This window comes from Eutrigla gurnardus (genome assembly GCF_963514095.1).
Source record: "Eutrigla gurnardus genome assembly, chromosome: 10".
Taxonomy (NCBI): domain Eukaryota; kingdom Metazoa; phylum Chordata; class Actinopteri; order Perciformes; family Triglidae; genus Eutrigla; species Eutrigla gurnardus.
The window spans coordinates 29,099,918-29,380,141 of NC_139924.1; the positions used below are offsets into that span (position 1 = coordinate 29,099,918).

A 280,224-nucleotide genomic window follows, 5' to 3' on the forward strand; every position below is an offset into this window, starting at 1 on the left:
TGTCGTAACGGTGTCGTTACGTTGTCGTTACTTTGTCGTTACGCTGTCGTAACGCTGTCGTAACGCTGTCGTAACGTTGTCGTAACGTTGTCGTAACGCTGCCGTAACGCTGTCATCACGCTGCCGTAACGCTGCCGTAACGCTGCCGTTGTAACGGTGTCGGAACGTTGTCGGAACTTTGTCGTAACGCTGTCGTAACGTTGTAACATTGTCAGGTTTATTTAATCTGAGTTTTACACTCAGGTTCATTTCATATTTAGATTTGAAGTGAAAAAATGTCACACATCATCTCCTTCACCATCACAGAGCGAGGGCATATGAGTTGAGGCCTATGAGGCCTCTAATTGATAGTGACCTGCACACACACACACACACACACATACCAGCAGCTCTCTCTGTGTGTGTGTGTTGGCGGAGGGAGAGAAGGGGGGAGTAAAGGGGGAGATGGAACAATAAAAGTGCAGGATTGTTAATATTCACATGCATCATCGGTCCTCGTCATCATAAATCATGACCTCACCTTCACGTTACACTCAGGTCTCAGGGTGAGTCCTCCTGCAGGGACTGGGTGAGTCCTGCTGGGACTGGGTGAGTCCTCCTGCAGGGTGAGTCCTCCTGCTGGGACTGGGTGAGTCCTCCTGCAGGGTGAGTCCTCCTGCTGGGACTGGGTGAGTCCTCCTGCAGGGTGAGTTTAACCATCCACACCAGGGGCTGCTGTCACACACGGATCCACTGATTTGCTCTCGTTGAACGTGATCACGTGCAGAAGGTGTGTGCGCGTGCGTGTGTGTATCCTCCACGTGCTGACGTGACGGAGCGGATGAATGTTTGAGAATTCACGTATATTTGAGCTGGACGAGCTTCCAAACACGTGATGAGAGCCGCGGACTCAGAATGCACCGCGTGCACCTGTGCAGGTCATCCTCATCACCATCATCATCATCATCATCATCATCCTCAGCAGCAGCGGTGCGTGGACGACATCCTCCTGCTCGGCTCGCGCGCTGCTCCTCGCGACGGGAGGAAGCGTGTCATAATCGTCGTCAGCAGCGGCTCCCTCCGTGTCAGCTGTCTTCTGCCGCTCTCAGCTCTTCTCTCACTTTACAAACACAGCTCTGCATCCTCCCTCTCCTCCTCCACCGCCTTATTAGGGCGGAGACGCCGGGTCCTAGAGCCCGTCCGCTCGTGTGTGTTGTGGTTGAACTCCTCCCGAGGTCCCCATGAGGATAGAAAGACAAACAGAGAGGGCGTTTTGCCTTTTCTTCCTTCTTTAAGAGGATTAGCGGGGTCATGGCTTGATTTTGTGTTGGAATCAGGATTTGAGTAGACTGTGTGTGTGTGTGTGTGTGTGTGTGTGTGTGTGTGTGTGTGTGTGTTTATTGGGATACATGTGGACAAACTGCAAAATGCAACATCCGCAGTGAGCAGCAGCAGCAAGGTGCAGGTCTGAGATGGAAATCTCCTGGATGCTGCTGGAGGGGGAGGATGGGGGAGGGGGTGTAATGCAGTGGCTGTGTGTGCAGCAGAGTACCAGAGGACTAGAGTACCAGAGGACTAGAGTACCAGAGGACCAGCATACCAGAGGACCAGGATACCAGAGGACCAGCATACCAGAGGACCAGGGTACCAGAGGACTAGAGTACCAGAGGACCAGCATACCAGAGGACCAGGATACCAGAGGACCAGCATACCAGAGGACCAGGGTACCAGAGGACTAGAGTACCAGAGGACCAGCATACCAGAGGACCAGGGTACCAGAGGACCAGCATACCAGAGGACCAGGGTACCAGAGGACTAGAGTACCAGAGGACCAGGGTACCAGAGGACCAGGGTACCAGAGGACCAGCATACCAGAGGACCAGCATACCAGAGGACTAGAGTACCAGAGGACCAGCATACCAGAGGACCAGGGTACCAGAGGACCAGCATACCAGAGGACCAGGGTACCAGAGGACTAGAGTACCAGAGGACCAGCATACCAGAGGACCAGGGTACCAGAGGACCAGCATACCAGAGGACCAGGGTACCAGAGGACTAGAGTACCAGAGGACCAGCATACCAGAGGACCAGGGTACCAGAGGACCAGCATACCAGAGGACCAGGGTACCAGAGAACTAGAGTACCAGAGGACCAGCATACCAGAGGACCAGGGTACCAGAGGACCAGCATACCAGAGGACCAGGGTACCAGAGAACTAGAGTACCAGAGGACCAGCATACCAGAGGACCAGGGTACCAGAGGACCAGCGTACCAGAGGACCAGGGTGCCAGAGGACCAGGGTACCAGAGGACCAGGGTACCAGAGGACTAGAGTACCAGGGTGCCAGAGGACCAGGGTACCAGAGGACCACGGTACCAGGTTACCAGATGACCAGGGTACCAGAGGACCAGGGTGCCAGAGGACTAGGGTACCAGAGGACCAGGGTACCAGAGGACCAGGGTACCAGGTTACCAGATTACCAGGGTACCAGAGGACCAGGGTGCCAGAGGACTAGAGTACCAGAGGACCTGGGTACCAGAGGACCAGCATACCAGAGTACCAGCTTACCAGGGTACCAGAGGACCAGGGTACCAGAGTACCAGCAGACCAGGGTACCAGAGGACCAGGATACCAGAGGACTAGAGTACCAGAGGACCAGGGTACCAGAGGACCAGCGTACCAGAGTACCAGGGTACCAGAGGGCCAGGGTACCAGAGGACCAGGGTACCAGAGGACCAGGGTGCCAAAGGAGCAGCGTACCACAGGACCAGGGTACCAGAGGACAAGGGTACAGGTTACCAGAGGACCAGGGTACCAGAGGACCAGGGTGCCAGAGGACTGGAGTACCAGAGGACTGGAGTACCAGAGGACCTGGGTACCAGAGGACCAGCATACCAGAGGACCAGCATACCAGAGTAACAGGGTACCAGAGGACCAGGGTACCAGAGGACCAGCGTACCAGAGGACCAGAGGACCAGCATACCAGAGTACAAGGGTACCAGAGGACCAGCATACCAGAGGACCAGCGTACCAGAGGACCAGGGTACCAGAGGACCAGGGTGCCAAAGGACCAGGGTACCAGAGGACCAGCGTACCAGGGTACCAGAGGACCAGCGTACCAGAGGACCAGGGTACCAGAGGACCAGCGTACCAGAGGACCAGTGTACCAGGGTACCAGAGGACCAGGGTACCAGAGGACCAGGGTGCCAAAGGACCAGTGTACCAGAGGACCAAAGGACCAGCATACCAGAGGACCAGGGTACCAGGGGACCAGAGGACCAGGGTACCAGAGGACCAGCATACCAGAGGACCAGGGTACCGGAGGACCAGGGTACCAGAGGACCAGCATACCAGAGGACCAGGGTACCGGAGGACCAGGGTACCAGAGGACCAGCGTACCAGAGGACCAGTGTACCAGGGTACCAGAGGACCAGGGTACCAGAGGACCAGGGTGCCAAAGGACCAGTGTACCAGAGGACCAAAGGACCAGCATACCAGAGGACCAGGGTACCAGGGGACCAGCGTACCAGAGGACCAGGGTACCAGAGGACCTAGGCAAGACCTCATTACCGTCTCCAGGTCCCAAATAGACTTGAGACTCAGAAAGGAACGCACAGCCACCCCCCCGCCATGCACACTCCGCCTCTTCCCGCCAACGAGGCCGCGGCGGGATGAAGCTCAGCATCGCTGGACACCAGCAATCAATGAAATCCTCCACAGGGCTTATGCTGAGTATTTAATGAGGTGCTGCTCTAAGCCACAACCCCCCCCCCCCCCCCCCCCCACACACACACACAGAAACGGTTTAACCTTCCGGCTGTTTTCTGGTTTCAGTTGTTGTTGTTTTTGGTTTCCAGCCGGCAGCAGACACAAAGCTGCCTCTCTCAGTCCACCAGCAACCGGATCAATACTCTCTCTTTAGTCTGAGCACATCCTCCCACATTCTATTCTCCATGTTCTCCTCCTCCTCCCTCCTGTCTCCCCTCGCTCCTCCTCCTCCCTCCTGTCTCCCCCTCGCTCCTCCTCTTCCCCCCCCTCCCAGCGTAGAGGATGGAGAAGGAGATGGGGATTGATTGTAGAGGGGAGTCAGATGAGGGCACTAATGATATTGCATATAGACTGATAGTGATGGTTTTGTTAACATGATTATGTTAATACCGGCTGCACCAGTTTACTTTCATGGTTTCAACCTCATGATGGAATATTTTAAAATTCTTTGACACAATCTATTAGATATTAGTGACAAAGAGATCAGAGGCACTCACGTGATGTCAGTTTATAGCATAAAAAAAGACTTCGACCTCGGTTCTGAGAAGTGAAGCCGCCGCTGAAGTGCCTTAAAGCTGCAGCATTCTGCAGCTTTAAGGCACTTCAAATGGTCCTACTTCCCTCTGCTAGCCACCAGGGGGCGACTCCTCTCTGGTTGTATAGAAGTCTATGAGAAAATGGTCCTACTTCTCTCTGCTGGCCACCAGGGGGCGACTCCTCTCTGGTTGTATAGAAGTCTATGAGAAAATGGTCCTACTTCTCTCTGCTGGCCACCAGGGGGCGACTCCTCTCTGGTTGTATAGAAGTCTATGAGAAAATGGTCCTACTTCTCTCTGCTGGTCCCCATCCTCACCTCCTCATCCTCACCTCCTCATCCTCACCTCCTCCTACTCACCTCCCCATCCTCACCTCCTCCTACTCACAGCTCGCAGTGTAATCAATTTACTGGTACATTAATCTCCCCCTCCTCACCCCCTCCTCCTCCTCTCCCACTCCTCCTCCCCACCCCCTCCTCACCCCCTCACCCCCTCCCCCTCCTCCTCACCCCCTCCCCCACTTCCCTCTCTTCCTGTTAATTCACACAGAACAAAGCTCCAAATATAGAAAACCAAACTGCAAAATGATGACAGCCGTTTCCACGCTCAGCGAACCGTGTGTGTGTGTGTGTGTGTGTGTGTGTGTGTGTGTGTGTGAGTGTGTGTGTGTGTGTGTGTGTGTGTGTGTGTGTGTGTGTGTGTGTGTGTGTGTGTGTGGATCTCCTCCTGAGCTCTCTCTCCATCTTCATCCCGGCTTTCTTTGCTTGTGTGTGATATTAATAATTCGCCCTCCGGACGCCTGAAAGAGACGTTGAATGTAGAGATGACGACATGTTTGATGTTTCCGTGTCTCGGAGGGACGACGAGTCGAGCAGCGCTGCAGAAACATCGCAGCTCACCAACAGGAGATCACACATCAAATCTCTCTAAATATCCATATTCTCCCAAATGTTTCACAACAGAGAGAGAATAAAAGATGCTAGCGGTGGCTTTTACTTGTCATAGAAAACGGAAACAAATGCCGGTTGTTCGCATCGTAATTTGTCACTTTATTAACTCACAAATGTGCAACTTTTTGCCTCTAGTTGCCCCCTCTCTCGGCCCTGCAGTGATACGCCGTCGTACTAATAATACAATAACACATGAGATGTCCCATCGAGGATTCAGCCTCGACACTCGCAGCAATAATTCATGTTTTAGAGCTCCAAAGCTCCTCGGTGAGTATTGGATTAGCTGTGTTTTCACTGCTGAGCTACTTAGCACCTCAGGCTTTCTGCTAATACTACACTCCCCCCTCCTCCCCCGTCTCCCCCCGTCTCCCCCTCCCTCGGGGGTTTGCTGAGGTGGACGTTCATGTAGAGATGCTGCAGCCGAAGAACACAAGCTTTATTAAAATATGAAGCTTTGCTCTATTTCATCTCATCACGACTGCTGTAATAGAGCTTCATGTGGAGCAGCGTCTCCAGCTGATGGAGATGTCGGTGTTCGACGCTGCATCACGTGACCGTCGGTGTTCGACGCTGCATCACGTGACCGTCGGTGTTCGACGCTGCATCATGTGACCGTCGGTGTTCGACGCTGCATCACGTGACCGTCGGTGTTCGACGCTGCATCACGTGACCGTCGGTGTTTGACGCTGCATCACGTGACCGTCGGTGTTCGACGCTGCATCACGTGACCGTCGGTGTTCGACGCTGCATCATGTGACCGTCGGTGTTCGACGCTGCATCACGTGACCGTCGGTGTTCGACGCTGCATCACGTGACCGTCGGTGACCGTCGGTGTTCGACGCTGCATCATGTGACCGTCGGTGTTCGACGCTGCATCACGTGACCGTCGGTGTTCGACGCTGCATCACGTGACCGTCGGTGACCGTCGGTGACCGTCGGTGTTCGACGCTGCATCACGTGACCGTCGGTGTTCGACGATGCATCATGTGACCGTCGGTGTTCGACGCTGCATCACGTGACCGTCGGTGACCGTCGGTGTTCGACGATGCATCATGTGACCGTCGGTGTTCGACGCTGCATCACGTGACCGTCGGTGTTTGACGCTGCATCATGTGACCGCCGGTGTTTGACGCTGCATCATGTGACCGTCTGTCACCTGACGCTCGCTGCCTTTTCACCCAGAAAGCGTCTCAGTCAGCGGTCAGCTTGTTATTCTCTGAGCGGCTTATAGACGGGCGAAGAGATAAGAGTCTTATTCTCACCTGGTGACCCTTCGCTCAACACACACACACACACACACACACACACACACACACACACACACACCGATAAAGTAAGAGCAGTGGCGGCTCCAGAGATTTTCTGTTGCAGGTGCTATGGAGATGCTCAACAGTTAAGAGAAGGTGCTTTGAATTTCGGGGCATTTCATTATGGCGGTGGCATCGGACCACCCTTGGTATATATAGTATTAACTATACTCGCGACTATAAGCATATATGTAAAAGTATTCAACACAAGGGCTATAGATACAACATACATAAGCTTGCCAATGTAAACCTCTGAAAATAATATTTCACCAAAAAAATATAAATATAAAAAACGACAGACATTTCTTGGGGGTGCTGGGCGGGTGCTATGGCTATTATAGGGGGCGCTACAGCACCACCTAGCTCCTCCCTGGCGCCGCCACTGAGTAAGAGTGAAAAAACAAGTGTCAGGTTTAGAGATCTGAGGAAAGTAGAATCTGTTCAGAATGATTTACACGTTTACAGCAACAGAAATATTGAGATTATTTTGAGACTAAAAGGACAAAAAACATTGATGCTTTCTGGTCTGTTGGACTCTCAATGAGACTCTTCGGTTTTCCCTGTATAGATCTGGACGTGGTTCTGCCGGATCCTGGTCCAGTTCTCTGCCATGTCGAGGTGAAGAGAAGGGCACCAGAACTGATCCCTGCAGGAGCCCCTCGTGTTGCAGAGGGACCACGTCGGACTCACGTGGTCCCTCTGCAGCACGTCGTCCCGTGTCCTCCCCGGGCCGTGTGAGGACACGGGACGGACGGACCTTCACCTCCATTGCTTTTCCTGAACGGTGATAAACTACAATCCTTTTATTATGACTACAAACGGAAACTGTAAGGAGATCTCTCTCTCTCTCTCTCTCTCTCTCTCTCTCTTTGTGTCTGTCTGTCTCTCTCTCTTTGTGTCTGTCTGTCTCTCTCTCTTTGTGTCTGTCTGTCTCTCTCTCTCTCTCTCTCTCTCTCTCTCTTTGTGTCTGTCTCTCTCTCTCTCTCTCTCTCTCTCTCTCTTTGTGTCTGTCTGTCTCTCTCTCTCTCTCTCTTTGTGTCTGTCTGTCTGTCTCTCTCTCTCTCTTTGTGTCTGTCTCTCTCTCTCTCTCTCTTTGTGTCTGTCTGTCTCTCTCTCTTTGTGTCTGTCTCTCTCTCTCTCTTTGTGTCTGTCTCTCTCTCTCTCCCTCTCTCTCTCTCTTTGTGTCTGTCTGTCTCTCTCTCTCTCTCTCTCTCTCTTTGTGTCTGTCTGTCTCTCTCTCTTTGTGTCTGTCTCTCTCTCTCTCTCTCTCTCTCTCTTTGTGTCTGTCTGTCTCTCTCTCTTTGTGTCTGTCTGTCTCTCTCTCTCTCTCTCTCTCTCTCTCTCTCTCTCTCTCTCTCTCTCTCTTTGTGTCTGTCTCTCTCTCTCTCTTTGTGTCTGTCTGTCTCTCTCTCTCTCTCAAAAAGATATGGGCTGTTGGGGGGGTTTATGCTCTGTGGGGGAGGATGAGGAGTTGATCTCACATTTTTGACCATGAAATGTTTGATGACAGTGTTTGTTTTGTGTTGTTGTTTTGTCATTGTTGCAATAAAGGGACTTGAAACCTCAACCTCTCTCTCTCTCTCTCTCTCTCTTTGTGTCTGTCTGTCTCTCTCTCTTTGTGTCTGTCTCTCTCTCTCTCTTTGTGTCTGTCTGTCTCTCTCTCTCTCTCTCTCTCTCTCTTTGTGTCTGTCTCTCTCTCTCTCTCTCTCTCTCTCTCTCTCTTTGTGTCTGTCTCTCTCTCTCTCTTTGTGTCTGTCTCTCTCTCTCTCTTTGTGTCTGTCTGTCTCTCTCTCTCTCTCTTTGTGTCTGTCTGTCTCTCTCTCTCTCTCTCTCTCTCTCTCTCTCTCTCTTTGTGTCTGTCTCTCTCTCTCTCTCTCTCTCTCTCTCTCTTTGTGTCTGTCTGTCTCTCTCTCTCTCTCTCTCTCTCTCTCTCTTTGTGTCTGTCTGTCTCTCTCTCTTTGTGTCTGTCTCTCTCTCTCTCTTTGTGTCTGTCTGTCTCTCTCTCTCTCTCTCTCTCTCTTTGTGTCTGTCTGTCTCTCTCTCTTTGTGTCTGTCTCTCTCTCTCTCTTTGTGTCTGTCTGTCTCTCTCTCTCTCTCAAAAAGATATGGGCTGTTGGGGGGTTTATGCTCTGTGGGGGAGGATGAGGAGTTGATCTTACATTTTTGACCATGAAATGTTTGATGACAGTGTTTGTTTTGTGTTGTTGTTTTGTCATTGTTGCAATAAAGGGACTTGAAACCTCAACCTCTCTCTCTCTCTCCCCCTCTCTCTCCACCTTCTGCAAGGTTTTTATGCATTGGGGACACGTCTTTGTGACGTCATCCCGACGGGAACTTCTGGTCGGACAGGCAGGGCGAGAGAGAGAGAGAGAGAGAGAGAGAGGAATGAGAACATTAGGCGTTGTCGGGTGGAGCTCCGGCAGACTGAGGTGGAGTGACATGTTTCCCCCTGGGAGATAGACGGGGAGAGAGAGACAGACAGAGAGACAGGGAGAGAGAGACAGACGGAGAGAGACGGGGAGAGAGAGATGGGGAGAGAGAGACAGACAGAGAGAGACGGGGAGAGAGAGACAGGGAGAGAGAGACGGGCAGAGAGAGACAGGGAGAGAGAGACAGGGAGAGAGAGATGGGGAGAGAGAGACAGACAGAGAGAGACGGGGAGAGAGAGACAGGGAGAGAGAGACAGGGAGAGAGAGACGGGCAGAGAGAGACGGGGAGAGAGAGACGGGCAGAGAGAGACGGGGAGAGAGAGACGGGCAGAGAGAGACGGGCAGAGAGAGACGGGGAGAGAGAGACAGGGAGAGAGACAGGGAGAGAGAGACAGACAGAGAGACAGGGAGAGAGAGACAGACGGAGAGAGACGGGGAGAGAGAGACAGGGAGAGAGAGACAGACGGAGAGAGACGGGGAGAGAGAGATGGGGAGAGAGAGACAGACAGAGAGAGACGGGGAGAGAGAGACAGGGAGAGAGAGACGGGCAGAGAGAGACAGGGAGAGAGAGACAGGGAGAGAGAGATGGGGAGAGAGAGACAGACAGAGAGAGACGGGGAGAGAGAGACAGGGAGAGAGAGACGGGCAGAGAGAGACGGGCAGAGAGAGACGGGGAGAGAGAGACGGGGAGAGAGAGACAGGGAGAGAGAGACGGGCAGAGAGAGACGGGCAGAGAGAGACGGGGAGAGAGAGACAGACGGAGAGAGACGGGGAGAGAGACGGGGAGAGAGAGACAGGGAGAGAGACGGGGAGAGAGAGACAGACAGAGAGACAGACAGAGAGAGACAGACGGAGAGAGACGGGGAGAGAGAGACAGGGAGAGAGAGACAGACAGAGAGAGACGGGGAGAGAGAGATGGGGAGAGAGAGACAGACAGAGAGAGACGGGGAGAGAGAGACAGGGAGAGAGAGACGGGCAGAGAGAGACAGGGAGAGAGAGACAGGGAGAGAGAGATGGGGAGAGAGAGACAGACAGAGAGAGACGGGGAGAGAGAGACAGGGAGAGAGAGACAGGGAGAGAGAGACGGGCAGAGAGAGACGGGGAGAGAGAGACGGGCAGAGAGAGACGGGGAGAGAGAGACGGGCAGAGAGAGACGGGCAGAGAGAGACGGGGAGAGAGAGACAGGGAGAGAGACAGGGAGAGAGAGACAGACAGAGAGACAGGGAGAGAGAGACAGACGGAGAGAGACGGGGAGAGAGAGACAGGGAGAGAGAGACAGACGGAGAGAGACGGGGAGAGAGAGATGGGGAGAGAGAGACAGACAGAGAGAGACGGGGAGAGAGAGACAGGGAGAGAGAGACGGGCAGAGAGAGACAGGGAGAGAGAGACAGGGAGAGAGAGATGGGGAGAGAGAGACAGACAGAGAGAGACGGGGAGAGAGAGACAGGGAGAGAGAGACGGGCAGAGAGAGACGGGCAGAGAGAGACGGGGAGAGAGAGACGGGGAGAGAGAGACAGGGAGAGAGAGACGGGCAGAGAGAGACGGGCAGAGAGAGACGGGGAGAGAGAGACAGACGGAGAGAGACGGGGAGAGAGACGGGGAGAGAGAGACAGGGAGAGAGACGGGGAGAGAGAGACAGACAGAGAGACAGACAGAGAGAGACAGACGGAGAGAGACGGGGAGAGAGAGACAGGGAGAGAGAGACAGACAGAGAGAGACGGGGAGAGAGAGATGGGGAGAGAGAGACAGACAGAGAGAGACGGGGAGAGAGAGACAGGGAGAGAGAGATGGGGAGAGAGAGACAGACAGAGAGAGACGGGGAGAGAGAGACAGGGAGAGAGAGACAGGGAGAGAGAGATGGGGAGAGAGAGACAGACAGAGAGAGACGGGGAGAGAGAGACAGGGAGAGAGAGACGGGGAGAGAGAGACAGGGAGAGAGAGACGGGCAGAGAGAGACGGGGAGAGAGAGACAGGGAGAGAGAGACGGGGAGAGAGAGACAGGGAGAGAGAGACGGGCAGAGAGAGACGGGGAGAGAGAGACAGACGGAGAGAGACGGGGAGAGAGACGGGGAGAGAGACGGGGAGAGAGAGACAGACAGAGAGACGGGGAGAGAGACGGGGAGAGAGAGACAGGGAGAGAGACGGGGAGAGAGAGACAGACAGAGAGAGACGGGGAGAGAGACAGGGAGAGAGAGACAGACAGAGAGAGACGGGGAGAGAGAGATGGGGAGAGAGAGACAGGGAGAGAGAGACGGACAGAGAGAGACGGGGAGAGAGAGACGGACAGAGAGAGATGGGGAGAGAGAGACAGGGAGAGAGAGACGGGGAGAGAGAGACAGGGAGAGAGAGACAGTCTGAGTTGTCTCCCAGGAAGAGGAGGACGTGAAATAGAAAGTGAAGGACAAACAGAGAAAAGAGATGCTGCTGGTTCTGGTTGTGGTCCTGGTGGTTCTGGGTGTGGTTCTGGTGGTTCTGGTTTTAGTTCTAGGTTGTGGTTCTGGATTGCGGTCCTGGTTGTTCTGGGTTGTGGTCCTGGTTGTTCTGGGTTGTGGTCCTGGTGGTTCTGGGTTGTGGTCCTGGTTGTTCTGGGTGTGGTTCTGGTTGTTCTGGGTTGTGGTCCTGGTGGTTCTGGGTTGTGGTCCTGGTGGTTCTGGGTGTGGTTCTGGTGGATCTGGGTTGTGGTCCTGGTGGTTCTGGGTTGTTGTCCTGGTTGTTCTGGGTTGTGGTCCTGGTGGATCTGGGTTGTGGTCCTGGTGGTTCTGGGTTGTGGTCCTGGTTGTTCTGGGTTGTTGTCCTGGTTGTTCTGGGTGTGGTTCTGGTGGATCTGGGTTGTGGTCCTGGTGGTTCTGGGTTGTTGTCCTGGTTGTTCTGGGTGTGGTTCTGGTGGATCTGGGTTGTGGTCCTGGTTGTTCTGGGTTGTGGTCCTGGTGGATCTGGGTTGTGGTCCTGGTGGTTCTGGGTTGTGGTCCTGGTTGTTCTGGGTTGTTGTCCTGGTTGTTCTGGGTGTGGTTCTGGTGGATCTGGGTTGTGGTCCTGGTGGTTCTGGGTTGTTGTCCTGGTTGTTCTGGGTGTGGTTGTGGTGGATCTGGGTTGTGGTTCTGGTGGTTCTGGTTTTAGTTCTAGGTTGTGGTTCTGGATTGTGGTCCTGGTGGTTCTGGGTTGTGGTCCTGGTGGTTCTGGGTTGTTGTCCTGGTTGTTCTGGGTGTGGTTGTGGTGGATCTGGGTTGTGGTCCTGGTGGTTCTGGGTTGTGGTACTGGTGGTTCTGGGTTGTGGTCCTGGTGGTTCTGGGTGTGGTTGTGGTGGATCTGGGTTGTGGTCCTGGTGGTTCTGGACTGCAGGGTTGTTGTCCTGGAGGCCTGAATGATTTATTAAAGGGAGGAGTGGTAGTGAGGAGGGCGGCCAGGCGAGCTCTGATTAACCGGGGAGCGAGGGAGGACCAGCACTCCTCCATTATTCAGCACTTCCACAGGAGCAGAGGGGGGAGCGCACGCACGGGAACAGCCAGGAAAACAATGTTTTGTCACACACACACACACACACACACACACAGACACACACACACACACACACACACACACACTTGCTTGTTGTCCCTAAATAATGAAGCTGAGATCACATGATCAGATGTTCTCCTGCCAGTCTGACAGAAGCGATCTCTTCAGGAGGTTTTGAGAAGAGGGAGAGCATCCAACATTGATGACCTGGTGGTGGTCTACTGGTGGTGGTCTACTGGTGGTGGTCCACTGGTGGGGGTCTACTGGTGGTGGTCCACTGGTGGTGGTCTACTGATGGTGGTCCACCGGTGGTGGTCTACTGGTGGTGGTCCACCGGTGGTGGTCTACTGATGGTGGTCCACCGGTGGTGGTCTACTGGTGGTGGTCCACTTGTGGTGGTCCACTTGTGGTGGTCTACTGGTGGTGGTCTACTGGTGGTGGTCTACTGGTGGTGGTCCACTGGTGGTGGTCTACTGGTGGTGGTCTACTGATGGTGGTCCACTGGTTTTCATCTAACAACAGAGGATACATTTGCGTTTCTTTACGTCCTAGAGATGAATCTCCTTTGTGTCGGCCCCCTCCTGTCCCTCCTCCTGTCCCTCCTCCTGTCCCTCCTCCTGTCCAGGCCTGTAAACTCCATCTCAGAGGTCTGATGGGTCTATTCGACGCCGGTGGGAGTCGAGGGGCCGGCCTGTCGTGTGAAGAGGGGTTGTCAGACCCTGATGAGCCAACGAGGCCCGGCTCCGATAATGGCCCCCATTGCTGCAATTGCCAGTGAGGGTGGAGGCGGGGCTGATGGGGTGATGTGGGGGTCACTGAGGCCGAATTGAATGCAGAGAGAAGAATGAGAATAAAAATGTGCAGCCGCAGCACACGCTTTTTCAATGAGGCGTCAAATGAGTTCTGCTCCGACGAAATCACCGTTCAGCACAAAACTCTTCACCGCTGCAGGTGCAATTCTTTCTTCTTCGATTCTTTCTCCCGGCATGCGTCAGAGCGGCGGGCGACACGGGGAAAATGTTGAGTCGGAGACTCGGCGAGCTGGAGAGGAATCCTGCGTCCAAAGCTGAGCTTCTGAATCGTAGACGAACAAATTGTGTTTCTGCAGAGAAATATTGAAATATTCAGATATTAAAGATGTTAGATATATGAATATAGCAGCAAACCATCTGCTATGACGTCCACCTCTTGGTTTAGAAGGCCAGGCTTTTAGTGCAAACCGTGAAACACATTACATCGTTAGTTTCAGTAAAAACATCTCTAACGGGACACTGACATCGGCCTGCTGGGTGAAAGTCCCGTGTTTTTCTGACCCGTCCAGCACCCGGACCTGCTCCCTACGTGGACCCGGACCTGCTCCCTACGTGGACTCGGACCTGCTCCCTACGTGGACCCGTCTCACAACAACTCAGTGAAGCTTTAAGAGCAAAATGTAGTCCACCTCCTCGTATCGCTGCCTGTCTCACCTCTTCGTATCGCTGCCTGTCTCACCTCTTCGTATCGCTGCCTGTCTCACCTCCTCGTATCGCTGCCTGTCTCACCTCTTCGTATCGCTGCCTGTCTCACCTCCTCGTATCGCTGCCTGTCTCACCTCTTCGTATCGCTGCCTGTCTCACCTCCTCGTATCGCTGCCTGTCTCACCTCCTCAGTATCGCTGCCTGTCTCACCTCCTCGTATCGCTGCCTGTCTCACCTCCTCGTATCGCTGCCTGTCTCACCTCCTCAGTATTGCTGCCTGTCTCACCTCCTCGTATCGCTGCCTGTCTCACCTCCTCGTATCGCTGCCTGTCTCACCTCCTCAGTATTGCTGCCTGTCTCACCTCCCCATACTTGCTGCCTGTCTCACCTCCTCATATCGCTGCCTGTCTCACCTCCTCATATCGCTGCCTGTCTCACCTCCTCATATCGCTGCCTGTCTCACCTCTTCGTATCGCTGCCTGTCTCACCTCCTCATATTGCTGCCTGTCTCACCTCCTCGTATCGCTGCCTGTCTCACCTCCTCGTATCGCTGCCTGTCTCACCTCCTCATATCGCTGCCTGTCTCACCTCCTCGTATCGCTGCCTGTCTCACCTCCTCATATCGCTGCCTGTCTCACCTCCTCGTATCGCTGCCTGTCTCACCTCCTCGTATCGCTGCCTGTCTCACCTCCTCGTATCGCTGCCTGTCTCACCTCCTCATATCGCTGCCTGTCTCACCTCCTCGTATCGCTGCCTGTCTCACCTCCTCGTATCGCTGCCTGTCTCACCTCCTCGTATCGCTGCCTGTCTCACCTTCTCATATCGCTGCCTGTCTCACCTTCTCATATCGCTGCCTGTCTCACCTCCTCGTATCGCTGCCTGTCTCACCTCCTCGTATCGCTGCCTGTCTCACCTCTTCGTATCGCTGCCTGTCTCACCTCCTCGTATCGCTGCCTGTCTCACCTCCTCGTATCGCTGCCTGTCTCACCTCCTAATATCGCTGCCTGTCTCACCTCCTCGTATCGCTGCCTGTCTCACCTCCTCGTATCGCTGCCTGTCTCACCTCCTCATACTCGCTGCCTGTCTCACCTCCTCGTATCGCTGCCTGTCTCACCTCCTCGTATCGCTGCCTGTCTCACCTCCTCATATCGCTGCCTGTCTCACCTCCTCATATCGCTGCCTGTCTCACCTCCTCGTATCGCTGCCTGTCTCACCTCCTCATATCGCTGCCTGTCTCACCTCCTCATATCGCTGCCTGTCTCACCTCCTCGTATCGCTGCCTGTCTCACCTCCTCATATCGCTGCCTGTCTCACCTCCTCATATCGCTGCCTGTCTCACCTCCTCGTATCGCTGCCTGTCTCACCTCCTCATATCGCTGCCTGTCTCACCTCTTCGTATCGCTGCCTGTCTCACCTCCCCATACTCGCTGCCTGTCTCACCTCCTCATATCGCTGCCTGTCTCACCTCCTCATATCGCTGCCTGTCTCACCCCCTCGTATCGCTGCCTGTCTCACCTCCTCGTATCGCTGCCTGTCTCACCTCCTCGTATCGCTGCCTGTCTCACCTCCTCATATCGCTGCCTGTCTCACCTCTTCGTATCGCTGCCTGTCTCACCTCCCCATACTCGCTGCCTGTCTCACCTCCCCATACTCGCTGCCTGTCTCACCTCCTCATATCGCTGCCTGTCTCACCTCCTCATATCGCTGCCTGTCTCACCCCCTCGTATCGCTGCCTGTCTCACCTCCTCGTATCGCTGCCTGTCTCACCTCCTCGTATCGCTGCCTGTCTCACCCCCTCGTATCGCTGCCTGTCTCACCTCCTCGTATCGCTGCCTGTCTCACCTCCTCGTATCGCTGCCTGTCTCACCTCCTCGTATCGCTGCCTGTCTCACCTCCTCATATCGCTGCCTGTCTCACCTCCTCATATCGCTGCCTGTCTCACCTCCTCGTATCGCTGCCTGTCTCACCTCTTCGTATCGCTGCCTGTCTCACCTCCTCGTATCGCTGCCTGTCTCACCTCCTCGTATCGCTGCCTGTCTCACCTCCTCGTATCGCTGCCTGTCTCACCTCCTCATATCGCTGCCTGTCTCACCCCCTCGTATCGCTGCCTGTCTCACCTCCTCGTATCGCTGCCTGTCTCACCTCCTCGTATCGCTGCCTGTCTCACCTCCTCGTATCGCTGCCTGTCTCACCTCCTCGGATGTAATGTTTGATGAATACAGACTTGGTCGAGGCTGAAGAGGAGACGTGATTCTGCCAAACATCACGCAGCTCGGTCACTTTAATCGTCTGAATTATTGATCAGGAAATCTGAAACTCTGGTTTACCAGCGTGGATGTCATCACCATTATATCTGTTTTCCCTCTATAATCAACATAAAATAATAAAAAACATAAAACCGCCGTCGTCCTCGGGGGATCGTGATGAAGCTCACCCGTGTCGGCGTTTTCTAATACCCAAGATAGTCAGCGGTTCAAAAGACTCCAGTCTGACTTAATTAAAAAATATTAATCATGTGTGTGGCTTTTCTTTTGTAATTACCCTTATGCATAATAGTGAAGCTAATTGATTATTTAATGCGGTGTAGAAGAACATGAGAATAAATAAACTGCAAATAAGAAGAAACGAGCTTTATTGTGACCCTGCTGCTGCAGAAAAGGCCTCTTATTATAATATTAACATATAACATACAGTAGATTCTATTTGCTGGTAACGTTGACCAATGCTGGACTTATAGTTGATTAAACACCGCCATCTGCTGGTCAGTTAGGCACATTTCACACTTATTATTTTAAACCACAAACAAACTGCTGCGAACAAATGAGTTCAATGGAAAAACCAGAAACATGTGACTCACTTATTTATGAGCATTTTAAACATCTTGGACCCTGAAGAGGGATTTACAGGTTTAAGTGCTCGACGATCTAACAAAACAAACACCAGACATCTATCTGAAAACATACACATCCATAAAAAACCTCTTTCATAACCATAGAAAAACCATCCTCAAAAATATTAATTCACAAAAGACCTAAAGTATAAAGACGAGTAGAAACCAGCAGGTTGCAGTTCAGTTTCTTCTCCTAAAAACACTTCAAAAGTAACATTTGATCACATCAAAGGTTGAGTCTCTTATATTACTTGAAAACACACCGACAGCAATGAATACATTAAATGCTCTGACATAAAAGTATTTTTAAAAAGTCATCAGTGTCCGTGGCAGGACTGTAAAACCACCGCCCAATCAAAAGAGTCGGGCCGGAGGAAATGATTACTTCCTGATTGCACTCTGCTGAACTCGAGCACTCCTTTGGTGTTCTGGGGGCGGGGCTTTGAACAGAGGTCTGAACAAAGGGGGCGGGACTTTTTTGGTTCGGCGATGCGTTCAAAGTCAAAATCTCTGTTGCTTTTCCAAATGACCTACTCAACCTTTAAACAAGTAAAATAAAAGAATAAAAGATCTTAACAGTTTTCATGTAGCAGCGGAAAAACGACCAACGTCTACTTTGCTCTTTGAAGCTGTGACACGTCGACCTCGCCACCTGAACGCCAACAACCACCGTTTGCTTTCTGATTGGCGACCGGCCGACGAGTCACAAACGTCTGTAAAAGCAGCAGAGAACACTATTGTAGTTTTTGTAGATGGATGGAAATTATCTGTGGTCAGTTAGCATCGCCTCGTCTGACGGATCACAACCGTTTCTCATGCAGCTGTTCGTCATCGCTCAGGCTTCCTGTTAAACAACGGTGAGAGGCAGATTTTCCAGAGGACATCATCGAGACGACATCATCGAGATGACCTCATCATGACGACCTCATCATGACGACCTCGTTGCGTCGACCACTCAGCAGAGAGACTTGGGTCGAACCTTTGGGAAAAGCTGGAGAACAAAACTAAAATCAAACACATGCCTGTTTGAGGCCGTCGGGGAGTTCTTGAGGAGTCGGTTGGTCTCTTACCCCGAAGTAGTTGTTGGGGACCAAGCCCTCCCGGCCACAGAGGGACGCCCACCACCAATCAGAGCCCTCGGCCTTCTGCAGGATGGTGACCATGTCGCCCTCCTTGAAGCTCAACTCGTCGGCTGCCTGAGCCGGGTAGCTCCACAGAGCGTAGAGGACGCCGCTGTTCTCCACGCCCATGGCCTCCTCCACGCCTGGTACACACCCACCACAAACATGTAGATATATATATATATATATATATATATATATACATAGATACATGTATCTATGTATATATGTATGTGTGTGTGTGTGTGTGTGTGTGTGTGTGTGCGTGTGTGTGTGTGTGTGTGTGTGTGTGCGCGTGTGTGTGATCGCCTCACCCCTCAGGAAGTTCTCACACTCCTCAAACCCGACGGCGTACGGGTCACACTTCTGGGAGGCGGCGGCGCCGTCGGTCTCCGTCATCGCCATGACGGCGGCTCCGTTCCTCACCAGGAACTCACACAGAGGACGGTCGTTACAGGAGGCGGAGCAATGCAGCGGCGTCCTGGGAGAGCAACACACTTTAACCTTTAATTCATCCAATAAACAGCACGATAAAGACAATGAATTTTCTAAAATTAAAAAATGTGTTTTATGAATTGAAAATGTATATTTATCTGTATGAAGTTTTGCAAGTAATAGTATTGCATTTATAATAAAGTATTGGTTTGATTTGGTAGAGGAATAAGAAAAAAACCAATACATGTTCATATGTAAGGGAAGATTCAGAATCAGTATATTGAGAAATAAATGTTCATATATCTTAAGAGTACAAGACCAAAAGAAGATGACAAATCTTCAGGATGCGTTAGAATGAGATGTTCACACCAATGAAACACCGTAAGAAGGGAGGAAGAAGTACTAAAGTACCACACTGGCATAGTACTGTAAAAGTATGCACAAGTATACGTGAGTGTAGAGTTCCTGAGTATTTACCAGCCGTGGCTGTCCGGAGCGCTGACGTTGGCGCCGATGCGAACCAGGAAGTCCACCACGTTGTAATGGCCACCGCAGATGGCGTTGTGAAGGGCGGTGATGCCTTCGTCGTTGGGCTGGCTGGGGTCGCTCATCTACAAGACACATCGGAAGTTACCGGGAAGCTAGAGTTGGTTCTGTTGTCTAAAGCTAACGTTGGTTTAGTCGTCTAAAGCTAACGTTGGTTTTGTCGTCTAAAGCTAACGTTAGTTCTGTTGTCTAAAGCTAACGTTGGTTTAGTCGTCTAAAGCTAACGTTGGTTCTGTTGTCTAAAGCTAACGTTGGTTTAGTCGTCTAAAGCTAACGTTGGTTCTGTTGTCTAAAGCTAACGTTGGTTTAGTCGTCTAAAGCTAACGTTGGTTTAGTCGTCTAAAGCTAACGTTGGTTCTGTTGTCTAAAGCTAACGTTGGTTTAGTCGTCTAAAGCTAACGTTGGTTCTGTTGTCTAAAGCTAACGTTGGTTTAGTCGTCTAAAGCTAACGTAGGTTTAGTGGTCTCAAGCTAACGTAGGTTTTGCGTTTAAAGCTAACGGTGGTTTTGTCGTCTAAAGCTAATGTAGGTTTAGTCGTCTAAAGCTAACGTTGTTTTAGTGGTCTCTAGCTAACGTAGGTTGGCGGTCCCAGGCTAACCTCCTGCACAGCCCTCTGGACGATCTCCAGCTCCCCCACCAGCGCTCCGTCCAGCAGCAGGACCAGCGGGCTGAGGCGGGCCCGCCTCCCGGTGCCTTTGTGCTCCCGCTTGGAGCGCCGCAGGATGGATTGGTAGCCCTGAAGGGACAAACCGGTTCAGAAGGTAGCAGAGGAACTCCACTATGGGGTTTAACACATTAGACAGCAGTTTCATAACGAGCAGCGTTGAGCCCGTTTCTTACTCTGAAATCAGGGTGCATTGTGGGTGCAGGCATTGGTGCCGGAGGTGTGGCAAAGTCCTCTCCCTCCGAGGAGCTGCTGGACTCGCTCCCTCGCTCCCCCTTCTGGCGGCGCGCCTTCCTGCGAAAAAGCTTGTCGATGAGATTCTTGTACTGGTTTGGCTGGTAATGGGAGGCCCCCTTCAGGGGCCTTGACGGGTCCACAGATCCCCGTCTCTTCAGGGCCCGGGGGATTTCTGCCCGGATGCGGAGCAGCTCCTCCAGGTTGGGAATCTCCTCGCTCTGGGCCTCGGGGGCCACCACCGGCTGCAGCCTGGTGGGGCTGAGGGGTCTAGGAGCTGGGGGTCCGCCCTCCCTCCTGCCTTCCGGCATGCTGGGATCCTCCGAGACCACGGGCAGGTGATGGACGAAGTCCAGCCGCTCCAGCTCTGCGTCTATATCCCCCGAGTTCAGTGCTGCAAAGACAGACACACGTCAGTAGCACAAAGTCACGGTGGACAGACGGGCGGGAGTGTGAGACGGGTTTTTACCGTCGCTGTAGACGGCCGGCTGCCTCAGCTCCGGGGGGTGCAGCAGCGGCTGGGGGACCGCCTGGTGGAAGAACTCCCTGGGGATGGGCATCGGGGGCTGGTAGGACGCCATATTGGCCCCCATCGCCCCCCAGTGGGGGTTCTGCAGACGCATGATGACGGAGAGAGGGATGGGCTTCCGCTGGCGGGACTGAGTGGACATCGGGGGGATGGAGATACGCGAGATGATGGGCTGAGGGTGGTAGGGGGAGTGGACCGGGGACCCGGCATCCGGGGGGACGGCTATGCGGGTGGTCCGGGGCAGGGAGGCGTAGGGGACCACGTGGGGCTGAGACCAGGGGTCCTGGAAGAGACGGGACGGGAATCAGATGGCATGTTTTATTTATCATGATATCCAATATGATAACTAAATAAAGGTTTGGGCTGAACCCACCGTTTTGGGGCTGGGGGCCGGCGGGGGCCCGTCCAGGTTGGATTCTCTCCAGCTGCTGTTGGGCAACAACGGCCGCCGCCACTCCGTCTCTGAGACAGGAAGTTGTTAAGTCAGAAAACAGAGACCACTTCCTGTACTTCACATACAAAATAAAAGCCTGTGTTGTGTGAATTAAATACTATTTCTAGTTCATACTAGTTATTAGTGGTATTTTCTCATCTAATTAAGAACTCTAGTGCAAAATTAGGAAAAACAGTTACAAGTGAAATTATTTTTAAAAAATCAATTTTTTGACATTTGTTCATTGAGTTGTAATGTGACGCAACGTAAAAACCATAATCTGATAATATCTGATTTCCTGCGTGCTTGTTGGAGTCAGTATAGGTGATGATCATAATAATTGTGATTTCATCACGTTTACGATCACAATGATGACGAGAAGCAGGAATGAACCAACCGTCGTAGGTGTGGTGAGGCTTCTTCTTCTCGTAGGACACGTCCAGATCTGTCTCATTCCACCTGGCAGGGCTCTTCTGCTTCTGCTGCTGCACGCCCTCCTCTGGAGAGGGAGGGAGGGAGAACATAATAAGAGTGTGTCTCTGATCTCCGTGACGTTTGGTTGGTCGTCGTGTGTTTTCTCAGCTGAGCGTCTTTAAAGATGTAAAACTGGAATCTCGACTTCAGTGCTGATCTTTTTATCTGTTGGAAGTCTTTGTCTTGTTTGTTACAGTCTGAAAAACCTGATCCACCAGCAAACTACAGCTGGTTCTGGTTCAAAGGTCGCCGTGTTGACTGAGTGGAATATCATAGATTTTATCATTTAATAACTGGTGGGAAGTGACGATGTACAAATACTTTGTAGTATTTTTATGTATCTGTACTGTCCTTGAGTATTTATTTTCCTCTACATTTTAAGAACAAATATGCATTCTTTCTCTCATCTCATCTCATCTTCTACAGCTTATCCGGTATCGGGTCGCGGGGGCAGCAGCTTTAACAGGCGAGCCCAAACTTCCCTTTCCCGGGCCACATCAGCCAACTCTGACTGGGGGATCCCGAGGCGTTCCCAGGCCAGTGTGGAGATATAATCCTTCCACCTAGTCCTGGGTCTTCCCCGTGGCCTCCTCCCAGCTGGTCGTGCCTGAAACACCTCCCTAGGGAGGCGCCCAGGGGGCATCCTTAACAGATGCCCGAACCACCTCAGTTGTCTCCTTTCAACACAAAGGAGCAGCGGCTCTACTCCAAGTCCCTCAGCCACCCTCCTGAGGAAACTCATTTCGCCTGCTTGTACTTGCAATCTAGTTCTTTCGGTCATGACCCCATCGGCCGAACCCTCCTTTCCAGCACCTTGGAGTAGACTTTACTGGGGAGGCTGAGTAGTGTGATACCCCTGTAATTGGTACACACTCTCTGGTCCCCCTTTTTGAACAGAGGGACCACCACCCCGGTCTGCCACTCCTTAGGCACTGTCCCTGACTTCCACGCAATGTTGAAAAGACGTGTCATCCAAGACAGCCCCTCCACCACCAAAGCAGAAATTGACAATGATCGTCCATCAGCTTCCAACTCCGCCTCTACCGTAGAGGACGTGTCGGTCAGATTCAGGAGTTCCTCAAAGTGCTCCTTCCACTGCCCGATTACCTCCTCAGTTGAGGTCAACAGTGTCCCATCCTTACTGTATACAGCTTCCCCGTTTCCCCCTTCTGAGGTGCTGGACGGTTTTCCAGAAGTACCTTGGTGCCGACCGAAAGTCCTTCTCCATGGCTACTCTGAACTCCTCCCACACCCACTGCTTTACCTCCCTCACGGGAGAGTCTGCAGCCCTTCGGGTCTGTTGGTACCTTGCAACCGCCTCCGGAGTCTTCCGAGATAACATATTTGTACATATGCACACTGTACTTGTACTGGAGTAGAGTATATCTGAACTCCTGTGATGTAAATCCAGTTGATTTAAACATAATGAATATTTCTCAGTGACTCACCGAGTTGCCTGATGCTCGAGTTGCGAGGCAGCGAGCCGGAGGCGGGATGCTGGAACGCCAAAGGGGAGCGGCTCCGCTCTGAGCGAGGCGAGCGGCGGCCCGTCTGGCCGTCGTACGGACTCAGCAGGTTGGAGGTGGGGGGCATCGGGGCGGGCCACAGGGCCTGGTCCAAGGAAGTGGGCGTAGGGCTCGGAGTTAGGCTCCTGTCCACGTAGCTCACGGAGCCCCGTGGGCTCCTGTCGTAGTGAGAGGGGGACGCTCGCCGTGGGCTGTGGGGCCCTTGCCGTGGCCTGGGGGACGCTCTCCGGGTGCTGTGGGGCGAATGTTTGGGGCTCCCCTGGCCCTGCAGGGAGCCGTCAGACCTGGTCCGAGGGAGGGTGGCGTGGACCTTCTTCTTGATCTTGGGGGATGGACGGGGGCTGGTGGAGAAGACGGAGTCAGAGGTCTGGAAAGATGCTGAGCTTGGGGAGAAGACCTGAGAGCTGCCATTACTGCTGCTGGACCCCCTGCTGGACTCCCTGCTGGACGCCCTGGTAGGGATGCAGGTGCTGGACTCAGGGTTCTCCCTGGAGACGGCAGAGCTGGTCTGGAGAGAACAATAAACATTCAATGGAGCGAAAACTATAAAACAATACTTCTATAGATGTTATAAATATCAGGTGTGTGTGTGTGTGTGTGTGTGTGTGTGTGTGTGTGTGTACCAGGAACTCAGTGGGTGTGTTGTTGTTGTTGGACGCCTCCTTCAGCAGCGAGTTGAACTGTCTGGATAACTCATCAGCCGTCGCCAGCGATGCGTTCAGGTCATTGTTCATACTCTGGACTAAACACAACCACACACAGTTAGCAGAGAATATCACACACACTCACACACACACACACACACTCACACACACACACACACACACACACACACACACACACGGAGGGTTGTGTGGACACTCACACAGCATGTGGCTGCCGAAGCCGTCCTGGGAGCTCATGACTGGATGATGGAGGAGGAGGAGGGGGACGGCGTCCTGAGGAGGAAACACATGTGACATCATCACCTTCCAGTGACCACATCCTGGTTGTTTGAACGCAGCACTCAGACATGTAATGTTAGCGGGACTCTCCGCCCCCTTTGAGGGTAAAAACTGAACCAGGATCAGCACCAACCGGCTCTCTGACTCTCACTTTGATGCAATAAAATTAGACTCGCTGCGGTTTCAAAACCGACGACGCTGAGGAGTGTCTCACCCCTCCCCTGTCTGTCTCTCTGCTGCTGGCTCCTGGCTGTCTCACCCCCTCCAGTCTCTCTGACTGAGTGCCAACTCTCTCTGTAGGCACAGAAACCTGAACGCCCTTCACGTCCAGACTTGTTGCCCCCCCCCCGATGACATCGCAGCCTGCTGAGTATGTCTGACTCAACCACCTGATCCGTTACGCCGAACATGACTGGCAGACAGGTACAGTGATCATAGTCATCATCCACACAGCTGCGTCAATAAATCTAGAAAATAATCCGATAATCGCCAAATAATCACTTAAATAAATCTGATTTTCTGCCCATTAATAAACTACATGTTATCTATTAAATGTTGGATACAAAAGTAGAATTCAAATAAACAATTGATCAAACGAGTCGTTAACCTCTTCCAAAGAGAGCTATAGTGTCTAATTAACGAGTTGAGCTGGTTTCCAGGTGAGTCAGACACCTGTGTATTTAGTACTTGGCCACGCCCCTCCCTTTGTCGTGGAGGATGTTTTTAAAGTGTTTCTCTGTTTCTTTGTTTCTTATATATCCAGAATAGGCATTATGTGGAAATCAGGGAAATCTGGAGCTAGAACACGAGAACTTTAAACATGTGGAAGTTAACACGTTCACGTTCAGGACATTAAAAACATCTCATCATGTTCAGTTCATGTTCCCGTTACATTCAGACATGAACTGAAGACCAAGCAGACATAATTCTTCTGAGAGAACCCTGAATGGACTCAGACCGACCCGAGAGAACCGACCCCGAGAGAACCGACCCCGAGAGAACCGGCCCCGAGAGGACCGGCCCCGAGAGGACCGGCCCCGAGAGAACCGACCCCGAGAGAACTGACCCCGAGAGAACCGACCCCGAGAGAACCGACCCTGAGAGAACCGACCCCGAGAGAACCGACCCCGAGAGAACCGACCCTGAAAGAACAGGCCCCGAGAGATCCGGAGGGTTCCACTCTGAAAGGACGTTCATGTTCGTAAATATCGTAAAAATAAATGCGTTAACGGCGTGCAGAGAAACCTTAACTTTGGGAACATTCGGAGGGAACGTTACGTAAAGTCATCAGACTGAAGAGCAGCGAGATAACGGAGGTCCTTCACCCAGTTAGTGGAGGTCACATTCCTCACACACACACCCATATACACACACACACACACACACACACACACATACACACACACACACACACACACACACACACCTACACACACACTCACACATACACACACACATACCTACACACATACACACACACACACACACATATACAAACACACACACACACACACACACACACATACACGCACACACACACACACACACACATACACACACACTCACAGAGGTCATGCTTCCTCCCCGTCCAGACATTCCTCCACCGCGGGGCGTTGCTAACGGTAACGTATTTACAGGACAACGACAGGAAGGCAATCTTTTACTTCCCGTTGTTTCTCATTTTAAGACGAGATATTATTTTATTTATGTCTTTTATTGACTTTGACAGCTTGACTTGCTACTTTGCATCTCGTCTTTCTTTGCGTTTCCTCTCAGCATGTTTTATGTAAATAAACCAGAACAGCCGTCGCCTGGAAGTCCTCGTGATTAAACATGAAGCTTTCATGTGGACTGACTGGCCGAGGTTCTGGTCTTCTTCCAGGATTCTGGATTCTGGATCTGAAGTTTCCTGGAAAAGCTCGAGTTCACGTGACATCCGCTTCCTTCACAGTGCTGTGATTACTGAGTCAGCTGCTTCCAACCTCTCTCTCTCTCCCTCTCTCTAACTCTCTCTCCCTCTCTCTCTCTCCCTCTCTCTAACTCTCTCTCCCTCTCTCACTCTCTCTCTCTCCCTCTCTCTAACTCTCTCTCCCTCTCTCACTCTCTCTCTCTCCCTCTCTCACTCTCTCTAACTCTCTCTCCCTCTCTCACTCTCTCTCTCTCTCCCTCTCTCTAACTCTCTCTCCCTCTCTCACTCTCTCTCTCTCCCTCTCTCACTCTCTCTAACTCTCTCTCTCCCTCTCTCACTCTCTCTCTCTCCCTCTCTCACTCTCTCTAACTCTCTCTCTCTCCCTCTCTCACTCTCTCTCTCTCTCCCTCTCTCTAACTCTCTCTCCCTCTCTCACTCTCTCTCTCTCCCTCTCTCACTCTCTCTAACTCTCCCTCTCTCACTCTCTCTCTCTCCCTCTCTCACTCTCTCTCACTCTCTCTCTCTCCCTCTCTCACTCTCTCTCACTCTCTCTCTCTCTAACTCTTGTAGAGAGGTCGAGGGCAGCAGCAGATTTCAGGATTAAACACAGTAATCATTAACAGGGAACTCCATCTCTACTTTCACACCTTTCACCAACAATTCCAGATATAATCCCAGATATAACCCAGATATAATCCCAGATATAATTCCAGATATAATCTAGATATAATCCCAGATATATTCCAGATCACTCCAGATATAATCCCAGATAGAATTCCAGATCATTCCAGATATAATCCCAGATATAATTCCAGATATAATCTAGATATAATCCCAGATATAATCCCAGATATAATTCCAGATAGAATTCTAGATTGTGCATGGAAGTTGATCCTGTAGTTTCTGCTGTTTAGTTTCCTCCCCCTCCTTTATATCTGTCCCTCAGATCTCTCTGGCTTTGTCTCCGTCTCTCGGCAGGAATCTTGGTCGGACTGAATTTACGTCTTCGCCGTGGAGACCGGACGTATGAATCTGGCAGAACACCGATCCGCTCCCAAACATTAACGCTGGAGGGACATTTTAATCTTTCCTAATCTGGCTCTTTCTGAATATGTGTAATATCACAGAAGTTGTCATGTGATGTTTCATCTAATGGGGAACTTTGGAAACATTTGGTTTCTGTGAGATGAATCAGAGGTTTATTGTGTAAAACATACTGAACCTGTCACCGAGTTACACTTCAGGTCCTTTACAACAACCAATCTGAATGTGATGCCGACATGTGACCTCCCACACAATCAACCCCACCCGGACTCAGAAACCCCACCCGGACCCGGACTCAGAAACCCCACCCGGACTCAGAAACCCAGGGTTCTACAAAACATAGTTCTACACACCAGAGTTCTACGCAACAGCTCCCCGAGACCAATCCGGTTCTGCAGGAGAACAAACATGTAGGAACCAAAGTAGATCTCTTACTGCTCCCCCGGTCCTCCCTGGTCTCAGTGCTGCAGGGTCTCCTGGTCCAGATCTTACACCAGCGTGTGAGCCAGGAATCTCTCAGAGCAACACAACATTACTGACATGTCTGCAACGTGACCAGATCACGCTGAGCTGCAAAGACCAGGACCAGGACCAGGACCAGGACCAGGTCCACGTCCACGTCCACGTCCGTGAGTCTGCCTGGACTCTGATCCCGAAGGAGAAAGTGGAACACAAGGTGATTGTGACTGTTTGTTCTCACCCACATGTCTCAACATGTGTCACACATACACACACACACACACACACACACACACACACACACTCACACACACATACACACACACACACACAAACACTCACACACACACACAAACATACACACACACACACACAAACACACACACACACACAAACATACACACACACACACACACACACGCATACATACACACACAAACATACACACACACACACACACACACACACAATGCAGCTCAGCGGGTTTTGCACTGAGAGCCAGAACAACACCTGGTATCACGCCAGCTTAAATCCTGCTCTGACAGGGGACTGGATCTGGTCTCAGGGATCTGGTCTCAGATCAGCAGCCCTGATAAATAACAAGACACACATTCCAGAAGTCACAAGGAGGGGGGGGGGGGGGGGGGTCCTAGTGGTTCTGGTTATCACTTTAAATCACCATCATCTGTAATGTAGATGAGATGACTGTTAAATCACTGTTAATGGAGGACCAGATCCAGATCCAGGACCAGGTCTACCTGCGTCTGAGTACAGGGCTATTTAATCCCTGTTACTGTAGGACCAGGACCAGATCCTGAACCAAGTCCAGGTCTACCTGCATCTGAGGGCTAGGCTATTTAATCCCTGTTACTGTAGGACCAGGACCAGGTCCAGATCCAGGACCAGGTCTACCTGGGTCTGGGTAAAGGGCGTCCTGCTGCTGCGCTCTGCGGTCGGACACCCAGATCCGTGCCAGGCCGAGACGGGAACATCTGATCCTCATTACAACAGGCTCCTCCTCGCGTCCAGAACCCGGACTCACAATGACCAAGAAAACCCAGACCAGAATCACAAAGGGGGACAAACGAAGCGGTTTTCCCGACGTGAAAGGAGCTGCGAGGAAACTCGACCCGGACTCGACGTTACAATAAAACTTCTTCTTCTCCACGAAGTCTCGTTCTTTCACCGCGTCACGTGTTAAAAAGACTTCCTCACCTCAGAGACGAGTCTCCTACAAGTTCGGGATCGGTTCCTGGAGGGAAGCCGAGTCCTCTTCGGGGGTTTCTGGTCTTCCTGGAGAGAATGGTTTCTCCCTTGTGGCGTTTAAGCTCCAGACGTGGAGTCACCGCTGGTTCCTTCTGACTCAGACAGGCCAGCCCCTCTGTCTCTCTGTCTCTCTCTCTCTCTCTCTCTCTCTCTCTCTCTCTCTCTCTCTCTCTCTCTCTCTCTCTGTAACCCGAGCCAGGTGTTTTCACAGCTGGTCCAGGTGAGCCGTCTACAGGTAGTCCGCTCCTTGTGGCACGATTTAGTAAAAGCATTATTATTATTATTATTATTATTATTATTATTATTATTATTATTAATAATAATCATAACAAATAATATAATAATACATAAAAACAACTAAAATGTATAATTTAATATTAATTACAATTGTATATATTATTGATACTAATAAATAACAATTCATATGATTTATAGAACGCAAATACAAAATACAAATACCAAAAAATAAAATACTGAATATAATTGTATTTATATAGACTATTAAGATTAAATCTGTTAAAGATGTTCAGCCCCCATTTTAATATAATGATGAACAAATGTGTATTTTGACAGACAATTAACTTACACACAAAGGAAGCGTTTATATTTATTTATATTTGTTTATATTTACTTTGTTGGATTCCATTCATAATGGAATAATATCCATCCATCCATCCATCGTCTACCACTTCAGGGTCGCGGGGGGCTGGATCCGATCCCAGCTGAGGAATAATAAATATAAACAACTAAATATGTATAATGTATTAATAATACTAATTATTAATAATTCTGTTTTTGTCCTTAACCAAAAACAACCAATAAACTGATTTAAACTCACAATCTGGTGACAGTTTTCTTCTTCAGGTTGTTGAGTCGAATCTGAATGTGACGCTGACATTAAATAATAATAAATATTAACAACTAAATATGTATAAATTAATAATAATACCAATTATTAATCATCAATAGGATATAGCGCTGTTTGGGTACTCAAAGACACTCAACATTAGATTCTGGACAAATACAAAACTAAAATACTGAATATATTTATAGATTATAGACTATATTCAGATTACAACTGTTAAAGTGAACATAACGATGAATACATTTGTTTTTGTTTTACATGAGGATTATGTCCACAAAAGATTCAGATTCCAAAGTCTTAGAAGGTATAATAAAGGTATAATAAATGTCTGAAAAAATTATACAATTTACACAATTTATATTTGTTTTTATTTGCTTTTTTTCCCTTTTATTTAAAAGGGGGAAAAAAGCTTTTACGTCTTAAAATGTGCTTAGGGCATAAATAATGAATAATAGTGTTTTTATTATGAACCGTCAACGTCACAAACACGTGGGCGGCTGGGTGCGTCAATCTCACAACGTCATTGCGTCTAACGTCGTACGTGCCCCGCCGGTCGAGCGCTTCCGCCAAAGATGGTTGTCGGTGCCTTCCCTATCGCCAAGCTCCTCTACCTCGGAGTGCGGCAGATGAGCAAACCGGTGGCGAACCGCATCAAGGCGGGAGCCCGCCGGAGCGAGTTCTTCAAGAGCTACATCTGCCTGCCGCCGGCGCAGAGTGAGTAACCGAGCCCACGGTAACCGAGCTAACGGCTAGCAGTGACCGCTGGTCGCCCGGTGGAATCAGCGAGGAGGAGAGCTGTCCGCGACAGCCAATCACAGCGGAGTTGTCGAGGCCGCCTATCCAGTCATTTTCACGGGGTTTATCCGCTCGACCAATAGCGGGCCGTGGATCTCGAAGAAGGCGGGTCTTTGTGTGTCATTGAACAGGTTGTTTGAAGGCTTCGCTATGCTAAGTTGCTAACCCTGTAGAACAGGACGGCGGTCTGAACGGCTTTGACCCGCACCATTAAAGGACGTGCTCTGTTGTTTAGCCTTCTCTTTGTGTTGAAACGCTGACGGAGTGTTAGCTACAAGCTAATAGCATACAACGGTATTTACACAGAACCTGTCAGAACATTTAGCACCGAGCTAAGCTAACGTAGCTCCTCTTCACAATGCTTACACTCTTCACACAGACATGACACAGAGAAGAGCTCATTTTATCTTTAAGGTTTGTTTTAACCGTAATGAAATAGAGACGGGAAACCTGTCAGGCAATACATAGAAAGCACAATAGATGAACAAAAGAGTCACATATACAATAGCACAATATACACAATATACAATAAAACTATACGAAATAAAAATAACACAACAACACTATCGACAGTTCCAAATGTAAACACGTAAACATCCTGATGATGGACAACTTTACTTCTTGCCAGCTTTTATCCAAAGGAACTTACAATCAGTAGGTTTGTTGGAAAGTGAAAGTAGAAAGTGCAACAGTATATCTCTATCAGTACAGTAAGGATTTCACAAGAACAAGTTTCAACCACACCCAAATACTGAGCTAACCCGTATACAACAAAGATAAGTGCAAAATACTAAGTAGTGTAAGTGCCAGTACATACAAACTACGATATGTTATCATGTTGATGTTGGTTATTTGCATCATTAACTGCCCTCTTGTATTTTTATTCTTATCTATGTGTCACATACATAATGTTTTAATATTAATATTTAGATATGTTTCTTTCTCTAACTGTGTTGTTGTCCTTGTTCTGCTGCAGCCAACGACTTTCCCCGCTGGGCATCAATAAAGGCTTGTTTTATCTTATCTTGGTGGTTGTTTTCAGGGACTTGGCCTCAGAAACAGACTGCAAAATGTCCCTGACTTACTTTAATTAACGCCAACAAAACCTCAGAGGCCTTGTGTGCTCTGAGCTCACTACAGGGTGAATCGTACGTTGCATTTATATTCACATTACGGCATTTAACAGACGCTTTTATCCAAAGCAAATTACAATAAGTACATTTGTCAGAAAAAAATGTGCAAAAGTATATCTCTCAGTACAGTAGGGATTTCACAAGCAGTTAACCCTGAGCTGGTATACGACAGAGATAAGTTCTTAATACTGAAGTAAGTGCTAGGACATACAAACGAGCAACGAGTACTACGTTTATTTTTAATGAACTAATACATAAAATCATATATAACAGGGTTGGTACGGGAGCTGGAAATCCTTGAAAAGCCTTGAATTTTAGTGTTTTGTTTTCCAGGTTTGTAAAGTGCTTGGATTTAGACTAAAGGTCTTGAAATGTGTGTTGTATGTGATGACATCTATGATAGAACAGAGAAAAGAAGATCTCCATATCTGAGGGACTGAAAACAGCATTTTCTGACATTTCTTTATGAAAAATGACTTTTGATGATGAACAGATGATGAAAATAGTTGGTGATTATATTTCTGTGGATCTGTTAGTGGAATTAGTTTTCCTTTCATTTGTGGTCCTTCTGTAAAAAGCTGTCTCCAAACATCATGTTGGTTGTTTAGAGGACAATAACATCTCATTTAATGTGATGAACAAGTGACATAATAACTAGACTGAATACTGACCATTGGATTGATACAAAGATGGAGTTTACCACAGCTGGAAGGGCTGGAAAAGCATGGAAATGCACCTGGAAGTGCTTGAATTTGACTTTGGAAAAGGTGTAGGACCCCTGCATATAATTGAGTGCATTGTCACGTGTATTTTGAACTGTTCACTTTGAGATCTGCAGTATGAATCTGAGCATCACCCAGAGATGACATTGAAAGTCTTGACTGCTGTGCTCTTCATCCTCACAGTGTACCACTGGGTGGAGATGAAGACGAAGATGCGGATCATGGGCTTTCGGGGCTCCGTCATCAAGCCGCTGAACGAGGAAGCGGCCGCGGAGCTGGGTGCCGAGCTGGTGGGAGAGGCGATCGTCTTCCTGATCGGTGGTGGCTGCATGGTGCTGGAGTACAGCAGGCAGGCCGCCAACTCTCGCCGCAAAGAGGAGGAGCAGAACGAGACCATCAACAGCCTACAGACTCAAATGGCAGAACTGACGCTAACCACAGAGACTCTGGACGCTCAGCTGAGGGAGATGAACCGGCAGCTGATGTCCTTCCCTCTTCCCGCCAAGAAGTGATGGAGTGTGTTGGTCTGCTTAGCGTCGGCAACCCTGCTTCACACATTGCCGTCGTCCCCCCAGCTTTCTAAGTCGGGTGGAGGAGGTGCAGGCGGTGCAGGGAGCACATCGGTGAGCTGTGGATACTGCTGTCATTAGCTCGTGCTTTGAGCAAGTTGTAAAGAGGGATTGCTATGATATTCATAGTGTATTTCTTTGGTTGATCCTGCATGTTCACTGGAGAGACGACTGTATATAAATATTCACAATAAAATGCAATGACATCCTTGAAAATTAATATATTTTATAACGGCACCAGCACGTCACGTTATATTTCAGCGAACCTCATTGACCTTAATTTTCTTGTGGGTGACTCTGGATTAATAATAATTTGGATAAATTAACAAACATTTTATGCACTTGATTGATTTGAGGGTTCAAAAAACGACATCAGGTCACATGACTGACACTTGTAGGAGTGTTTGCCCCGGCACATGGACACGTCGTGTTGCATTTACATTAATTACTTTTATGGTTCATGTACATTGGACATGGTGACAACTGTAGAGGACGATGTAGAATAAAATGGTACGCTGTCTGGAAATAGAGTTTTTGTCGCTTTACACACAAGAAGTGGTGGAGAGAGATACGAAAATCACACTTTAGAATTACTTCCAACAGATTAAAAGCAGGATTTCTACACTTTTGTTTGGTTGAGGTGGAGCTGCGTTTTACTATTCTGTATATCCGATCAAAATAATGATTAGTTTCATTATTGATTAAAATGCTGATTCTTTTCTTCATCTATCGACTGATGGTTTTATTTTTAAAAAATACTGGTAACTTTATTTATTTATTTTTACCAATATCGCGTAGAGTTGACCCTCAATTGCCTCTATTCGTCTCAATTCTACTAAAATAGTCATCATAGTTTTTGGGCCCCGTCATATCCCAAAAACAAATACTGCCATCTATTGATCACATGTCAACATATCAACCCTGTTGTCAGACAGTAAAATGTGTTTTGAGCAACAACTTTTATCAGAAAGCATATGATTTTATCTGAGCTGCCTTTTTGTTTTGTAATGTCTTGTGAATTATTGTCTTCCCCTTTATGTATTTTATCATTCACGTTGGAATTTTAATTTGTTGTTGTATTTTGTTACGATAAGTTCTCTATAAATGAATTATATTATAATTTACTTTTGGTCAATCGATCAGTCGATGTTTCAGCTGCACTTGAACAATTCTTAATTTGACAATTAAAATTAAATAAACTAAATAATAGTTGTGCAGTAAAATAAAATACAAGATTGCCCTCTGGAGTGTAGTTTAGTAGAAGTAGAAAGAGGATTGAAATTACAATATTAAATTAAGTATAAATACCTTGAATGTGTTAAATTGTGTTCGGAATAATGTTCTCTAATTATGAACACATTCATGTATTCTTCTATGATATAGGCGGAAGTGATGCCGGTCGGTTCGACACTACATTACCCAGAAGTCGCTCCATGTAAACACGCATCACTTCCTGCTTTGGAATGTTCCAAGTGCGCGACGAAACAAAAATGTATAAAGTTAGCTTCCGTGTCTTGTCTTCACTCGCGGTCGTCAGTTCGGTTTCAACTACGAAGAAAAATACAACGTGTTGTTCGTTCGACGCAACGCACGCGCCCCTCCAGTGTTTCATTAAAAACGCGAGAAAATGCGCTGGTCTCGTTAACTTCCGGTTGCAGGTGTCGTTCTGGTGTCCCACCCATAGAGGGCAGCACTGTGACGTCACTGTCTTTTATCGCGGCTGACCCGCGCAACTGATGTGAGACGAGGTAGGCCTCAACCTTGTTTTATTCATTACTTTGCTTTACAAACTGATTTAAATACGCGTTTAATACAAGACTTTGCGTGCAAATTATATATGAAAAGCTGCAATATAGCAGAGTTTCAAAGTTAAACGTATTAACCTGCATCGGTTGTAGCGTTAGGTTAGCTAACAGCTAAGCTAGCTGGTTAGCAACGTAGCGTAGCGACAACTTAACGCTAAGTATTCTCGCTATATGTCCGGCTTTTTAAACGGCTATATACGTAAGGGCATGTTTATAACTATGGTTACTTCGTTTAAAGGAACTTAGTGGAGTCGGGTGTTGTATTTATCTATGTATCCCCAGCGCTGATAGCCTAGCTAACCCAGCTAATGTGGCGTTAGCTTGCCGCCATCGGGTATCGATTCGAAAGTTGGACGCTGTGTTGTTAAGCGGTAACGTTACTTAGCTTCGTTTCCCCCTGTTTTTATTATCATTAGCAAAGACATTGAACGCACCACACACCGGAGACACAATGAGCGTGGACGTGAAGAAACTGAAAGTCAACGAACTGAAAGAGGAGCTCCAGCGGCGCGGCCTCGACACCAAAGGCCTGAAGGCGGACCTGGTGGAGAGGCTGAGAGCCGCTCTGGAAGCGGACGCCGAGGCCGATCACCCGGCCGGTGCCCCGGAGCAAGGAGAGGAGCAGGAGGACTACCGGGACAACGAGGATGCGCCAAATCCACAAGGTGAGCAACGCTATGAGACATGGGCTTAAGATTTAAATGTGTTATTGTTTACGTTACAGGTGCTGAGACACAGCACATGTAGTCTGCAGAATAAACATGAATCAGAATCGGTTCATAATGAATGTGCTGGCATGGATTCAGTATGAATAGTTACAGTAGGCGGAGCAAAAGTACTCCTAATAGCAAGACGCTGAATGTGTTAGGTTAGGTAACTTTATTTACATTCACGGGTAGATTTGGTTTGCAGTTAAGTGAGTTGCCTGTGACATGACAGTGTCAACAGTGATTCAGACTTGGAATCAAAGTATACTAAAAGGTATTAGTATCAAAAAGACGAGTGAAGATACAGTACAGAATAAAAACCATCATGACAGATAACTACTACTAAACTAGGTCAGAATATGTAGATAAATAGATTAAAAAGGTATGATATGCATCATACCTGGTTGTAGAGACATTACTAGTGTACCTGGGTAATTTAAATATAGGAATTCATTGTCTTCATAGATGTGTATTGTTATTTGAAAGCAATGACGGCCTGCCTTTTTTAAGTTTAGTGCACTCTGACGTTGATCTAAATGTGCCGACTTGTTTGATGAAGCATATTGTGTATGTCTGTATGAATATGTATTAAAGAGATCAGGGTGAACTTGCAGATGATTAACATTTAGAACAATTCAAAATAGTTGCATTAGGCTTGTACTTTGTCTTCTTATGAGCTGGGGGAATTAAACGTTTTGGATCCCCCCCCCTTTTCAGATGCAGAATTAGCTGAGGACTCAGGTGACGGCGAAAGAGAGAGTGATGTCGAAGCTTTGGGTGACGGCGAAGGAGAGAGTGATGTCGAAGCTTTGGGTGACGACAAAGGAGAGAGTGATGTCGAAGCTTTGGGTGACGGCAAAGGAGAGAGTGATGTCGAAGCTTTGGGTGACGGCAAAGGAGAGAGTGATGTCGAAGCAGTGGGTGACGGCAAAGCAGAGAGTGATGTCGAAGCAGTGGGTGATGGCGACGGAGAGAGTGATGGCGAAGCGTTGGGTGATGGCGAAGGAGACGCTGATGGCGAAGCACTGGCTGATGGCAAAGCAGAGAGCGATGGCGAAGGAGACGCTGATGGCGAAGCAGTGGGTAATGACAAAGGAGAGGCAGATGGCGAGAAAGTGGGTGATGGCGTAGGAGACGCTGCTGCCGAAGCAGAGGGCGACGGAGAAGGTGATGCCCCTCAAGAGGATGACGAAGGCCGAGATTCGGGTGGTTACTACGAGGATGAGGAGGCCGAAGGCGAGCCTTATGAAAGCCGACCGACTTCAGACTCGGGTCACAGCATGCCAGACTTCACCGCCGATGTTGATATTCAGAAATCCGACGTGATGGAGGCAGAGATCAAACCTGAGCCAGCGGACAAAGAGGAGAACAAACAAGGTGATTTCCAGCTAAACGTGCAGCGTTATAAACATGCCCTGTAGGTGAAGGGTTTTGCCTACAGGTGCATGTTGTGAATACCAAATGTCACTAAGACGTCCAGGGATTTTTTTTAAATTTGAAGTGAAGTGATTCGGTTTGTTTTTCTATCTGTATTTGAGTGGTGTTTCCTCCACTCTGTGGCTTCTAGCTTCCCAAAAGCTTAAGATTGGGTTTTCATTAATAATATGGTGTCAGCAAGAAATGAGCCAGGGGACCGGACTGTGATTTATATGGTATATTAGAAACACCCCCTTCTGCATAGTCAGCCAAAACATCTCAGAATATTATTTATTGCAAAGCTGTGATCTTCGACTGGTTGTACAGTTGTAATACAAAATGTCCACTATCACAACATTTTTTTACCAAATACCTTCAAATCGACATTACGACAATATTGTGTGGGTGAAGAGCTTTCGCAAACTATTTACACAATTAGATTAATGATCATTTTCAATAAGGTAGATGATGACTCAAGCGAGAACAGTTTGGTTAAGTTCAGTATCACTTTACTGTTATGCAGTGTTTTAAACCAGGCAACTACAACACTTTTTCATACTACCATATCCACAATCTAAGAAGTCGTCTGCCTAGCTCACTGCCATTGTTCATTTATCATTCTAGAAATCAAAGTGGAGGTGAAAATGGAAGATGACTCTGAGGCTGCTCAAGGCGAACAGCAGGATAATCGTGTGACAGAACGTCAGGGCGGGCAGGGCGAGGAGCAAGGCGGTGCCCGTTCGGCCGAGCAGGTCAAGGGGGAAGCCGAGAGGAGTGGACACCACAGCCGCAAGAGACCGCATGAGGAGAGCAGGAGCTACGGCTACTATGAGCACCGCGAGGAGAAGAGGTATGTCGACCCTGAAGTCGGGGACTAATGAAGTTCAGAGGTAGAAAATAATAAGTCTATTTATCAGAAACAGATACAGATTCATTACCAAGAAGGAGTTGACACCAACGAGGAATGTCTTGGTGAATCAGGTGCCTACACTGAGGACAAGAAACACACCGACTATAATATATACAATAAAAATAGAGTAATAAAGTGAGGCATGGTTGATAAATGTAGATGGATGAGCTGTACAGGAATGACTTCATACTCGGTTCATATTGTACAGATCCCGCACCCCACAGCCCCCTGCCGAAGACGAAGAAGAGAACATAGATGACACCCTGGTCACCATCGATACATGTAAGTAACTGCATCTCCACCCACGGGAAGGCAACTTCAATGTAGCCGCAGGATTGTGTCTCGCCTGCAGTGGTCGCCAGAGCTGTGTTTGCTCTGTTTATCCTTTGATAACGGCATGTTAGCAGTTAGGTGTATGCCAAAGAAGACTGAGGAGATGTGTGGATTTTTTTAACCAACCAAAAGCAATATGATGGTACAGCTGGTTCAAATGAAACTATCTGCTTTGCTCATACAGTTTAGACTCCCATCAATGCTCGTCTGTATCAGGTTTTTAATGCTTTTTTTATATTTTCAGACAACTGCGATCTGCATTTCAAAGTGTCCCGGGATCGCTACAGCGGCTATCCGCTGACCATCGAAGGCTTCGCCTACCTGTGGGCCGGCGCCCGAGCTTCCCACGGCGTCACGCAGGGCCGCGTGTGCTACGAGATGAAGGTAACGTGGGTCTTCCTCAGACGGGTTTTCTGATGTTTTGTATGGTGAAACACTGAGCAGCGGTAAATAAACTTCATGTTTACCGTGTCCACGAGACAGAGCGGGTCCGTGCTGCTTTAGACCGGCTCTATGTATTCATGGTTTTGTTGTGTATCCTGTTAACATTCACTATCTTTTTACACTTTAAGTGAAATGCACCCGAGGTCATTTCCACCATGACATCCAGCCAAATACCCCCTCGGAAGCATTTTTAGCGTTGGTCAGCATTGGTCAAGATAGGGCTATCAGCCGAATGGCTTAGTACTAGCGCTACGGTACAGAGGGTATATCTCGTAAATTACCCCACTAATAATGCATGGAATGTTACCAAACTTCTGCAGTAGATAATAGTTATATTATCAGGTCAACACATTTTTATAAATGCTTGTATTACCAGCTCAACAAGTGTTGACAAGCGTTGACCTGATAATACAAGCATTTATAAAAATGTGTTGACCTGATAATACAAGCATTTATAAAAATGTGTTGACCTGATAATACAAGCATTTATAAAAATGTGTTGACCTGATAATACAAGCATTTATAAAAATTCAGCGAAACGTTTTCATACTCTTGCGTGAAACTCGCGTGACGGCATCGGCTGGGTAAACACGGAAGTGGCGTCGATGCAGCGCTAGCGTTAGCAGCAGAGGATAGAAGCTATCGGGCAAGTGTTCTTTTAAATAAACTCCTGGTGTACTTACAAACTTTCAAATGCCTCGTTGTGTGAGTACAGACCCTATGTGTACTACTGCAGAAGTTTGGTAACATTCCATGCATTATTAGTGGGGTAATTAACGAGATATACAAAATGTACCATTAGTACTAGTACTAAGCCATTCGGCTGATCGCCCTATCTTGACCAATGCTGACCATCTCTAAAAATGCTTCTGAGGGTATTTGGCTGGATGTCATGGTGGAAATGACCTCGGGTGCATTTCACTCCGAACCATCACTTTAAGAACTACGTTGCTCTTTGGCTTCTGATGTCGAGTGCTAATGCTTCGTATGTTGAAAACTAACACTGGGGGATAATTTTAAATCCAACTTCCGGTGTGATTTCCACTGGACAGTAGGCACGGCACGATGTTATCAATTCATGTCCGTATTATCCCGATAATCATCAAAACATACAAAAAACTAAATGTCACTCACCTCTTTAAGAAACATTTTTATTGTGTGACATAAGACGCATATTTTAGTGAAAATGAGAGGATCATAAATTATACAATCTCCCTACATGAGTAAAATATAGATTTATTTAAAACTAGTTTTTGTATCCTGTATTTTTTTAATCAGCTATTTTTCATGTCTCTACGGTGATAGTGAGCTTGTGACGATATATTTGATTATCTTCATGATCGTCTTATCGTGAGTGTTTCGTCGTCCCTCCCTCCCTGACGTCTGATCTGATTGGTTCCCCTTCTCTCTGCTCAGATCAACGAGGAGATCCCCGTGAAGCACCTGCCCAGCAGTGAGCCGGATCCACACGTGGTCCGGATCGGATGGTCTCTGAACCACTGCAGCACTCAGCTCGGTGAGCGGAGCAACCAATCAACACCATGGTGGCCTAAACATGTAAAAATAAAATAAAGACTCTGACTTTCATTCGGTCTTCTTTAGGTGAGGAGGCCTTTTCCTTCGGGTACGGAGGGACGGGAAAGAAATCTGCCGACTGCAAGTTTGCAGACTTTGGAGAGAAGTTTGGAGAAAACGACGTCATCGGCTGTTTCATTGTGAGTAATCGCAACAGTCATTTAAATACTTTTAACGGCATCGTATAAAGGATGACTTGAAATGTCTAATTTCAACCACTATGTTGCTCCAGAGTCCCGTCTTTATGCTCCAGAGTCCCATCTTGACGTACTTTTCTGTTTTAGGACTTTGACAGCGGTGACGAGGTGGAGATGGGCTACTCTAAGAACGGCGTGTCGCTGGGCGTGGCGTTCCGGACCACCAAGGAGGCGCTGGCGGGCCGAGCGCTCTTCCCTCACGTCCTGGTGAAGAACTGTGCTGTGGAGTTCAACTTTGGACAGAAGCAGCAGCCGTACTTCCCCCCGCCGGAGGGCTACACCTACATCCACGACCTGGGCATGGAGGACAAGATCCGGGGCACCAAGGGACCCGCCATCAAGTCCGAATGCGAGGTAAAGCTCCAATTACACACTAAGTACAGGATTTATTTATTTGGGGGGATTTTATTTATAAAGAAGCAAACAGCAGGTGAGATTCAAATATTTTTGTTATACTGATCAACATTTTAGATAAATGTAATTGGTTTTAATAGGAACTGGTTTTTCTTTGCCCCCCTTGTTGCAGATCTTGATGATGGTCGGCCTGCCCGCCTGTGGAAAGACCACCTGGGCCATGAAGTTTGCAGAGACGAACCCTGAGAAGAAGTACAACATCCTGGGCACCAACGCCATCATGGACAAGATGAAGGTGGGTTCAGCTCGTTGGATCGTAAACCGGTGATTCTGTGGCGACGTGAAGGGGATTTTGTTAAATTGAGTGATTTCCCCGTGCAGGTGATGGGTCTGCGTCGCCAGAAGAACTACTCGGGCCGCTGGGACGTTCTGATCCAGCAGGCCACCCAGTGTCTGAACCGGCTGATCGAGATCGCCGCACGCAAGAGACGCAACTACATCCTAGACCAGGTACTGCCCCCCCACCCACACCCGGCTCTGACACTCGCCAGTTAGTCAATGTGCCCTGATGATCACCCTCTCTAATGGCCTATCTATTTATCTTTCAGGGGCTCTGTGTATTATAGAGTAGAAGAAGCTCTTATCACCCTCTTGTCACTTGCTTGTCATGTACTGTAAAAGAAAAAGTGATTAATTTGCTCTCATGAGTGACAGAATATTTCATGTTTTCATCCCTCCAGTATATTGCACTTGCTATTTTTCTTGTCATAATACAGTATTGTTTTGTCTTGTGGATTTTCAACAATGTACAAGTAAACCATGACTATGTAAAGATGTTGAGAAACAAGTAAGCTCTGACTGGGTGAGTAAGACAAACACCTTCCGTTGCTAATTTAAATAAGACGAGAGATGATAGCTTTTCTAAAAGCTATTTTGAGTGAGATACATGGAACTTTTGAGTGTGTTGTTTAATAAATTGACCCAGAAGGTAAGTAATGACTAACGGCTTTTAGATTTTTAGATCCTTGTGTTCAGCGAGTGTGTGATAAGGTAGGTAGGTCTAACGGAGGTAGGCTTGTCTGGACACTGTGAGTATGAGCAGGTAGGGTTTTATCTGTCTGTTGTTGTCTTGACTGGGACTAGAGGCCGTATGAAGCTCAGGTAAGTGCAGGTGAGTGTTTGTGGGGGGAGGGGGGGGGGACCCGTCAGGATAGCAGGTCGCTTTACGCGTCGCAGGCTGAAAATAGGTTTTCTGTAAAGTAAGTGTGGAACGTGTTTGATGTGCAGGAGTTAATGATACCGAGTGTCAGGAAGTTCTTTGACATCCTACTGATTTATTACAATGTGTTGATGGAAACACTAGTGATTGAGTTGCTCCTAGAATGATTAATGCTGCCGCGTCGTATTGATTATCTGTCCATCGCCGTGGAAACCGTCTGTGTTCAGGATCTCCGAGTGTTTAATCGCGTGAGACTGCATTTGTCTGTTGGACGTCGAGACGCCGACTTTATTCTCCTCGTCTGTCGTGTTCGTGCTGAAGTGAAGTCTGGATTCTGCATCTCACCACTACGTTCGTCTAATTAACCGCTTACTTTTCTACAGTACTGAGGATTTTACTTAAATGTTTTGATTCTAATTTGGAGTGTCGATGAATATGAACCGTATTTTCCGGTATGTCGGACCACAGACGACAGTTTTAAGTGCATTTTATGTAGCATTATGGTGCCTTGGTAATGAGGTTATTAACTCCAGTGTTGCATATAAATATATATATTTATTATTCTTCTGAACCGTAATAAGCCGACTCAGCAGGACGTCATACGTTTCTTCATTGTAGCTCTGCAGCGCTGTGAAGACACAGATAATGATTATCCAGGAAGAATCTGCTCAGGAAGAACATTAATCTGAGGCTTTCTTCTTATTGGTCGGTGGGAACGCGTGTGTCGTGGCGTCGGCCGAGCTTCGTCGGGTTGAGTGTTTGTGGGTCCCCCCATGTGTGTGTCTAATGAACGTTCCTCAGCAGCCGGCGGCGGCGACCTGCACGGAGGCCAGGTGAGTCTGTGGAGTGATGAGAGGCCATTAGCAGCTGAGTAAAAGCGTAGACTGACATCCAAGCCAAACCTCTCTCACTTCATTATTGCAGGGTTCCAGCTTCCTTCCAGTGGAAAGCCCTTACAAGTAAACAATAACAAACAAGCTTCTACCTCTTTCTTGTCACCATTGCTAGACAAATGTATATGGATCAGCAAGGAGACGAAAAATGCGTCCTTTTGAAGGTTTTCAACGCAAGGCTATTGTAATTTGTCCCGGGGACGAGGATTTAAAAGAACGAACATTAAAGCAAACCAATGAGCAGGGGAAGGATGTGCCCGATCATGCTGTTTTAGAAATGAAAGGTAGGAACGCTGTGGAAACAACAAACACCAGATCTACTTTTTTCTATGTGTTGTCTCTAAAAATCAAACTTGGAAGATGCACCCTCCCCCCCCCTCCCCCTCCCCCCCCACCCTTATCATAAGCCTTTGGCCCGATATCAGACCTGGACATTATGTTAAACAGTCCACATGAATTTGATTCTTCCTTGTTTCTCTATCTGCCATCCAGCTTACTTCTAACGCACTGCAAACAGAGGCGTGGGCCTTTTGTTTTCCTAAATGTAAAACTTCAGTAGTCACATGTCGTTGGTCGTTAACTTGAAACGGCATTTTCCGTCAGCTGGCCCCGGTTTGCAGTGCCGTCTCCTCCTCTCACCCACCTTCTAGTCGTCCTTCATGTCCCCACCTCGACTCCTCCCTCCTTTTGTCTGCTTCAAACAAACGCCTCCTCCGAGTCGGAGGCGGCGTTTGTCCCCTCCACCCCGCCATCTGCTTCCATCTATCTGCTCTGTAGTTTCTGAGTCCCGCTGCCTCTGTGTGGTCCTAATTATGTTTTCCTTTTGTCTCCTGGTGGTGTGGCTGCTCTGGCCGTCACTACAACCCCTCCCCTTCTCTTTCTGTCTCCGCCTCTCCATCCGTCTCTCCCTGGATGGGCTGTCTCTCTCCTCCTGTGGTCACCTCTGTCACTCTCCAAGCCAACTTTACTCTCCCTGAGGCTTGCGACTTCCTGGAGGAGGTGACGTTCATTGAGCTGCAGCAGGACGAGGCAGAGACTCTGCTGAAGCAGTACAATGAGGAGGGCCGCAAAGCCGGCCCGCCCCCCGACAAACGCTTCGACAACCGGCAGGGCGGGTTCCGGGGCCGCGGCGGCAGTGGCGGCGGGAGCTTCCAGCGGTACGACAACCGTGAGGGATCCCGCGGCGGCTACCAGAACCGCAGTGGAGACGGAGGCAGCGGATACCGAGGAGGTGAGAGGATAATTTAGACAGGATTCGGACGAGTGCTGGAAATCCTTGAAAACATTGGGTTTATATTCTATGTGAGGACATATGATAGAATGTAACATCTATGTATATGTCTACATCAATAACATCTCATTTAATGTGATGAACAAGTGCAATAATAAGTAGACTTAATACTGAGGATTGGATTGATACAAATATAGTTTACCACAGCTGGAAGGTGCTGGAAAAGCATGGAAATGCACCTGGAAATGCTTGAAGAGTGCTTGAATGCGACTCTGGAGAAGGTGGAGGAACCCTGTGTAAAGCTGTAGCTCTGTGTGTTTGAATGTAACGATGAAGAGGGAAATATTCTTCTTTACAGGCTACAACCGAGGCAGCTACAGTCAGAACCGCTGGGGCAACAGTTACCGCGACGGAGCCTCCGATGCCCGCGGAGGATACAACCGCAGCCAGCAGTCGGGAGGAAGCTACAACCGCCCGGCCCCCTACAACAAGGGAGGGTACAGCCAGGTACGTCTTCACATCTCAAACACTCGGCTAGGAACCATCCCTGGGAAGTCTGGCTGCAGGGTCAGAAGGAGAATCTAGTCAGGTGGACTGTAGTGGTCCTTGAGGCGTTTATAGACCACATGGAGCTGGATCTGTGTGCCAGATATCATGCCTTTTACTCCATCTACTTACCCTGAACTTCCTGCCTCCTCCTCCAGGGCTACAGCCAGAGCTACAACCCCGGGTACGGCCAGGGCAGCTACAACCAGAGTTACTACAGCAACTACAGTCAGTACCCCGGCTACAGTCAGAGCTACAGCCAGACAGCTGCTCCTGCACAGACGTACAATCACCACCAGCAACAGCCACAGCAGCAGCAGCAACAACAGCAGCAGCAGCAGCAGCAGCCTCAACAGCAGCAGCAACAGAGCTACAACCAGCAATATCAGCAGGTGAGACTCACTGGAGGATGGCAACTCTGTTTACAGGATCCAGATATCCCCGTGTGTGCAGCTCAATACAGTCCAACGGGTTTAACTGCACTCATCAAGTTATCAAGTCATCAAGTTTGACCTCAGCTCCACTCGGGCTGTGAATGATATCAGGGCTCTTCATACTATTATAATAGTGGGAAATGCTCCATACATGGAATATGTTTACATGATTATTGAGCCTCAACCAAAGTGTTGAAAAAAGCCTTAAATATATGAGTATGTGTAAGTATCAGAGTCCTGCACTAACATTCAAAGTGTAATCTCTCTGTTTCCCTCCAGTACGCTCAGCAGTGGCAGCAGTACTACCAGAACCAGAACCAGTGGAACCAGTATTACAGCCAGTACGGCAGCTACCCTGGACAGGGGAGCCAAGGCTCCTCCTCCGGTTCCCAGTAGCTCCGCCCCACGTCTTTGTTACCTGCATCCACCCACATCCTGAACTGACCTCTGCAGCAACTCGATTTAGTCCCGCCCCCCCTCCCCCGACCGCTAAGCGTCTGTTGACGGCGGCCATCGTTCCTCACCGCGTCCACGTTCCCCGTCTCCACGTTCCCCGTCTCCACGTTCCCCGCCTCCTCCTCTGATCACTGAATGAAGTCTTACTGAGCTTCGACCGCGAGGTGGGGGACGTAGCTGTCCAATCATTTTACTGAATGTCCTCCATTATGCATCTAATGTGGGAACAGGTGGGCAGGTGTTTGTATATTTCTGGGATGCGTAGTGTGGCAACGTGGGGTGGGGGGGGGGGGGGGACGGGACAAACACAGCAAGGCCTCAACTAGTTGGCTTGTTTTTGAGAAGCTTAACAAAGAACAAAAATGCATGCTTTTTATCTTCACCGCCCCGTTCTTTCCTCCGTCATGCTCTTTATTTTCCAGTTTCTGAGTGAGCACATTTTATTTCCCCAGTAGGATTCAAACATTATGGAACATTTTTATAGGTGTGGATACTGTAGTATTTAAACGTTGATCCAGTCTTTGATTGAGAAGAATATTTTGCCACTCTTGACTAGTTGTATGTGCAGTTTTTCTTTTTTTTATCCCTTTTGTGATTGCCGTTCATCGAGTCCAGTAGTTTAATCATCCATTTGTCAAACTCATTTTTTTTCTACCTGAAAATGAAAATCTGATAATGACCAGTAACCCGAGCTGTCTTGTCTTTATACAATAAATGCAAATTGTATACGCCTGGAGACGTCTGTGTCTTTTGATTTAAAAACACAACACACATTTATAGTTGGTGGTGTATCTTTTTCTTATTTTCAACAAGATAGACGTGGACTAAACAAAAAAGCATCGGAGAAAAGAGTGTAGTTCCAGTGCAAACCCTGCGGAGCCTCAAGCGGCCGCAGACATTGGGAAAGACAACGGTGTTGTGAGGGCAGGAAATGCACGTCTTCTGTGCTCGGCCTCGTGTTCACGGAAGAACGAAGGCCTCCATCACCGGATACGTGGGTTCACATCGTGGACGAGATGTTTCCTGATAGAACCAGAGACTGAACGGAACAGATGCAGCGGTAACTTGAGGTCGACGGATTGTCTTTGTCTCCGGGAACCTGATGTAGGTTTTCAAAAGAACCCGAGGCTGGTTTCTGCTGCTGACCACAAAGCTTTCCTTAAGGATCACCAGGATCTAGTGGACTTGAGAAACCTTCAGACTGAATTTTTCTTTCTTTGTCCTAATTCATGAGCAGAGTTGTCGCATAGCTGCCAAAGTTACACTTGTAAAGGTTAGTGTTCGTTTCCTACCCTGCGTGAGTTCTGAGTGAAGAGGACCAGGAAAGTCCTCATGAAGGACCTGATGGTTCCAGCACCGGTTTAAAAAAATACAAAACAAACATAAATTATTGGTTGGACAGTCTGGTGTTTGAAGCCTAAAATGATCAGCCAAAATTAAATGAGGCAATAAAATAACAACATTGAAGACGAGGGAGTCTGTACATATAATCTCTGGCTTTGTGGTGTTTGTGGCCAGTTAATGTCATAGTTCAACACCAGCCGTGAGACGGCGTCTGGAGGGTACGCTCCACGAGGAAGAGGAAACGGAGGCTCAGTCGGGTTCTCGGCTCTTGTCTTTGTAGAGCTGCAGCTCCTCCATCTTCTCCTGCAGGAAGGAGACGGGCATGGAGCATCCTCGGGCCCTCTGAGGCAGCGTGTTGACCTGCAAGACCACATCAGAATCAATATGTATTTATCACCTTCATCCCCCCCCCGTGACCCTGAATACAGGATAAGCGGTAGACGATGGATGGACGTTCATTCATCAAGGGACAACCTGCAATATTACATTAATTATTCAGAAATTAAAAACATGCATGCACCAAAAATCATTTCCATCTGTAGTCCCCAAAACAGGCCGATGCAACAAGATACAATACACAATAAAAATACAAATACTCTATCAGTAGACACAAGATCAACAAAGTACAACAAAGACACACGCACAAACCCGTACACAATATTATAGGAACAACATCAATTGGCTAGACAGATGTTGCTCTTGAATTTGGCAAATCTAAATTCTGTTCATCTCCTTTGTACTTTAAAACTCATAAAACCAAAAGAGCTGGCACCCCCATTTATCAATAATCAGACAATTTACTTGAATATAAAATAGTTTGAGGACAAGAGATAGAAGGGAGGGATGAGTTATTAATTTTGTATTTCCAGAATAAAGTTGAAATGTCAGAATCAGTTTTTATTTTCACTCATTTATATGACATGAGATTCAGTCTTGCTAAGAAGAAAAAAACAGCCAGGAGAAATGTTCTTAATAGGGATACTTTTTTACTTTTTCACTTTTACGTGAGTAAATAAGTACAATCAGTACTTCTACTTTTACATGAGTATTTTTTAACACAAGTAGCTGTACTTTTACTGGATATTGACCCCTCATGTTTAGAAATCCAAGAGGGTTTTTAAAACTCATCTATGAAACCACATTTCCCATAAATCCCGTCGCTAGCTGATTTGCCGCGTTTTTTTTAATGATGACGATCATGACGAGAAATGCATCGTTTTTTATTCGCTTCACCGGAAGGAAACCCCTCGTTAGCCCGAGGCTAGCTAAGCTAAGTACAGGCCCGAGGCTAACTAAGATAACTACTGGCTAACTAGCCCGAGGCTAGCTGAGCTAAGTACAGGCCCGAGGCTAACTAAGATAACTACTGGCTAACTAGCCCGAGGCTAGCTGAGCTAAGTACAGGCCCGAGGCTAACTAAGATAACTACTGGCTAACTAGCCCGAGGCTAGCTGAGCTAAGTACAGGCCCGAGGCTAACTAAGATAACTACTGGCTAACTAGCCCGAGGCTAGCTGAGCTAAGTACAGGCCCGAGGCTAACTAAGATAACTACTATGTCATAATATATTGGTGTTTTATTTGTGTTTTTTTTTACATATAATATAATAATAAGTGCGCTCGTAATGCTACTGACGTCACTGCACGTTAACCTGTGAGCGGCGCGTTGCCAGGTTGGGCGGGTTACCGGATTTTGTCCAGAACTTTTGATTATTTTTGGGTGGGAAAAACGTTGCTGGACTGGTACATGAAGTGTGGACTTCTTTTGTCAACATTTGGCGTTTTTTTGGGAAATATTTGAAAATAATACCAAGCAAGCTTTCATTTGAATGGTTACACAGATAGAAAATATCTCTAAACTTGGTGTTTTTTATTTACCGACTCTTCCTGGTTCCCTTAATAGAAGACGATGATGATTCAGCATAAAAGGTACGAAGAATTATTGTGACTGATTTAATTAATTATAGCAGTTTAATTTTAATTAATTTAAAAACTAGATTTTGTGTGTGTCTTCCTTTAGTTTTTATTTATAGGTGGCGATGGCCTCGCTGTCATCTGACGTTTTATCTCATGAGCTTTACCTCTGCAGGAAAAGGAGGTTTTTAAAGTGACTCATCGTAGGCTTCAGGGCTGGTACGGGTGCTGGAAATCCTTGAAAACAGTTGAATTTTAGTGTGGTGTTTTCAAGGTGTGAAAAGTGCTTGGATGTAGAATAAAGGTCTATAAATGTGTGTTGTATGTGATGACATCTATGATAGAACAGAGAAAAGAAGATCTCCATATTTGAGGGACTGAAAACAGCATTTTCTGACATTTCTTTATGAAAAATGACTTTTGATGATGAACAGATGATGAAAATAGTTGGTGATTATATTTCTGTGGATCTGTTAGTGGAATTAGTTTTCCTTTCATTTGTGGTCCTTCTGTAAAAAGCTGTCTCCAAACATCATGTTGGTTGTTTAGAGGACAAGAACATCTCATTTAATGTGATCAACAAGTGACATCATAAGTAGACTGAATACTGACCATTGGATTGGTACAAATATGGAGTTTACCACAGCTGGAAGGGGCTGGAAAAGCATGGAAATGCACCTTGAAATGCTTGAAAAGTGCTGGAATGTGACTCTGGAGAAGGTGTTGGAACCCTGAAGCTTCTGTACTTTGGACTAAAGTCGAATGGACTCGCTCCAGAAATGTCATGCTGAGCATTTGTGACATTCAAACAAGATATAAAGAGAGCGGGTTGGGAATCTCCCTCCTCCTGCAGGAACTACCTGGTGTCCCGTCTCACCTTTCTGTCTGGGGATGCATGCACCAGAGAGTTGTGGTGGTTCCCCCTCTTGTCCTTCTCAGGAGTCCAGACTCCAGGATCCGTCTGAGTGGATCGGTCCGACAGTGACGAGTCGTCGCTGTTGTTCTTCCAAAGAGAGCCGCCTCGGTTGTTCTCCGTCTCGTCGCTTTGGGGGAAAATGAAGGCCTCCTCCTCCGAGCCTGAAAGAGCGGACAAGACATCTGTGTACTTCAGGTTTGCGTTAAAAGCAGGGCATTTTGTGTTGTGTGGTGGAGAGAGGACGCATTCCAGCCGTTACCCTTGACTCTTGGGTCGGGGGCCGGCGTGCAGGGGCAGGACCCCGTCGTATTCTTGTGCTTCTTCAGGCACTCCATCCCCACCAGGTCTCGGCAGTGTCGGTGGCAGTTGATCCCGCAGTCTGAGAGACAGAACGGGTGACGTAAAAAAAAGGATCAGTTCACTCAAACAGAAGAAAAACCTCAGAGGGGTCTGTGATGTGGCTGAACTGAGCTTTACTTTGGGGGAGCATCGTCTTGCTCCGATGAAGCTGATGACTCTTTGATGCGATGTTGTGTTCTTACCTTTACAGTGGTATCCCTGTTTGATGACGCCCCACAGCTGAAAGAGGACACACACGATGCACGTGATATCGCTGCTTCATTGGCCTTTTATGGCCTTTTTACGTAAAGCATAATAATCATCATGGATACTCACGAAGCCTCCACAGGTCTCACAGAACGTGGGCCGCTTGTACGTGGTTTCGTGGAAGTTGTGTGCATTGAAGTTGTAGCCCAGCTTGGCACATATGGACATCCCCCTCATGAAGTACGAGGTGATCTCCTCCCGGCTGATTTCTCCCTCCCTGGGCACAAACGTTCACGAGAGTGAGACAGGGTTGTTCATGAAGACAGACAGGCTCTCCTGCGTTGCTGCTTCCTCACCTGTCAGTTTCGTGCGTGCAAAAGGAGAAGGGGAAGTTGGCTGCTATCTTCTCAAACTCATCCAGTGAAATGTAGCCATCCTGGTTGTGGTCGTAGTTCTTCATCACAGACTGCAGGGGGCAGCAGAGCAGCAAGACATGTCAGGTCAGGCACAGCAAGTTATGTCAGTTAGTTCTGCTTTATCCTGCCAGGGAATAAGGAAGTGAAAGAAGGCCACCGCCGCCTCACACACTCACATCCACCATCTGTTTGACGTGTTTGGAGATGGTGTCGGGGTCGAGCCGGGGGGTGACCCCTGACCCCCAGCCTGCCACGGCGGGCGGTTTCACCGGAGCGACGGGCTGCAGAGCAACAGACGCAGTGATGAGACACCAAAAGACTGCACATGTGAGAAACAAGAAGAAGGAGAGAGAGAGAGAGAGAACACGCCCACCACATGACACGCTTCCCTAACGTACGGCGCTTTGGTTTCTGGGCTTGTTTTGAAGAAGACGTTTCACCCACAGAGCAACACAGACCTCTCTCTCTCTCTCTCTCTGTCTCTGTCTCTGTCTCTCTCTCTCGTGAACAGAGGTGAAACGATTGTGATGGTGTGAGAAAGCTCCACTTCAAAGAGAGTGTGCAGCTAACTGACCTGGATCTTGGTGTTCCTGGGCTCCTTGGTGTATGAAAGTTCATATATCTCATCCTCAGTGTAGTATAAATCTAGAGAGAGCTGAGGCGTTACAAGAACATATTTTTAAGATCTTCGTGGAATCTTTTTTAAATCTGAATTCTTGCTGAAGATGGTGTCGGTGTCGTACCGTGAGCAGGTGCAGCAGGTCCTTGTTGGCCTCGAAGGGCGGCGTGCAGGCGTGGACCGCCAGCAGGTCGGTGATGTTGCTGTACAGGTGCTGCAGCTTGCTCAGGTTGATCTTGTCCTCATCCACGTAGTCCGGCAGCGCTTCGTTCAGCGAGATCAGATCCTTCAGGTGGACTCCGAGGATCGGCACCTTGAAGCCGCCGCACTCGCTGTAGACCCGCCGGTAGTTGATGTAGTTGCTGCGCGAGGAGAGCAGCTCCGTCATCTCACTCAGGGCCTGGAAGGTCAGAGAGGTCACGGGTTTGAGGACACGGTGGTCTACCAACGTAGAAAAGTCTTTGAGTTTCAAGTCCTCATCTAATGTCATTTTAACAAAAGGATGAGAATATATTAGATTTACAAAAAATGATGAATGTTACTTTTTATTTGTATTTATTTATTCAGCCAGACTGAATGTAATCTGAAAAACAGATCTCTCGAATTCAAGGTGCTCTATAAGGCAGTGTTTTTTTTTTTTAAACAGAAGACTAAACATAATAATCCTCCCCCTCATATAACACGTTTCATGGATTAGTCTTCACTTCTTAGTCAGAGAAGATTTAATATGACGCTAAGACAGAAGGGATGACTCATCAACACGCTGCCTGATAATAACTGTGATGTGTGGACCACCTTCGTGACGTCGGGAGGCAGCAGGTTGGACGTGTCTTTGAGGCGGGAGATGGAGCTGTGACAGAGGCCTCCGGTCACTGCCATTAGAGTGTTAAAGTTTTGCAGAACTCTGAGTTTCTGGAGAAGAGAGAGCAGCACAGGATATCAACAGGGGAGCAAACGTGGGCATGTGCCTCCAGAGGCCGGTTTAAGGCTCCGGTGACGGTTTGAGCCTCCAGCGGGGGTTTACCTGAGCCACGTGGATGAACTTAGTGAAGACCTGGGCCCTCTGCTGGGCCGTGTGCCTGCTGAGGATCATCAGCTGCACCCACTGGGAGACCCCGTTGCACATCATGACGGACCGCTCCAGAGCCGGGTTGTCCCGCACCGAGCCGCGCAGCACGTAGCTGCGATAGTCCAGGAACTGGCCAATCAGAGAGCAGTGGGTCAGGCAGGTAAACAATCATTTTATTGCAAGGTTCTCTGACATCTGGAAGTCGCAACTGACTTCTCAAGAAAAGGAAGGATGCTATTTTCCAGAAAGGCAAACTTACTGACAGTACATTAACGTAAAGTACTAACATACAGCAGACTACTGCACTGTCGTAAAATACTAACATACAGCAGACTACTGCACTGTCGTAAAATACTAACGAAGAGCAGACTACTGCACTGTCGTTAAAATACTAACATACAGCAGACTACTGCACTGTCGTAAAATACTAACATACAACAGACTACTGCACTGTCGTAAAATACTAACGAAGAGCAGACTACTGCACTGTCGTTAAAATACTAACGTAAAGCAGACTACTGCACTGTCGTTAAATACTAACATACAGCAGACTACTGCACTGTCGTTAAAATACTAGCGTAAAGCAGACTACTGCACTGTCGTTAAAATACTAACGTAAAGCAGACTACTGCACTGTCGTTAAATACTAACATACAGCAGACTACTGCACTGTCGTAAAATACTAACATACAGCAGACTACTGCACTGTCGTAAAATACTAACATACAGCAGACTACTGCACTGTGGTAAAATACTAACATACAGCAGACTACTGCACTGTCGTAAAATACTAACATACAGCAGACTACTGCACTGTCGTAAAATACTAACATACAGCAGACTACTGCACTGTCGTTAAAATACTAACGAAGAGCAGACTACTGCACTGTCGTTAAAATACTAACGTAAAGCAGACTACTGCACTGTCGTTAAAATACTAGCGTAAAGCAGACTACTGCACTGTCGTTAAAATACTAACGTAAAGCAGACTACTGCACTGTCGTTAAATACTAACATACAGCAGACTACTGCACTGTCGTAAAATACTAACGTAAAGTAGACTACTGCACTGTCATTAAATACTAACATACAGAAGACTACTGCACTGTCGTAAAATACTAACATAAAGCAGACTACTGCACTGTCGTAAAATACTAACATACAGCAGACTACTGCAGTGTCGTAAAATACTAACGAAGAGCAGACTACTGCACTGTCGTATAAATACTAATGTAAAGTAGATTACTGCACTGTCGTTAAATACTAACATACAGCAGACTACTGCACTGTCGTAAAATACTAACGTAAAGCAGACTACTGCACTGTCGTAAAAATACTAACGTAAAGTAGACTACTGCACTGTCGTCAAATACTAACGTAAAGCAGACTACTGCACTGTCGTAAAATACTAACGTAAAGTAGACTACTGCACTGTCATAAAAATATTAACGTAAAGCAGACTACTGCACTGTCGTAAAAATACTAATGTAAAGTAAACTACTGCACTGTCATAAAAATATTAACGTAAAGTAGACTACTGCACTGTCGTAAAAATACTAACGTAAAGCAGACTACTGCACTGTCGGAAAAATATTAACGTAAAGCAGACTGCTGCACTGTCGTTAAAATACTAACGTAAAGCAGACTACTGCACTGTCATAAAATACTAACAAAGTAGACTACTGCACTGTTGTAAAATACTAACGTAAAGCAGACTACTGCACTGTAGTAAAAATACTAACGTAAAGCAGACTACTGCACTGTCGTAAAATACTAACAAAGTAGACTACTGCACTGTCGTAAAAATACTAACATACAGCAGACTACTGCACTGTCGTAAAAATACTAACATACAGCAGACTACTGCACTGTCGTTAAAATACTAATGTAAAGTAGACTACTGCACTGTCGTTAAAATACTAATGTAAAGTAGACTACTGCACTGTTGTTAAAATACTAACATACAGCAGACTACTGCACTGTCGTAAAATACTAACGTAAAGTAGACTACTGCACTGTCGTAAAATACTAACGTAAAGTAGACTACTGCACTGTTGTAAAATACTAACGTAAAGTAGACTACTGCACTGTCGTAAAAATACTAACGTAAAGCAGACTACTGCACTGTCGTAAAATACTAACGTAAAGCAGACTACTGCACTGTCGTAAAAATACTAACGTAAAGCAGACTACTGCACTGTCGTAAAATACTAACGTAAAGCAGACTACTGCACTGTCGTAAAATACTAACGTAAAGCAGACTACTGCACTGTCGTAAAAATACTAACGTAAAGCAGACTACTGCACTGTCGGAAAAATATTAGCGTCAAGCAGACTGCTGCACTGTCGTTAAAATACTAACGTACAGCAGACTACTGCACTGTCGTTAAAATACTAACGTAAAGCAGACTACTGCACTGTCGTTAAAATACTAACGTAAAGCAGACTACGTGCTGACAGCTAACAGTGTTTACCTCCTCTGTGTTTACATTTAGTGGTTTGACACTACATTCATGAGTCTCGTAAAGAATGAACTCACGGAAACGTTGCAGAAGTTCTTGAACTCCAGGTAGCTGAGGTGCTCGGCCATCTCATCTGGCTCCATGTGGTCGAAGATCAACGACACCTTCCTCTTCTTCACGGAGGGTGAAGGTGCCTGGAATATGTTGGCGTGAGGCCCTCTGGAGACACAAAGCCCGGCAGACGTTTTAAATTATATATGAAGAAAACCTGTATTTCTGAATCAGATCCAAACATGTCTCACAAGCAGGAGGTGTCGATTAGCTGCGACTGCGTCTCCTTGCCGTCCACCCGGACCAGCGCCCACAGGTCCCCCATGGTCTGCTCCAGGAGGGGGTCCGCCTCGAACACCGCCGGGAACTGGCCGATCCACTGCCTGGGCCACGGAGCAGGACAGAAAACACACTGACTGGCCGAACAAACAGCAGGGAAAAGCACCTTCTGTCACAGTCATGTGACCCTGTACTCACCTGATGAGGTGGCAGACCTGCGTCCGCCTCAGGCCTCGCCGCTCCGAGGGACAATCTTTATAGGTGAGAGAACGAGTCAAGGATGGAAACAGCAGCAGCAGCGCTCACACCTCCAACCTCAACAAGCGACACAAAGCTAAGCCTGTTTCCTGATCTGATTAGTGCACGTGGACATGTGACCGGGGGCAGTGCACCGGCGGGACCGGGGCACCCTGCCGCGTCACGGTGGAGGATATAGGGTGAGGAGTTTCTGGGCGAACATCTGAGACGGGACCACCCAACTGTGCATCATCAGGGTCATGTGGACCAGCTGGGACCCCCTGGGGCTGGAAAGCTTCCCCTCCGAATCTGCAGGCCAAACACAGCAGCAGCAGCACCGGATGAATGTGGTCGACAACAACAACAACAACGACACGGTGCTCCAGCAGCTCGGCTCTGTCAGACAGTCAGGATGAAGTTATAGATTATCATGTTCTCCAGGTGTTCTGGATATTTTGTCCCTCAGACAATCTATCCTTTCATCGTTCTCATCATACATACATGATGCAACCAAGTCAGTGTCTCAGTTTATTATTATTATTATTATTGTATAATTTTTACCTTTGATGATCACAGAATAACTTCACCTCCGTTACTTTGGAGCAGGATTCCCTGAACCTCCTGAAACTAAAGGATCTCTAGATCTTTGTTCTGGTTCTGGATGTGTTTTTGTGATTTAGATGAAGCGACCAATAGAGAGTGGGGAGGGAGAGGGAGGGGGAGGAGAGAGAGATGCATGGGAATAGCTAGTTGGCAGCCCAACAGGACAAAGCCTGATTGTATGAGCCCTTTGCCAGTCTCTCTCCCCCCTCCTCTCCCTCGCCCCTCGTTTATATAACCTGGTTGTGATGAAGCGCAACGACACTTTGGGAACACATGCAAACACGTAGGGACGGCACTGACCGAAGCAGTTCAGGCAGCGCTGGATGAGCTCATCCAGGCTGGCAGCGCTGGCGCTGGGGGCCGAGCTGGGGCTCTGCAGGGCCCGGGTGATGTCCTGAGGACTGGGACATGTGTTCCTCCTCCGCGGGACCAGCTTCCGGCTCTCCCCATTGGCCTTCCTGGGAGAGAGAGACAGACAGGGAGTTTTAAGTAGAGCAGGTCAGCATCCGAGGAAACGCAGATCCTCACATCTGATTGGCTGTTGACTATCACCCACCGCTGGAACAGCTGCAAACAAACAGTCCAGAAACATCTTCATCAGGTGTCACAGCTCACAGACTTTACTGTTGTCCAGGTTTAGATCTGACCAGGAGACAACTTCTCAGAAGTGAAGCCAAGCTGAAATGCCTTTAAAACTAGCATTCTCTGCTGGCCACCAGGGGGCGACTCCTCTCTGGTTGTATAGAAGTCTATGAGAAAATGGTTCTACTTCTCTCGGCTGGCCACCAGGGGGCGACTCCTCTCTGGTTGTAAAGAAGTCTATGAGAAAATGGTCCTACTTCTCTCTGTTGGCCACCAGGGGGCGACTCCTCTCTGGTTGTAAAGAAGTCTATGAGAAAATGGTCCTACTTCTCTCTGCTGGCCACCAGGGGGCGACTCCTCTCTGGTTGTATAGAAGTCTATGAGAAAATGGTCCTACTTCTCTCTGCTGGCCACCAGGGGGCGACTCCTCTCTGGTTGTATAGAAGTCTATGAGAAAATGGTCCTACTTCTCTCTGCTGGCCACCAGGGGGCGACTCCTCTCTGGTTCTATAGAAGTCTATGATAAATGGTCCTACTTCTCTCTTGATGTATTATCTCAGTAAACATTGTAAACATGAGTTTATGTCTCAATCTCTAGTTTCAAGTCTTCTTCAATCCAGCATGATGTTCATTTAGTACATTATGGTCCATATATCAAAAATATTGGATTTTGATTCAAAAAGTTTTTTTTTTTTTATTGTTTCCCTGGCATATATTGTTAAATCAGCGAACAACATGAGCAGGGATGTTATCTGGACTTGAAGTGGTTTTAAACAGCAGATCATCACGTACTTGTTGTAGTGTTACTGTCTGTTTAAACAGCAGTTATGGTGTTAGTAGTTATACCCTGAGTATCTGAGTCAGAGTGAAAGAAACGGCAACATGGGGTCACCTTTGAAGTCACTGCACCATGTCACACATCTGCACCAGGACGGGTCTACAAGCCAAAGACCAGGTCTAGAGCACCAGAGGCCGGGTTAGAGGACCTGGATGTCTCCCAACAGCAGTGTTGTGTCTCACGCAGGTCTTATTGCTGTCCATGTTACTGATATGGATGATAGGAGATGACAGCATGTAAACCTCTGCAGCCTGTTATCAGCGGCTGGTTGCCGACAACATTCTGTGGTCCGACTCAGCGATGGTGAGATGCTGTAAACATTCAGCTCTTTCCTGTTTCTATCTTCTGGTGAATCAGAGAGAAGAGTTGAATCTCTAAAATCATCTCGTGTGAGGAGGAGAGACGTTTTCAGTCTAGTGGGTCTGGAACCAGGACTACAAGGTGATTGGGGGGGGGGGGTCAGACGGGGACCAGAGAAGGTTTTCCTTCAGTCCTTCAGACTGAGTTTCTCATCAGATGTCCTTACAAAGACAACTGAGGCTTGTTTGTTTCACCATATGACTGTTTCCTCAGTTCAACGTCTGACTGGCTTTCATAATCAATAACCAATCACTTACTAACTGACCACTAACTCAACGACCCCTTTCATGTTTTTACAATTTTAATAACTTTGCTTCACTTTTGAGAGAGTGGAAGTAGTAGTAGTAAGATCCTTGAACCTGCATGTGTGTCGCCAACTTTTCAACGTTGCACTCAAGTGTGTGTGACATTGTCGTCTCCGTGGCAACAGTTTGTGTCATGTAACGCTGTGAACGTGTCGGCGTCTGAATGGCAGCTAATGTCATGAAATTACCAGGAAACACTTCGCAGAACTGACGGCGAGTTAGTTCCCTGAATGACCAGACCTGCACCCACACACACACACACACACACACACACCCGGGTCACAAAACCTGCCTGTGCATGCTCGTGCACGCTGGTTGACGCTCGTGCACGCTGGTTGACACTCGTGCACGCTGGTGGATGCTCGTGCACGCTGGTGGATGCTCGTGCACGCTGGTGGATGCTCGTGCACGCTGGTGGACGCTCGTGCACGCTCACGTTGTTATAGGTGAACATTATGACGTGATGTATTTATACTACAAGCTGCTCTGCACGGGTGCAGACACCCTGATGGGAGTCTCTCTGCATCCTGGGAGTCCAGATCCAGACCGCCGCCTCGGAGACCTGCAGGGCAGCAAAACCTCCATCTCTTCCTCTTCGCCTCATTACATCCACTGGCGGCTGAATTCAGAACACTAACAAGAGACAGCACGCCGTGTACCGTGGTGGCTGTTTTCTCCAACCCGGTTCCTTGTTTTCTCCGACCCGGTTCCTTGTTTCCTCCAAACTGGTTTTTTGTTTCCTCCTGACCACCTGACCTGGTTCCTTGTCTTCTCCGAACCAGTTTCTTGTTTTCTCCAACCCAGTTTCTTGTTTCCTCTGACCTGGTTCCTTGTTTTCTCCAAACTGGTTTCTTGTTTCCTCCTGACCCAGTTCCTTGTTTTCTCTGATCCAGTTTCTTGTTTCCTCCGACCCGGTTCCTTGTTTTCTCCGACCTGGTTTCTTGTTTTCTCCGACCTGGTTTCTTGTTTTCTCCAACCCGGTTTCTTGTTCCTTGTTTTCTCTGACCTGTTTTTTTGTTTTCTCTGATCCGTTTTTTTGTTTTCTTCGACCCGGTTTCTTGTTTTCTCTGACCCGGTTTCTTGTTTTCTCTGACCCGGTTTCTTGTTTTCTTCGACCCGGTTTCTTGTTTTCTCTGACCCGGTTTCTTGTTTTCTCTGACCCGGTTTCTTGTTTTCTTCGACCCGGTTTCTTGTTTTCTCTGACCCGGTTTCTTGTTTTCTCTGACCTGGTTTCTTGTTTTCTTCGACCCAGTTTCTTCTGCAGCTGTAAAGACGTTTCAGGTTAATCTGTCATTTTCGTGAATAATATTGACTTCACGTCTCGGTGATTTGGAGAATCAGCCGACCGGTAAAGAATCCCACAAATTAAAGCTTGTTGTTTTATAAGCTCCTTAATGAGGATTTGACTCGACCCGGCTCCAGATCCTGAAGCCGGATCCGTCAGACGGCTGTGTGCTTCAAATTGACCCTTTTCTGTAATTCAATATACGACTGTAGGTCTTCAATAGACAATGAATTGACTCTAAATGTCAACAAATGGTTGCCGTGCCGATGGAGTGTCCCCGATCTGAAGGTGGAGTCGTGTTTCGGTGTTTTCTGAAGTGCAGGTTTAATCGCCTGGTGCTGTTATGACTCGCCGTCTCTCTCTGACTCACAGTGAAGCATCTCCTCGTTGCCGCGACCTCGGCGCTCGCCGCGACTCTCGCCACTCGCCGCGACCTCGCCGCTGCACACAAAAGTGCTGACGGGGAAATGTGATTGATGTCATGACGTCTGTCTGGGAATTTCCCCCAGAGGGCCGAGCAGGTGAGATGAGCTTTCCCACCAACAGGTGAAGCATTCAGCATCATCATTAATCCCTCTGTTTAAATGTGTTTCCATGGAAACGCTGCTGTGAAGTGATGCTGTGTGACTGACGATGAGGACGACGACCCGTCTGAGGACCAATGGGGCTCCTTCAGGTCTTCACTGGTCTCGTTTCAGGAAGACCTTCCTCACTGCCAACTCCTTCGCCCACTTCTTTCCTCTTCCTCCATCGTCTTCCTCCCTCCTCTTCCTCAGTCCTCTTCCTCCAACGTCTTCCTCCCTCCTCTTCTTCCATCGTCTTCCTCCCTCCTCTTCCTCTGTTGACTTTCTCCCTCATCTTCCTCTTCCTCCTCCTCCTCATCTTCTTCCTTCCGCTCTATTCAAGCCATTCAGGAAACTTCTTCATTTTTTTCTTTAGAAATCTCCCTCTCTCTCTCTCTCCCTCCCTCTCTCTCCCTCCCTCTCTCTCTCTCTCGCTCCCTCTCTCTCCCTCCCTCTCTCCCTCCCTCCCTCTCTCTCTCTCCCTCTCTCCCTCTCTCCCTCTCTCCCTCCCTCTCTCTCTCCCTCTCTCTCCCTTCCTCTCTCTCTCCCTCCCTCCCTCTCCCTCCCTCTCTCTTTCTCTCTTCCTCCCTCTCTCTCTCTCTCTCCCTCTCTCTCTCTCTCTCTCTCTCTCTCCCTCCCTCCCTCTCTCTCTCTCCCTCTCTCTCTCCCTCCCTCCCTCCCTCTCTCTCTCCCTCCCTCCCTCCCTCCCTTCCTCTCTCTCTCTTTCTCTCTCTTCCTCCCTCTCTCTCTCTCCCTCTCTCTCTCTCTCTCTCCCTCCCTCCCTCTCTCTCCCTCTCCCTCTCCCTCCCTCCCTCTCCCTCCCTCTCTCTTCCTCTCTCTTCCTCCCTCTCTCTCTCTCTCTCTCTCCCTCCCTCCCTCTCTCTCCCTCTCCCTCTCCCTCCCTCTCCCTCCCTCTCTCTTCCTCTCTCTTCCTCCCTCTCTCTCTCTCTCTCTCTCCCTCCCTCCCTCTCTCTCCCTCCCTCTCTCTCTTTCTCTCTCTCTCCCTCTCTCTCTCCCTCCCTCCCTCCCTCCCTTCCTCTCTCTCTCTTTCCCATCCGTGTCAAGACTCCTGCCCCCCCCCCCCCCTTCACCCCCTCCCTCCCCATTCTCCCTCTCTCGCTCTCCCACCGGTGGGGGGATATGCAAATTCCTCTCTTTCTTTTCTTAATTGATTAATTGAAGCCAGGGTCCTTTGAAGGTCTTGTTTGTGAGCTGCTCTCTCTCTCTCTCTCTCTCTCTCTCTCTCTCTCTCTCTCTCTCGTTCATCCATCTGGTGCAACAATAAATCCACTGTATCTGTAACTTTTGTCGTCAGGAAAACTTGCAGCGAATCTTCGTGAAGAATCAGCTGTGACATCGGTGACATCATACCTGTAATTACTCAGACCACACACACACACACACACACACTAACACACACACACTAATACACTAACACACACACACTCCTTCCTCTACAAAGATTTACAATTTAGTATTTTTCCTCAGTTTTTAAAAAGTTGTATATCTGAAAAACCTTAAACATTACCGTATAAATAAACACATGTTTCTCTGAACTGACTTCACTGTTTCTTGTCTTTAATGATTTATTTATTTATTGAGCGTGCCTCACAGAAATGCTGCATCATCCTCTGACAGGCTTTTTAAAGGATTGTTGCCGTCGTTGCATGTGCACAAGGTGGAACTAAAAGTCTTGTTTTCATCAGATGTGTCCCGACTCTCGGCGAGACGTCTGTTTCCCTCCACCAACACGAGGACAGAAGTCCTGGACAGCGAGGTGGACGTGAACCAGTAAACTGGAGACTGGGAGAGGACGGTGAGACGCCACAGAACCTTCTGGTTCCTGTCTCACCTGCACACGTCTGGGGTTCATGTGAGGGCTTTTTATTCCCCTCTTTAATGAAAGTATAAAGACACCGAGTCTCCGTTGATCTCGAGTGAGAAAACGCTTCGTGCATCTTGAACGACGTCATTGAGGCAAAGAAAAGAAAAGCGATCTGGTTTAGTTCTGACTGAGGGATGAGTTTGAGAGACGACCTTCCTGCCGGAGGAGGAAGTGCAGCGATGCAGCCGCTCCGTCAGTCCACCTTAACTTCAGGTAGCTAAGATAACTCTTAAACACACCTGACCACCTTAACATTCCACACACAACACGCTTTTCCATTCCTGGCAATCTGATAAGAGCTGAAGAAAAACCAAACGTCCCATAATAATGATTATTAATATCATTAATAATAATAAGAATGATATGTGAACGTTATGTGGAGAGGAAGGTGACTGTTGAATGTCAGAGCTGCTTGTGTTCACTCGACACACATCATCTGAGACGCAGATATGCAGGTCAAACATTTGAGCTGTGACCGTGTGTGTGTGTGTGTGTGTGTGTGTGTGCAACCTTTCTCTTCAAAGCCACACTGGCTCTCTCTCTCTCTGTCTCTCTCTCATCTCAAATAAGTGTCAGAGAGAAGCAGCCCATCAAGCAGGAAGATAAAACGAACACAAACCACAGACGAGCTGCAGCTTCACACAAAAGTCACACCTTCAGACTTTCTCAGAGAAACTTCACGCTCTGCTTTTTTAAATGTACCTCTTGGTCTTGTTCATCGCAGGACTCTTCTCCTCGGCGGCGCTCCTCCTCTGCTGGTGATCCGCATCTGAGCGAGTCCCCTACAGCTCCATGTTGACCCTGCTCCTCCTGCTCCTCCTGCTGCTGCTCCTCTGTGGGTTTATGTGGAGAGGACGGAGAGCTGCTGGGGCTGCTGCCCTCCAACCAGTCATTGACGAGACTGAACTCCACACCTAAACTCTGCTTATCAAGCCTGCTCTGTGTGTCAGTCAACCTCTCTCTCTCTCTCTCTCTCTCTCTCTCTCTATCTGAGGAGATCTATCAGCCACAAATCAGCGACTTCATGCTGCCCTCGCCTGCAACAGAGTGGAGCCTCGAACGTGTGGAGCCTCGAACGAGCCTCAAAAAGAAAAAAGAGCTGCAAAAAGACGAGTGAACAAAAGTCACTCGGTCGGCCTCCAACATCAACAAGTCAGCATCTTAAATGGAGGAACTGGCTCTGACAGATAGGGGAACTCACATCAGTTTCTGTGTGTGTGTGTGTGTGTGTGACCAAGGGGGAGGGGAGAGAGAGAGAGAGAGAGCGAACACAGTAGCCATAGAGGAAGGAGGAGGAGAGTTAGAGAGATAGTGATGAGCAATCATCTGAGCACCATCAGTTTACTTCAGGAAGTGACATCTGCGGTTCTTTTTCACAGAGCGCCGAGGCGGCGGCGAGGCCGCGGCAGCTCGCTGTCACTCTGCACCTTTTCTGGTTCATCATCTGCACTTCAGTTCCTGAAAAGAGAATCATTGCATGTGTGATAACGTAGAGTCTCTCCTCCCCCCCAACAAAATCACATCTATCGCCCAGATTCTCCTTCTTCTTCTTCTTCTTCTTCTTCTTCTTCTTCTTCTTCTTCTTGTTGAAACCCGCCGTCATCTCTCAGGGCTTCGAGGGATCACACAGGGAGGTAGTGTTTGTGGTGGTGCAGCTGGACAGGGAGACTCAAAGGCATCCTTGTTTCAACACACCGAGAGGAAGAGGCGACAAACGGGACATTAATGTCCCCGAGTCTGCAGAGGTGGCTCTCTCTCTCTCTCTCTGTGGCTCTCTCTCTCTCTCTCTCTGTGTCTCTCTCTCTCTCTCTCTCTGCTGCAGGAAGCTGACTGGCTGGCAGAGCGAGAGAGGCCTTCAGCAGCAGGGAAAGCGAGCAGGATTCCTGCAGTCGGCGTCGTGGATTTGCATGAGAAAGTCAAACAGGAACATGGACGTGTCACCGAAGGAGAAAAAAAGCCTTGATGCCGTTTCCTGGCAATGTGGCGATGTTACTGTAATATGAAGCAACGTTCAGTAAAACAGGAAGAGTTGCAATCAACTCAGCTGGTCAATGAAGACTCCACAGAAACGCTCAGGACTCTTTTATTCTTCAGATTATAAATACAGCCGTCGTGTTTCCCCTCCCATGTGATGCGTTTGTGACTAAGGTGTTTGTGCATTTTTAGACCTTTATAAGTCTTTTATTTTGTTAAATCTTACAAAACTCAAGTCTTTTTTACTTGCAAATCATTTAACTTGTTGGATGTTGTGATGGCGCCTCATTGTTGGAACAAACTCCCGACCAACGTCAGGACAGCAGAGTCATCTTCCAAAAAAGGCTCAAGACTCACCTGTTCAGACTTCACCTCGACTCTGCATGACCCACTAACACCCCCCCCCCCTAAAAACCCCTTACCTATAGCACTCTGATCATAGCACTGTTGTTCTTCAGGTATGTTTGATGAACAGCTACTACTTTACTCAGACGAGGATCTAACACTTGTTCTATTTTTAGCTCTTACTTTATCAGCAATGATACGTTGTGTTTTCTTTCTTCTGACAAATGTACTTATTGTAAGTCGCTTTGGACAAAAGCTAAATGACCTAAATGTAAATGTAGTGCTGCCGTCTGAGCAATGTTACATTGTTGACATATATAATGTATTAATTTTATTATATTACTATAGAAGCACAATAAAGTAGAATAGATCACCAGCTCAGACTGATCAGGATGCTGCCAGTTTACAAAGTGATTATTGATCACTGGAATCAGATGAGTGAGGAGAGTTCAGTTCTCGGTGAGATGTCGCCACCTTCAGGCGCGGCGCCGCAACTGCACGTAGACGGAGGCGGGATTCGTGAGTTGGCAAAAAAAAAAAAAAAAAAAACTCCCATCAGCAGGTGACTCCTGAATCAGGACTCGTACTCCCAGAATCCCCGTGTTGGTCGTGCTCCAGCAGCGGAACTCGGAGCCCGCCCGCCCGCCGGCCGGAGGTGGCGTCCCGCAGCCCGGTTGTGTGCTGCTTGCTGCGGCGGGGAGATGGGCGTGCAGGCCGGCGTGCAGCTGCAGGAGGCCGGATGGGAGCTGAGCAGGTAAGGACGCGGCGTTCACGTGCACGCGGTCTGTTTGATGGGACCGAGGCGTCGGCACATTCCGGCCTTTCTACGGTAGAGATGGTTTCCTGCTGGTCTGATCCGAGTCTCTCTGCAGGTCTGTGTCGAGCTGGATCACATCCGATCCGCTGACAGAACGGGTTTTTATTCTGTTAGGAGACTCGGATGGAAATATTTATCATGTAAGGTTTGGTCTCTGAAATAAGATATAAATACATGATAATATCTCATATCCGAGGTGACGCCTTCAGGTTTCTCCTCAGCATGTCTCAGACATTTTTTACTTGACAGATTGATTTGCACATTAATGTTCTGCATAATAAAACAGAAGACAGAAGATTAGATAAAAAGAGAATTTCCTGACTGATTAATCTCATTTTAATGAGCTGTTTCTTTTTAATTATTATTCCTGCTGAGTCATCCAGACACGTTTTAAAGTCTCGACAGCAGGACGTCCACAAATAACATGCTGCTCGTGTTTAATGACTGATCTCAGGTCTGAGCTCCTGGAACAGAATAAAACCTGGACGTTTACGAGTCTGATATCATGTCTCGTATTGATCAGACTGGGAGGAACACCATCTTTTCTAACTGGAACAACTCGGATTAAATGATTAGCTTCCACTGCAGAACATGAAATATGAAATATTTGTCATATTGAATAAAGATGAAATTGACGACGAAGGTTGTTTCTATGTGACGGCTGTATGTGTTCCCTGTGCTGTTGTCTCTCCTCGGCAGTAGTCCAGCCCAGGTGAGGAACCCGGTCTGAGGAGGAACCCGGGTGTGGGATCGCTGGTCCTGTTTGAATGTTGTTTTAAGAAGGTGACCCATATGAACCCGTGACCAAGACCAGCGATCCTCTTCTCTGGAGGCCCCTCCTCCAGCTTTAACCACTTCCTCCTCAGACCAGGTTCCTCACCTGGGCAGAACTACAGGAGGAGAGAGAAACAGCACAGGGAACCAGGTGGCACCGTCAAGCTGTAATTCCCTCTGCTGGCCACCAGGGGCGACTCCTCTCTGGTTGAATAGAAGTCTATGAGAAAATGGTCCTACTTCTCTCTGCTGGCCACCAGGGGGCGACTCCTCTCTGGTTGAATAGAAGTCTATGAGAAAATGGTCCTACTTCTCTCTGCTGGCCACCAGGGGCGACTCCTCTCTGGTTGTATAGAAGTCTATGAGAAAATGGTCCTACTTCTCTCTGCTGGCCACCAGGGGGCGACTCCTCTCTGGTTGTATAGAAGTCTATGAGAAAATGGTCCTACTTCTCTCTGCTGGCCACCAGGGGGCGACTCCTCTCTGGTTGTATAGAAGTCTATGAGAAAATGGTCCTACTTCTCTCTGCTGGCCACCAGGGGGCGACTCCTCTCTGGTTGTATAGAAGTCTATGAGAAAATGGTCCTACTTCTCTCTGCTGGCCACCAGGGGGCGACTCCTCTCTGGTTGTATAGAAGTCTATGAGAAAATGGTCCTACTTCTCTCTTGATGTATTATCTCAGTAAACATTGTAAACATGAGTTTATGGTCTCAATCTCTAGTTTCAAGTCTTCTTCAATCCAGCATGATGTTCATTTAGTACATTATGGTCCATTTAGAGTCCACCAGACCAGAAAGCAGGGGATGCTTTAGGGGGCGGGGCTTACCTGCTGATTGACAGGTCGCTACCACGCTACCAATGCTAGTTAGCTACTAAGATGACTTTAACACTTAGCTGTAAAGTTGAACCTTGAATTATAGAAGCTAACTTTGTTAGCAGCTTCACACCAGAATCCACATGGATCCAGATCCAGTAAGGGTGCCGCTCTGTCGCTTGTGTTCATCAGATCCACCCGTCGCTCTTCCATAGTCCAAACATGGTCACTTCCTTAACTGGTTGCAAAGAATCCAAGATGGCGACGGCCAAAATGCCGAACTTGAGGGTTCAGAAACGTAGACCACCAACCAACGGGTGACGTCACCATGACGACAGTCATAAAATTGAATTATTTGAAACCTTGAATCGTAATTAATTTTATTTGAAAACCTTGAATCTTAATTATTTGAATCTTAACGCTTAAGTTAATAGATTATAAACAGAAACAGTAAAATAGTGCTGAGTCCTGTTGCCAAGTTGGTGTTTACACAGATCACGACCCCAAAGATTGCCCAACATGCATCTGTGCTGAACGTGAGCCGCATCATCATCATCATCACCACCATCATCATCCTCACGTCGAACTGGGAGGCTAGGTGTGTGTGTGTGTGTGTTTTCACCCCCTTCCTTTTATAGCCTCAGACATGTGGAGGGAGGTCTGTGTGAAGGAGTGGCCCACTTCTACAAACATGGCGGCCCGGTGGGATGGGTGCCGTGTGACAAGGTGCCTGCTCCTCCCTCCCACCCCGAGTGCAAGGCCAGAGGAGAGCCTCGCCTCCCGTCACTCTCTCACAGCAGCGTGAGAGCCACAGGACTCATGCTGTCCTCCAGCACACCCACACACACCAGCACCGAGGGCGAGAGACACTGAGCGAGAGAGAGAGAGAGAGAGAGAGAGAGAGAGAGAGAGAGAGAGAGGGAGGGAGGTACAGCAACAAGACAGGAAGGAGAGAGGTGCAACCTGGAGTGAGAGAGAGGGAGGGACGTCGCAAAGGAGATAACAAAAAAAGAAGAAAAATCCCAAATTGTGAACAGAAGGATTTTGTGTTTTCTCCCGAGGAGCTGAGAATAATCCAGAAGGATGTCAGAAGGGGGAGAGGGGGAGGAGGAGATCCAGTTCCTGCGAACGGTGAGTCCTGCTTACTTTTCCTTTTTGGGAGGAGACGAGGAGTTGGGCTGTATTTTCATTTCTACTCTCAAACGGACTCTTCGCCTCCTCCAGCGCTCTGCACCTTCACACTTTAGGCTCATTGGATGTTGAAGTTCAGACCTGTGGTTGCAGATCCCAGACCTGCTGCTGCATATAGTTGACTATTTTTGCGTTGCCCTGAATGTGCCATGACCTGCTTATTAGTTGCTCTCTTTGAACTCGTTAAATGATTCTTAACGAGCGCAGAAATCTCACCTCCGTTATTGTGTGAACGCGGCCCATTCTCTCCAGAACGTTCTGGGTTCGGGACTCGGAGGGTAAACGGCAGATAGATGGGGGGGAGGGGGGGGGGGTGCATCTGTTAGCATCGTTATCTATTTTTATCCGAGGGAAAGTAGAGCTGTGGGGTGAGGAGGCAGAGCAGTGAGACACCCAGAGAGCCTGCAGGGAGACAGCTGGCCCGAGGCTGCATGTCTTCCTGGGACAAGTGTCTCACCGTGTCTCACCTCACCGTGTCTCACCCCCCCAACACTGTGAGCAATATATAGTATTATGCAGGGTCGGTACGGGTGCTGGAAATCCTTGAAAACACTTGAATATAAGTGTGGTGTTTTCAAGGTTTGAAAAGTGCTTGGATTTAGACTAAAGGTCTGGAAATGTGTGTTGTATGTGATGACATCTATGATAGAACAGAGAAAAGAAGATCTCCATATCTGAGGGACTGAAAACAGCATTTCCTGACATTTCTTTATGAAAAATGACTTTTGATGATGAACAGATGATGAAAATAGTTGGTGATTATATTTCTGTGGATCTGTTAGTGGAATTAGTTTTCCTTTAATTTGTGGTCCTTCTGTAAAAAGCTGTCTCCAAACATCATGTTGGTTGTTTAGAGGACAATAACATCTCATTTAATGTGATGAACAAGTGACATAATAAGTAGACTGAATACTGACCATTGGATTGGTACAAATGGAGTAGTGATGTCATCAAGTAGCTCATTAGCATAATATCCACAAGTCGCTAGTTAGCCCTGCCCCCAAACAAAGCTAGTCAGAGGAGCTGAGCGTGGAGTCTCCATGTTGAAGAACAAGAGGCTGAAAGTTATTTCATCACTATTCCTCAGCAGAACAACTCCTGGTTCTGGTTCTGGCATTTCTGACGAACACATAGGCAGAGTGGGCTTTTTGGGAGGGAGGGTCAGGAGAGAGGAGGAGGAGAGCTGCTGCTGCAGCACGGCCTGGTGGGAAAAATATAGTCAAGCATGTGAACACGTTGAGCCAGAAGAGGAGCAGAAGAGGTCGTCTTTAAACGCTCCGAGTCGTCGAGTTCCAGTCGAGAACAGCACTTTCTTTTTTTAGTGCCACTAGAAGTCAGGGAGAAACCAGAGAGTCCGTGTCCTACTTCCCAGCATCCTCTGGGAGACGTGCTGCTACGTGTACTTGTGTGTACTTGTGTGTAGTGAACAGAGATCTATGGCTGGATTGTTGTGGTCCTCGGGTTTTCCTTTGAACCACTTTGTGTTGGTTTTTTCTGGGGTCGGGTTCTGATCGTGGGTCAGTTTGTTAAACCGTGTCACCAAAACCTTTATCTCATATCAGTGTTATTCTGTACCTGTCCACTAGAGGTCCATTTATTCTCGGTCCTGCCACTCAGATCTGCCCTCCAATCACATCATTCCCCTCACCTGTGCTGCCCCGCCCACCTTCTCACCCGCACTTCATTTCCTCCTCAGACCTGCAGCACATACACCACATGTCACCTCACCCTGAGTTATTTGTTGCTCTGTTGCTTGTATGTTAGCTTACCTGCACACACACCTGTACCTGCACCTATACCTTAACCTGCACCTGCAGCTATACCTTAACCTGCACCTATACCTTCACCTGCACCTTAACCTGCACTTATACCTTAACCTGCACCTATACCTTCACCTGCACCTTAACCTGCACTTATACCTTAACCTGCACCTATACCTTCACCTGCAGCTATACCTTAACCTGCACCTATACCTTCACCTGCACCTTAACCTGCACTTATACCTTAACCTGCACCTATACCTTCACCTGCACCTTAACCTGCACTTATACCTTAACCTGCTCCTATACCTTCACCTGCACCTTAACCTGCACTTATACCTTAACCTGCACCTATACCTTCACCTGCACCTTAACCTGCACTTATACCTTAACCTGCACCTATACCTTCACCTGCACCTTAACCTGCACTTATACCTTAACCTGCTCCTTAACCTGCACCTGCACCTGCTCCTTAACCTGCACCTGTACCTTAACTGCACCTGTACCTGTACCTGCACCTTAACCTGCTCCTTAACCTGCACCTGTACCTGCACCTTAACCTGCACCTATACCTTATCCTGCACCTACACCTTAACCTGCACCTGCCTGTCATGTATATCTTCAGTTGGTCATTAAAGTCCGGGTAAACCAAAATCAGTCATTTTCTTCTAAACACGTTAAATGGGTCATAACATGTCTCCTTAACACATGTAAAAGCCATTCAACCATATACTATGTAATTGTGGAGCTAGACTTCTGAAACGTTTCTGTCTTGGATTTAATGGGCGGGTCTGAAATCACTTTGGCATTACGTAACGCTGTTGTAGTTAGCATAAGCCCTCCCTGTTGTATAAATACTTCCGCGCATTAGCTTCAGTGGTTTTCCGCTCGGATAGTTTCACATACCGTAAATCCTCTAATACTGGCCTGTATTCTATTACCGGCCGGTCTCTAACATTGGCCGGGCTCGCTGTCGGCGGAGGTAAATAACGGCCGGTCTCCAATAGAGTCCGGGGCGTTATTTCCATGCTTCCCATTCATTGTCAGCCGTGCAATGCCTTCGCGCCGCAGAGATTTTGGCTGACGCTGTATTAGAGGATTTAAGGTATTTAAGAAGCCCTGCAATGCATTCGACTCACGGTGAGTGTTGAGAGATGGTGCGCCGCCGCCTCCTGCAAGCTCTCGAAAATCTTTTAAACTGACCGTTGTCGATCTAAAATAAAGACAGCTTCAGCAACTGCATCGCTTATTTCTTGCATTAAAATGTTTTCAGAAACACATTTGTGTGAACTAATGTCGTAAAATAAGACAAAGTTTCCAAACGAGCCGCCATGTTGGTCGGTTTGAAATCCGGGAGCAGACAGGACAGCTGTGAAAGCGATCGTCCAATCAGGTGCAGCCATGAAGTGTGCGCGTGATTGTATGAAGGAGAGCGCCTGTCAATCATTCTCCTAGTGGCAGCCCACCAAGCGTGCAATACTGGCAAGCAGTAAACGTTGTTTACCCCCTGTGGTCCCCCCCTGTGCGTGGGCGGGGTTCCAGCACCTCTAACTGACACGCCCCCAGCGTTTGAGAGAAGACAGAAGTGCTTGTTTTTTCATGACTTTGAGACCTAATTTCATATATTCGGCAATTTTTTGAAACTCTCAAAGTTGGCAGGGTGAATAACAACACACTGTTCTGTGGTATGCCAAACTCAGAACACATATTTATTCTTACTTTACCCGGACTTTAAGTCTTTGGTTGGCTGTCCTGGGGCCAGCGAGGGTGGGGGCCAGCGAGGGCAGGGGCCAGCGGTGAGCGTGGAGGCTGGCAGCGCGGCGAGCGGAGCGGACGCCATTTTTGTTATAAAAGGACCAGTCCAGTTCCGCTCACACCCCGAGTCTGAAGTGAGGTCCCTCCGTGTGTGTTGTTATTAGAGCTTCTCTGCTCCCTCTGTGTGTGTTGTTATTAGATGTGCATGTTATTGCATGTGCGTTTCCCGGTTGTACCTCAGCTAGCGGCCCGTAGCTTTAACACCCTTCGCTCTGTTAACACTGTTAGTACCGTTAGCTGCTAGCCCCCAGCTCAGCCGTCGCCATGTTGAGAGCCGTGTGGAGGCAGCAGAGATGTCACTGACAGGAAACGGAAAACTTTATTTATTTACAGTCTGCTTATTTATACAGAGCGGGGGGGGTCGAACAGGGCTTTAGAAGTGCTGAGCCCAGGAGATGAACACGTCCACAACACACACACACACACCCACACACACACACACACACACACACACACACAGCACCTGTCAGTCTGCCGGGTCACACAATAAACAGGTGGTCTGGTCTGTTTGGTCTGTCTGGCACGAGACAGGAACTAGGTGACACAACTGTTATGTAAATGTGTGTGTGTGTGTGTGTGTGTGTGTGTGTGTGTGTGTGTGTGTCCTTGTGTTCTTTGCTGTCACTTGTAGTCAGAGATGTTAAACTGAGTACAACATGAATAATTAAATAGATGAACTGAACAATGTTTTAATACACACACACACACACACACACACACACACACACACTTAATCTTATATGTGACGCATTACAAATATTAGTTTCTTAAGAAAATGTAAAGTGACAACAGTTTGTTTTTGTGCCTGTTCTCTAAAGGCTACTTAGGGATATGTTTGTTAGTATTATGGGATGTTTCTGGTCCTCTGTCTGCATCGGAACTCTCGTGTTCATTCTATTCTATACATATCTATTTATTCTATCTAGTTCTATTTCTGAGCAACATTCAGTTTGTTTGTGGATCGTTGCCTTTCTGTTATTAGTGTTTTCATTTATAATCCATTAAGCTTGCAGACACTTTAGTAAATCTGCTCAGAAGTAGAAGTTTTCAGCCGGCGATCCAGTGGAATCTCATGTAATCTCATGTGATCTCATGTAATCTCATGTGATCTCATGTGATCCTCTGAGAGAGATTCACTGCTCCTCCTCGTGGAGCTGGAAGTTTCTGCTGGTCAGCAGACGGAGGGAACGTGATAGTGACAGCTGCAGCACCGAAAATAGGAGGAGGGACAGGGGAGAACCGGAGAGAGAGAGAAGGGGGAGAACCAGAGAGAGAGAGAAGGGGGAGAACCAGAGAGAGCGAGAGAAGGGGGAGAACCAGAGAGAGAGAGAAGGGGGAGAACCAGAGAGAGAGAGAGAAGGGGGAGAACCAGAGAGAGAGAGAAGGGGGAGAACCAGAGAGAGAGAGAGAAGGGGGAGAACCAGAGAGAGAGAGAAGGGGGAGAACCAGAGAGAGAGAGAGAAGGGGGAGAACCAGAGAGAGAGAGAAGGGGGAGAACCAGAGAGAGAGAGAAGGGGGAGAACCAGAGAGAGAGAGAAGGGGGAGAACCAGAGAGAGAGAGAAGGGGGAGAACCAGAGAGAGAGAGAGAAGGGGGAGAACCAGAGAGAGAGAGAAGGGGGAGAACCAGAGAGAGAGAGAAGGGGGAGAACCAGGGAGAGAGAGAGAAGGGGGAGAACCAGAGAGAGAGAGAGGGCGGAGAACCAGAGAGAGAGGGGGGAGAACCAGAGAGAGATGGGGGAGAACCAGAGAGAGAGAGAGGGGGGAGAACCAGAGAGAGAGGGGGGAGAACCAGAGAGAGATGGGGGAGAACCAGAGAGAGAGAGAGAGGGGAGAACCAGGGAGAGAGAGAAGGGGGAGAACCAGAGAGAGATGGGGGAGAACCAGAGAGAGAGAGAGAAGGGGGAGAACCAGAGAGAGAGAGAAGGCAAGGCAACTTTATTTGTATAGCACATTTCATACACAAGGCAGACTCAAAGTGCTTCACATCATAAAACAAAGTGAAGAAAAAGAAATAGAAGAATTAAAAGAAAATAAAGGCAAATTTAAAAATGCATTACAGAAAGAAAATAGAATAAAAACATATGTGCAATAATTAAAAACAGTGCAGACATTAAAAGATTTAGCAGAAAGCTATGGTGAACATAACAGTTTTCAGTCTAGTTTTAAAAGTATTCAGAGTTGGGGCAAGTCTTACATCTTCAGGAAGTTTATTCCAGCCATTTGTTGCATAGTGACTAAATGATGCTCTCCCGTGATTGTTGTTTACTCTGGGAATCACTAACAGATTGGTCTCAGAAGATCTTAGTGGTCTAGAAGTCTTATGTAGTGGGAGCATATCAGTGATATACTTCGGTCCTAGACCATGTAGTGATTTATATGTGAGCAGGAGGATTTTGAAATCAATCCTCTGACATACAGGGAGCCAATGTAAGGATTTAAGAATTGGTGTAATGTGCTCACATTTTTTGGTCTTTGTAAGAACTCTAGCAGCAGCGTTCTGAACAAGCTGTAGCTGCCTGACAGCAAGGAGACCATTACAGTAGTCTAGCCTACTAGTAATAAAGGCATGTACAAGTTTTTCTAAGCTGACATGAGCCCTCTAAGTCTTGCTACATTTTTGAGGTGATAGTAGGCTGATTTTGTTACTGATTTAACGTGACTGTCGAAATGTAAATCAGAATCCATAATAACCCCAAGATTTCTGGCTTTGTTTGAGGTTTTCAGGGACAGAGAGTGAAGGTGTTGAATTACTTTAAACCTTTCTTTTTTAGCACCAAAAACAATTATCTCAGTTTTGTCCTCATTTAGTTGTAGGAAGGTTTGGCACATCCAGTCTTTGACTTGCTCAATGCACTGGCACAGAAGATCTATGGGGCGATAGTCGTTTGGTGATAGTGCTACATAGATTTGGGTGTCATCGGCATAGCAATGGTGGTCAATGTTATTATTTTGCATGATTTGTCCTAGTGGGAGCATGTAGATGTTGAATAAAGTCGGCCCCAAGATTGAACCTTGGGGGACTCCACACGTTACATTGGTAGGTTCTGATACAAAGTCGCCAATGGAAACAAAATAGTTCCTATCTTGTAGATATGACTTGAACCAGTTTTCCAACCTGTCCAAGAGTATTGAGTGGTCGACAGTGTCAAATGCAGCACTGAGGTCTAATAGCATTAATATTGAAGTTTTGCCAGAGTCTGTGTTAAGAGTCTGTGTTGGAGCATAACTAATGAACATTCTGTACCCAAACAATAAGTTGAACCTGAGAAACTTGTATGGTCCGATGTCAGTTGTACGTAGCAGGGAGTATCAACAATGTGTAGATAAATTAGGTATGAATACCAACCGTGACTGTTAATCCAACAGTCCACGATGGAGTTGCTGACACACACGTAATCTGTATGCACTGGACTTCAGCTCTCTGTACCACCTACTGCTGTAACATGTTGGGCCCTAGTTTCGTAGACCAGGCGCAGTCAGCTTTCAGCGCACCTGCGCGGACGGGGTGTGTCCGCCTGGACTTTGCACGTTTCGTGCACCGCGCAGGCTCGCGCAGGCACTCCTCCCGTCTCGCCCGACCGTGCAAGTGGGAAAGAGGGAGGAGAAGAAGGCGTGAGTGGGAGACGAGGAGGAGACGAGGCGTGGACTGGGATTAATACAGCCGATTCAGATCTTCACCAATCAAATGAGCTCCTCTCCTCTCCTTTAATGCGTTAGGGGAGGTTCAGTGCAAGTTCCGTCACTTGACAACCCGATGACAGAAGCAGCGCCGCCGCTCCCACCACGCGCATCACGCGCTGTGCGCGCGTATCATAATAATAACAATGCCCATATTATAAAAAACAGGAGAGAGAGAGAGAGAGATGTTTTGGTCCGAGAGGCTGAGTTTCCGTTACGCGTGCCATCCGCCTTTGATCTGACATCAGATGTGACGGGACGCCTTGAATGAATGGACTTTATTTACGCCTTGCGCCTTGCGCCGAAAGTAGACCAGGTTGGAGCTGGCGAGCTTTCAGCGCAGTCTCGGCGAGGCTTTTTGCCACGAAACTTCCGCTACGCCAAGCTGAATCTGTGACGCCTCCCCCTGCTGCGCCGCCACACCCATCTTGGCGCAGGCGATCCACCAAACTGCCAAACTGACGGTGCGCAAGGATGCGCGGGTCGAAACTTGCATTACGCCGGCTCCGCCACCCTGCGCTGCGCCACGAAACTAGGGCCCCATATGTCAAATGTCACAAGTAAAGGAAAATGTTATGTCAAATAAAAAATGCAAAAGATAAGATAATATCGGCCATGTGTATTGTACTATTTGAACAAAGATGTGTGATGATTTAACTGACATGCCCGAAATAAATAAATAAATAAATAAAAAGACGGATGTCATTTACAACTTTAATAAGGGCCGTCTCGGTGCTATGAAAAGGTCGAAATCCTGACTGGAAGTTGTTGTGGCAGCCAGTTGAAGCCAGGAAGTGATTTAGTTGTTGGAGGACAACTTTCTCAATTATTTTACTTATGAAGGGTAGATTTGAAATTGGTCTGTAGTTGTTGATAATAGAGGCATCTAGGCTCCGCTTTTTTAGAAGAGGTTTAATGACTGCAGTTTTGAAGGCCTTTGGGAAATTGCCTGATTGAATGGAGTTATTAACTATTTGCAATACATCTATTGATAGGCAGTCAAAAACATTCTTAAAAAAGTTGGTAGGTAAAGCATCAAGGCAGCAGGTGGATGATTTTAGATCTGTCACCGTTTCCACTAGAGTTTTAGAGTCTATGGCATTAAAGCTTGCCGTCATTGCTGTGTTACTTTTGCCTGAACAGGGTGGTGATCCAACTTTTTTGTCTGAGATATTGATGGCGCGTCTGATGCCTTCAATTTTATTAGTATAAAAGAATGCAAACTCATTGCATTTCTGCGTGGAATGGAGTTTAGCTGGTATTTGTGTTGGGGGGTTGGTCAGTCTGTCAACAGTTGCAAATAGGGTTTTCGCCTTATTAGTGTTGTTGTTTATGATATTGGAGAAGTATGTTTCTCTCGCACTTTTTAAGACTAAATTGTAGGCCCGGAGGCTCTCTTTATAGATGTCATGGTGAATATGAAGTTTAGTACTCCGCCAGATTCGTTCAGCCTTCCTGCACTCTCTTCTCTGGGCTGTCACAACAGCAGCTTTTCTCCAGGGTGCCTTTTGCTTACCAGAAACTGAAGAACCAGAGAGAGAGAGAAGGGGGCAGAACCAGAGAGAGAGAGAAGGGAGAGAACCAGAGAGAGATGGGGAAGAACCAGAGAACCAGAGAGAGACGGGGAAGAACCAGAGAACCAGAGAGAGACTGGGGAGAACCAGAGGGAGACGGGGAAGAACCAGAGAACCAGAGAGAGACGGGGAAGAACCAGAGAACCAGAGAGAGACTGGGGAGAACCAGAGAGAGACGGGGAAGAACCAGAGAACCAGAGACAGACGGGGAAGAACCAGAGAACCAGAGAGAGACTGGGGAAGAACCAGAGAACCAGAGAGAGACGGGGAAGAACCAGAGAACCAGAGAGAGACTGGGGAGAACCAGAGGGAGACGGGGAAGAACCAGAGAACCAGAGAGAGACGGGGAAGAACCAGAGAACCAGAGAGAGACTGGGGAGAACCAGAGAGAGACGGGGAAGAACCAGAGAACCAGAGACAGACGGGGAAGAACCAGAGAACCAGAGAGAGACTGGGGAGAACCAGAGAGAGATGGGGAAGAACCAGAGAACCAGAGAGAGACGGGGAAGAACCAGAGAACCAGAGAGAGACTGGGGAGAACCAGAGGGAGACGGGGAAGAACCAGAGAACCAGAGAGAGACGGGGAAGAACCAGAGAACCAGAGAGAGAAGCAGATAGCCACACTAGCAGATAGCGGCTGGTCGGGCTAGCATACCAATGAAGGGGTGTTGGAGGATCTGGAACCTGGTGAAGGTTCTCAGTGAAGCGTCTGTGAGCGGCGAGGAAGAGGAGGGGGAGATTTATTAGGAGGGGAGGAAACACAGCGAGGCCTTCAATGTGATGCAGGATCCTGATCCTGATGGTGACCCAGAACGGTCTCCTCCAGGTTTCAAAGGGAAACCCCGTCATTGCTCGCCCCTGGACCTTTTTGAACTTTTCCCCTCTCTCTCTCACTCTCTCTCTCCCCCCCACCCACATACTGGGGATGTGCTGTCTCTCGCCCTCTTGCTGTCTGCAGTCATCGATTGCCCGGAGCACAGATCTGAACCATCACAGACGTTAATATTCCTCGTTGTTCCAGAAACGTGGTTTGTCTAGAATAATTAGAAATATAGATTGACTGACTTATAAAGCTGCCAAGTTTCATCCGTCGTATTTAGTTTTTACTGGCTATGTGTGCGCTTTAAATAGGCTTTAAATATCTAAATAAATATAAATATACATTCATTTATTTCAGTGTTTTTTATGCATTATGAAGCAAAAAGCCCTGAAATAAATAAAAACCTTTTGTTTACATTTATTTATGAATTTATTGCCTCATTTATTTATTTCGTAGGTATTTATTTATGCTGATGCCTGATCTCATCCCAGTTTGTACCACCAACTCCTCCTCTCCTCCTCTTCCTCCTCACATCGTTGTCCCGCCCACGGGAGCAGAGGAGGTGAGGAAGTGAGACGTCTTCTCCTCAGTCATCATTTCAAAGCGGCGTCGATTAAACGGCGTCAGCTCTGGTATAATTACCCCGGGCTGACCCGTCCCCCCTCCTAGTTTAGCAGAGCGGGACCGGATCCAGGGTTTGGCCGTGTCCCTACAGCCACCAGGTCCAGGGTTTGGCCGTGTACCTACAGCCACCAGGTCCAGGGTTTAGCAGGTTCCAGGTCCATGGTTTGGCCGTGTCCCTACAGACACCAGGTCCAGGGTTTGGCTGTGTCCCTACAGCCACCAGGTCCAGGGTTTGGCAGGTCCCAGATCAGCCCTGTCCAGGCCCCAGATCAGCCCTGTCCAGGCTCATGTGAGATGAACAAATAACCTTCTCAATGAGCCTCTATTAATACCGGGGGGTTGGCGGCTTTTCACCTGCTTCTTTGGGTTCGGGGGTGAAGTGATGACGCCTTGACTCTTTAGCTGCTGATGCTTTCGTGTGAGTGCTGATGCATTCTGGGAGAGATTAAAGATATAATCATCCATCACGAGGTTTGACTCTTGGTTTCTACGTGTTTAAATAATAACATAAAATTACAAAAAAAAAAACAGACAAACCAGGTCCAGTCAAATCTCTGAACGCTGGCATTTTCTCTTTCTAAAAGCGTATGAATCATATGCTTTTCTATCTATCTATCTATCTATCTATCTATCTATCTATCTATCTATCTATCTATCTATCTATCTATCTATCTATCTATCTATCTATCTATCTATCTACCTATCTATCTATCTATCAATCAGATGAAAGCAATGAAAGTCTCAGTGAATCATCATCTTCTTGGTGACGTATTTCCAGTAAAACAGAAGGCAGGACATAACCTTGATGAGCTCACCACCTTCTCTGGCTCTGATTGGTTGATGGATGGATGTCAGGATATTATTGGTTGGTTCCAGCTGATGGAAGAACACGTCATGTTTAGTTTTCAGGAAGAAAAACATGAGAGTGATGTAAAAATACAAAGAAATGTGTATGTTGATAAATAGCTGAAGGACAGATCTAAAAGGATCCACTTTAAGTGATCAGCATGTATGAAGACCTCCTGGATCCTCTACACCCCACTGATCCCAGATCAGTTTGATCTCCCAGATGTGGCTGAAACATGTGTGACTGCTGTACGACGTAAATATTGTCCCCGCTGTCATCTGATCGTCGTCTCGTCCCGGAGCGAGTCACTGCAGTCCCCTTTTAGACCCCCAAGCTCCGCCCCCCCGGTCCCCTTAACTGTCCTCTAACATGGACCCGTTTAGTCCTTTTCATCTTCTTAGTCCAGCTCCTCTGAGCCCCTGCAGCTCATCGCCCCTGATGGTCTCAGAACAGTTGTGATGTCATGCTGTTGTGGTTTCTGTAGTTTGGAGTCCGGTTCCAGCAGGTCTGAATGTGGAGCGGGTCGCTGCTCCCGAGGAGACGAGGGCCACATTGCTCCACTTTCCCAGAGTGCAAAGCAGGGAGGGCGAGGACGCGGTGGAGGAGACATTTCAAGGCTGAGGGGGGGCCAGATGATAGGGGAGAAACACTAGAGGCCTCTGGGTAAAAAGAGAGGAGTGGATGCTTCCCATTTCCCCGTCAACGCGTAAAACCTCCGGCGTTGCTGCGTGGCTTTAAAGCGGCCGCCGACGCGTCAGCAGGAAGACGGGTGATTAATTGGCTGTTAGGTGAGACAGGGAGAGAGAGAGAGAGACAGGTCGGGTTAAGTGGAGGACCTACTTGTGTAATGACGGAGTGGAAGGAACAGCTGGGAATGTTGAGTGTCAGCTGTGTGTGTGTGTGGGGGGGGGGGTTCTGGAGGGTCCGGCTCAGACCAGGACCAACACATTACCGTAGACCTGCTAACTGCCTCGAACCGGCAGTTAAAACCACAGAAGATCAGATTTATTTTTATTATTATTAAAGTTTGCAGGACATTTTTTATGAATTCCTGTGTTATGAACATCAATAATTCTAAAAGTCATAACGTTGGCAGACATGATGCATCTGAACTGTGATATGAAGTTATGATACGTAACCACAGAGATGGAAGTACGTTCTGTTGTGATATGACACTATACATGTGTGTGTGTGTGTGTGTGTGTGTGTCCATGCAGGATGACCAGGTGGTCCTGCAGTGCACTGCCTCCGTCCTGAAGGAGCAGCAGATTAAACTCTGTCTGTCCTGCGAGGGCTTTGGGAACCGGCTCTGCTTCCTGGAGACGACGTCCGACGCTCAGGTGAGGACCCCCGCTGACTCCAGATCTGATCCAGATCTGATCCAGATCTGATCCCGGTGCTCATTCTGTGTTGTGATCATGCTCTTCCCCCCGCCCCCCCCTGCAGAATGTGCCCCCGGACTTGGCCATCTGCAGCTTCGTGCTGGTGCAGTCGCTGTCGGTCCGCGCGCTGCAGGAGATGCTGGCCAACACAGTGGAGATGACGGAGGTAGGACCCCGAACAGGAAGTGGATGTCAGGGGGCGGAGCCACTGCTTCAGGCGGTTAAGAGTTTCCACCTGTCTGTCTCTCTCTCTCTGCCACCGAGTCCTTCAGTCTGGATCGATCATGTTAATCTGTTCACCCTTCATCCAGAACATTTAACATCCAGACTGAAGAACCTGCTGGAACACCAACATCAATGTTAAGGCGGGTCCACACCGGACCAAAAATCGGCGTCTTTGAGAGAGTCGGCGTCCGTGACATGAGTCTCCTTGGTGTGGTCGCTCGAATCGGTCCACGTCGGCGTTCATTTCAGCCGATTCAAATGTGTAATCTGCCATCCGAGCCGGCCATATTAAGTAGCCCGACTTCATTTACCGACGCGAGTCGGGCAGTCGGTGCGGTGTGGACCCGCCTTTAGTGTTAAAAAAAAAGGTCACCTGGAGAGAAGAATCAGAGTTCCTTTAATATCAGAGTTCCTTCAATATCATAGAGTTCCTTTAATATCAGAGTTCCTTCAATATCATAGAGTTCCTTTAATATCAGAGTTCCTTCAATATCAGAGTTCCTTTAATATCAGAGTTCCTTCAATATCAGAGAGTTCCTTTAATATCAGAGTTCCTTCAATATCAGAGTTCCTTCAATATCAGAGAGTTCCTTTAATATCAGAGTTCCTTCAATATCATAGAGTTCCTTTAATATCAGAGTTCCTTTAATATCAGAGTTCCTTTAATATCAGAGAGTTCCTTTAATATCAGAGTTCCTTTAATATCAGAGTTCCTTATCAGAGAGTTCCTTTAATATCAGAGAGTTCCTTTAATATCAGAGTTCCTTTAATATCAGAGTTCCTTATCAGAGAGTTCCTTTAATATCAGAGTTCCTTATCAGAGAGTTCCTTTAATATCAGAGTTCCTTTAATATCAGAGTTCCTTCAATATCAGAGTTCCTTCAATATCAGAGTTCCTTTAATATCAGAGTTCCTTTAATATCAGAGTTCCTTCAATATCAGAGTTCCTTTAATATCAGAGAGTTCCTTTAATATCAGAGTTCCTTTAATATCAGAGTTCCTTCAATATCAGAGTTCCTTCAATATCAGAGTTCCTTTAATATCAGAGAGTTCCTTTAATATCAGAGAGTTCCTTTAATATCAGAGTTCCTTTAATATCAGAGTTCCTTTAATATCAGAGAGTTCCTTTAATATCAGAGTTCCTTCAATATCAGAGTTCCTTTAATATCAGAGTTCCTTCAATATCAGAGAGTTCCTTTAATATCAGAGAGTTCCTTTAATATCAGAGTTCCTTTAATATCAGAGTTCCTTCAATATCAGAGTTCCTTCAATATCAGAGTTCCTTCAATATCAGAGTTCCTTTAATATCAGAGAGTTCCTTCAATATCAGAGTTCCTTTAATATCAGAGAGTTCCTTTAATATCAGAGTTCCTTATCAGAGAGTTCCTTTAATATCAGAGTTCCTTTAATATCAGAGTTCCTTTAATATCAGAGTTCCTTCAATATCAGAGTTCCTTCAATATCAGAGTTCCTTTAATATCAGAGTTCCTTTAATATCAGAGTTCCTTCAATATCAGAGTTCCTTTAATATCAGAGTTCCTTCAATATCAGAGTTCCTTTAATATCAGAGTTCCTTTAATATCAGAGTTCCTTCAATATCAGAGTTCCTTTAATATCAGAGTTCCTTCAATATCAGAGTTCCTTTAATATCAGAGTTCCTTTAATATCAGAGTTCCTTTAATATCAGAGTTCCTTCAATATCAGAGTTCCTTTAATATCAGAGAGTTCCTTTAATATCAGAGTTCCTTCAATATCAGAGTTCCTTCAATATCAGAGTTCCTTCAATATCAGAGTTCCTTTAATATCAGAGAGTTCCTTTAATATCAGAGTTCCTTATCAGAGAGTTCCTTTAATATCAGAGTTCCTTTAATATCAGAGTTCCTTCAGTATCAGAGTTCCTTTGATATCAGAGTTCCTTTAATATCAGAGAGTTTCTGGATTATCCCTCTTTAAGATTTGAAAACCAGATTAAAATGTGTTGATAAGATCATTGTTTCCGTCTGCAGAGATATTGCAGTATGCTGTCATGAATGTGTTATTCATCCAGTCATGTGGGCAACAAAGCACATTTGTGAAGGTATATTTTCAGTGTGCATATTAACTTTGAATGCTTTCTTGAAAGCTGCATCAGCACCAACATGTTAGTTAATCTGGTAGAAGATGTGAGTTTAATGTCCATCATAAAGCATACAGTGGTAGATTTATTCTATTATGATTTCTGCTTCCCTTCTTGCTCTCTGCCGTCCAGGCAGTCGATTTGGACCAATGGGTACGTCTCTAATGTGTTCATGTGACGTCTGTCCCGACCAACCAGGCTACTGTCCTCCTTCCTGTCCTGTCGGACGTCTTAGTGACTGGAATAGTTCATCCACACGTCTCGATCCATAGCCATATATATAATCATATGTGTGTGTGTTAATATTTGTCATAACTGTCGATACTAAAAAAAAGTATTTTCTGACACGTTATTCAAATCTGCTGGTTAGAGGTTCAACGTTATTTTATGTCCTTTTTAAAAATAACTTCCGACTGAATTTGCATTTCATGCAGAAATCTCATGCTTATCATTAATGTTTCGGTCGCCTTTTTATTTCAACACATTGTGTTTTTATTGTTGGTCTTTTTGCACAGAACATTTTAACACAAATGACTCTGGTTTCATCTCACGTGGATCCTTAAGAAACCTGGAAATCCTAAATCATAAGAGTTTAATCTGACAAAAAGCCTTTCTGTTGTTTAAGCTGCTCAACATGGATCATACCCAATAATTCTACGTCGTCTAGATAAGTCCCTCTGAAATAACGAGCATGGCGGTATTAATGGCGTTATAACAGCGTTATTAATGCCGTTATGACGTGATATAGCGGCGAGCTCGCCCCAGGCCTCACAGGACGGTGACGGCATTAACGAGCCTGTCTAACAGCGTGGACGAGCCTGTCTAACAGCGTGGACGAGCCTGTCTGACGGCGTGGACGAGCCTGTCTGACGGCATTGACGAGTCTGTCTGACAGCGTGGACGAGCCTGTCTGCCTGTCTAACAGCGTGGACGAGCCTGTCTGCCTGTCTAACAGCATTGACGAGCCTGTCTCACGGCGTGGACGAGCCTGTCTGACGGCGTGGACGAGCCTGTCTCACGGCATTGACGAGCCTGTCTCACAGCGTGGACGAGCCTGTCTGACGGCGTGGACGAGCCTGTCTAACAGCGTTGATGAGCCTGTCTCACAGCGTGGACGAGCCTGTCTAATGGCGAGCAGCAGGATGAGAATAGCCTGGCATGCAGCCCGCCGGAGGGTCCCACCCGCCTCCGTCAACCCAGGATGGAGAAACCCAACACCCCAGGAGGTCTGAGCCAAGAAATCACACAGGACCACCACCTGTCCCGACTGGGGGCCGGCGATAATGACATAGTACCACTACTTGACATACCTGCCCCCGACTCATCCTGGTGGATTATGGGTACTTAACCCCACAGAAAGGCTAAGCATTATATGGGGGGCCGGACTCAACGCTTGTTTGGCTCATCCACCTATAACTCAGTGACGGTTGCCTTTGTGTGGAATTCTAATCCGAGGTGATTCAGAGCTCGTTTCTCCTCGTCAAAGAATTAGGATTCACAGCAGAGCATCATCTCTACGCTGTCATGGATGTGGTTCTCGTTGATATTTTCTTGTATTTGCATAAGAATGGACGAGGGACTTACGATACGATTTGATTTAATCAAATATATGTGTTAATTAAATGTACCTGTACACAGTAATCTGATGTTGCTATACTTGATGATTTCTTTGATAGTAAACTTCATATTTACAACCAGATTTCACATTAAACAGCGTTGAATTAATAAGAGTTATTGTGAAACAGCGCCCCCTGCCGGCCCTTCGGTACCCATACAGGTGGAGTTTGGTATTGCAGCAGGGAGACGGGCCAGCTCAGTTATTGACCCACGTGTATGATACGTCTCCAGGTAAATGTTACCTGTCTAACGTGTCTTTGTGTTCCTCCTCGCCAGTCGTCCCAAGGTGGAGGCCATCGTACGTTACTGTACGGCCACGCCATCCTCCTCAGACACTACCACTCAGGCATGGTGAGACTAACGGAGGTTATTGTGTGATTTCGTTTTCATAGATCTGATGATGATAATGACATAGTCTCCTGTATGACCTTGTTGTCCTCAGTACCTGAGCTGCTTGACGACGTCTCGCTCCCTCACAGACAAGCTGGCCTTCGACGTGGGCTTACAAGAAGACTCCACCGGTAACAGCTGACCTGAGATCATTTTATAAGCATCTCACTGCTTACTGAGACTCCTTATCCTCTAGTCGTGTATCGAGTCTTCCTCTTCTTTTTCCTCCTCTTCTTCTTATGCCTCCTCCTCCTCCATGCAGGTGAGGCATGTTGGTGGACGATCCATCCCGCCTCCAAACAAAGGTCAGAAGGTGAGAAGGTGAGGGTGGGTGATGACCTCATCCTGGTCAGCGTGTCCTCTGAGAGATACCTGGTGAGAGTCCAAGTCCTCCGTCCCCCATCTGCTGGTCTCCGTCTGCTGGTCTGATCGAACCTCACCTTTACTTCCTGTCCCCGTCCTCAGCACCTGTCCTACGCCAGCGGGGACCTGATGGTGGACGCCTCCTTCATGCAGACCCTCTGGAACATGAACCCGATCACGTCAGGATGTGAACTAGCCGAGGGTACGAGTCTCCACGTTTAGCTCCAAAACCACCAGAGCTGTGGAGTCCATGTGGTTCAGGTCCACGCTGATCTGCCACCGATCGGGATCAACTGGAAATGATTTGCTATAGACCATAAAGACTCTGTAGATGTTTCAGCATCAACGTCCCTAATAGTCACGGTTCAGAATATCGGCTGATTTCAAGCAGACCTGTTATGGATCGGGTTTGGTGTGATCAGGGATCATGTGTCCCCCCTCAGGGTTCCTGACCGGCGGCCACGTTCTCCGGCTGTTCCACGGCCACATGGACGAGTGTCTGGCCATCTCCACTCCGGAGGAAGGAGAGGAGAAGCGCAGGTGAGAGCGGAGCAAGGGACCGGTGAGCGGTAACCACGGTAACTCTGACACCATGTGACACATCATGTGACCCCAATGCGTCCTCTGCTGCAGGATGGCTCACTACGAAGGCGGCGCCGTGTGTAGTCAGGCTCGTTCCCTCTGGAGGCTGGAGCCGCTCAGAATCAGGTGACACCTTTCACATTGTAATGGGAATTTTGGATGTTTGTAATTTATAATCAGAATCTTTGTCAGGTCAGACGATCCGCATCTCCTCTTCTCAACTGTTATGCTATGACTAAAATGAATGCCTGTACATCTTGTCTTTGTAAGATAGGACATGAACCATCTTTTATCAGTATGATTCCTCCTCCTTAAAAGGGAGATTGCTGTTAGACTCAGGGTCGTTCCTGCTGACTCTGAACCTTTGCATCAGAAGGCAGGGGTGAACATTATTTTCCTCTGCAGACGAAAATACTTTGTTGAATAAACCACGGAGAAAAAGCTGATCCTGGTTGTTGATCTTTATTGGGCAGATTCATTTTTTCCACAACAACATCCAGCTGGGAGCTGGTTCTTCTCAGGGGAAGGGCCTGGTAGTCGAAGGCTCTGGTGGACTCTAGGGGCCACACTCGTGGAGAGGATTTCCTAGTTCAGGATCAACTGGAGGATCTTATTATTCTGATCTTAGTGGTCTTATTTATTAGAGCTGCTTGATAATCAGGAGTCCAGAAGTAACAAATGCATGGAAGGATCTTTGAGATGTCTGATGTCTCAATATCAGGAAATGCTGGGAGTTACTAAGCTGGTTGGTTTCATCTGGCTTGATTGTTGGATTGAATATGGTATCATCTGCATACAGTGAAAGTTTTTGGAGTGTTTTATAATATGTCCGAAAAGAAGCATGTATAAGGTGAATGTCATTGGTCCAAGCACAGAACCCTGTGGGACGCCTGAAATTTGTTTGTTTGTTTACGTGCAGCTGGAGCGGTAGCCACATGAAGTGGGGGCAGTCTTTCCGTATTCGCCACATCACCACAGGCCGGTACCTGTGTCTGGACGAGGAGAAGGGTCTGTTGGTGGTGGACCCGGAGAAGGCCAACACCAAACTGTCTGCCTTCTGCTTCCGCGCCACAAAGGTCAGAGTTCACAGTTTTTAACTTCCTGTGGTTTCTGTCCAGCTGTCGTTACCGTCTCAGTGTGACTTGGTCTCCCATTGACCCCCATGGTTTCCCCCCCGGTTCCTGTGAGCAGGAGAAGGTGGAGGTGGCTCAGAAGCGGGACGTAGAAGGGATGGGCATCCCAGAGATAAAGTACGGAGAGTCCATGTGCTTCGTCCAGCACGTGTCCACGGCCTTGTGGCTCACCTACGCTGCCCTGGACGCCAAAGCTGCTCGATTGGGGATGATGAAGAGGAAGGTGAGTGTCTGCCGAGTCGGGGAAATAATGATAAACGATGACTGTGCCAGAAGTGATTCACCATCAGCCGTATAACTGGGAGGTATCTTTGAACCACGATGTCGTCCCGTCTCCAGGTCATCCTGCACCAGGAGGGTCACATGGACGATGCTCTCACCGTGTCTCGCTCCCAGACTGAAGAGTCTCAGGCTGCTCGAATGATCTTCAGTACGATGGGTCTCTTCAGGCAGTTCAACAAGTAAGCAAGCAGGGGATGCTTTAGGGGGCGGGGCTTACCTGCTGATTGACAGGTCACTACCACGCTACCAATGCTAGTTAGCTACTAAGATGACTTTTATAGTTGCCAAACTGGAGGCTTCAAAACCATAGTCCACAAACCACTGGGTGACGTTACCATGACAACAAGTCAGACCTCCCTCACAGCGTTGTGATGTGAACCAGACTAATATTAATACTATTGTCTTCTTCCAGGGGTTTGGACGCCCTGAATGGGAAGAACAAGTCCCCGGGGACCGTGTCGCTCCCTCTGGAGGGGGTCATCCTCTCGCTCCAGGATCTCATCTTCTACTTCCGCCCCCCCGAGGAGGAGCTGGAGCACGAGGAGAAGCAGACCAAGCTCCGATCCCTCCGCAACCGGCAGAACCTCTTCCAAGAGGAGGTCGTTAGTCCGCACGCTGCCGATCGGGTTCTACTGTCTGTTCCTAGAACTAGAGATACATCCACTTTGACACTACTGATGCAGATTCTTTTAAACAGTTTACCTGAAAAATGTCTCTAAGTGAGAACAGGGGTGGTACAGGTGCTGGAAATCCTGGAAAACACTTGAATGCGAGTGTAGGGTTTCCAGGTTTGAAAAGTGCTTGGATGTAGAATAAAGGTCTTGAAATGTGTGTTGTATGTGATGACATCTATGATAGAACAGAGAAAAGAAGATCTCCATATTTGAGGGACTGAAAACAGCATTTTCTGACATTTCTTTATGAAAAATGACTTTTGATGATGAACAGATGATGAAAATAGTTGGTGATTATATTTCTGTGGATCTGTTAGTGGAATTAGTTTTCCTTTCATTTGTGGTCCTTCTGTAAAAAGCTGTCTCCAAACATCATGTTGGTTGTTTAGAGGACAATAACATCTCATTTAATGTGATGAACAAGTGACATAATAAGTAGACTGAATACTGACCATTGGATTGGTACAAAGATGGAGTTTACCACGGCTGGAAGGGGCTGGAAAAGCATGGGAATGCACCTTGAAATGCTTGGAAAGTGCTTGAATTTGGCTTTGGAAAAGGTGGAGGAACCTGAGATCTTACTGACATAAAGCCATGTTGCTGCCACCAACAGCAACCAGATGTACAATAATAATAACTCCTCTGTGGTCGTCTCCCTCTCAGGGAATGATCACCATCGTGCTGGAGTGCATCGACCGCCTCAACGTCTACAACACTGCTGCACACTTCTCTGAATTTGCCGGCGAGGAAGCAGCCGAGTCCTGGAAGGAGATCGTCAACCTGCTCTATGAGCTGCTGGGTAGAACCATCACTGTGACCCGAAAGACTAACAAGCCGCCTTATGGACTGATTAACTAACGTTGTTTTACCCTCCGTGTCTCCACAGCTTCTCTCATTAGAGGGAACCGATCCAACTGTGCTTTGTTCTGTGACAACTTGGACTGGCTGGTCAGCAAGCTGGACCGCCTGGAGGCCTCGTCAGGTACCTGGGGGGGCCTCATAAAAACCAACACATTCTCACGGGACTTCATAACCTGGTCACCAGATCTCCAGGCACTGATTCACGTACACAACTTTAAACTTATTTCAGTTGGAAGTATCGTTCGTCTGAGTCACAAAACCAACGCTAGCTTTAGACGACAACACCAACGCTAGCTTAATAAAGCCAACGTTGGTATCCCTCCTCCTAGGTATCCTGGAGGTTCTGTACTGTGTGCTCATTGAGAGCCCTGAGGTCCTGAACATCATCCAGGAGAACCACATCAAATCCATCATCTCTCTCCTGGACAAGCATGGAAGGAACCACAAGGTTTGTAATGAACCGGACTGCGACCCGGGTTTCCGACTCGACACCACACTTTCGGCTCATAAAAACACGCCTCGGCTCTAGAATTGATTTCTTGGTCCCACCTTCAGGTCCTGGACGTGTTGCGCTCCCTTTGTGTGTGTAATGGAGTCGCCGTGAGGTCCAACCAGAACCTGATCACTGAAAACCTGCTGCCGGGTCGAGATCTCTTGCTGCAGACCAACATTGTGAACTACGTGACCAGCGTCAGGCCCAACATCTTCCTGGGGACCTGCGAGGGCTCCACGCAGTTTAAGAAGTGGTACTTTGAGATGATGGTGGACTATGTGGAGCCCTATGTGACGGCGCAGGCCAGCCACCTGCGAGTGGGCTGGGCCATGACAGAGGGCTTCAGCCCCTACCCCGGGGGAGGGGAGGGCTGGGGGGGCAACGGTGTGGGAGACGACCTCTACTCCTACGGCTACGACGGGCTGGACCTCTGGTCAGGTAAGGCGCTTCCTCCGACTTCCTTACCTTTACGATTTCCCATGATGCTGCTGTACGTGTGGTGACGGGACTGCCTTGTTCAGGTACCGTGCCCCGCCAGGTGGCGGCGCCCAGCGCACACACCCTGGCTGCAGACGACGTGGTCAGCTGCTGTCTGGACCTGAGCGTGCCCAGTATCTCCTTCCGTATCAACGGCCACCCAGTTCAGGGCATGTTTGAGAACTTCAACGTGGACGGCCTCTTCTTCCCGGTCATCAGCTTCTCTGCCGGGGTCAAGTACGTACAAAAAACACGCTGGAGCCTGAATTCAGTGTTGGATTATCACCGACATAGCATAACATGAAGTGTGTGTGTGTTTTTGTCCCATCAGGGCTCGGTTCCTCCTCGGCGGTCGTCATGGAGACTTTAAGTTCATGCCGCCGCCTGGCTACGCTCCGTGCTACGAGGCTCTGCTGCCGAGAGAGAGGATGCGCATCGAACCCATCAAGGAGTACAAACACGACTTCCAAGGCGTCCGCAACCTGCTGGGTCCCACGCTGTCCCTCACCCACACCTCGTTCACGCCCTGCCCCGTGGACACGGTCCAGGTACGGCAACCCCCGGACCCAAACCCAGACTCAAAAGACTCTGTCATCTTCTAGAGTCAGACTCACAGTTTCTGCTTTGTCATCTTCTAAAGTCAGAATCAGACTCACATTTCTGCTGTGTCATGTTCTAAAGTCAGACTTACAGTTTCTCATGTGTCATGTTCTAAAGTCAGACTCTAGGTTTCTGCTGTGTCATGTTCTAAAGTCAGACTCAGTTTCTGCTGTGTCATCTTATCAAGTCAGACCCACGGTTTCTGCTGTGTCATTCTAAAGTCAGACTCACTCACAGTTTCTGCTGTGTCATGTTCTAAAGTCAGACCCACGGTTTCTGCTGTGTCACATTCTAAATTCAGACCCACAGTTTCTACTGTGTCACATTCTCACAGTTTCTGCTGTGTCATGTTCTAAAGTCAGACCCACGGTGTCTGCTGTGTCACATTCTAAATTCAGACCCACGGTTTCTACTGTGTCACATTCTCACTGTTTCTGCTGTGTCATGTTCTAAAGTCAGACTCAGGGTTTCTGCTTTGTCACATTCTCACTGTTTCTGCTGTGTCATGTTCTAAAGTCAGACTCACGTTTTCTGCTGTGTCATGTTCTAAAGTCAGACTCAGGTTTATTTCTGTGTCACATTCTAAAGTCACACCCACGGTTTCTGCTGTGTCATGTTCTAAAGTCAGACTCACGTTTATTTCTGTGTCACATTCTAAAGTCACACCCACGGTTTCTGCTCTGTCATGACTTTCCTTCGCTCCACAGATTGTGTTGCCGCCCCACCTGGAGCGAATCCGAGAGAAGCTGGCGGAGAACATCCACGAGCTTTGGGCCGTGACCCGCATCGAGCAGGGCTGGACCTACGGGAGTGTGAGTATGGAGGATCAACCAGATGATTGTAACACAAGAGTCAGAGCATGAATTCATTGTAAATTAATCCTCCTCCACAGTTCAGGGACGACAACAAGAAGCTCCACCCCTGTCTGGTGGACTTCCAGAGTCTCCCTGAACCAGAGAGGAACTACAACCTGCAGATGTCCGGCGAGACCCTCAAGTGAGTTTCTGGAGGTTTCAGTTTGAGATCTCCGATGGTTTACGTGATTGTTGATGTCCGTGTGCTTGTTGTCCCACAGGACTCTGCTGGCACTGGGTTGCCATGTTGGTATGGGGGATGAGAAGGCGGAGGAGAACCTCAAGAAGATCAAGCTGCCCAAGACGTACGGCAACAAACCGTCTCCTAGAGACCCTGACACCAGTCTGATACCCATCCTTTCTAACTTATGGTTTTAATATCTGTATATGACCTGTCCTCTAGCTATGTGATGAGCAACGCATACAAGCCTGCCCCCCTTGACCTGAACCATGTCAAACTGACCCCGAACCAGAACCAGCTTGTGGAAAAACTGGCAGAAAACGGGCACAATGTTTGGGCCAGGGACCGGGTACGACAGGGATGGACCTACAGCATCGTGCAGGTATCTTATATCCTCAATAAATCCTTTATTTACTATCTCACGTTTAGTCTTCTGGGGTTAAGTAATCCAAGTCGTACTCCGTTGTGCCCCTCAGGACATCCTGAACAAGCGAAACCCTCGTCTGGTTCCTTACAACCTGCTGGACGAGAGAACTAAGAAAACCAACCGAGACAGTGTGAACAACGCCGTCCGCACCCTTATCGGCTACGGCTACAACATCGAGCCCCCGGACCAGGAGAGCAGTGAGTCAGATTACGTGTTCGTATAATCCAGAATATCACTTCCGTCCTGTCCTCATCTGTTGTAATCCTTCCCCCGCCAGCTGGCCACGGCCTGGAGAACACCCGTGGGGACAAGGTCCGGATCTTCAGGGCGGAGAGGTCTTACGCCATCACCCAGGGGAAGTGGTACTTTGAGTTTGAGGCCGTGACCACGGGGGAGATGCGGGTAGGCTGGGCTCGTCCCAGTGTCCGCTCCGACACTGAACTGGGAGCCGATGAGCTGGCCTACGTCTTCAACGGCAACAAGGTCGGTCCCGTTTAGTCGGGGTTCGGACTGAGACGATCAGAAAAGCTTCCGGAACGTTGAGCAGATGAGATGTTGATGCTTTCTTGATGAAACCCTTCACAGGCTCAACGGTGGCACGTTGGCAACGAGCCCTTCGGGCGCCAGTGGCTCTCCGGCGACGTCGTCGGCTGCATGATCGACCTGACGGAGATGAACATCATGTTCACCCTCAACGGAGAGATGTTGATCAGCGACTCGGGCTCCGAGATGGCCTTCAAAGACATAGAGATCGGCGAAGGTAGGAGTCATAATGGTTCCTCTGATAAATCATATCAGCAGACGTTCCCCTCCGACTGCTGACTGATGTGGTCTCTACCCCTCAGGGTTTATCCCCGTTTGTGCCCTGGGCCTGTCCCAGGTCGGGAGGATCAACCTGGGCCAGAACGTCAGCAGCCTGCGCTACTTTGCCATCTGTGGCCTGCAGGAGGGGTTTGAACCCTTCGCCATCAACATGAAGCGGGACATCACCATGTGGTTCAGTAAGAGTCTGCCCCAGTTTGTGCCGGTCCCCACCGACCACAACCACATCGAGGTAAAGACTTGCGTCTGCGTGTGACATGAAGCCGGAGATCATTTGTTTATTTCACCATGTGGTCTCTGCAGGTCTCCCGTGTAGACGGGACCGTGGACAGCGCCCCGTGTCTGAAGCTGACCCACAAGACCTTCGGCTCGCAGAATGCCAACACTGACATGATGTTCCTCAGGCTCAGCATGCCCGTCCAGTTCCACGAGACCTTCAAGATCACAGCGGGCACGACCCCTCTGACCCGGGCCCTCACCATCCCCGAGGAGGAGGTGGTGGTGGTGGAGCCCGACTCGGAGTTTGAAGTCCTGAAGAAGTCCGCCGGCCACAAGGACCAGGAGGACGAGAAGAAGGAGCCGTCCGTCCTGAAGGAGATCTCCATGGAGAATGAGAAGGACACGGTGTCGGAGAAGGGAAAGAAGAAAGGGTTAGTTTTCTAAGTTTAAAACAGCATATAAAATTAAATAAAAATCAAGCATCATTTAATTTAGCGGAGCGGGAAGTAGTTTCCTTCAGCCTCGAGGTCACGACGTCTCAATATATGTGTTGTCTTTGTGCACGTCAGATTCTTCTTCAAGGCCAAGAAGGCCGCCATGACTCCTCTCTCGTCTGCCCCCGCCCCCCCGACGGTGCCACGTCTGATGGAGGATGTGGTTCCTGATGACAGAGATGACCCTGACATCATCCTGAACACCACCACTGTGAGATCATCACCATATTCTAACATTTACACTTTAAAATGTTCCTCTAGCTCATGTTGATCTCCTGTGTTTCCAGTATTATTATTCCTTGAGAATCTTCGCTGGCCAGGAGCCCTCGGATGTCTGGGTCGGCTGGGTCACTCCGGACTACCACCAGTACGATCCGACCTTCGACCTCTCTAAGGTGCGCAGCGTCACCGTCACCGTGGGCGACGACAAAGGCAACATCCATGACAGGTGAGGCTTTCCCACATTTTAATGACACGTACAGACTGTGTGCTATGTATTTAGTCCAAGTTTAAGGTGTAATGTTTGTGATCAGAAACCACCACACTACTCAGGTTGAGGCATTACAAACCCCAGTGCTGGACCCCCGGGATCAGACCCCTGGTGCAAGGGTTTGTGCTGCACACTCTTCTCCTGGCAAAGTAGCCTCCTAGTGGCGGGAAAATTTCAAATTTACATTCCTGACTATCAGACTAAGCAACAGTAGTCGTGAAGCTGGAGCTTAAAGCTGTCTTTCATATCTTGTGGTGTCCTTCAAGGTTCAATGCTCGGTCCCCTTCTTTTCACAATTCATTATGCAAAAATAACACGTCTGTTTCTTCTGTTGGATTTTAACTGGACAAAATGTGATGAAATCCTTAACCTTTTTGTCTGCATCCATTCTGACTCTGAAGATAAAGATCAGGAGCTCCAGTCCTTCCTTCATTTTTCCCTGTCGTGTTGTTGTTGCTGTCGATCACGTATTTAACGTAGTAACTGCCAGCTGAAAGTAGATTGAGATGAGTTGCATCTCTGTGTTTCTGCAGTATGAAGCACAGTAACTGCTATATGGTGTGGGGAGGCGACCTGGTCAGCAATCAGCAGACCCGCTTCAGCCAGGAGGACATGGTGATTGGCTGCTTGGTCGACCTGGCAACAGGTCTCATGACCTTCATGGCCAACGGGAAGGAGATCAACACCTTCTACCAGGTGAGGAACGGCGCCGGAGTGAAGGCGGTGGCTTTATCTGAGTTTGTCTTCAAATGAGTTCCGTCACACGGAGGCGTGTCCTTTCAGGTGGAGCCCAACACCAAGCTGTTCCCCGCCGTCTTCGTCCAGCCGTCCAATCAGAACATGGTGCAGCTAGAGCTGGGCAAACTCAAGGTGAGGAACTCACAGATCGAAGTCATACATATGCGGTTTGTACCTTTCTTCCTCTACACCTCCTCCTCCCCCTCTCACTCCTTCTTCCTCCCCAGAACATCATGCCCATCTCGGCGGCCATGTTCCGCAGCGATCGTAAGAACCCGGTCCCCCAGTGCCCCCCCAGGCTGGACGTCCAGATGCTGACCCCGGTCATCTGGAGCCGCATGCCCAACCACTTCCTCAAACCGGAGGTGGGCAAAGTGAGCGAGCGGCTGGGCTGGATGGTGGAGTGCACCGAGCCGCTCATCATGATGGCGCTGCACATCCCGGAGGAGAACAGGTCAGAGGGTGAGGGGTTATTAGCAGGTTATTAGCGGGTTATTAGCAGGTTATTAACAGGTTATTAACAGGTCTGATCCTGATGGACAGGCCTGCCTTTATGGTGTACGGAGCCCAGCAGGGGTCCGAGGTAAAGTTAAGTATAATAACAGGGAATTTTAGTGTGGTGTTTTCAAGGTTTGAAAAGTGCTTGGATGTAGAATAAAGGTCTTGAAATGTGTGTTGTATGTGATGACATCTATGATAGAACAGAGAAAAGAAGAGCTCCATATCTGAGGGACTGAAAACAGCATTTTCTGACATTTCTTTATGAAAAATGCCTTTTGATGATGAACAGATGATGAAAATAGTTGGTGATTATATTTAGTTTACCACAGCTGGAAGGTGCTGGAAAAGCATGGAGATGCACCTGGAAATGCTTGGAAAGTGCTTGATTGTGACTTTGTAATATTCACACAGAGAGCTTTTATTTGTAGTTGTTGTAGTGTTTCATTCAGGATTCTGATCCGCGGGTCACCTGACACCTTTGGGTCTGCCCTTCCGTCTCAGGTGTATCGACATCCTGGAGCTGTCGGAGCGCCAGGACCTGATGAAGTTCCACTACCACACCCTCATGCTCTACTGCGCCGTGTGCGCCCTCGGCAACAACCGGGTGGCCCACGCCCTCTGCAGCCACGTGGACGAGTCGCAGCTGTTCTACGCCAGCGAGAACACCTACCTGCCCGGACCGCTGCGCAGCGGCTACTACGACCTGCTCATCAGCATCCACCTGGAGTCGGCCAAGCGGGCGCGGCTCGGCACCAACCGGGAGTTCATCGTGCCCATGTCCGTGGAGACGCTCAGCATCCACCTGTACCCCGACACTAAGAAGGCCCACTCCCTCCCCGGCGTCGGCCTCACCACCTGCTTACGGCCCAAACTGCATTTCTCCTCCATCAACTTCGTGGGCACCGACCCCGACCTGTACACGCTGAGTCCGGTGTTCCCGCTGCAGGAGCTGAAGACCAGGGCCATCAGCATGCTGACGGAGGCCGTGCTGGACGGCAGCCAGGCCATGAGGGATCCAGTAGGGGGCAGCGTGGAGTTCCACTTCGTCCCCATCCTGAAGCTGATCAGCACGCTGCTCATGATGGGCATCTTCAACGACGAGGACACCAAGCACATCCTCAAGATGATCGACCCCAACGTGTTCAGTGGGAAGGACGAAGAGGAGGAGGGGGAGGAGGAGAAGGCTGAGGAGGGCGGAGCTGCTCAGGGAGAAAGCGAAGAAGGAAAGGAAGAGGAGGAGGAGGAGGAGCTGGAGGACGAAGGCGTTGGGGACGAGGAGGAGGAGCTGAAAGTTTTAGAAGGAGGAAAGCACAAGGAGGATGAAGCTGAGCCGAAGGAGGAGGGAGAGGAGGAAGAGGAGAAGGAGGAGGAGGGCGGGGCCAGCGGAGGGAAGGTGGATGGAGAGAAGGCGGAGGAGGAGAAAGAGGCAGTGGAAGCCGAAGCTAAAGAGGAGGAGGAGGAGGGTCTGGAGGAGGGGTTACTGCAGATGAAGCTTCCGGAGTCGGTCAAACTGCAGGTGGTTATGTTTTATATATGATTAATATTTCACCGTACGCATCAACAGGTTCACGTCTTCATATCTGAGTCTTCCCCTCCCAGATGTGCACCCTGCTGCAGTACTTCTGCGACTGCGAGCTGCGGCACCGCGTGGAGGGCATCGTGGCCTACTCGGACCAGTTCGTCAACGACATCCAGAAGAACCAGCGTGTCCGCTACAACCAGCTGATGAGAGCCTTTACCATGTCGGCCGCCGAGACGGCACGCAAGACCCGCGAGTTCCGCTCGCCGCCGCATGACCAGGTACTCGGGGACCACAACCACGAGGGTGGGATGTGGTTTCCATTTGATTCAGATCCCTGACCTCCAGAGAAGTAGATCCTGTATCGCTTGGAGAACCCTGGAAATGTAAATGAAAGCAAAGAGACCAGATCTGCTGATGGATTTGTCTGCCGGTCTTTCAGGTTCTTCTGCTGACCAACTTCAAGCACAGTCCGGAGGATGAGTCCAGTCCGGTTCCTGAGGCGGTGCGCGACACTCTGGCTGAGTTCCACAACGACCTCCTGCTCCACTGCGGTGAGAAGTTCTCCAGAGGTCCCACATGTGTGAATATCATGATTACTGTTTTTCTGAGTTCCCACTTTCTCTCTTGCAGGTATTCATATCGAGGAAGAGGCCGAGGAGGAGGAGGTGGACTCCTCCCTGAGGGGCCGACTCGTCAGTCTCGTCGATAAGATCAAGAGCTTGCGGAAGAAGGAGGAGGAAGAGAAGCCGGAGATGGAGGAGGAGACCAAACCCAGTAAGATCAGAAATGAGCTTTTATGAATCCATGACAATGTCAGGCGTGATATTAAACTGCAGACCTCTCTGTGTGTCCGCTCCACTCAGGCACCCTCCAGGAGCTGATCTCCCACACCATGATCCACTGGGCCCAGGAGTCCTTCATCCAGAACCCGGAGCTGGTGCGTCTCATGTTCAGCCTGCTCCACCGGCAGTACGACGGCCTCGGCGAGCTGATCCGAGCGCTGCCCAAAGCCTACGCCATCAACGCCGTGTCCGTCCAGGACACTATGGACCTGCTGGAGTGTTTGGGCCAGATCCGCTCTCTGCTCATCGTCCAGATGGGCCCAGAAGAGGAGCGGCTCATGATCCAGAGCATCGGGTCAGTGTGGGGGTCACGACACCGGTCCTCAACCAGAGCTTTCTACCCTTACTGTGGGTCTTCCTGCTTTTAGCAGCTTTCCCTCACCAACTTCTCACAGAACTTCATCTGGATTTATTATCATTTTGGGTGTTTTTGTTCTGGAAGCCTCTCTTTCTCCCGGCTGCAGTACCACTCTCCACCTGAACTGGCACTGATGGGCCAGTGGGGGCGCTGTTTTACAAAAACATTGTTATTAAATGCTGTTTAATCTGGTTGTAAATATGAAGTTAACTTTCAAAGAAATCACATCACAACTCAAGTATCGAGACATCAGATTACTGCAAACATGTCATTTTTTTATTAAGACTTTATTTTACATTTTTAATTAATGGACAATCAACACTAATCTTAATCTGTAGTTGTAATGAATATGTGACGCGTGATATTGATTGGGTTCTGTTCTTCTTCCAGGAACATCATGAACAACAAGGTGTTCTACCAGCACCCCAACCTGATGAGGGCTCTGGGCATGCACGAGACCGTCATGGAGGTGATGGTCAACGTGTTGGGGGGAGGAGGAGACTCCAAGGTAACCACATGACTTCATTCACCTCTTCTTCACACCGAGCGGCCCACGGTAGACTGACGCTTGCTTCCTTCCTCCCTCCAGGAGATCCGCTTCCCCCAGATGGTGACCAACTGCTGCCGCTTCCTGTGTTACTTCTGTCGCATCAGCCGGCAGAACCAGCGCTCCATGTTCGACCACCTGAGCTACCTGCTGCAGAACAGCGGCATCGGCTTGGGTGGGTGTCGGCCACCTGTCTCACCCATTGATCTGCCTTCAGCATGTTTAAAGAACTGTGTGTGTGTTTTTTCCGTTTGCAGGGATGCGCGGCTCGACACCTCTGGACGTGGCGGCAGCTTCTTGCATCGACAACAACGAGCTGGCGTTGGCTCTGCAGGAGCAGGACCTGGAAATGGTCTGAGACGATCCCAGAGACCAGAAGGACGAGTGTGTGAGTGGACGTGGTGGTCTGACCGTCTCTCTGTGATGCAGGTGGTGACGTACCTGGCGGGCTGCGGGCTGCAGATGTGTCCAATGCTGCTGTCCAAGGGCTACCCCGACATCAGCTGGAACCCGTGTGGCGGAGAGAGATACCTGGACTTCCTCCGCTTCGCCGTCTTCGTTAACGGTCAGCAGCCTCCGTCCACCACTTCATAGTCTCAGGGTTCTTATGGGGGCTGGAAATCCTTGAAAACACTTGAATGACTGAAAACAGCATTTCCTGACATTTCTTTATGAAAAATGCCTTTTGATGATGAACAGATGATGAAAATAGTTGGTGATTATATTTCTGTGGATCTGTTAGTGGAATTAGTTTTCCTTTCATTTGTGGTCCTTCTGTAAAAAGCTGTCTCCAAACATCATGTTGGTTGTTTAGAGGACAATAACATCTCATTTAATGTGATGAACAAGTGACATAATAAGTAGACTGAATACTGACCATTGGATTGGTACAAATATGGAGTTTACCACAGCTGGAAGGGGCTGGAAAAGCATGGAGATGCACCTTGAAATGCTTGGAAAGTACTTGAGTTTGTCTTTGGAGAAGGTGGAGGAACCTGGAGTTTTGTCTACTCCTATCAGGAGAGAGCGTGGAGGAGAACGCCAACGTGGTGGTGCGTCTGCTGATCCGGCGGCCCGAGTGCTTCGGCCCCGCCCTGAGGGGCGAGGGCGGGAACGGTCTGCTGGCCGCCATGGAGGAGGCCATCAAGATCTCCGAGGATCCGGCGAGGGACGGACCCACGGTGAAAAAGGACCGCCGCTTCATGTAAGTGATGGAAGCAGCTGCCACCAAACTCTGTTCTCTAATTTGACACTTTAACAGTTTTTTAAATATTGATCAGCTCATTTCCCACAGATTTATTATGAGTCTCTTTTCTAAATCCACGTCGGCATCACTCAGATCCTCCACACAGCTGATTTAAAAAGGAAAGATCCCACTTTTAAAGCTGCTTGAGGACCGATTGCTGACAATCAATCTACGTGTAAAAGTCGATTCTTCTGGTTCCATCACTATAAAGTTCACGTTGAACTCTGAGGATCTATAAATGAATGCAGGTTTGGCGGTGAGGAGCAGCAGGAGGAGAACCGGGTCCATCTGGGCAACGCCATCATGTCCTTCTACTCGGCGCTCATCGACCTGCTGGGTCGCTGCGCCCCCGAGATGCACGTGAGCACAAACGCCGTTTCACCAATATTGATTCTCCTTTACGCCTGCAGATGTCTGAACTCAGCTCTCACGGTTTCTCCTCCGTGTTCGTGTTTTCCAGCTGATCCAAGCAGGCAAAGGGGAGGCTCTGAGGATCAGGGCCATCCTGAGGTCTCTGGTGCCCATCGAGGACCTGGTGGGAGTCATTAGCTTACCGGTGCAGATTCCCGCCTACGGCAAAGGTCAGTTCCTCGCTGGGAGAGTGTTCAGTACGTGGGCATGTTCTGGCATCATCCTGCATCTGTGATTTCTCCCGTCCGACAGCCGACGGTGCGATCATGGAGCCCAAGATGTCGGCCAGCTTCGTGCCGGACCACAAGGCCTCCATGGTGCTGTTCCTGGACAGGGTGTACGGGATCGAAAACCAGGACTTCCTGCTTCACGTGCTGGAGGTCGGCTTCCTGCCGGACATGAGAGCTGCAGCCTCTCTGGACACGGTAAGAAACGACCTGTCTGTCTGTCCTCAGGCGGTCTGTCTGTCTGCAGGGTTGGCACAGGTGCTGGAAATCCTGGAAAACACTTGAATTCGAGTGTAGGGTTTCCAGGTTTGAAAAGTGCTTGTATTTAGACTAAAGGTCTTGAAATGTGTGTTGTATGTGATGACATCTATGATAGAACAGAGAAAAAAAGATCTCCATATCTGAGGGACTGAAAACAGCATTTTCTGACATTTCTTTATGAAAAATGCCTTTTGATGATGAACAGATGATGAAAATAGTTGGTGATTATATTTCTGTGGATCTGTTAGTGGAATTAGTTTTCCTTTCATTTGTGGTCCTTCTGTAAAAAGCTGTCTCCAAACATCATGTTGGTTGTTTAGAGGACAATAACATCTCATTTAATGTGATGAACAAGTGACAGAATAAGTAGACTGAATACTGACCATTGGATTGGTACAAATATGGAGTTTACCACAGCTGGAAGGGGCTGGAAAAGCATGGAAATGCACCTTGAATGTGACTTGGAGAAGGTGGAGGACCCTGAGCCTGTCTCTCTGCCTCCAGGCCTCCTTCAGTACCACAGAAATGGCCCTGGCCCTGAACCGCTACCTGTGTTCGGCCGTGCTGCCTCTGCTCACCAAGTGTGCGCCGCTGTTTGCCGGGACGGACCACCGGGCCATCATGATCGACTCCATGCTCCACACCATCTACCGGCTGTCCCGGGGCCGAGCCCTCACCAAGGCCCAGAGGGACGTCATCGAGGAGTGCCTCATGTCGCTCTGCAAGTCAGTGCTCATCCCGTCTCTCTATTTAGGAACATGAGTGCTTCTAATTATAACGGGTGACTTTTAAGGGTTCAGACTGAATTACATCTGTGCTTCTGAGAAGGCTGCTCTCAGCCTGACAGTGTATAATAAGAGTCCAGCGGCTCTGCTAGAGGTCTGAACAGGTCCAGGTCCAGGATTTATCTAGACCAGAAGGATGGAGTCAACACATGAAGTTAGAAGCAGATTAAAGCAGGACAGGAACCACTCTGAGCTGGTCCTGGATCAGCAGAGCTCCATATCCAGATGTTCTGAATCTGTCCAAGCGTCTCCTGTAATCCATCAACACATGATCCACCAGAGACCACATGTTGGAGTTTAGTTTTACCGGGTTTTTCAGGACCCTGAAGTGGACTGAAAGGAAAAGAGTTTTCAACCAGAGCTTTCTACCCTTACTGTGGGTCTTCCTGCTTTCAGCAGCTTTCCTTCATCAACTTCTCACAGAACTTCATCTGGATTTATGATCATTTAGTGGGTTTCTGTCTCCCTGCTGCAGTACCACTCTCCACCTGAACTGGTACTGATGGGGCAGTGGGGGCGCTGTTTTACAAAAAGTCACATTGATATTGCAATCACATAATTTATACTATTTAACATTTTACATTTTTGATGAATTGGAAAACTCATGTTGACTTTCATGTTCTGTCATCTATAATTCTACTACTTTTTCTGATGTTTTAGATTCTTACATAATTTCAGTATAGAGATATTTTCGGCAGGGTGATGGATCAGTACTGAACCCTCGTGATGATGAGAAGACAGTTGTTCTCATGCAGTGGTCTGACCTCTGACCCCTCAGGTACCTCCGGCCCTCCATGCTGCAGCATCTGCTCAGACGGCTGGTGTTCGACGTGCCCATCCTCAACGAATATGCTAAGATGCCTCTCAAGGTCTGACTCATATGTTTACAGTTTATTGCATTTTATTACAACGGGACGTTTTTATGAAGTAGAATATAAATAAAAAAGCAACTCCATCTGTGTACGTGTGGTTGATGCTTCCAGCTGTTGACCAATCACTACGAGCGCTGCTGGAAGTACTACTGCCTCCCTAACGGGTGGGCAAACTTCGGCGTGACCTCGGAGGAGGAGCTTCATCTCTCTCGTAAACTCTTCTGGGGAATCTTTGAGTCTTTGGCTCACAAGGTGAGAGTCGGCGTTTAACCCGGATGATTCCACAGCTTTTAAAAGCTGGTGTCATTCATCAAACGTGACCTTTCTGATGTCACCTCCCCAAACTCTAGAAATACGACGCGGAGCTGTTCAAGATCGCCATGCCCTGCCTCTGTGCCATCGCGGGCGCCATCCCGCCGGACTACGTGGACGCCAGCTACTCGTCTCACATGGAGAAGAAAGCCTCCGTGGACGCCGAGGGCAACTTTGACCCCAAACCGGTGGAGACCACCAAGTGAGAGCTAATGGGGGGGGGGGGGGGGGGGGGGCTGGTGCATCATCGTCTCTTCTATGAGGTCGTATTCAAACATTATTATTATATTATTAGAGTATTCCTGTCATTTCAAAATGTTAAACACTTTCTGTGTTTGAAATAAAAAAAGTTATCTAATAATATCATAAATATAACACAATAAAAACACATTAATGTTGTAATCACTTACTTTTCGATAAAGAAATCTAAAGACAAATGAGAAACAGGAGAGGTGCGAGGTGTCATGTGACCTCAGCACTGACAGGGAAGTAGAAGATATATAATGATAGTAATATAATAGTGAACGCTGTGTATTTAATATAAGCCGGATCTGTTCTAGCACCATCATCCCGGAGCGGCTGGACGCCTTCATCAACAAGTATGCAGAGCACACTCACGACAAATGGGCCTTTGAGAAGGTCAGTGATGCTGAGTGTGGATCAGATCCTAAAGGCCCAGCTGTTATTACTGTGTAATAATCATCTCAGCCGCGCTTTGCTTCCAGATCCAGAACAACTGGACCTACGGAGAGGTGCTGGACGAGAACGCTAAGAGTCATCCGATGCTGCGGCCGTACAAAACCTTCTCTGAGAAGGTAACCCGCGACCTTCTGACCCCAGCAGGCCCTCTGGACCTCCTTTCCTGGCTCCCTTTCTAAAGGCTCTCTGTTTGCAGGACAAGGAGATTTACCGTTGGCCCATCAAAGAGTCCATCAAAGCCATGCTGGCCTGGGAGTGGACGTTGGACAAAGCCCGAGACGGCGAGGTGGACGTGGAGAAGAAGGCCGCCACGCGCAAGATCTCCCAGACTGCTCAGGTACGCGACAGGAGAACCAGCAACCCAGCTGGGGTTACCCTGATCAATGATTTCATGCATATATATATATATATATATATATATATATATATATATATATATATATTTACATACACTTTGGGTTATTTTTGACCAGAACAAAGTACAACGTGGTGGAGAAGAGGACAGCTTCAGTGATGGATGCTATATCATTTTTTTAAATTGATATGGACTAATAATATGTATTGTTGGACTAAAGTGCAAAAAAAAAAGTTTTTTCCCAACACCGTATGCCATTTTTTCAGCCGTCTCGGCACCAAGGCACTTGAACGTGACGTTCTTGTCAGTGAAGGTGGGATCTTCTGACGAGCACTGAAGGCAGCAGTAGTACTGTTTGATTTGGTAGAGGAATAAAAAAAAACATACATTTTAATATGTAAGGGTAGATTCAGAGTCAGTATATTGAGAAATAAATATCTAAATATCTTACCAAAGTGATTTAAATAGTGATGTCTGTTCTTTTATTTCTATACCTACACTATGATTTAATATGATCAATTGTGTGGAAGAAGACTTGAATAATGTGAGAACATCAAACTGTCCCTCCAGGTCTTATAAAAGGGGTGAAAATGATTACTTGTTGTGATAATAAATGGGTGAGACAACGGTGAAATGAAAGCTGTTATCATTTTTGGGGAAACCTCCTGGAGTCCTCTCGGGGTCCCTCAACCTCCCACGGAGAACCAAGTCTCTGAACGTTGTGTTTTCTGTCTTCAGGCCACTTATGATCCCAGCCACGGCTACAACCCTCAGCCCATAGACATCACAGCCATGGGCCTGTCCAGAGAGCTGCAGGTACGTATCGTCCTGTCTCTGAGACGGGAAGTCTGTCGGTCTGACTCTCTAACTCTTTAACGCTCTTCCCTTTGGTGCAGTCGATGGCCGAGCAGCTGGCTGAGAACTACCACAACACCTGGGGCCGGAAGAAGAAGCTGGAGCTGCAGGGTAAAGGTAACGAGTCTTTCTATCGCACCTTCAGCTGAGACGTTTAGTGGTTGTTTGCAGCCTGACATCATGATTTCTGTCAGGTGGCGGCACCCATCCTTTGCTGGTGCCTTATGACACCCTGACGGCGAAGGAGAAGGCCAGAGACAGGGAGAAGGCCCAGGACCTGCTGAAGTTCCTCCAGCTCAATGGATACGCTGTGACCAGGTAATCACAGGGTTATCACAGGGTGAGACGAGTGTGTCCTGATGGTTGGATCGTTCCTGGTAGAACCATTCACTGTAGAAAATACAGCAATCCATAATAAGAGAGAGAATTCATGTTTTTGCATTATACAGGAATTATGTTGCATGGAATAGTATAAGATAGATAGAGAATAGTTCTAGAATATTTTCCATGTTAGAAGTTGCTTAAAGGAGTCATCACCCGGAAATCGCAATTTCTCTTGTTAAAACATGCATATCTGTGTTTGACCTCAGTTGAAACTTGCCTGAAAGGCTGGAGTTTGAAAGTGGCGCCGTTTTTTCGCTTCTGCTCTTTTTCCGAACAGGAATAGCACACAAGGGTGTGCATTCCTAAAGCACGAGATTTTGATTCTGCGCCTTCGGTGACGTCACCGTGGCGGCTACTTGCATAAGCCCACCCCTCTTTCACCACCCAACCCCGCCCCGTCCGCTACCTGAAATCGCCGAAGCGCCGCCATTATGTTTTGGAGTCTGCATGCAGGCAAGCCCCCCCGGCTCTGTCCTTCCTGCGGCGAATCAACGCGCGCCTCATTACATATTATACAATGCACATCCGGACCAGTCAAAACCTCGCGCGTAATCTCGCGTGATAAAATCGCGGTACGAAAAAGGGTCAGAACAAGCTCAATGTTTGATTAAATTTTTTTTTTTTTTTTCTAATAAGTTTTACGAATTGATCCAAAGCGATCCAAGGGGGGCTGGATACGTATAAAACCAGGTGATGACTCCTTTAATTTAAAGTACAGTTGAGAAAAGGTTTGTATTGTACATTATGTGTTTATGTGATAAAGAAGACCTTAATCAAACTATGATGAAGTTATTTCCGGGACAGCAGAGCTGCTGCCTAACAGAGGTGATGTTCTCCATCCTGACCTCTTCTCTCCGTCCTCAGAGGACTGAAGGACATGGAGCAGGACATCTCGTCCATTGAGAAGCGCTTTGCCTACGGTTTCCTCCAGAAGCTGCTCAAATGGATGGACATCGCCCAGGAGTTCATCGCCCACCTCGGTACTTTGGTCAGACACTCGTGTTTCTGCAGCGTGTGACTGAGAGCTGACTTTGTTTGAATTCCAACAGAGGCGGTGGTCAGCAGTGGACGGGTGGAGAAGTCGCCGCACGAACAGGAGATCAAGTTCTTTGCCAAGGTGAAGCTTTGGAGGGATTCACATGAATGGAGCCTGTTTAATGACGTGATGAGGACATGATCAGTGTCTGTGTTTCATATTTCATCTAGATCCTCTTGCCGCTGGTGAACCAGTACTTCAAGAACCACTGCCTCTACTTCCTGTCCACTCCAGCTAAAGTCCTGGGAAGTGGAGGACATTCTTCCAACAAGGAGAAGGAGATGATTGCAAGGTCTGTGCAGTGAAAGCTTATTGAGAAGAGAGATTTATTGACTGTCCTCTCCCTCTTCTGTCTCTCCTATTCCACAATATCCAGTCCATTTCCTTGACCTCCCTTTTTGCTTTCTGTGTTCCTTCTTGTCGTTCTCCCTTTTCTCTTCCTCCTCCCACCTCAGTATCTTCTGTAAGTTGGCTGCTTTGGTGAGGCACAGAGTCTCTCTCTTTGGTAAGAGTCTGCATGGTGTCCTTCTGCCCGTCACCATCCCTGGCTTTGTTTTCTTTCACTTTTGATATCTCATTCTTTTTATTTTTCATACTTTCTGATCTCCTCATCTAATACAGCTCTGTTTGATTTCTTGTTCATTCCATAAATGATCTGCAAACCATCATTGTGGAGATGCCTCAGTCATCTTGATCAGTGCCTAATCTGTAGAGCTCATGTTGAAAGGCAAGAAAGGGAGCGATCATCGTGAACAGTGTTTTACTTTCAGGTTACATCCTCTTGTATTTCATGTCCACCTTATTCAAGGGTTCAAAGGTCATTTATTGTGATTGTGCAACACGGGGATGCACAAAGAGAGGCAGTCGTATAAAACACATGATCAGGTCAGAAACAGTCGTCGCCATGGAAACCATGCTTCCCCGACGTCAGCGGCTCACCGGCTGCATGTTTGTTGTGTTCTTGTTCATAAAGTTCTATTTGTATCCAGTCTCACAACCCACCTCATTATTTGTTGACGTTGTCTCAGAAGTTTGAAGAGGGCGATGATGTCACAAAGTGCATGTGATTGTCTGATTCGTTGCTGTGGTTGCTCTTCAGAAAACAAAAGGCAAATCCCCAGGTAAACCTCACCTGTGCAGCTGCTGCTTGTGTTCATCAGATCCACCCGTCGCTCCTCCACACTCCAAATATGGTCACTTCACTTGTTGCAAAAGATTGAAGAACTCAAAGCTTGGACACTGTTGTGACGTCACCATGACGACGTGGTGTTCATAACGGAGGGGTTTGAGCCTGAATGTCGTTCCACGTGGTAACCAGAGGTCACTGGAAGGTTCCTGAGTACACGACAGTTTAGACTGAGAATACAGCAGTGTAGTAACATGTGGCCCATGTGTGTCTGTGATGGTGAAAGTAAAGGTTTTAAAGGGAAGGTGGGGCCGCTCTGACAAACATCTCCGCTGTGCTGTTTGCAGGAACGGATGCAGGTGCAGTGGTGAACTGTCTGCACATCCTCTCACGCTCGCTGGATGCCAGGTAACGAAGCCTGGCAACGCAAGAACACACAGGAAATGGCATATTGATACATGTTCATCACATGTGTGTGTCCTCCTCCACAGGACTGTGATGAAGTCGGGCCCTGAGATCGTGAAGGCCGTGCTGCGTCAGTTCTTTGAGAGCGCTGCTGACGACATTGAGAAGATGGTGGAGAATCTGAAACTGGGCAAAGTGTCCAGTCGAAACCAGGTGGGAGACGCAGAGACACGGCGTTGTTGTCCATGTTCGTCCTGTGGCTGATGTGTGTGTGTGTGTGTGTGTGTGTGTGTGTGTGTGTGTGTGCAGGTCAAAGGAGTCTCTCAGAACATCAACTACACCACCAACGCTCTGCTCCCGGTCCTCACCTCCCTGTTCGACCACATCGCCCAGCACCAGTTTGGAGATGATGTCATGTGTGAGTCACACGTCCCCCCCCCCCCTCCCCCCCTTCACAGCGAACAGCTAATCATCTCCTCTTCCTCCTCAGTGGACGACCTGCAGATATCCTGCTACCGGCTCATGTGCAGCATCTACTCTCTGGGCACAGTGAAGACGCCGCATGTGGAGAAGTGAGTTTATTGTTCATTTAAAAAGACGGTTTCACCTTTAATTCACAGGGAAAACTGAAAACTAGCCTTTAACATGAAACCAAAGCTTGCTGATGCGTTGCCTTTGACATGAGTTTTTCTGGCGTGCAGACAGCGACCAGCTCTCGGCGAGTGTTTGGCTCACTTAGCGGCCGCCATGCCGGTGGCGTTCCTCGAGCCGGCGCTCAATGAGTTCAACATGTTTACTGTTTACACCACCAAGACTCCCAGAGAGAGAACCAGTGGGTTTGCCTTCTCCTTCTCCGCCACCAGCACATTACCTTTACATTTTATTTGTCTAATGATGAGGATTCATTATCACTTTCTTCCCTTGTCATGTGACCCGTCGTTCCTCAGTTCTGGGTCTCCCCAGCCAGGTGGAGGAGCTGTGCCCTGACATCCCGGAGCTGGAGGTCCTGATGAAGGAGATCCACGACCTGGCTGAGTCCGGGGCTCGCTACACAGAAATGCCCCACGTGATCGAGATCACCCTGCCCATGCTGTGTAACTACCTGCCACGCTGGTGGGAGCGGGGCCCGGAGAACTTCCCCGAGCAGGAGGGCCAGCTCTGCACCTCCATCACCTCGGAGCAGCTCAACCAGCTGCTGGGCAGCATCATGAAGATCGTGGTGAACAACCTGGGGATCGACGAGGCCTCCTGGATGAAGAGGTTGGCAGGTCAGTGTGGCTTCTCCAGTGGTGATGTCACGACTCCAAAATAGTGACTTGGATACGAAACCCTGCTAGATACCAGAACATGGACCTTCACATGACACATGAAGTGTCCATGGTGTTCAGTAATCCGGTGTATGTTGAAAGTTAACTTCATATTAATAACCAGATTTTACATTAAACAGGGATGATAAGATTTATTGTAAAACAGCGCCCCCACTTCCCCATCAGTACCAGTTCAGGTGGAGAGTGGTACTGCAGCAGGGAGACAGAAACCCACTAAATGATCATAAATCCAGATGAAGTTCTGTGAGAAGTTGATGAAGGAAAGCTGCTGAAAGCAGGAAGACCCACAGTAAGGGTAGAAAGCTCTGGTAGAAAACTATTTTCCTTTCAGTCCACTTCAGGGTCCTGAAAAACCCGGTAAAACCAGACTCCAACACGTGGTCTCTGGTGGATCATGTGTTGGTGGATTACAAAAAAGATGCTGAGTCATTTTATCACAACATCTGGTCTCTGATCAGAGCCTCTTTGTTGTTTTCCTGGTTTTCTGAATGGAGTTCTGCTGATCCAGAACCAGCTCAGAGCGGTTCCTGGGTTGCTGATCCAGGACCAGCTCAGAGCGGTTCCTGGGTTGCTGATCCAGGACCAGCTCAGAGCGGTTCCTGTCCTGCTGTAATCTGCTTCTAACTTCATGTGTTGACTCCATCCTTCCAGTCAGCTGGTCTAGATAAATCCTGGACCTGGACCTGATGTTCTGAGGCCTCTTTGCTCCTCTCATACTTGCTGACTGTGTTGTGCTTCCTGTCCAGTGTTCGCCCAGCCCATCGTCAGCAGGGCGATGCCAGAGATGCTGAAGTCCCACTTCATCCCCACCATGGAGAAGCTGAAGAAGCGCTCGGGGAAGGTGGTGGCCGAGGAGGATCAGCTGCGCATGGAGGGCAAGACGGAGGTGGACAGCGAGAACGGGACCATCCGGGACGAGTTTGCTGTGCTGTGTCGGGACCTGTACGCCCTCTACCCCTTACTCATCCGCTACGTGGACAATAACAGGTTGGCTGAGGGTATTACATGAGCCTCCGTCTCCAGCAGTCGTCTGATTGGTGCGTTTGAGGCGCTAACCTCGGCTGACTGTCTGCAGGGCCAGGTGGTTGACGTGTCCCGACCCGGATGCAGAGGAGCTGTTCAGGATGGTGGGAGAGGTCTTCATCTTCTGGTCCAAATCCCACGTGAGTCCTTCTGTTTAGTTATTATCTGTTCTTTATTATTTAACTTTAGATGTATAGACTGTGGTGTCTTTCCCACGTTAACATGTGTTTTTGTGTTGTTTACGGCAGAACTTTAAGAGGGAGGAGCAGAACTTTGTGGTGATGAATGAGATCAACAACATGTCCTTCCTGACGGCCGACAGTAAGAGCAAGATGAGCAAGGTGAGAGTGGACAATCATTCCCGTCTTCCACCGTGAAGCTGTAACACATTACAAACTAAACTCTTAATAATTCATATTTCACTAACGCCACCATTCCAAGCCACAAAGACTATTCTCACCTGTTGTTCTCTCTCCTCTTGATGGGTAAGAAGTAAATGAGTCATGTTGTAGAAATGTCAGCAGTAACATCCTCCAGGACAACGTAAGTGTTGCTAACTGTGTTTTCTCCCTGTGTGGCGTGTGGCGGACGGCGTGCCGCCAGGCCGGAGACGGAGAGGTTAGACTGTTTGTGCACGAGCGCTGTGCTGATGATGGCATGGCAGCCTGACTTCTGGAGGCTTTCATCAAGCTCTCCCATCCACCTCACACTGTTTCAGCTCAGACACACACACACACACACACACACACACACACACACACACACACACACCCCGATGTTCACACACACACACACACACACACACACACACACACACACACACACACACACCCCGATGTTCACACACACACACACACACACACACACACACACCCCGGTGTTCACACACACACACACAGCTGGTGAAAGGCATCAGCAGGGAACTCACGACAGCATCCAGGAACCCACAAATCATTGTGCTTACTGCAGATTCAGCTGGAAGGGTTCGGGTTGTCTCAACATCCATACTTCATAACAAATAATCCATAATAATATATATTATATAAATCATCCTCAAAATCAGATTCCATACCGAAGTACCGATACTGTTCCGTCAACAGTCCTGTGTCCTCTTTGACCTGTAACTTCCCAGAGCAGCGCTGCAGACAGACAGGCAGACAGACAGGCAGACAGGCAGACACACAGACAGGCAGACAGACACACAGACACACAGACACACAGACAGGCAGACAGACAGACAGACAGGCAGACAGACAGACAGACAGACAGCCAGACAGAAATAAACAGGTTAGTAGCTGAATCCATGTAATATAATGATCTATAAACACAGTTCTCTTCCTGGTGTCTCTTCTGTTGCACTACGTCAGACAACTTTTTAAAAAGTGTTATTGATGTTGTTTGATTGGTTCTAATCTTTATTTTAGATTCATTCATTTTTGATTCATTTTCTCCCGTGATATCAAAAGTGGTATCAAGTATTTTCCTGGTAATTTCAGATTCTAGTATCGTGACAAACCGAGGGAGGGTCCGAGGATGGACTCGTATTTAAGTTATGAGTGTGAATGGCTCTGTGTGTGTGTGTCTATGTGTGTGTGTGTGTGTGTGTGTCTATGTGTGTGTGTGTGTGTGTGTGTGTGTGTGTGTGTGTGTGTGTGTCTGTCTATGTGTGTGTGTGTGTGTGTGTGTCTGTCTATGTGAGTGTGTGTGTGTGTGTGTGTGTGTGTGTGTGTGTGTGTGTGTGTCTATGTGTGTGTGTGTGTGTGTGTGTGTCTATGTGAGTGTGTGTGTGTGTGTTTGTGTGAGTGTGTGTCTGTCTATGTGTGTGTGTGTGTGTGTGTGTGTCTGTCTATGTGTGTGTGTGTGTGTCTGTGTCTGTCTATGTGTGTGTGTGTGTGTGTGTGTGTGTGTGTGTCTGTCTATGTGTGTGTGTGTGTGTGTGTGTGTGTGTCTGTCTATGTGTGTGTGTGTGTGTGTGTGTGTGAGGCGGGGCTGGAGCTGCTTGATGAAAGCTCTTTGCTGTAGCTGGTAGGTGTGTGTGTGTGTGTGTGTGTGTGTGTGTGTGTCTGTGTCTGTCTATGTGTGTGTGTGTGTGTGTTTGTGTGTGTCTGTGTCTGTCTATGTGTGTGTGTCTGTGTCTGTCTATGTGTGTGTGTGTGTGTGTGTGTGTGTGTCTGTCTATGTGTGTGTGTGTTTGTGTGTGTGTGTGTGTGTCTGTCTATGTGAGTGTGTGTGTGTGTTTGTGTGTGTCTGTGTCTGTCTATGTGTGTGTGTCTGTGTCTGTCTATGTGTGTGTGTGTGTGTGTGTGTGTGTCTGTCTATGTGTGTGTGTGTGTGTGTGTGTGAGGCGGGGCTGGAGCTGCTTGATGAAAGCTCTTTGCTGTAGCTGGTAGGTGTGTGTGTGTGTGTGTGTGTGTGTGTGTGTGTGTGTGTGTGTTGCTGTAGCTGTAGAAGCCTGAGGTGTCATGGCGCCCGGTTAGCGGTCCAGCTGGTCTGGAGTCTGCGGCCGAGCGCCATCGCCCCTCCGTGTCTTGATTGATCCGGTTTGCCTCCGGATGTGTCGGGGATCTTGTGGAGCTGCTGTCCTGTTGAAATGTCATGACGCTTGGTTTCTTCTCCCGGATGGGGGACTCTTCTCTGTTCAGTGTTATCATTGTTAAACAGAAACGGGCCGTACCATCTCGCTGGCACATTCCATCATATCTACTAACTGGACTCCTCCCACATCTAATTCATTGACTCCATCCGCGTGTTAAATCATGTTTAAATGTTGATTTCATGCTGTTGCCTTGAGATGAACCGGAGCCCTCTTCTCCTCGGCTGTCAGACGGGCATTACCGTGGTGAGCTCCTGTTTGCCGGATCATCACAGCGACCTCTCTGCAGCGAGGTCAGAGAGGTCGCTGTGAGGTCAGGACAACAGTCGGTAATGAGCGCTGGTGGCCGGAGGACGGGAGGGCGTGAGAAGAGCGGAGCCCCGTAACTTCCTGTCTGTTCTGTGTGCTGGGCCGTGGACAGGAAGTGCCCCCCCGTCCACTACTAACAGTGAGGCTGCATTGTGTGACTGTGACATGTTGTGCCTAAACATGTTACCTTGCAGTTGGTTCTTGTTTCTTGTGTTAGACGTAGTTGAATTTAAAGTCTTCCTGGTCCTCAGGGGAGATGTTTTTGACATGTGAGGGTTTGTACCTCCACCAGTGATGGAGCGCTCTGAAGGGTTTCTTTCTTCCTTTAGTCTGGAGGCTCGGAGCAGGAACGTACCAAGAAGAAGAGGCGGGGGGATCGCTACTCCGTGCAGACCTCCCTGATTGTCGCAGCCTTGAAGAAGATGCTTCCTATCGGCCTCAACATGTGTTCTCCTGCAGACCAGGAGCTCATCAACCTGGCCAAGATCAGATACTCTCTGGTACGCTGTCACTGTGATTTAGATTCATAGAGGACACTGTCAGCTGACGTCTGATCGATGATCGTCTTGAACAAATCATGAACGTCCCCTGAATCTTGGTTTCTTCCCTTTTTGTAGAAAGACACGGATGAAGAGGTGAGGGAGTTCTTACACAACAACCTGCACCTGCAAGGCAAGGTGAGTGGACCTGCGAATGCTTTCAACATGTCAACCTTAGATCAGCTGTAGACAGAGACCGTATGATTTAGGATCATTCACACAGAACATGTGGTTCCAGGTGGAGGACCCGGCTATGCGCTGGCAGATGTCTCTGTACAAGGAGATGGCTGGAAAGGCTGAAGATGCCGAGGACCCTGAGAAGGTGGTCAAACGGGTCCAGGAGGTGTCTGCGGTCCTTTACCACATCGAGGTGGTGAGTACACGCTCCGCTGTTAGCACGCCGGCTTGGTTGCCGTGGCAGCGCCATCGTCAGAATCTCCTTCTCGTTGGTAGACGGAGCATCCCTTCAAGTCCAAGAAGATGGTTTGGCACAAGCTGCTGTCCAAGCAGCGCCGGCGGGCCGTGGTGGCCTGTTTCAGGATGACGCCGCTGTACAACATCCCCGCGTTAGTATCCCAGCCGTCCTCCATGAATACCCACGGTGATTAGGACCCTGCTGCAGTCGTTGTGTTCTCCTCACAGGCACCGGGCCACCAACATGTTCCTGGACGCCTACAAACGCAACTGGCTGGAGACCGAAGGTTACTCGTTTGAGGACAAGATGATCGACGACCTGTCGGTGAGCCGTCCTCCCTTCTATGCTCACACAGCCTGAGAGTGGACGGAGGCTTTTCTAATCATGTTGTGTCCGGTCATCAGAAAGCCCTGGAGGAAGAGGAGGAGGAGGAGGAGGAGACCGAGACGAAGCCTGACCCCCTTCATCAGCTGATTCTTCATTTCAGCCGCACAGCTCTGACAGAAAAGACGTAGGAGCGTTTAGCTTCCCCCTGTATGACCCGTTCCCCGGCCGGCCCCGCTGATCCCTGTCATGTGTTCTCTCCTTACAGCAAACTGGACGTCGACCATCTCTACATGTCTTATGCTGATATTATGGCAAAGGTAAGACTTCAGTGTGATGAACTGTCTTCTCATGATGAACCATAGAAACTGTCATGTGATCTTGGACTTCCTGTCGTCTCTCTGCAGAGCTGCCACATTGGTGAGGAGGACGAAGGGGGAGAACAGGAGGGGGAGGAGCCAGCCTTTGAGGTGCGACAGACAGAGATGGTATGGGGGGACCAGGGGAAGGGAGACAGGGGGAGTCAGCAGAGAAGCAACCTCCCCACGCATTGAGTGACCACACCATGACATCACACTCGGCACACCCCCCCTCCCCCTCACTACAACACGTCTCTTTTTCTCTTCCTGTCTTCCTCTCGTCCACTCACACTCGTGCTCGTCCTGCTCTGGTGGACTGACCTGTGCATGCCTTTGCCGGACTCCGCCCACCAGTCGGATCAATGTTGTGCCCTTAATTCTGTGTGATTCCCTAAAGTGCATGACTGAGTGCAGAGAGACGGTGCAGCTAAAGACAACAAAATGAAACCCGGGTCCAAACAAACCACTGAGGCGTTGCTAGGCGTTGCTAGGCGTCGCTAGGCGTCGCTAAACGATGAACTCATTGATTTGTCTGGACCCTGTGATGTTGGACGTATAGAGATCCCTGGCTTTTCCTGGAGGGCAGCACCCATGATGCACTGCAAATCCCTTTGGGCTGCGTTCACACCAAAGCCAGCTTGGCATCCTCCCATTCGTGTGCCTGCAGTCAACTGGCCATTCAAATCACATGGGAGGTTTAAGTGACACGCCCACTCCGCCCTCATCACCACAACAGCAGGTCTGGTGAGAATGCAGCTTTCATGGTCAGCGTTGATGAAGCTGATGTGTCATGTTGTCCTCCAAGACCAGCAGCTGGTTCTCCGGTGACTGTGGTCAGTCTCTGCCAGGCTTGCACCACCCGTTTCCTGCCTCACCCCCTCACCCCCCACCCCCTCCCGTACTCACCCGCTAACTGTGTTCACCCACACGGACTCGCCTGAGCGCTAACCCACATCTAATCCAGCTAACACATTTGTTTGTCTTTACTTTGAATGGGACGACGTTAACGAGTCTCCCTCTCTGTGCTCACAGAGGACGACGGTAAAAGCCTGTCAGCCGGACACACACACACACTCATTGAGTCGCACACCGACACACACACCCTGAACCACATCCAGTCTCTCCACGCATCACAAGGACACGTCTCTGTAAGTGAGACGAGTTGCTCCATATAAGCAGTCAGGCCTACGAGGGGGGGGGGGGGGGCATGTTGGAGTGTGGTTAGAATACGATGCCATGAAATATGTTCTCCCGTCCAGGTGCACGTGGTGAGTCTTTGAGTCTTTGATGTCAAGCCCCTCAAAAAGGCAAATCCGTAAAACTGATGATGATGCCTGGAGAGACATCACACTCTTGTTGCTCCTTAAATGTTATTAAGTTCAGGAGAACAGTAGCATGATACGCCGTTGTAGACGTCGAGAGAAAGATCATTACCCTGCCCTGCTGCTGCCACTTTAACACAGGTTTTTTTAGAAGCAGGTCCATTCTAGTGAAAGCATTTGTCTTAATTTGAGCTCAGGTGTACAGAGCTAAAGCGGTGCATCGTGGGTAAACAACCTGATGAGAGATGAGGACATCCCTGCAGGATGTGCATGTGGTGTTTCTCAGATGACTGCTGATGCTTCCTCGTACGAATGTGTGAGATGTGTGGTGTGCCCTCTGGAAGACGTCAGAATCACTGATTACTTCACTAACACACATTGTGTTCCTTTGGACGAGTGTGTGTGTGTGTGTGTGTGTGTGTGTGTGTGTGTGTGTGTGTGTGTGTGTGTGTGTGTGTGTGTGTGTGTGTGTGTGTGTGTGTGTGTGTGTGTGTGTGTGTGTGTGTGTGTGTGTCCCGTATCCTATATCTCTATGATGCATTCACTCCAAAAGGAAAGCAAATTCTGGGACCTGTCTGGGTTCATGACATCATCATGACATCATCCAGAGGTGGATTCTCTGGATGCAGCAGGACCCACGTGGGCTGGTCTACCACAGCTGGAGGAACCAGAATAAAGTATTGATCTGTGATTTAATATCAATAACCAGATGAAAAGGATGCTGAAATAACTCCATCATGATGGTGATCAGTAAAAAGTGCTGAGTCATGCTTTGTTAGGTCTGTCTGTAAGACCACAAGATAACTACTGTTAAAACGCTGGTTTTCTGAATGGAGTCTGGTTGATGGTGCTAGGCTACGCTAACATTGTAGCTGCTCCATCAACACTCCATATAAGGTCATCTAGACATAAATACAGCAGAGACCTTGTTGTTTGGACCACAGACTATAAAGAAATCATTCACATGTATGTGTCTTTGTATTGATTTTATATGAACATACAGTTGAGGATTGATATTAATTTGGATATTAATAAAGGGCTCTGCTGCAGCCAGCTCCTGAGCCAACATCTTTTTTTGTGATGCATTAGTGTGTTTGTGTCTGTGTGAGTGAGTGAGTGAGTGAGTGAGTGAGTGAGTGAGTGAGTGAATGTGTGTGAGTGTGCGGGGGGCAGTGCAGTCTCCGTTGTCAGGGTTACAGCCGTGTGCTTCCTGCTCTGCTCCCCAGGACAAGGAGATGGAGAAGCAGAGACTTCTGTACCAGCAGTCCCGTCTGCACAACCGAGGGGCTGCAGAGATGGTGCTGCAGATGATCAGCGCCTGTAAAGGTGCTGATCATACACACTGACACACACACACACACACACACTGGTCCAGACCAGATCCCAGTCCTCCGTCTGACCTCTCGTCTTATTCCAGGTGAACCAGGAGTCATGGTTTCTTCTACACTCAAACTGGGAATCTCCATCCTCAACGGAGGCAACTGTGATGTGCAGCAGGTGAACAGCAGAAAGCATTACATCACTGAAAGAAGAGCAAACCACCACACTGAAGGATTCTCTACGTGGAAAATCTGTTCTCACTTTGAGTTTCAGGGTTCTTACGGGTGCTGGAAACCCTTGAATTTTAGTGTGGTGTTTTCAAGGTTTGAAAAGTGCTTTAATTTTCGTTTGGAGAAGGTGTAGGAACCCTGCAGTTTTGATTGGCAGGTGGTTCATCCAATCACCGTTTCAAACAGATGTCTGTGTGTAACAAACATTCCAGTGATCTGAGTCTCACCTGTGTTCCCGTCCGTGTTCTCACCTGTGTTCCCGTCCGTGTTCCCGTCTGTGTTCCCGTCTGTGTTCCCGTCTGTGTTCCCGTCTGTGTTCTCACCTGTGTTCCCGTCTGTGTTCCCGTCTGTGTTCTCACCTGTGTTCCCGTCCGTGTTCCCGTCTGTGTTCTCACCTGTGTTCCCGTCTGTGTTCTCACCTGTGTTCCCGTCTGTGTTCTCACCTGTGTTCCCGTCTGTGTTCCCGTCTGTGTTCTCACCTGTGTTCCCGTCTGTGTTCCCGTCTGTGTTCTCACCTGTGTTCCCGTCTGTGTTCTCACCTGTGTTCCCGTCTGTGTTCTCACCTGTGTTCCCGTCTGTGTTCTCACCTGTGTTCCCGTCTGTGTTCCCGTCTGTGTTCTCACCTGTGTTCCCGTCTGTGTTCTCACCTGTGTTCCCGTCTGTGTTCTCACCTGTGTTCTCACCTGTGTTCCCGTCTGTGTTCTCACCTGTGTTCCCGTCTGTGTTCCCGTCTGTGTTCTCACCTGTGTTCCCGTCTGTGTTCTCACCTGTGTTCCCGTCTGTGTTCTCACCTGTGTTCCCGTCTGTGTTCTCACCTGTGTTCCCGTCTGTGTTCTCACCTGTGTTCCCGTCTGTGTTCTCACCTGTGTTCCCGTCTGTGTTCTCACCTGTGTTCCCGTCTGTGTTCTCACCTGTGTTCCCGTCCGTGTTCTCACCTGTGTTCCCGTCTGTGTTCTCACCTGTGTTCCCGTCTGTGTTCTCACCTGTGTTCCCGTCCGTGTTCTCACCTGTGTTCCCGTCTGTGTTCCTGTCTGTGTTCTCACCTGTGTTCCCGTCCGTGTTCTCACCTGTGTTCCCGTCTGTGTTCCCGTCCGTGTTCTCACCTGTGTTCCCGTCTGTGTTCTCACCTGTGTTCCCGTCTGTGTTCTCACCTGTGTTCCCGTCCGTGTTCTCACCTGTGTTCCCGTCTGTGTTCTCACCTGTGTTCCCGTCTGTGTTCTCACCTGTGTTCCCGTCCGTGTTCTCACCTGTGTTCCCGTCTGTGTTCCTGTCTGTGTTCTCACCTGTGTTCCCGTCCGTGTTCTCACCTGTGTTCCCGTCTGTGTTCCCGTCCGTGTTCTCACCTGTGTTCCCGTCTGTGTTCTCAACTGTGTTCCCGTCTGTGTTCTCACCTGTGTTCCCGTCTGTGTTCCTGTCTGTGTTCTCACCTGTGTTCCCGTCTGTGTTCTCACCTGTGTTCCCGTCCGTGTTCTCACCTGTGTTCCCGTCTGTGTTCCTGTCTGTGTTCTCACCTGTGTTCCCGTCCGTGTTCTCACCTGTGTTCCCGTCTGTGTTCCCGTCCGTGTTCTCACCTGTGTTCCCGTCTGTGTTCTCAACTGTGTTCCCGTCTGTGTTCTCACCTGTGTTCCCGTCTGTGTTCTCACCTGTGTTCCCGTCTGTGTTCTCACCTGTGTTCTCACCTGTGTTCTCACCTGTGTTCCCGTCTGTGTTCCCGTCTGTGTTCCCGTCTGTGTTCTCACCTGTGTTCCCGTCTGTGTTCTCACCTGTGTTCCTGTCTGTGTTCTCACCTGTGTTCCCGTCTGTGTTCTCACCTGTGTTCCCGTCTGTGTTCTCACCTGTGTTCCCGTCTGTGTTCTCACCTGTGTTCCCGTCTGTTTGCAGAGGATGCTGGACTACCTGAAGGATAAGAAGGATGTGGGATTCTTCCTGAGCGTTCAGGCTCTGATGCAGACCTGCAGGTCTGTCCTGAAGTCCTGGTCTTAGATCCTGTTGGCTCTAACTGTTGAACTGACTGCATCTTTGTGTTGCAGCGTTTTGGACTTGAATGCGTTTGAGAGACAGAACAAGGCCGAGGGTCTTGGGATGGTTTCAGAGGAAGGCACCAGTGAGTACGGTCACACTCCAGCTCACCACACCGCCTCACACACACACTCATCTACACACACGTTCCTGAAGTCTCACAAGCTGTAAAGGACAGACTGAAAGTTTTCATTCATTGATCTTTTTCCTTCAATTATTATATATATATATATATATTCATATACATACATACATAAATACACTCAGATGTTTTATTTAAGTAAAAGTACAAACACAACAATGTTTAAAGTCAATATTTTCTAGTGTGTACGTCTTGTCCTCGTACTGTGTTGTCTGTTTGTTTGTGACAGGTTTTCTATGTGTGTGTGTGTGTGTGTGTGTGTGTGTGTGTGTGTGTGTGTGTGTGTGTGTGTGTGTGTGTGTGTGTGTGTGTGTGTGTGTGTGTGTGTGTGTGTGTGTGTGCGTGTGTGTGTGTGTGTGTGTGTGGTTGTGTTTTCCTCTGTGTGTGTGTGTGTGTGCGTGTGTGTGTGTGTGTGTGTGTGTGTGGTTGTGTTTTCCTCTGTGTGTGTGTGTGTGTGTGTGTGTGTGTGTGTGTGTGTGTGTGTGTGTGTGTGTGTGTGTGTGTGTGTTGGACCCTCACAGCATTGTGACTGTTGACGTATGAAGTGGTTTCTCCTCCACTGACAGCCATGATGCCTGTCTCACTGCGTCTCTTTGTCTCTCTCTCTCCCTCGTTTACTCGGCCGTTTCAACCTTTTCCCATCATGCATCGTGTCTTTCCCTCCCGTCTCTCAGATAAGAAGCTAGAACGTGGTAAATGACCCGGTGTATTTGCTGTATTCCTCTTCCTTTCCATGCTCCTCTGTCCTCTCTGTCCCAGTTTAGCTCTAATCACCTGACTGCTGTTTCCTTGCTGTGACCTTTAATACGCATTTCATTTCACACTCAAGGTCGAGGTCAAACTCCACTCTCGCTGCTCTCTCTGACGTAGCTGCTCTCCCTGACGTAGCTGCTCTCCCTGACGTCGCTGCTCTCTCTGACGTAGCTGCTCTCTCTGACGTAGCTGCTCTCTCTGACGTCGTTGCTCTCTCTGACATCGCTGCTCTCTCCGACGTAGCTGCTCTCTCTGACGTAGCTGCTCTCTCTGACATCGCTGCTCTCTCTGACGTCTCTGTTCTCTCTGACGTCACTGCTCTCTCTGACGTCGCTGCTCTCTCTGACGTCTCTGTTCTCTCTGACGTCGCTGCTCTCTCTGACGTAGCTGCTCTCTCTGACGTCTCTGTTCTCTCTGACATCGCTGCTCTCTCTGACGTCGCTGCTCTATCTGACGTCGCTGCTCTCTCTGACGTCTCTGTTCTCTCTGACATCGCTGCTCTCTCTGACATCGCTGCTCTCTCTGACGTCTCTGCTCTCTCTGACGTCTCTGTTCTCTCTGACATCGCTGCTCTCTCTGACGTCGCTGCTCTATCTGACGTCGCTGCTCTCTCTGACGTCTCTGTTCTCTCTGACATCGCTGCTCTCTCTGACGTCTCTGTTCTCTCTGACATCGCTGCTCTCTCTGACATCGCTGCTCTCTCTGACGTCTCTGCTCTCTCTGACATCGCTGCTCTCTCTGACATCGCTGCTCTCTCTGACGTCTCTGTTCTCTCTGACATCGCTGCTCTCTCTGACATCGCTGCTCTCTCTGACGTCTCTGCTCTCTCTGACATCGCTGCTCTCTCTGACATCGCTGCTCTCTCTGACGTCTCTGCTCTCTCTGACATCGCTGCTCTCTCTGACATCGCTGCTCTCTCTGACGTCTCTGTTCTCTCTGACGTCGCTGCTCTCTCTGACATCGCTGCTCTCTCTGACGTAGCTGCTCTCTCTGACGTCTCTGTTCTCTCTGACATCGCTGCTCTCTCTGACATCGCTGCTCTCTCTGACGTAGCTGCTCTCTCTGACATCGCTGCTCTCTCTGACGTCGCTGCTCTCTCTGACATCGCTGCTCTCTCTGACGTCTCTGTTCTCTCTGACGTCGCTGCTCTATCTGACGTCGCTGCTCTCTCTGACATCGCTGCTCTCTCTGACGTCGCTGCTCTCTCTGACGTCTCTGTTCTCTCTGACATCGCTGCTCTCTCTGACGTCTCTGTTCTCTCTGACATCGCTGCTCTCTCTGACATCGCTGCTCTCTCTGACGTCTCTGCTCTCTCTGACATCGCTGCTCTCTCTGACATCGCTGCTCTCTCTGACGTCTCTGCTCTCTCTGACATCGCTGCTCTCTCTGACGTCTCTGTTCTCTCTGACGTAGCTGCTCTCTCTGACATCGCTGCTCTCTCTGACGTAGCTGCTCTCTCTGACGTCTCTGTTCTCTCTGACATCGCTGCTCTCTCTGACATCGCTGCTCTCTCTGACGTCGCTGCTCTCTCTGACGTAGCTGCTCTCTCTGACATCGCTGCTCTCTCTGACGTCTCTGTTCTCTCTGACGTCTCTGTTCTCTCTGACGTCGCTGCTCTCTCTGACGTCTCTGTTCTCTCTGACGTCGCTGCTCTCTCTGACATCGCTGCTCTCTCTGACGTCTCTGTTCTCTCTGACATCGCTGCTCTCTCTGACATCGCTGCTCTCTCTGACGTCGCTGCTCTCTCTGACGTAGCTGCTCTCTCTGACATCGCTGCTCTCTCTGACGTCGCTGCTCTCTCTGACGTCGCTGCTCTCTGACATCGCTGCTCTCTCTGACATCGCTGCTCTCTCTGACGTCGCTGCTCTCTCTGACGTCACTGTTCTCTCTGACGTCGCTGCTCTCTCTGACGTCGCTGCTCTCTCTGACGTCACTGTTCTCTCTGACGTCGCTGCTCTCTCTGACATCGCTGCTCTCTCTGACGTAGCTGCTCTCTCTGACGTCTCTGTTCTCTCTGACGTCGCTGCTCTCTCTGACATCGCTGCTCTCTCTGACGTAGCTGTTCTCTCTGACGTCGCTGCTCTCTCTGACGTCGCTGCTCTCTCTGACATCGCTGCTCTCTCTGACATCGCTGTTCTCTCTGACGTCGCTGCTCTCTCTGACGTCGCTGTTCTCTCTGACGTCGCTGCTCTCTCTGACATCGCTGTTCTCTCTGACGTCGCTGCTCTCTCTGACATCGCTGCTCTCTCTGACGTAGCTGTTCTCTCTGACGTCGCTGCTCTCTCTGACATCGCTGCTCTCTGACATCGCTGCTCTCTCTGACGTGGTGGTTTGATTCGTCATCCTTGAGTGTTTTAATGCAGATCTACTGGAACTCTGACGCTCTGTCTGGTGACGGATCGCCGCCCGGGAAAGGTAGTACCTTCCCACTTGGCTCTCACGTAGACCACAGAGACCTGGACCCGGTGTCCTCGGGATCCGGTGTCCTAGGGACCCGGTGTCCTCGGGACCCAAGGGACTCGATGTCCTCTGGACCCTGTGTCCTTGGGACCCTAGGGACCCGGTGTCCTCAGGACCTGGTGTCTTAGGGACCCTGGGGACCCGGTGTCCTCGGGACCCTGTGTCCTAGGGACCCTCTGAAATGAATTGCTGCAGCAGTCCCATCAATCAGACGTAGCTGGTTCATCCAGGATTGAACCCCTAAATCCTCACGACCCCTAAAATAATTTAATTGCATCCTGCGTTACCATGACGGTGCCGTTTGAAGGCTTGTTGCTGATCCTGGTCCAGATCGTAGACTCTCCTCAGGACTCTGACCCTCAAAGGTCAAAGACAATAACACAACAGCAAACAATAAAACAGGATCAACCCGTCTCACTGCACACAATCAACCCGTCTCACTGCACACAATCAACCCGTCTCACTGCACACAATCAACCCGTCTTACTGCACACAATCAACCCGTATCACTGCACACAATCAACCTGTCTCACTGCACACAATCAACCCGTCTCACTGCACACAATCAACCCGTCTCACTGCACACAATCAACCCGTCTCACTGCACACAATCAACCTGTATCACTGCACACAATCAACCTGTATCACTGCACACAATCAACCTGTCTCACTGCACACAATCAACCCAGTTGTGTGTATATATATAAATATATATATATATTTATGTATAAAATACATAATTATCATTCTACCTATAAAGAGAAGTTATTGTAGTTCTGGTTGACTTTTAGGCACTTTTTCAATCATAATACTTACATAAATTAATAATAATAATAATTCTTTCTGCCTTGTGCTTCTTGTACATCATATAAAACATGGTCATGTATATTGTTGTTTTTGCACAGCTGAACCATGCAGGCTGTATTTATGTATTCTGTTGTACGTGATGACACACGTTTACTGGATTATAGGACGCTGGATTATTTTACACATTACAATCCCGTGTTCAGTGTCATGATTGAATCCCAGCATGTTTTCCCAGTAACCATTCCTGACGGCATGCTAACACAGGCTTGTATTATTACATTTAACATTTAAAATGTTGAAGCCAAAACCTACTGAAGTGATTCCCCACATAAAGTGTTGGCGTTGCCCCCGACGACGGCGATGACACAACCATGAGTGTGTTTGAGTTCAGTAGATCTGTCCTGCATGACGCCTCAGTCATCTGTGTCAAACTGGATTTAAATGTGGTTGTCTGCTGGTTTCCTGTCTCCAGTTATGTATTCATGTATATTATGTCTTCATTTACGTGTTTATTCCACGTCCATTTCAATGTGGCCATCGCTCTTTGAAATGCTGTCCATTTGAGTTTTGTTTTCTTCAACGTTTTCTGTTAGAAATGAGAATATGTGGCGTTCTAGACGGAGGTAAAGTTCTCTCTGCTTCCCACTAACACGTTCTAATGAGAGCAGCTATGACGTGGTGGTACTGACACACTGACACACACACACACACACACACACACACACACACACACAATAATATTCCACCACTAATTGACTTGTGTTCAGTGTGTATTCAGGATTAATTGGATTACTGTGATCACCATCTTTAATTGATGCTTCATCTAATCTGAATACTGTTTGTTCTATTTTAACAAGTTGTTTGCTTTCAGTTTGACTTATAATGTGACGGATCGCTGCTGCTAGTTATAATCAGGATAAGTTATAATAAGTTATAATAAAATCACTTCTGTGTTTTGGTGAAACGATTTTGCCAGAATTATTTCACATTTTGACTCAAACAAACGACTTGTTAAGATGGAGACCCTCATCTTCATTCAGTCATAACTGAAGACACACCAATAAAACAGGGTTGAAATGATTCTTTTAAATGCTTTCTGAGCCCGTTAAATAGTGGGATAAGGTTTATTTGCTCTGTTAGTGTAATCTGACCCGGGATCAGTGTTCATCGTGCTGCTCTGTTCTTCCTGCCAGATGAGAAAGTGATGGCGGACGATGAGTTTACATGCGACCTCTTCCGCTTCCTGCAGCTCCTCTGCGAGGGCCACAACAACGGTGAGCTTCCTCCCAGCAGCCTCCTCTTCCTCCTCTTCACCCAAACTGTCCCTTCAGCTCCATCTAAGCTGCAAAGTGTTCTTGTTCCAGATTTCCAGAACTACTTGAGGACTCAGACCGGCAGCACCACCACCATCAATATCATCATCTGCACCGTGGACTACCTGCTGCGACTCCAGGTCACTGCTTCATACTGGGCTCTCATCCTCCTCCCACTGAGTCCAGACCAGTATCTGGTCTGGTTCCACCATCTAGTCTGATACTGTCCTCATTTACCTGTGAAACCACTCTGATACAACCTCACCAGATGCCACTAAAGGGTCCAACATACTTCAGATACCTAGTACTTGTACTTGGTCTGGGTGCATCTCTGGACTCTAGACTCCTTTTTGTTCTGTGAATTTGAAGTTTCAGAGTTTTTGCCTTCGCTAGAGGATTTTGTGCGATGTTCTGGGATTATTTGTTTGTTTCAGAGAATAAAATCTTTTAATCTGGCACACTAAAATCCGACTCCAGTAAGGTGAAGATGTATAAATGTACTACTAATGTTCTTTGACTTGATAAACTAATCAGTGTTTTGTGCTCCTTCCTGCTGCAGGAGTCCATCAGTGACTTCTACTGGTACTACTCAGGGAAAGACATCATCGACGAGCCGGGGAAGAGGAACTTCTCCAAAGCCATGACGGTGGCCAAGCAGGTCTTCAACAGCCTGACGGAGTACATCCAGGTAAGAGCGCCCCCTGGGGGTAACGGAACACACACCACAGTGAAGGGGGGCAGCTGAAACCGGTCTCTGTGTCCTCCAGGGTCCCTGTACAGGGAACCAGCAGTCTCTGGCTCACAGCCGGCTGTGGGACGCCGTCGTGGGCTTCCTGCACGTCTTCGCTCACATGATGATGAAACTCGCTCAGGTAAGAATATTATATATATATATATATATGTGTGTGTGTTTCATGGAGACTTTCTTCAGAGAATCCAGAACATTCTGCATTTTGATTATTAATAATATTCAGTTGACCAATGGTATATTTAAAATCATTGGTCCACTTTGAGTTTCCTAACTTTGTGAAGCGTCTCTCTGGGTCCTGCAGAGTAAAGTATGTGTTTATCTGATTATCCTTTTCTTTTTTAATTTGGATTTATTCCTGAACGAGCCATGTCGGATGGTTTCTGCCTCTTCACTAAAGTTCCAGTGGTTGCTTCAGGTTTCAGTCCTGGTTGTTTTGGAGACGCGTGTTTGCTGCTGTTTTAATAATAGAAAGATAATCTGCTCCATAACACTTTAAACATAGTACACGTGTAGTTGTGTATGCATACACAAGTGAGGTTATCGTACTTCTGGCAGAAACAATCCGAGGAGAACCGGTCCTCCCGGTTTCTTCCTGGTTGAGTGTAAAACCGGTTTGATTGTGTCGTTAACCAGTTGACCTAACGAGCAGCTGCATGTTTCCTGTCTAATTCTGTGTGATGCTGTTGATTCATATCTTTTATTGTTAAAATAAGGTAGAATCAGGTTTTTGGCAGATCTGAATGAAAAGCCTATAAATACAAACACAATGAGAGGATGTGAGCTGTAGCTTGAATGAAATGATTTCCACAGTGAGACAAATACAAACATGATGTTGATGATAACATTTTATCCCCGTGTGACCCGTCAGATGCACCCTGACCCCGGACAACGAAATGGCGTAAGAACCTGTTTCTGTGAGCGACGTCTCATTTAGACCTTCATGCTTTTTGCTTCATCACTTTATTCATGAAGCAGCTTCATCCCGTTTCCTTCTCTGTGTCGTGAATCTGAGGTTTAGAGACTGAATCCAAGTGAATCTCAGAATCAGGCCGTTCACATTCCCAAAGACGGGGTTCCCTCGTTCAACAGCAAATAGAAACCGTATTTCTTCATGCAGAAGATTGGTTTTGGTTCTCATGTTGCCTGAAGCGTCTCAATGTCTGGCTTTGCTTCTTTGCTGTCTTGTATATTTTGAGTTGCTGATGAGTTAGAAGCTGCTTGTTTCGTCCCCTTTCCCCCCTCGACCTTCGTCGGCATGACAACCACGACACACTGAAACACCTTTATCTGCTGGTTCAGGTCTTCAGACCGCTGAGATGGTTTTACTCCCACGCTGCAGCGATCTCTGACAGAGAGGGAAGGCCCTCCCTCCCTCCTCCTCCCTCTTCCCTCCTCCCTCCTCCTCCCTCCTCCTCCCCTCCTCCCTCCCCCTCCTCCCTCCCCCCTCCCCCCCCCTCCTCCCTCCCTGCTCCCTCCTCTCATACCCGCCTGCTGTCTGTCTCCATCACATCCCGTGTTTCTACTTGTGATGTTAAAATGCATATCTTTTATTTAAAACTGCAAACCCAGGATCATGTTTGGAGTAGAGTGCACTCTGAGGTAGCGTCTCGTCACCATTTCACGTCTCAGAACGAAGCAGAAATGCTCTCAGACTCATCGTCGGCTCCCGTGTTGAGAAGGTTACTCCTCTGCTGTTTGCTGTGTTTTAGGACTCCAGTCAGATCGGACTGCTGAAGGAGCTGCTGGACCTGCAGAAGGACATGGTGGTGATGCTCCTGTCCCTGCTGGAAGGTAGGACATCCCAGCCTGGTGATGTATCTCTGTCCATGTCCATGTCTCACGCTGTGCTGCTCCTCGTAGGCAACGTGGTGAACGGCACCATCGCCAGGCAGATGGTCGACATGCTGGTGGAGTCCTCCAGCAACGTGGAGATGATCCTCAAGTTCTTCGACATGTTCCTCAAGCTCAAGGACATCGTGGCGTCCGACGCCTTCAGGGACTACGTCACCGACCCACGTGGGCTGATCTCCAAGAAGGACTTCTCCAAGGCCATGGACAGCCAGAAGCAGTACTCGCCCTCGGAGATCCAGTTCTTGCTGTCCTGCTCCGAGGCCGACGAGAACGAGATGATCAACTTCGAGGAGTTCGCCGATCGTTTCCAGGAGCCGGCCAAAGACATCGGCTTCAACATCGCCGTCCTGCTCACCAACCTGTCGGAGCACGTACCGCACGACACCCGCCTGCAGAACTTCCTGGAGCAGGCCGAGAGCGTGCTCAACTACTTTCGGCCGTTCCTCGGCCGCATCGAGATCATGGGCGCCAGCCGCAAGATCGAGCGCATCTACTTTGAAATCAGCGAGGCCAACCGGAACCAGTGGGAGATGCCTCAAGTCCGAGAGTCCAAACGGCAGTTCATCTTTGACGTGGTCAACGAGGGCGGCGAGAGCGAGAAGATGGAGATGTTCGTGAACTTCTGCGAGGACACCATCTTTGAGATGAACATCGCCGCGTCCATCTCGGAGCCGGAGGGAGACGGCATCGAAGAAGAGGACGACGAGGACGAAGAAGAGGGCGGGGGAGATCAGGGCGAGCCCGGAGACGAAGGCAACGAAGACGAAGCGGCGCCGGAGTCGGCCTCGGCCTTCGCTGACTTCCTGCAGAGCATCGGCGACTTCTTCAACATGTTCACCTTCCGGAACCTGCGGCGTCGCTACCGCAAACTACGTAAGATGACGGTGAAGGAGATGGTGATCGGCCTCGCCACCTTCATCTACACCATGGTGATGGGCGTCCTGATGTTCGTCTACGGCGTGTGTAAGGGCTTCTTCACGCTCATATGGAAGGCGCTGTTCGGCGGCGGCCTGGTGGAAGGCGCCAAAAAGATGACGGTGACGGAGCTCCTCGCCAGCATGCCGGATCCCACGCAGGACGAGGTCCACGGAGACCTGCCACCTGAACCCGGGGCCAGGGAGGACCAGGATGCAGACGGAGGGGTGGACCTGCTAGACGTGGTCGGGGAGGAGGAGGAGGAGGACAACGAGGAGCGGGAAGGAGGACGGCTGCCTGGGTTCAACGCCCCTGGAGGACTCGGAGACTTCGGCGAGACGACGGCTGAAGAGCCTCCGACTCCGGAGGGAACGCCGCTGCTGAAGAGGAAACTGGTGAGGGTTCTGTCATCACTGTGGTTTCATGTGAACGTAGTCCTTTAAACACTTCAGTAACTGTAAACAACTATTGGAACAGCTGGAAGCCGCGGGGGGAGGACCGGGAGAGGAAGAACAGCCCGTCCAACATGCAGAGGAAGCTCCTCAGGAGACCGAGAAAGCTGAGTAAGTCCTCAGCATCAAAACAGATTCTCAATCATCTTCTGACTTAAACGTAAATCAGATGTTTCAGATGTCTCTGCATAGAATGGATTTGAATGAATTTAGGACTTTAATCTGGTAGATTCTCAGGGTTCTCAGGATGTCATCTCCCTCTGGATGAGTCACTTCTTCTGGTCCTAAATATCATACATACATGTGTCACGTTTCTGTTCTTTCCAGCACCGAGAACAGAGAGAAGGCCGAGAAGGAGGAGAAGACGGAGCCTGAAGCGGAGGTAAAGGAGGAGGAGCCTGAGGAGGAAGAGGAAGAGACCGTGAAGACGAAGGCGAAGAAGGACAAGAAAGAGTCTGAGGTGGGCTTCGAGCTGTGGAACGAGCTGGAGATCCAGAGGATCAAATTCATGGTGAGCAGCTCTCCGTTGTCTGTGGAGGAACATCCTGGTGCTTCAGAGCCTGAAACCTTACTTCATCCCAGCATGCAACACTGTGACCCTCCTCAGATCCACCAGACAATAACTTGTTTCCTTGTTTCCTCTCCTCCACCAACAGAACTACCTTTCTCGTAACTTCTACAACCTTCGCTTCCTGGCTCTGTTCATCGCCTTCGCTCTCAACTTCATCCTCCTCTTCTACAAGGTCAGCTTCACGACGCCTACTGTATCATAGCAACACACGGGTGGCATTTGGTCATGAATATCACTGGACTGAATACTTCTGTGGAGTCTGACGGGTTTAAAGGCTGTGATTATAACATGTTGAGATGCTGATGTGAATCCAATAAGAAACATCCGTACAGAGAGGGCATATCTCTTTTCATTGGTGGCTTAAATTGAGTTTTATGTTAGTTTCTATAACGATTCACATGTTTGTTATGTGTTTTTGTGATAATTAAAATCCTGCACTAAAAGCCTGAAGCATGTCCCACCTGTGCAGGTGTCTGACAGTCCTCCAGGGGAGCATGACTTCGATGAGGGTTCTGGTCTGTTCGAGGGTTCTGGTCTTTTCGAAGGCTCTGGTGCTGAGGAGGACGGGTCCGGGATGGATGACGCTGGTGGAGAAGATGACGAGGAGGAAGGTCCCATGTACTACTTCCTGGAGGAGAGCACCGGCTACATGGAGCCGGCCATGGCGTTCTTCGGCATCGTGCACACCATCATCTCCTTCCTCTGCATCATCGGCTACAACTGCCTGAAGGTCTGAGACTGTCAGAGTCCACGTTGTGTCCTCTGCTGGCCTTCAGAAGGCTCACCTCTCCTTCCCCCTCCAGGTCCCTCTGGTCATCTTCAAGAGAGAGAAGGAGCTCGCCAGGAAGCTGGAGTTCGACGGCGTCTACGTCACCGAGCAGCCGGAGGAAGACGACATCAAGGGCCAGTGGGACCGGCTGGTGCTCAACACGCCGTAAGACCCGTTACAGGACCCCGTTAGAGGAGACCCGGTTACTGGAGACCCCGTTAATAAGACCCGTTACAGGACCCCGTTAGAGGAGACCCGGTTACTGGAGACCCCGTTAATAAGACCCGTTACAGGACCCCGTTAGAGGAGACCCGGTTACTGGAGACCCCGTTAATAAGACCCGTTACAGGACCCCGTTAGAGGAGACCCGGTTACTGGAGACCCCGTTAATAAGACCCGTTACAGGACCCCGTTAGAGGGGACCCGGTTACTGGAGACCCCGTTAATAAGACCCGTTACTGGAGACCCCGTTAATAAGACCCGTTACTGGAGACCCCGTTAATAAGACCCGTTACAAGACCCCGTTAGAGGGGACCCGGTTACTGGAGACCCCGTTAATAAGACCCGTTACAGGACCCCGTTACAGGACCCCGTTAGAGGAGACCCGGTTACTGGAGACCCCTTTAATAAGACCCGTTACAGGACCCCGTTAGAGGAGACCCGGTTACTGGAGACCCCGTTAATAAGACCCGTTACAGGACCCCGTTAGAGGAGACCCGGTTACTGGAGACCCCTTTAATAAGACCCGTTACAGGACCCCGTTAGAGGAGACCCGGTTACTGGAGACCCCTTTAATAAGACCCGTTACAAGACCCCGTTAGAGGGGACCCGGTTACTGGAGACCCCTTTAATAAGACCCGTTACACCCCGTTAGAGGAGACCCGGTTACTGGAGACCCCGTTAATAAGACCCGTTACAAGACCCCGTTAGAGGGGACCCGGTTACTGGAGACCCCTTTAATAAGACCCGTTACACCCCGTTAGAGGAGACCCGGTTACTGGAGACCCCGTTAATAAGACCCGTTACAAGACCCCGTTAGAGGGGACCCGGTTACTGGAGACCCCTTTAATAAGACCCGTTACACCCCGTTAGAGGAGACCCGGTTACTGGAGACCCCGTTAATAAGACCCGTTACAAGACCCCGTTAGAGGGGACCCGGTTACTGGAGACCCCTTTAATAAGACCCGTTACACCCCGTTAGAGGAGACCCGGTTACTGGAGACCCCTTTAATAAGACCCGTTACAGGACCCCGTTAGAGGGGACCCGGTTACTGGAGACCCCTTTAATAAGACCCGTTACACCCCGTTAGAGGGGACCCGGTTACTGGAGACCCCTTTAATAAGACCCGTTACACCCCGTTAGAGGAGACCCGGTTACTGGAGACCCCGTTAATAAGACCCGTTACAGGACCCCGTTAGAGGAGACCCGGTTACTGGAGACCCCTTTAATAAGACCCGTTACACCCCGTTAGAGGAGACCCGGTTACTGGAGACCCCGTTAATAAGACCCGTTACAAGACCCCGTTAGAGGGGACCCGGTTACTGGAGACCCCTTTAATAAGACCCGTTACAGGACCCCGTTAGAGGGGACCCGGTTACTGGAGACCCTGTTAATAAGACCCGTTACAGGATCCCGTTAGAGGAGACACGGTTACAGGAGACCCCGTTAATAAGACCCGTTACAGGACCCTGTTACAGGAGACCTGTGACAGGACCCCGTTACAGGACCCCGTTACAGGAGACCGGGTTACAGGAGACCCCGTTAATAAGACCCCGTTAGTCAGGGACCTGGATGGAGGAGTAGAGGAATCTAAAAATATCAGTATTTCTTCTTATTAGCATCAGTTCCAGCGACCCTTAAAGGAAAACACCACCGCATTTCCATACTGAACTATGTTCTGCTCTGATCTGAGACGAGGTGATACATACCTCCCTCTCCTCTGTGCGTGCACTAAATGGCTCTTGCGCGCACTCCGTGCAGCGCCAATTTGCTAGCATGTAGCTTGTCCTTAGGATCCAAAGGGGGGTGAAGTTAGAAGCGACCAAGCACTTCCACGTTGTCCCTATTTAAATACGGTTACGTGAGTAGTTACACGACCCAAGTTTGGTTACACAAAATGAAACATGCCAATTTTTCTAAGCGGATAACAAGGATAACTATATAGTATGGCGGAATAACAACTGGAAGCACTTCGACGTCGGCGCAGTAATATCGTCACTCAAAACATGACGGGACTATATACCTTCTGCTTGTTTTCACAACCCTGTACGATCCACGTTATAACCATGATGTTTGATTGTTCACAAACTATCTTACAACCTGATGCTTCCTCAACTGTGCACAAACTACTACAGGTAGTGCAGGCGACGGCGTGCAGGTCACGTAGGTTCTATTGACGGAAGTAAGAGGGGGAGCGGAGTGATGATATTACTGCGCCGACGTCGAAGTGCTTCCAGTTGTTATTCCGCCATACTATATAGTTATCCTTGTTATCCGCTTAGAAAAATTGGCATGTTTCAATTTGTGTAACCAAACTTGGGTCGTGTAACTACTCACGTAACCGTATTTAAATAGGGACAACGTGGAAGTGCTTGGTCGCTTCTAACTTCACCCCCCTTTGGATCCTAAGGAATATACTGGGACAAGCTACATGCTAGCAAATTAGCGCTGCGCGGAGTGCGCGCAAGAGCCATTGAGTGCACGCACAGAGGAGAGGGAGGTATGTATCACCTCGTCTAACATCAGAGCAGAACATAGTTCAGTATGGAAATGCGGTGGTGTTTTCCTTTAAAGGAAAGATAAATGAATGAATCAGGTTTTTAGTGTTTTAACATTCATAAAGATGTTTGTCTGAACGAGTACAAATCCAGCCTCGCTAACATCCTGACGATGTCTCTCTGCCAACACAGATCTTTCCCCAACAACTACTGGGACAAGTTTGTGAAAAGAAAGGTGAGTGTCTGACCATTCAGTGAGCTCAACCTGCCGAGATGATGCTGACATGATGCTCCCTGAAGGTTCTGGATAAATATGGAGACATCTACGGCAGAGAGCGCATCGCCGAGCTGCTCGGGATGGACTTGGCTTCCTTGGACGTCAGCGCCATGACGCACGAGAAGAAGCCTGAACCCGACACCTCCATGCTGAGCTGGTAGGTCCTGAACCACCACGTAGACCAGCGGCTCCATAGTTCCTAGTCCCACATGTGTCTCCCTCCGCAGGGTCACGTCCATCGACGTCAAGTACCAGATCTGGAAGTTCGGCGTCATCTTCACCGACAACGTGAGTTCAGGTTTGTGCTTCCGTTAGACGCTGAGAGCCGGACTGACCTCCGTCTCCTGTTTTCAGACCTTCCTCTACCTGGTGTGGTACATGCTGATGTCTCTGCTCGGCCACTACAACAACTTCTTCTTCGCCGCTCATCTCCTGGACATCGCCATGGGCGTCAAGACGCTGCGCACCATCCTGTCCTCCGTCACTCACAACGGCAAGCAGGTCGGCACACTTCCTGTAGATCAGCTTCCTGTGTTGCACGCCGTGCCGGTGCTAGAACATAGTCGTTTAGGAAGTGTGAGAGTGTTTTAATACCAGTTCATAACACATGATCCACCAGAGACCACGTGTTGAGGTCTGGTTTTACTGGGTTTCTCAGGAACCACCACTTCACCTCAACCAGAGCTTTCTACCCTTACTATGGGTCTTCCTGCTTTCAGCAGCTTTCCTTCATCAACTCCTCACAGAACTTCATCTGGATTTATGATCATTTAGTGGGTTTCTGTCTCCCTGCTGCAGTACCACTCTCCACCTGAACTGGTACTGATGGGGCAGTGGGGGCGCTGTTTTACACAAATAGTCTTATTAAAAGCCGTTTAATGTGAAATCTGGTTGTAAATATGAAGTCAACTATCAAAGAAATCACATTATCTCAAATATAGGAGACATCAGATTCCTGCGTACATAAATAAACATATATTACATAAATGTATACATTTTAACATTTGAATGAGCAGGAAAACTGAATTTAAGTCCCATGTTCTGGTTGGAAGATGGAATCACAGCAGGTTTTCCCCACATTATGGAGAAAACTGGCTTTTTGAAATCGTGAGAAATACTGTCAACTATCAAAGAAACCATAGAACTCAACAATATTATATTATATCTACTCAATTAGACATCAGATTATTGAACACCATGAAAATGTTATAGTGAATAGGAAGACACATTTCCAGATCCGTGTTTACGTTTCCTGACGTTTTAGATTATTCTGCTGCCGCATGGAGATATTTCTGCAGGTTGTCGTATGAGAGTCCTAATCTGACCCCTGACCCCGTGTCCCGCCTCACAGCTGATGATGACGGTGGGTCTGCTGGCCGTGGTGGTCTACCTGTACACCGTGGTGGCCTTCAACTTCTTCCGTAAGTTCTACAACATGAGCGAGGACGAGGACGAGCCGGACATGAAGTGTGACGACATGATGACGGTGAGCGGGGCGCGAACGTGGGGGGGCGGGCGCCGGCTGGAGCTGTGGTTCTGAAGCGTCCCGGTTCTCCCACAGTGCTACCTGTTCCACATGTACGTTGGCGTGCGGGCCGGCGGCGGCATCGGGGACGAGATCGAGGACCCGGCCGGGGACGAGTACGAGCTCTACCGCGTGGTCTTCGACATCACCTTCTTCTTCTTCGTCATCGTCATCCTGCTGGCCATCATCCAGGGTCGGTGTCCTTGAGTCTAGCGCCCCCCTGTGGTCGGTTGTATACAAAACTCTGATCTGTCTGTCTGCCTGCCTGTCTGTCTGCCAGGTTTGATCATTGATGCCTTTGGAGAGCTGAGAGACCAGCAGGAGCAAGTCAGAGAGGACATGGAGGTAAGACGGGTCCACCTTCATCATACCTGGTCCCGGTAACCCCCCTGTATACCTGGTCCCTGTAATCCCCCTGTATACCTGGACCCTGTAACCCCCCTGTATACCTGGTCCCTGTAATCCCCCTGTAATCCCCTGTATACCTGGACCCTGTAACCCCCCTGTATACCTGGTCCCTGTAATCCCCCTGTATACCTGGTCCCTGTAATCCCCCTGTATACCTGGTCCCTGTAACCCCCCTGTAACCCCCCTGTATACCTGGTCCCTGTAATCCCCCTGTATACCTGGTCCCTGTAATCCCCCTGTAACCCCCCTGTATACCTGGTCCCTGTAACCCCCCTGTATACCTGGTCCCTGTAACCCCCCTGTATACCTGGTCCCTGTAACCCCCCTGAATACCTGGTCCCTGTAACCCCCCTGTATACCTGGTCCCTGTAACCCCCCTGAATACCTGGTCCCTGTAACCCCCCTGTATACCTGGTCCCTGTAATCCCCCTGTATACCTGGTCCCTGTAATCCCCCTGTAACCCCCCTGTATACCTGGTCCCTGTAACCCCCCTGTATACCTGGTCCCTGTAACCCCCCTGTATACCTGGTCCCTGTAACCCCCCTGAATACCTGGTCCCTGTAATCCCCCTGTATACCTGGTCCCTGTAACCCCCCTGAATACCTGGTCCCTGTAACCCCCCTGTATACCTGGTCCCTGTAATCCCCCTGTAACCCCCCTGTATACCTGGTCCCTGTAACCCCCCTGAATACCTGGTCCCTGTAACCCCCCTGTATACCTGGTCCCTGTAATCCCCCTGTATACCTGGTCCCTGTAATCCCCCTGTAACCCCCCTGTATACCTGGTCCCTGTAACCCCCCTGTATACCTGGTCCCTGTAATCCCCCTGTATACCTGGTCCCTGTAATCCCCCTGTAACCCCCCTGTATACCTGGTCCCTGTAACCCCCCTGTATACCTGGGTCCCTGTAACCCCCCTGTATACCTGGTCCCTGTAACCCCCCTGTAACCCCCCTGTATACCTGGTCCCTGTAACCCCCCTGTATACCTGGTCCCTGTAACCCCCCTGTATACCTGGTCCCTGTAACCCCCCTGAATACCTGGTCCCTGTAATCCCCCTGTAACCCCCCTGTATACCTGGTCCCTGTAACCCCCCTGTATACCTGGTCCCTGTAACCCCCCTGTAACCCCCCTGTATACCTGGTCCCTGTAATCCCCCTGTATACCTGGTCCCTGTAATCCCCCTGTAACCCCCCTGTATACCTGGTCCCTGTAACCCCCCTGTATACCTGGTCCCTGTAACCCCCCTGTATACCTGGTCCCTGTAACCCCCCTGTATACCTGGTCCCTGTAACCCCCCTGTATACCTGGGTCCCTGTAACCCCCCTGAATACCTGGTCCCTGTAATCCCCTGCATGGTGTCTAATCTGACGTGTTCCCTCCAGACCAAGTGCTTCATCTGTGGAATAGGAAGCGACTACTTCGACACGACCCCTCACGGCTTCGAGACTCACACTTTAGAGGAACACAACCTGGCCAACTACATGTGAGTCTCCTTCCAGATGTTTGAACCTTCACCTACAAAGTTCCAGACCTCCTCGTCTGTTAGATAATCTCAGAAAGGACTGACTATGGCACACCTTGATTTTCCTATTAAGACATGACATCATAGATGAGTCACCGCTCTCATCCTCGTGTTCAAACAGAGAGAGTCAACATGACCAGACTCCAGTCTGTCGGTCAGAAAACCACCATTTTTATCAACAGAAACAACATGAACAGAGTTTACAACAACCCTCTGGTTTGACAGTTTGAAAGAGAGACTGAATAAATAACAGAAGAAGAACCCTGCTGGTTAAGGCTAAGCCCCGCCCCTTCCTCTGTCCTCCATGTGACCTCATTCCAGAATAAATAAACACGACAAACATCACATGTGGAATTCTCTCTCTCTCTCTCTCTCTCTCTCTCTCTCTCTCTCTCTCTCTCTCTCTCTCTCTCTCTCTACCGTTCATCATTTTTCCATGGCGGACACAGGAAGGGGCGGGGCTTAGCTAAAGTCTTATAAGGCTGGCTGTCGCCGGTTTCTTGTGTTTAAAAAGCTGCAAATAAGTGATGGATTTGTTGGGAAGAAGGCTTTGATGGTGGGTTTCTTTCTCCCTCACAACAACGAGCCTGTGATGATGACGTGTTATTTGTCTCTCAGGTTCTTCCTGATGTATCTCATAAACAAAGATGAGACCGAGCACACCGGACAGGTCGGTAGCATTCTCCCGTTAACACCGTGTCACTTCATCTGCATGGCGTTCAGATGAAGATGAGATGAAGATGGAGATGAGATTATGATGAGATTGAGATGAAGATGAGATGAAGCTGAGTTTAAGATGAGATGGAGATGAGGATGAGATGAGATTAAGATGAGATTGAGATGAGGATGAGTTGAGGATGAGATGAAGATGAGATGTAGATTAGGATGAGATGGAGATGAGGATGAGTTTAAGATGAGATGAGGATGAGATTGAGATGAAGATGAGTTGAGGATGAGATGTGGATGAGATTAAGATGAGATGGATATTAGGATGAGATGAGGATGAGATGGAGATGGAGATTAGGATGAGATGAGGATGAGATGAGGATGAGATTGAGATGAAGATGGGATGTGGATGAGATGAGGATGAGATGAAGATGAGATGTGGATGAGATGGAGATTAGGATGAGATGAGGATGAGATTGAGATGAAGATGAGTTGAGGATGAGATGAGGATGAGATTAAGATGAGATAAGGATGAGATTGAGATGAAGATGGGATGTGGATGAGATGAAGATGAGATGAAGATGAGATGAAGATGAGATGAGGATGAGATGAAGATGAGATGTGGATGAGATGAAGATGAGATAGAGATGAGATGTGGATGAGATGAAGATGAGATGGAGATTAGGATGAGATGAGGATGAGATTGAGATGAAGATGAGTTGAGGATGAGATGAATATAGGATGAGATGAGGATGAGATTGAGATGAAGATGGGATGTGGATGAGATGAAGATGAGATGAAGATGAGATGTGGATGAGATGAAGATGAGATGAAGATGAGATGTGGATGGGATGTGGATGAGATGAAGATGAGATGAAGATGAGATGTGGATGAGATGTGGATGAGATGAGGATGAGATTAAGATGAGATTGAGATGAAGATGGGATGTGGATGAGATGAGGATGAGATGAAGATGAGATGGAGATTAGGATGAGATGAGGATGAGATTGAGATGAAGATGAGTTGAGGATGAGATGAATATAGGATGAGATGAGGATGAGATGAAGATGAGGATGAGATGGAGATGTGGATGAGATGAAGATGAGATGAAGATGAGATGTGGATGAGATGAAGATGAGATGAAGATGAGATGTGGATGAGATGAAGATGAGATGAAGATGAGGATGAGATGGAGATGTGGATGAGATGAAGATGAGATGTGGATGAGATGTGGATGAGATGAGGATGAGATTAAGATGAGATTGAGATGAAGATGGGATGTGGATGAGATGAGGATGAGATGAAGATGAGATGGAGATTAGGATGAGATGAGGATGAGATTGAGATGAAGATGAGTTGAGGATGAGATGAATATAGGATGAGATGAGGATGAGATGAGGATGAGATGAAGATGAGGATGAGATGGAGATGTGGATGAGATGAAGATGAGATGAAGATGAGATGTGGATGAGATGAAGATGAGATGAAGATGAGATGTGGATGAGATTTGGATGAGATTAAGATGAGATTAAGATGAGATTGAGATAAAGATGAGATGAAGATGAGATGTGGATGAGATGAAGATGAGATGTGGATGAGATGAAGATGAGATGTGGATGAGATGAAGATGAGATGAGGATGAGATGAAGATGTGGATGAGATGAAGATGAGATGAGGATGAGATGAAGATGAAGATGCTGCTTGTGTTCCAGGAGTCCTATGTGTGGAAGCTGTACCAGGAACGCTGCTGGGACTTCTTCCCTGCCGGAGACTGCTTCAGGAAGCAGTATGAGGACCAGCTGGGATAAAGTCCTGCAGAGGAGGAGGAGGAAGGAGGAGGAGGAGGAGGAGGGAGGACGTGGGTTCTCCTCCGTTGAAGCTATGCACTCTGTTGCACTGTCGGCAGCAGAACGTCGACGGAGGAGATTTAAGAAAAGCAGAATATCAGAGGCCTTTTTATTCCGCTACGAAAACACTACACGGCCTTTTTCTGGTGTAAAATATCCAAATCTACGGACGGCCTTGAACATCGACGCATTTCTACAACATGGGCTCTTTCAGTCGCTGCCGCTGTCAACGTCTTAGTGCCTATAGCAACGCCACTGCTTTAGCTAGCTTTCACGCCTTCATGTCAGGTTAGATGCCTTTTCTTTGGTGGTTCGTCAGCTTCCCGGAGTTTCAGGGAGAGAAGAGGGTTCCTGCTCTTCTTCTCTCCTCAGCAGAGAAAACACAAATCATGTCTGGAATCTCTGGCCGATCAGCGGAATGTCGTCTGCGTATCGGAGAACCCAGTTTGCACTCTGAAGTCTTACAACTGGATGTATGAGGTTATTTAGTTAATTGTTTGTTTGCAGATGAAATCTCGTGAAGACGACCGTTTTAGCCCGTCTCTCTACTCCCGGTCTGTTCTGTCCGTGCATTTAACCCGAGTGAATGTATTTAAGGAGTCTGTAACGGTATGTCCAGGCTGCGTCCAGGCCTTTTGCTGAAGAGACTTATTTTACATGAATCACAGATACATATATTTATTCTTTAGCTGTTTGTGAGGACGGAGAGAGGCGGTAACGCCTAGTTTGCAGTCAGAAGAGCTCGTTAGCTTTTGTTTTTGCTCGTTAGGTTTTTATGATATTTTTAGGGATCCAGCGTATCGGTGGGTTTTCTGAGTCATGTGTTTGGTGCGTCAACCTCGTTCGCCTCGCTTCGTCAGAGCAGCGTTGTGTTCGCCGACGACCCCGAAGCTGACTGCAGATCAGTGTTTCCTCCCGACGAGCCTGTTTCAATACCAATAAACAGATTATTTTAAGGACAAACCGGACGTGTGTCCTCATTTACATGGATGTGTGTGTGTGTTAGTGTGTGTGGCCACCAGGGGGCGACTCCTCTCTGATTGTATAGACGTCTTTAAATGAAATGAAATATTAATATTATGTTGGTGAGATGTTAAATTCTAAAAAGATAAGATGTTTGCTAACAAGTCCATGTCGCTAATATACTATAAACATACTTATTATTGAACTGATAATTATGCTCATACGCTGTCATTTGTTTTGTGTTAAAAATGTCAAGTAATTATAATCAAGGATGACAAAGTAGTTATTGTTTAAAGGAAAAATTAAATGTATGCAAGAAGATTTAAACTTGACCGTTAATATAACATATAATCTATTAGAAAAGTTATTATGAAACATTAAAGAAAACAACCACAAATGTCAGTAAACTCTTCTTTATAATAACTGGTTATAACTTTAAATGCATTATAAGTTTCTAATGTAGAGTTTTTTATTTATATATATATATTTAATTCCACCAATGAATCTGACATAATAATATATATTTAGTACAGCTTTAAGTCGTTCTGATCAGAGTTCAGTTTCTCTGAACGTCTGCGTTCCAGTTTCATGCTGGTTTTTTTATCTTCCTCAAATATGAAAAGTGGGTTGTTAAGTTTGAGCTCGTTGGAGGAAACACCCAGAAGTCTTTGTGACTGAGTTTATGAGTATTTATGAATGGCGTTGGTGTTTGTACAAGTACATATATATATGTATGTGGTATATAAGTACACGCATGTAAAGTGAGTGTCTGATAACACTTTGTGTATTTACTGAATCACTCTTTAGATCTCTGATTCCTCGTTTCACGAAAAAACTTCACTCAAACTGTGTTGTTTTAAAAATAAAGAGTACTTTTACTCCGATCCTCCTATTACAAAGCTTTACTTACGTATAAATATGAGCTGCTGTTAATTTAAACTCCAAAAGAATAAATACATAAGAATTATACATCAATAATAAGGATCCAATAATATATACATTTATATATATCGTAGTACTTCAGCTGGTAACAAGTACTTTGACTTGTTATGGAGTCATTTTATATTGCAGTATTGTTACTTTTACTTCTATACAGCTGCTGCAGTTTTCAGTCCTGTTGGGTTTTTCTTGAGACACACACACACACACACACACACACACACACACACACACCCTCTCTCACACACAGACACACACACACACACCCTCTCTCACACACACACACACACACTCTCAGACTCTCTCTCTCTCTCTCTCACACACACACACTCTCAGACTCTCTCTCTCTCACACACACACACACACACACACGCACACACACCCTCTCACACACACACACACACACACACCCTCTCTCACACACACACACCCTCTCTCACACACACACACCCTCTCTCACACACACACACCCTCTCTCACACACACACACACACCCTCCCAGTCTTTTGTTGACCTGCCGCTCCTCCTGCCGGGTCAAAGGTTAATGTGGATCTTGTGCCAACATGGTCTTGCGGTCTTGGTTTGGTCCTGGTTTTGGCCCCGCCCCCTCATCGCTGGTATAAAACAAGGCGTCCAGCAGAGTCCGCTTCCTGCGTAGACCTGATCCTCCAGTCCTGCTGCCATGTCGTTTGTTGCTCCTCCTGGTTACCAGCCGGTCTACGGCCCGGTGAGTATCTGAGCCCTCCTCACCAGATTCATCAGAGATTCATATATATAAAAATATACATTTTTATATATATATATATATATATATATATATTTGTAAATACATATATAAAAATGTATATTTATATATACTATATATATATTATATATTATTTTATATATATATATAATATTTATAATATATAACCTTTTATTTGTCACTGAGGTTTTAAATATTCATATTATTTAAATGGTTAATCTAATAATTCCTTGTGGTCTGACACATAATGACTAATAATAATCTGAATAATCTGTTTTGTGCAGAGGCTTCCCTACCTGGGGCCGATCTACGGCGGTCTGAGGGACGGCGTGTCCATCTACATCCAGGGCTCCGTCCCCGAGGACGTCACCAGGTCTGTTCACGCCTCAGTCCCGTCTGGGTAGAGCCGCTGCTTTGCATTGTGGGAAATCAAAGCTTATTTGTACTTGTTTGTCAGCTGACCCTCCTCCAAAGCAAACACGGCTCATACCTGAGTTCCCTGTTCAGGTTACAACTCTACTTCCTGCTTATCAGGACTTCAGTATTCAATATTCATCAGGGTCCCTTCACACAAAAACACGCAGAAATCAGGCTTCAACCTCCGTTCTGAAGAGTGAAGCCGAAGCTGAGGTGCCTTAAAGCTGCTGTTGGTCCTGGTCCACGTGGGTCTAACAGTGTGGATGTTGGTCCTGGTCCACGTGGGTCTAACAGTGTGGATGTTGGTCCTGGTCCACGTGGGTTTAACAGTGTGGATGTTGGTCCTGGTCCACGTGGGTCTAACAGTGTGGATGTTGGTCCTGGTCCACGTGGGTTTAACAGTGTGGATGTTGGTCCTGGTCCAATGGCCCCGGTTCACCTGGTCTTACCTGTGCAGGTTCTTCATCAACCTGCTGTGCGGAGAGTCCGAGTCCAGCGACATCGCGCTCCACTTCAACCCTCGCTTCGACGGCTGGGACAAGGTGGTCTTCAACAGCTGCCAGGATGGATCCTGGGGGTCCGAGGACAAGATCCGGGACATGCCCTTCTGTAAAGGCCAGGCCTTTGAGATGGTGATCCTGGCCACATCTCAGGGCTTCCAGGTCCGGCTGGTGTTTGAGTCGAGTTATTCTACATGGTTGTGGATTATCAGCCCACGTACATGTTGTTCTGTTTCAGATCAAAGTGAACGGGAACGACTTCTACACCTTCGAGCACCGCCTCCCTCTGGAGCGAGTCCGTGCCATGCAGATCGCAGGAGACATTTCCATCCAGACCATCAACGTCATCGGGGTGAGACTCCGCCCCCCAAGCTTTCAGCCTCACGCTTTGGGCTTCTCTGGGACGAATCAGAAATCATGAGCGATGATTGCTGAATGCCGGCAGAGTGAGGATCACATGGATGCTAGGGTGTTATTAATAGTTATTAAGATGGTATTAATGTTACTAGGATGTTATTAATGGTTACTAAGATGGTATTAATGTTACTAGGGTGTTATTAATAGTTAATAAGATGGTATTAACTGTTACTAGGATGTTATTAACTGTTACTAGGATGTTGTTTTTGGTTGCTACGGTGTTATTAATGGTTGCTAGGGTGTTATTAATTGTTGCTAGGGTGTTATTAATGCTAGCTACCAACCAATAAAGCTCTACCATAAATAGAACCAGTAGAAGTCCCAGTAGTATGCAGTAATATTATGTTGTGCTTTCTACTCTGAACTGTTTGATAATGAGACGTTTTTCTGCTGCGTTTTAAACTTCTATTTGATCTTTTTAGGGAGGAATGGGAGGAGGAGGAATGGGAGGAGGAATGGGAGGAGGAATGGGAGGAGGAGGAATGGGAGGAGGAGGAATGGGAGTAAGTATGCATGCTTAAAGTTTAAATTGCTCAGCATTGAACAGGATTTAACATGTTGAGTCCTTTTGAACAGGGAGGATATCCAGGCGGAGGCATGGGGGTAAGTTATCATCATCATAATCTTCATCGTCTCTGAATGCAGATTCCTTTAAATATCTTTGAACATATTAAGTGTAATATGTGTTCCTTCATGATCCCCAGGGAGGATACCCGGGAGGAATGGGAGGAGGAATGGGAGGAGGAATGGGAGGAGGAATGGGAGGAGGAGGAGTAAGTAAATGTAGGAAGAGAACTTTTCAACATCATGAAACAATATTTAACATGTTCACTTCTTCAGCAGGGAGGATATCCTGGAATGGGGGTGAATAAATACTTTGATTTATGCTCAAATTTATTAATTTTTTTGGCTTTTACATCCATAGGGTTAGGGTTGCCCCCCCCCCCATATTTTCAGCTAATTCACATTAATCAGATCAGAGATAAATCTTAATTTTTGATATGTGCTTCTTCACAGGGAGGATATCCAGGAGGCATGGGAGGTGGTATGGAGGTATGAAACCGTATTATTATTAATATTATCATTATTATTATATGATATGATACTGAACTGTGTGAACAGTTTGTCTGGGAGCTGCAGATTTACTTGTGGTTTTTCTGTCAGGGAGGATTTCCAGGATCCAACCTGCCGGTGAGAACATGGCCGATTGAAGCTTCACATGTGTGTGATTCTGTCTGTCTGCATCTAACGGTGTGTGTGTGATTGTAGGGGATGGGAGGCCAGCCGGTCTACAACCCTGTAAGTACAACAGGAAGCATCACTATGTGTTTAAACATTGGAGCTTTCTGGTGTTTCTTTTATTAAATCTTCACTGCCCTCTTGTGGTCACAGTGAAAAACAGCTGGATTCAGCCTCTGTTGTCTTATGTTGTTGTTGTCAGTCTGTGCCGTACTCCAACATGATCCCAGGAGCCATGTCGCCTAAACGGACCGTCATCATCCGAGGGATGGTTCCCTACGGAGCCGACAGGTGTGTGTGAGCGTAAACCCACCAGGCTGCCTCCAGGGGGCGACTCCTCTCTGGTTGTATAGAAGTCTATGAGAAAATGGTCCTACTTCTCTCTGCTGGCCACCAGGGGGCGACTCCTCTCTGCTTGTATAGAAGTCTATGAGAAAATGGTCCTACTTCTCTCTGCTGGCCACCAGGGGGCGACTCCTCTCTGGTTGTATAGAAGTCTATGAGAAAATGGTCCTACTTCTCTCTGCTGGCCACCAGGGGGCGACTCCTCTCTGGTTGTATAGAAGTCTATGAGAAAATGGTCCTACTTCTCTCTTGATGTATTATCTCAGTAAACATTGTAAACATGAGTTTATGGTCTCAATCTCTAGTTTCAAGTCTTCTTCAATCCAGCATGATGTTCATTTAGTACATTATGGTCCATTTAGAGTCCACCAGACCAGAAAGCAGGGGATGCTTTAGGGGGCGGGGCTTACCTGCTGATTGACATGTGTGTGTGTGTGTGTCTGTGTGTGTGTGTGTGTGTGTGTAGGATGAGCATCAACTTCCTGGTCAGCAGGTCCCGGGACGTGGCCTTCCACATGAACCCGCGGTTCCGGGACGGTGTGGTCGTGAGGAACAGCATGATCGGGGGCTCCTGGGGTCCGGAGGAGAGGGAGCTCAGCATGAACCCCTTCATGGAGGGACAGTACTTCGACGTAAGTTACTTCCTGTCTTTGTGTGATCCATGCCGGTACCCGGTCCGCACCCCTTTGACCCCTGACCCCTCGTGTCCTGGTCCCTCAGATGTCGATCCGCTGCGGGAACCAGCGGTTCAAGGTGTTCGTCAACGGGCAGCACCTGTTCGACTTCTTCCACCGGCTGCAGTCGTTCAGTGACATCGACATGCTGGAGGTTGACGGAGACGTGCAGATCTCCTACATCCACTTCTGAGAGGACACACACACACACACACACACACACACACACACACACACAAACACACACACAAACCCACACACACACTCACACAAACACACACACACACACACACACCTGTATATTCATACATACATCACAACATTTTCAGCCAGACGACCTTTTCTTCGTCGTCCTGCTGTGTGATTAGGAATCTTAATGAGACTAAGAGTGACATCATCATCGCCTGTATTGATTAATAAACATGTGACCAACACTTCTGATGTGGATGACATTAATATCGATGACGTAGAAGCTGAAGAGGAGACTTGTTCATGATGAAACACGTTTATTTCTTATACAAAATACTGTCGGTGTCGTAGAAAACTCTGTTTACAAATCATGACAGTGACATTATAAAGGCAGTATAGTACACAGACTGTGTATTTATATGTATATATACGTAAATATATATATACATATATAAATATATATATATATATATACGTATATATATATATATACGTATATATATATATATATACATATATATATATATATATATACATATATATTTATATATGTATATATATATATACATATATCCACGCCAATCCACACACAGTCAACGTGTGTGTGGATTGGCGTGGACTGTGTATATATATACGTATATATATGTATATATATACAAATATATATATACATATATATAATATATATATTTATATATACATATATATATACATATATATAATATATATATTTATGTATATATACACAGTCCACGCCAATCCACACACACGTTGACTGTGGGAGGAGAAACTGGCTCTCTGAAGGTGGGAAACTCTTTGAGGCTGAAGGAGAAGTTTCAGTTGTTGCTGGAATCAGAAATCTTCGATCCGGATCCGAACCATGATCTGAACCGGATCCGAACCACGATCTGAACCGGTGATGCTACACGTATAAAAAGTACCTGGTTTTAAACGTTCTCCCAACGTGTGTTGGAATGTGGTCCGTCCCAAAGACAAAGTTATCAACTAAAGCAAATATATATATATATTTATATAAAAATAAGTGCATGCACTCGACGGGAGGTTTGTAAGAACCGAGTCTGACGGAGGGAAACCTCCCGAGGACGGATGATTTGTTCTGAAGAAGCTCATTTCAACTGATTTACTGTCATTAAATCACAATATTGAAAAAGAGATATACAAATTATTGACAAACATAAGACGGTATAAAAAAACATTAGTGCAAAGTTGTAAAAATACAAAACAAATCAGCATTTTAAAAATCGTGTAATAACACTGTGCTTGAGCCAGAAGGAGGCGGAGCTCCTCGTCGTGGTCGTACCATCTCAGCTTCCTGAGTCCAACGTTCAGGTGTCTCACCTGTTAAACGAGCAGGGCGACAGGTCGGACCCGTCTCACTGCGGGTCACTTCAGACTTCACTCTGCAGCGTAATGTTTATTAAGATTCTGCTGAAGTCTAATAACTTCAGGTGAGAGAATCCTTCCATCCTTCGTGTGGATTCGCGTTGCTATGGCGATGGGGGAATTCATCGGGGCTCTACCGCAGCGTTCGTGTTGGTTCCCACGGCAACACGCGGACTCTTGTGGTGCATTCACACCAAACGCCAAGCCAAGGTTGAAGTCCCAGATCCACCAGGAAACCAGACCCAGTCCTGTCTGGGTTCATGACATCATCATGACATCATCCAGAGGTGCTTGGTGGATTTCACCAAGCTGGATTCACTGGATCTAGCAAGACCCACGTGGGCTGGTCTACCACAGCTGGAGGAACCAGAATAAAGTATTGATCTGTGATTTAATATCAATAACCAGATGAAAAGGATGCTGAAATAACTCCATCATGATGGTGATCAGTAAAAAGTGCTGAGTCATGCTTTGTTAGGTCTGTCTGCAAGACCACAAGATAACTACTGTTAAAACGCTGGTTTTCTGAATGGAGTCTGGTTGATGGTGCTAGGCTACGCTAACATTGTAGCTTTGTAGCTTCATTGTAGCTTCATCAACACTCCATATAAGGTCATCTAGACATAAATACAGCAGAGACCTTGTTGTTTGGACCACAGACAGTCTCTGGTTCCTCCACATAGTCTGGTCTGGTCTCTGGACTAATGTGAGCTACTCTCTAGACTTCTGGGGGACCACAGACAGTCTCTGGTTCCTCCACATAGTCTGGTCTGGTCTCTGGACTCATGTGAGCTACTATCTAGACCTCTGGGGGACCACAGACAGTCTCTGGTTCCTCCACAAAGTCTGGTCTGGTCTCTGGACTAATGTGAGCTACTATCTAGACCTCTGGGGGACCACAGACTGCTATATGTTTTGAGTATTTCTGATTTGGTGACAGGACGACGATCTGAATGCTGATTGGCTCGAGTCGAGATGTTTGGCGTTTGATGTGAACGAACCTTTGAACTAGAAATGTGCTGATTCCAGAAAGGAAAAGAAAGAATCTTCGCCTCCTCGGAACGTTTTCGGCCGTGTGTCGGTGTGTTTGTGCAAAATCTGTCTTTTCAGGCACATTCGGTTTGTAACAGTAGCAAGAGGCTGGACCTGGACCTGGTTCTTGGACATGGGGGGTTAGAGGATAGCACGCTCAGCAAAGAGTCTTGTCAGTTCTAGAAGGCCTCACTGCCAGGGCATCTTCCTGGACCCATCCCGGTCCTCCAGCAGCTCCGGGGCGGGGGTGGGGTTGGGGGTGGAGCGGCAGGACGGCTGTAGAGGCAGCGTGGCTGTGGAGGACGACACCGGCAGGTCCAGACTCTCCAGGGAATCGGAGAGGACTCGGTTGGTCTCGTGTTGGGGACAGAGGACGTAGCGGTTCGGCTGGTGGACCTCCACCGTGGTCACGGAGTCCAGACCCTTGAGGCAGAGCGGGGACGGACCCCCGATGGGGTCACGGCCGCCGACGGCCCCGAGCTCCATGGAGGACTCGTCCATGTTGACGTACAGGATCTCGTCCGGGTCCTGGGAGTCCGGCAGATCCTCCAGGGCCTTCTCCAGCTCGCAGCGCAGCGCCTCGAAGGGGGGCCGGTCTTTGGGGCTCAGCAGCCAGCAGGAGAACATCAGGGCGTAGCTGCAAGGGGGGGGGGACACCATGAGGTCACCAGCTTCTCTAGCTCTGATTGGTTGATGCATGGCGTGATACGATTGGCTGCTACCAGCTGAAGTAAGAACGCGTTTACAGAAAATAATATAAAACTACAAAGAAATCACATTTTTGTGTTTTTTTTTTAACTGAAAACCCACCAAAAAGCTGCTTTTCAGAGTTTTAAACAATTAATATCAAAATGTAATTTAAAAAAATTCAAATTGAGGAAATCTAACATGTTTCAGTCAAAGTGTTTTTATGTGAGAATGTTAGAAAAGCAGAAACAGTTTCATTGTTTATATATAAAATAAATAAAAGCACTCACATGCTGTCCAGACAGTCCGGAGGCTGCTTCAGACGGTTTCCTTGTCGTAAGTAATCGTAGATCTCACTGTTCTCCACGCCGGGATACGGAGTCTGGCCCCGCGTGGCGATCTCCCACATGGTGACACCAAACGACCACTGAGGGGGCGGAGACAGGAAGTAGTGAGGAGACAGGAAGTAGAGACAGGAAGTAGTGAGGAGATGGGAAGTAGTAGGCTTGTTTGGAATCAAGCATGCGCATGCATTTGCCTCGCAAAACAAGGCATTCTGGGAAAAAAACGTCACAAATGCTGGTGATAACTTCCCTTTGCGACATGTCACGTGACTTTAAAAACTCGCGGAATCTCCAGGGTACCTCCCTTCGCATGCTTTTCTCTGCAGATGGTCTGAAATAAGTGCGGACATAAGACACTCCCCTCAACGTTGCCCTAGTTGGTTAGAATTATCACGTGGTATTTCCCACGTGAGAAAATTCCTCAGCCTCCGTTAACAACGGGACTTCAAATGCTTCGGCTCGAGTTCGTCAGCGACGAAGAAAGCCAGCGCCACTGGGAAGGCCATATTCTTTGCGCAAAGTCCGTGAAGTTTCCCCTGGCGCGATAGTTTTTGTTATGTATACAATTATTAATAAAGTTTAAATTAAAAAAAAAAAAAAAAAAAAGGTCCGTGAAGTGCACCTGTGTCCGACTTGACGTAGTGGGAACTTGGCGTGTTTATGACGAGTTCCGGCGGATCCTCTCAAGTCTCGTGCATGCATCGGCGCAAATGCATGCGATCCGAAACGCGCCCAGTGAGGAGACAGGAAGAAGAGACAGGAAGTAGTGAGGAGACGGGAAGTAGTGAGGAGACAGGAAGAAGAGACAGGAAGTAGTGAGGAGAAGGGGAGTAGTGAGGAGACGGGAAGTAGTGAGGAGACAGGAAGAAGAGACGGGAAGTAGTGAGGAGACGGGAAGTAGTGAGGAGACAGGTAGTAGAGACAGGAAGTAGTGAGGAGACAGGAAGTAGAGACAGGAAGTAGTGAGGAGATGGGAAGTAGTGAGGAGACAGGAAGTAGTGAGGAGACAGGAAGTAGTAAAGGGGAGGAACTTGTATAAATTAGCAAACAGGCACGGGGGTCCCCACAACGTGCCACAGACGGGACTGAAGCGGGTGAGGGACTGACCACGTCACTCTTGGTGGTGTAGACACGGTCGGCCAAGCTCTCGATGGCGATCCACTTGACGGGCATCTTGGAGATCCGGCCCTGCCGGTAGTAGTCCCCGTTGTAGATCTTCTTGGAGAGGCCGAAGTCGGCCACACACACATTCATGTTCTCATTCAGCCTGGGGACCACAAACCAACGTGTTTCAGCCTTTACTTTTAATACTTTAGTTTCTACTCACAGAGGCATCAAAGTACAGGTATTACTACTCAAGTAGAAGTACACATACTTCAGAAATACTCTGGTAAAAGTAGACGTTCAGATTCTACTTCTTCACTCAAGTTAAAGTGTAATGGTACTCAAAGAATAAAGTAAATTCTAAATTTTTAATAATAAAATAATAATTTCCCTAAAAAGCGTTAAAAGTGAGGAGAAAGTACAGATATTTGTTTTAACATGTAGAGAGGAAAAATAAATACTCAGGTAAAAGTACAGATACCTGAAAACTACTACTTAAGCACAGATCCAGTATTTGTACATTGTTATACTTCTACTGGGTATTTCACTGCGTTTACATGAAAGTCCAGTTGTTACGTCTACGTGTACGTGAATCTCTGGCGCCGACAGGAAGCTGACAACAGGAAGTGGTTCTTACATGCAGTTGCGGGCGGCGAGGTCTCTGTGGATGAAGTTCTTGTTGCTGAGGTACTCCATCCCACGGGCGATGTCCGTCATGAACTTCACCAGCATCTGGGAGGGCAGGTACTGCAGGACGAAAGGACAGGTTCCAGTCAGAGCCAGCAGGGGGCGCCAGAGACCAACACTGCTAGGCCTCCTCCTTGGGAGGAGCAGCACCTCCCTCTCTCTCCCTCTCTGTTTTAGATGTTTCATTCTACAGGAATCTTGTTCTCATTATGTTCGTTGCTGGTTGTGCACGGAGGCCTGGTCGTGTACGGAGGCCTGCTCGTGTACGGAGGCCTGGTCGTGTACGGAGGCCTGGTTGTGTCAGAGCCCTGGTCGTGTATGGAGGCCTGGTTGTGTCAGAGCCCTGGTCGTGTACGGAGGCCTGGTCGTGTACGGAGGCCTGGTTGTGTCAGAGCCCTGGTCGTGTATGGAGGCCTGGACGTGTACGGAGGCCTGGTCGTCTACGGAGGCCCGGTCGTGTACGGAGGCCTGGTCGTGTACGGAGGCCTGGACGTGTACAGAGGCCTGGTCGTGAACGGAGGTCTGGTCGTGTACGGAGGCCTGGTCGTGTACGGAGGCCTGGTTATGTCAGAGCCCTGGATGTGTACGGAGGCCTGGTCGTGTACGGAGGCCTGGTCGTGTACGGAGGCCTGGTTGTGTCAGAGCCCTGGTCGTGTACGGAGGCCTGGTCGTGTACGGAGGCCTGGTTGTGTCAGAGCCCTGGTCGTGTATGGAGAACTGGACGTGTACGGAGGCCTGGTCGTGTACGGAGGCCCGGTCGTGTACGGAGGCCTGGATGTGTACGGAGGCCTGGACGTGTACGGAGGCCTGGACGTGTACGGAGGCCTGGTCGTGAACGGAGGTCTGGTCGTGTACGGAGTCCTGGTCGTGTACGGAGGCCTGGTTATGTCAGAGCCCTGGATGTGTACGGAGGCCTGGTCGTGTACGGAGGCCCGGTCGTGTACGGAGGCCGGGTCGTGTACGGAGGCCCGGTCGTGTACGGAGGCCTGGTCGTGTACGGAGGCCTGGACGTGTACGGAGGCCTGGTCGTGAACGGAGGTCTGGTCGTGTACGGAGGCCTGGTCGTGTACGGAGGCCTGGTTATGTCAGAGCCCTGGATGTGTACGGAGGCCTGGTCGTGTACGGAGGCCCGGTCGTTTACGGAGGCCCGGTCGTGTACGGAGGCCCGGTCTTGTATGGAGGCCTGGTCTTGTACGGCGGCCTGGTTGTGTCAGAGCCCTGGTCGTGTACGGAGGCCTGGTCGTGTACGGAGGCCTGGTTTGCATACGGAGGCCCGGTCGTGTACGGAGGCACGGTTGTGGTCGGAGGCCCGGTTGTGTTCGGAGGCCCGGTTGTGTTCGGAGGCCCGGTCATGCACGGAGGCCTGGTTTGCATACGGAGGCCCGGTTGTGTACGGAGGCCTGGTCGGGTACAGAGGCCCGGTTGTGTACGGAGGCCTGGTCGGGTACGGATGCCTGGCTCTGTACGGAGGCCTCAAGACGCCAAAACAACCATCTCATCCATTAATAAGTAAAAAACCAGGACACCATGTAAGTCCTGTTCTCAGGACCTCTTGCTGCCAGAAAGGCGTGTGAGGTGATTTACTGTCACACGACAACCTTTGGATCCGATCCTGCTGACAGACCTCCTGGACCCTGAACCCAACACGAGACCGTTATATGAGTGCTGTAGAGGCTTGAACGCACGCACCACGGGACAGTCTCCCAGCCGCGAGTACAGCAGGTAGCTATGCAGGTCTCCGTGCTTCATGTAGGGCAGGATGACCACGGGGGAGGGGTAACCTTCACTCTCTACGGTCTGCAGACAAACACCTGGAACACACACACACACACACAGGTTAACACAAAAACACCTTCTTTAGTTCACACAAACTACAACTAATAAACATTTATTAGAAATAGTCATGCAGTGTTTTGTCGTCTAAAGCTAACGTTGGTTTTGTTGTCTAAAGCTAACGTTGGTTTTGTCGTCTAAAGCCAACGTTGGTTTTGTCGTCTAAACTTAACGTTGGTTTTGTCTAAAGCTAATGTTGGTTTTGTCGTCTAAAACTAACGTTGGTTTTGTCGTCTAAAGCTAACGTTGGTTTTGTCGTCTAAAGCTAACGTTGGTTTTGTCGTCTAAAGCTAACATTGGTTTTGTCGTCTAAAACTAACGTTGGTTTTGTCGTCTAAAGCTAACGTTGGTTTTGTCGTCTAAAGCTAACGTTGGTTTTGTCGTCTAAAGCTTACGTTGGTTTTGTCGTCTAAAACTAACGTTGGTTTTGTCGTCTAAAGCTAACATTGGTTTTGTCGTCTAAAGCTAACGTTGGTTTTGTCTTCTAAAGCTAACATTGGTTTTGTCGTCTAAAGCTAATGTTAGTGTTGTCGTCTAACATTGGTTTTGTCGTCTAAAGCTAACATTGGTTTTGTCTTCTAAAGCTAACGTTGGTTTTTATCCTCTAAAGCTAACATTGGTTTTGTCTTCTAAAGCTAGCATTGGTTTTGTCGTCTAAAGCTAACGTTGGTGTTGTCGTCTAACGTTGGTTTTGTGGTCTAAAGCTAACGTTGGTTTTGTCGTCTAACGCTGACGTTGGAAATATGTAACGTAACTTACCCAGAAGCCTCATGACGTTGAGATGGTCGAATTCCTTCATGCAGGCGGCCTCACGCAGGAAGTCCTCCATCTCTGAGCGAGTACAGATGGCGACTGTGGAGGAGACGTTGAGGTGAGACGGTTTTATAACTTCTTTGAACCTGATTTAATCAGCCGGGTTCTACCACCGGGTTTGTTTTGACTTGGCTGCAGCTTGGCTCTCCCACAGGAGGGTGGCGCTGTTCCTCCTCAACTCTGGGCTTTTATATAATTGCCTTACGTCAGGTCAACGTAGGGTCAACTTCTTTTTTTGTTTTTTTACAAGCCGCATCGTTGTCCGTTCTCTGATGAAAAACTGAAATCTTTGCCCCCCAACACTTGTTGACCTTTGACCCGAGGGGAGGCCTGTCAATCGGCCTGTGTTCCCGATGAAGGGGTTCATTGTGGAGGACTTTCACTGTCTACTCACTCTTCATCGTCTTCACGGCCACTTTGAGAACAGACTCCTCCTGAGTCAGCAGCCCCTCCATCACTGAGCCGAACTCGCCTGCAGAGACAACGTACCACAGTCAAACTCGACGCTCTGATTGGACGCTGAAGGGTCAATCTGGCCTTTGAGGTCGTCACACTGGAAACTGTTCCACTGTTGTCGCATGAGCTTTAAGACCAGACTGTGTCCAATGTACCGGCCCTGACATATTAACTCATATTAACTCTGTGGGTTCAGACATATGAACTCATATTAACTCTATAGATTCAGACATATCAACTCATATTAACTCTGTAGGATCAGACCAACCTTCTCCGAGCGTCTTCCCCAGCGTCAGCTTGTGTCGGTCCACCATCACGTCCTGCAGCTTCTGCTTCAGATCGTCACTGATCCCCAAACTGTTCACTGTTTAATGAACGACACGGAAAATCATAAAAAACATTCTTAAAGAACAACACAAAGTTATTAAAGACCGGCAGCTTGAATCTCAATGGAAATAAGACGATAAACTTAAACTCAATCCACCATCAACTTCAAAAACTTGTTGTTCTTGCAAAAGAATACATTTTGAAGTTATATTATTGATATTTATCCATAAATTGTCAGTTTGTGGTCTATGGTTTTGAAGCCTCCAGTTCAGCATTTTGGGCGTTGCCATCTTGGATTCTTGCAAACAGTGAAGAAAATGACCATATTTGGATTGTGGAGGAGCGATGGGTGAATCTGATGAGAGGAACACCCCGAGCAGCACCCTTACTGGATCTGGATCCATGTGGATTCTTGTGTGAAGCTGCTAACAAAGTTAGCTTCATAATTCAAGGTTCAACTTCACAGCTAAGTGTTAAAGTCATCCTAGTAGTTAACTAGCATTGGTAGCATGGTAGTGACCTGTCAAGCAGCAGGTAAGCCCCGCCCCCTAAAGCATCCCCTGCTTTCTGGTCTGGTGGACTCTAAATGGACCATAATGTACTAAATGAACATCATGCTGGATTGAAGAAGACTTGAAACTAGAGATTGAGACCATAAACTCATGTCTACAATGTTTACTGAGATAATACATCAAGAGAGAAGTAGGACCATTTTCTCATAGACTTCTATACAACCAGAAAGGAGTCGCCACCTGGTGGCCAGCAGAGAGAAGTAGGACCTTTTTCTCATAGACTTCTATACAACCAGAGAGGAGTCACCCCCTGGTGTCCAGCAGAGAGAAGTAGGACCATTTTCTCATAGACTTCTATACAACCAGAGAGGAGTCGCCCCCTGGTGGCCAGCAGAGAGAACGACAGTTTAAGGCACTTCAGATTTGGCTTCACGTTTTCTGGTTGCCGCCAGAAAACCAGAAAACTAAAGTTCAGCTGACTATAGCCTTAGAATTCAAACTAATTAAATCCCAAACTGTAAAAATTTGTGTGTAATACGAGAGTCCATCTAGCTGGTCAAGTTTCCAGGTGTTTCCAGGGGTTTCCAGGTGACCATTTGATCCCGGTTTAAAGATTCCTGCTGGCTGTCATTAAGCTTCACAGTATTTCCACATCTGGAGCTGGACGTGGCCTCCAGCTGCCGCTACACCGCCTCGCCTCCAACAACAATGTGCTCAGTCCACAGGCATGTCGGCTCCGAGCCGACGCTCCAGCTGGAGGGCTTCCACCCGGCTGATGTCCAGCCGGGTGGAAGCCCTCCAATCAGACGGCGGCCTGTATTCCCATTGAGCTTCCCTCCGTTATTATCTCCACACATCATCTCTTTTCTTGGCTTTCTCTCTTCCTTTCTCTGCAGGTCTCCTCCCCGGCCTCTTTGTGGCGGCTGCAAGCTGAGACTTGTGTGTTAGAGGTCGACTCTGATGGCGGGTACACCTGGGACCACATCAGACCTGAATGTGGCCCCGCTCCCTGAAACCTGAGTCTGTTTGCAGGTTTGTATCCATCACAGTCGCAGCTCCACTGTTAAACTCTAAACACTTGCTGGTGAAATGAATAAAGTTTCATATCAGTTTCAATCACACGAAGGATACGTAACGTCACGCCGTTGTCTTGATTTACCATCAGTGACCCGCCTCTGCAGACAAGGCCCGCAGACCCAGTACAGACCCTTAGATAAAACCGGTTTAATCCAGACTGGATCTGATGTGACGCGTCTCTTTACTACTGGTCTTATTTAACATTTTCTTTTTATTTGGATTTATTGTTTCATCTATATTACTTAAAATTTTACTTTAGTTTTGTCTTTTTGTCTGGCCTCAAAGTGAAGCCGACGCTGAAGAGCCTTAAACCTGCATTTTCCCTGCTGGCCACCAGGGGGTGACTCCTCTCTGGTTGTGTAGAAGTCTATGAGAAAATGGTCCTACTTCTCTCTGCTGGCCACCAGGGGGTGACTCCTCTCTGGTTGTATAGAAGTCTATGAGAAAATGGTCCTACTTCTCTCTGCTGGCCACCAGGGGGCGACTCCTCTCTGGTTGTATAGAAGACTATGAGAAAATGGTCCTACTTCTCTCTGCTGGCCACCAGGGGGCGACTCCTCTCTGGTTGTATAGAAGTCTATGAGAAAATGGTCCTACTTCTCTCTGCTGGCCACCAGGGGGCGACTCCTCTCTGGTTGTATAGAAGTCTATGAGAAAATGGTCCTACTTCTCTCTTGATGTATTATCTCAGTAAACACTGTAAACATGAGTTTATGTCTCAATCTCTAGTTTCAAGTCTTCTTCAATCCAGCATGATGTTCATTTAGTACATTATGGTCCATTTAGAGTCCACCAGACCAGAAAGCAGGGCTGCTTTAGGGGGCGGGGCTTACCTGCTGATTGACAGTTCGCTACCATGCTACCAATGCTAGTTAGCTACTAAGATGACTTTAACACTTTAAAGTTGAACCTTGAACTATGAAGCTAACTTTGTTAGCAGCTTCACACCAGAATCCACATGGATCCAGATTCAGTTAGGGTGCTGCTCTGCCGCTTGTGTTCATCGGATCCACCCGTCGCTCCTCCATAGTCCAAATATGATCACTTCCTTCACTGGTCCGAACCGTTGGGTGACGTCACCATGGCGACGACCACTCCCATTCTGTTGGGTTGTTATGTCTCCTTTTCTTTTGCTTTGTCTGTAAAAACACTTGGTAAACTCTGAGGTGTTGTATAAATAAAGTTATCATTATTATTATTAAAATATTCTGGAGTCAGATGTGATTCTAATAAACATGTTGGTGTGTTGGACTGAAGCCCAGAGACCCCCAGCGTGTCCTGGACGCGATCTGAACTCACGCGTTGCTTCGGTGGTCCTGCGGCTGTAGGTGCGGCGGGCCCGGTACCGGACCACCAGCTCTCCGCTCTCCATCATGGGTTCGAACGCCTCCCTGTGGAATGCAGACACACATCAGATGAAACTCCCTGAAGGTTTTGGTTCAGGGTCTCGAGTCCCTCCCCGGCGGCGGGCTACGCACCCGAAGCGAGTCTCCTTGCGCCGCAGCTTGGCCACGTAAACGGCCATGAGCACCGCCAAGGACACGGCGCCGGCGATGGCCATCACCACGTACCACCAGTGCCAGGAAAAGGCCTGGGGGGAGGACGGACCTGAGGGGGGAGACGGGGGTTTAGTCATGGGGGTCCATCGGGACTATGGAGCCCCTGAAGTCTTAAAGTGTAACAAAGTTTATTCATGGAAACGTTGGGTTAAACTAAAGGTCGACGGATCTCTTAAGGTCGATCCCGTCTCTCTTTGTCGTGACACGTTTTTAACTGCGAGGAAACGCTGACTTCAGTCCTACTTCCATATTTGTTGAGCTAAATTTAAACCTTTCTTTTCTCCTCCTTCATTCTAAAAACATCCAGCTGGTCTGATCTGGTCTCTCAGGGAGATCTGACCCCCCTCCCCCTCTTATCTGCCTGTTGTGTGAATGGTCTGCTCCTGCAGACTAAGCAAACAGATGCTTCACTGTTCCTGCCTGGATAAATATTTATGATGCGTCTCCACATTCTCCCTCTTCTTCCTCTTTTCTCTCAGATCTTCTCGTTTTGTCTCTTCCTTCCCTTTTCCCTCCGTGAGACACAGGAAGCAGCGTCCGGCTCTCGGAGGAACCCGAAAACCACCGCCATGATCTCACTTCCACCTCGCTGTCACTATGAGTCAAAGAGCAAAGACTCACCTCTGAACTCCTCCATCTCTGTGGGAGAAAGAAGCAAACCGTCACAAACATCCAGTGTTAGCGGAACAAACAACTTGTTTGTATCGACTATATGTACACGTTCGACAATATTAGGAGAAAAAAAAGTTGCAAATTTGCATCGTTTTTTCCTCTGAATATTGCGACATGAACCGTGATAAAAATCATCGTAATGTATTTTCACCGCTTCGCCCGACATGTTTACAGGAAACAACATCTTTCAATAAAACCGATAAAATCCGAACCAGAAAAGTGAATCTCATGTTTTGAATTTCCCGTCCCGTCACTCACCTGGAGTAACGAGCGTGAGTGTCTGCGTGGGCGTCCAGGGTCCTAGCCCCGCCCCCGTATAGGCGCACACTCGGAAAGACACGTTGGACAGGGGGAGGGACAGGTTGATTGACAGCTCGGTGTCCAATCCAGTGTCAGCGAGAAACTGTCGACGAGAGCAGAGAGAGTGAGACAAGTCGTCAGGTGTGTCAGGGCGACGGGTGACCCGAGGTGGTGTCTGTGGTTACTGACCTGCTGCGACGCCGGCGTGCTGTACTCCACCACGTAGCCCTGCAGCTCGCCGTTCAGCTTCCCCAGAGGCTCCGCCCACGTCAGCAGCACGTCCGTCCCGTTCAGCACGCCGCTCACGTTGACGGGCGGGTTGTCTGGCACTGGAGCAGAGAGACGGGTCAGAGAGACGGGTCAGAGAGGCGGGTCGAGAATTCAGCTTTATTCGGACACAAACCGGTGACCTCAGATGGACATGAACTGTCTCTCTCCTCAGATGGACATGAACTGTCTCTCTCCTCAGATGGACATGAACTGTCTCTCTCCTCAGATGGACATGAACTGTCTCACTCCTCAGATGGACATGAACTGTCTCTCTCCTCAGATGGACTGTCTCTCTCCTCAGATGGACGTGAACTGTCTCACTCCTCAGATGGACATGAACTGTCTCACTCCTCTTCTACTCTTTTTTTTTCTTTTCCGGTTGTCTGGAGAGAAAACTAGCTGAAGAAGTTCTGGAAAAAGTGTGTGTGTGTGTGTGTGTGTGTGTGTGTGTGTGTGTGTGTGTGTGTGTGTGTGTGTGTGTGAGTGAGAGTGTGTGTGAGTGAGTGTGTGTGATTGATGCTCTGTACAGCGACGGAGACGACTGTTTCTATTTCCTGTGTTGCCGTTCGCGTTGAGGCTCTCTTTGTCTTTGCAAAGTCACACAAACTAGCTACACACACACACTTTCACTCACTCTCACACACACACACTCTCACACACACACACACTCTCACTCACACACACACACTCTCACACACACACTCTCACTCACACACACTCTCACTCACACACACACACTCTCACACACACACACACACACTCACTCACACACACTCTCACTCACACACACACACTCACACACACACACTCTCACTCACACACACTCTCACTCACACACTCTCACTCACACACACTCTCACTCACACACACACACTCTCACTCACTCACTCACACACACTCTCACTCACACACACACACACTCTCACACACACACACACACACACACACGTCGGTGTGTGATGATGTTATCAGGAAGTGTTTGCTGGATGATTGTTTCCACATGTGCTCTCTGCAGCCAAAACAACCTCCGTCAAGTTTGGTTGCAGCGACGCGTCTCCACCTACCATCCTCATCTCCCCTCCTCCTCCTCGTCTCTCTGTTCCCCTCCTCCCCTCTCCTCATCTCTCCTCCTCCTCCTCTCTGTCCCCCTCCTCCTCCCTCCCCTCTCTTCTTCTTCCTCCTCCTCCTCTCCTCTTCCTCCTCCTCCTCTCTGTTCCCCTCCTCCCCTCCTCCCCTCTCCTCTCCTCCTCCCTCCCCTCCTCTTCTCTGTTCCCCTCCTCCCCTCTCCTCTCCTCCCCTCTCCTCTCCTCCTCCCTCCCCTCCTCTTCTCTGTTCCCCCCCTCCTCTCCGTGGCAACGCCTCGATGACTTCAGGAGAACAGAAATGTTAAAGCTAACGTTTTGTAGCGTAACGTCGGTTTGAACGTCGTTGATCGACACAAAAATGTGAAATTCGCGTCCATGTAGATGAATCATTGTATCTTAATGTTGTGATTATTTCATGCCGTTGGGTCAAACAACGCTGCTTCGTCTCGCCATACAGCGTACGTTGGCTCACAGACCTCCAGAGAGCAGGCAGGCCACGGCAGGATGAAGGTGCCGGTTTGTGATGAGAATGAGTTGATTTGTGGAACAAACCAGAAACGTCTCTGCTCTCACTAACGCCGGCTTCTCTCTTCATTCTCGCTGAGTCGGCGACATTTGAACGCTGAGTTTAAAAACAGCAACGTGACTTCATGTTACATCTTTACGCCAAAAACATGAGTCATGACTCGGGGATCTGGAGTCAGCGCTTCAGTCATGAACACAACTCAGCAGTAGACGTGTTCCCCAGATCACTGGCAGCACGAACGCCGGCTGTATTCAGTTCACATTAAATGTTGTCCTGCAACTCCGATGTTTAGAGGGAATCAGGATGTTCTCAGTTAAAACTTCGTACGTAATAATACTCATCATGTGTCACATAAAACTCATAATCGAACATAGTAACATGCTACCCGGATTGGAGTCCTGTCCGACCTTCAGTCTGCTGCTACGGCGAAAAGAAACTTTAAATATATATATAAAAAAATACTTTGTTCGTGAAAGTGCTAGCGACCCGGAAGTTGGCTCCGGCTCAACGTTTGCGGGTGCGAGCTTTCCAACAGAATCGGAAAGCTCGTACTCAAAAAACATGTTTACGAGTCAAGATTCGAGTCGCTCCCAAACGTTGGGGGGATTTATCTTTCTGCTAACGATAAACAGAGAAAATGGGAGTTTTGGTATATTTACAAATGTTTGCATGTTTGACTAAAACACAACACGTCATTACAGTTTTAGGTTTTCGGGGGTGTCCCCCCCCCCCCCCCCCCCCCCTCTCTGTTCTCTCAACCTCCAGGGAAAATAGTGAGCTTTGGGAAAATCGCTAAATGAGTGTTTTCTCAAAATGCCCCCCCTTCCCATAAACCCCTGGTTCTGGTTTTCCCACAGTTCCTTGCTGTGTGCTCTGGAAAGGGAAATCAAAGGTCAGCTGGGGTCAACAAAAAAAGAAATGGTGGGGGGGCGGGGAATGAAGGGGTGAAGTAAAAGATTGTAAACTTTGTTGTTTGTTTGATGCTTGTTTGTAGGATTTGAGGTTAGAAATGATTTAAAAAGTTCACGTCTGGTGTAAATATAAATATATATGAATATAAATATCTTAATGAGAAACATACGGGGGTTTTCTCCGGCAGTGAAACCAGAGAAAGACGATCTTTGATGGGATGAATATTCTGTTCTTGTTTTGGGCTGCTGGAAATGAACGTTATCTCCAGAAGGGAAATTATACCGAAACACCAAGAGGATATTTCTGTGAAAACAGAACTCTTGTGAATAAAGAACTGAAACTTGAAAATCCCGACTGCAGCAAACATATCTCTAAACCACTTTGTTTTGCTCCTCTCCCACAGCCGGAGAGCCACTTCTCCGTTTTCTCTGGCGTGATGGAAACTCCCAGCATGCCTCCCTCTGGACGGCGTGGGCATGGAAAACCCCGCCTCGCTGTCGACGAGCGCCCAGCGATCCTCACTGAAGCCTTTCAGGAGGATCTACCGCCCTCCCTCACCTCTGGGTTTACGTTGGACCGGTCCGAGGTCCAGGGACTCCAGTCTGGCGTTCTTCATGAACGCAGACTGGTGTTAAAGAGGCACAGGAAGGAGTATTATGACTCATGAAAACCGATCCTCTGGCTGAAACTCAAAAGTTCTTGTTCAGGAGAGAAATGTTCAGAACTCATTCAGGTTCCGTGATCAGGTCTTTCTAATCCTCATGAATGTGACTAGTGGACCTCGGACCACTGGACCGACTCTGAGGAGCAACTTCAATCCAACATGAGAGTTTGTCAGATCTGAAGACTTAAAAACTCAACTGTTGTCTGAAGCTAACGTTTGTTTCCTCATTCATTGTAGCATCAGTCTGGTCCTGGGTACAGGACCCAGCAGGACTCAGACCTGGCAGTAGGCAGATAACACAGCCTGGACCCGGACCTGGACCCGGACCAGGTGCAAACAAAGCTCCTCACCTCCTTGCTGGGTGCGTAGCTCCACCCAGGGAGACCAGGCCGACGGGCCCTGGCTGCTGTGGCAGGCCACCCTGACGGCGTAGAGGCTGTGGGGCTCCAGGTCCCCGATCACATGTGTGGCTGGGGGGACGTTCACATTCTGGTTGTGGACCAGCTTCTCTGGTCCGGCTGAGGAGGACTCTCCTGAGTGTTTGGCCTGGAACAGACAACCACGTTAAACTCCGTTATTTGACACACTGACACATGAATATGAGATACGCAGCGTCGACCTTCACAGTTCAGATTTATTCGGCCAATAATTAATTACAATTAAGCGGATATCTTTTCAGTATGTCATGAAAACCTTTGTGGTGTTTTTCCTCCTCGTCCAACAGCTGATCACCTGGTTGCTGATCAGCTGTTTCTCCCCGGCGTGTTTTGCCGAGGGGCATTTTAGAAACGACAAGTTGTGACTCATCGTAGTGTAAACGGGCCTCAGTTGTTTTTCCTGACAGGCTCAGATACTGGAGGTTGAAGTCGGTGCCTCATAGTTGTGGTTGGGGGGGGGGTCATTACGTGTTAATTGCCAAAACGGTGTAAAATGTGCTTTAGTGCTGTTGACTGCGACCTGAAAGCAGAAGCCATCAGCTAAAGTTCAGAAAGCTGCTGCGTCTGCAGCCTCGCTGTGGTAAACACGTTAAAGAGGAACACGCTGGGAAAGTAAAACCACATGAAAGGCTCCGGTCTGGACCAGGATTCTGGTGCGTTGTGGATCAAAGCAGGGCGGTGCTTTTCACAATAAGAGCTGAACACACAGATCAGGTGTGTGTGGGGAGATAGTTTGGCGGTGAGACGGCCGGCCAATAGGAAGTTGTGTGAAAGTGTGTTCGAGCGAGTCATTGGTGCCGGGATGAATCACCGTCCTGCAAACAAGTGTGTTTAATGTGCGACTCAGCTGTGAGTCACGGCCTGCGTTTCCCCGCTCAGACCCACAATCCCCTTCTGCCGCCGCCGTTCCTCCGGTTTCTAACTTTGTGAAGAGCTCTGACTTCTTTCTGCTCTGAAGCTTTTCTTTTTTCCATGTCTCTCCTCGCAGCACAATGAACCGTTAAAAATCAGATTTTTTTGCCCCGTTCTGCTGAAGCCGGCCCCTCGCCCTGTTCCCCTGTGAGGGGGGAGGGAGGGGGAGGGAGGGGGAGGAACAGCAAGAGGTATAGGGGCAGCTTTATTAGAACCAGACGTTTATGGGTGTTGCTGCACCGCTGCCTTCGCCGGGGGAAAATGTTCCTCCACTCGGCTACGAGCTACAAGAGCAGGACGGTGGCCGAGAGACACTGACTCACACAGAGAGAGAGAGAGATTAGTCCAGGAGGCCGCTCTCCCAGAATGAAACCTGATCCACGGCTGCATGAATGAAGCAGGAAGAGGAGGATGAGTTCAGAGAAGAAAGGGAGAATCAGGCTTTTAGAAAGGTAACGCTGAGCAGAGTACAGCTCGCCGACGTGATGGATGCGTTTACCACGAAGGTCAAATGACGACCTTTCTCAGCTACTCGTGGTATTTAGACACAGTCTGTGAAACAAAATGTTAAATCTGCTGGTTCACGTACAGACACACAGTATCCATTTGTTTTTGTGCACGACTTTCAAACATTTCGAAGTATCGTTCATGACTATTTTTTTGTAATTCCGGAGAAAATTACGCTACAAAACCAATGTTAGCTTTAAGCAACAAAACCAACGTTAGCTTTAGACAATAAAACCAACATAAGCTTTAAACAACAAAAACGTTAGCTTTAAGCAACAAAAGCAATGTTAGCTTTAAGCAACAAAACCAATGTTAGCTTTAAGCAACAAAACCAACATTAGCTTTAAACAACAAAAACGTTAGCTTTAAGCAACAAAACCAAAGTTAACTCTAGACAATAAAACCAACATAAGCTTTAAACAACAAAAACAATGTTAGCTTTAAGCAACAAAACCAATGTTAGCTTTAAGCAACAAAACCAATGTTAGCTTTAAGCAACAAAACCAATGTTAGCTTTAAACAACAAAAACAACGCTGGCTTTAAGCAACAAAACCAATGTTAGCTTTAAACAACAAAAACAACGCTGGCTTTAAGCAACAAAACCAACGTTAGCTTTAAGCAACAAAACCAACATTAGCTTTAGACGACAAAACCAAAGTTAGCTTTAGACAATAAAACCAACATTAGCTTTAAACAACAAAAACAATGTTAGCTTTAAGCAACAAAACCAATGTTAGCTTTAAGCAACAAAACCAAAGTTAGCTTTAGACAATAAAACCAACATTAGCTTTAAACAACAAAACCGACGTTAGCTTTAAACAACAAAAACGTTAGCTTTAAGCAACAAAACCAACGTTAGCTTTAGACGACAAAACCAAAGTTAGCTTTAGACCATAAAACCAACATTAGCTTTAAGCAACAAAACCAACGTTAGCTTTAGACGACAAAACCAAAGTTAGCTTTAGACCATAAAACCAACATTAGCTTTAAGCAACAAAACCAACGTTAGCTTTAGACGACAAAACCAAAGTTAGCTTTAGACAATAAAACCAACATTAGCTTTAAACAACAAAAACAATGTTAGCTTTAAACAACAAAACCAATGTTAGCTTTAAGCAACAAAACCAAAGTTAGCTTTAGACAATAAAACCAACATTAGCTTTAAACAACAAAACCGACGTTAGCTTTAAACAACAAAAACGTTAGCTTTAAGCAACAAAACCAACGTTAGCTTTAGACGACAAAACCAAAGTTAGCTTTAGACCATAAAACCAACATTAGCTTTAAGCAACAAAACCATCGTTAGCTTTATACAACAAAACCAACATTAGCTTTAAGCAACAAAACCAACAGGGTCTGGTGGTCTCAGTCCTGTTGGTGGAACCCCCTCCCATCAGTAGTCTTCCTCAGTATTGAGACTACTTGACTAGACATTACAGAGTCACATGACGAGTTTAAGTTGTTGTGTATTCTCACCTGAACAGAACAACGGATTATCGGGTAGTCGCCCCCAAACGCAGGACCCCATGCTATACGGAGGCTGGTGGGCGTGGCCTCCACAGCCGTCAGGTTCTCCGGCTGAGACGGGAGAACTACAGGAAGACATGGAAGCTATGAGCCACAGGAATGAAGATGGCCGACGTGAGTGCTTGGGCCTCCACGGTGTGACACCTACCTGTGATGGTCCCGGATCCAGAGGTCGCCACACCTTTACGGTTGTGAGCCTCGCAGGAAAAGGTGCTGGTCCGGTTCAGACCTGGTGGGAAGAAGAAGGAAGCGGTGAGAACCACAGAACCAAGAACACTAGCTGAGCACGCTGAGTCACACTTCATCTTGATGTGAAACTTCCAACCGTGGTGGGAATAACGTGAGGGCTAATCGTTTCCAGAAGGTCACGTGATCCCTTCGCCAACAGCGATTAGTTTCAGGGCTGGAACGCATTTCAGAGTCTGACACGAATATTTAACATCAAAGTCAGATGAGTCATGTCACACACAAATATTTGTAATATAGTTTGTATCAACCCGCAGAAATCAGGCCAGACTCAACATGTGATTCAACCAGCCAATCAGATTTGGCTCCCCTTCCTATGTCACATGACATCCAGCCATGTTGTCCTAATAAGCTTTTCCATCCATCCTGCATTCAGGGTCGAGTTCACACCTGATTAAAAGTCTGGGTTTCATCCAAACTTACTGGATAGTGAAACATTGTTTTTTGTAATTCAACATCAACAAATCCTTCACCCTTTAAATCCCGTTGAGGATGAAGGAAGTTTTCACGCGATGGCATTGAGTAATAACGACTCGCGTGATTAACGTGAGGCACAAATGAGCTTCCTGTTTGGTGTAAAAACCGCATGAAACTTCAGAATCTAGTGACTGTGGTTCGACTGTTTTCCGGGTGTAAACAACACTGTGACACATCCAACAGTGAATCACTCCTCTCACTCTCTCAGAGTGACTCACTCTTGGATCGCTCCACAGCAGTGACGTTCAGGTTTTACCGCCGATTATCTAACGCCGGCCGGCAGCCGCAGACTGAGGCTCGCCCAGTGTGTCGCTCTGCGCCGACGGCACCAAGCCTCCATTGTGTCGCCGGAAAAAGAACAGAGGGTCCGATCCTCGCTGGGGGGGGGGGCACTGTGCTGTGTGGTGATCTGAAATTGCGCCACCAGGCCGTCTGCCTCCTTCCTTCCCCATCAGCAGACCACAACCCCACCCCCCGAGCAGCTGCAGAAGTCACCATCGGTCAGCCGAGCATCTCGGCGTTGACCAACAGTCAGCTGGAGATTATTGACCTGCTGCTTCCTGTTCTCGGCCGGCGTTAGCAGCCAGAATGCTCTTTTCATTCTTGAGTTCATCGACTATTACGCCATATTCCATTTAGGGCTTTTTCATAATGGAGAACATTTCTGTTTCTCTTCTTCTTCTCTTTCCTTCAGTGTGTTTATAGTTCGTTGTTCATGTAAAAGTAACTCGTCAGCATAATATCCGTCCAGCCGCTAGTTTGTCCCACCCACAAACAAAGCTAGTAAGAGGGGACGCTGTTTTCTACTGTGCAAACAGAAATGTCTAGCTAGTTTAGTTAGCTGGATATAGATAGAGATAGCTAACTAGCTACCTAACCTAACTAGATACACAACTAACTAACTATCAAACAACCTAGCTAACAATCTCAATTGTTACCTATCTCACTAGTTCTACTCTGGTTGTATTTCTACTCTGGTTGTATTTCTGCTTCAGTTGTGTTCTACTCTGGTTGTAGTTCTACTCTGGTTGTATTTCTACTCTGGTTGTATTTCTGCTTCGGTTGTGTTCTACCCTGGTTGTAGTTCTACTCTCGTTATATTTCTACTCTGGTTGTAGTTCTGCTCCGGTTGTAGTTCTACTCTGGCTGTAGTTCTACTCTGGCCGTAGTTCTACTCTGGTTGTAGTTCTACTCTGGTTGTAGTTCTACTCTGGCCGTAGTTCTACTCTGGCCGTAGTTCTACTCTGGTTGTAGTTCTACTCTGGTTGTAGTTCTGCTCTGGTTGTATTTCTACTCTGGCTGTAGTTCTACTCTGGTTGTAGTTCTACTCTGGTTGTAGTTCTACTCTGGTTGTATTTCTACTCTGGCTGTAGTTCTACTCTGGTTGTAGTTCTACTCTGGTTGTAGTTCTGCTCTGGTTGTAGTTCTACTCTGGCTGTAGTTCTACTCTGGTTGTAGTTCTACTCTGGCTGTAGTTCTACTCTGGTTGTAGTTCTACTCTGGCTGTAGTTCTACTCGGGTTGTAGTTCTGCTCCGGTTGTATTTCTACTCTGGTTGTAGTTCTGCTCCGGTTGTAGTTCTACTCTGGCTGTAGTTCTACTTTGGCTGTAGTTCTATTCTGGCTGTAGTTCTACTCTGGCTGTAGTTCTACTCTGGTTGTAGTTCTACTCTGGCTGTAGTTCTATTCTGGCTGTAGTTCTACTCTGGTTGTAGTTCTACTCTGGTTGTAGTTCTACTCTGGCTGTAGTTCTACTCTGGCTGTAGTTCTATTCTGGCTGTAGTTCTACTCTGGTTGTAGTTCTACTCTGGTTGTAGTTCTGCTTCCAGAGTGTAGGTTTCCATCAAACAGACCTGGGTCAGCATCAGCCAGCCTGCTGTGATGATTCAGACCAGATCCTTCAGCTCCCTGGTCTGACTCAGCCTGCTCTTCCTGTCCCCCTAAAACTGGACTTGACACAGACCAGTTTATCAGAGTTTGCATTGAAGCAGCACCAGAAACGCCACCTCTGCTCCTGCCTTTTATCTCTGTGTGTCCTCTCCCCATTAATCTCCCTCACCAAGGCCCCGCGGTTCGGCCTTTACCCATCAGCCACTGGGCTCGCCCTCAATGGATCCGCTGGCGTCGGGCCAGAGGGGGCACTTTGGTGGTTTTGTTTAAACCACAGAGGGGGAAACGTCAGCAGATAGCTGCTGTGTAGCTTTGAAGCACGACATCATCATCAGTCTAAAGAGATTCAATTCAAACCCAGGATTTTGGAAATGGTCTTATTTAAAGTTGCTGCTTGGAGCCACAGAAGGTGCCAAGGTGACGTCAAATTCCAGCCAACGTTGGAATTTGACGTCACCATGGCAACATGTAATGGAGATTTTCTAGTATTTTGTCTAACATTTCATGTAGACAATTAAAGTTGCAGTAAATGGAATTCAAAGCATTGATATAGAAGCAAACTACGATTTAGTGTAGTAACATCTACCACCGCGACAATTTTATACCAATAATAAACTTAATATGCTGAAAATATTTAAGATTATCCCGATAACGCAAAGTCACGTTCTCCATGTTCTTTATTGCGTTATCCTGCTAAAGTCCTGTATGGTCCCTGAGCCGTGTCATGTGACCTGGCCAGGTGACAGGTGAACCTACCTGTGAGGTTGAGCGTGGAGGGAGACAGCGCCACCGCGTCGCTCAGGGCGTTGAGGGGAGCGCCGTCCTGCAGCCAGATGAGCCGGACCGGCTCCGGGGGGCCGTGGGCCACACAGCTCAGGCTCAGGGTGACGTTGGCCACCACCGACATGTGACGGGGCTCCACGGAGAAGTGAGGAAGACCTGAGGAAGAGGAGGAGATCAGCGGGCTGCACTACAATAACACATGTAGGGCTGAAGGTAAAAGCTGCTGAGCTCACCCTCCAGCTGGATGCTGCCCTCCTTGGACGTGGTCTGGTGGTTCTCTGACAGCACGGCACATTGGTAGGAGCCCATGTCGGGGAGCTGGACCTTCTCGATTCTGGTATCGGAGCACAGATGGAGAAGATCAATGACAGAGGTGACGTCACCCAGCGACCTCACCCAGCGACCTTGCAGCCCTCCGACCTACCTGAGCGTGCTCGTGATGGTCCAGCTGTTGCTGCCGGTGTGGACCTGGACCTGGTTGGTGTCGGCGTACTGGAGGGGAACGCTATCCCTCAGCCAGAGCACGTCGGGGGGGTCCTCCTCCTCGCCGCCGGTGCCCGTCAGGCTGCAGTGCATCGTGACCGGTTTCCCCAGTGAGGAGATGACGGAGCTGGGACTCCGCTCGAACGCCAAATCTGTGATTAACGACAGACGAAGCACAAAGACATCGGTCGTTAAAATAAACCCATAAATATTCCAACGTGGAGCCAAAAAAACAAGCTTCCTTTTGAACAACAGCAAGTTCTCCTCCGTTTATCCTTTCTAGTGACTTAAATAATGTAAAGCTTCTTTCACTCTTATCAACCACTTTACACAGAATGTGTCTCTTATAGCCATTGAACTTATCTGGGTTTATTTTTTAGTAGCCATTTTTGTACATTCATCTATTTGTTGTCTTGATGTGCCCAAAAACAAAATAAATATATATTTTCAAATAAATCATGCTATGCACTGAAAAGCAAATACACAATATCTTTTGCATTCAAGAATTCGGGCAGGTGAAAAAAACCAAAATGGACGATTCTCCTTCGAGTAGTTTTGTCTTGAATTACAGAAAATAAACCGGGGGGGGGGGTATTTACGAAGAGTTTGTTTGATTTGCTGGAAACCTTGGTCCGTGTGTTCGCCGTGATAAAGGCTCACTGATGCTGGACCGGTTCAAACGGTGCTATCTGAGACCTGATAAGAACAGGTGGGTCCAGTTATCTGGTCTTACCCTGACCTGAGACCAGCAGACACGGAGACAAAGCCTCCTTGTTAAGGGACGGCTGCTCCTACGGAGCACAACGCAAACAGCGGGCCGTCAGCCGTCGTGAATCCGTAAACATGATGCTGCTTTTCAGGCGTTCAACAGAAATGTGAGGAATTCCTGATAACGCTGAAATCTCAGCCTCGAGCTGAAACCAACGTCTGACTCATTGATGTCGATCGTCCAAAGGCAATCCTTCGTTACAGCATCAGAATAAAATGCCAAACATTCGCAACATCGTGAAGACTTAACTTCTCCTCGTCTTGATCACATAATGGAAAAACGCTCACAGAGATTTTAATCTCTTTATTCCTGAACGTGGACGTACTGAAGAGAGAGTATCGTTGGTGAACGCAACACGTTTTTTAGCTTTTACCCGACAAATCTAACGTTAGCTTTAGGCAACAAAACCAACGTTAGCTTTAGACGACAAAACCAACGTTAGCTTTAGACGACAAAACCAACGTTAGCTTTAGACGACAAAACCAACGTTAGCTTTAGACGACAAAACCAACGTTAGCTTTAGACGACAAAACCAATGTTAGTTTTAGACGACAAAACCAACGTTAGCTTTAGACGACAAAACCAACGTTAGCTTTAGACGACAAAACCAATGTTAGTTTTAGACAACTAAACATCATGCTGGATTGAAGAAGACTTGACACTAGAGTTTGAGACCATAAATTCATGTTTACAATGTTTACTCATTTCATTTTCTCATAGACTTCTATACGATCAGAGAGGTGTCGCCCCCTGGTGGCAAGCTTTATTAAAACACATGAGAATGTGCAAACTTGACCTGCGTTTCTTGTATTTCAGGACAATAAATCACTCCCGTTCCGCTGAATGACGCCTATAAAGATTTTCTCAAGCTTGTCAACCCGCCCTCCTAGTCTGTTTCATGGCCGACCTTTGACCCCTGACCTCCCAGAGGCCTCCACTGCGGTCCATCTCACGCCAACACACACAACACGACATAATTCAACGACTGACAGACAGTAATGTAAACAGCGGTTGTGTTGGGAGGAAAACGCCCTGAATCCGTCCGTGTGCACGTTAGCTCGGGAGTGTGCACTCCGTCTCCGTCTCCGAGGGCTTTTTGGACATAAAAGTCGCCCCTCCCTTTATTCTCTTTCATGGATCTGTGTGACGCCGACTTTGTTGTTTTCTTCATATTGAACAAAAACAGACCTACTTTCTTTCTCTGAGTGCTGCGTTAAAGAACAAGCTGGTAAAACCTCCGTATGGGAATGTAGACATGTAAGTGTGTGTGTGATCGAGTGTGTGTGTGTGTGTGTGTGTGTGTGTGTGTGTGTGTGTGTGTGTGTGTGTGTGAGAGAGAGAGAGTGTGTGTGTGTGTGTGTGTGTGTGATTGAGTGTGTGTGTGTGTGTGTGTGTGTGTGATTGAGTGTGTGTGTGTGTGTGAGAGAGAGAGAGAGAGTGTGTGTGTGTGAGTTTGTGTGTGTGTGTGTGTGTGTGTGTGTGTGTGTGTGTGTGTGAGTGTGTGTGTGTGTGTGTGTGTGTGTGTGTGTGTGTGTGTGTGTGTGGCCTCTCTCCACTGATTCATTGTGCTTCACTACTCCATCTCCTCCCTTTTGTCCCCTAAATTCCCTCGAGGTCCCACACTTGTTTTCATGTTCTCCCTCCTTTTACTCTCTCTCTCTCTGTCTGTCTCTCTCTCTCTCTCTCTCTCTCTCTCTCTCTGTCTGTCTGTCTCTCTGAGTGTCTCTCTCTCTCTCTCTCTCTCTCTCTCGCTCTCTCTCTCTGCTTGTTAGTGTTAAAGGTGCAGAGACAGACTCGGGAGTCAACTATTCATTTAAAAGTATTTTTACGTTCTTTTGTTGTTGTTTTTTGGTGGGGGGGGGGGACTTCTTAAACCAGGTTCCTCTGTCTGTCTGCCTGTCTGTCTGCCTGTCTGTCTGGTTGAAAATGTTGAATGCCAGTGAACATACCAAAAATACAGGACACAGTCCGGGCCTTTACCCCCCCTCCTTCATCTCGGCTGTTTAACGCCCCTCCAGTCACTTTACCCTTCTCCCCTGTTTCATGCCATTCTTTAGATTCATCGCCCCCCCCCCCCCCCCCCATTCATCATTCCGATGGGTGAGTCTGACTCAGACCGGCTCTGACTCATGCCCCCCCCCCCCCCCCCCCTGAAAACAACATTTCAGCCTCTTTTTTTTTGTACATAAAAGTGGATCTGAAACTTTATTTCTAGAATCTCGTCTTGACAGTGAACGTCTTCTCTCTGATTGGTCGATGGATGGATGTCACGATGTTATTGGTTGGTACCAGCTGATGTAAACACGCCTCATGTTTTTTTTTTCAGGAAGAAAATATTTTAGATTTTTTTGAGATAAAGATGAGAAGAAAAAGTTTTGTTCCGTAGATCAAAAAGTAAACATGCATGTTTTTGTTCAACGACTTTAAAGTTTAAAGAATGATGTTCTATTGATTTCTGCATAAATAAGATAAATAACAATATGAGCAGGATGGGATTTAAAAGGTGCTAAAACGCATTTCAGCGACTATAAAGTACAAACGTGATTATTTGATCGATTATTTGATCGATTAGTCGACTCCCAGCTGTTCGGGTTTCTACTGTTGTGGTTCCCAGCTGGATCTATTTTAAGTCTGGTCCCAGCCCGGAATAAACCTCCGCGGTGGACCGGAAATGCCCGGGTTCACCTGGTTTGTTCCCAGTAGAGAGTTGCCTTGTTGCTGAGTTGCCGTGTTGCCTCTCTGATGTCATCACGATGTTCGGCCCACTTACAGAAGTGCCTCCACATATGAACTGAACTAAAGGGGGTCTAGAGGACCCGGCTCGGGACCCCCTTAGGGTTTTTTGTTACCTGTCAGAGCTGCGGCGGCTCCTGGTCTCCCACCGGAGAAGAAGACCAGCAGGACCAGGAACCAGCACTCGGACCCGATCATGGTCTTCCTCCCTCCGGACTTCGTGAGAAGAAGTTCGTTCATCCCGGAAACATCTCAAAGTCCACAATCAAAAACCCGAATCCCGATGTGTCGGTCCCCCTTTGAGGAGACAGAGTCCTGCTGCGGGTCTAGTCCTGCTGCGGGTCTAGAACTATAAAACTATAAAACGGTAGATATCCAAAGGAACCACAGAAAACTTTCGGGGTGTCGGTCTGAACCAGATCCGGAGTCTCCTACAGTCCGTCTCGGTCTCTCCGGGTCTCTCACAGACCCTGGCTCGGTCTTTTCCCTCTCTCTCCTCCTTCAAACACGATTCAAATTCCTCAGCTTCTTTCCCCCTCCTCCTCCTCCTCCTCCTCCTCCTCCTCCTCCCTCCTCCCTCCTCCCTCCTCCTGATTGTCTCACACTAAACCCGGCAGAGTCAGACCGGATCAACAACAGACCGGATCACATTTACAAACCTGTTTCAACTTCGACCGAAATCCACATTTTCTTTCTGCTTTTGTAAAAGTTTAACATCTTCAACACCGTGTTTCCACTAAAACAGATTTAAATGAGAAACAATGAGTCATTCTCAGGGCTATAGCTTGTTTAATAACGTCTTAATAACGTGTTCCATATGTTCTATAAACCTATTTGTGAGTGATTTACAGTGAAAAAGGGAGACCAGAACCAGAACCAGGATCCTGAGCAGGACTTCTGGTGGTTTCTGGGAGAAGTTCACATCAGTGGTGAATAATTGATCGCCTTTTGGATTCCTGTGTTTTCTTCTTTTCCCATGACAGTGATGGGAGGACTCCCGAAGACCTGGTCCTTTAAGAATCCCTCTGTGGACACCGTTGTGTTCCCAGGGTCTTTAATGGAGACCGAGAGGGACTGAGAAAGACCCCATTGTATATGCTCCCCTTTCAAAAGGAGCCGGAGCAATGGAGCTCTCACTGCTCCCAGATAGGGAGGGGGGGTCACCGAGGGGGTCCAGGACTAGAAAGAGGGGCGTTCTCCTCAAAAACACAAGGCTGGATGGGTCTGGAAGGAGAGAATGTTTGGGTCTGGGGGGGATGGGAGCTCCAGCAGGACTCCCAGTCCAGGTTCTACATCTGATTCACCAAACAGGAACCCATAAAGTCTAGTGGACTGGTTCCTCAGAGGTCTACATGTGGTCTAGTATTAGTATTATTCTAATTATCATGATTATTATATCGTTATCACAATAATACTTATTATTATTGTAATTATTGTAGTTGCTGCTTCCCAACCTGTTGATTTCATGAGACCGCCTGAAGTTTCAGGTGCTCTGCTGCCCCCTGCTGGTGACACAAACGAAGTCCTCCTAGCACATCAGACCCGGACCCAGGGAAGGTCTTGTATTCACTCTCATGCATGGTTAAATGTGCTTCATTTCTTTTGTTATGTGGACTCAAATCCTTTTGTGTAGAATCAATAAAAAAAAATATCAATAATATAAAATCAATAATATCATCCATCTGTCGATGAGCTCATCTTTAGAACCCTCTAATCAATGTTACGTCTGATATCCTGTTTCACTGGATCCACTTCAAGTCCTGAACCCTCAGAGACTCTGGATCCGCTTCAAGTCCTGAACCCTTTAGAGACTCTGGATCCACTTCAAGTCCTGAACCCTCAGAGACTCTGGATCCACTTTAACTCCTGAACCCTTTAGAGACTCTGGATCCGCTTCAAGTCCTGAACCCTTTAGAGACTCTGGATCCACTTCAAGTCCTGAACCCTTTAGAGACTCTGGATCCACTTTAACTCCTGAACCCTTTAGAGACTCTGGATCCACTTCAAGTCCTGAACCCTTTAGAGACTCTGGATCCACTTCAAATCCTGAGCCCTCAGAGACTCTGGATCCACTTTAAGTCCTGAACCCTTTAGAGACTCTGGATCCACTTCAAGTCCTGAACCCTCAGAGACTCTGGATCCACTTTAAATCCTGAACTCCCAGAGGTCCAGGTCCAGGTCCAGGTCCAGGTCCAGGTCCAGGTGTGGGCAGATTAAATCCACATCAACAGGCATGCAGCTGTGCAGGAATGATAATCCCTCTGTTCTAATCTGGCGGAGCGGCAGGTGGTTTGGGGGGGGGGGACTCGTCGGGACCCAGTTGGGATGGTGGTCTGATGATCAGCTGTTATCTGGTGTTGTGAGAGGCTTTAATCTGAGCGGTGCAGTCTGGGAAATGTCCAATGGGACATCTGCTGGAGGAGGAGGACTGATCCCTCGCTGGTCTCGTTATCCGGCTCTGATATGATGTTTACGTGTCTATGAACGGGGGCGGGTCCGACCCGGTTTACAGAGCCCACATAGTGGGATTATTCTCTCTCTCTCTGTCTCGTCTGGCAGCATCAAATCCTCTCATTCAGTCGCCGTGATGACCACCGACATGAGCGCCGCCGGCGTCCATCGAGGCTTCCTCAGGAAATATGGTAGGCCTGATCCTGGTCCTCCATCCCTGATCCTGGTCCTCCATCCCTACATGACCCTGGTCCTCCATCCCTACCTGATCCTGGTCCTCCTACCTGATCCTAGTCTTCCATCCCTACCTGACCCTGGTCCTCCCTCCCTACCTGATCCTGGTCCTCCATCCCTACCTGACCCTGGTCCTCCATCCCTACCTGACCCTGGTCCTCCTACCTGATACTGGTCCTCCATCCCTACCTGACCCTGGTCCTCCCTCCCTACCTGATCCTGGTCCTCCATCCCTACCTGACCCTGGTCCTCCATCCCTACCTGATCCTGGTCCTCCTACCTGATCCTAGTCTTCCATCCCTACCTGACCCTTGTCCTCCCTCCCTACCTGATACTGGTCCTCCATCCCTACCTGATCCTGGTCCTCCTGGTCCTCCATCCCTACCTGACCCTGGTCCTCCCTCCCTACCTGATCCTGGTCCTCCATCCCTACCTGACCCTGGTCCTCCATCCCTACCTGACCCTGGTCCTCCTACCTGATACTGGTCCTCCATCCCTACCTGACCCTGGTCCTCCCTCCCTACCTGATCCTGGTCCTCCATCCCTACCTGACCCTGGTCCTCCATCCCTACCTGATCCTGGTCCTCCTACCTGATCCTAGTCTTCCATCCCTACCTGATCCTAGTCTTCCATCCCTACCTGACCCTTGTCCTCCCTCCCTACCTGATACTGGTCCTCCATCCCTACCTGATCCTGGTCCTCCTGGTCCTCCATCCCTACCTGACCCTGGTCCTCCCTCCCTACCTGATACTGGTCCTCCATCCCTACCTGATCCTGGTCCTCCTGATACTGTTCCTCCATCTCTACCTGATCCTGGTCCTCCTGATACTGGTCCTCCATCTCTACCTGATCCTGGTCCTCCTACCTGATCCTAGTCTTCCATCCCTACCTGATACTGGTCCTCCTACCTGATCCTAGTCTTCCATCCCTACCTGATACTGGTCCTCCTACCTGATCCTAGTCTTCCATCCCTACCTGACCCTGGTCCTCCATCCCTACCTGACCCTGGTCCTCCTACCTGATACTGGTCCTCCATCCCTACCTGACCCTGGTCCTCCCTCCCTACCTGATCCTGGTCCTCCTACCTGATCCTAGTCTTCCATCCCTACCTGATACTGGTCCTCCTACCTGATCCTAGTCTTCCATCCCTACCTGACCCTGGTCCTCCATCCCTACCTGACCCTGGTCCTCCTACCTGATACTGGTCCTCCATCCCTACCTGACCCTGGTCCTCCCTCCCTACCTGATCCTGGTCCTCCATCCCTACCTGACCCTGGTCCTCCATCCCTACCTGATCCTGGTCCTCCTACCTGATCCTAGTCTTCCATCCCTACCTGATCCTGGTCCTCCTACCTGATCCTAGTCTTCCATCCCTACCTGATCCTGGTCCTCCTACCTGATCCTAGTCTTCCATCCCTACCTGATACTGGTCCTCCCTCCCTACCTGACCCTGGTCCTCCATCCCTACCTGATCCTGGTCCTCCATCCCTACCTGACCCTGGTCTTCCATCCCTACCTGATCCTGGTCCTCCATCCCTACCTGATCCTGGTCCTCCATCCCTACCTGATCTTGGTCCTCCTGATACTGTTCCTCCATCTCTACCTGATCCTGGTCCTCCTGATACTGGTCCTCCATCTCTACCTGATCCTGGTCCTCCATCCATGATCCTGGTCCACCATCCCTACCTGATCCTGGTCCTCCATCCCTACCTGATCCTAGTCTTCCATCCCTACCTGACCCTGGTCCACCATCCCTACCTGATCCTAGTCTTCCATGCCTACCTGACCCTGGTCCTCCATCCCTACCTGATACTGGTCCTCCATCTCTACCTGATCCTGGTCCTCCATCCCTACCTGACCCTGGTCCTCCATCACTGATCCTGGTCCACCATCCCTACCTGATCCTGGTACTCCATCCCTACCTGATCCTAGTCTTCCATCCCTACCTGATCCTGGTCCTCCATCCCTACCTGACCCTGGTCCTCCATCCCAACCTGACCCTGGTCCTCCCTCCATGATCCTGGTCCACCATCCCTACCTGACCCTGGTCCTCCATCCCTACCTGATCCTGGCCCTCCATCCCTACCTGATCCTGGTCCTCCATCCCTACCTGATCCTGGTCCTCCTGGTCCTCCATCCCTACCTGACCCTGGTCCTCCATCCCTACCTGACCCTGGTCCTCCATCCCTACCTGACCCTGGTCCTCCATCCCTACCTGATCCTGGTCCTCCATCCCTACCTGACCCTGGTCTTCCATCCCTACCTGATCCTGGTCCTCCATCCCTACCTGATCCTGGTCCTCCATCCCTACCTGACCCTGGTCCTCCCTCCCTACCTGATACTGGTCCTCCATCCCTACCTGATCCTGGTCCTCCATCCCTACCTGATCCTGGTCCTCCATCCCTACCTGACCCTGGTCCTCCATCCCTACCTGATACTGGTCCTCCATCCCTACCTGATCCTGGTCCTCCATCCCTACCTGACCCTGGTCTTCCATCCCTACCTGACCCTGGTCCTCCATCCCTACCTGACCCTGGTCCTCCTACCTGATACTGGTCCTCCTACCTGATACTGGTCCTCCATCCCTACCTGACCCTGGTCCTCCCTCCCTACCTGATCCTGGTCCTCCTACCTGATCCTAGTCTTCCATCCCTACCTGATACTGGTCCTCCTACCTGATCGTAGTCTTCCATCCCTACCTGACCCTGGTCCTCCATCCCTACCTGACCCTGGTCCTCCTACCTGATACTGGTCCTCCATCCCTACCTGACCCTGGTCCTCCCTCCCTACCTGATCCTGGTCCTCCATCCCTACCTGACCCTGGTCCTCCATCCCTACCTGATCCTGGTCCTCCTACCTGATCCTAGTCTTCCATCCCTACCTGATCCTGGTCCTCCTACCTGATCCTAGTCTTCCATCCCTACCTGATACTGGTCCTCCCTCCCTACCTGATACTGGTCCTCCATCCCTACCTGATCTTGGTCCTCCTGATACTGTTCCTCCATCTCTACCTGATCCTGGTCCTCCTGATACTGGTCCTCCATCTCTACCTGATCCTGGTCCTCCATCCATGATCCTGGTCCACCATCCCTACCTGATCCTGGTCCTCCATCCCTACCTGATCCTAGTCTTCCATCCCTACCTGACCCTGGTCCTCCATCCCTACCTGATACTGGTCCTCCATCTCTACCTGATCCTGGTCCTCCATCCCTACCTGACCCTGGTCCTCCATCACTGATCCTGGTCCACCATCCCTACCTGATCCTGGTACTCCATCCCTACCTGATCCTAGTCTTCCATCCCTACCTGATCCTGGTCCTCCATCCCTACCTGACCCTGGTCCTCCATCCCTACCTGACCCTGGTCCTCCCTCCATGATCCTGGTCCACCATCCCTACCTGACCCTGGTCCTCCATCCCTACCTGATCCTGGCCCTCCATCCCTACCTGATCCTGGTCCTCCATCCCTACCTGATCCTGGTCCTCCTGGTCCTCCATCCCTACCTGACCCTGGTCCTCCATCCCTACCTGACCCTGGTCCTCCATCCCTACCTGACCCTGGTCCTCCATCCCTACCTGACCCTGGTCCTCCATCCCTACCTGATCCTGGTCCTCCATCCCTACCTGACCCTGGTCTTCCATCCCTACCTGATCCTGGTCCTCCATCCCTACCTGATCCTGGTCCTCCATCCCTACCTGACCCTGGTCCTCCCTCCCTACCTGATACTGGTCCTCCATCCCTACCTGATCCTGGTCCTCCATCCCTACCTGATCCTGGTCCTCCATCCCTACCTGACCCTGGTCCTCCATCCCTACCTGACACTGGTCCTCCATCCCTACCTGATCCTGGTCCTCCATCCCTACCTGACCCTGGTCCTCCATCCCTACCTGACCCTGGTCCTCCATCCCTACCTGATCCTGGTCCTCCATCCCTACCTGATCCTGGTCCTCCATCCCTACCTGACCCTGGTCCTCCCTCCCTACCTGACCCTGGTCCTCCATCCCTACCTGATCCTGGTCCTCCATCCCTACCTGATCCTGGTCCTCCATCCCTACCTGACCCTGGTCCTCCCTCCCTACCTGACCCTGGTCCTCCATCCCTACCTGATCCTGGTCCTCCATCCCTACCTGATCCTGGTCCTCCATCCCTACCTGACCCTGGTCCTCCTACCTGATCCTAGTCCTCCATCCCTACCTGATCCTGGTCCTCCATCCCTACCTGATCCTAGTCCTCCATCCCTACCTGACCCTGGTCCTCCATCCCTACCTGATCCTGGTCCTCCATCCCTACCTGATCCTAGTCCTCCATCCCTACCTGATCCTGGTCCTCCATCCCTACCTGACCCTGGTCCTCCCTCCCTACCTGACCCTGGTCCTCCATCCCTACCTGATCCTGGTCCTCCATCCCTACCTGACCCTGGTCCTCCATCCCTACCTGACCCTGGTCCTCCCTCCCTACCTGACCCTGGTCCTCCATCCCTACCTGATCCTGGTCCTCCATCCCTACCTGACCCTGGTCCTCCATCCCTACCTGATCCTGGTCCTCCATCCCTACCTGATACTGGTCCTCCCTCCCTACCTGATCCTGGTCCTCCATCCCTACCTGATCCTGGTCCTCCATCCCTACCTGATCCTGGTCCTCCATCCCTACCTGATCCTGGTCCTCCATCCCTACCTGATACTGGTCCTCCCTCCCTACCTGATCCTGGTCCTCCATCCCTACCTGATCCTGGTCCTCCATCCCTACCTGACCCTGGTCCTCCCTCCCATACACAACACAACTTGTTGTTTTTTATTTATTAATCTTCTATTTTTGTTTTAACAAACCACCTTAAAATCTGCAGATTCAACACAAAATGATTTGATTCCATCTTAAAAAAACAACAAAACAAAAAACAGTGACTATGATGTTTCATATTCCTCTTGTGTTTGTAATCTGATAAAATAATAATAATAGAAAACGAGTGAATGTGGTCTTCTAGAACAGCAGCTCTCTAATCCACAGAGAGGAATTATGGGGGATTAGAAGACTTCCTCTTAAAGAGATGCATATGTCATAGGTGTGTGTGTGTGTGTGTGTGTGTGTGTGTGTGTGTGTGTGTGTGTGTGTGTGTGAGAATGTGTGTGTGTGTGATTCCGTGTCCTCCAGGCTCAGATTATAGACATAATCTGAGAAACAATCCAGATGTTTGCCGGCATCTGTTTCAATGCTGTTGCCGTGACAACAGCAGTGCATTTAAACTTCAGGCTTCACTGTCCTGAGAACAGTCACATTATTCCCACGATGCATCTCTGCTTTGATCACAATGCTGTCGGTCCAGTTGATCGGGATTTCAGGCCGCATGCCGTCGCTTCGTCTTTGTATTGATCTAGTCGTCCAACAGACCAGAAAGCAGGGGATGCTTTAGGGGGCGGGGCTTACCTGCTGATTGACAGGTCACTACCACTGACAAAAGATGATGAGCTCCGCCTCCTTCCTGCCTCTCTCTGGTTGGTTGGCCTCGCTGCAGGCGGCTTCATGTTCAAGCAGTGGAAGGAGAAGTTCCTGGTCCTGACCCTGGAGGGAAGCCTGCTGGTGTGCCGTGATGCAGAGTCCCCTCCAGACCAGGTGGTGGCACTGCAAACCAGCTGTGAGTCCATTGTAGAGGGAAGGGAGATCCTGGACCTGCCGAAGCTGCCTGCTGGCGGCCGGAGGGACTGCAGCTTCGCCCTGATCCTCCCTCAGAACAAGTTCCTGCTGCTGCTCACGGAGACCCCCGAGGACTGCAGGTCCCCCCCCCACACACACATATATATATACATATACACACACATGCACACACATATACACACACACGTATATAAACACACATATACAAACACACACACACACACACACACACACACACACACACACACACACATACACATATATACACACACATATATATACACACACACACACACACATATATATATACATATACACACACATGCACACACATATACACACACACGTATATAAACACACATATACAAACACACACACACACACACACACACACACACACACATATACACATATATACACCCACATATATATACACCCACACATACACACATACATGCACAGACATGCGCTCACACACAGTTTGTCCCCATTTGGTCTCAAAATGAAAGCGAGGCCCCACAATGTGAATGTGTTATGTCCCCACATGACCGTAAAACAAACACACCCACACACAGAGGATTAACTTTGGCCTAGTGATTATCTAACTACAATCCAGGTCTGCAATCCAGGTCTGCAATCCAGGACTCCTTTGTCCCACTGACTAGGACTTCACCTGCACTCACACTTTCTCATCATGACTTGTCATTTTTCCTTTCACAGTCTGTGGCTGAACCTGATCAGGAAAGTGAGAGAGGTGAGTCAGCAGTTTTTCCATGTTTCTATTGTCTAGTCCAACCCCGTCGTCATGTTTCAGTTTCTAACAGTGTGTTTATATACACGTTTATATGTAAGTTTATAACAATAACCTGAAAATCTGAAAACAGAAACATCAACTTCCTACTCAACCAAGTTGAGACTAAACTCCATAGTTAGGTTGAGACTAAACTACATAGTTAGGTTGAGACCACTAAACCACATACACTCAACAAAAATATAAACGCAACACTTTTGTTTTTGCTCCCATTTTTCATGAGATGGACTTAAAGATCTAAAATTCATTCCAGATACACAATATTACCATTTCTCTCAAACATTGTTCACAAATCAGTCTAAATGTGTGATAGTGAGCACTTCTGCTTTGCTGAGATAATCCATCCCACCTCACAGGTGTGCCACATCAAGATGCTGATCTGACATCATGATTAGTGCACAGGTGGGATGGATTATCTCAGCAAAGCAGAAGTGCTCACTATCACACATTTAGACTGATTTGTGAACAATGTTTGAGAGAATGGTAATATTGTGTATCTGGAATGAATTTTAGATCTTTAAGTCCATCTCATGAAAAATGGGAGCAAAAACAAAAGTGTTGCGTTTATATTTTTGTTGAGTGTAGTTAGGTTGAGATCACTAAACTACATAGTTAGGTTGAGACTAAATTACATAGTTAGGTTGAGACCATTAAATTACATAGTTAGGTTGAGACTAAACTACATAGTTAGGTTGAGACCACTAAATTACATAGTTAGGTTGAGACCACTAAATTACATAGTTAGGTTAGTGGAAGTTAGTTAGGACATCAGTCTCCTGGTTAAAATCTTGTGTTCTCTGACCCGTCACCCTTCCAGACATCCTCCAGACCTCCTCTAGACCTCCTCCAGACCTCCTCTAGACCTCCTCTAGACCTCCTCCAGACCTCCTCTAGACCTCCTCTACACCTCCTCCAGACCTCCTCCAGACCCCCGCTACACCTCCTCCAGACCTCTTCTAGACCTCCTCTAGACCTCCTCCAGACCTGCTCCAGACCTCCTCCAGACCTCCTCCCTACACTGGGGGCTTCCATCATCTTCTGTGTCGCTGTGAAACGGTGAACTTGTGTGACCTGGTGTTGGTCTTGTGTTCTAGGGTGTCATGTCGCTCGTGAGCCAGCAGAGGCAGTGCAGCATCACTCCCTGCATCACCGACAGAGACCCGCTGCCCGACTCGTCCAGCGACAAAGAGCCTGGGTCTCCCAGGATCTGTGAGGGGACCCCTCCTTTGTCTGGAGTCCTTGAGCGGGGGGGCTCCTTCAGAGATTCTCTTAAATGTGTGTTGATCATGTTTTCTTCATCGGTTTGTGATTTATTTTCAACAGTTATTACATTTGTAATAGTTATTATTATCATGATTATTATTGTTATGTAGCAAGCAGTTTTCTGTAGTTACAGGGAGGAGCCAGTAGAGGGCTCCAGGTTCAGGGTTGATAGCACATTAAAGGGGAATAAATCCCTCGTTAAAGTTGACATTCATCATATTACTGTGCTTCCACAGCGAGTGGCCCCCGACGGCCCCTGCGCAGCATCTCCGTGGTCCCCCCTCACCGGGTGTCAGATTGTCTTCGCCATGGCAACAGCAGTGATGCCCGGGCGGTGAGGGCGGTGTGCCTGCTGATGGGAGGGGCGGCGGCCTCCTCCGCTCTGGGCTACCTCACCTCCTGCCCCCCCTCCTCCCCCCTCGCCAGCCGGGCCCCGGAGATCGGCCTCGTGGCCGGCGGCGGGGGCGGGGGGGGCTTCTCCGAGGTCGCCGCCGGAGGCTCCTTCCACGCCTGCAGCCAAGACGTCGACTCGCCGCACTTCAACAGCTTCGACTTCGAGGGCGACTCCGACTTCGATGCTTTCGACTGCGGAGGATTCGCGTTCTAGCCGGCGATGTGTCGGTTCCTGCTGATCCCGTGTCGGTTCTCCTCCGTGGTTCAAGGGCATCAAGTAATCCTTCATTTAATATCTCGTCTATGAATGAAGGTGTTCTTCCCGGCTTCACGCCCCTAACCCCCAGGCCGATCCGTCCTACCCCCCTGAACCAGGGCCACGCGATCCAGTTCACCACACAGAGGATTATGAGGACATTTAGTCTTTTAACAGTGTTTCTCTCCTCATTTTATACTTTTTCTTTTTTTAATTTAACCTCTGTGAATACCCCCCCCCCCCCATGAGATGCAGTACGAAGGTGAACTCTGAATAAACACCGCTGTCACCATGACTGTGCGTTTCTCTCCACATCAGCAGAGGAGGCTGACAACCTGATTGGCTGCATGTGCTTCAAAACAATAACAATCCGTTGGGGTTTATGGCTCATATGCAGCTGGATGTGGACCAGGTCCAGGTTTTACATGAGTGCTGAGATCAGCAAAACATGGTGTGAAATCAAAGCCTCCATTCACATTTCTATTTAGAGATCCTTTTTGATCATATCTTTTTATTCTTTTTAAACACTTGTGTTTATCATGACACTATTGTGCTGGTTACCAACGAGGCCACGCCCCTTTAATGACATACTTTGTGGGTTTGTAATCGAGTTACATACAGATTATGTTCATTATAATAATTGAAGTCCAGATTCAGATTAACAGCAGCTCTGTCTTTAACATTGTAAAGTTGTTTGTTTTAAGAGCTTTTTAAGAAGACTTGAAACTAGAGATTGAGACCATAAACTCATGTTTACAATGTTTACTGAGATAATACATCAAGAGAGAAGTAGGACCATTTTCTCATAGACTTCTATACAACCAGAGAGGAGTCGCCCCCTGGTGGCCAGCAGAGAGAAGTAGGACCATTTTCTCATAGACTTCTATACAACCAGAGAGGAGTCGCCCCCTGGTGGCCAGCAGAGAGAAGTAGGACCATTTTCTCATAGACTTCTATACAACCAGAGAGGAGTCGCCCCCTGGTGGCCAGCAGAGAGAAGTAGGACCATTTTCTCATAGACTTCTATACAACCAGAGAGGAGTCGCCCCCTGGTGGCCAGCAGAGAGAAGTAGGACCATTTTCTCATAGACTACTATACAACCAGAGAGGAGTCGCCCCCTGGTGGCCAGCAGAGAGAAGTAGGACCATTTTCTCATAGACTTCTATACAACCAGAGAGGAGTCGCCCCCTGGTGGCCAGCAGAGAGAAGTATGACCATTTTCTCATAGACTTCTATACAACCAGAGAGGAGTCGCCCCCTGGTGGCCAGCAGAGAGAAGTATGACCATTTTCTCATAGACTTCTATACAACCAGAGAGGAGTCGCCCCCTGGTGGCCAGCAGAGAGAAGTAGGACCATTTTCTCATAGACTTCTATACAACCAGAGAGGAGTCGCCCCCTGGTGGCCAGCAGAGAGAAGGCAGCTTTAAGGAGCTTCTGATTAAAATCCGTAGTGTACAACTGATGAAACGTTTCACACTAAAAATGCAGGATTATGGGATGGATGCTGCAGGATGGAAGTGGATCTCTGACAAGATTAAATACGTTCAACGGTGTTTCCAGCTTTTGTTGTATTTCACACAGATTTGATGTGAAATGATGAAATCAAAGTCAAACTAGAAGTCTTAACGACGACACACACACACACACACACACACACACACACATTGACGGCAAAGTAAACAGAGTATGTTGCATAACTGTAACATGCCGACGCTCCACTTGTTTACCAGAAGTTAGGTGAACTTTTATGAATTCCTGTCAACCTCTCGTCCACCGACGTCGTGGTAGAGAGAGGAAGTAAAGAAGACGTGTTTCTGTTGTATAATTAAAGTTCGATGTTTGCTTTGTCGGCCAGAGAAAAGAAGAATAATGAGGTGAAGGTGCACTAAAGGCACACCGGAGTCACATGACTCACCTGTGGCCTAATGCAGCTCTTGTGCCAACTTGTCGTTAGACGCCCACATTCAGACGTGATACTATAATTACAGGTAAAGAGAGAGTCTCAGGGAGCTCCGAGTGGGGAAGTCAAAGTAAACACAGCAGCATGGACGCGTCCACCACGCTGATCCTCGCCGGGTTCGTCCTCGCTCTGCTGTGGCTGCTGAGCATGAAGACCGGCAGGAAGCAACGTTTGCCTCCGGGGCCGTCGGGGCTTCCTCTCGTAGGGAACCTGCTGCAGATGGACAAGAACGCACCTTTCAAAAGCATCCTCAAGGTGAGAATGCTGATTTAAAGGTTGAGTAGGTGTTTCTATTCAGGAACACATTCCGTTATATTACTTGAAAACCTTGTAACATACCGACAGCAATTAATACATTAAATGCTCTGATATAAAAACATTTTAAAAATGTCATCTGTGTCTGTGGAAGGACTGTAAAAACCATGTCCAATCAAAAGAGACGGAACAGAGAAAATGTTCGGACGGCCTGCCCGTCAATGCTTACTTCCCGATTGCACTCTGCCGATCTCGATCACTCGTTTGACATTCTGGGGGCGGGGCTTTGAACAGAGTCTCTGTGTTTTTTCTAAATGACCTACTCTGCCTTTAATGTCGTACTGATTCTTAGCTTTGATTGCACATTGGCACCCGAACAATAATATTTCGTTGGGCGTCTCAGCCACCGTCCGTCCTTCCGATGTGCCTCTGAAGGTCTTCTGAAGGACGAACTTGGACACAGTCTGTTTATCTCCTCGACATATCCTGTGTTTACGTAGTTGAGTGAAACCTACGGTCCGGTGATGACGTTGCACCTGGGCTGGCAGCGGATCATCGTTCTGGTGGGCTACGACGCCGTGAAGGAGTCTCTGGTGGACCAGGCCGATGACTTCGTAGGAAGAGCACCACTTCCATTCCTGATCAAAGTCACCAAGGCCTACGGTAACACAAGGCACTTCAAACCCATCAGGGGATCGGGTGGTTCGTTCACAATTTTATGTCTCTGTATCGGGTCTGGCTGGTCAACGAGCAGCTCCTTTCTTTTGTGTCAGGTTTGGCGATCAGTAACGGCGACCGCTGGCGGCAGCTGCGGCGTTTCACCCTGACGACGCTGAGAGACTTTGGGATGGGACGCAAAGGGATGGAGGAGTGGATCCAGGAGGAAAGCAAACACCTGAGGGCCAACATAGACACGGTCAAAGGTGAGTCCCTTTGTGGTCCAATCAGTGTTGATGGGAAATGTTGTCATTCCCGTTGTGCATCATACCGGCTGAGAGAGCTGAACTATTTCATGTACCGGGATGCGTTGCGTGTGAGGGGGGGAGTCCTGGTCAGACCCTCTTGCAGGACTAATGCAGCCTCAAAGGTGACACACTGTGTCAGACCTGAATCACAGCTTCAGTCCCAAACGGTTTCTGAAGCCTGAGTTTCAGGACAATGAATGAAATATGATTCCTTGAACTAAATATACCGAACAGACATGAAATTGTTGAATCATCAACATGATGATTGAACAGAGAGTCTAAAATTAAAAAGGTTGCCACAGTCTAAAAACACCCAGATAACGAAGGATACAAGGTTTCAGGCACTTCATAAACATTGACATGCCTGTATTGAGACAAAATTCATGTTTTGCAAATGCTAATTTGTTTCTTCTGAAAGGTACCGGTCTTAACAGGTGTTCCTCTTCTCCTGCAGACAAGCCCTTCGACCCAACCTTCTTGTTGAGCTGCAGTGTGTCCAACGTGATCTGCTGCCTGGTGTTCGGCCAACGCTTCAGCTACGAAGACAAGAAGTTCCTGCACCTCCTCGGCATCATAGCCAAGGTCTTACAGTTCCTGAGCAGCCCCCTGGGTCAGGTGAGTGAAGGTCATTTACTACTTTTAGTAAGCAGTTCTGAAGGTCCTTAAACCTGCATTCTCTCTGCTGGCCACCAGGGGGCGACTCCTCTCTGGTTGTATAGAAGTCTATGAGAAAATGGTCATACTTCTCTCTGCTGGCCACCAGGGGGCGACTCCTCTCTGGTTGTATAGAAGTCTATGAGAAAATGGTCCTACTTCTCTCTTGATGTATTATCTCAGTAAACATTGTAAACATGAGTTTATGGTCTCAATCTCTAGTTTCAAGTCTTCTTCAATCCAGCATGATGTTCATTTAGTACATTATGGTCCATTTAGAGTCCACCAGACCAGAAAGCAGGGGATGCTTTAGGGGGCGGGGCTTACCTGCAGATTGACAGGTCTCTACCAATGCATTATGAAGCTGTCTCCATAATGTGCTTCCCTCGTACAGATGCACAACATCTTCCCCTGGCTGGTGGAGCATCTGCCCGGACACCAGCACTCCGTCTTTGCACATGTGGAGGAGGTGAGGGACTTTATCAACGAGAAGATCCAGGAGCACAGAGAGACCCTGGACCCGAACTCGCCGAGGGACTTCATCGACTGCTTCCTCATCAGAATCAATCAGGTTGGTGAAGACCCTGTCTTCTACTTAACCGTATAAGTTGCCTTAAGGGTATTTTTTATTTTTGAAACATCTTTACGCCACCCGGTCCTCTCAGGAGAAGGACAATCCCAAGACTGAGTTCATCCATGAAAACCTGGTGTCCACAGTGCTGAACCTGTTCCTGGCAGGAACCGAGACCACCAGCTCCACCATCAGATATGGTCTCAGTGTGCTGATCAAGTACCCCAAGATACAGGGTAGGTAGAGGACTATGTAGAGGACTTTATAGAGAACTATATGTAGTCCTCAATATAGTCCTCTACATAGTCCTCTATGAAGAGGACTAGATAGAGTCTATGTAGCCTTTGAATATCACTGGAACTATTTTTTCTTTAATACCAGACTCAAATCTGTTTCTCTTGGTCCTGCACAGAGAGAATGCAGCAGGAGATCGACGGCGTGGTCATACCCGGTTCCTGCCCCACCATGGACCACAGGAAGTCCCTCCCCTACACTTACGCTGTGATCCATGAGGTGCAGCGCTTCCTGGACATCGTCCCTTTCAGCCTCCCTCACGTCGCTCTCCAGGACGTCTCCTTCCGGGGCTACACCATCCCCAAGGTCTGGTCCATCACATCCACCAGGTCCATCAGGTCCACCAGATCCACCAGGTCCACATCCACGGAGACTAGAGGAGCTTTCTAATGGTGCATTTTGTCTCATCAGGACACGATCGTCATCCCCATGTTGCACTCGGTGCTGAAGGACGAGAAGCAGTGGACGACGCCCTGGTCCTTCAACCCAAACAACTTCCTGGACCAGAATGACAACTTCAAGAGTAATCCTGCTTTCCTGCCTTTTGCTGCAGGTAAGAAAGTCTGTAGTCCTGGTCACAGGGTGTTTTCAGACCAAGCTTGTTGTTCTGAAACCTGGAGCTGTTTGGAAACAAACCAAACGGACCAAGACCTCCTACAGTTGGGGGTCTAGTCCTCCTAGTGTCAGGGGTCTCCTAGAGAGCTTCTAGAGTCAGGTTTTACTCAGTTTAGCTCAGGTTTAGCTCAAGTTCAGGATTTTGAGGGGTAGATGTTTCCGGAAATTTAAACATCCCACAAAATAAGTGTTGTCCTGATTGCAGTCTGAACCCTAATGGAAGTGGTCTACCGGTCTGAAGCCAGTCCTTGAGTCCTGGCGTTGCTTGTGTCTCCACAGGGAAGCGGTCCTGCGTGGGCGAGTCTCTGGCCCGCATGGAGCTCTTCATCTTCATGGTGTCGCTGATGCAGAACTTCAGCTTCTCGTGCTCCGGTGGCGCTGACAGCATCAACCTCACGCCGGCGTACAGCAGCTTCGCCAACATGCCACGCAACTACGAGCTCATCGCCACACCACGGTGAGGGACTCCGCCCGGACCGCCGCGGTGAGGGGAGGAGCTCCGCCCGGACCGCCACAGTGACTACACTTCTGTATCGTTTACTCCTCGTGTTTTGTTTTTTGTATATATTTGAATGAATTGAGGTTCTCGTGTGGACGGTAAAGTCTTTAACATATAGATGGATTTCATTTCAAACCTCTGCATCGCTACAAAAGTAAATAAACACGAGTCATTCTATAAATAATATGGTCATCAACGTCTCTTCTCTGGTAAAAACTCTTCAACACTGAAACACTCATGAAACGTGATATTACAGGTGATTTTAATCCGTATTGTGGGATTTATAACAATATGTACAAACATATATTTATGTGTTGAATGAATTCCAAACACCAAAACGTCAAAATACAGACCGAACCGTTTGTTCACTGAAATGATTCAAACAAGGAATTAAATAGAACTTGAGTTATTTCACTGGCTGTTAAATCCATAGTTCATCAAGTCAAAGCCTGGTCTGGTGGTCCTCCTGGGGGATCTGGTGGTCCTCCTGGTATTTCTGGTGGGTCTGGTAGTCCTTCTGGTGGGTCTAGTGGTCCTCCTGGTGGACCTGGTGGTCCTCCTGGTGGGTCTGGTGGTCCTCCTAGTACTTCTGGTGGTCCTCCTGGTGGGTCTGATGGTCCCCTTGGTGGGTCTGGTGGTCCTCCTAGTGGATCTCCAGAACGGAAGGTGGTAGAAACTTGAAACTGGTACCTTTGGAAAGCTCGTAACTGATCCACTTCATAATAACTTTGTTGGCTCCACCCCCACGTGTCGTCCTTTGTTTACCTTTTAACTAACTAACTAACTCCTCATTTAAGGGTTTCCACGGCTGTGGTGGAATAGTCTTTTTTGCTTAGGAAGGTTCCTAACTGAAGAAGTGACCCGGAAGTAAACAAGTGGCCGCCATGATAAGAGCTGTTCGGATTCTCTAAATGCAAAGGAAAGGAGCTCCAATGCTTCCTTTCAGAGCTCCTTTAGCATCGGATGCAACGGACCTTCCTATGCGAAGTGCCGCACACCTCGGCCGTTCATGAAAACAAACGATATGGCATTTGCATATTTAACAATAGGCTTGTTCGGGATGGTCTTGACTTGACTTGACTTACCACGCCGACGAGAGCTGCAGGTGTCTGAGGGGGCGGGCTCTAAAAGAGACGGCAGCCAAACGCCGTCAAGTCGGACAACAAAGTCAACGTGACTATGGTGCTCAAGCGATAGAACACAGCAGCAAACCAAAGAGGATATGTTTTATATATATATATATATATATACATATATACATAAATACATACATACACACACACACACGCACACGCAAGGCAACATGTGGAAGGCATTCTTTTTTCCAGTATATTTGTATTATCATTCTATGTTTGTATTAACCAGACCTCACATATAATAGGCCTACTCACAACACAATGCACGGAACTTTAGATCAAGCCATGAGATCAATGCGACCAAAATAAAAAGTATCATTTCAGCCGCCGAGTGCGGACCTGAACACACGTCATTGAACTTTTAACCAATGAGAACCATTCCGCTGCCAAGCGCCGCAAGAAGCGGCTCTTAAAAACTTGTTCCTGCGATGTTTTGGGTCACGTGATATGGTCGCGACCCTGTGACGTCTTTGCAGTCGGCTGCTAAGTCGGACACAATTCTAGCCATCATGCATCGCTTTCAACCCACAATCCATCACGTTAGGTAGCGCGCTGCAGGCGGCTACATCAAGGAGAATTCGCCTAATTACTTTCATGCAGACATATAGTAATTGGAATAGTGATGATAAATGCGTGTGGACAGTGATAATAATTTAATGGTGTTTTTATTTATTTAAATCATTACAAATGTTTGACAAAACGAAACTAAAACCACAAATGAAATGTAAATACAGCAAACGGTCAAACAGGAAGGAGAAGCTGCTATTCCTAACTCCTATTCCTAACTCCTATTCCTAACTCCTATTCCTAACTCCTATTCCTTGACCTCTGGGGAAAAGGTCACGGGGTTAAGGAAGGCGATAGGAGAACACAAAAGGATTTAGGAAAAGACAGCCGCGGTGCTCAGAGAATCTGACCAGACTTTCACTAAACTACGTCATTATAACGCGGCCGCTGATGATTGACAGCTGATCGGCGCCGGTGAGTGACGTGCGTCTGCGCTGGGGAAACTACAATAATGGACTACAAATAAAGGCGTCGTCCCCTCGTCCACATGTTGTTGGTTTTATAAGTAGCTGGTTCACTGACTTTCATTTTATTTTTGTTGTTATGAAATCAAACTGTGTTTATGTACTTTGTAAAACTCCTCCCTGTACTTTTATTTATTTTGTAATGTCGTAATATTATTGATAATAAAGTTAGAAAGTTAAAAAAGTGTTGTGGTTCTGTAGAACGTAGCACACATGACCACGTGACAAACACGTCTGAATGTTAAAGCTTCTAACTGGTCTGGAATCCGGACTCTGGACTCTGGAAGTCAACTTATGCGAACTGATCTCTGAACGTTTGTGTAAATCAAGTTAAAAAGCGCTCTGGTCGGAGCAGCGAAGCGGCTCTGCAGCGTCATGGAGATCTCGGTCCCCGTCTCGCTGGTCTGTGCGGGACTCGTCCTCGTCTTGTGGCGGTTGTTGACCCGCAGACGCGGTAGTCCCGCTCCGGGACGCGGTGGTCTCCCTCCGGGACCCGCGGGTCTGCCCCTCCTGGGGAACCTGCTGCAGCTGGACAGACGGGCCCCGTTCACCACCATGCTGAAGGTGAGTGACGTCACGGACACAGTCCGGTCCAGATCCAGATCCAGGTCCAGATCTAGGTCCAAGTTCAGGTTCCAGGTCCCAACAAACCGTCTAAACACTTTTAAAGTATCGAACGTCTACAGGAAGTGTTAAAATGATTCATTCTTGGCTCCTAAAGTTTCACCTGTTTGTCTAAAGGATGAAGAAATATGTTTGATAGAGTTATAAAAGTCAGCTTATGTGAAGAAGATCAGCTGATTGAACCCGGTTCACCCCAGTCCCCCCAGAGGAGTTAGACCAGTATGTCTCCCAGCTCACTGGACTGTGGAGTCCCATGAAGCTGAAGACCAGCTGAGAGATTTCCTTTTTAAGTCTCATTGTTCTTTTTATTTTAACTTCTCAGTTTCAGATCTAGTTTTGGGTTTGAGTCCCAGACCTGAGTCCCAGGTCAGAGTCCCAGGTCAGAGTCCCAGGTCTGTGAACCGGGTTTTGTGGGAATCAGATGTGTGTCTCTCTGTCCAGCTCAGTGAAGTCTACGGGCCCGTGATGACGCTAGACCTGGGTCCTCAGCGGGCCGTGGTCCTGGTGGGCTACGAGGCCGTGAAGCAGGCGCTGGTGGACCAGGCGGAGGACTTCACCGGCAGAGGACCCATCCCCCTGTTGATGAGGGTCACCCGGGGTTACGGTAACATTAGTGAACCATCGAGTGCTGTTCTGTGGGCTCAAAGTCTAGACCCCTTCATGGGGGGGGCGGGTCCTTCAGGGGCTTTTTCCTCTTTCGTCTTAAAGGTTTGGCGATCAGTAACGGCGAGCGCTGGCGGCAGCTGCGGCGTTTCACCCTGACGACGCTCAGAGACTTCGGGATGGGACGCAAAGGGATGGAGGAGTGGATCCAGGAGGAGAGCAAACACCTGGTGGACCGGATCCACGGGACGGAGGGTACGTATCTTCTACGGGGACGTATTTACACTCAACACCTCTAGAGTCTCCATCTAACACGGTGACGTATTTACGCTAAACACCTCTAGAGTCTCCATCTAACACGGTGACGTATTTACACTAAACACCTCTAGAGTCTCTATCTAACACGGTGACGTATTTACACTAAACACCTCTAGTCTCCATCTAACACGGTGACGTATTTACACTAAACACCTCTAGTCTCCATCTAACACGGTGACGTATTTACACTAAACACCTCTAGAGTCTCCATCTAACACGGTGACGTATTTACACTTAACACCGGTAGAGTCTCCATCTAACACGGTGACGTATTTACACTAAACACCTCTAGAGTCTCCATCTAACACGGTGACGTATTTACACTAAACACCTCTAGAGTCTCCATCTAACACGGTGACGTATTTACACTTAACACCGGTAGAGTCTCCATCTAACACGGTGACGTATTTACACTAAACACCTCTAGAGTCTCCATCTAACACGGTGACGTATTTACACTTAACACCGGTAGAGTCTCCATCTAACACGGTGACGTATTTACACTAAACACCTCTAGAGTCTCCATCTAACACGGTGACGTATTTACACTTAACACCGGTAGAGTCTCCATCTAACACGGTGACGTATTTACACTAAACACCTCTAGAGTCTCCATCTAACACAGTGATGTATTTACACTAAACACCTCTAGTCTCCATCTAACACGGTGACGTATTTACACTAAACACCTCTAGAGTCTCTATCTAACACGGTGACGTATTTACACTAAACACCTCTAGAGTCTCCATCTAACACGGTGACGTATTTACACTAAACACCTGTAGTCTCCATCTAACACGGTGACGTATTTACACTAAACACCTCTAGAGTCTCCATCTAACACGGTGACGTATTTACACTAAACACCTCTAGAGTCTCCATCTAACACGGTGACGTATTTACACTAAACACCTCTAGTCTCTAACTAACACGGTGACGTATTTACACTAAACACCTCTAGAGTCTCCATCTAACACGGTGACGTATTTACACTAAACACCTCTAGAGTCTCCATCTAACACGGTGACGTATTTACACTAAACACCCCTAGAGTCTCCATCTAACACGGTGACGTATTTACACTAAACACCTCTAGTATCCATCTAACACGGTGATGTATTTACACTAAACACCTCTAGTCTCCATCTAACATGGTGACGTATTTACACTAAACACCTCTAGTCTCCATCTAACACGGTGACATATTTACACTAAACACCTCTAGTCTCCATCTAACACAGTGACGTATTTACACTAAACACCGGTAGAGTCTCCATCTAACACGGTGACGTATTTACACTAAACACCTCTAGAGTCTCCATCTAACACGGTGATGTATTTACACTAAACACCTCTAGTCTCCATCTAACACGGTGACGTATTTACACTAAACACCTCTAGAGTCTCTATCTAACACGGTGACGTATTTACACTAAACACCTCTAGAGTCTCTATCTAACACGGTGACGTATTTAGACTAAACACCTCTAGTCTCCATCTAACACAGTGAAGTATTTACACTAAACACCTCTAGAGTCTCCATCTACCACGGTGACGTATTTACACTAAACACCTCTAGAGTCTACATCTAACACGGTGACGTATTTACACTAAACACCTCTAGAGTCTCCATCTAACACGGTGACGTATTTACACTAAACACCTCTAGAGTCTCCATCTAACACGGTGACGTATTTACACTAAACACCTCTAGAGTCTCCATCTAACACGGTGACGTATTTACACTAAACACCTCTAGTCTCCATCTAACACAGTGATGTATTTACACTAAACACCTCTAGAGTCTCCATCTAACACGGTGACGTATTTACACTAAACACCTCTAGTCTCCATCTAACACAGTGACGTATTTACACTAAACACCGGTAGAGTCTCCATCTAACACGGTGACGTATTTACACTAAACACCTCTAGTCTCCATCTAACACAGTGACGTATTTACACTAAACACCGGTAGAGTCTCTATCCGATATGTCCTAACTTCCCGACTGACTCCTTTTCTCCAGCCGGACCTTTCGACCCCACCTTCTTCATGAGCTGCAGCGTGTCCAACGTGATCTGCTGCTTGGTGTTCGGCCAACGCTTCGGCTACGACGACCACCACTTCCTGTCCCTGCTGCAGATCATCGCCGACGCCGTGAGACTGTTCAGCAGTCCCTGGGGTCAGGTAGGAGGACCAGGAAGTCCCTTCGTGGTGTTTAGAGAATATCCTCGGTTGGTTTGCAGATGATCTCTCTCTCCCCTCAGCTCTATAACATCTTCCCCCGGGTGATGGAACGGCTGCCGGGTCGACACCAGAACATGTTCACCAGAATCGAGAAGCTGAGAGAGTTCATCATGAAGATGATCCAGGAACACCAGGACACGCTGGACCAGGACTCGCCCAGAGACTACATCGACTGTTTCCTCACCAGACTCAGTCAGGTAGGACCGGACTCAGTCCATCAACCGGACTCAGTCCATCAACCGGACTCGGTCCATCAACCAGACTGAGGCAGGTAGGACCGGACTCAGTCCATCAACCAGACTCAATCCATCAACCAGACTCAGTCCATCAACCGGACTCGGTCCATCAACCGGACTCGGTCCATCAACCAGACTGAGGCAGGTAGGACCGGACTCAGTCCATCAACCAGACTCAGTCAGGTAGGACCGGACTCAGTCCATCAACCGGACTCGGTCCATCAACCAGACTCAGTTCATTAACCGTACTCAGTCCATCAACCGGACTCGGTCCATCAACCAGACTCAGTCAGGTAGGACCGGACTCAGTCCATCAACCAGACTCAATCCATCAACCAGACTCAGTCCATCAACCGGACTCGGTCCATCAACCAGACTCAGTTCATTAACCGGACTCAGTCCATCAACCGGACTCGGTCCATCAACCAGACTCAGTTCATTAACCGGACTCAGTCCATCAACCGGACTCGGTCCATCAACCAGACTCAGTCAGGTAGGACCGGACTCAGTCCATCAACCAGACTCAGTCCATTAACCGGACTTAGTCAGGTACTGTGGAGACATTGAGGTAGAAAAACATAAAAAAAAATGTATTCGAGGTTATATGAAAACGTATGTTTGAATATGCAAATGAGGCATTCTCTCATCAAATGTGTGCTAATTAGCATAAATGTCCAGTACAGAAATCTGAACGTTCAGTTCCAGATTCATAGTTCAAAAGTTTTTGCAGAAAGATACTTTTATATCACATTATAAATAAAAAATGAAATGTCAGAAAATGCTGTTTTCAGTACCTCAAATATGAAGATCTTCTTTTCTCTGTGTTCTATTATATATGTCATCACATACATTTCAAGCACTTTATTCTAAATCCAAGCACTTTTCAAACCTTGAAAACACCACACTCAAATTCAAGGTGGGTCCACCTTGAGTCCTGAATGGCGTTTTTAACGTCTCTTGTGTCTCGTCTGCAGGAAAAGCCCATTCCTACCACGGAGTTCCACTACGACAACCTGGTGTCCACGGTGTTGAACCTGTACCTGGCCGGGACCGAGACCACCAGCTCCACCATCAGGTTCGCCCTGAGCGTGGTGATCAAGTACCCCAAGATCCAAGGTGGGTCACAGAACCCGGTTCAGAAAGAGAGAATCTGAACGAGCCTCCGTAGACGGTTCTGAACTCATCGGTGTTTCCCCCTGAAGAGAAAATGCAGCAGGAGATCGACGCTGTGATTGGACAGGAGCGCGGTCCTCGCATGGAGGACAGGAAGTCCCTCCCCTTTACGGATGCGGTCCTCCATGAAATCCAGCGTTTCATGGACATCGTCCCCATGAACGTCCCTCACTACGCACTCAAGGACATCTCGTTCAGGGGCTACACCATCCCCAAGGTAGTCTGGTCTCACTGGGTCTGGGGTCGCTGATGCACAGAATAATTATAATAATAATAATAATAATAATAATAATAATAATAATGACGTCTTGTCTCAACAGGATACACTCATCATCCCCTTGTTGCATTCTGTGCTGAAGGAGGAGAAACAGTGGGAGACTCCCTGGTCCTTCAACCCCCAGCACTTCCTGGACCAGGACGGGAACTTCAAGAGAAACCCGGCCTTCCTGCCGTTCTCTGCAGGTCAGATCTGAGTGTCGTCTCTTTACTGAGCTGTGATTGGTTGAGGTTCCCACCAGAACATGTTAATGTGCTCTCATTTATTTTCCCATCAGGCAGTGCTGTAGCAGCTCTCCTCAGCCTCTCTCTAGAGAGCCCCTCCCTCCCCAAAATGCCTGGTCTGCTCTGATTGGTCGACCTCTTAGTGTGTTTATCTGTGAGCTGTGATTTAATATCAATAACCAGATGAAAAGGATGCTGAAATAACTCCATCATGATGGTGATCAGTAAAAAGTGCTGAGTCATGCTTTGTGTGGTCTGTCTGCAAGACCACAAGATAACTACTGTTAAAACGCTGGTTTTCTGAATGGAGTCTGGTTGATGGTGCTAGGCTACGCTAACATTGTAGCTGCTCCATCAACACTCCATATAAGGTCATCTAGACATAAATACAGCAGAGACCTTGTTGTTTGGACCACAGACAGTCTCTGGTTCCTCCACATAGTCTGGTCTGGTCTCTGGACCCATGTGAGCTACTATCTAGACCTCTGGGGGACCACAGACAGTCTCTGGTTCCTCCACATAGTCTGGTCTGGTCTCTGGACTAATGTGGGCTACTATCTAGACCTCTGGGGGACCACAGACAGTCTCTGGTTCCTCCACATAGTCTGGTCTGGTCTCTGGACTAATGTGAGCTACTATCTAGACCTCTGGGGGACCACAGACAGTCTCTGGTTCCTCCACATAGTCTGGTCTGCGGTCCTCTTCTGTTGACATCTTGGCTGGTTTCTGTGGTTCCCTCTCAGGGAAGCGGTCCTGCGTGGGGGAGTCCCTGGCTCGGATGGAGATCTTCCTCTTCCTCGTGTCTCTTCTGCAGCGCTTCACCTTCTCTCACGCTGCCGGCCCCGACGCCGTCGACCTCAGCCCTGAGTACAGCGGCTTCGCCAACGTGCCTCGCAGGTACGATGTCGTCGCAGCACCGCGCTGGTGACGTCACGGCTCCGATCCGGCCTTTGACCTCCGACCCGTAGAGCATTTGAGTATTATTATTATTATTATCATTAATAATAACAATACTATGCACTGACTGCATTTCACCACAAGAGGCCGCCTTCACACCAGTTAACAGCTTTTCCAACATCCATCAGACATGTTTTGATGACACATCTTCAGATCTTCCAGTTTTGGCTAATTTTTCTTTGCTCTCTTGACTCTTTGTATTCAAATTCATAAATCAGTTGATAAAAACCTAAACAGTATTGTTTACAAATGTATTTTATTGATGAAGAAGAAATATGTTTGAATGTTTTGTCCAGATTCCATCGACGATATTGTGACTTTGACAGGATCTACAGCATTTGTGATGTGATGAGTTCGAGGTAATCGGTCGATTCTGTTCTGAGAGAAAAAACCCGTCTGGTAGAAAAGTGAAAAACAAGAATGTATTAATATATTGTTGTTATGATGTAAGAACGAACAGACTTTTCTAAATGATTAAAATGGTACTTTTGTACATCCACTTTGATTCATTATTACCAAATTCAGCGGCCGTTTTCACACAACAGCGTTTTTATGTTCTGGACGTTTGTTTCCATGACAACGGCGTTTTGAAGAAACCGGGTTCCAGAGTGAAATCTTTTTGAATCAGCAACTCCAGTGTTGCTGTTTAAACTAGCAGAAATCGGTCGCCATGGAAACGGTGGAGTCATGGCTCCAATTCATACATGCGCATTGTCTAAACGCAAAAGGAAAAACGTTCCTGTTGTCGTTGAAACGTTGCTTTAGTTGTTGTCCGATCTGTAATTCAATTTCTTTCATAACAAAATGTGACATAAAGTGATTTCAGTTAGTTTCACTTCAAGAGTCTTTGGTATATTTAGATGATTATCCGGCTCGTATAATGTTAGCAAACCTGATGAATGAAAGTCATTTAAAATCCACATTTCACACCAAGAATAATCTGTTTTCCACTGGATTCAGGTGTTTGGAGGAGCGCTTCATCTTCATCTGCACATGTTGGGCTACTTCCTTCGATGTTGGGCTACTTCCTTCGATGTTGAGCTACTTCCTCACATGTTGGGCTACTTCCTTAGATGTTGAGCTACTTCCTTAGATGTTGAGCTACTTCCTCACATGTTGGGCTACTTCCTTCGATGTTGTGCTACTTCCTTCGATGTTGGGCTACTTCCTTCGATGTTGGGCTACTTCCTTCGATGTTGGGCTACTTCCTTCGATGTTGGGCTACTTCCTTACATGTTGGGCTACTTCCTTACATGTTGGGCTACTTCCTTAGATGTTGAGCTACTTCCTCACATGTTGGGCTACTTCCTTAGATGTTGAGCTACTTCCTTACATGTTGGGCTACTTCCTTACATGTTGGGCTACTTCCTTAGATGTTGAGCTACTTCCTTACATGTTTGGCTACTTCCTTAGATGTTAGGCTACTTCCTTAGATGTTGAGCTACTTCCTTACATGTTGGGCTACTTCCTTAGATGTTGAGCTACTTCCTTACATGTTGGGCTACTTCCTTAGATGTTGAGCTACTTCCTCACATGTTGGGCTACTTCCTTAGATGTTGAGCTACTTCCTTACATGTTGGGCTACTTCCTTACATGTTGGGCTACTTCCTTAGATGTTGGGCTACTTCCTTAGATGTTGAGCTACTTCCTTAGATGTTGGGCTACTTCCTCACATGTTGGGCTACTTCCTTACATGTTGGGCTACTTCCTTAGATGTTGAGCTACTTCCTTACATGTTGGGCTACTTCCTTACATGTTGGGCTACTTCCTTAGATGTTGGGCTACTTCCTCACATGTTGGGCTACTTCCTTACATGTTGGGCTACTTCCGTACATGTTAGGCTACTTCCTTACATGTTGGGCTACTTCCTTAGATGTTAGGCTACTTCCTTACATGTTGGGCTACTTCCTCACATGTTGGGCTACTTCCTTACATGTTGGGCTACTTCCTTAGATGTTGGGCTACTTCCTTAGATGTTGGGCTACTTCCTTAGATGTTGGGCAGGTGATATTTGTGCTTGACTTGTTTCTTGACGTCCGGTGCCGGTGAGATGTTGCTGTTGGGTAACTGAGGAAGGTACTGAGCCTGAAGGGAGGAAGACAAGAGAGGCTTGGAAACAGGAAGAGGATTCTCTGCTTTATGAAGGTTGTTTCTTCCGTTCAGACTCTTGTAGCTGCTCCGACAAAAGGAAAGCTGTTTTAGTGTCGAGAGTCAGTATTGTGATAATACTCATTGTCATATCGTTGCGTGGTGATGTCATATCATGATATCGTATCTTGATAATATCGTATCTTGATTATATATCGTGATAATATCGTATTGTGATAATATTGTATCTGGATAATACTGTATCTTGATAATATAGTATTGTGATAATATATCGTGATACCGTATCGTGATATCGTATTGTGATATTGTATAGTGATAATAGGTTATTGTGATTCCCTCCCTCCAGTCGGTTCGTACTCACCCCCGGCTGTCTGCGTCGGGAGCCTTTGTCGTGGCGTCTTCCCGGACGCTCGCTGTCGCGGCCCCAGTTGACTCCTTCCTCCAGGAAGTACGGCAGCTCCAGCAGCTCGTCACAGGACAGCCGGAGCGCTGGGTCCATCACCAGGCAGGACTGCTGACCCAGAGACGCCTTAATAGCATCATCATCATCATCAATATCAACCGTCCATCACACGGAAACACAACCTACCTTCATAACCTGGAGGGCCTGCAGACCCACGCCATGGAAACGCTTCTCCAACGGCTCCTGAGAGCACAAAAAAACAGGAAATAACCAGCCGCACTTCCCCGCCCGACAAGAGCAAGGCATTCTGGGAGGTCCGTACTGTTGTGTCGGGTTCGGGGATGCTGACACCGCTGAAGAAGACGTTGGAGCGGAAGACCTGCTGGTGGCGAGGGATCAGGTCACCTAAGGTCAGAGACCACATCGTCAAACCTTCAGATCCTGAAGAAACCCGCCGGACGCCGCCGTCTGAACCCGTTTGACTGTCGGATTCATATTTTAATTCTACTTCATCACAATTTGGCCCTCCGGCGTACCCAGGGTCTTCCTGATGAGGTAAAGCTGGTCCACGTCGGACTTGCCAGGCCACAGCGGGTTCCCGTGGAGCAGCTCGGCGAACACGCAGCCGAGGGCCCAGGCGTCCACGGGGGGCCCGTACTGGGTGTCCCCCACCAGCAGCTCGGGGGCCCGGTACCAGCGGGTTGCCACATAGTCCGTGTAGTCGTCCTCCGGTCCGGCTGAGGACACACACACACACACACACATACATAATGAATAATGGACACCAGGATTACAGGGCCGTAGCTCTGAAACTAAAGCAGGCGGGTCGACGCTGAAAGTGAGCCTCTGAATAAGTGATGAGAGGCGGGTTGACTCTGAACGGAGGCGGCAGCGGCTCGCCGTCTGGGTCACCTACTCAGGATGCGAGCGAAGCCGAAGTCACAGAGCTTGACGACGCCGGTCTTGGTGAGCAGGATGTTCTCCGGCTTCACGTCTCGGTGGATGCACTGCAACGCAAAAACAACCGCCGTCAAGGAGACAGACAAGGGGGAGGAGCTTCGATGGAGCAGGAACGAGAGCAAGAGGTCAGGAGGGGTCAGACGTCTCGGTGTTGAAACCTGAAGACGGCGTCGTCATGGACACCGTGGTCTCTGATTCAACACGGGTCTGCCTGCAGGTCCACAGTCAGACGTGGAAATATCAATGTGTAGGGTTGGGTTTATGCATTTATTTATTTATTTACCAATCAGACAACAGAATTAAGATTAAAATGTAGAAATAGTTGAGTAGAATATTAGAGGAAAACAAAGAAATATAAACTGTTTGATAAAAGTAGAACAGCAGCACAGTGAAAACAATAAAACCTCTTTAATATGTGCATATTTAAGTCTGTCATAAAATAATAATCAGCGCATTTGTTGCTTCAGTTCATTCGTCTTAATATAGCAACTTCATAGACATGTGTACTATATATATATATATACATATGTGTATATATTCTGTACAGTACATTTGACTGGAAGTATTGTTCTAAGACTCTTGAAAAACCCCTCCAACATAAGAGAGGAAGAAGAGGAAGCAGGACGCGGCGTGGGAGGAAGCGACAGGAAGTACCAGAATAAAAGCATACTGACGTTGTGTTTGTGGCAGAAGCCGACAGCCTGCAGCGTTTGCCAGGCGATGCTCTTCAGCTGAGCCTCCGGGACCCTGCAGAGCACCAGAACCACATGTGACTCCTCATCTCTCCCTCCTCTATTATTAATAAAACAAACAAAACCGAGTGGAGCGTCATACAGCCCTCTCGTCACCACGGTAACCTTAGGCCCGTCGCTGACGGCGCCGCCTCCTTTGTTTTCAGGGGCAGCTCGAGTTTCTGCTGCACGGCCTTGTGGGAAAAAGGGAAGATGGTGTGCAAGGACATCAAGCAAACTTGAAGTTAAAAACACACAGCGAAGTGTTTCTGGTCAACTGGAAAGATGGTGGAGAAGAAGAGCAGCCATGTTGGTTGTTTACATTCAGTATGATGATTCTGGGGGCTTTGGGGGTCCAGCTGTCACTGTTGATGACTTTCTCACTAGATTTAACCACTTCTGGAGCTTTAATTTACTGAATTTATTCAGAAGCCTTCGTTTCTGAGAAGTGAAGATGAGTTGCATTCTCTCTGCTGGCCACCAGGGGGCGACTCCTCTCTGGTTGTATAGAAGTCTATGAGAAAATGGTCCTACTTCTCTCTGCTGGCCACCAGGGGGCGACTCCTCTCTGGTTGTATAGAAGTCTATGAGAAAATGGTCCTACTTCTCTCTGCTGGCCACCAGGGGGCGACTCCTCTCTGGTTGTATAGAAGTCTATGAGAAAATGGTCCTACTTCTCTCTGCTGGCCACCAGGGGGCGACTCCTCTCTGGTTGTATAGAAGTCTATGAGAAAATGGTCCTACTTCTCTCTGCTGGCCACCAGGGGGCGACTCCTCTCTGGTTGTATAGAAGTCTATGAGAAAATGGTCCTACTTCTCTCTTGATGTATTATCTCAGTAAACATTGTAAACATGAGTTTATGGTCTCAATCTCTAGTTTCAAGTCTTCTTCAATCCAGCATGATGTTCATTTAGTACATTATGGTCCATTTAGAGTCCACCAGACCAGAAAGCAGGGGATGCTTTAGGGGGTGGGGCTTACCTGCTGATTGACAGGTCGCTACCAAGCTACCAATGCTAGTTAGCTACTAAGATGACTTTAACACTTTAAAGTTGAACCTTGAACCATGAAGCTAACTTTGTTAGCAGCTGTTCTCTGTGACCCTGTGACCCCATGACCCTGTCACCTACCCTCGAGGGTGTCTGACCAGCTCATCTAGGACTGTCTGCTCGCAGAACTCGAACACCAAGTGGAGCCGCCTCTTCCTCCTGAAGACCTCCAGCAGGTTGACCAGGTTCACGTGTTTCAGCTGCTGCAGGACCGACAGAGACCACGGAACCGCGTCAGGCAGGCCGACTGATTCTACCTGTCTGACCTCACAGCATGGGTAAAGCCTGACCAGTCTCACCTTCAGCATGCGTATCTCTCGCAGTGCGATCTTCTTGATGACCGGGTCGTCTTCAGACTCCACAAACTTCTTGATGGCAACGACCTGGCCGCTGTCTCTGTGTTTGCATTTGAACACAACGCCGTAGGAACCTTCGCCAATTTTGCTGAGCTTTTCGTATTTCTCCATGGCAACGGTCAGTAGTGGGGTCACCTGGTGACGAGGTGATATGGGAATCCGTCAGGATCTGAATAAAAGATAGATAGTTTATAACGGGAGTATAATTGAGACATCGTCGCTTACAAAGCCTCATTTAAACAAGACAGGATACAAAATACATTTAAAATGTATTTATGGAACGAAGTATTTTTCTTCACAAAATTCCAGTATTTTTAAAAATGTTTTCCAGTATTAGTTTTAAGCAGATTTTTAGTTAGTAAAAAGAAAATGAACTAAAAAAAATGAATACTGATTGATACTACTGAAGTACAGCAACAAAGTATTTGTACTACTTCCCACTTCTGAATATCACAAATTTGCAATTACTATATACATTTAATTATGATATCCTTCTTCTGATTTTCATATCAGACAAACTCTACTCAACTCAAATGTAATGGAGCCCCAAATACTCAAAGGTGAGAAGCAACGGAGTACAAATACTTTGTTATAGTACTTCAGTAGTGCTTCAGGTATCTGTACTTCACTTGAGTATTTATTAACATTTGACTTTCCCTCCCGACATGTTAAACACGTAGCCTATCGGTTACATGAACTGTTATGTTATGAACCTGCCTCCTTCAGAAGCTTCACGTTCACCTGCACGATCCTCCAGGTAACTCTGGTGCGCTCACCTGTACGGAGTCCCACCGCGTCTCTGCATCCGCGGGTTCGAGTCCGTCCGAGTCCGCCCAGCTCCGTGAACGTTAAATACTGTACCAGCGATGATTTCAGAGCTCTCTCTCTCTCTCTCTCTCTCTCTCGCTCCCTCGCGCTCGCTCCCTCGCGCTCTGCGTCGTCGTTACCGTGGCAACCCTCTTGTTATCGTTTTCCCGCCGGTACTCTCTTCCATTTCCGGTCCGCTCTCATACCGACACAGACAACAAGCGGCCATGACGACGCTTAACGGACCGCTTTAATAGAAACTGCGCAGAAAAGACGAGTCACGTCACTGGTTCACAGCGCCGGTTACGTTCGTAACCGTAACCCTAACCTTCGACGTGGTAACCATGGAGACGACGTGGGGCGGGGCCGACAGGTCAGGTGGGGAGGACGTTCGTTAACAGGAACCGGATCGTTGACCGGATGCAGAATCACGCAAACGTTCTCTAATATTACGTGTAAGTATATAATAGTATATAAGATAATAGCCTAAATAATTTAAATCATTTGTAATTTTAATAATATAATAATTAAAACGTGCTCCTTCTTTCTCTTCCCGGCTGATAGAAGAGTCACTGGATGAAACCTCCGGTAAGATGACTTTACGTTAGTTAGCTAGCAAGACAAGCTAACGAAGCTGAGTTAGCCGGATAGATTTTTTCGTGTAAGCTAGCTTTTTAAAAACATTTTTTTTATTGTAGTTAGTAGATATAATACAAACTTATTTTTCTTAAGCTAGCTAGCAAGCTAGTGGCCGTGTTGGTGTAGTTTTAGTTTGTTTATTTTACTTATTTTAATTCCCCTTCTGTTTTATACGGCTCAGGATAGAATGTGTGTATGTGTATATATGTGTATATATGTATATATATATACATATATACACATATGTGTATAGACTGAGGGAGGGGGGGCAGGGGCCTGAGGGCCAGAGTGTGTATATATATATATATGTATGTGTGTATATATATATATATATATATATATATATATATACACTCTGGCCCTCAGGCCCCTGCCCCCCCTGAGTCTCAGGCCCCTGCCCCCCCTCAGTCTCAGGCCCCTGCCCCCCCGCAGTCTCAGGCCCCTGCCCCCCCCCCCCCCCCCCCTCAGTCTCAGGCCCCTGCCCCCCCCCTCAGTCTCAAGCCCCTGCCCCCCCCTCAGTCTCAGGCCCCTGCCCCCCCCTGAGTCTCAGGCCCCTGCCCCCCCCTCAGTCTCAGGCCCCTGCCCCCCCTCAGTCTCAGGCCCCTGCCCCCCCGCAGTCTCAGGCCCCTGCCCCCCCCCCCCCCCCCCCTCAGTCTCAGGCCCCTGCCCCCCCCTGAGTCTCAGGCCCCTGCCCCCCCCCTCAGTCTCAGGCCCCTGCCCCCCCCTGAGTCTCAGGCCCCTGCCCCCCCTCAGTCTCAGGCCCCTGCCCCCCCCTCAGTCTCAAGCCCCTGCCCCCCCCTCAGTCTCAGGCCCCTGCCCCCCCTCAGTCTCAGGCCCCTGCCCCCCCTCAGGCCCACAGAAGCTGCAGCAACATGTCACCTTGCCATGGATATGAAATGAATGCAGACTCTGATGTGGCGACGTGATGTATAAAGGTCTCTGTTCTCTCTGTTGACTGTGAATACCCCCCCCCCCCCCTGTCTGGCTCAGAGATCTGGATCCTCGTGGAGGACCGTTGAGGACCTCACAGTGAATGATGGGAAAGCAGCCCACGTTGCACCCCTGTGCCAGGAGACAGCTGCTGGCTGGAGGCCTTGTGGTGGCGGGTATGAAATGCCCCATGGCAGACCGGTAAGACCCGGCGGTGTGTTCGAGGACCAGGACCAGGTCGGAACTTTTCATCTTTGTTTGAAGAGAAACTCTGCCTCCTTCCTCTGACGCCCTGCATGTTATCACAGGATGCATCTGATTGGACGAGCTAAGAGGAAATGATCACGCTCTTGTTTTAACTGCTGTTATTTCATCGACAGATCAGTTAAACTGAGTTAATCTGCACACTTTAATTTGGTGTTTACCAGAGATTGATCAAAGTTACTCAACATGAAATCAAGTATAAGAAATGACTAATCAACTAAAGAAACGGGACCAAAATAATCCACTAAGAGTTATTTTATCTCTTTAGTGATGGATGATGAAAGTTTTTTCCCCACAATAATAAAAAAACACCCACGTTAAATTGATGCTGGTGAATATCCATCATCATGATAATCTGAAATATTGTCAGGTGTAACTTTAAAAAGCGGTCTAGCTTACTATCATGGTAAAAAAAAAGAGAGCTGATTTAAAATATATAGGATACACAAATGTGTTTTTATTAGTTTGATCATCTAAAGTTAAAAAGATGTGACTGTTACTCCTCAGTGCAGTTAGAAAAGTTATTTAGCATAAAAAGAGTGTGGATCAGGAAGAACTGTAGGAAACTTGCCCTGTAAAGGATTCACCAATTTTGGCCAGCAGGTGGCAGCGCAGCACCATCAAAGCTCCCACAGACCAGCACACCAGGTCGCCCACAGAAACAGGCTTCAAGATAGATTGTGTTGTTCTTATCGCTGCTGTAATCAGAGATGCCGACACCTTGGGTCGGCTTTTTGTGTGAGTGAACTTTGTTTGCGGTTGTTTCTGGTATTTTAGGGGATTTTCTGCGTTTCCTTCTGTTAAATGTCACCGCTCGTTGCTGTCTGGCAGACAATAAACAACCATGGGAAACATCTCTGCTTCCCCATTGAATCATCCCTCAGACTGAAATAAAACCATCGCCACCGTCACTGGTTTGTTTTAGTCTGCTCTTCCTTTTGAAAATACACAATCCGACCTCGAAAAGGCGCCCAGACGTACGTCAGTGCACCACAGGGTCCAGCCCTGTTGGCTCTCCATCCCTTCTACTTTTAGACCTGCTGGTCTGGCTCGGCCCTCGGCCTGGCGGGCGTTCACCTTCACAGCCACCAGGTAAATGTGGCGGTCAGATGGCGGCGGCAGAGTCATCACGCAGCCTCCTGATGTGGACCGAAGGCAGGCGGCAGAGCTCCGTCACACAGCAGATGTTCTACACGGCAGCCGTTACCCTCATTTCCTGGGCGGGGAGCTCCTCGCTCTATTAGACGAGTAACAGGAACCAGAAAAAAAGAAGAGGCAGAGCGAGGGGGAGAGAGCGAGAGAGAGAAAAAGTTAGCTGAACTCCCACAAATCACTTTGTCACCAGCAAGCTCTGACAAGCAGCAGGAGAGAGAGGGAGTTAAATAGAGTGTGAATAGGGAGTCGTGTTCGAGCAGACTGGAGGGAGGTGTGAAGAGCTGCAGACAGCATAAAAGAGCAGAAACCAGGCGGATGGACGCTCGGAGACGACACTAACACCCGTCTGGATGCTTCTCACCCGCAGACCGGGCGTGTCCAACATTACAGGAGGACGGCGTTGTGTGATTGACGGGTGTTGATCTCCTGATAGCATCCCCCGCTGGAGAATGAAGAGTCGGAGGCGTTGAAAGCACTTTGAACTGCAGCTGTGCACGGATCACATGCTGTTCAAAAAGAGGTAGTCTTCCTTGATGGCTGGACTGCCTAGCTTTGTGAACTAGTGGAGAGTGAAGCTGCCCGGATCGTCTGAGCTCCGTTAGACGTACTTTCCCTTCACCGAGGATCTTTGACTCAAAGCCCCCCCCACGAAGCTTCAACAACAGAGACATATTTTTTTCACTCAGGACGTATCGTTTCTGTTCTCACTTCCTTTGTGACACTTGGAGGGTCTGCTAGCGGTGACTGATCTGAGAAGAGCTGGTGGGTCAGGGAGGACAGGAAGCAGTGTCAGCTGGCCTTGGACCCAGATAGTTGACTCCTCGTTGAGTGCTACACAGCTCCCCTCACATTGGCTCAGCTGCTCCCCGGGGACATGTAAAGTGAGACTGCCTGGCGAGCTGACACGTGGAGCTTTATATACTCGCTTCGAAACTCAGTTAAATGTTGCTGGGTGGAGGCTTGAAATATCAACACGGGAGCACAGAGGCAGCGTTTGAGGTCCGGTAGATTGTTTTGGTCTGCGTGTTTGGCCTGGCCGTACTCTGCTCGTGGTTGACAGCTCCGCTCTGGACTGGCTTCAGCGTCTGGGACGTCATCGCGTTACTACCTGTGTGGCTGAGTCAGAGGCTGACTCGTCCTCGGGGACTCTCCATCCGTCACAGACACGAGTGTTCGGTGGTTTTCACAGCAGCAGCAGCAGCCCTGAACTTTGCGGACTCTCCACACTGCTGTATTTGTTCCGCCGTGTGTAAACACTTTGCGTCACTCACTCCCCTCCACCGAGTGATTCACTGTTCCCTAAGCATCCCCCGGTCGGAGGCAGGCACCGAAAGGGAAAGGTGAGGGAGGACTTGCTGAAAACCAAACAGTCAGGTTGCCACCATGAAGCTGGCGTTGCTGATCCTTGTGGCCGTCTACGCGGTGGGGAGCGTGAGCGGCATGTCCACATGTAAGACGCTGGACCTGGAGATGGTGAAGAAGAAGCGTATCGAGGCCATCAGGAGCCAGATCCTCAGCAAACTGCGTTTGCCAAAAGAGCCTGAACCGGATCCGGCGGGAGACGAGGAGGCGATCCCGTCCACCCTGTTGTCCCTCTACAACAGCACCAAGGAGATGCTGAGGGAGCAGCAGGTGAAGGTCCACACCGACATCTCCACGGAGCAGGAGGAGGAGGAGTACTTCGCCAAGGTGCTGCACAAGTTCAACATGACCGGTGAGTCCCAGATACCTCCGGCAGCCGTCACTCATGTGTCAGCGTCATCAACAAGAATGATGGGAACTGCTGATTTAACTTAACTGCAGCAGTAAGAATGTCAGGGAATATTACCACTGTGATTTACGCTGCGGCTTTTACTATTGCTAGACTCACTCATGGAGGCAGCGATCCCAGAGAGGCTCCTTTCCATGTTCAGACAGTCACAGGTTACTCATAGCAGAGAGAAACCAAGCTACTACTTTGTATGAATGTATTCACACCCGGAGAAGGCCCAGATCACAGCATGCGGGTCGCGACAGGATCACTTCACAAACGCCTCCTGCTGAAGTGCGTTGGTCAAATCAGCTGATGATCCTGCGTAGCGGGTTCATGATCAACCAGGTGATCAATGTGGATTCAAGCCGACGTGGAGATACTGAAAGAATATATAGTTCATCCTTATTAAAAGACACATCAAACTTTCGTCTGTATTCACCATCGCCTGTTGCATTGGTTAGGCCGCAAAGTCCCGTCTCTTGCTTCGTTTGATTGGCTGCCAAAAAAAAAACGCTCAAGAGAGGAGCCGGGCGGCACCAGAGGAACAACGGTTCAACCAACGTTCCAGTAAGGTCCCCGCTCTGCCGCTTGTGTTAATCAGAGCCGATAGAGTATATCTAGCGACCGTTATGAAAGTTACGTGATGTACCAATGAGTACAACATAAGACCCAACTCTACGCTTGTTCCGTAACATTTACGTAAGAAAGTCCGCTGACAGACGGTTGTGATTATTTGAACACCAACTATGATATTATTTCTAACCTTAAAAGATCAGATGTGTAGAAGTGGCCTTTGCTCAACCCTCCCTTTCCAAGCGTGTCCGTGGTGGTAAGGTAACGGGGGAAAAAAGGCCAAAGGGCCTGTTTGCGAGCCGGTGTTGGGTTTGTGTGTTCTGGCCGACTGTAGAAAAGCGGCGGTGCAACGTGGCACACTCTCCCCATGTAGATTTTAAATAGTATGTGTTTTTGCAAAGCGTGATACGAAGCTAACATGAAAGATACCCAATGTGGTTTTGCAGAAACGTTCAATTCTTCGTGGCGACCAGGTTGCTCGTCACCTGGACGGACAAACTTGGCGGCTGCAGCCAGAATTAATCAGCATTTTACCCCGAAGGCTGAGGTCAACTCCAATCTGGTCCATAAAACCCCTCCAACATCTTCTGATCTCCACCCAACATCGTCAGGCAGTTCAGAGATCACAGTTAGCATCTGTGTTGTTGCATCTGTTGTGTTGCTTTCGTGGTATCTTTGGCATTTTTACTGCATAATTAGCTGCTTTAGTTTGTTTGTTTGGCTATCCCCCAATACGTCTTCTTCTCTGGCTGTAATCGTGCAACGACTCCCAACCCATTATGATAAACAGATTTTTTGTTTTTCAGTGCGGTTTCTGTGCTGCATTGTTCCCTACATGCCTCCTGCTCACCCTCTCAGGCAGGCATTCACACCGGCCTCTTTTATCCACCGCTTCAAACGCCACACTCGGTGGACGCACCGCCTTCACAAGGGAACGCTCCCAAACCAAAAGGCCGGATTTTGTTCTACTCTGATGAAAACCAAAGAACGGGAGAGAAGGAAGAGAAGAGATCCTTCACTCTCTCTCCCCGTCTTCCCTCGGGGGGGGTTCGGGGGGTTTCCTGTAATTTGAGTGTTGGGTTCTCCCCGTCACTCGTCCACTTTCCCCTGACCGTTTACTCATATCTCTCTCTCATGATTACCCATCTCCCCCTCTGTTTCCCCCCTCTCCCTCGCTCTGTTTCCAGAGCTTATTATCAGTGTGTTTGTGACGGTGCAGCTTGGCAGGAAGGAAGGCAGGCCGATGGCCACAGAGATCTCCAGTGACTCAGGTCCGGTGCTAGCGGTGCCCATAGGGACCATGTGTTTCCTACCTCTGTGGAATGCCAGAGCCTCAACCTCGAAAACAGGCTCGACCTCCACACGCTGGGGAGTGTATGAGTGTACTTAAGGTATCCTTGCTGAACAGCTACTACTTTACTCAGACGAGGACCTAACACTTTAGCTCTTACTTTATCAGCAATGATATGTTGTGGTTTCTTTCTTTTGACAAATGTACTTATTGTAAGTCGCTTTGGACAAAAGTGTCTGCTAAATGCCCTCAATGTATGAGTGGATGTGTGCAGGCCCGGCAAGGAGGGTTTATTGTTAAAACAAAAAAAAGAAGAATACCCAGAAGAAAATGCAGCTTCTGCTCTTCTGTGAGTGTTTGAGCAAAGCAATTAAAAAAGGAGAATTAGTTTGTTTGTATTCCTTAACAAATTCATCGCTTCAGTTTGTGGTTCTTTTTTTATGGGACTCACTTTCCCCCGATGCCCCCGAACAGCCCGCGGGGACGCATTTTTGTGTGCAGAGCGTTTTAAACGTAATAGTCCCGGCCTCCATCGTGGTAATTGTGCGGTGGATTAGGTTGGAATTAGCAGCCACATCCCTTGAAGCCCACACAGATGAGCTCTCTGCGTGGTCCGACCCGGCTCGCTCAGACAGGAAACGCAGGGGAGTTCACTGTGGTATCAACGAGAGAAGCAACGGGGGTCGGACAGTCTGTGTTACCACCCGGGTCGAGGTGGAGTAGTGTTGGCGAGCGGGCCGAGGGAAGGCGGAGCCCCGGCGTGTACCTGGAGGCGGCAGGTATTTAGCCTGTTGCTGGAATCTGGTTCCTCCCACTGGTAATTACAGAGCTGTCTCGCTGCCTGTCACAACAGCTGTCCCCCGGCTTACCTGTGGATCGGCCCTGATCCAGCTCACAATCCCCCCACACCCAGGTTGGTGTGCAGGCGAGGAAACGTGGCTTTGAGCAGACGAGCAGGTCATAGATGGGGAGGCGACGGCGTTGGCTGTAAAGTAGAAGTGAAGGCTTCGCCACGACGTGCTCGTTAGGGGAAGTGACCTAATTCCTGTTTCATAAACACTGACCCTTCACACATTTATCTGAGTTCACTCAGGACATCCTCTTCATACCAACCATCTGACTACGGTGTCTTCCCTAGCTGTCTCCGTTGTATTCCAGCAGTGGGGTAACCTAGCAACTAGGAGTGCTTGAAACTTGTTCTATTGACATCCTGACTGTACCAACAGCCATATTGTTGTTTGACTTTTTCCTGACAAGTGTACTTATTGTAAGTCGCTTTGGACAAAAGTGTCTGTAAATGCCCTCAATGTAATGTAAATGTAAAATGTCTGGCTGGGACTCTAAGCAGCTTCACCTTAGCTTGACAACAGGGGAAACCATAGAACTAAATAAATCATTTATATAGTGCTCTTTCTCTAAAGCGCTTTACATTAATGACTGACATTCACCCATTCATACACACATTCACACACCGACGGCGGAGTCAACCACGCAGGGCGACGGCCAGCTCGTCAGGAGCAATTAGGGTGAGGTGTCTTGCTCAGGGACACCAGGCCCTCAGCTAGGAGGAGCCGGGGAACGAACCGGCAATCTTGCAGTTACCAGCCAACCCGCTCTACCTCCTGAGCTAAACCCCCCACGTACTAAAACAGACTAAAACAGAGTAGAAGGGACATTCCCATTAAAGTAAACCGATGTCTTCATCAGAATCCACTATCAGTGGAGTCGTAAGCGTGGGGAGACAGATCTGATCACACCGGGGGGGAACTATAAAGATGGTGGAACATGACTCACTACTTTTGTGAACAGCATTGTTGCTGTTCACTCACAGACAGCTGGCTACGTAGCTAGCCAGCATGCTAATACCGTCATTCTTTAATGCTGGTTGCAGGAAATGAGCCAAGCGGAGCCGAGTCTAAGTGAGAAGGACAAGATATCTAGCTAACTAGCCACCTATCTAACTAGATACCAAACTAGCTATCCGGACCTCCGTCTCCAGAGCTGCGTCCTCTCTCTTCCTGTTGAGCTGTGACATCACCTTACAGCCTGATATGTGTCGTCACCATGGCAACGAACAACCACCACCATTTTTCTGTACAAGTAAAGTGACTGAGAACAGTTCGGCTCAACTCCCATTTCTGTTTCCGTGGATGAAACAACCTGAGCAACAACACGGGTGGTAAATGATGCACAAGCAGCCCCTGGCACGGAGGGTCCTGGTACAGGCCCAGATCAGAGCCTGGATCAGAGCCCTGATCAGGCCTGGATCAGAGCCCGGATCAGAGCTTGGTACAGGCCCGGATCAGAGCCGGATCAGAGCCCGGATCACAGCCTGGATCAGAGCCCGGATCAGAGCCCGGATCAGAGCCTGGATCAGGCCCAGATCAAGCCTGAATCACAAGTATGCGAGGCTGTGTTGAAGCTCCTGTCAAACAGTAATTCCTAGACTGGAGAATCCCAGGCTGAGGTGCAGGAGGAGGTTTGGACCCGAGCCAGGTCCTGAGCTCCATTGATACACATCTCCAATTTCCGTGCACCCCCCCCCCCCCCCCCACACACACACACACACACACACACACACACACACACACATCCAGCCTTCACCACTGTGAGTTATATTCATACGAGTGCATTCTTCACTTTGCTGTTTTCTTTCACAACCCCCCTCTCTCTCCCCTCTCTCTCCCCCTCCCTCCCCCTCTCTCTCTCCCGCTCCCTCCCCCTCTCTCTCTCCCCTCCCTCTCTCTCCCCCCTCTCTCTCCCCTCTCTCTCCCCCTCCCTCCCCCTCTCTCTCTCCTGCCCTCCCTCTCTCTCTCCCCCTCCCTCCCCCTCACTCTCTCCCTCTCTCTCTCCCCTCCCTCTCCCTCTCTCTCCCTCCCCCTCCCTCCCCTCTCTCTCCCCCTCTCTCTCTCCTGCCCTCCCTCTCTCTCTCCCCCTCACTCTCTCCCTCTCTCTCTCCCCTCCCTCTCTCTCCCCCCTCTCTCTCCCCCTCACTCTCTCCCTCCCCCTCCCTCCCCCTCTCTCTCTCCTGCCCTCTCTCTCCCCCTCTCTCTCCCCCTCCCTCCCCCCCCCTCTCTCTCTCCCCCTCCCTCTCTCCCTCCCCCTCCCTCCCCTCTCTCCCCCTCCCTCCCCCTCTCTCTCTCCTGCCCTCTCTCTCTCCCTCCCTCCCCTCCCCCCCTCTCTCTCCCTCTCCTTCTCTCTCTCCCTCCCTCCTCTCCCCCCCTCACCCTCCCCCTTATCTCCCCACATCTCCGGTGGTTGAATCCTCAGTGATGTACCAGATTTACGGCGTCGGAGGCTCCTCGGTTCTGCGTTCTGTCGGCTTCTGAGGGAGAATGTTCTCACTGTCATGATGATGTCACAGAACCACTCGCCGTGGTCGACGTTCAGCAGCTGGAAACAGATTTTATGAGTGTGTGTTGAGAATTCAGATAAGGAACATGGCAGTGGCACGCATCATAAAATAAAATAAACTTTTTATTATGGTGTAATGCAGAGAAACCGTCCACGCTTAACGGTCCTGATCACATGATCCAAACATCATCAGCTGTACACCAGCCCACGCCATCGAAAAGTCAAACACACCAACCACGAGATGTCTCTGCTTCGACTTTGACCGCTGTACGCTCTTCATTATTAGTTGTCGAAAGCTAACGTTGCTTTTATTGTCGAAAGCTAACGTTGGTTTTATTGAGCTAACATTGGTTTTATTGTCGAAAGCTAACGTTGGTTTTATTGTCGAAAGCTAACGTTGGTTTTATTGAGCTAACATTGGTTTTATTGTCGAAAGCTAACGTTGGTTTTATTGAGCTAACATTGGTTTTATTGTCGAAAGCTAACGTTGGTTTTATTGTCTAAAGCTAACGTTGGTTTTATTGTATGAAGCTAACGTTGGTTTTATTGTCTCAAGCTAACGTTGGTTTAATTGAGCTAACGTTGGTTTTATTGTCTGAAGCTAACGCTGGTTCTATTGTCTCAAGCTAACGGTTCTATTGTCTGAAGCTAACAGTGGTTTTATTGTCTAAAGTCCTGTTTTACATCCTGCAGCAAGAAACGACTCGAGGATCACCAGTTCCTCCAAAAACCTCCCGATGTACTTCAACGTGTCGAAGATACGGGAGAGCGTCGGCGACTACCGGCTGCTGACGAGTGGCGAGCTGCGGATGTTCATCAAGAGCCCGAGCATCCCCCTCGGCGAGGAGCAGCGGGTGGAGCTGTACCAGGGTCTCGGCCCCTCGGCCCGCTACCTCGCCTCCCGCTTCGTCACCAACCAGTGGAAGGACAAGTGGATGTCCTTCGACGTCACTGAGACGCTGCAGACGTGGCTCAAAGGGAGCGGTGAGCTAAAAAAAAACAGCTGTGATCCAGTGGGATCTAGTGTGATCTACTAAGCCAACTAGAGATGGGCTGATACTGGTTGAATTTGTTATATTGTTAATTATTGTTAATAAAATAATATTGTGATTATTTATAAACGGATTGGCGAGTGTCCGAGTCGTAAAGTGCAGCCGCCCCGCTGCTGAGCGAGCCGAGGCCGGCAGAGAGAGGTCACATTTCAGTCGAGGAGGGAGGGGAGATGCCCATCTAACTTGTGTTTGTTTACATCGACATTTTGAAGACGTGTTGCCAGGGCAACGTGTTACCAGGGTGGCGCGCCACCGGAGCATTTAACGAGCTGAGAACGTTGATCCGAAGAAGATAAAAAGCCGCTAGTTGCCCATACGAGGCTGCCGTTGTATCAGCAAAATGTTTATGATGCACAGCAAATTCGCTTGTTGAAGAGACGTGTAAATATGCAAGACGAGCAAAAATTCACCTTTCAGCAGGACGAGAACACGCTCATGATTTTCACGTTAATACATTTTCAAAGTCCCAACATCAACAGGGCCGTTACAGCGACAGTGGCGAGAACAAACTGCCTTAACAGGCTTTTAGGCAGAAATCCCATGCACCTCAGGCCCTTAGCTTCCATCTGCATTTGGTGTTGGTAGTAGTATATTTGTAGTAGCATTAACAGTCGTAGTAGTATTAACAGAAGCAATAGTATCAACAGTCAACCGTCGCACTGTTACACCGCAAAGCAAAGTTCTTTATAAATGGTCCGATTGCGGCATGTTTTTGACTTTATATATAGAACCGGTTCGGTCCGGTCTTTGGCTTAGTATCAGACCGGTTTGGAAATGTTTAAACCGGCCCCAAACCAACTGACCGGTGTGGTCTGTCTCTCCAGAGGACGAGCAGGGTTTCCAGCTCAGGCTGTTCTGTGAATGCAGCCAGGCCAGTTTGGACAGCAGCTTCAGCTTCAAGATCTCAGGGACGGACACGGACATCAACCGCAGCGACTTGGGTGTGATGCAGCAGCAGACCATGCAGCCGCCCTACATCCTGACCATGTCCATCCCCCAGAACAGCAGCAGCCACCTGGCCTCCCGCAGCAAACGCTCCACGGAGGCCAAGGACACCTGCTCCGCGTAAGAACCCCAACTCCTCCCAGACTCCTGGGGGGTCCGGTCTCAGAGCTGGTCCACCTCTACAGGGTTCCTGCCATTCCCTTATTCACAAACTCTCACACACACACACACACACACCAGGCGGGGCTAAAGCTAACGTTGGTTTTGTGTTTTGTTGTCTAAAGCTAACGTTGGTTTTGTTGTCTAAAGCTAACATAGGTTTTGTGTTTTGTTGTCTAAAGCTAACGTTGGTTTTGTGTTTTGTTGTCTAAAGCTAACGTTGGTTTTGTTGTCTAAAGCTAACATAGGTTTTGTGTTTTGTTGTCTAAAGCTAACGTTGGTTTTGTTGTCTAAAGCTAACATAGGTTTTGTGTTTTGTTGTCTAAAGCTAACGTTGGTTTTGTGTTTTGTTGTCTAAAGCTAACGTTAGTTTTGTTGTCTAAAGCTAACGTTGGTTTTGTGTTTTGTTGTCTAAAGCTAACGTAGGTTTTGTCGTCTAAAGCTAACGTTGATTTTGTTGTCTAAAGCTTACATAGGTTTTGTGTTTTGTCGTCTAAAGCTAACCTTGGTTTTGTCATCTAAAGCTGACGTAGGTTTTGTGTTTTGTCATCTAAAGCTAACGTATGTTTTGTGTTTTGTTGTCTAAAGCTAACATTGGTTTTGTCGTCTAAAGCTAACGTTGGATTTGTGTTTTGTTGTCTAAAGCTAACGTGGGTTTTGTGTTTTGTTGTCTAAAGCTAACATTGGTTTTGTCGTCTAAAGCTAACGTTGGATTTGTGTTTTGTTGTCTAAAGCTAACGTGGGTTTTGTGTTTTGTTGTCTAAAGCTAACATTGGTTTTATCGTCTAAAGCTAACGTTGGTTTTGTCGTCTAAAGCTAACGTTGGTTTTGTCGTCTAAAGCTAATGTAGGTTTTGTGTTTTGTCGTCTAAAGCTAACGTGGGTTTTGTGTTTTGTTGTCTAAAGCTAACATTGGTTTTATCGTCTAAAGCTAACGTTGGTTTTGTCGTCTAAAGCTAACGTTGGTTTTGTGTTTTGTTGTTTAAAGCTAACGTTGGTTTTGTCGTCTAAAGCTGACGTTGGTTTTGCCGTTTAAAGCTAATGTAATCAGTAGCGGTGTGTACTTGTGAAAACCATCGTTAGCTAAGCTCTCAGCGAACTCAGAACGTCTTGGCGTTCTTCGTACCTTTAACGAAGGTGTTCCCGTCTCCTCTCCTGCAGACAGACAGAATCCTGCTGCGTGAGGAGTCTGTACATCGACTTCAGGAAAGATTTGGGCTGGAAGTGGATCCACAAACCCACCGGCTACAACGCCAACTACTGCATGGGCTCCTGCACCTACATCTGGAATGCTGAAAACAAATACTCCCAGGTAACCGGGGTCACCTGACTGCGGGCTGAGTGAGGGACTGGGTTTTCATCACCACTCAGTAGTTTGTTGACAAATCTTTGATGATTCATCATTTCAGTCACACATTCAGTGGTTCAGCTTCTCAAATGTGATATTTTGATGCTGTTTAATCAATGAGTTGATTTATCCAGAACTTAACATACTTATGACACACTAATTGTTAATGACAATTCAAATAATAGAGACTCTGAGTCGAGACTCTAACAGCGTTAACAACGCTCATGACGGGAAAAGTAATAATGGAGTGATGGAGAACCGAAAGTTATCAGATGTAACTCGCCACATGAGTGGCGGCAAGCTGCTGTGACACGCCCACATGACATAAACGTACCACTCGTCCAACTGTCAACAAAGCAAGGAGAAGCTCTGATAACAACACACACAGAGGGAGAGCTGCATCTTTACGTAGACTAGCTGCTACTACATCAGCTCTGAACATCAAGTCTAGCAGCTTTTTAAAAGGACAAACAACCGAAGCGCTCTCGTAAACCCGATCTCTCTTGCGATGGCGAGCTCCGAGCCAAGTTCTCTGTTTTCACGTCTTTCCTTCGTGTAATTGTTGACAGATCTTGGCGCTGTACAAGCATCACAACCCCGGAGCGTCCGCCCAGCCCTGCTGCGTCCCCCAGACCCTGGAGCCACTGCCCATCCTCTACTACGTGGGCCGGCAACACAAGGTACCTCCGACTTCCGACCCCCACCCTCGGCCTGCATGTTCACACTGACGCGTTACATGAAGGCGTCACCGTTGACTTTCCCTTTCAGGTGGAGCAGCTGTCCAACATGATCGTGAAGTCCTGCAAGTGTAGCTAAAGATGCATTCAGGACCAAGAGGGCAGCGTGGGACAGACGGAATACAACGTGGAACAAAACAAATGAATTCCAGCCATCAGGATCTTTGTGAAACCGTGGACTTCTTTTACAGATATTACAAATCGTCATTTTCTATGTGTATATAATATTTTCCTCGCAGTAGTTACAAAAATGTCTGTCTTGAAATGAATTAATTTATTTGTAGAGGGACAGATCCGTAAAGAAAAAGGATAAAACATGATTTATTAAAAAATAGAAAAAACCTGTAAAAAACAAAAGCTGGATAAGGAATGGACTCGAGGACCAAACCGACCTCGCTGGAAGAACCCAGACGGGACGTTTTCTGTTCTCTTCTTCCAGACGAGGTCCCGGTTTCAGGTGCTGGACCCCCGGGGCTGGAGGACTTCCCTGGACCCCGATGCCCCGGATGTTTCTGGGGAGTCGGAGGACCACAGCCGGTCCACAACCGGAGGAAACGCAGTAACACCGGCGTGTTCCTCCTCTCAGGGTTTACAGCCGGTTGGTTGCCTCCAGCGATGACGGGGTGGGGGGGTGTGGGGGGGGGCTTGTGGTTGTGGTGTTTGGTTGTAGGGAAGCCGCTCGGACTCAAATACACACTGTTTGCTGTTTGTTTTCGTTTTTTATCGCCATAGTAAATTAGAGGCAATTCGTTGCCTTTTGTTCTCTTTCAGGAGTTTTAACTTTCATCAGACGCTTTTTGCACAACTCAAACATGTACGGTGCACTCACAGGACGCGTGTAAATATTTAAACAATCTGAAATAAACATCGATGTTAAATTAAAAATGTCAGAGCGGAAGATTCTTGTGCGCAAAATAAAACCACATGTGGTGTTTCCACTCGTCAGAGAGGTGTGTGTGTGTGTGTTTATTACGGCAACGGGAAAGAACCCTAAGAAAGCACAAACACACCTCACGTGTTGATCGTCACCGTTCAGACATGCAGGTTTGTTCTTCACGTGAATATGAAGTTTTAATCTGAGGCCACGCCTCCCGCACACCTGAACATCCTTCGCCGTCGGAGGACGTCGCATCATCGGTGGTGTACGCCGGGCGACTGGAGGTCAACCAGCCCTGGATTTCCCAGATGCCCCCCCTTCATCCCAACATGTTTCTTCCCCCCCTCCCGCTGGCCCCACCCCTCCCTCAGTACTCCAGGGATTACTAGATGGAGGCGAGGGGAGCAGGTCCAGACCCGTTGGTGAGTCCCAGACTTGAGGCCAGTGACTGCATGGAAAATTAAACACACATACTGTTCACATGCACACGAACACAGTGAACCCGCTGACACCCCCCTGCCGCCGCCGCTGACAAGGTGACACTGATCCGTGCTATCTCCTTCCAACGCTGGTCGTATTACCCAGAATTCCTCTCAGGAATGTTCCCTGACAGGACAGTGCCTGTTTGGAAACAAACAAACCAAGTGAAACATGATCAACGTAACCGTTACCTCTCGGAGCTGCTCTGCCGCCGCGGTTCTGGGTTCAGAGGTTTAACGGCGCCGGATCGTTGACAGGAAATGGGATCGTTACCGAAAACACGGTTTCTGAACGCGTCAGCACTTCCTTCTGCCCAGTTGAAGGAACCAGGAAGCTGTCCTCCGAACCTGCCTTCACGCTCGCAGCTGCTTCCTGTCCAGCCGCCGGCGCTGGAACGAACTGCTGACTCACTGCAGCAACCTGCGAAGACGGAGAAACAAAAAAAGAAAAGGGGCATCGTGTTACGCAACACAGGACGCCTGCAGCGTTTCAAGGTCGAGCAGGTGTTGTTTCATCACTGTGGCAACGAGTGAACCACGATACATGTTTCTTCTCTAATTTGCGTCCGTGTGTTTGTGATTTCATTTTTCAACTCGTGAAACTCTTTGTTCCGTAACTTTTTCTCTCCACTGCGTTTTTACAAGGTTGTCAAAGAAACCGATGCCGCTAGCCGTGAGCCGCTTCCCCCCCGCGGACGCTGCTGAGCTCCTGTCTTATTATCACACGACTCTATATCACAATTATACTGCACCAACAACCCTGTGGTTATGAGCAGCGCGGTGGACAAGCGGTGACCTTAATAACATGGCGCGGTGTCCGGCGGCGGCTGCACAAACACACAGCTGCTCGCGGCGTTTGTTGCTTCAGGTGCTGAATCTGCTCTCACATCAACAAACACGCCTTCCTGCTCAGCCGGCCCGTCATTGTCAGCATCATTATTATCATTATTATTATTATGATTCATTCGCTGCCGTTTCATTTGAATTTAAGTTACTATTCTATATAGATTTATTTTCTTAGAGTAAGAAACGTAGTCCTTGTCAGTGTTTATCATAGTTCATCCTGTTTTAAGTGGAAAGAGCAAAAAGGAAAAATAGATTTTGGTTAAGTTTAAAAAAACAAACAAAAAAACAATCTAATGATAAAGAATTCAATAAAAACAAAATAAATAAATTCACATTCCCACTTCTAACCGCCTAGCTAACCAGCTACCTAGTTAACTAGGCACAGAGCTAACTAGCCACCTAGCTACCTAGTCATCTAGCTAACTAGCCACCTAGCTAACTAGGCACAGAGCTAACTAGCTACCTAACTAGCACAGAGCTAACTAGCCACCTAGCTAACTAGCCATCTAGCTAACTAGCCACCTACCTAACTTGCCAGCCAACCGTCTTCAGCGCTGCATTGTCTCTCTCCCTGGTGCGCTGAGACATCATGTTACAGCCCAATCTCCATCGTATTTGTGCTGGTCACATGACCTCTGAGAACAGTCGAATGTCCGTTCTACTTCTGTTCTTTTTCTACAGTCCTCACTCTGAAGGTTCCCCGGGGTCCCCATAAAGATAGAAAGACAAGAACTCTCACACACACTCACATACACACTCTCACGCACACACACCACACACGCACACACCACACATCACACATCACACACACTATCTCAGTGGATCTTTTTATCGGGATCGCTTGATCGGACTTGTGGTCTAAACTGGTGTTTGTGAGTCCTCGTAGGTGAGTTCCTGGGTCTCCCCCCTCCACCTGTCTCCCCCTCTCCACCTGTCTCTCTCTCTCTCCACCTGTCTCCCCCTCTCCACCTGTCTCTCTCTGTCCACCTGTCTCCCCCCTCCACCCGTCTCCCCCTCTCCACCTGTCTCTCTCTCTCCACCTGTCTCCTCCCTCCACCCGTCTCCCCCTCTCCACCCGTCTCCCCCTCTCCACCTGTCTCGCTCTCTCCACCTGTCTCGCTCTCTCCACCTGTCTCCCCATCTCCAACTGTCTGCCCCTCTCCACCTGTCTCCCCATCTCCACCTGTCTGCCCCTCTCCACCTGTCTCCCCTCTCCACCTGTCTCCCCATCTCCACCTGTCTCTCCCTCTCCACATGTCTGCCCCTCTCCACCTGTCTCCCCCTCTCCAGCTGTCTCTCTCTCTGTCTTACACCTGCAGCCTAACCCAGATGTTTATCACGTGTGAGTCATGCTGTCTTGCTTGTTCAGCGATGGGGGATGAAAGACCACACAGCTGCTACCCCCATCGGCTCATCGTGACCCCCATTACACATCCGATCAAACAGTCGCTTATTAAACCAATCATAACGTGGAGCCGTGTCTAACAGTACTTTGTCATGATGAATGTATGCAAAAAGCCATTCAAATAAGAATTGTTGACAGATTCATATTTTAATACTTTATTGGCATTTCACAACATAACATTTCACAAACAGTAGATTTATATTTGCTTAATATGGGTTGTATTCATGTTAAGGTGTATTTTTGGACATATTTACATTTTTGGAAGAAAAAAGCAACATTTCGGGGACCCCCTGCAGTAACTCTGCGGACCCACTAGGGGTCCCGGACTCCCTGAGATAATACATCAAGCGAGAAGTAGGACCATTTTCTCATAGACTTCTATACAACTAGAGAGGAGTCGCCCCCTGGTGGCCAGCAGAGAGAAGTAGGACCATTTTCTCATAGACTTCTATACAACCAGAGAGGAGTCGCCCCCTGGTGGCCAGCAGAGAGAAGTAGGACCATTTTCTCATAGACTTCTATACAACCAGAGAGGAGTCGCCCCCTGGTGGCCAGCAGAGAGAAGTAGGACCATTTTCTCATAGACTTCTATACAACCAGAGAGGAGTCGCCCCCTGGTGGCCAGCAGAGAGAAGTAGGACCATTTTCTCATAGACTTCTATACAACCAGAGAGGAGTCGCCCCCTGGTGGCCAGCAGAGAGAATGACAGTTTGAGGCACTTCAGCATCGGCTTCACTTCTCAGAACTGGAGATTGCTGCTTGTTCTGGACGCAGCTGTTGGGTTACAGAAGCCGAACAGAGGCATGCTGGGAGGAGAGGCGGAGCCTCAGCTCTCCATAGACCGCTTCTGGAGGCCGTGACCCTCAACAGTGAGAGTAAACTCAATCACACTCCATTACTCATCACGCACACACACTCACACACACTCTCACACACGCACACACACACACACACACACACACAAACTCTGCTGACTCCAATCAACAGAGGTGTGACTAAAGTTACAAATCACACACTCTGGCGTTAAACTGACACAGTGGACAGGAAGAAATATCTTCCTGCTCTGTGAACACACACACACACACACGTGTGTATCACATGGTAACTCGACTCCTCTGATTGGATGACTGGGAGGCGAGGAGGTGTCGGCCTGGTCCGAGGTCTGTTCTCCATTAGTGGTGATGGCGGCGTCCTCTCAGCTGTATGGATGGGCGTACGAGGGTTAAGACAGCAGAGAGAAAGTCGGCTCCTCTCAGAGGGACATTAGGTCAGCGCCCCCCCCCCCCCCCTCCTCTCCCCACTGGCTCTGAATTCCCCAATGAACAACACATTCCTGCTTCCCAGTCGCTCTGTTTACGACACGCCATCCTTTGAAGCAGCGTGCCAGTGTTTGTGTAAGTGCATGAGCACGGGTGCACGTGCACATGCATGTGTGTGTGTTCTAGCCTTGAGCAAAGTGCAGCGTGGTGAGAACATAAATGCTCCGGCATGTTGCTGTGAGGGCCAGAGCGTTGTTGTGTTTGCACCTGAGCAGGTATGACGATTCACACATCTGTGTGACAGCTGTTAGCGTGCTAGCGTGTTAGCCCGTTAGCGTGTCATTGCGGCGTCAGCAGAAGAATCCAGCACGGAGAGTGAAGGGTGGAGGAGAAAGCTGTGAGTCATCACCCAACTCTGAGTGGAAGAGGAAGAAAAAAGTCTCTCTTCTAATTAAAGCAGCCCTGAAGGAGGGGGAGGGGCTGGGTGGGGGGTTTGAGTCATTCCTTGACACCCATTTCCTGCGATGTCTTTGATCTATGTCACATTATACATGTAAACCCACTCACCAGTGAAAACATGTTTATATGTGTGATATGTAATCTGAGTTATTAAACCTCCACTCTTTTATGTTTCAGGTGGCAATTCAGTCACTTTAGTCCTTTTTATTATATATAGAATATAAGTTACAGATCAAAGATGGAGACTAGAGGTGTTTAGTGTAAATAAGTCACCGTGTTAGATGGAGACTAGAGGTGTTTGGTGTAAATATGTCACCGTGTTAGATGGAGACTCTACCGGTGTTTAGTGTAAATACGTCACCGTTTTAGATAGTGACTCTAGAGGTGTTTAGTGTAAATATGTCACCGTGTTAGATAGAGACTCTAGAGGTGTTTAGTGTAAATACGTCACTGTGTTAGATGGAGACTCTAGAGGTGTTTAGTGTAAATATGTCACCGTGTTAGATGGAGACTCTAGAGGTGTTTAGTGTAAATATGTCACCGTGTTAGATGGAGACTAGAGGTGTTTAGCGTAAATACGTCACCGTGTTAGATGGAGACTCTAGAGGTGTTTAGTGTAAATATGTCACCGTGTTAGATGGAGACTCTAGAGGTGTTTAGTGTAAATACGTCACCGTGTTAGATGGAGACTCTAGAGGTGTTTAGTGTAAATATGTCACCGTGTTAGATGGAGACTCTAGAGGTGTTTAGAGTAAATACGTCATCGTGTTAGATGGAGACTCTAGAGGTGTTTAGTGTAAATATGTCACCGTGTTAGATGGAGACTAGAGGTGTTTAGTGTAAATACGTCACCGTGTTAGATGGAGACTCTAGAGGTGTTTAGTGTAAATACGTCACCGTGTTAGATGGAGACTCTAGAGGTGTTTAGTGTAAATACGTCACCATGTTAGATGGAGACTAGAGGTGTTTAGTGTAAATACGTCACCGTGTTAGATGGAGACTCTAGAGGTGTTTAGTGTAAATACGTCACCGTGTTAGATGGAGACTAGAGGTGTTTAGTGTAAATACGTCACCGTGTTAGATGGAGACTCTAGAGGTGTTTAGTGTAAATATGTCACCGTGTTGGATGGAGACTCTAGAGGTGTTTAGTGTAAATACGTCACCGTGTTAGATAGAGACTCTAGAGGTGTTTAGTGTAAATACGTCACCGTGTTAGTTAGAGACTCTAGAGGTGTTTAGTGTAAATACGTCACCGTGTTAGATGGAGACTAGAGGTGTTTAGTGTAAATACGTCACCGTGTTAGATGGAGAGCAGTTGATTTGTATCTCTTCCATATGAGAGTAGACGGGGGTCCTGGTCTAGGTCCTGGTCTGGACTCCTTCCAGAAGGCCCCATCTGTGGCTGAGAGGACCTGGGATTCACGGCCACCCACGTGAACAGGAAGTGGAGTAATGTTGGACGGTGAGGAGTCGCCCTCCCCAGAGATGAAGGAGGGTGATTCTGGACGGCACCCAGAGGTCCGTGTCTGGTTGAACTGGCAGGAAACGCCAGAGAGAGCAACAGGAAGAGGAACTCTCCCCCTCCACGTCCTGGATGCCTCCTCTACGTGTGACGGGGTATTTTCAGCTCCGTTGCATTCAATGACGCCGCGGCGGAGGTCGGAGGTCGTGTTGCTGACAGATGGTTTGTGTTTGTCTGCTGGTTTGTTGTCGTTGTCTCGCCACATCACAGCTCTCCACGCCACTCCAGATCACTCATCCCGTAGCGTGAGCGCTGTCTTCCGTCCCTTCTAAGCTGCCGCATCATCCTGCAGCCTCATCCCGCCGCGTCATGCTGAGTCACCTCTGATGTGGGAAACTCCACCATGTGTGCCGCTCGCTGCTCGTTAACAGCCGCAGCACGCCATGTCAGATAAACGAGCCGCCGCAACACGTTGTCGCCGCTGGCATGAAAACGCCGACGACGCTTTGATCCATCACCCTCCTCCAATGAGACGGGCCCTGAAACGGCGAGGAACACGAAGCCGCACAAAGTCAACAGGAAGTCAACATGTGGTCAACAGGAAGTCAACGCTGTGAAGTCAAACATAAACACTGTCTTCATATTATTGATTGGTACTTGATGATGTCAGAAAACCTTAAATACGTAAACTAACCGTGTAGCTGCGGAGGTTTCAAACATCTACAGACTTTTATTCTCCTCTTAAAGGGACGGATCAGTCTGGTCAAGAGCTATTAAAGGGAGATGTTCCTCCTCCTCCCTCCCTCCCTCCTCCTCTTCCTCCTCCTCCTCTTCTTCTTCCTCCTCCTCCTCCTCTGTCCTCCTCCTCTTCTTCTTCTTCCTCCTCCTCCCTCCCCCCCTCCTCCTCCTCCTCTGTCCTCCTCCTCTTCTTCTTCTTCCTCCTCCTCCCTCCCCCCTCCTCCTCTTCCTCCTCCTCTTCTTCTTCTTCCTCCTCCTCCCTCCCCCCCTCCTCCTCCTCCTCCTCCTCCTCTGTCCTCCTCCTCTTCTTCTTCTTCCTCCTCCTCCCTCCCCCCTCCTCCTCTGTCCTCCTCCTCTTCTTCTTCTTCCTCCTCCTCCCTCCCCCCTCCTCCTCCTCCTCCTCCTCCTCTGTCCTCCTCCTCTTCTTCTTCTTCCTCCTCCTCCCTCCCCCCTCCTCCTCTTCCTCCTCTTCCTCTTCTTCCTCCTCCCTCCCCCCCTCCTTCTCCTTCTCCTCCGTCTCTCCCGTTGACGTTCTGCCGTTCCAGACGAACAGACGTTGGTCTGAGTTTCATTTCCTGTTTGGGGCGAGTCTCCTTGTTCTGGTGCCCAGCTCACATCAAACAGAGAGACAGACAGGAGGACAGACAGGAGGACAGACAGCATGTCAAAGAGTGTCTGTGTGTGTGCGTGTGCGTGTGTGTGTCTGTGTGTGTGTGTGTGTGGTTAACTATGACATCCAGATATGACCAAAGAAGGTCTGACTCTAGAAACTGGGTTTTTTCTCAGTGATGTAACTTTTGAGGAATCTGATCTGTTTGTATTTATTCTGATTATCTGTCTCCTTCTAAACGCCCTGTAACGAGTCTCCGGTCCCGGTCACCCCTCCGGTCCCGGTCCACCCTCCGGCCCTGAAACTGACCCCCATCACCATGAACCAGCTCCATCCGGGCTGCGTGTGGTTGTATATATATATATATATATATGTATGTAAAACCTACTTTTAGTTGTCAAAGTGCTGAAATGAAAAGGGGGTCAATGGACACGTGAGTTGTGTTTTTAAATCCCGTTATTAGAAGTTCTTCTATGTGGAAAGTAGTTTCCCACATTTAACAGCAGGAAAAACAAATGTGTTCAACATGTCGACAGAAACTATAAAAAGTAGGTTCATTAAACGTGGAAGGACGTGCAGTGAAGGACGTGGAAGGTTTAAAGGTTAACAGAGTTTCTACGACAACGTAACAACAGGTTCTGCAGTTAAAGATACAAGAATGATGTTGATGAAGATCTGGTGGAAACAAGCTCGTTCATAAAACACCGACAGGAAACGTAAACGCAGCCACAACCAAATATACACACAATCCTCAAGACCTGAACCAGAGAAGACCTGAACCGCAAGACCTGAATCTGAGAAGACCTGACCTAGAAGACCTGAGTCAGAGAAGACCTGAACCACAAGACCTGAACCAGAGAAGACCTGAACCACAAGACCTGAACCAGAAGACCTGAACCACAAGACCTGACCTAGAAGACCTGAACCACAAGACCTGAACCAGAGAAGACCTGCCCACGAAGACCTGAACCAGAGAAGACCTGAACCAGAGAAGACCTGCCCAAGAAGACCTGAACCAGAGAAGACCTGAACCACAAGTCCTGAACCAGAGAAGTCCTGAACCAGAGAGGAGTCCTGAACCGGAGGAGTCCTGAACTGGAGAAGTCCCGAACCAGAGGAGTCCTGAACAGGAGGAGTCCTGAAAACAAACTGAACATAAAAGTACTTTTGCGTATTACGTTGTCATCGAAACTGATTCTGAAACTAAAGTAAAGAGTCAGATACCTGAAAATACTAGTCAAGTACAGGAACGTTAGCACAGAGCTCCGTTAGCACAGAGCTCCATTAGCACAGAGCTTCATTAGCACAGAGCTCCGTTAGCACAGAGCTCCATTAGCACAGAGCTCCATTAGCACAGAGCTTCATTAGCACAGAGCTCCATTAGCACAGAGCTTCATTAGCACAGAGCTCCGTTAGCACAGAGCTCCGTTAGCACAGAGCTCCATTAGCAAAGAGCTCCATTAGCACAGAGCTTCATTAGCACAGAGCTCCATTAGCACAGAGCTCCGTTAGCACAGAGCTCCGTTAGCACAGAGCTCCGTTAGCACAGAGCTCCATTAGCAAAGAGCTCCATTAGCACAGAGCTTCATTAGCACAGAGCTTCATTAGCACAGAGCTCCGTTAGCACAGTTTTGTTACCACAGAGCTCGGTTAGCACAGAGCTACATTAGTACAGAGCTACATTAGCACAGAGCTTCATTAGCACAGAGCTTCATTAGCACAGAGCTCCATTAGCACAGAGCTCCGTTAGCAGAGAGCTACATTAGTACAGAGCTCCATTAGCAAAGAGCTCCATTAGCACAGAGCTTCATTAGCACAGAGCTTCATTAGCACAGAGCTCCGTTAGCACAGTTTTGTTACCACAGAGCTTGGTTAGCACAGAGCTACATTAGTACAGAGCTCCGTTAGCACAGAGCTCCATTAGCACAGAGCTTCATTAGCACAGAGCTTCATTAGCACAGAGACCCGCTGCTGCGATTCGTCGACTCAAAGAGACGATCAGTAAAAAACAAAATGTCTGAAGTTGGCGGACAGAGACGGGAGGAAGGGTGGAGCTCCAGAGGGCTTTCTTCTCCGTTAATTTATCTATCTCCTGCTTGAAGTCTTTTGCCCTGCCCGCTACAAAAACATCTGGTTCAAATGACCGACCCCCCGCCGATCCCCCGCCGCCGACCCCCCGCCACCGCCGGGTCCAGCCTCATTAGTGATGATTGTGTGGAGAGACTTCTGCTGCTAAAGGGGGCGGAGCCAGAGAGAAAGTGGGAGTTGAACACGCTGCAGGATAATAAATAGACGAGCGGCTTCGCTGCGAGGCCTCGTCACTGATTGGCTCGTGACCCTGGAATGTGACCCTCGAGCCACTCGTCCTCGTTGCTCGTAGATCTCCGTTTGTTTTAACTTTCCCAGGACCTCCGAGGCCGACGCCCACATCGCAGCACCCGGGAGGCAGCGACGCCCCCCTCCCCCCCCATCCCCCGTCCTCCGAAACACATTCTCTCCTCCTCCCACGCTGTCTCTCTCCCACTCACTGTCTCTCTCTCCCACCCGCTGTCTCTCTCTCCCACTCACTGTCTCTCTCTCCCACTCACTGTCTCTCTCTCCCACCCGCTGTCTCTCTCTCCCACTCACTGTCTCTCTCTCCCACTCGCTGTCTCTCTCTCCCACCCGGTCTCTCTCTTCCACCCGCTGTCTCTCTCCCACCTGTCTCACTGCGGCGTCATGTCAGCCCCCCCCCCATCCCGGTCCCTCCGGTCCCCCTGGCTAGTAAAACCAGACCAGCAGCAGGGAAAGTGTCGGATGGGGGTCACGCTGAGTCAGCGAGTCCTCTATGAGTCAGACCGGACTGATCCGTCTCCTCTGACGTCCCCGCTGAACTTCTAACCCTTTAAACCACAAAACCAGGACTTTTCCTTGAGACGTCCTTCTCTCCTGACGCCCCTGAACACAACACTTTTCCACTACAGACAGTGTGGAACACAATTAACAACCCAATATAGCAGCTAAGCCCCGCCCCCTTCCTGTGTCACCACGGGATCTTATTCCAGAATAAACATGAACGCTCGTAAACAGAGAGACTAACAAAGTTCTGATCCCGTCTGAATCGTTCCTGAAGGTCTGATGTTTTCAGATGTTTCCTTTAGCCTTCTCATTTGTTAGCAATCGCCTTCTTAAAGACACGTTAACGCTTCGAAATCCACCCGCAGGGTATTTACTGAATACAGAAGATCTGTGCTAGCATAGCATAGTGATGGAAATAAGGGCGTTAAAAATACTTTTTTCAGTAACAAGTAATCGAATTGATTATGTTCTGTTAAAGAGGCCTGGAGCTGGGTCCACATTCTTTGACACATTTTAGCATTTAAATATTTACTAGAAAGTAATGCAACAGTTACTTTCCATAGGAACTAGTTACTTTTATAATGAGTAACTAATTCAGTTACTTTTGGGAGAAGTAAGTAATTACCTTTTTAAAGTAACGTGCCCAACGCTGGTTATAAGAAGCCACAATCATCAGAACAAATATAGAACATTCAGGCTCCCTCGTGTGGCTGAAATGTGAACTGCAGCTATAAATGGATGGAACTCATTGATAAGACGACCCCTGATGAGGTCTCCAGTAAACCACCAGGAGAGTCTGGGAGTTTCTAGCAAAGGAAGCGGTCTCAGCTCGGGTGTGGTTCTGCTGAGGACTGGCGTGGTTCTGCTTAGGGTTGGTGTGGTTCTGCTTAGAGCTGGTGTGGTTCTGCTGAGGGCTGGTGTGGTTCTGCTTAGGGCTGGTGTGGTTCTGATTAGGGCTGGCGTGGTTCTGCTGAGGGCTGGTGTGGTTCTGCTTAGGGCTGGTGTGGTTCTGATTAGGGCTGGCGTGGTTCTGCTTAGAGCTGGTGTGGTTCTGCTGAGGGCTGGTGTGGTTCTGATTAGGGCTGGCGTGGTTCTGCTGAGGGCTGGTGTGGTTCTGCTGAGAGCTGGTGTGGTTCTGATTCGGGCTGGCGTGGTTCTGCTGAGGTCTGGCGGGGTTCTTAGGGCTGGCGTGGTTCTGCTGAGGGCTGGTGTGGTTCTGCTGAGGGCTGCGTGGTTCTGCTGAGCGCTGGCGTGGTTCTGCTGAGGGCTGGTGTGGTTCTGCTGAGGGCTGCGTGGTTCTGCTGAAGGCTGCCGTGGTTCTGCTGAGGGCTGCGTGAGGATGTTGCCGTCCGGTTATCTCCGTCCGGTGCGTCAGACGAGTGAATGGCGGTGATGCATCTGAGCCACGTTTGTGCCTCCGTGTATCTGCGGTTGATCGGAGGTGGACGTCGCTCTGACGGCGGAAACTTCAGCTTTCAGGCGTCTGGATCATGTGACTGCTGCTGTCCATTTGAATGAATTAGAATGTTATTTATCAGTTCAGACTTGAGGACTCGGCTTCCCTCAGAATGAAAGTGATTCCAGACCAGCCGGGAGGAAACCGGCTCCCACATGAATCACTGAACTAATCTTTCAGCTAATGATTCAGTTGTAACACGTTAGTCAGCGTGTGAGTGTTGCTCTGGTTAACCTCACACGGATGTCGTATGTCTATGGTTCCCTCGACCAGCAGCCTTCAGGGCCCTAAACACCGCTGCTCCAGAGGAGCGTCACTGCCTCCTGCTGGAAGTACAGGGTTGGTGCGTTGTTTACTTCCGGATTAATCATTCTTTATAGTTTTGTTTCTTATCTTTGCATCAAAGGTAGTGTTATAATGACTTTGCTGCTTTTAGCACTGACAGTAAAGTTGCATCCAATCGAATTGTATATAATCTAATTATTCAAGTAAGTAATATAAAATACAATAACACGAATAATTAACTTTGAATACAAATTCATTAGCAATTAGAAGAAAACAATGTGCACTGTTTTACATATATTTAGACGTTGTCTCTGCGGCATTTTTTTATTATTTTTTTTTTCAATAATTCGAGGAAACAAACAGGAAAAAAGACTTTGCGACCTTTACGACAGTGCCGTAAATGGCGCACGTCTCGGAAAACGACAGCAAGACAAAGATGGCGGAGGGGGGCAATGATGCAGAGCTGCTGAAGGAGAAGGCGAACAAGTATTTTAAAGGTAAGCTGGCGGACTAGTCGGGTCCTCGCCCCCCATCCGCGGCCCGAACCGGACTCGGGTGTGACCGTTGATTTACTGCGGCGGAGTCACGAGCCGGAGCCGGGCGCTTACGACGAGCTAGGCTAACTGTGGGAGCTAACCGTAAACCCCATTCATTTGGATTACGCTGCGCCGAATTTAAATTCGCTGGTTTGAGCTAACGGCTAGCCACAACAGCGGCGGGATACCGCGTTAATACCGCGAACCCGCCCGGACTCTCAACCCGGACCCTTTAACGCACTTCTAACCCGCAGCTCGTGTTCGCCATGAGTCCCGTTAGCCGCTTAGCTTGTAGCGTTAGCATAACGTGACGTCCACGCACGGCAGCAATGCTGTTAGCCGGCGGGCGCGTGCGAGGGAGCAGAGGCTCGTTGTAATGAGACGTCATTCAAGTTATAAAGGGACGTCATTCATGTTATACAGGGTCGTCATTCAAGTTATAAAGGGACGTCATTCATGTTATACAGGGTCGTAATTCATGTTATACAGGTTCGTCATTCATGTTATAAAGGGACGTCATTCATGTTATAATAATTAATGTGTTCGGTGAGATCAGGAGGGAAAGCTCGTCATCAGCGTGCTGCTCTCTCTCTGCTGCTTTATTAGAAACATTACGGTAAAAAAATTCTGTTATATTTTAAAGTCCTGCATTAAAAAGCCTACAAAAGTACTTAAAAGTCATTTTTTATTAATTATTACTGGATTTTAATTGCTGATGCATAATGGTGTTCAGCACTCTATTCTCATTTCTGTATCTGGTGATCAATTAAAGCTCATTTTACGTTATCGAAACCATTGGACAATAAATCATTCATTAGTCAATTGTATATATTTTATTATTGATCTGAAGGGGAATCAGTGCAGTGAAATGTAGTAGAAGAATTTACCGGAGTAGAGGTATAAAGTTGCATAATACAAGAGCAATATCTACTTTTTCATTCTCTCATTTAATATTTATGCAATGTGACCGTCCTCGTCTGTTTTTAGTAGTTTTACTTGTGTGTGTTTCTGTTTACGATCAAGAACCCCCAAATTTTGTACGATGACGATAAAGGCTATCTTATAAATGGAAATACTCCTGTAAAGTACATTGTACTGGAGTCCAGTACTTCAGTTAATGTACGTAGGATGTTTCCTCTTACGTGTGGTGTCACCTTAATAAAAACAATCAACAACACTCATTATCTTGTTTTTCCATTTACATAAACTGATAAATGTAGTTTTTCTGTTAAAGGCAAACACGTGATTTGTGGCTCTTTTGAGAATTTATTACTAACATTAGTGATTTTCATAATTGGAATATCGTTGTTAAAATGTTGCTCCTGTATTAAAGATCCGGTTTATTGAAATTAATGAGATCTGAATGATTGAATAACTCTCTGAATCACCCACTGATAATTTAGATGAAAGGTTCAATTAATAAATATATAAATCCTCCAATATTCCTAAACAGAATATTGTCCCAATTAATCTTCACCGCGTCCGTTAAAGGCTGAACTGAGCAGTCTCGGGTCGAAAGAGGACTTCCTGTTTGCGTAACCTGTTGCCTCTCCCATTGCCTAGCAACCAGCTGTGGTTGACCATAAAGAGCATAGAAGAGGCAACAAATTAGATTAAAATGGAGCCAGAGATCCTGCTTGAGTTTTGATGAAGGAAACGCGTCACATAATGTTTCAGGTGTTTTTTTCATAAGTAGAACATCATCGGTGCCCAAAGTGACGACTTGACACATTCAGGTTCACGTGTTCAGTTTTCATGGTGTTCACGTGTTCAAGTTCACGTTGACATGTTCAGGTTCACGTGTTCAGGTTCACAGGTTCAGGTAGACGGTGTTCAGGTTGACGGTGTTCAGGTTGACGGTGTTCAGGCAGACGGTGTTCAGGCAGACGGTGTTCAGGTAGACGGTGTTCAGGTTCATGTCTTCAGGTTGACGGTCTTCAGGTTGACGGTCTTCAGGTTGACGGTGTTCAGGTTGACGGTGTTCAGGTTGACGGTGTTCAGGTTGACGGTGTTCAGGCAGACGGTGTTCAGGCAGACGGTGTTCAGGTTCATGTCTTCAGGTTCACGTCTTCAGGTTGACAGTGTTCTCCATCAGCTGTGGGAGGAGAATGATGATAAAGTGTTTCTGACGTTTCTCCGTTTGTTTTCCAGACAAAGATTATGAAAATGCCATCAAGTACTACTCGGAGGCGTTGGAGGTCAACCCCTCCAACGCCATCTACTACAGCAACCGCAGCCTGGCGTACCTCCGCACCGAGTGCTACGGCTACGCGCTGGCGGACGCCACCAAGGCCCTGGAGATCGACAAGAACTACATCAAGGGCTACTACCGCCGCGCCACCTCCAACATGGCGCTGGGCAAGTTCAAGGCTGCACTCAAGGACTACGAGACGGTAAGACATGTCACGTTGCGTCTCAAATTCAAGTACTTTATTCTAAATCCGAGTGCTTTTCAAACCTTGAAAACACCACACTTAAATTCAAGGGTTTTCAAGGATTTCCAGCACCCGTACCAAGCCTGGTTTTGACTAAATGTTGAATTCCTGGTTTTGTGTACAGACAGAGATCTGTGTTTCACTCCCGTGTTGCTTTAACAGGGATTATCCTTTAATCCAGCCGCCATGCCAATTAGAGGCGCTCATACCCAAGCTAATTTAGTGCCTATTGTTGTTATAAATATATCGGGGCTTCGCCAAATTCAGAGCAATTTATAGCGCCGGCTGGACCAAGCACCATGACGACAGTTAATCCTGATGCCGCCGCGAGAGCTCGCCCCGTTTCTGGATGTATTTATAGACGTTTGGGGCGTAACCGCCGGCGACTGGATGCTTAGAATATTTATCTGCTCATATCAAACTGCAGAATTAAACCCGTAATGTGCTGTTGTTACATTGCACGTCTTCCCTCAACTGTCTGTCTGACCCCCCTGCTCCGGCGACAGGTAGTGAAGGTTCGACCCAACGACAAGGACGCCAGGATGAAGTATCAGGAGTGTAACAAGATCGTGAAGCAGAAAGCGTTCGAGAGAGCGATCGCCAGCGACGAGATCAAGAAGTCTGTGGTCGACTCGCTGGACATCGAGAACATGAGTGAGTTCCTCCTGTTGATCAGCTGAAGTTAGAATCACAGATCAGCTACTAATGTGATCTGGAAACTCAGAGCTGGTGTCATTCTGTAGTCTGGCCAGCAGAGAGCGCTGACACTTACAGTAAACACACTTGTTGCTTGGTGTCGCAGCGATCGAGGACGACTACGACGGGCCCAAGCTGGAGGACGGGAAGGTCACGCTGGCCTTCATGAAGGACATGATGGACTGGTTCAAAGACCAGAAGAAGCTGCACAGGAAGTGTGCTTATCAGGTAAAAACGCCGCTTGGTCCCTGAAAAACGTCAACTCACGGAAACCTGCTTCTTCTTCAGCGGTTTGTTTCTTTAACTCTTCCAGATTTTGGTGCAAGTTAAAGACGTTCTCTCAAAGCTGCCGAGTCTCGTTGAGATTGTGTTAAAAGAGGTGAGAACGTTTATTATTAATAATAATAATAATAATAATAATAATAATAATGTTGATCAATCGCAGCTCGACAGGAAAAACGTTTGGTGTTTTTGATGACGACCTTTTCTTTACGATTTTTTGTTTCTATTGCAGACAGAGAAAATAACGATTTGTGGCGACACTCACGGCCAATACTACGATCTGCTGAACATCTTCACATTGAACGGGTTACCGTCGGAGAGCAACCCTTACGTATCCTTCTGTCCCTGAACGCCTCGCGGCAGCTCTGACTTCTGGGTTCGTTGGGACCTGCTCTGTGTCTGAAGGCTGCTTCTGTTGCTGTTTCACGTCTGGAAGGTTTATTATTGAACGGTTAACAAAGTTTTCTGCTTCTGTTTGTCACGTTTAACCTTTTTAAAACAACAATGATTCACAGACATCAAAGCTTCGCCTTTAAAAATGTCTCATTGGAGTTAAAACATGAGAATTCAAATGTCTGCACGTCTTCTTGCCACATGAAGCTCTGCCTCCTTTAAACTACAACAGTTAAACCTCAACCAGAGTCCAGCTCTTCAATGGGGACTTCGTGGACCGCGGATCCTTCTCCCTGGAGGTCATCCTCACACTCTTCGGCTTCAAGCTGCTCTACCCCGACGACTTCCACCTGCTCCGGGGTGTGTGTGTGTGTGTGTGTGAGTGTGTGAGTGTGTGAGTGTGTGTGTGAGTGTGTGAGTGTGTGTGTGAGTGTGTGTGAATGTGTGTAAATGTGAAGTGATGTTTTAGTGCATATTTGGATGATGACATGATGATAATGTGTATTTCTTTGATCAACACTTGATCCCTGACCGACGCTCGGTGTGTTCGCTGTCTTCCTTTGTGACTTCTCGTTTGGTTTCTACGGTTACGTCGTAGCATTTCACGGTGTTTAGTTGTCGCAGTGTTAATAACGGCGGGTGTGGCGTGCAGGAAACCATGAGACGGACAACATGAACCAGATGTACGGCTTTGAAGGCGAGGTCAAGGCCAAGTACACGGCCCAGATGTTCCAGCTGTTCAGCGAGGTCTTCCAGTGGCTGCCGCTCGCTCAGTGCATCAACAGCAAAGTCCTGGTGAGTTCAAGCGGCTTCTTCTTCTGTGGTTCTTTATCCAGTCAGGCAGTCTGTTGGTTCAGCACCCCGAGGTCAAAGGTCACTGACAACCACCAGGACTTCAATTCTAGTTCAGAAAGGTTTGGGGGATCGAGAACCTGAACGAGGGTACGGAGAGTAAAGATTCTAGAATTTACGAGTACGAGAGGGTCTGGGGGGGACTCTGTGAGGGACTCTGTGAGGGACTCTGTGGGTCCACGAGGTCTGGGACTCTGTGAGGGACTCTGTGGGTCCACTAGGGTTACCTATTGATTATATATACTGTAGGTGTGTGTGATTAAAGCAGAAGTGGTTGTAACAAGCTTCTCCATCATCACAGGTGATGCACGGTGGACTCTTCAGTGAAGACGGTGTCACATTGGAGGACCTCAGGAAGATCGAGAGGAACAGACAACCTCCAGACTCAGGTAGACCAAACCATCACTATGAATCCGGCTCCCAGAGTCCGGCTGTAGAAACCATCACAGCTTCATTTCAACACCTCCTTCCTCCTCCCTCAGGTCCCATGTGTGACCTCCTCTGGTCCGATCCACAGCCTCAGGTGAGTCCAGCAACATGTTAGCGTAGCCTAGCACCCATCAACCAGACTCCATTCAGAAAACCAGCGTTTTAACAGTAGTTATCTTGTGGTCTTCCAGACAGACCTAACAAAGCATGACTCGGCACTTTTTACTGATCACCATCATGATGGAGTTATTTCAGCATCCTTTTCATCTGGTTATTGGTATTAAATCACAGATCAATACTTTATTCTGGTTCCTCCAGCTGTGTTGAACCAGCCCACGTGGGTTTTTGCTAGGTCAAAGCTTTGTTGCGTTTGGTTGGAACACGTTTCCTGCAACATTCAGTCCTTTCCAGTTCCAATCAGCATCTTGTCTTCTGCAGAACGGCCGGTCGGTCAGCAAGCGAGGAGTCAGCTGTCAGTTCGGGCCCGACGTGACGGAGCGTTTCCTGGAGCAGAACAAGCTGGATTTCATCATGCGGAGTCATGAGGTCAAAGCCGAGGGCTACGAGATCACTCACTCAGGGAAGTGCATCACCGTGTTCTCGGCACCCAACTACTGGTAAGTCGGCACGCCTGAGACTGCTGAGTCATCTCTTTACCAAAGCCGTTTACTTTAACCGTGTTTCGTTCTGCCGTCCTCCAGTGATCAGATGGGAAACAAAGGAGCTTATATCCACCTCAGGGGATCCGACCTCAAGCCAGAATTTCACCAGTTCACTGCTGTGGTCAGTATCCCGTCAGCTGCCAGTCAGCTGAGATTAACTGTCACCATACCAATATTCAGGGGTTGGTACGGGTGCTTGAAAAGTGCTTGGATGTAGACTAAAGGTCTTGAAATGTGTGTTGTATGTGATGACATCTATGATAGAACAGAGGAAAGAAGATCTCCATATTTGAGGGACTGAAAACAGCTGCTAAACATATAACCAATAGTATTTAATGTTTATGCCTAGCCTTCTCCTCAGATTAGGGGAGAAGGCTAGGCATAAATGCAATGATAGAAAAAAAGAAAAGTGAACTAACGAACACAAACGCTTGTTTAAAGGCCCGGGTTCGGTTCGGGCAGAGAAGCTAAACTCTAATGAGTTTGGTGACGTCGTCTGAGTCTTACGTCATAATTTTTAATTAGTCACGGTAATGCCGTATACCGGGGTAAAATAGGGAGGAGGTTTGACGGTATAAAAATGTGGATACCGCCCAACTCTAATGTGATGTTTGTCTGCCCCCCCCCCTCCTTACAGCCTCATCCGAATGTCAAGCCCATGGCGTACGCTAACACGCTAATGCAGATGGGGATGATGTAGCGGCTATGCTAACCCGTCTGTGACACCGACGACGTCCCATCTGACCCGAAACCATCCGCCACCTCACTCCCCCGAGAGCTCGGCTCACTCTCCTCATGCTTCGCCGAAGGGACCCTCCACCAGAAAGACGCGGCGGCATTCAGATGGGAAGAAGATCATGTACACCACCCCAGTCCATGACTGGGACCCTTCTCTCATGTTATCAGCTTCACAACTGGAAAAACCCCTCCACTGTCCATTCGGCCAATCACGTGTCCCGTCACTGGTACAGTCTCCTCGGAGCTGCTCGGTTCCACTGATGTTTGATTAGTGGGATCAACTCGCTGATGTGTACCAAAGATCTGTAATGAAATGATTGTCCCGTTATTGGAGGAGCGTCATGTGACCTGAGCTTCGCACGCCGTTCAGAGCGTCCGTCAGCATTCCTCCAACCATCATGTCCACTCCTCCTTGTTTCACAGTCGTACAACAAGCGTCACACGTGTGATTCCCAGTCCCAAAAGAGAACAGCAGAGTGTCGGGGGACGCCGTTTTAAAGGTGCTGTTAGCCGTTAGTGGTGTGTTTAGTCGGTCCGGTCATGTAGCTGGTAACATTTACTTTGCACTGCTTCCTGTCGAGGAAGATCCTGCTGCTCTCCACGTTGTCATCCTCGCCCATCGCCGCAACACCCGTCGCTGTGACGCCCGCCCGGCAGCTCCCGCACAGTCGACCCTCCCAACTCTTGCTTTGGCGTCGGGCGAAACACACGGACGGCCCTCGGAACACAAACGTCCAGAATGCACCCTGTCTCGAAGCGCACAGCTGATCGTCCAACGGCCCTCAACTTTTTAGATAAAGAAGTACACCGACGTGTATGTATATATACTGTACCATTTAAAGATTCTGTGTAATGTTTGGAGAAAAATATTGAATAAAAAAAATCCAATCCAGTGATTTTAGAAACAAGCTGGTTTCTTTGTTTAACTGCAGGGACATCACTAGGATTTAAAGACGGGGGCTGAGCCTCTCACTCTCACACTTTAATTACTGTAGGTTCAGAGTGTGATTCTGCTCAGTCATGTTTCTGTCATAAAGTATACAGTAAATTAAACCATGACTGGTTTTAAAGCTTACAGTGAAATCTGACAACATAAATATGAACTTTACCCAATAACTATTTTGTATGTATTTATTCCAGCAAAATGAGGATTCAGAAAGAAATCAGAAACAAAAGCACAAATAAGCGTTTACAGAAATGCTTCTTTCTAAAGTCTTTCTCCAGACTATGATGCTATAATCCTAAAGCAATTTAGAGCAGCCCCCCCAAACATCGGCCTAACGACGTCACTGGTTTAACTATATTAATTTATAGTTATTATACTCCAGTACTCAATTTTGAGGTACTTGTGCTTGAGTATTTCCATCTTCTGCTACTTCGTACTACTACTACACTTCAGAAGGAAGTATTGTACATTTTATTCCACAGCTTGAACACAAGTGACTTTACAAATTAAAATGCATAATGCAAAAGAATAATGCATAAATAAATGACGTATTATTCTGGATTAAGACGCGTATTTATTGATGCTTTGGTGAAATTCTCAATCAAACCAGCAGGATAGTGACAACGTACTACTAGTACACAATAACTATAACATCTGCATATGCTAATAAAACACATTAGATGCAGAACTTTTACGTTAACAGTAGTTATACACTGTAGTAATACTCGTAGTTAAGTACCACCGCTGTATTTTATTGGGGTTTTCAAACTCCGCTTCCTTGTCGCATTTATTTGACGTCACGGCGTTGAACAGCTGATCGTCTGTCGTCACCTGTGTGTGCGCCATGAATTGACAACACACAGCACGAGGTTCACCTTGTTGTGAACACACACACACACACACACACACACACACACACACACGGAGCTGAGATGCCGAAATACTGTTCTGTCCCGAACTGTAAGAATGACGGCGACGACCGGAAGAGCTTCTACAGGTGAGCTGCTTAATGTTAGTAGTTAATGTTAGCTATCAATGTTAGCAGTTAATGCTAACAGTTAATGTTAGCTGTCAATGTTAGTAGTTAATGTTAGCTATCAATGTTAGCAGTTAATGCTAACGGTTAATGTTAGCTGTCAATGTTAGCAGTTAATGCTAACACTTAATGTTAGCTGTCAATGTTAGTAGTTAATGTTAGCTGTTAATGTTAGTAGTTAATGTTAGCTATCAATGTTAGCAGTTAATGCTAACAGTTAATGTTAGCTGTCAATGTTAGTAGTTAATGTTAGCTATCAATGTTAGCAGTTAATGCTAACGGTTAATGTTAGCTGTCAATGTTAGTAGTTAATGTTAGCTGTCAATGTTAGTAGTTAATGCTAACAGTTAATGTTAGCTGTTAATGTTAGTAGTTAATGCTAACACTTAATGTTAGCTGTTAATGTTAGCGGTCAATGTTAGCTGTTAATGTTAGCAGTTAACATGAGGTCAACTGACAGAGGAGGCTGCATGTGTAAATGATGTCATGGATGTGTGAATGATGTCATGGTGATCTCTGTGTGAGCATAGTCTCACAGCCTTGGTCTTCCTCGGTTCCCAGGTTCCCTCTGCAGGACCCGGTCCGGCTGCAGCGGTGGCTGAGGAACATGGGCCGTGAGACCTGGACCCCCTCCCGACACCAGTACATCTGCCACGAACACTTCGCCTCCTCCTGCTTCAGGGTGCGATGGGGGATCCGGTACCTGGAGCCCGACGCCGTCCCCACCGTCTTCCAGGAGCTCAAGGTGAAACCAGCCCGCTCTTATTGTGGCGGGGTTCTAGCGTCGTGGCTCTGATCAGAGGAAATGACTGAATGAAGAGTGCTTGAATTTAACGTTTCTCTAAACGCGTTCCTGCTTGCTTCTAGAAACGGAAAGCCCTGGATCAAAGTGAGGCGATGCCGAAACGGCTTCAAGCTGACAGTGATCAGAGCATAGCGGTGTCACATGACAGGACAGAGACCTCGCCGCCGCACACGCTTCACCTGTATGAGGTCGCCGTGGAGACGGACGGCAGCCTGGTGGAGTCAAGTGATGACGGCTCCCTCCACACGGACCCGAACCCGCCAGGAGACGGGTTCAGACCCGGACCAAACGTCCCTTTCACTTTCTTCCAGACCGTCTACGACCTGAGTGGCGGCGGCGGAGACGTGGTGGTGATGTCCGACTGTCCCGCTGCTGAAGACGAGCTGCTCAGCGGGATCGCCGCCACTGTATTGCGTCCGGCTCATGTGTCGCTTGGTGGCGCAGGCGAGGCCATGGCGGCGCTCGCCGTTGAAGACGCGACTTGCACCGCCGAGGAGTTCTCAGACGTCCACGAAACTCACGAGGTCATCGCCTACTTTGAGACGATGCCGAGCGTTTTCCCCGCTGAACGCTGCTCCCAGGTCGGCTTCTCCCCGGACACGCTGCTGTCGTCGGCGCTCAGCTCCAAGCCCATCACCTCCACGCTGCCCATCGTGTCCAAACACCTGCTGCCGCCGCCGCCCTCCTCCCTGGTCCTCACCGTGGAGCGGCTGGAGACGGAGGAGGGCGAGGGAGACGGAGGCCAATCAGAGGAGGACAGCAGAGAGCCGCTGGACCATCAGCTGGAGGAGCACTGGTAGGACCTGGTCCAGGTCACGGACCCGTCTGTGATTATTGTTCTGTTAAGTTGGCAGTCTGTATTCTGTATTCACTCCACATAGTCTTGTCTGGTCTCTGGACTAATGTGAGCTACTATCTAGACTTCTGGGGGACCACAGACAGTCTCTGGTTTCTCCACATAGTCTGGTCTGCTCTGGTCTCTGGACTAATGTGTCCCCCCCCCCCTCTGTTTGAACAGCTACCATAAGAACAGCCTGAGTAAGGAGCAGCTGGAGGCCATCGTGTCGGAGCTGCAGAAGAAGGTGAAGGTGCTGCAGCAGCGACACCGCCGACACCTGGAGAAGCTGGCGGGTCTGGAGAACACGGTCAGCCAGCTGAGGCAAAGCAACCTGCTGAACGAGGAGCGCCTCCAGCTGCTGGAGAGGGTGAAGTTCATCATTCTGCTCTCAGGTTTATTCTAATATCTCATTAGGAGATACTGAACTAGTGTGTGACGGTGCAACATACTAGAAAAATATCCTGGTACTAGAAAAGTCTCCTGTAAAACACATGATCCACCAGAGACCACGTGTTGGAGTCTGGTTTTACCGGGTTTTTCAGGACCCTGAAGTGGACTGAAAGGAAAAGAGTTTTCTACCAGAGCTTTCTACCCTAACTGTGGGTCTTCCTGCTTTCCGCAGCTTTCCCTCATCAACTTCTCACAAAACCTTTATCTGGATTTATGATCATTTAGTGGGTTTCTGTCTCCCTGCTGCAGTACCACTCTCCCCCTGAACTGGTACTGATGGGGCAGTGGGGGCGCTGTTTTGCAAAAAAAGGTTTAATGTAAAATCTGGTTGTAAATATGAAGTTAACTATCAAAGAAATCACAAACTCAAGTATAGAGACTAGAGTTGAGCCGGATACTCGGCTGAAACGAGTATCCGGTACGGATAAAGCACTTTTGCCGAGTACGAGTATTATACGAGTAATACGAGTCAATATCTGTGCTCGGATTAAATAAAAATCCTCATTGGGTAGCTGACTGTGTCTGCGTCCTGTGATATGCTACAGCCCCTCCCCTACACACTCGCAGATGTGTTGTTGTGTCCGCTCTGATCACTCACACACAGAACAGCTCTCTGTCTCTCCCTCAGTCACTCAGGTTCGCGGGTCGTTTTCCGTTAATGTTTTGGGTTTCTTTCTTCAGCTTCAGGTTTGTTATTACTTAGGTTGGTACTTACTTATGAACTAGTAGAGTTCTGGTACTTCGTTCAGACGTGGTGCCGACTCGCGTTGCGTCTCTGCCTGTCGGAGATTTTTCTTTTTCTTTTTTTAACCGTCATCTGGCTGCCTGGCTCTAACACTTTCTTGCTGTATTTCGTGAAAAAATAAAGCTGGTAGTGGTATAAATATTGGAAATCAAGCTACACACACACACACACACCTGGTGTGGAAAAAAAAATATATATATATATATATATATATATATATTTAAAAAAAAAGATCACACTGATCATAAAAAAAATTAAAGTTAAAAGAAAAAAGTTATTGTTGAGTATGAAAACTCTTGTTCATTACATTTTACTTGATAATTGCAACCGCATGTGTTGTATTCATTGTTGCAAAACTTGTTCTGTAAATAGTTTGTTTGCTATCGTGATCAAAACCATTGATCTGAAGCTCAATGCTGATGCTGTCCTGTAAATAGTTTTCTAATCAGCAATAAATAACAATTTCTGATCAGCCCATATCAATTGCATGCTTAAAATAACATACCAGTTAAAACCTCGCTCATTTCAAGACAACCAGACCCACTTCCGGGTTAAATCCCGCCCACTTCCGGGTTAGGCCCCGCCCACTCCGAGTACAGATACAGATAATTCATATGGTTAACAGATACAGATACAGATAATGCTGTACTCGCTCATCCCTAATAGAGACATCAGATTACTGCGTACATTTACATTTTACGTTTTAACAGTTGTAATCAATAGAAACACATTTTAAGTTGTATATTCTGTCATCTATTACTTTTCCTGCCGTTTTAGATTTGTTTCAGCATCGGTATGAACATCTGTCACAACCATGAAAACACTAATCTGAGCGCTCCATTAAACTAGTTTTACATAATTTTATTTGTAGTAATTACGTTTACTTTAAAAAGTGAACGTCCTTATCATTTATCTATTTCTATTGTTATCCTCAGGCTTACATCCAGACCGGCGCAGCAGTAACGGATGCTGGACAGACGGTGACCATCATCTACGAAGAGGACGCCACCGCTCACCTGTACGCCACTCGTTAACATAGACGGCAAGCTGTGAGACGGGTCGTCTGTCTGCCTGTCTGTCTGCTTGTCTGTCTGTGGCCATCCGTGACAAAATGTGACAGTGTATGAAATGTGGCAGCTTGTTGTTGGATCTGCTGTAAGATTTGCACAAATATGGATGGTTAATATGAGACAACGTTGAATGTGTTTTTATTTGAAGGTTTCCACCCTCGACCAGCCTTCCAACCACTTTGTTTGATTTATTACGTTTCCTTCATAATGATGGACATATCAAATAAATAACTTCCATTGAGGTTTGTGCTGCATTTCTATAGGTAATGTACATTTTAGCTATTAAAAGAAGCAAAGTGGAGTTTGACTCAAAACCAACGTTAGCTTTAGACGACAAAACCAACGTTAGCTTTAGACGACAAAACCAACGTTAGCTTTAGATGACAAAACCAACGTTAGCTTTAGATGACAAAACCAACGTTAGCTTTAGACGACAAAACCAACGTTAGCTTTAGACGACAAAACCAACGCTAGCTTTAGACGACAAAACCAACGCTAGCTTTAGACGACAAAACCAACGTTAGCTTTAGACGACAAAACCAACGCTAGCTTTAGACAACAAAACCAACGTTAGCTTTAGACGACAAAACCAACGCTAGCTTTAGAAGACAAAACCAACGCTAGCTTTAGATGACAAAACCAACGTTAGCTTTAGACGACAAAACCAACGTTAGCTTTAGATGACTAAACCAACGTTAGCTTTAGACGACAAAACCAACGTTAGCTTTAGACGACAAAACCAACGTTAGCTTTAGACGACAAAACCAACGTTAGCTTTAGACGACAAAACCAACGTTAGCTTTAGATGACTAAACCAACGTTAGCTTTAGACGACAAAACCAACGCTAGCTTTAGAAGACAAAACCAACGTTAGCTTTAGACGACAAAACCAACGCTAGCTTTAGAAGACAAAACCAACGCTAGCTTTAGACGACAAAAGCCGTTTCTGAATCCTGATGGTTCTACCTCTGTGACACTGATTGTTGTGCAGCCATGTTCTTTTAAAAACGCATTAATGACACAGACACGCCCATTTTACGATGTTCCCGCCCAGAATGAATCGGAAGTGCAGCTTTCAAGCAGGTAGAAATGGAGCAGTTAGCTACACTGAACAACGAAAATGAATATAGTCATAGTAAGTTAGCCCGGTTAAATTAATTAACGAATATCGCCGCTAGCCGAGCCGCCGCTAGCCGAGCCGCCGCGCAGCCACCAGCAGCTCTCCGACGACCCGCGTCCCTCGCTCCTCGTCTCGCCTCCGCCGACAGAGGAAGGCAGCCGGACCATGAAAAGACTCCCCACCGACCACCGAGGCCCTGCAGCCAATCCCAAGAGTGCTGGGCCTTAACCGCCACATGTAAGAACTCGTTTTCGGCCTTGAAAAGACATTTTCATCATCACCGAAGGAGAAGAGAAACCATGACCACGGCGAGCAGCGTCATCAGCACCCACAGGGTGAGTCACTGTCCCAGTTTACATCACTACATCACCGTGTTACCGCCGGCTGTGTGTGGACCACGCTGCTGATCTTTAAGGCTGCAGGTTAGGTGTGTGTGTGTGTGTGTGTGTGTGTGTACGTGTACGTGTGTGTGTGTGTACGTGTGCTGGAAATCCTTCAAAACCCTTGCATTTTAGTGTGGTGTTTTCCAGGTTTGAAAAGTGCTTGGATGTAGACTAAAGGTCTATAAATGTGTGTTGTATGTGATGACATCTATGATAGAACAGAGAAAAGAAGATCTCCATATTTGAGGGACTGAAAACAGCATTTTCTGACATTTCTTTATGAAAAATGACTTTTGATGATGAACAGATGATGAAAATAGTTGGTGATTATATTTCTGTGGATCTGTTAGTGGAATTAGTTTTCCTTTCATTTGTGGTCCTTCTGTAAAAAGCTGTCTCCAAACATCATGTTGGTTGTTTAGAGGACAATAACATCTCATTTAATGTGATGAACAAGTGACATCATAAGTAGACTGAATACTGACCATTGGATTGGTACAAATATGGAGTTTACCACAGCTGGAAGGGGCTGGAAAAGCATGGAAATGCACCTTGAAAGTGCTTGAAAAGTGCTTGAGTTTGACTTTGGAGAAGGTGGAGGAACCCTGCTCCCAGTAACGTGTGTGTTGTTGCTGCTGTTGTTTTATAGTAAAATACAATGTAATAAACTCTGTAAGTACATGTCATGATGTGTTCTTGGTCTAAATCACATGCCCCCCTGCTCTGATACGCCCCCTGGTGCCGGGTTGGGAGCACTGCTGCTGTGTTCCTCATGACACTGTAGTTTAAAACATATTTTTAAAGTCAGGTTAGCTATACGAGCTGTTATTGTCCAGGTTAAATGTGCAACTGTCTACCAGCCTAAACCAGCCGGTGTGGTGTGTCTCTCATCACGCTGCTGGAACTGAAGACTCTTCTGACCACTTGAGGGCAGCAGAATATTGTGCCACACCAACCTCTGCCCGGGCCGAGGACTGGACAGGTCAGTGGGCGTGGCCTGTGGAGCTGTGCATTGTGGAAGTTGTTGTCTTCCATCTACATGCGGCAAAAAGTCACTGTCTTCCTTTTCTCTGTCAAGAAGGCACCTTATTGGAAAGATAGACACACGATAGATTTGGAATGGACTCTTACATTGTCTGTTAGTGTTTTGAGCAGCGGAGAGGCACCAGCTAACACTGTCACCGCTTCAAGCCAAACACCGGTGGCGTCTGTCAACTGGACTGTTGGGAAAAGTCAGTCGTCAATGGTTTCTACCTCAGGGTCAATAGAAAAAGTAAATGTCAATGAGGGCAGTCTCTCTATGTATATTTATAACACAATCATTATAATTCATATACTTTGTACTTGAATCAACCATCAACACTATAAAAACCAGATACTTTGGTTCTCAGGTGGAAAAAACTGAGTTTTTTGCTTCCAGTGAATCTTTTAATAGTGTTTGTTGTCTCCGCTGGAATGTCAGGGAGGTTCTTATAAATCACAGCTTTATCAGCAGGTACACACACACACACACACACACACACACACACACACACACACACACACCCCGGCGTTGAACCAACTGATGCGTTGGCTCACATTCTGCACACATCCTCCCTGAACTTCGTTATTACATTTTGGTAAATGATTAATATTCTTATTATGATGATCACCTGATTTAGACTTACACTGTGACCTCGGACCAGATTAGACGTTATTTTTTATCAGCCCAAATTCAAAACACATATTTTTCCTCTTACCTGTGGTGTTTTTTATCAGTCTGGATTCTTTTGGTGTGAGTTGCCTGGTTTTAAGATATCGGCCAAAGAGATGTTTACTTTCTCTTGAATAGAAGAGGATCATAATGAAACTCAGCAGCGATATCTTTTCCCTGAAACGGTGAGCCAGTTTCATGTGAACCAGTCTAAAACCATCAGGCCTGGATACTCCCGCTGCATTGGGTAAATGTTTGCGTAGTATTTGTTAACCCTTCATGATTACAAACCTGCATCAAACACACTAAACCTTTATGGAAAATGTATTTTATTCAACGACATAAACTTTATTGATCGTGTGACGTTTCAGCAGCTCTAGTGTCAAAAAGAGGTAGAAATACGACTTTGGCATTTTGGATGTCTCCATTTTGGATGTTTGCAAACAGTGCAGGAAGTGACCATATTTGGGCTGTGGAGGAGCGACGGGTGGATCTGATGACCACAAGCAGCAGACCAGCACCCTTACTGGATCTGGAGCCATTTGGATTCTGGTGTGAAGCTGCTAACAAAGTTAGCTCCATGAGTAGGAAGTCATGTTCGTAGCTAACTGCATTGTAGCGTGGTAGAAGATCCTGAGGAGGTAAGGTTCTTCAGGAGAGCAGAACGTGGCTCCTGCTGGTAGAAGATACAGAGGAGGTCAGATGTTCTGTTCAGAACGTGGCTCCTGCTGGTAGAAGATACCGAGGAGGTCAGATGTTCTGTTCAGAACGTGGCTCCTGCTGGTAGAAGATACCGAGGAGGTCAGATGTTCTGTTCAGAACGTGGCTCCTGCTGAGGAACAGGAGAACCCATTGTGGTTCCGTGACGGTGGTTCACAGAGCAGCATTCCTGTTCAGATCTGGATTGAGATAAGTTGCTGTTGCCTCAGTGAGTTTCTGTTCCACTGAGTGGACACAGTGAGTGTTGTGTTCAGGGGGGGGGGGGCTCTCTCTCCTGACTTCAGGTGCCAGGTAACCTCCCTGCCCTTCACATTCCCCAGTATCGGTCATGTGACCAGAGTTTGGCCCGAGCCAGACAGAAAGAATGTCTTCTTCTTGTTCTTCTTCCACAGCCGCAGTTTAGGTTATTCAGCCTCATCATACCAGGCCTGTGTGTGTGTGTGTGTGTGTGTGTGTGTGTGTGCGCTATATTTATGTGTGTGTGTGTGTGCTGTATTTGTGTGTGTGTGTGTCTGTGTGTGTTATATTTATTGATATGTGTTATATTTATTGATATGTGTTATATTTGTATGAAACTTGTAAAAAGAAAAACATTGAACAAAGATGGCTGATGGTCTGAGACGAGTCAAAGGGACGACACCGCCACGCTTTTACCATATGATGCTTGGTTATTATGGGATGTCAGCCATTAGTTTGTTTTTGCATTAGTCATGATGCACATCTTCCAAAACCACAACTTTTAAAAATCAACTTTTTCACCCAAATGTAGGAGATGTTTCCTCCTGTCACGCTGGCAAGGCAATTTTATGTGTATAGCAACTTTCAACAACAGGGCAATTCAAAGTGCTTTACATAAACCATTAAAAGCATTGGAGAGGGAAATAAAAACATGAAAACAAGCCAATAATAAAATAAAGTTTAAAATAAATAAATGGTTAAAAAAGTCAAATTTAATAAATGAAATAACATAATAATAATTTTAAAAAAGCAGGAAACCAGTCTGTGTTACTCATTGATTTGCCTGACCATTGAACCAGGTCCTGAAAACACTCAAACCCCCTCCCATGTAACCCTGTCTGATGGGAGCTGCTGGTAGTCCGGTGAGCAGATGTCCAGCTGTGAGACACTGATAGGAGGAAGGAACGTGATACGGGACTCTGCCATATTTACCATAAGATGTTCATGAATCTTTCAGGCCGTTGTCGGGTGTGTTGTTGTGTTAAACTCTGTCTTTTCAACCGCCTGCTTCATCACGGGAAGATCACAAAGGGGGGGAGGGAATCTAGATCTCATGTGGAGAGTCCGACCCGCCCACGCGTGAATACCTGGCCAGCGCATCGGGGAGAGATCCAGCCTGAAGGCTCAGAGAAGGAATGAGGCATGAAACCTGTGTGGAGCTCCCTCTTCTCACCTCCGCCGCTAACCGATCCCGCTGCTAACCGCTGACAGCGTTGTGGTTAACCTGCCGGTAACGCGGCCCACCGGATCCAATGTCACTTACCGAGTCCCCCGCCCTCGTTTCCTGAGTGTGGGAGTGAATATGTGGCAACAATACACAAACCAACAGATGATGTTTGAAACCACGAGACGTGCAATATCTTAAAAAAGTCATGTTTATTTAGAAAACAAACAGTTGTTGGATACATGAATGCAGTTGATTATTACACACTTAGATCATTGTTATGGATGACCGTCCGTCCAGATGAATGATTCTCTTACGACAGTGTATTCAACATTTAATAACCTGCTCACACTTCAACACATCGGCTTCTTAGACACATGAAAAACACATTCAGTGGTAAACATTAAGGAGTCAGGACTGTATAGAAAGTATATGATAGTAAACTGATGGTATCATTGAATGTGTTGACACTAAAAATGTCCTTTTCTTCGCCGTTTCTTTAGAATCGTATGATTTTAAGGAGCTTTCTGCTCCGATGTCCTTTCGTCTTCAGTCTTTTTCAATACTTAACATTTAATCGCCTCCTTGGCGACGCAGGCTGCTGGTTTCTTTGTCCTCAGTTTGGTGGAGTCTTTTCCTCTCTGACCTCCGTTCATACGTAGTCCTTCCTCTCTAACCCCGGCCCCCCCGCGGACCTGGGGGCAGAGTACGCCATCCGTGAAGGGTTGTATCTGGTCTCGCGTGGCGGACACGAGCAGCAGAGCAGTCCGCCGCCGAGGATCATGAGGGCGGCTGCCGCCCAGCCGATGTAGAGCGCGGCCCCCAGCTCCCGGCGCTGAGCGTCGGTGAGTATCGGGTTGTAGAAGTCCCTGATGATGGTGTTGGCCGACCACGAGACGGGAATGAGCTGCATGACCCCGGAGACGATGAAGAAGACCCCGGAGATGATCATCACCTTGGCCTTGGACGCCTCGTCGTCAATGCAGTTGGTGCACTTGGCCCCGGCGATGGCGATGAGCACCGCCAGGATGGCCAGCAGGATGGAGATGACGGTGAGGGCGCGGGCCGCCTGGAGGTCTTGGGAGAGCGCCAGCATGGAGTCATAGACCTTACACTGCATCTGACCCGTGCTCTGGACCACGCAGGTCATCCACAGACCCTCCCAGATGATCTGAGCCGTCACGATGTTGCTGCCGATGAAGGCCGTCACCCTCCACATGGGGAGGGCGCATGCCACGATGGCAATAATCCATCCCAGAATGCCCAGGGTGATGCCTATCAACTCCAGCCCTATAGACATGCTGACACGCCGTCGTCTGCTGCTGAATACAGGAGATCACAGGAAGCAAAGAGGAAGAGTCGACTGGGAATGAAGTTAATGTCAGGCCTCACATCTGTGAGCGTGTGATGATCTGCTGCCCGGGCTTCACCAGTATCCTTTATAAGGCGGATCAGGTGGAGGGGAGGAGTCGCTGGAGGAGCTGACATCACCGGGAGGGGAGGAAGGACCTGGACACGCTCTGCTATCGGCTTACATGGCCGGCCTCACAATGGGCCCGGACACAAAGACGCCTTTTACAGCTGAGACGGCTCCACGCTGCTATTATAGGCCAAGCTCCTCGTCGGACTGAGCCTCAATATGAGATGAATCTTCATCATTCTCAATGGAATCAGACCTTTTCAGACACGAATGTGTTAAAAGCTCCAGTTTTAGAAACTCATTATTCTCTCGACAGTTTGAAGCTGCTCCTTTTTGTTTTTCTTCATAATGGATGAAGAATGTCTGACCTCATTTCATCACTAAAACCGTCCACGTTTCCCCCCAAACGTCTCCGGAACATCAGGATGCCAAACAGTCTAAAACATCTGGCGCCATGCCGTCCATCTCAGCTGGTACGGAGGAATGTGTCACTGATATAGATTTCAAATTAAAAAAGTAGTGTTCCTATGAATTAACATAAATATATAATATTAAATATACACATGTGCAGTAATCTGCTGTCTCTATACTTAGTTACTGTGATTTCTTTTATAGTTAACTTCATAAACCAGATTTCACATTAAACAGTGTTGTAATGATACCTTTTTTGTAAAACAGCGCCCCCACCGGTGCATCAGCACAAGTTCAGGTGGAGAGCGGTACTGCAGCAGGGAGACGGAGAGAGGCATCCAGAACCAAAACCAACTAAATGACAATAAATCGAGATGAAGTTCTGTGAGAAGTTGGTGAAGGAAAGCTGCTGAAAACAGGAAGACCAGTAGAAAGTGTAGAAAGCTCTGGGTTTGACTGAGTTTCAGACCGGGAACTCAGACTTCCCGGTTCAAATGAGGCGGATGTCTCCTGGGAAGAACTGGAAAAATCTGCTGTTTGGACCATTAAACTTTATGGATGGAGTTACAAGGTTTTCACCTGACAACAGCTGATGGGCCTTCATGATCGTCTGCAGAATGCTTGTAGTTCTTCGGGGGGCCGGGACCGTCTCCCTGGAAAGGCCCTCGCCCCCCCAGTGTTGACAGTCCCTCCCCCGGCCTCCCCCTCTGACATGAAGCAGCTCCGTTGTTGGTGAAGGAGGTCAGATAGTCGAGTGAGGAGGCTGACGGCGTTATCGCCGAGTCAACAGACCTGTGGGAGTCGGGACAGGTGGACAGGGGGACATGTGGACCGGAGGACAGGTGGACCGGTGGAAAGTTGGACAGGTGGACCGGAGGACAGGTGGACATGTGGACTGGAGGACAGGTGGACAGGGGGACAGGTGGACATGTGGACTGGAGGACAGGTGGACCGGTGGACAGGTGGACCGGAGGACCGGTGGACCGGAGGACAGGTGGACCGGTGGACCGGTGGACTGGAGGACAGGTGGACCGGAGGGCAGGTGGACAGGGGGACATGTGGACCGGAGGACAGGTGGACCGGTGGACAGTTGGACAGGTGGACCGGAGGACAGGTGGACCGGTGGACAGTTGGACAGGTGGACTGGAGGACAGGTGGACCGGTGGACAGTTGGACAGGTGGACCGGAGGACAGGTGGACCGGTGGACAGTTGGACAGGTGGACCGGAGGACAGGTGGACCGGTGGACAGTTGGACAGGTGGACCGGGGGACAGGTGGACCGGAGGACAGGTGGACCGGAGGACAGGTGGACAGGGGGACAGGTGGACCGGAGGACAGGTGGACCGGTGGATTGGAATCAGAGCCAACATGTTTCATGTTTAGGTTTTTAGACCTCCATAACCAGCTAAGATTCAAGGCATTAAAACATATCTAAATATAAACGTATTGTTTTGTGTCTGTTCTGAAGGATTTCCTGCAAAGCGCCAAATGTTTCAGCCTCGTCGATGACGATGATGATGACGACCCCGAGAACTCTTTGTTGAAAGTTTAAATAATAAAGACACCTCAAGTTTAAAAAAAACAAGCTTTTAATTAAAAAACATAACATGAGAGACATCAACACATTTCAGATGAACTGATTAACAAACTGAACCTTCTGGTTTATGCGACGTCACACTTCCTTCTTCATAAAAGTCATTCCAGTGAAAAAAAACAGATTCAACTCTAACGTGTAAAACACACCATGCTGCTAATGGTTAGCATCAGTGCTTCAAAGCATCACATTTACACAAAGCTGGAGAGAGTCCACCCAGGCTCCATCCTGAGGGTCGCGCTGAGGTCATACGTGGCGTTTTCTCCAGCTGTGTTTGAGTCATTCAAAATGGCCGTCCTCTCCGGCTCTCTCTCAGAGCTCTTTTCCACTTTTCCTGTTCAGACGTAGTCTCTCCTATCAAACCCACTCGGGGCCAGCGACCTGGTTTGGGAGTACACCATCTTTGATGGAGGCCCGTACCTTTTGTCAGGTTGCCGGGGGCAACTGGAGCAGAGGATGCCCCCTCCGAGGAGCAGGAATGCGGCCGCGGCCCAGCCCAGGTACAGAGCCCCGCCTATCTCCCTCTTCTGGGCCTCCGGGATGATTGGGTTGTAGAACTCCATGACGATGGTGTGGGCAGACCAGGAAACCGGGATCAGCTGGGTCACAGCAGCCAGGATGAAGGACACCCCGGCGGCGATCATCACCCGAGCCTTGGCCGACTCCTCGTCCACACAGTTGGTGCATTTCGCCCCCATTATGGCCACCAGGACTCCCACGATGCCCACCACGATGGATATGATGGTGAGGGCGCGGGCGGCCTGGAGGTCAGCGGTGAGAGCCAGCATGGAGTCGTGGATCTTACACTGCATCTGACCCGTGCTCTGGACCACGCAGTTCATCCAGATGCCCTCCCAGGTGGTCTGCGCCGTGACAATGTTCACCCCGATGAAGGCCGACACCCTCCACATGGGCAAGGCGCAGGACACAATGGCTGAGATCCATCCCAGGACCGCCAGCGCCACTCCGAGGATCTCCAGTCCCACTGAAGGCATGTCTGCAGTCTAACGGGCTTCTCTATCTGACTGAGCCTCCTCTGGGGGGCCGGCTCCTCATATAGGCAGTGGGAGGTGGAGTCACTCGGAGTTCAAATGGTCTTCTGTCCCACCTCTTTGATTGCTCAGAGACCAGCCTTGGCATGTGAACGGCCTCGGCTTAATGATTGAACGGGCCTTCCCCGGTAGCTCTCCCCGTTTGGGTGAGGGGAGAGTAAACAGGAGGTCTGTATCTCAGGTCTGGAGTAGTTAAAGGATAACCGACGCAGTCAAGAACGCTGGATGAATGATTGAAAGTGGGAAACAACATCAACTGCCGGTCTCTCATCGTCAACATTCGGACGAAACATTGCATCAGTTTACAGTTTATCAGCTGAGCTGTCAAAAGTACAGACATTAATACTTCAGTAGAAGTACAAATACATGTGTCCAAAAATAAAAGTACGACTGATTCTTTACTCACGTAAAAGTGAAAAAGTGCAGGCTCTGAAATGTAGTGAAAGAATAGTATCCCTTTGAAGGACATTTCTACTGGCTGGTTTGTTTACAAGACTAACTGAATATAATGTCATATTAATAAGAAATCAAATAATCAATAATCCCTCTCAAATATGTTAAAACTGAAGTGATGAGTCTGTTTTGAAAATGTAAGGAGTAGAAAGTACAGATATTTGTTTTAACACGTAGAGAGGAAAACTATATACTCAAGTAAAGTACAGATACCTGAAAATTCTACTGAAGTATGGTGACTAGTATTTGTTACTTTATTTGTTGTATTACATAGTTAAGCCTAGCCACCTAACTATGTAGTTGAGTCTCAACCTAACTATGTAGTTTAGTCTCAACCGAACTATATAGTTTAGTGGTCTCAACCTAACTATGTAGTTTAGTCTCAACCTAACTATGTAGTTTAGTCTCAACCTAACTATGTAGTTTAGTCTCAACCGAACTATATAGTTTAGTCTCAACCTAACTATGTAGTTTAGTCTCAACCTAACTATGTAGTTTAGTCTCAACCTAACTATGTAGTTTAGTCTCAACCTAACTATGTAGTTTAGTGGTCTCAACCTAACTATGTAGTTTAGTCTCAACCTAACTATGTAGTTTAGTCTCAACCGAACTATGTAGTTTAGTCTCAACCTAACTATGTAGGTTAGTCTCAACCTAACTATGTAGTTTAGTCTCAACCAAACTATATATTTAGTGGTCTCAACCTAACTATGTAGTTTAGTCTCAACCTCACTATGTAGTTTAGTGGTCTCAACCTAACTATGTAGGTTAGTCTCAACCGAACTATATAGTTTAGTCTCAACCTAACTATGTAGGTTAGTCTCAACCTAACTATGTAGTTTAGTCTCAACCGAACTATATAGTTTAGTCTCAACCTAACTATGTAGTTTAGTCTCAACCTAACTATGTAGTTTAGTCTCAACCGAACTATATAGTTTAGTCTCAACCTAACTATATAGTTTAGTCTCAACCTAACTATGTAGTTTAGTCTCAACCTAACTATATAGTTTAGTCTCAACCTAACTATGTAGTTTAGTCTCAACCTAACTATGTAGGTTAGTCTCAACCTAACTATGTAGTTTAGTCTCAACCGAACTATATAGTTTAGTCTCAACCTAACTATATAGTTTAGTCTCAACCTAACTATGTAGTTTAGTCTCAACCGAACTATATAGTTTAGTCTCAACCTAACTATGTAGTTTAGTCTCAACCTAACTATGTAGGTTAGTCTCAACCTAACTATGTAGTTTAGTCTCAACCAAACTATATATTTAGTGGTCTCAACCTAACTATGTAGTTTAGTCTCAACCGAACTATATATTTAGTGGTCTCAACCTAACTATATAGTTTAGTCTCAACCGAACTATATAGTTTAGTCTCAACCGAACTATATAGTTTAGTCTCAACCTAACTATGTAGTTTAGTCTCAACCGAACTATATAGTTTAGTCTCAACCTAACTATGTAGTTTAGTCTCAACCTCACTATGTAGTTTAGTCTCAACCGAACTATATAGTTTAGTCTCAACCGAACTATATAGTTTAGTCTCAACCTAACTATGTAGTTTAGTCTCAACCTAACTATATAGTTTAGTCTCAACCTAACTATGTAGTTTAGTCTCAACCGAACTATATAGTTTAGTCTCAACCTAACTATGTAGTTTAGTCTCAACCGAACTATATAGTTTAGTCTCAACCTAACTATGTAGTTTAGTCTCAACCTAACTATGTAGGTTAGTCTCAACCTAACTATGTAGTTTAGTCTCAACCAAACTATATATTTAGTGGTCTCAACCTAACTATGTAGTTTAGTCTCAACCTCACTATGTAGGTTTGTCTCAACCGAACTATATATTTAGTGGTCTCAACCTAACTATATAGTTTAGTCTCAACCGAACTATATAGTTTAGTCTCAACCTAACTATGTAGTTTAGTCTCAACCGAACTATATAGTTTAGTCTCAACCTAACTATGTAGTTTAGTCTCAACCTCACTATGTAGGTTAGTCTCAACCGAACTATATATTTAGTGGTCTCAACCTAACTATATAGTTTAGTCTCAACCTAACTATGTAGTTTAGTCTCAACCGAACTATATAGTTTAGTCTCAACCTAACTATGTAGTTTAGTCTCAACCGAACTATATAGTTTAGTCTCAACCTAACTATGTAGGTTAGTGGTCTCAACCTAACTATGTAGTTTAGTCTCAACCAAACTATATATTTAGTGGTCTCAACCTAACTATGTAGGTTAGTGGTCTCAACCTAACTATGTAGTTTAGTCTCAACCTAACTATGTAGGTTAGTCTCAACCTAACTATGTAGTTTAGTCTCAACCGAACTATATATTTAGTGGTCTCAACCTAACTATGTAGTTTAGTCTAACTATGTAGTTTAGTTGTAAAGGGACACGTTTCTGGAGGAAACCATGTCAGATTATGTGTTGGGAATATTTTTAATCAGTAAAATTAAAGGAATTTGCTACAACCATCATCCCAACTTCTGTGGAAAGTCGGCAGACTTTCCACAGAAATAGGGATGATGGTTGTTTCCATTGAGTGTGACAGCGTTTACCAGCTGAGGGAGGAGAAATGTTTAGTTGATGTGTGGGAGAGCTGTCCAGTTTCTAAGTGTGATTCAGAGCCTTCAGCAGCTATCTCTGACTGTTGGGAAACTCTGACCATGATAAGGTCATTTATCTCCAACCAAATCTTCACACATCAAATACTTAATTTCATAAGAGTAACGATGTTGGCTGCTGTAAACAACGTTTCCCAGCTGCCTTGGTTACCATGGGAAGTTACTAATGGAGACCACATGGACGAACTACAACACAAACATGACAAAACCCTCTGACATGACAGACAGACAGACTGACAGACGGGAGCTGAAACAATAGTCTGTGCACCATGGTGAAGACTCTTATCAGCGTCCTTGCTCTGAAGGTCGTAGTGCATCATGGGATCCACTGCAAACGAGCCTCCTAAATAAACACTCAAACCTCCTCTAGTTTTACAGGGTCCTTCATCACACCGGGACTCTGCACCTTCGTCAGTCTTTAGTTTAACAGGGTCCTTCATCAGTCTTTAGTTTTACAGGGTCCTTCGTCACACCGGGACTCTGCACCTTCATCAGTCTTTAGTTTTACAGGGTCCTTCATCAGTCTTTAGTTTTACAGGGTCCTTCATCACACCGGGACTCTGCACCTTCATCAGTCTTTAGTTTTACAGGGTCCTTCGTCACGCCGTGACTGCACCTTCATCAGTCTTTAGTTTTACAGGGTCCTTCGTCACGCCGTGACTGCACCTTCATCAGTCGGTAGTTTTACAGGTTCCTTCGTCTCACCGTGACTGCACCTTCATCAGGCTTTAGTTTTACAGGGTCCTTCGTCACACCGGGACTCTGCACCTTCATCAGTCTTTAGTTTTACAGGGTCCTTCATCAGTCTTTAGTTTTACAGGGTCCTTCGTCAGTCTTTAGTTTTACAGGGTCCTTCATCACACCGGGACTCTGCACCTTCATCAGTCTTTAGTTTTGCAGGGTCCTTCGTCAGTCTTTAGTTTTACAGGGTCCTTCGTCAGTCTTTAGTTTTACAGGGTCCTTCATCACACCGGGACTCTGCACCTTCATCAGTCTTTAGTTTTGCAGGGTCCTTCGTCAGTCTTTAGTTTTACAGGGTCCTTCGTCACACCGGGACTCTGCACCTTCATCAGTCTTTAGTTTTACAGGGTCCTTCGTCAGTCTTTAGTTTTACAGGGTCCTTCGTCACACCAGGACTCTGCACCTTCATCAGTCGGCAGTTTCTAGGGAAAGACGTGACCGTTTCCAGTGAGACGATGTCAAATGTGTTGAAAAGACGAAGAGCTTCGAGACCTGCAGTCGTGAAATAGTCACAAAATGCTAATCTTGTTGTCTTAAGCCAGCAGACACAAAGGATACCTCCTTTCTTGTCTTTTGTCAGAAATCAGTTGATTTAAAATGTTTAGACTTTGACGGCCATGAGACTGTCGTCTATCAGAATGTTCTGTTTGCTTGAGGCCTTGAAGGCTTGAAAGTGATAGTGAAGCTGCTCTCTTCTGGTGGACGTTTCCCTCCGTAACCTCCCTGAAACACATGACTGCACAGCTGAGCTGCCTGCCTCCATGCTCCAGCACGCTTTAGATCATTAACCTCATTGGTCAAACCGACACAGGCCAGAGAGCAAGGCATGTTTATCTCCATTCCTATTGCTTTTGTGTTGAAATCAAGAGTCCTGAATGGTGATGGATGTTTGTGTATCTTCTTAGAGTTGTAGTTTTCAAACAGTTGGGTTAACTGTGAAATAAACATGCAGATTAAAACATAGAAATGTTGTACAGTATGAGATAAAACTATTTGTGTTTTCGGAGACAGGAGAGGTTGTTGGTGACGGTGAACGCAGCAGGAGAAGCATTATTTTACCTGCAGTTTAGTCATTTTGTTTTTTAAAGCTTTCAAATGACTCTTAGAACGGAGATGTATGTTTATTCCTGTGAATCCCACCTGGACAGTGAAGTAACCCGTCGATCAATACAGTCTTTGTGGCTCGGCATGGACTCACCAACATCTCCCTTCAATCAGAGACTCGGTTTCACTCAGGCTACAATAGACTGAGCATGAAACAAGCCCCCCGTTGTTCCTCTCATCCATTTACATTGAAATCAAACCCCTGATTTTGGCGTCCGCCTCTCATTGGTCAGACCGCTGAACAAACATCACCATTAATCTCTGACTGAAAGTTACAAACTTCATCTCTGCCACTTGAAAATTAGGGAATTCCTGTAAGTCTTGTTATTCATAAGTCATTTATTTATGTAATGTTTCCAACAATTAAAGTTATATTTGAAATAAAGCATGAAAAGCAGATTTAGATGCCCACCGGTTAACAGAAACATAGTTGATGTCCATGAAGTCTTCCTCTGGCTCATACGTAGTCTCTCCTGGGGTATCCATTGACGGACATGACGTTGATGGCGGAGTAGTCCACCCGGGGGGGCGCGGAGCCGCCGCCACCCACCGCCACCGCCGCCGTGGGTGGGCAGGAGCAGCAGAGCAGTGCTCCTCCGAGGATGAGGAGGCAGGAGGAAGCCCAGCCGAAGTACAGAGCGTTGCCGAACTCCCTCTTCCCCGTGTCCTCCAGCAGCGGGTCGTAGAAGCCCAGAACGATGGCGTGCGCCGTCCAGGACACGGCCACCAGCAGCAGCAGCCCGGCCACCACGAAGGTGACACCGGCCGCCACCACCAGCCGCGGTTTACTGCTCACGTCACGGCTGCAGTTGGTGCACTTGGCGCCGGCCACCGACAGGCCGATCCCCGCGATGCACATCACCATGGAGACGATGACCAGGGCGCGAGCCGCCTGCAGGTCCACCGGCAGCCCCAGCAGGGAGTCGTGCACCTTGCAGTGCATCTGACCCGTGCTCTGCACCGAGCAGTTCATCCACAAGCCTTCCCAGATCACCTGGGAGATGACGATGTTCTGACCAATGTAGGCGGCCACCCGCCACATGGGCAGGCCGCATGCCACCATCACCCCCAGCCAGCCGGCCACTGCCAGGATCATCCCGAGGATCTCCACGCCTGCAGAGTACATGGTGGCAGCAGGACCGCACTCCTCTGTGTCCGCAAGCTCAGCCCTCCGGAGACGAAGGCGATACCGGATCTGAGGCAGCGATGTCCTGCATACGACTTTTAGAGAGAGAAAGGGGGGGAAACCCATTCTACCTTCTTTATAGAGCTTTGAGGAGTGAAGGTGGAGTCAGGCAGGTGGCATCACATTTACCTCCAAACTCCACTTGTTCACGGGGAACTTTGATCTCTCTTCAGTGGGATCAGCTTCACACCAGGAAACCATCATCTACTAAGACCTGCTGAGCATTGTGATGCCAGCAAACACCCGTAAACGTATAAATCCACGGGTAAGATGGACGATAACGTTGTCTTACAGAACAAATAATCTACTTTTACTCACTTCTCATTAAGCTTTATGATACAAAGATGTTCTTTTAGGAAATATGAGTATCTGTGTAGGTGACACGCGACAACCTTGAAGAAAACCGCTGAGTCACCGTCCGAATGAATTCTCCGAGCAGCAGAACAATGCCGGGCCTTTGTTCTGCCGGTCGGCTACATAATCTTACTCAGTGGGTTTGGGTGAACGGGCCGTACCATGTTTGAGGTGTTTACTTTTAAAGGAATGTCTGTTACCCGACATGAAGCACACAATACTCCCCTGATCCCGTGGGTCGTACCATTGTCCGTGGGTCGTACCATAAATACACATACGTCATCTGCGTAGCTCAGTAGATTATGTGTTTGGTCATTTTGTGGGAACCTTTTTTAGTTTTAAGTTTTTGAGCAATTAAACAAATATGTCATTATGAATCCTGCATTTCTCACAGTGATGAGTGGGCGTCCTCCTTCCTGTCCTGCGTGCTGATTGGACAGAGGAGACGCCTACGGGGGACAGTCAGAATGTTGTTGGTTCCAAGACAACATGGCTGCTGAGGTTATCTGAGAGCTGAGCTTTGTGTCATTACAGGCTTTCCTCTAATTAACAGAGGTCACCAGGGGTCAGCGGTCAGGATGAGTGTGTCTGTTATCATGTGGTTAACACACACACACGCACACACACACGCACACACCTGACAGGAATATCTACCTTTCTACATCATCGTTCGTCTCTTAGAAGAATCAGATCCTTTATTAAAAACTATTAAAAAATCAACTTCTTCTATCCGCTTCAATATTTTCCCTCGTGTCACTTCTTAAAAACTTAATTTAAAGTCTCTGGTTGACCAACGTGAATGTCTAAAAAATATGCCAAGATCACATTCCTGGCCATTTAATAATATATACTAAATTTAATATTAATATTATTTTTATTTTATATTTTTATATCAAAATACATTTACTTCCTCTTTTGTAGGGTCTAAAGCTAACGTTGGTTTTGTCTTCTAAAGCTAACGTTGGTTTTGTTGTCTAAAGCTAACGTTGGTTTTGTCGTCTAAAGCTAACGTTGGTTTTGTTGTCTAAAGCTAACGTTGGTTTTGTTGTCTAAAGCTAACGTTGGTTTTGTCGTCTAAAGTTAACGTTGGTTTTGTCGTCTAAAGCTAACGTTGGTTTTGTCTTCTAAAGCTAACGTTGGTTTTGTTGTCTAAAGCTAACGTTGGTTTTGTTGTCTAAAGCTAACGTTGGTTTTGTCGTCTAAAGCTAACGTTGGTTTTGTCGTCTAAAGTTAACGTTGGTTTTGTCGTCTAAAGCTAACGTTGGTTTTGTCTTCTAAAGCTAACGTTGGTTTTGTCGTCTAAAGCTAACGTTGGTTTTGTCGTCTAAAGCTAACGTTGGTTTTGTCGTCTAAAGCTAACGTTGGTTTTGTCTTCTAAAGCTAACGTTGGTTTTGTCCCCTAAAGCCATGAACGATACTACGTTTAAAAGACGTGCTGAGCAACAGACATTTTAGTTAATGTCCATGAATCAGTAGATTTAAATTTGGTGACTATTTAAAGGTTGTATCAGCGATTCTGGGCCGAAACATAAATGATCACATTCATCTGTTTTTACCTCACGATCAGCTAGCTGCCCGCCCCATAAGCAGGCTGTCAAAAAACGCGTCTCTCTAGGCAGCCTAGGCTCCGAGATCGCACACAAAAACAAATGGTACTACCAACACCTCAAAAGCACAATAACCAGTGTTCCAACCAATCACAGACAAGGGGTGGGTGGCACGTTCATGAAAATGCGCGTCCATGATCATTTTCAAAACACGGGAGGGAGGGGCTAGCTGGCTCTGTTTGTTTTGGATCTCGCAACGGAAGTGAGGGCAACCTTTAACAACACTTACCAGAGATGGCTGCACAATAAAAATCACACTTGATATTCAATACGTAGACTCTATAACAACCTTTAATACAACTTTAATGTCAGATTTAACCAACAGGACCAAATATTTCAGGGAAATCCTGTTTGTATTTAAGGAGAAAAGGTGATTTATTTTCAGGTCAGAAACAACAAAAGGATTAATGATGATTTCAAGAGACTGTAGCTGCTCATGTGCATTATTCTGTAATGTGTGTTTCCACAGGCAGGGGGCGCCACTGGTGCATTCTCCCTGTTAATTATGTTTGTCTGCTTTTGCAGAGAGCAGCCTTCATCAGAACTGTGTGTTTAGTTAAAGTGATACTGGATTATTGTGTATTATTCCAGTCTGTCTCCTATTAAACCTCTTTTTAAAACACACTTTATTTGGCAGCTTATCCTGACACCACTTTAGTTTTTTTCTTTTTCATTTGAATGTTTCTATTTAAGGATCTTCTACCTTCCATTGATGGACTTGATTTGATCTGTTTATATCTAATTATTTTATATCATTTTGCACTTTTTAACTTGGGTTTTGAAAGGTGCTTTATAGATAAATACTCATGCTTCATTTTCCAGATTGTGTTTTCCCTCCACTATTCCTGAAGCGTCCGACTCACATGTTTGAAATCAACGAGAAGTTGTTTTGGTCGTCAGGTTTTGATTTGTCGGCTGGCAGCCGTTTCTGTACAAGGAGTGTTCGGTACGAGGGAGTTGTCCGAATAAAACATGTTTGTTTTTGGATGGGCTGAGGGTCGGTGTTCAGAACAACGTGCAGCCCTGCGGAGCACCAGATGAACTAAACCACATGCAGCTTGAATCAAAGCAGCAGGCGTGATTGGCCAACGGCGCGTCCAGGAAACCGCTCGGCGAGGTTTGACCTTCATGCAGCAGCGTGAAGGTTTCTCACCTGGTCGACATCCTGGAACATAAGAGAAATGAAGCATGTGCACACAAGTGGAGTGAAGTTGCTCCAATGAAGAAAATCACTTGAATCTTTGGCAACACAGAACGAGTCTGAGGCAACGAGTTTGGACGTCATTGTGGACGTTTAAAGGTCAAAGTGGACTCGATCAATCGGACACAAACGCACTGATTCACACTTTGGTTCGGTTTGTCCAAAAACATCTGTCCACACTCGGCGAAATATTACAAAAACATTTGCCGTTTAGATCTCGTCATCGGGTTTCAGGCTTCTTGATTTGACATTTAGAATTAATTTAGTATGAAGACGTAGATTAATATGAGAGGCTGCCGTTGTTTTTCTACCTTAATGTTGATTTGATTACCTTTATTTAATAAAACTTTCTAACTAACTTTAGTTTCGTATGGTTTTATGTGTAGCAGAGTTTTTTTATCTTAATTAAATCATGTGAGACTGAAAGAATTTGAATTCCATTTTCTGTATTCAGCATTGAATCACAAAGATCCTCGGAGGGCCGATGTCCTGGGACGCTCGGTCGGAGGAAAACTCAAACCTAAAAACCTTGTAACAGGAAAAACAGGAAGAAACCTCAGAGGAGGATCCTCCACCAGGACGGACTGAAGACACTAAATACAGAATAAACAACAAAATCACAACGATCGTGATAAAACCATCCATGCCATGAGAGTATCTGTAAACATGCACGTTTGCAGACGATGAACTATTAATCTGTAGAAAGCAGCCATTCTTTGCTCGTTTTTAATCGACACCAAACATAATCCAGGAGTTCTTTTCTGCAGGTGCAGCGACTTGACTCCTAATAAGCAGGAAACCTACGTGTCGTGACTTGCAGGCACCTGGCTGAGCGTTCACCTGTCCTGGGAACGCCAGCGAGTCCGACTGGTTTCCACGGTCGCTGCAGGCGTCGGGAGATTCACAGATACAAACATGCAGTTCAAACCTTTTTATTTCATCGTCCATGAACACAAACTACAATACGACTGGTTCCATCCAAGGAGGATGGAAACATGCCTTAAGAAGTTACATCATTAAAGCAAAACACAGGAAGCAGGCGTCGTTCCTGTGTTTCGTTAAAAAAGCGCCCTGATGAGGAGGAAGCGAACGTTTCCAAACCTCAGCCGTTCCGTGTTTCCCACGCAAGAAGACAAATGTAAATGTAAGACTTAATATTTATATGAGACTTATTAAAGATAACCCCCGCCGTCACACATGTCCTACTACACAACATAACCACATACTCCTGTACTGCAGTACACATATACAAATTATACTTAATTTCAGAGATAAATATTGTACTTTTTACTCATTAGAGAGCTTCAGTCACTATGTGTCTCCTACTTCTTAAACTATTTGTAAGATTTTCCAGATTAAACTAGTTAAAAACATGCAACGTACACATTATTCCCGCAGGAATATTAATCCAGAAGCATCAGATACTAAACACTTTGACTGCACCACGAGTACTTAGTACTACATTTCACTGATACTGTAACTGGAGTATGTCTCTGACTTTGAGTATTTTCATAGTGTTGTGTTTACCACAGTAAAGAATCTGAATACTTCATCCTCCACTGGAAGTGATAATAATATACTTCAGCTTCCTGTTTGTGTCATGTGATCCTGTGTCATGCCACCAACACGCGTGAGTCACACAAACATACTTACCCACTGAAACTGTGACTGGTACCTGGACTACAACGGCCTCAGGGCTCGCTGTGATGACATCACACACCAAATAGGGACACAGTCCACACACACACACACACACACACACACACACACACACACACACACACACACACCTCCCACTCTGACACATGAAACCCGTCAATGAGGACGATCCTCGTTCTTTCATGACTAAGACTCCTGAAACTTCACGTCAACAGTGAGCTTAAAATACCACGTCATGTATTATTCCCTTTAAACTTTCATGTAGCTTTATTTAGCTCTGTTGTATTTGTGAAGTAACGTAATATTTACATACAACTTATTGCCAAAAGCGAGCAGTCTTTGTTCAACACATTCTGACGGTAGTTCATTGTCATGGTGACAAAATTCAAATCCACTGATCCGTCTACAAGGACACAAAGTTTACACAAAATTCAAACTAAATTATTTCAGTTGGAAGTATCGTCCTGTCAGTCGGCGTGACATGCTACAAAACTGTTACCTTTAGACTTTAAAACCAAAGTCAGCGTTAGACGACAAAATCAACGTTAGCTTTAGACAAAACCAACGTTAGCTTTAGACAAAATCAACGTTAGCTTTAGGCGACAAAACCAACGTTAGCTTTAGACAAAACCAACGTTAGCTTTAGAAGACAAAACCAACGTTAGCTTTAGAAGACAAAACCAATGTTAGCTTTAGACAAAACCAACGTTAGCTTTAGACGATAAAACAAACCAATGTTAGCTTTAGACGACAAAACAAACCAATGTTAGCTTTAGACAACAAAACCAACGTTAGCTTTAGACGATTAAACCTCTTAGCTAGTTGATGAAACCGTCTCAACCACACTTCGGGACTCGCGTGTGGTTAAAGTTCTGTGTTGTTGCAGCGTTTCCACATACAGTTAATGTAATGTGTTGATTAAATTAATTTAAACTTAATAAACTAGTTGTTGTGTAAACATCTAAATCCAAATGTTCACCTTTCACCACTAAACAGGTGCGTGGTTTTTGATTGGCCATATTACAATGTCCCCGACGCTCTCAAACATCACACGGGAACTGTTGTAGCTAAGATAACAGTAGAAGAAGCTGAATGTTTGAAGGAGCTGCAGGCTGATGTTGACATCCACCGAAGGCGTGGACACCTGAGCTGCGACGCCAGCCGTTGGCGTGGAGTCTGGACTTGCCCTGAACGACCTGCCCACACTCGTCGCTTCGCCTCCCTCTGGCAGTTTCTCACGGAGCGGGAGGCTTTTTTAAACGTTCTCCTGCAACGTTCCCTCCATGCAGCAGCTCTGTGACACGGTCGGTCGTATCGGCTGCTTTAACGACTTCATTCATCAGTCTGATTAGAAAACATGTAGTTATGCACATAGAAGATAATTGTGTTATATGTGAATCCTGCAGGGACGTGAGCCCTTCTGTCAGACTGAAGAACAGCAGGCTGGTGTGGTTTCATGCATCTTTACATTGAGTCTCTTCCATCTGTCCTTCAATACATTTTAAAGACATGAGATGTGCAACCTAACTAACACAAGCAGCACGACTAGACTGATTCTAACGGGACACTAACATCAGTCTCCTGGTTAAAGTCCTGTGTTTCCTGACCCGCCCCCCTTCCAGACCTCCTCCAGACCCCCTCCCTACGTGGACTTCTGGGACTCTCTGAAACTAATTTGTGATATGTGAAGATCAAACGTAATCCACCACCAAATACGTTTCCCTTGAAAGGTAATCTTCAGGAGACCAGGCTCCCTATGGGACCCGGACTAATCTGGCCCTGAAACCATCTCTCTTCGGAGTCTTATTGTGGAAATTCCTCTCTGAGTCCTGGTGTGTGGAACCTAATCTCCACAGCCGGGTTCAGGTAGCTTTAATGATTCTCCCTGGGATAAAATAGGGGCATTATAGTCCTAGCGGCGGTTTGGCCCTGAAACACTGCCTCCATTCATCTCCCAAACATCTGATTCCCTCTCTGCCTCCGTTGCCTCCTCTCACTAGTCCCTCTTTTTGTGTGTCAACAGGAATCACTTGTGGTTGTGTTGCCGGTTCTCCAGCGTCTCCGTCCTGAAGCCTCGCCGGCGACTGCAGAGCGAACAGGGACCTTCAGCCTTCAGGACTGACATCACTGTAAGGTCGGCTTCATCTCTTCTTCACTCTGACATCACCGTAAGGTCGGCTTCATCTCTTCTTCACTCTGACATCACCGTAAGGTCGGCTTCATCTCTTCTTCACTCTGACATCACTGTAAGGTCGGCTTCATCTCTTCTTCTTCACTCTGACATCACTGTAAGGTCGGCTTCATCTCTTCTTCACTCTGACATCACCGTAAGGTCGGCTTCATCTCTTCTTCACTCTGACATCACTGTAAGGTCGGCTTCATCTCTTCTTCACTCTGACATCACTGGGTATTGATCACCGATCAACCCAAATAGCTGCATTCTATAGTTTAGCAAATCAAAAATTACATTTCTGTTTCTGTTGACATGAAATAGCTGCAGTCGAGGCCGAAATCTGGCTTCAACTCATCTGGAGAATAATAGTTTTATCCATATTCTAACAAACGGTTTCACTCTAATAATAGTATATAATCATATAAAGTAAACACATTCATTTACAACCAAACCCTGCTGTTTAATCCAAAATGTAACTTCATGTGCTCTTTACACTCAATAGTTAAATGTCGGAAACATTTCATACCTGAACTCAAAAAAACTCACAAAGTCAGCCACGTGTTTAAAAAACAAGAGACAAGTCATGAACAATATCACAGAAATAAATGAATAAGTGAATGAATTCATATATATATATATATATATGTTCCATAAAGTAAATGAAAGGTTTCTCAGCTACAATCATCCTTTTATTTGAATGATGTGACTTTTTTCCATTAAGAGGCAGGACGTATTTCCAATCACTGTTTCCACAGTTTAATAATAATATATTAATGTTATTAATAATCATAAAATTGATATGATTAATAATAATGATCATATTAACATTATTAATAAGAATCATATTAATAACAGAAAACCAAAGAATCTGGTGGGACGTTGAGGGCGGGGCTAAAGTCTGCTGTGAGTCATCTGAGTGAGACACAAACTAACATGATGGCACATGCTGGGGGGGGGGGGGGGGGGGCATCATGACATCACAGCCCTGAGTGACAGCGTGTGTGTGAGTGTGTGTGTTTGTGTGTGTGTGTTAATGTGTGTGTGTGTGTGTGCTGCCCCTCCCTGCCCCGGGTATAAAAGCTCCATCATCCTCACCCATCACGACTCTCCCCGAGCCTCGCTGCCTTCCACACTTTAGGACCTTCCACGTTTGGACTTTACTACTTTGATTGCTGAAGACATGGTGTCGGCCGGCTTCCAGATCCTGGGCTCGGCCCTGTGCATTATCGGCTGGATCGGCGCCATCGTGGCGTGCGCCCTCCCCCAGTGGAAGGTGACGGCCTTCGTGGGCCAGAGCATCGTGACAGCCCAGACCACCTGGGAGGGCATCTGGATGAGCTGCGTGCACCAGAGCACCGGCCAGATGCAGTGCAAGGTGTACGACTCCATGCTGGCGCTGGCCCGCGACCTGCAGGCGGCCCGCGCCCTCATGATCCTCTGCATCCTCCTCGGCCTCATGGGCATCCTCCTCTCCCTCGCCGGGGGCAAGTGCACCAACTGTGTGGAAGACGAGACCGCCAAAGCCCGGATCGGCGTGGCGTCCGGCGTGATCTTCATCGTTGCCGGCGTGCTGTGCCTCATACCCGTCAGCTGGACGGCCAACACTGTCATCCAGAACTTCTACAACCCGTTGATGGGGGGCAGCCAGAAACGGGAGCTCGGAGCGGCCCTCTTCATCGGCTGGGGGGCCGCCGGCCTCCTCATCATCGGGGGCGCCCTGCTCTGTGCCAACTGCCCCCCCAAGGACGAGTACTCTGCCAAGTACTCTGCTGCCCGGCCCAACGCCCCCAAGGACTACGTCTGAGACCACCATGGAGGATCAGCTGATCCCGAACATGTTTATACATCTGGACTTTACCTTTTCATCCATCTGTGCCCTTTTACAAATCATTTCATTTAAAATGTGTGTTATAATATGTGACTGTGTCTGAAACTGTAAATAAAGACGTTTTTATTATCATCCCACTTTGTTCTTTGAGATTCTAGAACGTCATGACAACAACGGCAAACAGCGACGTCAGCTGATTGGTCGTTAAAAAAATAAAAGAAATATAATAGTCCCAAAAAAGAATCCTAATTAAAGAGCTGAAAAGAATATATATAATAATACATTTTACTCATATAGCACCTTTCAAAACATAGAACACATTTAATTCACATTTAGTGCATTTAGCTTTGATTCGACTTACAATCAGTAAATACGTTGGAAGAAAGTTAACAGTAGATTTCTGTTAGACTGGATTTCACAAGAACAAGTTTCAACCACGCCCAACCGCTAAGCTAACCCGTAGCTGGTTTACTACACGGATCAGTTCTACATCTGATGTGACGTGAAATGAACTAAAAACAGAAATAAAACACAAAACAACAGAAGCTTAAATGTCAAACTAAATCAATGAAATCACAACGAGAGAGAAAGTCAAAAGAACTTCATAGTAATAATACAACATCACCACATAAATAAGAAAGAAACACTTAATAATGACCAAACTTGTGTCACAGTGAATGAAATGATCAGTTATGCAGGTTTTCATCCTGGTTCGGTCCAACACTGCCCCCCGCTGGCCGCTCAGAGACTCGTCCTGGTTCGGTCCAACACTGCCCCCCGCTGGCCGCTCAGAGACTCGTCCTGGTTCTGTCCAACACTGCCCCCCGCTGGCCGCTCAGAGACTCGTCCTGGTTCGGTCCAACACTGCCCCCCGCTGGCCGCTCAGAGACTCGTCCTGGTTCGGTCCAACACTGCCCCCCGCTGGCCGCTCAGAGACTCGTCCTGGTTCGGTCCAACACTGCCCCCCGCTGGCCGCTCAGAGACTCGTCCTGGACAAAAACAACACCTTTAACTGGCAGATAATTAGAAAAGCAGACTTCATAATAATAATAGGAATAAAGACTCCTTCCTTCCTGGTGAACATGTTGGATGTTTAATAGATTTACTGACCAGTCTGTCACATGACCAAAATTACTGTGATTAAAGAGTCTCTGGCTCTGATTGGATGACGGATGGATGTCGAGAGATTCTTGTTTGGTACCAGTGGAAGGAATTATTGTAGATCTTGATAAAAATACAAAGAAATGGATGTAAAACTGGTTTCCATTTTGATCTAAAGGCATTTTTCATTTCAGCTCTCAGACTTTAATTCATACGTGAAATTAGAAGAAACCTTATTTGTTCATGTTCCTTAGTTGTGACCTTGAGGCTTTGATTCATGCAGGTCAGCACTCCTAAAGGTCGCGGCTCTTTGTTTGTGTGTAAACTCCTTCCAGCCAATGGGAGACGAGGACGGCGGCCGTCACACACCCTCATGTCTGTGGCTTCTTCCCACACACAGACCTATAAAGGCCGGCTGTCCTCACCCCCGGCTCTCCGTCTGGATTTTAATCAGAGAGCATCAGGATGGTTTCTCAGGGGATTCAGATCATCGGCATATCGATGGCTCTGATTGGCTGGTTCATGGTGGTGGTGGTGTGCGCCCTGCCCATGTGGAAGGTCTCGGCCTTCGTGGGCGCCAACATCATCACGGCTCAGACCATCTGGCAGGGCATGTGGATGAACTGCGTGGTGCAGAGCACCGGCCAGATGCAGTGCAAGATGTACGACTCCATGCTGGCGCTGCCCCAGGACCTGCAGGCGGCCCGCGCCATGATCATCATCTCCATCCTGACGGGGGTGTTCGGCGTGGTGCTGTCCGTCGCCGGGGGCAAGTGCACCAACTGCATCGAGGAGGAGCGCTCCAAGGCCAAGGCCTGCATCCTGGCGGGAGTCCTGTTCCTGGTGTCGGGTCTGCTGTGCCTGATCCCGGTGTCCTGGTCCGCCAACACCATCGTCACCAACTTCTACAACCCGCTGCTGATCGAGGCGCAGCGCTACGAGCTTGGCGCCGCGCTGTACCTCGGCTGGGCGGCGGCGGCGCTGCTGCTCATGGGAGGGGCGCTGCTGTGTTGGAACTGTCCGCCCAAACAGAGCCACCCCCACTACGTTCCCAAGTTCACGCCCTCCAAGACCGTCTCCACGTCCCGGGAATACGTGTGAGGCTGCTCTCTTTAAAACGCTGACTCAGCAAAGTGTAAATACAAAGCAGCAACTCGCTGTTCTCCCAGCGGACATCTTGCCTCGTCAGCGGTGGCGGCGTCCCGCTTCACGCACCGCGATGGAACCAACCGACCACGACGTCCATGATCCGATGTTCCCGTCCAACACCAAAGACAGGAAGTCGGCTGGCGTTCACGCCTCTGAAATTAAAAATCATCCCTGTAAATATTTAGGCCCATTTCTTTTATTGCAGTTTGTTTTGATGCAAATTTCAGAAATCACATTTTTAATCTTTTTCATTGATGTTTCTGAGTCTCTGAATGTTGTAATGTTCTGTTTCAGTAAATAAACTCTACTGTTCTCTTACGTCTGACAATCTCTGAGCCGATCATTATTATTATTATTATTATTATTATTATTATTATTATTATCATTATTATCATCATTATTATTATTATCATTATTATTATGCTTATCATTATTATTATTATTATCATTATTATTATTATTATTATCATTATTATTATTATTATTATTATCATTATTATTATTATCATCATTATTATTATTATTATTATTATCATTATTATTATTATTATCATTATTATTATTATTATCATTATTATTATTATTATTATTATTATCATTATTATTATTATTATTATTAACATTATTATTATTATTATCATTATTATTATGATTATTATTAACATTATTATTATTATTATTATTATTATCATCATTATTTATTATTATTATAGAGAAATGAGGAAGTAGAAACAGGATGTAGGAGAAACTGTGGACGAAACAAACATGCTGTTGTTTTGGGTTTACTGCTGACTCAGCAGCATCGGGGACTCCAGGGTCCTGGTCCTGGTCTCGGTGGATCCTCAGCAGAGACTCAGAGAGTTTCATTGTTGGAGCTTCTGCTCGTCTGAGAGAAACATCCTGAAGGAAACGAGTACTTTGTTATTCAGAGACGAGTTGGTTCAAAGTAAAGCACCGTATAAATGTTTTTATGAGGAATGAACTCCATTTCCATCTCGGGGGTTAAAAAAACAAAGAACAGAAGAATATCAACAATGTCACATTTAGCTCCAGCATGAGGCAATAAGACAACATTACATTTGAAAAAAATAAATAAATATGGCTGTATATATGCATCATAGGCAAGGAATAATAAATATATATTTATACATTACATATATTTTATATTTAAAAAATAACGTGAATAAATAACATTGATTGTGTTACTGAGACTGCTCTACATGATTAAATACCTGTAAGCTTCTATACTTGTGTTCATGTGAAATCGTTGTTGCCATCATAAACGTTCTGAGAACCCGTTTTTCGTCTCTGGATCCCAGAGAGGATCGTTTGTTTGTGCAGGGTCACATGACCGAGACGGTGTCGACAGTTTGTTTACCCTCCACGGGTATTTGTCACATGACGAGGTCAGCTGACCCACTGGCTTCCTGTGTCTCTGAACTGGGTCACGTCCGGACGGGGAGGCGGCAGCCATGTTTGTAGTCTGCTTGGCGTCTGAACACGTTGAACCTGAAGTCTCAGCAGGTCTGTGGGTTCTTCCTGATGAAACGACGTCATCACATCAGCATTAACACAACAAAGAAAGCAACCAGCCGACCAGAGACGGTGGTTTCCTCTGCAACCGCTCCTTATCAGCTGATTCAGCTGAAGCTGGATCAGAAGATCAACGCCACTTCCTCTCTGAACGGCTGAACGTAAACCTGCAGAAACCTTCTCTGGGTTTTACCGCTGACCCCCCTACGCTGGACTAATGTGATTGTTTGCCATCTTTGCTAGTCTGAGCTGGTTTCGGGGGGTTTGAAGTTCCAGTAATCATCATCCCTGAATGTGGAAGTGTGTTCTCCCGGCGGCAAGCCCCGCCCCGGCTGCAGGAGAGGAATCTGGTTTGGCCAGTAGAACTCACCTGACGACGAGGCGGCCCTCCTCCTGCTGCTGCTCTCTGAGACCTGAATCACTCTGACGAGGACCAGACCTGAGACAGCTGCTGTCTTCACCATGGGCCGTATCGGCAAGGAAACGGCGGGTCAGGTCATCAGCTTCATCGGCCTGATCGGCGTGGCGGTGACCTGTGGCGTCCCCATGTGGCGGGTGACCTCGTACATCGGGGCGAACATCGTGACGGGGCAGATCGTGTGGGACGGCCTGTGGATGAACTGCGTGATGCAGAGCACCGGGCAGATGCAGTGCTCGCTCAACGACTCCGTGATGAGTCTGTCCAGAGACCTGCAGGCGGCCCGGGCGCTCGTCATCATCTCCCTCGTCTTCGGCTTCATCGGCTTCATCATCAGCTTCATCGGCGCCAAGTGCACCGGCTGCGTGGACAGCGACTCGTCCAAGGCCAAGGTGGTCATCATCTCTGGCTGCCTCATCATCGTCTGTGCCGTCCTGGTCCTGATCCCGGTCTGCTGGTCTGCAGCCATCACCATCACGGACTTCCAGAGCCCTTTGGTGATTGAGACCCAGAAGAGGGAGCTGGGAGCCTCCATCTACATCGGCTGGGGCTCCGCCGCCCTCCTCCTGGTGGGTGGGATCATCCTGACCACGTCCTGCCCTCCTCAGAAGCCCATGTACGGATACCCGGGCTACCCGCCGGCGCCCATGTACGGCCCGTACCCCGGCCCGGCGGTGAACCCGGCGGCGTATGGGCCCGTGTACGTCCCCCCCACCAGCCGCACCGGCTCCGGGACGTACGCCCCGGGGAAACCTTACGCAGCGCCGACCTCGTACTCCGCCAGACAGTTCATCTGAACCCGGAGAGAAAAGACTCCAAAACCTGCATCAGAACCCACTTTGTCTCCGACGGTTCGTACTGAACTGGATTTAACTGAATCATCTCCATCACTGTGACTCATGTTTTCTGTCCTCTGAAGTTCATTTAGTCTTCAGATGAATAATGTGGCTGATTTATTTGTCACTGTCCACATATGTATTTATTGTTAATTGTACGGAGCAGATTATGTAAATAGTGACGATTGTTTTCTGTAAATGTGCCTTTTATTTTGAAAGATTATCAATAAAATGTGTGGAGCTTATTCACGTTTCTGTTTGTGGAGTCATTATCACAACATTCTGTGGCCGTGTGTTCTGAAATATCTTTTATATGTTTGAAAAGGTCCCTGTGTTTCTGAGGGAAGGCGGGGCAGAAATGATTCTAAGAGTCCTCGTTTATTTGAATCAGGGAGTCATTTCACTGTAAACTGAGCCGCTTTCATGATAAACGGAAATAAAGAGGATCCTGTGGTCGATCAGGTCCTGGATGTTTATGTGACTTAGTGAACAGATCACGAGGGAAGCCTCCTTCCGTTAACGTCTGATTCTCCCGCCCACGCTGCTGCTGTTTTCAAACCTGCGGCGAGTGACGGGACCTGATCTTCCGGTAACGACCCAATCAAAGGCCGGCTGGCGGACCATTGTTTCCATCACTCGTCTCGCTGATGTTCATCTCGTCGAAACTGCTCCCCGTCGTTACAGATAATGTGAAGAATCTGGTCGGGCCGGAAAAACTCTCAGAGCACCGGTTTCAGGTCAGAGGGCAGGCCGCAGTGACTCCGCCTCCAACAGAGGCGTCCTTATAACCACAGCAGACGCTCAACCGCCTTCATTCAACTTTACAAGCGACGCCGAGCTCATCACCCTGCCATCAGACCTCATCATGGTGTCAATGGGACGACAGATGCTGGGCTTCGCCCTGGCCATCATTGGCTTCCTGGGGACCATCATCGTGTGCGCCCTGCCCATGTGGAAGGTCACGGCCTTCATCGGCGCCAACATTGTGACGGCGCAGGTCATCTGGGAGGGCTTGTGGATGAACTGTGTGATGCAGAGCACCGGCCAGATGCAGTGTAAGATCTACGACTCCCTGCTGGCGCTGCCCCAAGACCTGCAGGCCGCCAGAGCTCTAGTGGTCCTCGCCATCATCGTCTCCGCCTTCGGGGTCCTCTTGGGCATCGCCGGAGGGAAGTGCACCAACTTTGTGGAGGATGCCAGCGCCAAAGCCAAGGTGGCCATCGCCTCCGGGATCGTGTTCATCTGTGCCGGCGTGCTGATCCTCATCCCCGTCTGCTGGTCCGCCAACACCATCATCAGGGATTTCTACAACCCCATCATGACCAACGCCCAGAGGAGAGAGCTGGGGGCGGCGCTCTACATCGGCTGGGGCACGGCGGCCCTCCTCCTCCTGGGCGGCGCCCTCCTCTGCAGCTCCTGCCCACCCAAAGAGAGCCCCGAGTACCCCGTCAAGTACTCGGGGGCCAGGTCCGCGGCCACCAGCCGGGCCTACGTCTGAGACCCTCAGCGGTACTCTGCTGGTCTCCAGGAACCCTCCTTCGTTGAGAACTCTGATCGCACCACCACTTGTGGCTCGGTTCCTTTTTATTTTTGACGTGACGCCGTGAGAGTTGGTGAGAGTCTGATTTCTTTAGTGGAGGAAAGAAAAGAGAAAACGTGTTGAAACTGATGTTGTGGCAAGGAATGAGGACTGGACTGAAGGAGAGCTGCTCTCCATGAAGCTGGTCTCAGACCTGGTTCTGGTTCATCTCAGCTCTGCTGGAAGCATGTTAACGGTCAACAGTGACCTCCAGATATTGTGAATTTACTGTATAAAATATTTTACTGTTCCAATGTAATAACACTGTTTTTGTTTACTGAAATCACTGATGATATTTAATAAAACATTTAATGTAGTCTACTCTTTTGTGAGTCTCTTTGTTTGGGTTCTAAATGAACGGGTGAGAACTGGCCTCAGGTCAGCCAGCAGTGATGGGAGTCGAACACTTTAAACGGGAGTCTGGTCGGACTGGAAGCAGATCTGTTGATCCGGTCACATGTTTGGACTAATGGTGAAGCCGCAGACGGGGAACTGATTATTCACGACTCAGCATCTAATTCTGGATCCACTTCCTGTTTTCATGGAGTCCCATATTCATGTTTTAGGGTTCCAGGTCGTCTCCAGGTAGAAAGTGTAGCAGCAGAGTGGATTAAAAACACAGAGTGTCGACGTCCTGAATGAAGGACCAGTTCAACCAGTTTCACAGGGTTGGGAACCAGTCTGATGTGTTAATGTTTCCCCTGGCTCCATTAAAACTCAGTCGCTGGATGAAACACACTTCTAACTTCAGACTCTGGTTTCTAACACGCTTTGATGAAGAGTAAATCATTTCCTGCCTTTGAGCAAATGTTACTGGTGCTTTTATTTGGACCATGTGACTATTTCTAGCAGCAGGACGGTTCAGTGGGATTGACTCTCATCTAATCTAATCTGATTTGATCTAATCTGATCTAATCTGATCCCAGTGTGATGAAGAGCTGCCCAGCCAGCGGTGCTCATCAACGAGTGTTTAAATCAACGATGGAGACACAACTCTCACGGAGGTAGAAGACTTGTTAAGAGGAGAAATGAATGTCCTCATGTCTAGAATATGAGTCCCAGAGGTTTCTGGGTTTTTACTGCCAGACGATCACTAATCAATATTTCTATCGCCATGGAGATTATAAAATCTAATCTAACTTCTACAAATGGACCCAAACTAATTGATTCAACCCTCGAGTCATAGACGAGCTCTTTTAGGGTTCGGGACCTTGGTCGTCATGGTGACGGCACTAACTGATACTCACGCCTGGGTGTGTTCAGGATTCTGACACACACACACACACACACACCTGTTTATAATCATTCATTCATTAGTTTGGGTTATTTTGAGCTAATTCGTTGCATGACATCCAGGAAGTGACCTCATCCTCACCTGTGCAGGTGTTGGACTGGCGAACGCCCTGAGAGAGAATCTACCTGAACCTGTTACATCGATGATGATGTCACAGTATCACAGCGAGCGCTGATGCAAACATGGCTTCCTGCAAAGCAACGATCACAAACGTTATGTTCCACTCTTCAAACGCTCGTTAGTACAGAATTGTTCAAAGTAGAGACGTCCTGTACTCAAGTAGAAGTACACATACTTACTGTGGTAAAAGTACTCATTCTACTTCTTTTCTCAAAAGTGAAAAGGTACTGAAATATTCTCAAAGTAGAAAGTAAAAGTATCCCTAAGAAGGACATTTCTATTGGCTCTCATCATATTGTTATTAAAAATAATAATCATTAGAAAGTACTGATATTTGGTTTAAAATGTAGGGAAAAGTAAAAAGTTGTCAGGAAAATATATCCTCAAGTAAAGATCCCTTAATATTCGACTTCAGTAACCATGTATTTACGTTTAGGGCATTTAGCAGACGCTTACAGTAAGTATTTGTACTTGGTAACAAAGTATTTGTACTTGGTGACTTCCACCAGTATAAGGATTCTAACAGGACGCTGCTTTCATTCGTTAAGAAAGTCAAAGGATCCAAGTGAAGAATGAAACGAAGCTCCTTTTAAACGGTTTGTGGACCTTTACGTATGACAGGAAACCATCAGGCCTCCGTCCTGGTCCCAGTCCTGGTCCCAGTCCAGCGTTCAGACTCTGTCACATTTGTCCTTTTTCTCGTTGGAGACCTGGAGCAACCCGATCCTGGTCTGCATCCAGAAGACTTTATTGTCCCGTACACAAAGAATCCTGCGTGGCGGGTATTCGTAGCCTCTGAAGAGTCCGCCGCCGCCGCCGCCGCTCGGCTTTCACGCCTCCCATTCTTCGTTGTAATTACGCTGCACACAGGCGTCCACACCTGAATATTCTGCCGGAGACGTAGCCGAGACAACACCATGGCCTCCATGGGGATGCAGATGGCGGGATGCGCCATGGCCCTCCTGGGCTGGATCGGGGTGCTCATCACCTGCGGCACGCCCATGTGGCGGGTCACGGCCTTCATCGGCAGCAACATTGTGACCTCACAGGTCATGTGGGAGGGCATCTGGATGAGCTGCGTGGTGCAGAGCACGGGCCAGATGCAGTGTAAGGTGTACGACTCCATGCTGGCCCTGAGCCCAGACCTGCAGGCGGCCCGGGCCCTGGTGGTGGTCTCCATCATCGTCGGCATCGCCGGGGTGTTCATCGCCTTCGCCGGGGGCAAATGCACCAACTTCATCCCGGAGGAGAGGGCCAAGGCGAGGGCCACGGTGGCGGCGGGCGTGATGCTGATCATCGCCGGCATCCTCTGCCTGATCCCCGTCTCGTGGACCGCCAGCAGCATCATCAGAGACTTCTACAACCCGGTCCTCATAGATGCCCAGAAACGAGAGCTGGGGGCCTCTCTGTACATCGGCTGGGGATCCGGGGCTCTGCTGGTCTTGGGAGGGGCTCTCCTGTGCACCAGCTGCCCCCCCAAAGAGGACAAGACCCCCTCAGTGAAGTACCTCCTCAACCGGCCTGGAGGGACCAGCAAACAGGACTCTTTTACACCCAGCAAGACCTACATTTAAAGGGCCGGCGTCAAACCATCTCAGGGGTTCTGTGGGACTTAAAGACTCACAACGAAGGAACACAGTCACTTTGGACGTGTGAAGCTGCTTTCTGTCTGGACTTTTACACGGGTAGTCTGGTTTCAGGTCTGTGGTTGTCTGTCCTCTCCCATGTGTACTTTTACTTTCCCAGTCAAATAAATGAGCTGCTATCGTAACTTATTCTTGCTCTCACGCTTCCTGTTTGTGTATGTTTTGTGTTCTTTAAACACCGACCAACCTGTTGGTCCGGTTTTCCCCCCGAGAACAAAGACGGTGACTCAGAGACTCAGAGTCTGTTTAGTAAAACTCAACCTGCTGCATTAATATTCATAAATAAAGTCTAAATGATACAAAACATGGGTTTAGAGTAATGCAACAACTACTGCTGAATCAAATACTTGTGTTTGATGGTTCCAGCGAGTGTCGGGCTGCAGGTCGAGGGACGGGAGGCGGCGAGGGTCAAATTACTCACCAGGAAGGAAGCTGGACAATAAATATCAATGAGGGTTAGAGTGGAAGAGATCGTAGAAGAATGTCACATTCATGTTTCAGTCCGACTCTGACATGAATCCAACCTTCATACACAGAGACGCTGATGAGGCATTAATCAGGTTCTGATGATCCAAACGGAGACGAGATGTTTCCAGACGTCATGAAACATTTCATTTTGAAAACCCAGATTCTTCACCTGAGTCATGAAGTCTGACCTGATTGGTTGTGCTTGTCTCTGTGCAACACTGCCCCCTAGTGGCCACTTGCCCTCCTCGCTAGTCTCTACATGCATTCATTCTGCAGCAGGAAACGACTTCAGCTTCATGCATAGAATCCTGAAACGTGTCTTAAGTCCTTGTTGTGGTCTGAGGTGACGTGTCTTTGTCCCCCATCAGGGTCTGGACCGGTCCCATGGCGGTGCAGGAGCTGGGCATCATCCTGTCCATGACGGGCGTCGCCGGGACCATCCTGATCTGCGCTCTGCCCATGTGGAAGGTGACGGCCTTCATCGGCACCCACCTGGTGGTGATGCAGGTGTTCTGGGAGGGGCTGTGGATGACCTGCGTCAGCGAGTACACCGGCCAGCTGCAGTGTAAGCTGTATGACGCCCTGCTGGACCTGACCCCTGACCTGCAGGCGGCCCGCGGCCTCATCTGCATCAGCCTGGTGCTGGGCTGCCTGGGCTTCCTGCTCTTCCTGCTGGGAGCGCGCTGCACCAACTGCCTGGGCCACCCGGGGGTCAAGGCCCGGCTGGTGCTGAGCTCCGGGGCCGTCTTCTGCCTGGCGGCGCTCACCGCCGCCATCGCCGTCTCCTGGACAGCCAACGCCATCATCAGGGACTTTCACAACCCGCGGGTCCCCGAGGTGCTGAAGCGGGAGCTGGGCGCCGCCATCTACATCGGTTTCGTGACCTGCGGGCTGCTGTTCTGTGGCGGGGTCGTTCTGTGCACCAGCTGCCCGCACCGCGGCACCAGAGCCCTGCCCGGCGGGTACAAACCGGCCCAGACGCCGACGCACGGCAGCTACGCCATCAAGAACTACGTGTGACACGAGGACACGAGGAGATACGTCAAAAAACACTAAAAACTAGTCCCGAAAGTCTTCTGATTCGTCTTCATGGACACATGTTAGATTTTTCACGTCGACTTTCTACTGATTTTCATTTTGAAGTCAGGTTCACAATCTATTTTTGTTGGTATGACATTCCGCTACAAAACCAACGTTAGCTTAATTCGACAAAACCAACACTTTATACTACTAACTGTCCGTTGACTACCTACATGTTTTTTTCCAAAATAAAGTCCCATGGAGGAAACAGGAAGGGGCGGGGCTTAGCCTCTGTATGTATGATACGCTCCAATTTGTGACATTTTTCAAAACGTGGTGAAAGTGAATGGCAACATGTTTTTGGAACGCCCTCTAGTGGACAGGAAGTAAAACAACCACATTGCCTGTCATGTCATTTATCATTTGAGTATTGAAAACAATATGGAATTAAATTTGAATAGTATTATAGAGGAAACTCGACAGCTCGGCATAAGAAGCCCACGTTAGAGTTCTCAACGGGTCGGGTCGGCCCGACAAACCCGACGGGACCCGCGGGTTCGGGTCTAAAATATAAGCAAGTGACTCGGGTCAGGTCGGACCTCGGGCTTAATTTTTTCCGCTCAGTGAAAAAAAATGCATTAACATCGCTGCTGCTGTTCACCGTAAAGTCTGGCTGCCGCGTGTAACGTGCGTCATGGAGAGGGGCGGGGCAGACCTGACGCCGCTGCGTGCGTCATGGAGAGGGGCGGGGCAGACCTGACGCCGCTGCGTGCGTCATGGAGAGGGGCGGGGCAGACCTGACGCCGCTGCGTGCATCATGGAGAGGGGCGGGGGCAGACCTGACGCCGCTGCGTGCATCATGGAGAGGGGCGGGGCAGACCTGATGCCGCTGCGTGCATCATGTAGAGGGGCGGGGCAGACCTGA

At 48.1% G+C, this 280,224-nt stretch overlaps 16 protein-coding genes and 4 pseudogenes across 40 annotated transcripts; 13 read left to right on the forward strand and 7 right to left on the reverse strand.

Annotated features, from left to right (window-relative positions):
- Nucleotides 1-16,536: 16,536 nt before the first annotated feature.
- Nucleotides 16,537-28,499, reverse strand: ppp1r13l (protein phosphatase 1, regulatory subunit 13 like). The gene is made up of 13 exons (XM_084018640.1): nucleotides 28,345-28,499; nucleotides 23,639-23,711; nucleotides 23,397-23,515; nucleotides 22,696-23,281; nucleotides 21,171-21,272; nucleotides 20,714-20,802; nucleotides 20,281-20,623; nucleotides 19,754-20,205; nucleotides 19,512-19,649; nucleotides 18,845-18,978; nucleotides 18,247-18,413; nucleotides 17,882-18,075; nucleotides 16,537-17,802 (listed from the first exon to the last, which is right to left on the reverse strand). Exons 2-13 carry the CDS (start codon nucleotides 23,673-23,675, stop codon nucleotides 17,767-17,769), a joined length of 2,397 nt encoding a protein of 798 aa, XP_083874766.1. The 5' UTR covers nucleotides 23,676-23,711; nucleotides 28,345-28,499; the 3' UTR covers nucleotides 16,537-17,766.
- Nucleotides 28,500-29,791: 1,292 nt separating this feature from the next.
- On the forward strand, nucleotides 29,792-33,452 carry opa3 (outer mitochondrial membrane lipid metabolism regulator OPA3). The gene is made up of 2 exons (XM_084020253.1): nucleotides 29,792-29,974; nucleotides 32,094-33,452. Exons 1-2 carry the CDS (start codon nucleotides 29,833-29,835, stop codon nucleotides 32,420-32,422), a joined length of 471 nt encoding a protein of 156 aa, XP_083876379.1. The 5' UTR covers nucleotides 29,792-29,832; the 3' UTR covers nucleotides 32,423-33,452.
- A 626-nt stretch (nucleotides 33,453-34,078) lies between these two features.
- On the forward strand, nucleotides 34,079-45,730 carry hnrnpul1 (heterogeneous nuclear ribonucleoprotein U-like 1). The gene is made up of 16 exons (XM_084019532.1): nucleotides 34,079-34,227; nucleotides 34,701-34,949; nucleotides 35,709-36,368; nucleotides 37,032-37,257; nucleotides 37,526-37,599; nucleotides 37,895-38,034; nucleotides 39,511-39,610; nucleotides 39,697-39,809; nucleotides 39,954-40,220; nucleotides 40,393-40,515; nucleotides 40,602-40,730; nucleotides 42,448-42,616; nucleotides 43,291-43,563; nucleotides 43,922-44,070; nucleotides 44,268-44,501; nucleotides 44,823-45,730. Exons 2-16 carry the CDS (start codon nucleotides 34,736-34,738, stop codon nucleotides 44,937-44,939), a joined length of 2,988 nt encoding a protein of 995 aa, XP_083875658.1. The 5' UTR covers nucleotides 34,079-34,227; nucleotides 34,701-34,735; the 3' UTR covers nucleotides 44,940-45,730.
- A 152-nt stretch (nucleotides 45,731-45,882) lies between these two features.
- On the reverse strand, nucleotides 45,883-63,479 carry rasgrp4 (RAS guanyl releasing protein 4). The gene is given in 19 exon segments (XM_084019533.1): nucleotides 45,883-46,703; nucleotides 49,133-49,332; nucleotides 49,431-49,550; nucleotides 49,714-49,750; nucleotides 49,847-49,994; nucleotides 50,074-50,183; nucleotides 50,310-50,414; nucleotides 50,708-50,788; nucleotides 50,877-51,152; nucleotides 51,548-51,664; nucleotides 51,777-51,950; nucleotides 54,361-54,502; nucleotides 54,586-54,717; nucleotides 54,812-54,898; nucleotides 54,900-54,973; nucleotides 54,975-55,031; nucleotides 55,035-55,159; nucleotides 55,754-55,911; nucleotides 61,974-63,479. Coding segments are annotated over 19 exon segments (2,271 nt in total). The 5' UTR covers nucleotides 61,991-63,479; the 3' UTR covers nucleotides 45,883-46,592.
- A 3,306-nt stretch (nucleotides 63,480-66,785) lies between these two features.
- On the forward strand, nucleotides 66,786-139,010 carry ryr1b (ryanodine receptor 1b (skeletal)). Of its 13 annotated transcripts, none has more exons than XM_084019748.1 (105): nucleotides 66,786-67,127; nucleotides 79,524-79,646; nucleotides 79,753-79,854; nucleotides 83,923-83,997; nucleotides 84,089-84,167; nucleotides 84,299-84,411; nucleotides 84,502-84,601; nucleotides 84,843-84,939; nucleotides 85,033-85,107; nucleotides 85,901-86,057; nucleotides 86,173-86,337; nucleotides 86,454-86,575; nucleotides 86,809-86,995; nucleotides 87,734-87,869; nucleotides 87,957-88,052; nucleotides 88,261-88,379; nucleotides 88,487-88,862; nucleotides 88,946-89,138; nucleotides 89,233-89,449; nucleotides 90,209-90,313; nucleotides 90,394-90,497; nucleotides 90,577-90,660; nucleotides 90,759-90,918; nucleotides 91,013-91,160; nucleotides 91,241-91,446; nucleotides 91,549-91,723; nucleotides 91,809-92,017; nucleotides 92,089-92,435; nucleotides 92,574-92,709; nucleotides 92,786-92,946; nucleotides 93,522-93,684; nucleotides 93,772-93,858; nucleotides 93,954-94,180; nucleotides 94,729-95,743; nucleotides 95,827-96,027; nucleotides 96,189-96,300; nucleotides 96,380-96,523; nucleotides 96,613-96,886; nucleotides 97,340-97,457; nucleotides 97,539-97,671; nucleotides 97,754-97,848; nucleotides 97,926-98,061; nucleotides 98,517-98,700; nucleotides 98,991-99,102; nucleotides 99,203-99,323; nucleotides 99,406-99,578; nucleotides 100,146-100,366; nucleotides 101,205-101,295; nucleotides 101,410-101,550; nucleotides 101,649-101,812; nucleotides 102,171-102,249; nucleotides 102,336-102,425; nucleotides 102,506-102,646; nucleotides 103,403-103,480; nucleotides 103,561-103,636; nucleotides 103,714-103,837; nucleotides 104,768-104,883; nucleotides 104,953-105,020; nucleotides 105,110-105,231; nucleotides 105,395-105,444; nucleotides 106,413-106,473; nucleotides 106,557-106,683; nucleotides 106,780-106,888; nucleotides 106,961-107,042; nucleotides 107,172-107,302; nucleotides 107,418-107,738; nucleotides 108,545-108,785; nucleotides 108,874-108,961; nucleotides 109,070-109,162; nucleotides 109,425-109,439; nucleotides 112,053-112,223; nucleotides 112,341-112,400; nucleotides 112,501-112,635; nucleotides 112,716-112,828; nucleotides 112,905-113,001; nucleotides 113,082-113,188; nucleotides 113,270-113,321; nucleotides 113,409-113,489; nucleotides 115,909-116,008; nucleotides 116,100-116,179; nucleotides 118,114-118,190; nucleotides 118,263-118,336; nucleotides 119,068-119,085; nucleotides 123,607-123,687; nucleotides 123,778-123,866; nucleotides 124,286-124,414; nucleotides 124,494-124,598; nucleotides 125,346-125,375; nucleotides 126,187-126,268; nucleotides 126,338-127,638; nucleotides 127,721-127,806; nucleotides 128,023-128,206; nucleotides 128,352-128,438; nucleotides 128,736-128,996; nucleotides 129,070-129,200; nucleotides 131,946-131,988; nucleotides 132,054-132,187; nucleotides 132,258-132,318; nucleotides 132,385-132,531; nucleotides 133,382-133,516; nucleotides 133,592-133,748; nucleotides 133,836-133,900; nucleotides 135,348-135,448; nucleotides 136,106-136,157; nucleotides 137,866-139,010. In XM_084019748.1, exons 1-105 carry the CDS (start codon nucleotides 67,080-67,082, stop codon nucleotides 137,959-137,961), a joined length of 15,261 nt encoding a protein of 5,086 aa, XP_083875874.1. In that variant the 5' UTR covers nucleotides 66,786-67,079; the 3' UTR covers nucleotides 137,962-139,010. The 13 variants fall into 13 exon arrangements, with proteins under 13 accessions (XP_083875874.1, XP_083875877.1, XP_083875875.1 ...); XM_084019751.1 differs by having other exon boundaries at nucleotides 113,409-113,471; XM_084019749.1 differs by lacking the exon at nucleotides 109,425-109,439.
- A 1,349-nt stretch (nucleotides 139,011-140,359) lies between these two features.
- Nucleotides 140,360-144,673, forward strand: LOC311019788 (galectin-4-like). Of its 4 annotated transcripts, XM_084019362.1 has the most exons (15): nucleotides 140,360-140,629; nucleotides 140,932-141,020; nucleotides 141,522-141,726; nucleotides 141,803-141,916; nucleotides 142,404-142,484; nucleotides 142,558-142,584; nucleotides 142,686-142,754; nucleotides 142,822-142,845; nucleotides 142,999-143,034; nucleotides 143,146-143,172; nucleotides 143,251-143,280; nucleotides 143,423-143,511; nucleotides 144,032-144,197; nucleotides 144,286-144,436; nucleotides 144,519-144,673. In XM_084019362.1, the coding sequence occupies exons 1-14, from the start codon at nucleotides 140,585-140,587 to the stop codon at nucleotides 144,430-144,432; spliced, it is 1,149 nt and encodes a 382-aa protein (XP_083875488.1). In that variant the 5' UTR covers nucleotides 140,360-140,584; the 3' UTR covers nucleotides 144,433-144,436; nucleotides 144,519-144,673. The 4 variants fall into 4 exon arrangements, with proteins under 4 accessions (XP_083875488.1, XP_083875487.1, XP_083875486.1 ...); XM_084019361.1 differs by lacking the exons at nucleotides 140,360-140,629; nucleotides 140,932-141,020 and having other exon boundaries at nucleotides 141,065-141,726; nucleotides 144,513-144,673; XM_084019360.1 differs by lacking the exons at nucleotides 140,360-140,629; nucleotides 140,932-141,020 and having other exon boundaries at nucleotides 141,065-141,726.
- Nucleotides 144,674-145,155: 482 nt separating this feature from the next.
- axl (AXL receptor tyrosine kinase) lies at nucleotides 145,156-171,957 on the reverse strand. Its single transcript, XM_084019754.1, has 20 exons — nucleotides 171,572-171,957; nucleotides 167,895-168,105; nucleotides 167,704-167,804; nucleotides 167,444-167,626; nucleotides 164,225-164,305; nucleotides 164,026-164,141; nucleotides 161,043-161,238; nucleotides 157,425-157,564; nucleotides 157,194-157,338; nucleotides 156,885-156,902; nucleotides 156,183-156,312; nucleotides 156,004-156,095; nucleotides 153,057-153,152; nucleotides 152,727-152,804; nucleotides 152,279-152,371; nucleotides 151,376-151,497; nucleotides 149,637-149,746; nucleotides 149,003-149,162; nucleotides 147,842-147,978; nucleotides 145,156-147,501 (listed from the first exon to the last, which is right to left on the reverse strand). The coding sequence occupies exons 1-20, from the start codon at nucleotides 171,693-171,695 to the stop codon at nucleotides 147,054-147,056; spliced, it is 2,781 nt and encodes a 926-aa protein (XP_083875880.1). The 5' UTR covers nucleotides 171,696-171,957; the 3' UTR covers nucleotides 145,156-147,053.
- A 2,082-nt stretch (nucleotides 171,958-174,039) lies between these two features.
- On the forward strand, nucleotides 174,040-183,484 carry LOC311019942 (uncharacterized protein). The gene is made up of 5 exons (XM_084019608.1): nucleotides 174,040-174,097; nucleotides 179,650-179,908; nucleotides 180,510-180,543; nucleotides 181,695-181,875; nucleotides 182,100-183,484. Exons 1-5 carry the CDS (start codon nucleotides 174,043-174,045, stop codon nucleotides 182,468-182,470), a joined length of 900 nt encoding a protein of 299 aa, XP_083875734.1. The 5' UTR covers nucleotides 174,040-174,042; the 3' UTR covers nucleotides 182,471-183,484.
- Nucleotides 183,485-184,306: 822 nt separating this feature from the next.
- On the forward strand, nucleotides 184,307-197,654 carry LOC311019751 (uncharacterized protein). The gene is given in 18 exon segments (XM_084019321.1): nucleotides 184,307-184,730; nucleotides 185,231-185,393; nucleotides 185,504-185,653; nucleotides 186,150-186,310; nucleotides 186,744-186,920; nucleotides 187,015-187,156; nucleotides 187,333-187,520; nucleotides 187,626-187,767; nucleotides 188,109-188,286; nucleotides 190,834-191,059; nucleotides 191,561-191,723; nucleotides 191,828-191,977; nucleotides 194,068-194,228; nucleotides 194,309-194,485; nucleotides 195,499-195,640; nucleotides 195,727-195,916; nucleotides 195,918-196,159; nucleotides 196,942-197,654. Coding segments are annotated over 18 exon segments (3,108 nt in total). The 5' UTR covers nucleotides 184,307-184,559; the 3' UTR covers nucleotides 197,127-197,654.
- A 64-nt stretch (nucleotides 197,655-197,718) lies between these two features.
- On the reverse strand, nucleotides 197,719-204,147 carry LOC311020232 (cyclin-dependent kinase-like 1). 2 transcript variants are annotated; one of them, XM_084020162.1, is made up of 10 exons: nucleotides 203,541-204,147; nucleotides 202,708-202,899; nucleotides 202,490-202,611; nucleotides 201,302-201,374; nucleotides 200,584-200,674; nucleotides 200,204-200,404; nucleotides 199,990-200,072; nucleotides 199,854-199,910; nucleotides 199,626-199,775; nucleotides 197,719-199,240 (listed from the first exon to the last, which is right to left on the reverse strand). In XM_084020162.1, the coding sequence occupies exons 2-10, from the start codon at nucleotides 202,873-202,875 to the stop codon at nucleotides 199,145-199,147; spliced, it is 1,041 nt and encodes a 346-aa protein (XP_083876288.1). In that variant the 5' UTR covers nucleotides 202,876-202,899; nucleotides 203,541-204,147; the 3' UTR covers nucleotides 197,719-199,144. The 2 variants fall into 2 exon arrangements, with proteins under 2 accessions (XP_083876288.1, XP_083876289.1); XM_084020163.1 differs by lacking the exon at nucleotides 203,541-204,147 and having other exon boundaries at nucleotides 197,719-199,328; nucleotides 202,708-202,950.
- A 2,397-nt stretch (nucleotides 204,148-206,544) lies between these two features.
- On the forward strand, nucleotides 206,545-218,717 carry tgfb1a (transforming growth factor, beta 1a). Its single transcript, XM_084020161.1, has 6 exons — nucleotides 206,545-208,273; nucleotides 214,224-214,514; nucleotides 215,407-215,647; nucleotides 216,847-216,997; nucleotides 217,603-217,713; nucleotides 217,802-218,717. The coding sequence occupies exons 1-6, from the start codon at nucleotides 207,943-207,945 to the stop codon at nucleotides 217,847-217,849; spliced, it is 1,173 nt and encodes a 390-aa protein (XP_083876287.1). The 5' UTR covers nucleotides 206,545-207,942; the 3' UTR covers nucleotides 217,850-218,717.
- A 12,168-nt stretch (nucleotides 218,718-230,885) lies between these two features.
- On the forward strand, nucleotides 230,886-238,476 carry ppp5c (protein phosphatase 5, catalytic subunit; the record flags this gene model as incomplete). Its single annotated transcript, XM_084019593.1, has 13 exons — nucleotides 230,886-230,982; nucleotides 233,173-233,414; nucleotides 233,963-234,110; nucleotides 234,259-234,380; nucleotides 234,466-234,531; nucleotides 234,667-234,765; nucleotides 235,082-235,187; nucleotides 235,480-235,622; nucleotides 235,981-236,068; nucleotides 236,162-236,202; nucleotides 236,547-236,725; nucleotides 236,810-236,891; nucleotides 237,408-238,476. 13 exons carry the CDS (start codon nucleotides 230,886-230,888, stop codon nucleotides 237,468-237,470), a joined length of 1,476 nt encoding a protein of 491 aa, XP_083875719.1. The 3' UTR covers nucleotides 237,471-238,476.
- Nucleotides 238,477-239,299: 823 nt separating this feature from the next.
- Nucleotides 239,300-243,658, forward strand: LOC311020395 (THAP domain-containing protein 5-like; annotated as a pseudogene). The gene is made up of 5 exons (XR_014599303.1): nucleotides 239,300-239,451; nucleotides 240,052-240,235; nucleotides 240,358-241,091; nucleotides 241,314-241,500; nucleotides 243,264-243,658. The product of XR_014599303.1 is annotated as a THAP domain-containing protein 5-like (transcript).
- Nucleotides 243,659-244,714: 1,056 nt separating this feature from the next.
- On the forward strand, nucleotides 244,715-279,710 carry LOC311020364 (claudin-4-like). Of its 5 annotated transcripts, none has more exons than XM_084020361.1 (3): nucleotides 244,715-244,853; nucleotides 266,158-266,268; nucleotides 278,648-279,710. In XM_084020361.1, the coding sequence occupies exon 3, from the start codon at nucleotides 278,664-278,666 to the stop codon at nucleotides 279,297-279,299; it is 636 nt and encodes a 211-aa protein (XP_083876487.1). In that variant the 5' UTR covers nucleotides 244,715-244,853; nucleotides 266,158-266,268; nucleotides 278,648-278,663; the 3' UTR covers nucleotides 279,300-279,710. The 5 variants fall into 5 exon arrangements, with proteins under 5 accessions (XP_083876487.1, XP_083876488.1, XP_083876486.1 ...); XM_084020362.1 differs by having other exon boundaries at nucleotides 266,158-266,263; XM_084020360.1 differs by lacking the exon at nucleotides 244,715-244,853 and adding an exon at nucleotides 264,287-264,348.
- LOC311019894 (claudin-3-like) lies at nucleotides 248,914-250,117 on the reverse strand. Its single transcript, XM_084019540.1, has one exon. It carries the CDS (start codon nucleotides 250,014-250,016, stop codon nucleotides 249,369-249,371), a length of 648 nt encoding a protein of 215 aa, XP_083875666.1. The 5' UTR covers nucleotides 250,017-250,117; the 3' UTR covers nucleotides 248,914-249,368.
- Nucleotides 252,330-253,674, reverse strand: LOC311019893 (claudin-3 pseudogene; annotated as a pseudogene). Its single transcript has one exon. The product of its transcript is annotated as a claudin-3 pseudogene (transcript).
- Nucleotides 258,234-260,348, reverse strand: LOC311019892 (claudin-9). The gene has a single exon (XM_084019539.1). The coding sequence runs from the start codon at nucleotides 259,377-259,379 to the stop codon at nucleotides 258,585-258,587; it is 795 nt and encodes a 264-aa protein (XP_083875665.1). The 5' UTR covers nucleotides 259,380-260,348; the 3' UTR covers nucleotides 258,234-258,584.
- Nucleotides 267,403-268,267, forward strand: LOC311020368 (claudin-4 pseudogene; annotated as a pseudogene). The gene has a single exon. The product of its transcript is annotated as a claudin-4 pseudogene (transcript).
- On the forward strand, nucleotides 269,661-273,417 carry LOC311020430 (uncharacterized protein). The gene is made up of 3 exons (XM_084020452.1): nucleotides 269,661-270,333; nucleotides 271,705-271,772; nucleotides 272,334-273,417. Exons 1-3 carry the CDS (start codon nucleotides 269,702-269,704, stop codon nucleotides 273,131-273,133), a joined length of 1,500 nt encoding a protein of 499 aa, XP_083876578.1. The 5' UTR covers nucleotides 269,661-269,701; the 3' UTR covers nucleotides 273,134-273,417.
- On the forward strand, nucleotides 273,976-275,072 carry LOC311020367 (claudin-4 pseudogene; annotated as a pseudogene). Its single transcript has one exon. The product of its transcript is annotated as a claudin-4 pseudogene (transcript).
- Nucleotides 279,711-280,224: the final 514 nt, after the last annotated feature.

Coding starts and splice junctions, on each gene's coding strand:
- ppp1r13l (XM_084018640.1), bottom strand. CDS start 23,675: ATGAGCTCCCAGGACGGCTTCGGCAGCCACATGCTGT. Junction 20,624..20,713: donor CGGCCCCCAGCCCCAAAACG/GTGGGTTCAGCC, acceptor CGTCTCTTCCAG/GACCCCTGGTCTCAGCCCCA. Junction 19,650..19,753: donor CAATGCACCCTGATTTCAGA/GTAAGAAACGGG, acceptor TTGTCCCTTCAG/GGCTACCAATCCATCCTGCG.
- opa3 (XM_084020253.1), top strand. CDS start 29,833: ATGGTTGTCGGTGCCTTCCCTATCGCCAAGCTCCTCTACCTCGGAGTG. Junction 29,975..32,093: donor CTGCCTGCCGCCGGCGCAGA/GTGAGTAACCGA, acceptor TCATCCTCACAG/TGTACCACTGGGTGGAGATG.
- hnrnpul1 (XM_084019532.1), top strand. CDS start 34,736: ATGAGCGTGGACGTGAAGAAACTGAAAGTCAACGAACTGAAAGAGGAG. Junction 40,516..40,601: donor CCATCATGGACAAGATGAAG/GTGGGTTCAGCT, acceptor TTCCCCGTGCAG/GTGATGGGTCTGCGTCGCCA. Junction 44,502..44,822: donor ACAACCAGCAATATCAGCAG/GTGAGACTCACT, acceptor GTTTCCCTCCAG/TACGCTCAGCAGTGGCAGCA.
- ryr1b (XM_084019741.1), top strand. CDS start 67,080: ATGTCAGAAGGGGGAGAGGGGGAGGAGGAGATCCAGTTCCTGCGAACG. Junction 89,139..89,232: donor AGCTTCTCTGCCGGGGTCAA/GTACGTACAAAA, acceptor TTGTCCCATCAG/GGCTCGGTTCCTCCTCGGCG. Junction 102,426..102,505: donor ACAAAACCTTCTCTGAGAAG/GTAACCCGCGAC, acceptor CTCTGTTTGCAG/GACAAGGAGATTTACCGTTG.
- LOC311019788 (XM_084019361.1), top strand. CDS start 141,328: ATGTTGGTCCTGGTCCACGTGGGTCTAACAGTGTGGATGTTGGTCCTG. Junction 142,485..142,557: donor TGGGAGGAGGAGGAATGGGA/GTAAGTATGCAT, acceptor CCTTTTGAACAG/GGAGGATATCCAGGCGGAGG. Junction 143,512..144,031: donor GTTCCCTACGGAGCCGACAG/GTGTGTGTGAGC, acceptor GTGTGTGTGTAG/GATGAGCATCAACTTCCTGG.
- axl (XM_084019754.1), bottom strand. CDS start 171,695: ATGAACGAACTTCTTCTCACGAAGTCCGGAGGGAGGAAGACCATGATC. Junction 168,106..171,571: donor AGCCGCCGCAGCTCTGACAG/GTAACAAAAAAC, acceptor CGTTAATCACAG/ATTTGGCGTTCGAGCGGAGT. Junction 156,096..156,182: donor CGCAAGGAGACTCGCTTCGG/GTGCGTAGCCCG, acceptor TGCATTCCACAG/GGAGGCGTTCGAACCCATGA.
- LOC311019942 (XM_084019608.1), top strand. CDS start 174,043: ATGACCACCGACATGAGCGCCGCCGGCGTCCATCGAGGCTTCCTCAGG. Junction 180,544..181,694: donor TGATCAGGAAAGTGAGAGAG/GTGAGTCAGCAG, acceptor CTTGTGTTCTAG/GGTGTCATGTCGCTCGTGAG. Junction 181,876..182,099: donor CTTCAGAGATTCTCTTAAAT/GTGTGTTGATCA, acceptor GTGCTTCCACAG/CGAGTGGCCCCCGACGGCCC.
- LOC311020232 (XM_084020162.1), bottom strand. CDS start 202,875: ATGGAGAAATACGAAAAGCTCAGCAAAATTGGCGAAGGTTCCTACGGC. Junction 202,612..202,707: donor GAGAGATACGCATGCTGAAG/GTGAGACTGGTC, acceptor TCGGTCCTGCAG/CAGCTGAAACACGTGAACCT. Junction 200,675..201,301: donor GCTTCTGCCACAAACACAAC/GTCAGTATGCTT, acceptor TTTGCGTTGCAG/TGCATCCACCGAGACGTGAA.
- tgfb1a (XM_084020161.1), top strand. CDS start 207,943: ATGAAGCTGGCGTTGCTGATCCTTGTGGCCGTCTACGCGGTGGGGAGC. Junction 208,274..214,223: donor GCACAAGTTCAACATGACCG/GTGAGTCCCAGA, acceptor TACATCCTGCAG/CAAGAAACGACTCGAGGATC. Junction 215,648..216,846: donor GCCAAGGACACCTGCTCCGC/GTAAGAACCCCA, acceptor CCTCTCCTGCAG/ACAGACAGAATCCTGCTGCG.
- LOC311019894 (XM_084019540.1), bottom strand. CDS start 250,016: ATGTCTATAGGGCTGGAGTTGATAGGCATCACCCTGGGCATTCTGGGA.
- LOC311019892 (XM_084019539.1), bottom strand. CDS start 259,379: ATGGGTTTCCCCCCCTTTCTCTCTCTAAAAGTCGTATGCAGGACATCG.
- LOC311020364 (XM_084020360.1), top strand. CDS start 264,317: ATGACTAAGACTCCTGAAACTTCACGTCAACA. Junction 264,349..266,157: donor CCTGAAACTTCACGTCAACA/GTGAGCTTAAAA, acceptor GTGTGTCAACAG/GAATCACTTGTGGTTGTGTT. Junction 266,269..278,647: donor AGGACTGACATCACTGTAAG/GTCGGCTTCATC, acceptor GTCCCCCATCAG/GGTCTGGACCGGTCCCATGG.
- LOC311020430 (XM_084020452.1), top strand. CDS start 269,702: ATGGTTTCTCAGGGGATTCAGATCATCGGCATATCGATGGCTCTGATT. Junction 270,334..271,704: donor TCCACGTCCCGGGAATACGT/GTGAGGCTGCTC, acceptor TCTGGATCCCAG/AGAGGATCGTTTGTTTGTGC. Junction 271,773..272,333: donor AGTTTGTTTACCCTCCACGG/GTATTTGTCACA, acceptor TCTCTGAGACCT/GAATCACTCTGACGAGGACC.